This window comes from Accipiter gentilis, chromosome Z (assembly GCF_929443795.1).
Source record: "Accipiter gentilis chromosome Z, bAccGen1.1, whole genome shotgun sequence".
NCBI lineage: Eukaryota > Metazoa > Chordata > Aves > Accipitriformes > Accipitridae > Astur > Astur gentilis.
This window is the reverse complement of record NC_064919.1, coordinates 20,236,502-20,524,859: the sequence shown is the minus strand read 5'-3', so window position 1 is coordinate 20,524,859 and position 288,358 is coordinate 20,236,502. Positions and strand designations below refer to the sequence as shown.

General features: G+C 38.5%; 3 protein-coding genes across 23 annotated transcripts; all 3 read right to left on the bottom strand.

The window, feature by feature from the left end:
* Positions 1-25,786: 25,786 nt before the first annotated feature.
* Positions 25,787-93,043, bottom strand: HSD17B4 (hydroxysteroid 17-beta dehydrogenase 4). Its single transcript, XM_049796284.1, has 24 exons — positions 92,947-93,043; positions 89,802-89,855; positions 85,526-85,633; positions 84,943-85,002; positions 83,870-83,891; positions 83,710-83,756; positions 82,834-82,918; positions 80,982-81,169; positions 78,440-78,531; positions 77,819-77,843; positions 76,961-77,089; positions 67,376-67,482; positions 66,479-66,712; positions 65,978-66,029; positions 64,626-64,697; positions 63,010-63,113; positions 59,094-59,159; positions 47,654-47,723; positions 43,550-43,656; positions 43,160-43,246; positions 40,670-40,759; positions 38,587-38,725; positions 28,254-28,381; positions 25,787-26,386 (listed from the first exon to the last, which is right to left on the bottom strand). The coding sequence occupies exons 1-24, from the start codon at positions 93,002-93,004 to the stop codon at positions 26,297-26,299; spliced, it is 2,214 nt and encodes a 737-aa protein (XP_049652241.1). The 5' UTR covers positions 93,005-93,043; the 3' UTR covers positions 25,787-26,296.
* Positions 93,044-111,692: 18,649 nt separating this feature from the next.
* On the bottom strand, positions 111,693-174,752 carry TNFAIP8 (TNF alpha induced protein 8). Of its 6 annotated transcripts, XM_049796286.1 has the most exons (3): positions 174,674-174,752; positions 132,539-132,638; positions 111,693-113,542 (listed from the first exon to the last, which is right to left on the bottom strand). In XM_049796286.1, exons 2-3 carry the CDS (start codon positions 132,567-132,569, stop codon positions 112,977-112,979), a joined length of 597 nt encoding a protein of 198 aa, XP_049652243.1. In that variant the 5' UTR covers positions 132,570-132,638; positions 174,674-174,752; the 3' UTR covers positions 111,693-112,976. The 6 variants fall into 6 exon arrangements, with proteins under 6 accessions (XP_049652243.1, XP_049652246.1, XP_049652242.1 ...); XM_049796289.1 differs by lacking the exon at positions 132,539-132,638 and having other exon boundaries at positions 174,674-174,751; XM_049796285.1 differs by lacking the exon at positions 174,674-174,752 and having other exon boundaries at positions 132,539-132,816.
* Positions 174,753-176,322: 1,570 nt separating this feature from the next.
* Positions 176,323-264,843, bottom strand: DMXL1 (Dmx like 1). 16 transcript variants are annotated; one of them, XM_049796274.1, is made up of 49 exons: positions 264,686-264,774; positions 263,312-263,668; positions 262,763-262,903; positions 261,658-261,779; positions 255,618-255,853; positions 254,231-254,356; positions 244,889-244,966; positions 242,733-242,811; positions 241,990-242,122; positions 239,624-239,690; positions 236,535-236,704; positions 234,863-235,052; positions 233,148-233,316; positions 229,694-229,906; positions 228,751-229,004; positions 227,967-228,651; positions 227,314-227,435; positions 226,663-226,752; positions 226,264-226,357; positions 224,040-224,156; positions 222,529-222,753; positions 220,183-221,880; positions 219,497-219,607; positions 217,970-218,139; positions 216,677-216,774; positions 215,820-215,985; positions 214,784-215,033; positions 212,078-213,156; positions 211,624-211,815; positions 210,298-210,374; positions 209,984-210,111; positions 207,961-208,209; positions 198,959-199,122; positions 197,838-197,977; positions 197,422-197,507; positions 195,382-195,583; positions 193,985-194,102; positions 192,632-192,694; positions 190,696-190,782; positions 189,937-190,058; positions 189,679-189,820; positions 185,239-185,289; positions 184,923-184,983; positions 184,245-184,372; positions 183,979-184,071; positions 183,419-183,510; positions 182,430-182,482; positions 180,446-180,663; positions 176,323-180,044 (listed from the first exon to the last, which is right to left on the bottom strand). In XM_049796274.1, the coding sequence occupies exons 5-49, from the start codon at positions 255,636-255,638 to the stop codon at positions 179,820-179,822; spliced, it is 9,096 nt and encodes a 3,031-aa protein (XP_049652231.1). In that variant the 5' UTR covers positions 255,639-255,853; positions 261,658-261,779; positions 262,763-262,903; positions 263,312-263,668; positions 264,686-264,774; the 3' UTR covers positions 176,323-179,819. The 16 variants fall into 16 exon arrangements, with proteins under 16 accessions (XP_049652231.1, XP_049652233.1, XP_049652229.1 ...); XM_049796276.1 differs by having other exon boundaries at positions 261,658-262,903; positions 263,312-263,399; positions 263,605-263,668; XM_049796272.1 differs by having other exon boundaries at positions 261,658-262,903.
* Positions 264,844-288,358: the final 23,515 nt, after the last annotated feature.

Here is a 288,358-nt window from a genome sequence, read left to right as displayed (position 1 = left end):
AGTTAAATAGATGAAAAATCGAGTGACAGCTCATACCATCATGGAGAAAACATTGTCATGTATGAATGCCTCATCTTGGATTGCACTAAATCACAGTGTTTGCTGCCACAGAGACCGCTGCTACAGTCTGTGTTTTATATTATCCCAAACTGAAGCAATGTGAGAACACGGTAAATATTTACACAACGGGTCATCATCCTGGGAAGCTGCAACTCTAAACAAGACTTGGGAATCATGGCAGGTAAAAAGCTGAACATCAGTTTCTAGGTCAAGAGTACAAGTCCTCTTTCTGATTGGATTAACAGAGAAATCCTGAGGACTTCAATCCCCCACTGCAAGCACCCTACAATTACATTCGAATTTGGTGTCAACACTTGAAGATGAAATTTGATAAATCAAAGAGAACTTGAAAATGCCACCAAAAAAAATAATAAAGTTGTAAAGCACATTTTATGAGAAACTGCAGAATTTCAATCTCCTTTACTTCTCAAACAGAAGGGTAAAATGTGATAAGTACCTAACAAAACTTACATAATCTCCATATAGCATAAACAACATAAACATAACATCATCAAGTGAATGCAAGATTAAAGTCAGATCAGACAGTACACAACTGTGTTACAAATCATAACAGAATCTCCCTGGTTGGCCATTTCAACTCAGAATCAGGTCTTTTCCCCTAATATTTAAATTCTAATTCAGAAAATTACTTTAGTCTACACTGAGAACTGTTCATGCTAGATGATCAAATTTGCCAAGGTCTTACAGGCTGTAAATCTACAAAATTAACCATGTGTCAGTGTTGGCAGCTTTGAGCTTTCAATATGCTAACATTTAGGATCCCCTGAAAAATGGAAGAATGTGCTAAGAAAATAGCTATTTATTTCAAGACATTTTCATATGACCTTTTCGCAAGGATTTTTCATGCAGGTCTGACAAAATATATCTTCCCCCTTGGCTTTCTTATAGACAAACTGAACAACACACGCTTTCACTGTTTCATGTGTTTCATCTCATTTGTAGTTCTTGCTCATCTTAAAGCATAAAAAACTCCAAAAATTTTGTCTCCAGAAAGAGGCTTATTGAAATTTTAGTGTGGAATACTGTAATATTTTTTTTCTTTGCTTTTTTCCCTTCTTTATTTAGTGCCCCCTGAAAAGAGGAAGAATGGTCAGAGTGAGCACCTGATGGTGATGGTTTCTATATTGGCAAGAGACAGTGAGCAAATATTTGAAACTGAGGGGGGAAATGTGACAGCTGCAGGTTGCTCTGATAGGAAATAAGAAAGAGCAGAAATGGACAAAACTCCTTGTGGGGCTGCTCAGATGCTGCTTGGCACGTCCGGCTCCTGCTCTGGATGGACAGAATGTGGCATCAGCAAATCAACCAAAATACTGAGAGCAGATAAAACACATGCAGTTCAAATGAAAAGGACCACAATTTAACAATATTAATCTCTAGATTCAACCAAGGTATGAATGAGGCTTTTCTGCAAGGCAAGTATCTTCATTGATTCCTAATGAAAGCTTGACAGAATAATGGTTCCTTTTATATGCTTTTAATTTACATCATGAGCTTGGAATTTTCTTTTTAAAGTTATAAAATGAAGTATAAAGCAGAAAACACCCCCTTCCTAGTACAAGAGAATTATTACAGGAATCTGGTATTGGTCAAGCAGTTAAGTAAAAAGCAAACTTATAACAGTTCTCCCACCATTAAAGTTAGCATACAAAATAAATCAGGCTTTGCTTGGTCTCCAGAGTTGGAAAGAGAAATCTGACAGAGATAAAAGCAACTGTAGGTCAGATCTCTCCAACTTCAAGCCCCTCCTGCCCTTTTGCAGTGGCTTAGATAGATGATCTTCAAAGTTCTGCTAGGGCCTTGGAAGACAATATCTTGCTGGGCAGCACAGCAGAAACAGACTTTTTCCTGTCTTGTTATACTGATGGGGGATATAATCTGGGAGTAATATTTTATAATCCCACTAAAACTAGTAAATCAACTTTGATGAAGGTATTTAGATGAGTGAAAATATTCACAAGCACTACCTGCAATATAAGGTAGAGAATCAACACTGATACAGAGAAGGCAGCTCAAACTGGCCAAGGATACAATTTTCAAAGACAAGTCAGAGGATGGCAGAGATTACAGACATGGAAGACTAATACCTACTGAACAAAGGTGAAAACTAATGAAAACTTAAAAGTCTTAGATAGAAAATGCTTGCAGTAAATTTTTAAGTCCCCCAAAAGCCAATAAACACACACACAAAAATATTTGGAAGGAAATCACATTTCATTTATAAACAATGAAACCAAAGTAAAAAAGGCAAAAGGATGGAGGCTCTAGACTCCTAAAATACTTTCCATAGCTCAGAGACGTTATCCTTCCTGAAGCAGTCCGTTCTGTCATTGATCAAAAGCTACACATACATCCCCTATTAAGCTTGAGGAGTAAAGGGTCACTGGGCTACAGCTGATTGATATTCTTCACTCTGTCCTGGAAAAATCCAATCTCCCCAGAAAAATATGGCTGACATTTAGTGTATACACATACTGTGCTATTTGCTAAGGTTTTAAACAGCTATGAGTCTCAAATTCTGAGAAGGTGGCTTCTTTTTTTTCTGAATGCCTGACTAGCAGAGAGAGGAAAAGCTGTATTCTGAAAACTTCTAGACACACTTAAACACTCAACGTATTCCAGGGCTCACCTACTATACAGAGGAAAAGTGATTGCTGCAGTGTTCAAGTTCAGAGCAACATCCTTCCCCCTCTGCACAGCAGTCTAAAAGGGCAGATGCTGAGAAGCACTTCTCACCCTGGGACTTGACTGTCAAATCTAAGACTTGGAAAGGAGCCAGAGGTAAAGTGGGAAGACACTGCTCAGCTTCTCCTCAAGTTTTAGGAATTTCATCTTTTCTTTCATGTGGCTTTGGGTAACTTCCCTGACAAAGGCAGGCAGTAGAAAGGTCAGGTTTTTTCCTACAGCGTTGGCATTCAAAAAAGGATAGTCAGATTCAATGGCTGCAAAGCTATTTTATGTAGCATAGGAAGCATTTTCAATCTATTTAAAGAAGGCTTTCAATAAGATCTCTTTAGCTTCACAAATTTTTACATTGTATTGTTAAATTGAGCCTCATGAGACTAAAGCTGTTGAATTGTAAATCTGTAATGTCCAGAAGAGGAATAACAGTCAGTCTGAAACAGGCAGGAATGCAAAGTTGGCTTCCCTAAGTGTGGACAGTGGGAACTACTGTGCCTTCTGCTTTGCTCCCAATTATATTCCTCCAAGCATGGTCCCACAGGGAGCATTAATTACAGTGTGTTCGCCACAGCTGACAGAGAAGAAGCATGTCATGAAACATCAGGTTTGAGAGGGAAAGGAAAGGGAAAGGGAAAGGGAAGGGGAAGGGGAAGGGGAAGGGAAAAGGAAAAGGAAAAAAAGAGAGAAAATAGGTGTATACTGCGGCCATGAATTTTAAGACTTTGCTAACGGAGAGAGAGAGATTTCATGTTATGACAAAACTAAATGCAATCAGGCTTTTTCTCCAAACTGCTCTTCAGAACTTGATCATGCACCTCACCAGTTTCCCCCTCTTTGTCCCATTGTTTTTTTACTATTCTTTTTAGACACTTTTTTGTCTTTAATGCCTTCAGTCTTGTTTCCTGTTTACTTATTCTGTTTGCTTTCTTTCAGTTTACTTAAAAAAAAATACTGTTGTTACATCATAGATCTAGAAATCCCTATTATAAAAGCGCAGACTAAAACCAATCTACAACCTTCTGCTTTTAAATCTAAGGAGAGATAATGTTTAAGGTTCCCAGAGAGTTCTATAATAATTTCAGGGAGTAAACACCAAGTATATAAACCTCCTGCTAATTTATAGCTCAAAACTGATCAAGAGATGATTAAAACCTGAAGATCATTTCTGGTTTACAACATTTTTTAGGTTCCACTGAATTTCCTCTCTTACAGATGTGACTTCACAACACAGCATGATCGTTTAAAGGGAATGCAAGGACAGAGACATCTTGTGGTAATAACAAGAGGTATGCAAACAAATGCACTTTTACATACTGAAAATGCCATTTAGATACATGAAATAAATTGGGTTTACTACAACTTTTCAAAATAATTTCTAAACAAAAAACTTTCAAATTAAAATATCGAAATGTTTCACAGATAAAAAAGTTTATTATTTTAAAGAATTGTTTTGAGGTTTTATTGACCAAAGCAACATTATCGAAATTGTATGTATGGTAAAAAACATCTTTAAAAAAGATTCAGCTCCAATTGCAGTAAACACAAGCAGCTTCTATAATTTCAAATTACCTAGAAAAGAAATTTAACCAAAAAAATATAAATGAAATCACTGTGCCCTTACAGAAGAACACTTCAAAAAGTCCCTGATAGAGGGGAAAGGAAATGGTGCCTCTAAATTGCAGCAAGGAGAAGTCAGGACAGATGTTGTTTGTCCCTGTGGTGGTCTCTAAAAAAGACTACGTCAACTTTAGAAGCAATGGCTCGAAGTGATACAGGTATATCAAGACAGTGTGGACCGTCCTCCTGTGACTGGTCTCCCTGCTGCTTTTCTGTCACTCAGCTTCTTCATCTTAAACAGAATGGTGCTTCTTATCACCTCCATGAAATACTCGGAGTTTCTGCTGGCAGCATTATCCTTTACTTTCAACACAAATGGGATCCAGAGCACTAATGGAAAATACCTTTTCGCTGTTGAGAGGCTTCAGTGAGGTTTCTCATGTAAAAATGGATAAATTAAGAAAGACATTATTTAGAGGGATCCATGACAATATTGAATACCCTAGAAATACAAATGATTACAGCATTTGTAAATCTCCAGGAATCTAGATGAGCTTGTCCTGTTGGTAAATAAATGCTGTTGATCAATATTCCTTTAATTGAAAAAAATAAAATATATTAAATCTGGAGGATTACAGGAAAATGTTTCAGTGCTACAAAACATTTCTCAGTGCTGAATGACTGAGGGGTCATGAGGTTCAGGGAGATAAACACTTCAGCTATGATCACAGATCAAGGTCAGACAACAGCTTTGGAAAAACCTCTCATACCCCAAGATGCAGCTCTTAACAGCAGCTGGCATAGTCTTATATAGGCATATTATCTGTTAGTTTACTGGCATAAAAGCATCCATGCAGGAGATGCTAATTGTTACAAGTTACCATAAAAATAGAAAGGACTATGTCCAAAAATATTTGAAACAGATGTTGAGAGCAATGTAAGGCATAGGACTATATTGCCCTCTGGAATGTGAGAAAACAAATATGGTAGTGTCTTCAAATAGAGTACTAAATAACTGTGAGTAGATTTACCACACCTTATCAAAACAAGATCTCTTGCATGATACCAGATTAAAAAAGAACAATATTGGGTCTGAAATGCTGAATGACGTTGCAGAGTGGCAATGGAGGAGGTTGCTATTAACTGAGCTGGAGGACATCACAGGCTGCTTGCCAGCCATCTAGAAAGTCAGACATTTATGGAACAGGCAACATACAGTCTAGGAAGTGTGCTGTTCCTGTTGCCATTATTTTTTATTAATTTTATTGCCTGTCTTATGAAGACAAAAATCTTGATCTAATGCAGCTTTCTGAAGATTGCTGAGGAGGGAGAAAACAGATATGATCAAGATTACTCATTTCTGCTTTCATGAAGTTTTACCACAGCCATTTATATTTTTAAAAATACTGTTAAAGGAAACATTTTGGTTCACCTCTAACCAGGAGACAGTAATTTTTCATATCAACAGCTTGATAGTTTTAACTCAATTCCCAATTATGAGTGCAGCTTCAAGTCAGAACACACATATTGATTTTTTTAAAATCAAATATAACAGCTTTAAAAAAGATAAAACTTTGTACGGAGAAGGCAGTCATCCTGTCACCTACTTCAGGCTGTAAACTATGGTAACAAGGAAGAATGAAATGTAACAAAAAGTTCTGAGATCCACCATTGAAGAAATAATTAGTAAGGAAACAAAGCCAAAATAAACGCTGTGCTTGTGACACAGCAGGTTTTGGAGTCATGCTCTCCTTCTCTCTCACAATTGTTTTCAGCTAAGCCAGAGCTTTCACATTAATCATAAGCCAAAAGAATACTGCCTAGGAAAAATAATGGATATGGAATAAGGAGGAAAATAACTGATTAATGAAGGGGTTATGGGAGTCAAAAGTTCCTGAGGAGTGGTGACTGCCAGTACTGTCGATGGCCAAGAAAGCTAGAAGAATTCAAAGGTTTTACCAGGAAGCACTGCAGGGATGGTTAGCAATAATGAGCTTGTCACCTGGCATGAGTCCAAGTAAATGCAAAGTTTCAACTAAACGGGGTAAGAATAATGATGCTGCTGTAGAGATGGAAACATTACATGCCTGTGAGTTTCAAAACTCAGAATACAGTATATACATCCTGCAAGGGAGTTAAAACAGTGACTAGTAACCCAGACATGTTGAGATGCTGTAAAAGTGATGGAATTGGGGTGTTCTTGCTGTCTACTTTTCTACTGCAGGGATAATCAAGGAAACAAATCTAACTCACCGCTCTTTCAAGGCGACAGAATTATTTATTTGTGTAACAGAAACACAATACACACAGTATGCATAGTGGAATGCAGTTTAACTCAGGCCACCCGTGCGATCCAGATGTGCACACCTGCACACAGAGGTACAGACCCAGCTAGTCACCCTTCTGGCATGGGGTGGCTGTGACCTGTAATCAGTACCCTGAGGGCATGTAAGGTGTGAAACAGTGAAACTCTCTCATCAGGCGAAATAACCCTTGTCTTTTCCTTCAACAAACAAACATCTTTAAGATGGCAGAAAGTAACCCAAGGAATAGACACACACTTGCTGCTTTTTGGCCGAATGTCCTGTTACTGCCGGCGCTGCGTGTCCCATTCAAACTAACTTATGTCCAGGAAGCATTTTCCCCCTCTGCCACATTGAACTGTTGAGTCTGTCTTTGCTTGCGAACCACCTTCTTCAATGACTGTGTCTCAGATTATCAGTTTCTCTCTTGCCCTTGCACCAAGAGAAATCCAGAGGGACTTGCTTCTTGCTTCTGCTTGAAGACAGATTTAAGAGTAGATGATCTGTGTCCTTTCACATGTTCTGTGTTCATCTGTGTTCTCTCCTCGCCAAAAAAAATAATATTCACAGTAACAGCCCAGTTACCTTGCATATTTTTCAGATCAGCAGGGAGAACAGTATTGTGCTGCAAGAACTGGACTTGCCCAGGGTTCAGAAGAAAGCCAACTTAAAAGACTGTTCAAACAGAATTGATTACATTTACATTTTACTGTAGATAAGAAAAATCTCCTTTTATGTAATCTCTTAGGAATAACTAAAGCATGGGGGGGGGGGGGGGGGAACCAACCCAACCTGAAAGAGCCTAATAGGGTCATCCATACACTTCTGCAATGGTTGTAAAGGAACACAGATTTATCTTTGGAAATCTATAGCTGGGCCTATATTAAAAGAAAGCTTTCCGTGCTGATATTTTCTGCTGTCACAGACATATCATTGAAAGCAGAATATTTTAACAGAAAGTGCAGATATTATTCTGTGTCATCATCTTCCTTAAGCACACCCAATAAAACATTTGCAGGGACTTTTTGCAGGGGTGACAGAAGGAAAAAAATATGAAATATGATTATGGACCTAACAGTGTACTGCTTAGGTAAGTACTAATAGTGCTTATTCCCTCACAACTGGTAACCAGGTGTGTTCAGAAAAATAAACCTGCTAGCATTTCAACAGATGTATACATGGAACAACATCATAGCACTGTCAAGGCTGGAGGGAGTAAGAGAAAATTGAGGGAAAAAATGGTTCAGGCAAGAGAGAAAAGCAGAAGACATGAAGAAGAAGGAGAACATAGAGGTTTAAAAAAACCAACCTGGACAAGAAAAAATACCTCCCCTCCAAAGGTGCTTATTGCTATCGGCCTTCAGGCAATGTGTCAATATTAAGAGTAACCTCTACTAATACCTTTTACTCCTCAAAGCACTATTTTATCACTAATGCCCCTGCTGCAAATATTGTTTGATATATAAGCACTTTGTTAAGCTTTTCAATAAAATACTGTCCATTCTGGGTGGAATGAGGTGTTAACAAATTTTATGTCACAGCTACCACAGTAATCCTACAACCAGCACAAGCCTACACACCACCCCTTCTGAGGCCTTACAAGAGTCAAGATAAGATAGCTGTGCATTGCCTAACAGTCCTGCTTACCCATCCCAGGTGCCTAATCACCTTTTTACAGCAGCAGCATCTCATTGGCTAATATTTAGTTAATGGTTTATTACATCCAACTCCTTTTCTGCCATATGGTTGTCTGATGCTGAGTTTAGAGACAAGAAAGCAAAGGACTGCTGGCTGTGACTGTATGCTAGGGATGGAGAAATAGCCCCTCTTACCTTCTGTTGCCTGGGTTGTCTTGCAAAGGAAAGGATGACTGCATGTTCCAATGCTCCCAGGTAAGAGAGGGCCTTAGGATGCTTGTATTTGTATAAAAGATCAACCCTAACCATGCACAAGTATTTAGAGGGTGAGTAGTGAAAACACAGCAAAAATAAGAAAGGATTTCACAGGCAACAGCTGTGCAACTGGAGACAGCAGTGAATGTAGCAGCTGGCCTGGCTATCATCCACTGCAGAATGACTTCTACAGCCTCTGTAACCACATAAGAGTGTTCAGAGAAAGGTATTTAACACCAAGCTTTTGCAGAAGCTACATTATCTGAGCCTTGTATGAGTTATTCCAAATACCAGAAAAGGTAAAGTGGTGGATGAGGAAAGCATCTGGTATCTGGCTTTGCACTCAGATCCTTCCTCCAGGCTGAAACATCTGCTTCACTCTTGGCTGGACAAATTGAGCAAGATTTGGCATAGAACTGAACTAGCACCACCACCTCTCTCCTGTGAATAGAGTGAAACACAGGCCATGCAGGCTGTAGACAGACTTTCCTCCACTAAAGGGTTAGAGTACTTACATGTTTTTCCTGTCACTAGACACTGAGTCTTTCGCATCATATGTAATTGGCTACTGAGGTACTACTCATTTTAAAAAAAACCACAAACAAACAACAAAAAAACAAACCTAGAGAAAACCACAACTATAAAAACTGCCTATCCCATTGTAAGAACCAAATTTTTAAGAAGCATAAAGGATCCCAGCTGAATTTTTTTCCCAAGCATTTAAGTTGTTGAGCAATTCATGTTATCTAGCATCACTTAAATACTAGTTTATCCTACATGTCATGCCAAATTCCTTTTTAAAGTGTTTTGAAACCTTCAATTGCTTAACATGTGCTTTTGCTTTGTAAACAATTACCATAGTCTGGGTAATTCTTAAGTATTTTTGACAGCCAGAGCGACAAAATGTCTGTATCAATCTACATGCTTTTACAGACCCTTTTTAATGAAGAACCTGTGTTTAACTGCTGTTTAAAACTTACGTAGTCAAAAAAGCACAAGCTCACTGTAGTAGGCACAGGATAGATATTTAATAAATTAAAAGCCCTGCACAAATGGATTTAATTTTAACTCAGTCCAATATACTGGATAAATGACTTAATTCTTCTCACTTTCTCAGATACTATTTCTATTGTTCTACATATACCATTGACAGAACTGCTACATAATGTTATACTTAATTTCATGAGGTAAACAGTTGCACAGGACTACTCAAGTAAATGCACCTAATTCACAAGACTTGAATTTTCATTAATTATTCTAAACAATTTTTATGTTCATTTGACCTTGGGAGCAAAGGTCTACGCTCTAAGGTATCCACACATCCTGTCCCAAATGAACAGAGACTTTTTTGGAGAAAACGAGTTTGAAGGACAGAAAGCAAACAATTGTATCAAAAATTCCAATTCTCAACAGGAAATGCCATTAATTTCATTCATTTTGAGTTATGTTGGCTTACACACAATTCCCAGGCATGGGTAGATGTTGCTATATGCAGGGACCTTCAGATATCTCTGCAACACCAGCCTGAGACCAAAAGCAACTGGAGGCATGTGGAAAAGACCTAATACTAATAACCACACCTTGTACTAGTCATGAGGTTTAGCTGGACTAACCTGGAAGTAAGGTGGGATCACAAAGACATAGCTAGCCACCAGATCCAGGAAAAGCAAGCAGAGGGGAGCTGGCAGTCCTGACGAGGAGATGGGGTGGCATTAGCTGCAGCTACCAGAGGTCTACTCTGCTTCACTAAGATGGAAGGGGCTGAGATTTTTGAGCAGTTTTCACTCTCAGGCCAGCATTCTGCCCACAAATTAAGATGCTACGTAGACTGTCAGTTTGCTCTTTGGCTCTCTGAGCAAGTATGGTGTAGCTCAGTTCACTGATAATGCATATCAATTAACAACTGGAAAATATGCTGTGCTTTATTGCCACTGCTGTATGAAATATTACTAATGTTTCTAAATCAAAAGACATTGTCTAGGTTTACAACAAAGCAACAGTGCTATTTGTTATTGTTAAGTACCGCCAACCTACAGTTACATTGAACTCAATGTGCTTTACTTCTTTGATTTAGAGGAAACAAATTGCCAACATACTTGCCACCAAACGAAATTAATCTGAGTAATATTCAGGGGGAAATGTTCACTTTGTGACCAATGCTGATCTAGTCATTATATCTGTTGGGCTTGCCCCAAATGTTTTGACAGTTACATCAACATCTCCCAGAGTATGATGCCATAGTTAACCACTTGTCTTCTTGACACTGCTCTAGGTTTGTATGACTTACCTCAGCAGCAGTGGTGCTGGAATGTTTTGCACCTACTGCTCTTTAAGGAGCAATATTTTCATCTCCATTCTTTCAAGATCAGAAGACTGAAAGAGACCTTTACATTCATCTGGTCAGCAGAATGCAGGTAGGGAATTTCACCCAGTAAAATGGTCCTACCAAAGGCTTCCTCCTTAATGGTTAATGTCAAGGAAATCATTAATAAAAAAATTGGACAGTTGTAACAAAAAAACAAAATTGGCATAATTAAAAACAATCTGTTCTTCCCATTTCCAGGTCTCTGAACAAATCCCTGACTGTCAGATGACATGCCGACCATTCCATCCTCTGAGTAGCAAGTAGTTCACAGATAAATGGGTAGTATCTGAGACCCACATTAATGCTGAATGGATGAAACTGCAGTTTCCATAGTCAAGCAGCAGAGCAGAGCCAAACCACACAGCTAATGCATGTAAATCTCATCATCTCCACACAGAAAAGCTTCGTCGTGTTTTCAGAAGCCTCCACCAAAGCCAGCAGAGCAACCGCAGTTCAGCGAAAAGACACCAGGTAAGCTTTAACCAAGCTGCTGCAGGTGCTTGCAGAAGTACAGAGCTCAGCATGAGCTGCACGGCCCACTCTGAGCTCTGCTTCCCACCACCCCCCATGCACTGCTCTGAAGTCCCTGGAAGTCCCTCTGCTAGGCAGCTCTGTGGCTGCAGGAACGACTGCAGAGCTTCACCCACTGAAACTGAATCTGGACTTCCCACAGGCCTCGTAGTTCAAACAGAAAACACAGGAGAAAAGGGTGCTCTGAATGAAAGATACTAAAAGACATAAGGAGGTCTGGGGCAGCCAACACTGATCTTACTAAGGCTCCCTCCCAGTATGAAATAGCATTAAAATTTCAAAGAGGTTTCCTACACATTTCTTAACTCTAATGCCACAGCTTCCTCCTATCTAGTGAGTTAAGCAAGCCTGAAATAATTCATCTTTGTCATCTGAGTCATCTTTGAAGTAAATATCAACAACCAAACTTCCTGGCAGTGTGGTGTGACTGCAGAAATCAGCATGAGAGAGAAATGCATTTTACAGGCAGAGCAGATGCATCTTCAGATTTAGACTAAATAACCAGAGTAGTCGACACATGAAAGCTATTCAGAACACTAGTCTTACATACCCAGTTACCATGTTGAGACTTGCAGGAAAGGCAGAGATGGAAGAGAGTGCCAGGTAAGAAAAAAGAGAGTAGGCACAAATAAATTCTGTATGTACAGTGCCAAGTTGACCAATAATCTTGAAACTCAAGACATTTGTGCCAGACCCTGAAATGAGTGCCTTGAAAATAAAGAGCACCACAAATTGCTAGCAATTGCTATTGGATATCAGATGTCATTGCCGCATAGCTGTCACTATGCACTAGGCTAACACTGAGGTGTTATTTTGCCTCTCAGTCAATTCACAGAACTTCACTTCAATGTTGAGATCATATGAATGTGTGTAAGAAACATTTTTTAAAAATCAACTCTGAACTGATTTCAATTACACTTTTCCACATCAAGAAAATACAATAACAAGGAAAGAAATGTTACTAATGAGAGAGAGACTTACTTTGTTGGCTTACAAACTTGGGAACTTCTGACTTGTAATAGCATTTAAAAACACTAATTAATTTTAACACACTCAGTAAGAAGATTAATAGGCCCATATGCTTGTATCAGAAATAGCATGGCCAGCAGGAGCAGGGAGGTGATTGTTCCCCTGTACTTGGCTCTGGTGAGGCCGCACCGAGTGCTGTGTTCAGTTTTGGGCCCCTCACTACAGGAAAGACACTGAGGTGCTGGAGCGTGTCCACAGAAGGGCAACCAAGTTGGTGAGGGGCCTGGAGCACAAGTCCTGTGAGGAGCAGCTGAGGGAACTTGGATTGTTTAGCCTGGAGAAAAGAGGAGGCTGAGGGGAGACCTTATCGCTCTCTACAACTACCTGAAAGGGGGTTGTAGTGAGGTGGGTGCTGGTCTCTTCTGTCAGGTGGCTGCAGATAGGACGAGAGGAAATGGCCTCAAGTTGGGGCAGGGGAGATCTAGGTTGGATATTAGGAAAAATTCCTTTACTGAAAGGGTTGTCAAGCACTGGAACAGGCTGCCCAGGGCAGTGGTTGAGTCACCATCCCTGGAGGAGTTTATAAGATGTGTAGAAGTGGCACTTAGGGACATGGTTTAGCAGTGGATTTGGCAGTGTTAGGTTTGCAGTTGGACTTGATGATCTTAATGGTCTTTTCCAGCCTCAATGATTCTATAAGTCTATGATTTTGTTCATGTAAAGAATGCAAACACATTCATAAAATGCTGAAAAAGAGCCATCAAAAAAAATTGATTCATAATCCAGAACAATATGTCAAAAAAATATTTCTAATGTCTTCCAAATTTTTCACCAAAGTAGTGCAGAGACACTGGAAATATCTCTTTGCATTTGGAAATGATTCATTCATAAAGATCATCATTTTATACAACCTAAAGTTTTAAAAAAATCCTGCATTGAATATAGATCTATTACACAAAAGTTTTGAAATGACAGAATAGAAAAGCATGCATAATACTGCAATAAAAATATGCCTATCATCTAAAGACTTTAAGGTCTTCTTCATGGCTGCTTGGATTTTCGCAGCAGTGATGAATCGTATTCATTCTCCAAAACCAAAAGCAGAAGATTTTCCCTTAGTTGTTAGGAGCTTGGACAGGTATATTTTAATCACACCACTCAGTCTGTGACACACAGTCACGTGTCTAACCTTGTTCAGTAAAGAAATGTTCATCATGACCAGCCAGGGTGCAGGTTCAGTAATACTTCAGATGAAAAATACAATTTCCTAATGGAAGTATTTCAAGTATGAAAGGGAAAGGCATTAAAACACAGCATATAATTTTCATGGTTTCTTACTCCTTCAGATAAGCACCTTTTCTTTCAAGCAATGATGATTCAAGTAATTTAACAGTTAACATAACAGTAATGTTCTATACATCACTCTGAAGCAAAGATGGCAAAATGTAACCATTTCACTATCTTCTGATGTGGTTAGCTATGGGAAATGTAGTGCCTTTAGTAAATGTGATTATAGCAAAGCAGAGGATGATAATAGCACAGATATTGTTACCACAAAGCCACACAACAGTTTTAACCTGATTGTTTCTATTTGCTCAACACATAAGTCAATTAAATGGATGTTACTGGAGTCAGGGATTATTAATACTTGTCATGTTAGAAGAATAGCACTGTACAGATAGAACCAATATGTTGTGGCTACACCTGGAAACTAAACACCATCTCACAACAGCTCATATTATTATATCCTCATCTAGTTTATTTTTGGGGTTTCCTAATTTGATCCAAATTTGGATTTCTCTCTCCTTAACTTAAAGTGCTGGCTCACCACTGACCTTTGGAAGCCATGAACTTTCAATGACTTTAAAGCCATCAACATAATTCTTAATCCTTGGCTTTTATCATGATGAGAGAAATCTTCTATCAAGATACATCAATGAGAAAAGTAATTATTCAAAAGGTTACTTGCAGCTTCATAAATCTGAGAATTACCAACCTAGATTTTGCTCTGGAAACACCTCAGCAAGACAAAAAAGTGCACCATTATCTCCCTTATCAGAAAGAATAAATATCACTTCAAAAGGGCACTGTTAAATGTTGGTAAAATACCCCCAGAGATTATTGGCATAGCTTCCTCGGAATAAAGCACCAGATACATGATTTACAGTGTTCTCTCTAGGAATAAAAAGGCCGCATCTCAAGTTCTCCCAGTTAGGAGATAAAAGGGAAGAGAATACCCAGTCCTGCTCTGGAGATTAAGACACTGTGGGATTTGATACAGTATGTCTTTAGTAAGATATTCACAATTCTGCAACAGAAAGGAATGTTGTTATTAATGGAGGATATTTGGAAAAGTGTAAGGTTGTATGTTTGTTTGTTTTCAGGGCAAGATTGCTCATTTCCAATGCGGCTTCTACCTCACTCAATTTAGTGCAATAAAATTATAGACTGGTTATCAGCAGATTTCTCTCATACAAGCACTGAATCTTAAGTAGGCAAAACTGGATGCCTGAGAAGACAAGACAGAAATGCCACAGACTTTATAAAAGACACTATAAAAGTGAAAATCTTCCCTCTGACTCACAAAGCATGTAAGCTGAGGCTACTCAAATTTTACGAAGATCTAACAGGGAATTCTTCTGAGCTCAGCAATGTGCCAGCTCCAGTTCAATCAGATTATCTAAATTTTATTTGCCTCGTGTGAGTGCAGATGGTGGCAGTGCACTACTACTGTTCACTAAAATCTGGAGAACAGTAAGAAATGTTGAATTTCCTGCTGATACGTAGGGGGACTTGCCAAGATCCAGGTAAAATTCACATAACGTGCACATCTCAGTGCACCATTTTAACACTCTGGGTTCAGTTGTAAAATGAAAATAATAATTGACGGCTGCTTCAGTGAGAAACTGACAAAAAGGAACAATTTGTCATTATCGCCTACGCATGGCACCTACAATACCACTTGAGAGAGGAGAATCCAACAATTATACATGCAGCAGGAAGAAATCCTGGGGCTCTTTAGCACCAACACAAACCAGTCATCTTGACTAATACATGTAGATTTTTGCAAATTGATCTATCATTTAAATTACTCTAGAATTGTTAACAAAATAGTCTTTCCAACAACGTAGTTATCATCTTTGCCTTTGCTAAATAAACACTACATTCATGCCTAATGAGGGAATTTCCATTTTAGCTCTTAGAGGATACTTAATGTATTCACGTTATTAATGATTTATAACACTTCCCTCAGATTTCACTCATTCTGGTGCTGCAGATTCTTTTTAAAATTACTTCTTCTGTGACAGATGTCTATGCATGACTTTAAAGAGACATTCAGGGGACTGCCATCAGCATATTGGGGGAATATTTTAAATATTTAGGAGAGCATTATTAATGCAACAAAGAAGATCAGAATAATGAATGAAGAAACACGGCACTGGAACCAAAACCTATTTTTTTGTTATTAGAAAGAAATTCCAGTCTAAGCATTCCTGATATTTTCAGACGTTCTAGACCCAGTTTTATAGAAGTTATTACATACCCTCAGACTTATAAAAGACTGGAATTCTTACACAGTTCTGGTTTGGGTACCTTTAGACTACAGCTCTCCTGAGGAAATGGGAAACGGAAAGAGAAAAGGAACTTCCAGTTGTTTGCACAGTACAGTAGGACTTTGGAAACTTAGTTTAAGACTCTGCTCTACTCATCTGTTACATGTCCATGAGAAAGTCAGGTAGCTTCTGTGTGCCAAATTTGTCCATTATTCTGATGAGTTTAAAAGTTACGAAAGTGGAGGCTATCCAAACAATACCAGCAGGTAGATGAGTACTGGGCAAGTACTGTCCAAGGAATATATCAGTACCAAATCAAAACCAGAATCCCCATGCAAAAGCTTTAAAAAAAAAAAAAAAAATCCACCAAAAAAACCTAGACACCATTCCTTTTTTAAGGTCCTCTGAAACCAAATACTGTAGAAAATTTAGGATGCAAAATAACTGTTGTGTCCAGTAGTAACTTTAGCCTAGAAAATCAACAAATATTGTGGTTTAATTGCTTCAAGTTAAGAGGTATGCATCTGCCACTTTTTTTTTCTCTTCTTAAAGTTTTTTTGTTGCTGCGTATGAATGAAAATGAAATTTACCATAATCACATAGAGAAGTACTGGAGAAAGATACTGATGGTTGAGCCTCCCATTGAAAGTGTTCCATCTGACTGTATTGCCAGGATGGAGTTAATATTCACCTATGAATCTGTAAGAAGCACTCTACAGAACTGTTGATGATTTCATTCTCCTTCCTGTCTGGCTGGATTTTCAATTAAACAAAAGCTTTCAAGGAACTTACTATCAGAGCCTATTCTGGTTCTCTGAAATGATTGATTAGCATCACTCTGCTTACTTTTTAAAAGTACTAGCAATCAATGAAAGCAATTATGCTCATAATAGAGTACACAGAGAAACATAAGATTTGATGACCCTTTAAAACTTCAGTTATCCTTGTAGCTAAATAATATTGCTAAAACACTCCATCTATATAAATGATTTATACTGCTGACCAGTCCTACTGTGCTTAACCACTTGCTGTGCTAATTAGACAGGCTACCTGGAGTTTCTGGCTTTTGCCTTATTTTGGATTACAGAACATTGCCTTTAGATAACAGGTTTTTCATGGGTAATGACAGGTAGTAATGTGCCTGCAATTTTGGTTTTATCAGAACATTGTTTCATTATCTGGCTACAGAGAATACCAAGAAAACAATATTGATATTCAAATTGCACAAGACATAAATATTTCTTGACAAGCAACACATTTTCCATCTTCATTTAAATGTAAACAAGCACAAGGCAGCATTGAGATGTATGTTCATCTGAAAGATCTACATCTTAGAGTACTTTTGTGGTGTTTTTTACCACATGGATCTTGAAAGTTTAAGCAATATATTTGTTGTTTTCCATACATCACGAACATGTGGTAGGACCATAGCAGAGGCACTTAATTTCCCAGGGACAATAAATCTGTGTCTGAAACAACCAAAATTCCAGCTTCATTTGTTGGAAGAGTACACCCTCCTTCCTGCCAGCTCCTTCCCCTTGCCTCATAGGCCCAGAGGAACTCCCAGATCATTGAACAGATGAATCAGAATGGGTTTTAACTGGCAGCCTAAATTGGAGATTGCCATCTAAGATTATCAGGACTCTTTATATATATTTGAATGCCACTTCTTCATATTGTAAGTGTCAAAGGAGGAAACAGCAGTTTCAAGATGGAAGGTGTGCACAAAGTTAATGTACTGTTTAATTAATTCCAGTCTTCATAACAATGCTTGTTAATCTAATCAAAATTTCAAACTGTGTATGCATTTGCATATTCCTTCATGACCACAAAAAAGAAAAATTATAGATTGTTTAAAGGTGACTTGTTGCTTGGAGTTAGAGTGATGATACAGTGTTTGTGATGAGCAAACCAAGCATTATTTATACCACTGAATTTATTAATTACTCATAACATCCATGCCCATCTTTCTATCAGCAGAATTTCACTAAACATGAATTACCTTACAGATTTATTTGTCAACTGAGAAGTTTTAAATTGGTGTTTCTCAAAGTGCAGTTTCTACTGCCATGGTGACTTCAGCTACTTGATACAACATTTGTCTTGCTCCAAAATAACCTTAAAAACTCACATAAATGCTAAAAATCCAAGCAAGAAGCATTAGAAGTTTCAAACTACCATTATTAAGAAGAAACCAAACAGAACAATTTCTATGTCTGCTGAAACCACCGATTACAGGCAGGAAACGTAGCAAAGCTGCTTTCAGGAAGACACAGCTACTGACAGTAAAATGAAGGAGGCTGGAATGCGTATGCAGCACGTCTGAAAACACAATTCACAGTCAGGGACACAAGGGACTAGTGAAACAACTATTTTGACACAGTGTATGGATAGCATCTTTTTTTTTCAGTGAGAGCTTTCAATTTTTATAAAAGGCATGTGCTTAGGTCTGTTGCAAAATGTAGTTAGAATTGCTAAAATTCATAGATGACTTTTCCCTAAAAATAAGATTTTCTTATTTGTTGCATGTAACATAGGACAACTACTTGTGAAAAAGGACAAAGAAGAGAACGAAATATGAAATTACCCAGCATTTAGCAGCTAAGGTTACTAGAAACTTTGCATTAGTCAACCAATATCTGTAGTAAAAGCCAGAAATATGTCCCAGCACATTTTGCTATTTCACATACAAACCAGGAGTAATTTTGAGCTAAATGCAGAAGATGAATAATTATTCTGAGTTAAAGCAACCACGATAATCAGAGCACTTGAAACAGAATGGTGACTGGCACTACCAGAGCATAAAGTGCTAGTAACAAACATGGGAAGTCATTATCTCTGGTGGGAGGGAGAGACACAAGTAATTACTACCTGCAGATCACTGAGTAACTGGTTGAGACATATTGTGAGGGAAATGGCAATGTATTCCAAAACCAGTGGTTTTATTAACTCTATAATTTCAGTATCCAGGGTTACACTCCTGTCTGGCTGGAGTCAGGCTCTCCGCTCCCAAGCATGCCTGCAGCAAGTACTGCCTGCGCAAAGTCCTCTTGGGGAGCAGGACCGAGAGGGCAGGAACCACACAGCTGGTTTTAAGACAAACATTTCTTCAGTCCATTATCAGTCATGTGCAAATTCATTAACAGTCATGATGATCTTTTGTGGTCTTCTTTTATTTGCTCCTCATAAAACAACTCTAAGGCAATCAAACCAGTGACTACACCAGTGAAGTACAGCCTGCTTCCTTCAGGAATTACTTAAAAATAAGTGAAAAAGCTGCAATGTAGCACATCTTTTGGTTGTTGTTTCTGTCAATCATCTAGCAACAGAGTGACAGAGTGTTCCATCAAATATACATGTTAAAACTCTTGGAGTACAGAGAATAGTAAAGATGTTTACAGCCAGACTTTGTTTTCATGATGGTTAAATTTATATGTAAAGAACAGACTCTGTACCTACCACCTAGCAGTGTTTCAAAACCTAGAACCCCACTGCTGCTTTCATTTTTGGCCTCTTCTGAGGGGGAATGATTTGGCAAGAGCAAACTGTGTGGGAGTACTGCCCTCCCCAGCTCGGTATGGGTTAATGACTCCATTTTGGTCTACTTAAAATACTATTTGTATCAGCCCAAGAAAACAATGTTTTATGTAATATTTCCCCTAACTACAAAATCCCAGTAACGAGGAAAGCTCCTTAAAGACTTCTGACATCAAGAAGACACTTTAAAAAAATTACTTTCTAACTAGCATGTGGCAGCACACTTACTGGCAGAGCTTCACAAACAGCTCTAAAGAGTTGAAACACACTTACATATATTTTATTACAATCTTCTGAGTCCAAAGCTACCTGTGGCTCTGTTCTATGAGGGAAAAAAAAAAAAAAAAAAAAAAAAAGTTAATTTTTCTTAGGTCTCCTTAATCTTCATTAGAAAGTTTTTCCAAATACCTGTGTGCTGCAGACTCTCAAAGCCTAGCTTAGTAGGCCTGGCCACTATGCTTGCAGGAACTGCCATAAATAACTGTAAGAATTCCTTCACTAACCACAGTCCTGCTAGGAAATAGGAAGAGGCCATCATATGATCTCACATCATCAAGCAGGCAGTTGTTTAGCAGAGCACTCAACCTGTGAAGAGTGGTTTCACCACTCCTTTTGGAATACTGCATAATTAAATAAAAGCATGCCCTCCTGACTGAACATTAGTATTTCCTTTCAAAATAAGGTATTTTGATAATAAACAACACTGGCCTCTGCTTTTAGGCTGACCACAAAGCTACTGAAATTGCAGACTCGTTAAGTGGCCTGGAATTAATCAACAAGCTTGAAGTTGCAAAAGGCACACAGATAAAGACCTCTTTTGAAAACAAAACAAACCCCCCCAAACCACCATGCTAACTTCGAATGACTGCAAGTGATCAGATGTTTGATTTTATTTCAGATGTGAATAAGATCATCTATCAAAAGAAATTTCCTAAAGCCAAACTGGAGCTTAGTCAGTGTTGACCATTACCAGACTCACAGATATATGACTTCTGGGCATTTGCTTAACCCAACTGAATCGGTGATGTGGGTCACGAACCACACAAGGAAGATACTTCCTCATTTAAAATTTTTGTTTTCCTCAGAAAATGAAAAATAACAGACAGGGTTTTTTTGTTCTTTTTTTCTTCTTCTTTCGTACATTTATACTTTTCCCTGCTGCGCTTGGTCACATATGTGAAAAACAGTGCTGAAGAACCAAATAAACACAAATTCATTTAAAACATATTTTGAGCTAGGAAGGTTATGTTTTCCCTGATATAGTCCTCAGGTGGCCTCATTTTATCTTTATGAAAAAAGAAACACCTTAAAACCCACATGTATTACATTCAGTCAGAAACTCTGCTACCTTTTATCATCTGTTTTCTAACAGGATTACAATGCTCTCAGCACCATAGCTATTATGAGCTCTGATAAGGTTACGGCAGATACCCAGAATTGCATTACCCATTGTTCATAAAAATCAGGCCGGGCTTCACACAGCAGAAGGCTGAACTGTGCAGAGCACAGACCAGTTTTGACCAGAAAAGAAACAGCCATAGGGGAGCAGAAAACAGGAGGGTCAGGCAGCTTCATGAAAAGGTCAGGCAGCTTCATGAGTCTCATGCACTTTACCTCAGTGGAGAGACTAGCACAAGTAAAGAACAGTACACAAAAAAGCAATGTAAGAGGAAAATACTTGTATAGTGCTTTGAGATTTAACCTAGGCATGTTGATTGATGTAAGCAGCAATTCAATTTCTATTTTCTATGGGAACCTGCTGTCCTAGTAACATTGGAAACACTAACCACATTGTAGACTCTTACACTCTAGTATGAAATTAATTCTTCCTTTTTTTTTTCTTTTTTTTTTTTTTTCCTAATGCTACAGAAACAGGAAAATTTTGGGGTAAAGTTAGAGGATGCAATCAAACCTCAGTAATTCACTGTCATTGTTTTTTGAGTGGGCTGCAGATAGAAACTTGGATAGAAACACAAACACAAACTTATATCTATTTATTCCATTTTTTACTTAGTTCACAGAAGCCCTACAAACACAACTGCAAGACTTTTCTGGCAGCTTCATTTCTGTTCTGACTCTGACCAGACAAAATCTAGGTGCCACAATAGACTGTTCCTTCCCATTCCAAATCCAAGTCTTCATAAACTACTGACATTGCTACACTAAACCTATGCTTGTGCTCCTCCTGACATTCCTTCACAAAAGAACTGGAAAAATGGGAGAGGGCATAGATAGGGAAGGGGAAAGAGGAAGTATTGGTTAAAAAGATGATTAATTCAGTACAGTGACTTGCTGAAAGTTTTAAATATGTTTTAAGATTGTATGAGATTATATGCTTCCATAACTAGAGATTTTAAAAAGTTTAACCTTAACATAAATCAGGTATTTCTTTAAATTTGGGTATTCTCAATTGTTTCAACTTAGGAGATGCCCATTTTTGATTAAAATAGTATTAATTCTAGTGAAAAAAGGCACTCATCATCATCAAAGGCATATGTAGTGTAAGGAAGTGTAAGAGGAATCATGTTCTAACATGGCTCTTAGCAAGATGCATAGACATTACATAATATAATTTGGACAACTTTACATATTATTGTACCTTGCTTGGTTCTAGCTTTGAGACACAGTGACCTTAGAACATTTGATTTAATTTAGCAGTCTATTGGAACTTTGACAGTGAGAGACACAAAGACATCCACCTCTTACAGAGCTCAGCCTATCCACTGATCTAAGATCCTATCACGTCAATGCAGTGGTTTTTAGACAGATGACACATTTGAATTGTACGATGAGGGCAATCTAGGAGTCATATACATGCAACCACATTCATAGTTTACTATATTTTTCCTAACTGACTTCAGATCTACTGATGTCCGAGGCTGTCTAGCTCAGTCTGCTGAAAACACAGCCAATGGCCTAAAGGAAGGAATTTCTACTGAAGAATCCTTGTGAACTCATTCTCATGAGGGTAAAAAGATATCTGCACCAACTGAAGTAGAAGAAAAAAACATTGCAGGAATTGGGAGATATTAGTATTTCCTTTCTCCCTTTACCCTTTCAAAGATTATGATCAGAAAGAAAACACTGCAAGGAGACTTGTCATTTCTTTTCATAGAACTTTGTTCACGCTAGAGGGAGGCAATGTTATGTAAAGACAAAGTCATCATCCTGCGAATGCTGCTCTGTCCTTATGGCTTGCAGAGGGTAACAGAAGATATAATTTCAGTGACATTGACCTCTGTCAGGGTATATTGCATTATATTAAAGAGCCTTATTTTTTAAAAAAAGAAGTACAATAAACTCTTTAAAAATGTTTATTTATCCAGTTTAGAATACTTTATTTCTTATACCACTGAATTCTTCCATTTTACAAAGTATTTTAATTTATCAAGGTGACTCTTGAGCAATGAAGGACAGTGGTTTTTACAAGTAGCACAGCCCAACAGACTAGAATATAAATAACCCTTAGGACTGTGGTGCTTGTAGAGAGGTGGGAATAAGCCTTAGAAGACACAGCATGTAAGTTTCTCTGTCTGAAGTTGCTCAAGTTCACCTCTTTGCATACCTCCACTCCTCCCCCATTTTACTTGTTTTAATATCCTCTGATCATGAATGCACTTGTCAACATTTAAAGAGCTGTTATCTGTAATTATTGATGACAGCTGGAAGGTGTATTGAACTCCTCTGAAATAAACTAATTAAGAACAATTCCAGTGACTAGAAAGCATAAAATTCAGCACAGGCTTCTCTGAAGCCAATATGAATAGACAGAAAGCTTATATAACTTTCCCCACCCATTATTACTGCTCTTCTGCTTTAGAGAAACCAAAAATGACTGAAGAGGACATACGTCAGTGGAACTGCAATTTACTTGTTGGAGGATGGACACAATTGCAAGCCAGCAGAAGACTAATGAATGTAAGGAGAAGCAAAAAGAGAAATAAAATAATACTGTACCATGATTAAAAATCACACCAGTTTACACGACCAGGTTTAGCACTAATTCAATTATTCCAGAAAGACAAACAGCTGACCTCCAACTGCTACAAACTTGGATGTCCAGACTTTACACTGATGTCCAGACAGCACCTTATTTACTTGTATACAGAATTAATCAAAACACCATAAAGCACACATGGCAATAAACAGCAGACAATCTTGCTCTCCTTCACATTAAATAGAGTATATGCACCGTTAAGAATTTTACTGCTAAGATGCTTGTAAAAGCCTCCTTATTTGCTAGAGAATTTAGCAATATCACTAAGGAGCTATCTGAAATGTTTGGCAAACAAGTGGGGCTTTGCAATCCAAGGTAATGGCGCTTATCCCTAGCAAAGAAAAAACATTCAAAGCAGCAGCTATCCTGAAAAAAAGAATGTGGTGTGTTGCTGTTGCATGTCTCTAGGTCCTCTGTAGAAATGGATGCAACATTATACTGATACTGTTGTGGCTGGATGACAAAAAAGGCCCCCAAAAACCCTTAAGATGAAAGAGGTATGGACAGGTTTGAAACATAAGCCCCCAAAACAGAATGACACCGTTCTAGATGAAAGCAGCTGAGAATTACTCAGACTGAAAAAATCACGTACCAAACTGGCTAACATTCCCTTGCATGGATTCTCCTAAACATATTTGATTTTATTACTTGCTTCTGAGAATACTACTCTTAAAAGCTAGCAACCATGAACAGAAGGTTTTTCACGTACTAGGAATTAAACAAAACCCAAAAGCTCCATATCACTTCAAGTATATGTTCAACATAGCAAAGTGACCTTACGTTCAACAGTAACAGGTTAAGTTACTAGTTAGCAGGAGCTAGAATATTCTGAAGGTAAACACATTGGGGTAGGGATGAAACCAACATGCCAAAATCATTAATTTTGGCTATTCAGGCCACAAAGCAGATGAAAGAATTAAACACCTGAATTGTGCTCCTAGAAAAGAGCCTACCACAATACTGAGAGGTGTGCTCAATTAGCCCGGGAAAGGAGAGCAAAAGGAAGAGCCTTTTGCAGTAAATTAGGGAGGACTATCTGTTCCACCCAAGATGAACACCTATGACTAAGTCATAGCGCAGGAAAAAGATGAAATCAGGCTAAAGGCTAGGATGTATATGTCAAACATCAGTGTAACTTTGGGGTGTATCTTCCATGTTTTTAAGGCCAGTATTGGGGATGTAACTGAAGCATGTGGATTTTGTGTTCAACTGAAACCATGCAGGATATAAATCAGCACAGGAGCACCTATAATTGATATGATTCTTGGGTTCTTCTTTCATCCTCACCCAACACACTTAGTAAACTGAGGTTCTTCAGTAGACTGAACTCCAACCTGTTAAATCACAACAGTTTCAAACATACCAACTTCCCTTGCCTGAATATTTTTGCTTTCTGCTTCCAAAGGGGAGGAAAAAACCCCAGTCTGTTCCCTCCTTGCAGAGCAGTACTTTAAGGTTTCAGACAACCTATGGGGCTGAGAAAAAAAAAATCATCTGTTGTGAATTTTCAAGACCTTGTGACCTATAGTAAATACCATATTCTTAAATGGATGTATTGATAACTGCTTTCCTAGACTCAAAGTTAGTTCCTCACAGTTCCCTTTTCTTAATACACCTATTTTTATGGCATTACATATAGATTTATAAACAGGAAGGATATATGTAGAAAACTAATTCTTTTTGGTGTAGCATGTGTATGCGTAAACATACAAAGCTGAAATCAATCTGTCTTTCTGATACAGTTTCTTAAGAGAAAGTAATAGAAGACACCTTTATCTATTTGTCACAAAGTTGCTCAGTAAATAAAGGCTGGGCAGTATAAGCAATGACTACGTCCTACTTATATACAGCAATGACTGCTGCAGACATAGAACAAGTCAGAATAAGGAAAAAAACCCAAAACACTGAGCACACAAAATGTTGGTCACATTGATGAAATCAAATTTCCAGGTGTTCATGTGGCAATCAGTGATTAAGAGCATACTTTCTTCAGGAAAACATATGGCCACAGCTGCTACCTCAGTTCTGGCCATAGGTACAAAATGAGGAATTCACTTTTACATCTTTCCCTGCTGCCATGATGCTGGCCTTCATGAGAATGAATCTACATGAAAAACAATTTGGCTACAGTGACAGCCTCTGGTGCAGCGTAACACCTCTCAGATGAAGAAGTTTGCCCTAAAGAGTTAATGCTTACCACTTTCCATGTAATTCATGAGTAACTTGTATAAAAATGACTGTCTAAATAAGGTGGGCAGAGCTAAAGTTCAAAAGTTTTTTCCTGTACAGAAAAAAAACCATAATGACAAGATGTAAATAAATGGAACTGACTTCCATCTTCCAGTTGTTTTAATGGGATCATGAGAACTTAAGACTTAAGAACAACAACAACAAAAAAGGTTAATTTTAATAACATACCAACTAGATTCATAGAAATTAGACAGTCTATCTAAGGCAATATAAATGAAGACTGACAGACACAGAGAAGGAGATATCAAAGAGGTGTATTGGTTTAATTTTCTTCAGAATTAATATAGAAATATATGCATCTTTGTAAGAACTACATACATTTTATTTAGATAAACATGTGCAATGAGCAAAGTATGATTCTCTACCATTGCTGAGAAACAAAAAAGGGACAATAGTAACAGTTACATTCATTTCATAACTTTCTGTCTACAGCAATTAAAACAGCTTATATATTAGCAGTATAATTAATCAATACATTGATGTTAAGTAGCGGCAAATGTTTCAGTCATTCATTGTGAACTAATTGGAAGTTTCTATCTGCTGAAGTTCTTCACTGCTGTGGTAGATGATCAAGCAGTTCAGAGTTTGGCATAATCTTTCAGGATCGTTTCCAATTTCTGGCTCAGCATGATGTTCCCCTTCACTTTTAGTTTACCAGAGAAGAATGCCTACAAAAAGCAGAGGGGGGTGGAAAAAAAGGGTATTCAACTGTTACTGCCACAATCCAAAGAGTTGCTAGAATCAAACAAGAAGCCAAAGATAGGTGTGGTTGTTTAGCACTCAGGAAAAAGCCTTCAGTATGCAATGCCCATTGGTTATAGGTTATTAACAGAAACCCATCCAAGTTCAATTTTAATAGCATCCAGAATCAGAGTTTTCTATCTAGGGTGCAGGCACAGCGAAGTCTATCACTCAGGGGAAAAAACCCATAAATACAAAGCAACTTCAGTGGCCTCCATTTCTTTTCTACATAGAACAGAGAGGACTTCTCCTGGGATAAGACAAACTTCTTCACAGAAGCTGATGGCAAAACTTACTGGGGCACAAAAATAAAGTTCCCAGTCCTCCCCTCCCTATGCTTTATATATCCATATATCCCTGTATGAAATGAGAAAATGGAATGAAAAGGCCATTTAATGAAAATTAAAGGCCTAATGAAAAGGTCAGCTACTCACTCGATTCATAACAAATCCAAACAGGAACTTGCACAATATATGTACACGCATATTCCAAAGAAATGCACTGGCTTTATACATAGCATATTACAACAAACAGGAACTAAGCAAGATTTTGCCGCATTTGCAGAATCATAGATCAACCAATATTTTCACTGAAATGCTGGTATATTACATTTTTGTTGTCCCTACTTCAAAGAGCTGTATACCCTGTTTCAATACAGCTCAGTGGTTTTTTAAAACTAGTTTTGCTTCACTGTGGCTTTGCAATTTGAAAGCTCTTTGAAAGTTCTCAAACAACGTGCTTTTGCATAGTTCCATTAACTTGAAATACATTCAAATAAGGAACAGAGAGAGCCAGCAGAAAAGAATCTTAATAGATGAAGCTTTGAGCTTCTTTAGATGAAAAACTTCACAGAAACTCAAAGGAAATACTAATGCCTAAGAAGAGATAATGTTCCTGAATTGCAATCACTGTTCTTTAGCATTCTGAAGATTACATGTCAACATCTTGCTTGTTTATGCTTTATGCCTGCTCTATACAGAGGGTCACAAAGGATTTTACTCATGTGGTATGTAGTACTTTTAACAAACGTTTGCTATCATCGCTAGTCTCCAATTTTACAATCAAAGTCTCCAACAATGTCTGCTTTGGATGAAAGAAAAAGAACTGTTTGATATATGATGAGCTTAATTAAAGTTTTCATTTGCTCAAGCTTTAATCTGTAAGCTGACATATTAAATTTGTGACAGTTTAATTGACTTTTACACAAGGCATTTTTATTAGTAAAATTAGTAGTTTTAAGCAGTTGATTACTCCAAGAAGCCAGAATTCCAGACCTAGATTATGTACCTTTCTTAAATCTTTCTTTCCCTTAAAGACCTACCTAGTTTGTGTGAATTTTGATTAGTTTCAATGGATCTACATGCATGCATTGTCTGAGATTTCTCTTTGCCGCAGTAGTAGCAGTAAATCAGAATATTGCAACAAATACCAACTTCCTGCAACAGGACCAGTCAAAACAGCCTGAATCATCAAACCAACAAACCTTAACCTTGCAAATCTTATATTGTGAAGTGCCAGGAAACAAACAAACAACTGACTTCATACTGCCAGGCTTTATGTCATTTGAGGTATCTTTGTCTCGAGATGATAAAGATGCCATAAATTCCCCATCATGTCTTCTGACTAATTAAGTATAAGGTAACAATGCACTTATATCTCATCTGACTCTCATTTACACTGTCAAAATATCCAGTGTTGTGGATTTTGGAATGCAAACAGTCGTGAACCAGAGCTTAATTTAAGGCAAATGTGTCCCTATGCAAGTAAGTATGTCTGTGATGCACTAATTTTTACCTTTTGGGGGTTGGTCTTTTGTTGTACCACATCCATGAAATCCTCATCCGAGAGAGTGAAGGTGGTATCAGCTGAACTTCTTGCAGGTCCTTGATACACTGCTCCAGAGCCATTTTTTAAGTCAATTGCTGAGAAGAAGCAGCAAAGATAGTTTTATTTCTAAATAAAGATAAAATTTTCAGTCTAAAGAACACTACTCTCCTTATCTATTATTATAAAGCATCCAGTCTAAACGTAAATCTTGAGCTAACAGCCACTTAGAAAATGAAAGGGGTTTAATTTTTCTTCTTTAATGAAAGAAAGTAATTGAGATTAGAACAGAAAAAAACCAACCATATTCCTGTACTAAGAGGGAGGGTGTTTACAGCAAAGACTGCCATTTGAAAATTCTTGTATAGATGGCAAAACCCATTTTTAAACAACACGTAAGATTCACAAGATATTAATAGTGCAATTACTGCAGAAATGTTAAAGTTAGTAATAAAGCTCTGATGTTTTAAAACAGCATCCTATATTCAGACAAAGCAAATGTGGTAGTGTTCAAACATGCTGCTACATTTTCCCTGTTCTGCCCCACAGGCAACATAGGCTGTTCTGTTTCATGCAAAGAGCATTTAAAGCCTTGCCAAATATCTGTCTTTCTCTTCTGGAAAGCCAAAAATTCCTCAAAGTGTCTGGAGCTTCAGAGTGTTCTTTTCCCACACCAAATGACCTGCCAAAATATTCCATTACAAGGCTAACACTATCAGGTATTGTGTCATTTGTTTAGAAGAATATAAGAAGTATATTTTGACAAGATGTGCTCTGCCAAATCATTCTCAGATTTTGCAGACTACCAGTCTTCCCCTTTACACCTTTTCCGCTTGGTCCTCCCATGATTTTTAAGCACAAAACAAAATCATTATTCAAGTGGATGTTCCTGTAAGGACATGACATCTCTAATCACAGAATCATGACTGCCTAGCCAATACTAACACTGTCATTTGGTTTCTCTTAGTTGACAAATTTTAATACACTAGCCTAACTATGGAGACTTATTTCTGCATAAACTATCTCATGTGTATTTTTTTCCCAAATTATTTTTCTGAAAGGGTAAGGTGAACTACACCAACTGGGAACACCTTTTGTCTGTTTGCGTTAAGTCTTTCATTTTCTGAAATGTGTTCTAAGTAATATTCATCCAGTTATAACAAAACTAGAAGGGGAATTAAATGTACAATGATGCTCAGTGAGAAGTGACATACTGGATTATTACTATCCACTTAATTTTAAGGTAAATTATAATTTCAGGAACAGGTCTAATGGACATCACTAACTTGATGCAGTAAAAGAAGAAAGAAAAATAAAATTGCTAAGCACCAGGTGAACAATCTATATCTTCTATGTTTGTGGGTAGGAGCCATGTAACATTCTTTTGATCCAAAACAGCTATAGTCTAACATTGTAAGCGAGCCTTTAAACATTGCTTCTGCAGGTTATGCAGGCACAGACTATTATTTAAAAAAAACCAACCAAACAAACAAAAAAACCCCAACGTATTGAATCATGAAATTCAAGCTTCACAGTGGATACCAGATCCTCTGATTATATTAACCAAGCTTAACTGTCAATGTGCTTCTAAAATACACCTCTACTCAAATGCTAGCAATGTTACGAACCATACCAATGCAGCCAAACTGAACTCCCTTTGAGCGAAATAGCACTGGTCAGCAAGCCCCATGACTAAATTCACATAACACACACATTGTTTTCTAGGATGCTTACAATTCTTAATTATTTATTTTTACTTAGTTCTGAACCTTAGAAATCAAAAGAGCAAGAGTCATGAGTCCCTTCTTGTGCCTCAGTTTGCATTCATTGTTTTTTTTGGCTGTCCCTACCCGTCCCAGACTGTTCCAGAAGGGAAGCCAATGCTGAAAGCCCAACATAACATCTCCCAATACACAACAGACCCTCTTCTTCTCTACTAAGCACTGGCTGGAAAAACAGTTTTGATATATCTCATTGATAATACTCATCCATCAGTCTCAGCAGTGTAAAGTTTTGATGACAAAAAGTTAGAATTAAAAAGGTGTAGTGACTCAGGCAAGTTCTAACAACTCCTAGATTTTAATCTGAATATAGTACATACTTAACATTGTTACAATCCCTGTTCTCTGTCTCCATTTCCTATCCAAGTCCCAAGAGCATCGCTTATCAGTCCAGGTCTATAATTAATTGTAAGCTCTCAAGGCACAAATATGCCTGTAAACATTGCATAATCATGGTACCATCGGCAAAACTGTTATGTTTAATCACATCAAATCCTTAACATATCTCAAATTGAAACTTATTAGAAATTCTGAAAAAAAAAAAGAGGGCCAATCTAATAGTATTCTCTTTCCCCAAAAATATGAAAATACCATTTCCATTTCCTCTTTATTCTTTTGAAAGAGCATTAAGATTTTTGCTAAGGAAGAAAAAAGAAAAAAAAGAACAGAGCAGCCACAAAAGAGAAGAGTTCTGCGACAACAAATAATGTCTTTTTCATAAAAACATGAAGGACATTTAAATGCTACTTGACCCACCCGTTTTTTTAAGCTTTATCATAAATGAGTTATTACATCTGTAATGCAAGCAGTCCAAAAAAAAAGTAAAAAAAAATGCCACCCAAAACCCCAAAGGAATTAGGAGGCAAAAATGAAATCCCAAAACTTCATATGTAAGCCCTAGTGGGTAAATTCTGGTGAATCACACTGGAGAAAGAGTGATCCAAAATACACCATATGTTGGTATTTTAAAGAGGGAAAGGAACTCTCCTCCTTATAGAGAATGGAAAACTACCCCAAAAACTTGCTCGTTCACCTTTCGGGGGGGGGGGGGGGGGGGGGGGGAGAAGAACGATTAGAAACTTATACGATCGTTTTTCTTGCCTCCTGATGTACACCTAGCCTAGAGTACTCAGATGACAACTGAGACTAAACTACAGCAGTGGCACACAGACAAATGGATATAAACTAGCAATGAAAGAAATGAGCCGAATACCAGAACAGATTCCAGCCATCAGAGCAGAAAAATTCTAGCTTTCCAAAATGACCAGAGAGGGTGCCTTCTTGTAAAATATGTCTTTATGAGATAAAGCTATATAACACAGCTGCCTGCTGTAGCAGGAAACAGTCTTAATGCAAGTCTCCTATACATGCCTTCTACACATATCTCCTGGATACACGTCTCTATGGTTATAGCTACCATCGCACCACTGAAGCTTGCATGCTGCACTATGATTGCAGCAGCCAGCTTGATAATGACTTGGTACTAGTGTAGCTATTTCAGTGTTCAGGTGGCTGGTGACCTGGGCAGCTCCCAGGCAACTACCTTGTGCACTGTTAGTGTGTCTTCACTGCTAGCAGTAACAGATGAGAAGTCTAAAGGTGTCTCTGGTGCTCTTTGCTCCTGAGAACATGTAGCCCTCCATGGCTGCTACAGATACAGCTCTTCTCCTAGCCATGCACATGGCTGATCCACTCCACACAAAAACAGACATTTGAAACACAGGCATGGTACTCCTCAACACTGTGTGTCACAACACAAATTAAACTGAACACAAATTAAGCTGAAGTCCCTCTTAAAAATCAATCAGCTTCTTAAATATGTAAAATTTTAGTATTACACACTTTGCAGAAAAGCAGAATCAAGTAGTTTCAGTGGATGAAACAGTAGTTATCCTTCAAATGCTTGTTTTTACTTTTATACATAAGTGTTATATTAAGGTAATTAAATATCTATGAATTATTATCATCTATAAGATGCTGTTGTCAGAGACATAATAAAAAGGTCAAAAAAATCCTATGTATACAGGCTAAAACACTAGACATTGTCATTCTATAGCAGGTAGCCAAATAGCCTAAAAATCTAAGATTTGGGGCACAGGTTTTGCTTTGCCTTCAGAGACTGCCTTACCATTTCTAGGAGAGAAATATTAAGGGGTCAGACTATTTTTTGTTTGTTTTGGTTTGGCTTTTATTCTGCTTTACAGAGGGTAAGTAACTGCAATACAAGACTCCTCCTCAAAGCAAACGGAACAACATGTCACCCACTCTTCATTGCCTGAAGTCATATCGTATCATAAATTATTAAGCATTTTCCTCATCATTTGTCAGATATTCATAAACAACTGCACATAACAATTTCTCCCCAGTTCTCCTAACACAGTTTTATTCTTCTGAGAACTGGAAAGGGACGGAAGTACCTTCTGCCTTCAGCAGTGCCTTCAGAAGCATGATGAAAAGCAACAGATGGGTAAACTCTTCTGAGTACTGTTCTAGAGAACCATTAACTATCAGCCAACAAATCTCAAAGACAATGTCTTTTCTCTATGGAAAGAGAAGTTGAAATGAGGTAGCTTAATGCTAAAAAAAGATGGACTATTTTATACCCATTGAAAACAAAGGCAGCTGTTGTACAGTAATAATAGGCATCAGAGAGCAAAGGATGCTTTAGGTAGTGAAGACAACTGGAGAAGTCAAAGCTGGGGGGGTCTCAATTAAGAATTTTGTTAAAAAATAACAGAAGATAGCTCAAGTACCGCTAGGCATATTCCTTAGGTTTTGATACTGCCAATATCTGTATTGCTTTTTCTTAAGAGGATTTTCAGCATCCTCTTAAATTAAACAGCTGCTTCTATAAAGAAATTCCCTTAATTAAGACCCGTTGTCAGTGGCTATAGTTCAACCTTGTTTAGACAGTGAATGAGCTGTCAAAAATTTCACATCCTGAATCCAAGATCAATGGTCCTGCTCCTCCCCATGGCTTCACAGAGAACTACATAAAAGTAAAGATCATCACTAATTAAACAGACTAGTGTTATTAATATTAGTGCTACCATCAAGAAGTGCCTCTGTAACAATAAAAGCTAAATCTAATTCACAAATCCCACTCCATTTAAAGTAATAAACAAAAATCTTGGCTTACTGCAGAGAATAAAGATCAAAAGATTACAGTTGTAATTAAAACAAAATACTAAAAATAAATACAAATTTAAAAAAAAAAACTTTTGGTTCCTGAAAGTCTGGAAAACACTGGAAGAACTGCATACAGGAGAACAAATTTCACACTGGTCCTTAATACTGCTGCTTTCTCTCATTTGCCTCCCTCCCAGCCTCTTCCCAGATCTTAACAGGCTTCAGGACATTAGCAGAAGATGATGGAGCTACAATCATTGAGTAAGACAGCAATGAGCTGCAGGGCTCAGATTGTTTCTAGTGCTGTCAATTGCTGCAGTTTTCACAACAGCACAAAGCTGTGCAAAAGTGACAAGTTAAAAAATTAAAAGACAAGCCAGCACAACTACGTAACAAATTTAATAAGGGAAAGAGGCCTAGCAGATAGCCCAAGAGAACCACAAACACTGCCTGTAAAGGGCTGGGAGGCCCTTAGAGAGAGAGGCCTAAAAAGAAGATAGATAATGAAACAATTAGCATCAACTCAAGGCTTAAATCAAAACAAAAAACTCCTCCAAAATAATCTAACTCCTCACATTTCAGTTGTTTCAGTGATACCATGTCAAGAATTTTGACCATACATGGTAAATGAGTATGTAATATTTATCCACAGGAACCAAATTCTAAATTAATTTTAATGTCGAATTTTCCTCTTTGCTTTATTGTAGCTATGTACTTTGCTTTATTGTAGCTATGTACTTTGCTTTATTGTAGCTATGTATGTTATGGGATCTAGCTCTCAAAACAGCAATTTTACTTTATGAAAAGAGAGAATGATAACTCAAAATTGTTATAATCTAACTTAGCGTAACATTTACAAAACTGATTTAAATTTATTGTATGCAGAGGATCAACTAATAATCAGTAGGCCAAATTTATATGTAGTGTAAAGAAGTGTGATTCTACTGGCAGAGTTGACTAAAATGACACATCATTAAATTAAACCTATAGCAAAAGTAACATCTTACTATCATCTTCAGTTTTTAAAGGAAAACACAAATTTGCCAAAGGCCAAAATTTTGAATTATGTACAGAAGCTTCCATTCCATTAAAAACAGAAAAAGTCAAGCATTCAAATCAGTAAATGGCATTGTCAATGTTACATATTCTAAATTGGCTGTCATCGTTCACGTGCATTACAGAAGCCTTGGTGATGACCATATAAATATGTGTCAGAAATCTTTTGGTTTATTGACAATATCTTAACTGCAAGAAAGCTGTCTTCCTTTGAATGTAAAGCCACAAACTACTCTCTTCTTCCACATTCACGATGCAAAATGAATTATGCTAGCATCTGCTAGAAGAGACAATACATGATGATGCTCTTGAATACTGAATAACAACTTACACAAACAAGCAAAAAGAATTAAGCTGGCAATTGCTTACACATCTTGAGTGCTTGCCTGTGGAAGGTCTTGTTTTGCTTTGTGTTTGTTTGGGTTTTCTTTAATGACCAGAATAGTGTTTTAAAAAATCCCCAAAATAAAAATTCCATCATGCATATACATACACCTTGCCATTAGAAATCTATCATTAAATACACAGCAAAAGTAGTATGCTATTAATCCACATAAGGACAAATTGTGACAACTACAATTGTCACGACTGCTAACACTCTGTCAGTGAGTTTACATAACTATTTTAATATTCTAATATTACAATTTAATTGTTATTAATCGTTTTAATTGGTTCATTTTAATATTAACCAACTCCTGCTTTCTTCATCCTTTAACTGCTTGAAATTTCAAAGGCACACAAAAGTATTCAGAAAACCATTAGATGTGGTTTTGGCTTGTGTGGTGGCGGGGGTTTGGTATTGGGGGAAGGGCTGCAGGGGCAGCCTCTGTGAGAAGCTGCTAGAAGCTTCCCTGGGTCCAAGTTGGACCCACCTCTGGCCAAAGGCCGAGCCCATCAGCGACAGTGGTAGCGCCTCTGGGAGAACAGATTTAAGAAGGGGAACCTGCAGTGAGTAGGGGGTGTGGGATGTGAGAGGAACCCCTCTGCAGACACTGAGGTCAGTGAGGAAGGCGGGGGAGGAGGTGCGCCGGAGGAGCGGATGCCCCTGCAGCCTGCGGTGAGATGGCAGGCTGTCCCCCCCACAGCCCATGGAGGGGAGTGGGGGAGCAGATGCCTGCCTCCAGCCCGGGGAGGACCCCACACCAAACTAGGTGGGTGCCCCCGAAGATGGGTGTGACTCCATGGGAAAGCCCGCACTGGAGCAGTCTGTGCCTGAAGGACTGCAGCCTGCGGAAAGGACTTGCATTGGAGCAGTTAGTGGAGGACTGTCTCCTGTGGAAGGGACCCCATGGCGGAGCAGGGGAAGAGTGAGGAGTCCTTCCCCTGAGGAGGAAGGAGTGGCAGAGACAACTTGTGATGAACTGACCGCAATCCCCATTCCCCGTCCCCCTGCACCGCTGGTGGGGAGGATGTAGAGAAAATCAGGAGTGGAGCTGAGCCCAGGAAGGAGGGAGGGGTGGGGGGAAGGTGTTTTAAGATTTGGTTTTACTTCCTATTATCCTTGTTTTGATTGGTAGTAAATTGAATTGATTTTGTTTTTTCCCCTAGCTGAGTCTGGTTTTTGCCTGTGACCATAAGTGGTGAGTGATTCCTCCCTGTCCTTACCTTGACCCATGAACGGTTCTTTATATCTGTTCCACTTCATCCCACCCAGGGGGGTGACATGAGTGAGTGAGCAGCCTCGTGGTGCTTTGTTGCTGGCTGGGCTTAAACCACAACAGATGACATAGAAAGTTCTTCGAAAAAGTGATATACAAAGGGAGTACTTGCATACCAATATTCCTGATGAGAAAAGTAAGGGACATACTCTACAGACACCCTTCTTGTCACCTAGATATTTACATTCAGCCTCATATATTTACTACACCATAGAAACTACAGTAATTCATAAACACTAGCCACTGTTTTGACACCTAAGCTTGAAGAAGCTGACCACATTACACATAAATTAGCAGTAACTTTTCCAAGATTTTGGAAATGTTTCATTTAAGCTCCTAATAGTAGTCAGCAACAGGAAATATTTAAAATATTAGATTACCTCCTTCACCTTCCATACCACAGGGAGCTTTAAGTAGTTCCAAATTCATATAGGAGTACAGATATTGTTCACTCCAACAGAAGCAGAAGGAACAGGACAAAGAAAAGTTGTCTGTTTAATCCCTTTTAGCTAGGGAAACAAGCACTGGAAGAAGGCACTACTTCCCTCCCACTGCTTCAGTAGGAAACAGAAGAGAGGACAAGCTTTGTTTGAAAAACAGAAAAGGCTGACTCTTATTCAAAGCAGGAGTACTTTCTCTCTCTGAATACAACAGCAAAAACATCCACCTGTTTCCCCTCATGAGGCAGGTAAGGCCACTGCTCAGGCCTAAATCTTTACGTGTGCCTGTTCTGTGTTCAGCAGTTTGCAGCTTAAGGTCTTCCTGTGAGAGACATTTCATTCATGTCTTGAACACTCCGCATCAGATTATTCTTCCGTTCATTTGTCCCTCCATCCTTTGAACATACCTAATTCTGAGTTTAGGTGACAAACAAAGCAGTTCCAAAATTAAAGACAACTATAATTCATCTTGAAGATAGTTTTCTGGTTGTTATTATAAACATGACCATCACTTATATTACGTTTAGTTATACATGAAACAACAGACATGACTGATGTAGTGTACAGAGTGATTCTCTAACAAACACAAGTATTCACTTTAAGTCTTTTGGACTTTAATCTATGTGCTTCTAATATATCTTCTAAAAATGTAAGCAAGAACACAGGAAAGACTTCATAAGTCTTCTGTCCAGGTTATAAGAATACTCATCATTTAAATTACTGAGTGTAAAAGTGGAAAACTGCAGACGGTAGGAATGATTAAGAGAAGTAATGAGTTTTAAGACAGATCTTCTGAGCTGAATTATGCAGTATTTACCCTCCTCTCATTTTGATGTATAGGTACTCAGCCTGCATAATCTACATGGGTATATTCAACATGTCAGTTAACTGCTATCCAAACAGAAATCACTTTTTATCCCTCAAAAATTGCTTAAAAGGCAATACAGGTAAAACAGAACTATGTTGATCAATCTACATATGGTAATTTTCCTGAAACTTAACAGCAGTCCTGCTACTCAGAATCTCTGCTGGTTAACATTAGGAAAAGAGAAAGTGTCGTTATAGGTTTCTAAACCACTCTGTAAAAGGAAGAGCAGTTTCTTAAACACAATAACCATTTATTGAGAACAGACATTGCAAAGACCTAATAATAGTTTCAAAAAGTCAGTCTATGGGACAAAGCACAACACAGACCTCATCTGACCTACCAACATGTCAGTCTCTCCCCTTAGCCTGTCAAAGTGCAGCCCACCTCATCTGTATCTCCCCAAAACTGCTCTGACTGGATCAAACCACTGACACCAATCAAAATGGGGCAGTCTAAGTGACAGACTCGACCGGAAGACTTGCATTTCTCCACAAAAAAGCAAAGGCCTGGAAGTTACAGCCTGACTAAGGTTTATCCCTTTGGAAAAAACTTTACATTCCACTAATAGACCATTTAGGACACCTCAGCAAAAAAAACTTGAATAAATCCAAAGACAGTGAAGTATATCCAATTACTAAAATTAGATTGTTTTTTGCAAAAATACATGTCCTCAGAAACTGAGCACAAGAGAATTTAAGAAGAGAATTTTTTTGAGGAAGCAGTTTTGCCCACTTCAGACCATTTCACACACTTGTGTAATCCGCTTTACCAGGAAACACCTCCCCTCTGACCCATTGCTATTACAAGCTTTAGCCCCTCTTCATCAACCCAGTCCCATGCTTAAACGAGGGGTAAGCACCATTATACCGTCATTAAACCTTGATCTCTGAAAATCTGAATGGAAACAAATTGGGCTATATTTTCAGTAAAGTGGCAAAAACAATGCAGTAGAAATAAATACCTATTTGTTTTGGATTAGTTTGCATGTATGTCACCAGCAGACTAATTACTGTAACACAGAGCTCCTAGTAGGTTAATTTAGCCTGCTTTTCTAAGTGCAGTGGCAATCCATTCTGGAAAATGTAAATAGAAATGCACTGAAGTTCTAGAGGATGGTTTGCCTATGCCTACATCTAAATAGGCAAGTTACAGAAGTATGTTCCTAGAAAGGTTAGTAACTGCCATTATAGAACGTTATTGGACCTCCTTGTCACTGGTGCATTCAGTATGCTTTCAGATTTTTAGGTCCCAGTGAATATTCATCTACTGCCTTATACTTACTTTCAAGATATCTTTTTAATTAGAATGAGTATAATTATCTCACTTCATTAAAAAAATGCATCAGGGCATTATATAAAAGCTACAACTTACTCCACTGCATTGCTGTTTTCCCATCTTTAGTGATGTCCCATTGGAATACGGCATTTACTTCCTTTACCAATTTATTTCCAATCTCTTTTACACGACGACCAATTTCTTCAAACACAAGGTCACTCTGCAGCCCTGCAGTCTTAAAAAAAGAGAGTATGAAGAATTTAAAATTGAAACTCAGTTAAAGAAGTACTAAATATGTCTATTAGTTCAAGCACTGTGTCCAAGAAAGTCTCTACTGCAGAATTATTAAATGCAATTGAGATTTCTTCCACCACAAATAATCACTTCTAGCAACTGTCAGCATTATAGAGTACATTCAAGCAGAAAACGCTTCATGGACTCTTCCTTGAGAATTATTTCAAATCTTGCTTTTGCAGTTTTTGTCATTTATCACTACAATTTAAGATATATTTTATAATTAGGCCTCTAAGGGCTTCTAAATTGCCCTTTGTTCCCTCTGGAGGGTAACTATTGCCACTTTTTCCATGGCGAATGGCATGTTAGTTTTTAGAACACAAAAATATTTTTATGAGTACATTACTTAATCTTGACATGGAAGATGTTCAAAACATACTGCACTATGAACACAGTCAGAACTCCATTGTAGACACAATGTGTTTATCATTTAAGACTGGGATTTTCAACTTTTCCAAACGTGTTTTATTTTGCAAGCCTTTCACTGTCTGTCTTTAACAAATGTTTGTACTGGATAAAATGCTACACTTCAAGAAGCTGCTCCAGTGACATTTTTGATCTAACTGGAATCAGAGCAAAGAAGCTGTCATAGTTTTAGTTGTTCTGCTGCACCTACCTCTACACCAGAATGCAATACTCCTCACACTGCTCTCGTCACTCTCCGGTTAAGCCTAACATTTTCCACTATATAACAGACTTCTCAATGACATCTAAATTTGCCAATCTTCACTCACTCAGGCTAGTTTCCCCTGGTGGATGTCTGCCTGTGTCAGCAAACTTCTGCCAAAGCACCTTAATTTCTCATAGTAAGCTTAAAGAAAAAAAAACCTGTTCTGCCATATTAAAAAAGACAAACAAAATCTCTGTAATTATTTCACTGAAAGTTCTAATGCTTATACGTTTCAACTTCAAATACAGATTTGGCAACCGTTCAGAATGTCAGAGGACTAAACAAAACCAGCAAAAAGAAACAGGTTCCAGGAATGTATCACAAGCTTTATATGAATGTCACTATCTCAGTATTTCATAAACTTCAATGCATTAAAGTTTCATCCTTCGCAGGCAGGAATCAATGGGGAAAAAAAGATATAGTTTATTAAGGCAAAGCACTGTGCACCTGTGTCATTTAGACAACATTAAGATCCCAGGACATCCTCAGAATTGCATGTGTCATTCTGTCTTTTGTGGCAAGTCCAGTACCCAAGGCTTAATGCATGCTTGCAGAGGACTTTTTAAAATATATATAATATAAAGTGCATAGCATGTCTTAGGCCTAGTCACGTGCACAAACAGCTGTCAGAGCCTTCTTGCAAAATGATTCAATGACAAAACTGTTCTTTTCTATGAGTACACTATCTCATTTTCATTTGTTCTGTTCTTCAAACACCTTCCTGCCACTCTCCCCACATGTCTGAAAAAATTGAGAAACAAAGGTCACACACTTTTACAACTTATATTGAGTTTTATCTTCAACATGTACAAAATAAAAACCAAAATGCTCCTTTAACAGGTACAGCCCCAAATTATAGGGACTAATTTCAATCTTAATTATGCAAGTGCTCAAAACTTGTGGCCCTTACTGTTGCATGTCTCACTTGTTTTGTAACATACAGTGTGATGCTTATCCTAACAGTTCAATTGGCATCAAGAACTTCAAATTTCATCAGCCATCCTGTTTATCTTAAAATGTCTGTATTTTTCCCCTCAAATAGATAAATGAACCTCTGTACCTTAACGTGTGTGTTCACATCTCTGAACTCATATACTCATCTAAGTACTGCAAATAAGACTGGTAAGTGATCTAAGTATTTTTCCTGCATTTTTCACAGGAGTAAAGCCTAACTATGCTGCTTTGAAAGTTAAGACTTCTTCTGCTTCCTCCTACCTTCATAGCCTCCCAAGCAGAAGGCTTATCCAAGGCTGGTACTACATCCACATAGCCCCCTGCAATAGCAACTTCTCCAGTCTCTTTGACCTGTGGTGGGGAAAACAAATGCATTAAAAAGGTCATGTATTTGCAAAAAAGTCACAAAAGAAGAGCGACAAAGGAGTATTTCTTACATTTTAAAATCAGAGATGAAGAAAAGAGAAAACATAAAAGTTCCAGAGTAAAAAAAAACCATCCCATAAATGCATTGTAGTCTTGAGACAAGTTAGTATACTATGCTTTGCAAACAGCTCTTCAAACAAAATAATTATTTGCTTCTGGAGAAATTATACCAAAATATATTGCTGATTTCTGTCCACAAAATGGTAGAAAACCCTTATTTATCTGAAAATTTACCTCCAGTGTTATAAGTTACTGTTAATATTACTTCATAAATAGTTCTGAGAAATACATTATTCTAGAATGTTTTTCCTTGAGGTAGAGTTCATCTAGAGAGTTTTGCTATGTCCAGGTGCCTTACACTGCAACTTGTACTAGAAACAATTTTTTTAAGCATTATGAAACCAGAAAGATTATAAGAAGAAAGATGAAGAATACCTGAATTCCCTTCTGTTTAAATTTTTTGAAATAGTTAAGTCAGAGAAGAAAATGGGTTTCATTTTGGCATTGTCTATTTAAGGGGTCTGACAACCGTTCTGACTTATGGCAGCAAACAGAAGATGGCAAAATGATTCACTGACAATGCATATAGAGTTATACGGTTAATAACCAAAGCAGAGGAATATGCAGTATCACAACCTAGCTTACTGACAGGTGAAATTAATACAGAAAAACTACATAATAATGATTACTCAAATCATGCCTAACAGCTTGTCACCTGCTGCCACTGCACTTCAGACAATGCTGAAAATGGATTTAAACCAGCATATCAAAGTTATATGTCTACATTTAGTTTGATTTAACCAGAGTTTATTACAAGTACAAAGATGGCTTTACTTCGGACTAATCCAACATACAATAAGAAATGGAATTCTGCACAATTTGTAACTGTTGAAACAAGGTGGCTTTCTATAATCCTGTTAAATATTGTAGTTTCTCTCCAAAATAATTTACTCCACACTTGTGGAAAAAAAAAACCCTAGCAAAATCTCCTCAAACTCTACATATTACAATGACTAAACCAAGCATAATAACAAACCCAGCCTTTAAACACAACAAAACATCCCACTCTGCTTAAAAATTCCAAAGGGCTTGGAAGCGTATCATGAATTCTCTTAATTGATACTGGACATGCAAACCCTCAAAAGTAAATACCTGAAGTCTAGAAATTCAGTTAGGACTGAGTGGTAGTACCTTTTAAATATAGCTATGCAACCTCCAATACAGTAATCTCCAAAGCTCATTTGAGGCACCAAATTGTCTTGTTTACTACTAGTAACCAGACATGGGGAGTTGCTACATCATAGCCTCCATGTTATCATTCTGAAATTCTACAGCTGCTAACCCTTATCAGGTCTGCAAACAAAATTTACCTCCTTCAGTCAACATTTATTCCACAAAGCTGTACTCCTGTGGAAACAGCAGTCCAATGTCTTTATGATAACTCTCATTTGAGCCTCCCCAATCCTCCCTGCAGCTGTAACTATCCCTGCTGCTGTACTCACTAATCAACAGCTGGCTAGCTTTTTACAAAAATGGGGTTGCAAAACTTTGGCCAGTCAAAGCAATGTAAATTGCATCTGCATAAACCAATGCATATTGACAAATACCAGTAGCAAATCATAGTGTCATAGGATGCTGCAACAGAAGTGATGAGAATTTACTTTTTGCCTCTAGCTGGAGTATTCTACCCTTAGCTTCCAGTAAGTATCCTACCAAGTGTAGGAGAGGATTACAGGATACCCACACAAAATGCTAACAGCAATGACAAAGAAAATAAAATAATCCAAAAACTGCATTTATAAAAGTGTAAACTCTGTTTCATTGTAGTTACTATGTCCAACTGCTGTGAAACTTCTGTTTTTAAGTAAGTTGTTCTGTGTGGACTCAATTTAAGCTAAATTTCTAGTTTACCTGCATAAACTAACTGTCAAGAGCTGATTTAAGATAAACATATGTTAAAAAAGGATGCATACACAAGGTTATGATTAACTGCAGAAAACAAGTACAAACTATGCTGACCTGCGAATGACTGCTTTTTGCTCTTCTACATTGGACAAACTCAGAAAATGCAATACAATGAAAGGAGTTGTCCAATTATTTAATATAAGGAGTGTATTAAGTCCTATGAGTATAATGGTATTTTTACTGGAATTTTAGTGACACCATAAAATAAGTAAGAGTGCTTCATTCTATTCACTTAATTTCTTTACAAACCCTTCTTCAATGGTGTGCTTGATGAACCACTTTTTTTGCTTCCCCTTAAACCACCAGTCTTTTAACCAACACATCTTTCTCTAAAGCCCACAATGGTGAGTGTTTTCTGACCTTGGTCTGAAAATGGATTCTATTTTCTTCCTTCCACATTTCTGTTTGTAAAGTTTGGCCTGGAAAGACTGGTTTCACAAAGCGAACCTAAAAAGAAAAAAAAAAGTAGGGGTGTGAATGGGTCTGTCATACGTACATGCAAATCTCAAAAGCATAGGCTTTATAAAAATGAGAAAAAGCAAAGAGAAAAATCAGTCAACTGGCAACGCAGAAAGCCTAAATATTTAAGTAAACATACTAGATAGAGGCAATAATATACATGCAGCAATAAATAAAAGCAATTGTGGCACTTAAGACAGTGCAAAAGTCTTTTCCCACACTAAAGATTTGGTTTTGGCACTAAAACCAGAAAAATCAAGAAAATTAACTGCAAACAATGAACACACAGACCTTGATCGCCTTGAATCTGTTCACATCATTATTTGCAAACTGCTTCAAAACGTTTCTAGCAGCAAATCCAAAGGAGCATAGTCCATGAAGTATAGGCTTCTTAAATCCTATTTCAAAAAGAAATATTTTAGCATTTGTAGTATTAAGAGTTTGCATGTTGTTTCTACAAATATCTACATATTATTCATAGCATTTTTCCACAATAATGTCCTTAATCTGTTTTCTTTTTAACCGAATTTATGCCATGAAAAAAGTGTCTGTTACCACTTACTGTTTCCCCTTCTTTGAGGCAAAGGAAAGTGCTCACTGACAACTGGCACTCCAACACTGCCTATGCTATGTAATACAAGTAGAATTAGCCCCTGTCTGTAGAAGTGACTGTCCTGGTTTCAGCTGGGATAGAGTTACTTGTCTTCCTAGTAGCTGGTACGGTGCTATGTTTTGAGTTCAGTATGCAAAGAATGTTGATAACACTGATGTTTTCAGTTGTTGCTAAGTAGCGTTTAGTCTAAAGTCAAGAATTTTTCAGCTTCTCATGCCCAGTCAGAGAGAAAGCTGGAGGGCACAAGAAGCTGGCACAGGACACAGCCAGGGTACCTGACCCAAACTGGCCAACGGTGTATTCCATACCATGAGACATGGGTCCCACTGGGGAGTGGGAGTGGGGAATCGCCACTCGGGGACTGGTGGGGTGTTTGTTGGCGGGTGGTGAGCAATTGCCCTGTGCATCATTTGTACATTCCAATCCTTTTATTACTACTGTTGTCATTTTAATAGTGTTATCATTATTAGTTTCTTCTTTTCTGTTCTATTAAACTGTTCTTATCTCAACCCACAAGTTTTACTTCTTTTCCCCGATTTTCTCCCCTATCCCACTGTGGGGGGAGTGAGTGAATGGCTGGGTGGTGCTTAGTTGCTGGCTGGGATTAAACCATGACAGTGACAAAATGGAAAATAATGAGATTGACTGTTTTAGTATACATGCATAGGCACACCAGATACACAGTTACATGGAAGTATGCCCATCAAGGGTAAGAGGTTTTGTAATGATTAAAAAGTGGTGATACTAAGATTATTTGATGCTTCCCATTTTTAACTCCTAGTCGTGATTGCCAAAAGTCTTCAAATACAGTGCACACTTCAGGATTAACATTTATTTAGAAGTGGAAAAAACCTGAAAAGACTTCAGGCATTTTGAACACATCAAACAAAAAAGAGAAGAAAAAAAAATTTACACTGTGTTGTTTATACTGACATTTTTGGTCAGATTTCCTCACACTTCTATGCTTTGGAACAGGAGCTGAATCTTGCCAGAGGATAATCTTTGTATTAGCACTGACTCTTTTTCCAGTCCTGTCAAAGTCTGACAAAAAAACCCTTTGAAAACTGGCCTGAGATCTGCTAAATGGTTAAGGTTTAAAGATGCAACGGTTAAGTTTTAAAGATGCTGCTTGTACTGAGTATGTTCTGATCCCTTAACAGGTTGCTCTGACCTGACAGGGCACGTGAACACTAATTGATCACACTTGCAACAGACCATGGGTTCGAGACAGGTCTGTCCAGGTTTGGCTCTGAAACCAGTTGCTTTGCCTGGAACTCATCTGCCACTCTCACCTGCCAGAGTCTGTTTTACCTGAGCTCTGAACAACTCCTTAGCATGTACACAGCACGAAAAGTTGTCCCAAGGTACAACAGCTGGGACAAAAAAAAGCAAAAGCAAAAGCAAAAGCAAAACCAACCAAACAAAGAAGAGGAGACAGGAGAAAGTCTAGCTTGCAGAGAATCAGGAGATGTAGAAGAAGAAGAAATGACCTTCAAGACAGAGACAAAAAAGCCACTAGGACTCAATGCTGGGAAAGATGGAAATTCTGAGACATGACCCAAAGGGAAGACAAGACTAGCAGGAGTAAGGATGAGAAACAGAAATTTTGACTCATTAAGTTAGGAGAAGAGATGTGGCATGAGGACAGGCTAAAATTAACATGAATCTGTTTTCTTGCTGCAAGTATTCCACTCTGATCATTCTGCCATTTCTTTCCTGTAAAATATTTGAATATACACACTTTTAATAGCACTTTCTTTTTTGTATGCTTGTACAGAGTATTTCTGAAAGCAGAAAGATATGGTGCAGTCAATTTTAAAACAGATTACTGGCATTATTGTAACAATATCATTATTCAGTATCTCTCTTACACAATGTTATAGTGGCATTTAGCTCTTTAAAAGCTTAGCTCAATTCACCATACAAGAACCAAACCCAACACTATTTTCAGAAGTCAGAAACAGACAAATATATACAGTCATGTTCTCGCCAGTATTTTCTTTATAAAACTTATGCATACTCAAAGAAAAATCCATAAGGCAATCAAGTTACTTTTTATCTAGGCTAAAATGAAAACAAAATCAATGTCACTTTCACTTTCTAGTATCTTGGAAACACTCACAAGCTACAGGAATAAAGGCACAAGAATATAAACAGGTGTTTTCATGTAGCATATCTCCTCTGAAACATTACCCACAGGAAGGCTTAACAATAACCCTGGAACAACCGAGGCACATTACCCTAAATGCTTACTTCCAGTACACACTGGTGAGACCCAGTCAAAGAGAACATTTACAGGGATTAAGACAAGAAGGTGTGTGAATATGTGCAAAGAAAAAAGCTTTTGTATAACTAGAAGAAATACTTTTGGAATATCTCTACAGTAATTTTCTTCTTTGTTTGAACTTCCTTTTAGTATAGGTATTTGAGTGTGAGGCTGCCACAGTTTCAAAATCCAGTGCAGCAGTTTTCTGTTCAAAGAGACTACCTCACCTACAGAGTTAATTTCATTTTTCACTGTGTCTAAGTGCCAGTGCTCTTTGTGTGAGCAGGTAGAAGATTTCTACTCCTCTTCTTTTGTAAGGTTTTCATAGGATTACCATCATTATTTTAAACACTGGGGTTTCAATTATAAACATGTATTTTTCTCCTCCAGCTCCTTCAAGAGTAATTGGGTGATTCCCTTGAAATATTTATCCAAAATCATCAGCAGAACAAACAAACAGAATGGTTTAATAAACTGGGGAAATCTCTTTATGGACTCTGGTATTTGATTATCATTATTTATTAAGACAAAGTTACATAGAATTATACAAAACAGAGTTAACCAAACAATTAGTATGTATTTATGAAAGGAGACAATTTGTGCAAGTATGTTAAGTGTGATCTGAACAAGGAAGTATAGCTCTGCTCTATTTATCTTGGTAAGAACACCATACAATGAAACTCCTACATTAAAAAGAAGTCACTGGAAAACTACAGACCAATTATTACAGACCAGTATTTTCATGTAAACTTTATGATGATGGCATACATACTCAGGAAAATTTCTTAAGTAAACAAAATTGCTGTCTGCCTGGAATAATCACACCATACTAATAGCAAGGCCTGAAAAGAACTCAAAAAAATACCTTTAGGACAGAAATTTAAGAAAACAGACCCTTCTTTAGTAATTACATCTCTGCAAGAGTCAGTTAATGTAGCCTACGGTCTGTTGCTTTGGCATGTAGCATCACATAAATGAACAAGCTACCAGCAAGAGGTGCAGTTAGGCAATTTTATAGGAAAGAAATGCTAACCAACTCCCTCTCTCCCACCCTCCTGAGATTTGTTGGGATTGAGAAGACTACACAGTAGCACAAAAAATTCCACTGAGACCAACATAATCTCAAAATGATATAGATGAAAAGAATTATCTATCAAAGAATTTATGGAATTCCTTCTGAAGCTTTTGACAGTCATTTATTTCTGCTTATGAAACAGAGATTGTAAAGATGGGATAGAGGCAAAAAATAAACTCTAAAAGGAAAATAGCACTGGAGGCAGGTTTCCATCGTAGGTTAGGTCCAAGAATCATTCTGCATTCCTAGCTACAAGAAGCAATGCTTTTAAGTGTCACACAGAACTTTGAAGACATCTAATGGTGACTCTAAGAACGGCAACAAAAAAGCAATGTTTATTCCAGCTTGTTAAAAATGTACAGACTAAGTGCAAAAAAAATTAAAAGTACATTTACATCATCCTTCATCCAAATATTAATACAATGGCATCCCTCAGCTCACCTCCAAGAGCAGCAAAAGTGGGATCAACATGTAAAGGATTCCAATCCCCACTCAGCCGATATAAGGCAGCCTGCAGAAACAGAGAAAGAAAAATGGAAGGCTAGCTATGCTTGGCAGAAATGAGCAGGAGTCACTCAAAAACTTATGACAGATTAACAAACTTATCACAATCTATTTTACTAGTCCTTAGACAACAAACTCTACAATAAAGCAAGTAAAATAGAAATTAAATATTATTGTGCAGACAAACTGCCAAAGCTCCAGGGAAAGGAGCCAACAACTGTGTGTAGTGGTCTTGATACATAAAATAATAATACAACTGCTTAATGGGAAGAAAAAACAACATACTCTGCTGACATATAGATCCACCTTCACTAAAATTTGGCAGCAGTGAAATAATGCATTTTCTAGAATTTGTCCATAGGTTCTTTAGCTTGAAGTGTCATTTTAAAGAGTCTTCTCCCATGACAGATTCATCCACAATTTTTAAAAAAATTATGTGTGAAAACTTATTTTCAAAACACATACACACACTACCATGTTTTTTCAACATTTGAGTTATTTTACAGAGATCAGAAATATCCTTATCCTTCCCTTTTAAGAGTAACATGATTAACTTAATTGTGACACACTTCTCTTAGCAGCCTCATGGGTAGCTGGTCCCAATATTAAAAACAAACAAAACCCCAAAGTAAAAGGCCAAGCTTTCTAGAAGACTTTTGCTTCATGATGAATATTTTCTTTCACTAGTAAAACGTAGAGAAATACATATTTATTGTATTGTATACACTATGAATGTGAATAAACATGAGAAATTATGAAGAATATGGCTACTGTACTTCAGTTTTCTGTCTGTGTGGCCTTAGCATTTTCATTATCAAACCTTGTATTTGCTGTATGTGAACAGTGGCCAGCAGTCCATAACACCAGAGGTGTGACAAGCCAACCTGTGCATCTTTCTGGACTAAAAACTTATTCCCTGGTCATCAGATTCCAGTGAAATCCAGTGACCAAATGATTGTGGAGTACTCTCTCATACGACATTCCCAAAAGTACAGAGAAAATAAGTGTATCCTGTTAACCAACGGGTGTAAAGATTTCAAGAATTTAGTTGTTTTATATGATAGCATATACAAATTGAACATGAATTTAATTGAAAAGAGCTTTTAAATTGAAAACAAATTTTATTTTAATTGAGCACATTATTGGCCTTTGGAACTCCTTATTGCTAAACATTTTCTCCCAGGGTTTTGGACTGGGATTGTAAAAAGTGGTATGTGTTTATCCAAATGAGGGTAAACTGCACTAAGTTCTGTCTGGAGGAAAGAAGTGAACAGATTTCTCAAAGGGAAGGGAAGGGAAAAAAAAAAAGAAAGATTCCCAAAAATAATTATTTTCTGACATATGTCTAACACCATTTCTTTTATCAATTCTGAAGCAAAGGACAGTGAACTAAAGAGGTTCTGAATTCATATTATCATTTTAATCCATAATCCATTTGTTTTATTCTTAATGTTAATATTCAGGTCCATTTCCTAAGTATATACAGCTTTCACACTCTAATTCTCCTTTCTTTGTTCTGGTAGCCCTCAATCAACACAGCAAGTGTCTCAGTTACAGTGGAATGTAGAAGAGCTGGTCACTGCTCTTCTCTGTGAGCATTGGATAAGCACATTAAAAAGGGCAAGAAGAAAATCCTAAACTGCACCAGAGTTAAGCATGCAATCTTAGAAAGACAAGTACTCAGCTAATACTTCTCCATGGCTGCTTACATTGTTGTTTACTCTTTTTGAAACACTTTTCCTTTTGAAAACAAAGATGTATCAGTAAGATGGCATCACTGGATCTGAAATTTCTAACTGTAATTCTACTTTTGCCCAAAACATATATTTATAACTTTTTTTGTAATTATCTTCGAATCGATCCTATGAATTCTTAGGAAAATAGTAAAGACTGGTAAATAGTAAGGTTACTAAGACTACAGTTCAGAGGGGTCTGAGTTTGACCTCCCAAAAGGGACAAAGGAGAAGGCAAATACTATGCTGAAGGAACAGATAACCTTAAATTAATCTTATAGCATCACCAAGAAGTAGAAATAGCTAAGATATCTCACCTGGTGAGAACAATAAAGTCAAGATCTCCTGAAGGCAGTATCCTCCAGTGCCAGGACTCTTCAGCAAGCAATCTATGAGCCAAATCAAGTTCAAAAGAGCACGCCAAATGGACTGCAAATAATCCCACACCACAGAGGCCATTCGATAGGGGGCACCCAAGGAGTGTGTGGTGAAACACACCACACAAGTGCTGGCTGAGTGTGGAACAGGGAAGCAAACTGAAGTAATGCAAATATTTACACTCTACTACACCACTAACGCAGCTGAAGTAAAGTCATGAAGACTTCATGACTTCATGAAGAGAAAGCTGGAAATGGGCTAATTATTACGATCCATGGAGAGCACCTGCTTCCTTCATTTACTGTTCTCTTTTATCTCAGTTCTCACACAAATAGAAGGAAAATGGGGAACTAAGAGTGCCACCACACTCCCACTTGCACACATAAAAAACCCCACAGCAGCAGGGGTTCAGAGAACATGCATATGCTGCTCTTCTGACTTGCTGTGTCTTCATTTGCCCCCACTCTTCCTCTGAGTAGTTGTTAAAACTGTGTTTTCACTGTCCAAAGGTAGAGATGAGCAGCCGTGATGTACCACTAGCTTCTTTGCTAAAAGCTGCCTAAGGCCTTAATGCTACCAATATCAAAGTTATAACACTATGAAAGAGACTTTTCATGAGGAACAGACCCTTAGTTCCTTTTTTTTAAAAAAAATGAAAACCTGACAATTCAAACATTTGCTCTTGACAGAATTCTACAGAGTATCACCGTTCATTACTGAAGTTTTCTTTCAAAAGTCTAAAGTCTAACAGCGAATCTCTACTCTTGAGAACCAGAAAATAAAAATTACCAGATGTGAAATAATTAAATTAAATAGTTAAATAACTTTTTAACTACATTAAAATTTTAAGGTCTCACTTTCATTCTTCCATTAATTTGAATTTTTACAAAAGCTGTCAGGAGGCTATTTTACGAAGAAGCTGTTGTAATACATTTTAATTCAAACTAAGTAACATTTAGTTGTAGTACTGGAAAATTTATTTATGTATGATAAAAAAAAGACAAATTTCTGTTTTAAGCTCAAATCTCAACTTAAATCTAGCAATGCAGGTGTTGCTTACTAAAGATGTAAAAAGAACTAGCCATTTATTTGAGGTGATAATAAACACTATTTGGGAGACAATACTTCTACCAATTGCTTTTAAAAATTACTGCAGTAAAAAATACTTGTCCTTCACTAACAAAATAAATGTAACATTTAGGAAATAATTAGGCTCAGAGAATTAAATGTGATCTATGTATTTAACTAGAAGTCTGATACATGAATATGGGAGACAATGCTTGTCTTTTTGTACTTTCAACAACTAGAGTGGCACTGGTCACAGCTAGAAAACATGTAGGCTGAACTGAATAAAACAGTTGCCCAGCAGGTTATTTCAGATTCAGTGCAGCCAAGTCAGATCTGCCAACAAACTTCTTTTCATTTACCACAGTCTTTGGTATTACTTCATTATATAAATTAGATTCCACATGAGAACAGAATTGTTTTAAAGTCTTGTTGGCTCTACTTTCTATATTCCTTGAATAATGACATTTCCTGAAGTTTTGAGTGATAGCATTAAAAAAAAAAAAAAAAAAAAAAAAAGGTGCATCCTTGGAGGATGACAACAGTCGATTGATGTGGGGCATTAGATTGAAGTCAGTCATAATATGGTTAGATTGTTCTCCAATTAATAACACAAACTGTCAAGTCTTGTTTCCTAACAATTTAGGAGTTCTGCCAGACCACAAAAGAAAAGGCGATATCCAACCTGTCTGTGCCAATTTTTCAATCTTGCCTGCAGACTGCAATAAAGGTCAGTGGTAAAGCTAATGAAAAAGGAAGCCAACTATCCATATATTTTCCTTTCTAACTGGGGAGAAAAAGAGCACTTCCCAAAAGCTTATTTTACAAAGTATTTGTATATGTATACATGTACATATGTGTGTGTACATGTATGTACGTATACTTTACCTAACAGCTTAAGTACAAGCAAGCAGTCAAGTAATCTCATGAAGAAAAAATAGCCACAAATCTCTTCTACACATTTCAGTGAGCTCTGACTTACATTAAGAACAATGAATGTTTCCAGTTAAACTGGCAGTGCTGATGCTTCAAGGGCTCAAATATAGCACAGCACTTAAGTAATTCACTGTATTTAAAATTAAGCAGCAACTCTGAGATCCCCATTTGCCATATCTTCATTTTTAACTAATTACCTCTGTAAGGCTAAGGAGAGATATTGGGAAGGAGCAATTGGTAGAAACCAACACACAGAAAGATAAAAAGGGTTTATTTGTTCCTCCAGATAACAATTTTTCTCAAAGTAGGCTTACATGGAAGATAAACAAAAGAGTTTAAGTTGATCATAATAGTTTCCAATGCCTAAATATATTTTGTGGAAACCTGGATCATACATGATTCTATTTTTTAACAAGACTGTAGTTAACAGAAGTGTACAGTTTCCTGGACTACCTTATATTTGCAATTATATGTTCTTAATGGTCCGGACTATCCAAACACTACCTATTCCCTAAATACCTTTGACTCCCTCAAGAATAAGAACTACTAAAATGTCCAATTAAGATACCTTCACATACACAGCTATAAACAGGAATACATATAATAGGTATAAAACAGCACCACATCTTTTCTCCTTCCCCATCCTACATTATTCATGCCTTTACTGTTTATCCCTACCACATATTTTTCAAATTTAAAATCAACTTATATATTCTGGCACAGGCTTCACAGAACATTAGCCATTTTCCAGTAGCATGGCAAATCTACAAGAAGCCTTTCGTTTAACAGTGCCTCTCTTAATCAAAAAGAACAAACCATTTTGGTCTGGGGACCTTCAAATGGAATAACAATTTTTATATCCTTTACTAAGACATGCATAGATAAAGGGAGGAAACAAGACAAAGAGCATCTTGTTTAAACAAAATGACTGCCAGGCTAGTACCTTTTCTTCTTTAATTGTTTTGCCACACAAAATTCTAGTATAATCCAGGCCCTCAACTATTTTTTAAAATTGCCATGACTAGAAAATCATATTCTGATCTTCCCAACAGGAATAAACCGTGAGGGGGTTGTGGGTGGGGGTGGGCACTGGGGGACTGTGTGTGTGTGTATAAATCTTGAAATTAGCATCATAACATGAAACAAACTTTTAAAGTAATTACTATTACAAATGCTCACTCACTATACAATTTCAAGGGTTCTCAGAGTATCATCTGCATACTAAAATCTCCAGACAAATTAGGAAAACATCAAATCCTTCCAATAGCTTCATCCCTTTGTTTTGCTTGTATCACCCTTTGTTGTTAAGCACTTTTTTTCTGGCATGCTCACCATATCTGTGAACCTACTGCAGCACTTCATTTTCTCTACCATGAAACAAATTACTTAAGCTACAAACAGAAAAAAAAATAAATCACCTGAGGCTCTCAGGAGGCTCTCTAGTACTTTCTCTGAAGTTAATTTAAATTTACGTTTCAGGCAACGCTGTACTACAATCTTTACAAAGCAGGACATAAAAAAAAAAAATGTCCTGTAACCATATTTTCTCCATCCATGCACATGTTTTCATCCCCTTCTCTCTCACATGACTTTATTGCACTCATTCAAAAAATGACCTTAACTCAAAACAATCACCTTCCTATAACTTTTTTCTTCTAATCTGTTCAAAATAAGCATAAAATCTCTCCAAAGAAGCAAACATAAGGTGGAAAAAAAACCTTTTTTTTCCCATATAATGTTAATGATTACTTATTCTATCTATGCATGTGTTCTCTATACACAAATATTTACATATGCTTAAAATGAAAACCAAATGAAATCTGTGTAGAATAAAAGATGACTTTCCAGAGGTAAGTATTGACATCCCAATTACATAGAAGCTTGTAAAGGTCTTATCACACCATCCTCAAAGAAAGCACTGACTTATAGGACTGAACCTGTTGACAACAGGCAGAATATATTTTACACTAGGTTTTAGTTTAATAATTCATTAGGCTGTTAAATGCTTCCCATGCACCTCTTTCCTTCCAAGATGTCTTAATAAGTTTTTACAGCAAAGTCCGCTATTTTACAACAAACTAGATCTAAGCATAATGGTCTTCACAACTGTTTCTTGCTACATTAAGAACCACAATTTTAGCTCAACTTGACACAGTGAAAAACTAAACTTGCATACCTAGACAGCAGCAGTAGGAGCAAGAGCACTGCAGGACTGAGAATGACTCAGGAAGGGAAAGACACTCCTGCAGTCTGCTGATGACACTACTCAAAACACAGCAGGTACCAATTATTTTCTCTTTCTTTCAGCGAAAATGTAAAAGGACTGTATTTTAGAAAAAACTCAAACCACTAAAAAGCGGCAATTTCTTCACCCCCTGTCAGTCAATGCTTGATCTATACCTGGAACAGAAGGCTTTACATAGCTTGTATATTTTAAATCCTACCAGACTAATCTAGGTATGAATTTACTGAATCTCTCTAAAAATCTCTGAATGAGTAAAGAATCATTATATTCCCTACATTGGCTTTATTTTTAATGCTGCTTACTGTATCATGTTCTCAAAAATCACCATCAGATGCTATACACCACTCCTTTAAACACTCTCTGTACAATTAAAATGCCTCAAACATTTATAAACATCCTTACTTTACAGACTGGAAACTGTAAGACAGCAAAAAAGGTCATAATTGTCAGCAGCACAAACCAATTCCAGCTCTGCAATTTAACATTGGAAGGCCTAATTCTTCAAAGCACATCACATTTTCAAAGTACACTGTACAAGTTCAGAACAGAGCTCCTATGAATTTCAGTTTCAGCCTGTGATGCTCAGACACCATCCTGCTAGTCTGACTCCCAGATTTCATCATCCCATCCTCTCCTATGAGCCATTGATTAAGGAGCACCCATGTCTGTGTACTTTGGGATATCCAGGTAACAGTTGCCCACAGATCATAAGAATTTTATGGACAAAGCAAGAAAAATCCATTGTCGAAGAACTGCAGCTCCAACCAGTCACTAACCATGAGATCATTTTCCTCATTCTCGGAACACAACTTCTTGCAACAAGTAACATTGGAGAGCTGACTTCCTACGTTATCTCAGTTCATGCATAAAGCCTTCTCTTTGCCTGTGGAAGGAGTTCTTGAAGGAGAGGGAACAAACACACCATTTATGCCTGCATCACTGAAAACTGTATTATAAAGCATTGCACACAAAGGGGATTAAGACTACAAACAAAGGAAGTTTTATTTGGAATTTTTATCTTTTTAGAGACTCTGCAACAATTAAAGCATTATCGTTGTTTTCCAAGTTAAAGCAACTTAAAAATGACAGAGTATCAAAAAGCTGTTCCTCCAACAGACCAGTATCAGTCTCAGTTTCATCGGCTCTAAAAAGGAATTTTAAAATTCTGGAAAGAAAGGATGGCCAATTTTCCTGACACTGGAAACCACAGAGCAAAATTATCATGTGCATGAGATACCCAAGTTGCATGGAAAAGTAGCTCTGGCAGAAAATCACATGTCATAGCTCACATGACACTGCTCTGCGGAGACTTATAGGGGGCACAGCTGCATGTAGACAGGTGGTCCCAAAGCATGGTAGGCTGAGACACCGTGTTTTTCAAAATCTGTCTAAATGGTCTTTTCTACCTCTTTGTCATGACTATTTCTCCCTATCAATGTAACAAACACACAGAGTTAGAATTTAAACAAATAGAATGCTTTAGTGAAATATAGGATACTGTTGCAAGCAAAGAAATTTTTCAACTGGCAACCATTTCTTAAATTATTAGACATTTTACTGACATGAGCTGACATTAACAAAAACTTGGAAGTCTTGCAAACTCCACATGTTACAGCTCTACTTTTTCCATATAGGCAAACAGGACAGGTAGCTTTCAGATGAAAGCGGGAAAAGACATGGAATAATAAAACTGAATCAACTTCTTGAAAAATTCCATTTTATGGGCTACTGTTATACTGCTTATTTATTGTCACAACGTTGTGTATTCTGAATATTAATTCTAATTTTTGAAGATAGAGAACAGTTTATTTCTTGGGAGGCAACCTGCACAATATCAGAATGCTGTGAGTTTTTCCACAAGCAAACAAAAAAACCCCCACAGAAAGCCTCCAACAAACTGAAGACTCCATATTTGTTTCTTCCTCAAAAGTGACCTGCATCACTGGGACATCATCCACTTTAAATACCCACTGCAGCTTATTTTGCATGTCATCAGAAAATTAATTCCCAAGAAAACAACACATTTGGGAAGGGACTGAAAAGAAAACTCTACAGAGACAAAACTCTCCAGACATACAGGTCATTCACTGCCTGTGGTTCTTAATTGCACTGGGAACCATTCAGCAAAATCTGTTTGTTTGATTAATTTAAACCCCTGGTTTGAAAATCGACAGGACAAGAGTAGCTTGGTGATACTGAAACTCTGTAACTACATTAAACATTCCCTACAGGGCTGAAATTGAATGATTCATTTCATGCTAAATGGATAATAGTGAAACACCCTCTAGACTTCTTGATCTTCTGTCAAAAGGTCTATTTTATTCAAAAGATTTATGGCAGTATATCTAGTAAAGCATAGCTCAGGTTACAGAGAGACAACAAGCTAGAAAAATATCACAGCATATGCACATCTCTACAGGGCAAGCTGGAAAAAATGTCACCTAGTTCTTTGCAGAAAAATTCATGAACACACAGAAGAAATATTTTATGTTCTTCTTCAGCAGGATGCAAATTTTAAGCCTTAAAGCCTTTTAGAAGGTCAGATACTTCTAAATTTTTTTTAACCATTTTTCATCTTTAAGCAGCTTACACCATGGTACTGCAACTCATTCATTAGCACTGGTTGGTGTTTAAAGAACTTCTCAGGAATGGGTACAGATTTGAAACATTTATTATACTGCCTGCTATTAGTCTTTGATACCACTAACTAAAAGGATTAGTTTGTTCTTTCAATGGTCACTGGCATAACACAATCATTTTTCAAGGAACTGTAGGTGGCTGTACCGTCCACCCTGCTGAATACATGGTGAAGGGCAAAAATGGTTTTTAGCCCTCTGTGCATCCTCCAGTTTGAAAACATGTGAAAAACATTCTTCCTCTTGGAAAAACTTAACCCAGGGTAGTTGAGTTAGAACTGAATGTAACTTTCAAGATAACCACAGTCATTGACTCCTGTAAAAGACAGGAGTCATCACTGTAGACATTTTTAAAATATGCATGATGGTCTACTTATCAGAAGTTCATTACATGATCATCCTATGAAAAGGGGGAAAAATGCTAATTATGAAAAGCAGTTTAGACATGTAACTGTGGTAACACAAGAACTGAGTGGTGACTGTCACAACTATCATTGAAAATTAATACAGTTCAAGATAACTTAAATGACGTCTACAAACTGACTCTTTCAGTCTGTCTCGTACTCTATACTAATTCAATAGCTGAGTGGCAACAGTCATTTCTGCCAACGCCTTTTTCATTTAAACACGAAGAAAAAAAAATTTCAGAAACTTTGACGCAATTTGTGTGCCAGCTTCCATTTTCAGAAGGCATTTTAGGCAGTTATGTGTCATTCCATAGACACATAAATGTAAAATCTTGCTAACATTTTCCCAAGCTGTCCTTCACATGAAAGTCTGTATTCGTGCCCATAAAGTTCCCAAGTTCTACACATTTTCTTTCCTGTACACATGCATCATCACTTAAGCACAGATGCTACTGAATAATTTGGCAGATAAGCATTCTTGTGATTCTCAAAGTCCACTGGCTGTGGCTCCTGCAAGATCTAACTGGAGAAGAATTCTCTTTATAGTTCCACCTGTCACAGTAGATCTTAAAATAAAACAAGTGTGGTGGCCACTCTCTGCCGCTTCCTTTATTTCCAAAACCCAATTTTGCAGTAGGAAAGCTTCCCAGCTTCTGTGTTATAAGGTCACTACCATCTTCTTTTGTCTCATGAACTTAGCATTTTATACACAGTAACAATTCTAGAAGTAAGAGTTAAGGCTCAGAAACTAAGATTACCGTATGAACAACAGGATCATAAATGTCATCTGAAAATTGATGGACCTGGAATCAATTCCAATATAATCACTCAGAGGAGCATCTGAACTAGGGTTCCAACGTGCAAAGTAAATACTTTGAAATACTGGGCCATTACAGTTGCTGTATCTTATCTAACAAAGTGCCAGCTGCTAGAGCACATGTTGCACTACATTTAACCACCTCCTAGGAAAACAGTACTCTTTCACCATTCCCTGCTCCTTGCTTACCTTGCCAACTTTCGATGAAGCCTATTCTGAAGAATTAGACATCAGTACCTCCTAGACTGATGCTGTGAATTTTAGGATGCAGCAAGTACATCAGTGATAGAAACAGAAATGGTGATCTAGGCTCTCTTTGCTGGTTTAAGTGGGTAGGGCTAACTTGGACCTCAAGAACATGAATCAGCTGGATGAGACTTAAGTTTAATTCATATATAATCTGAGGCTAAGCAGACATCACAGTTACCACTGTTCAGCTGACACTCAACATTTTAATTGCAACTCCAAAAGCTACAGCCTCCTGCCAAGACTAAATTGCTTTCGAAAAGAATACTCACAGTGTCTTAATACTCATAGCTCCAGACTTTCCTGTCCTATTTGTCTGACACCTGCATATGTTTACCTTCAGAGGAGAATATATTTATTTATTTATTTATTCAGGTTTTTTCCTATGGGAAGTAGACACCAGTGAACCAGTGGGACTGTGGACAGATGGAAACACACTTGGACAGACATCCGTCAGTATTTCAGCTTTGCCTGACTACTACTGCTAATACAAACATTTAACTTTTTCAAAACTGTGAACTTTAAGCACTTTTTTTTGTCACAATGTGCTTGCTTGCACAATTTGTTGTAAATGTCAGATTTTGAACCTCTTTTTTTTTAACTACACAAAATACAAATGTTTATTTCCTCCTTATATGCAGAATTTTGTAATAAATTATTATAAAATTGCATCAGCCCTATGAAAAGAATGTTTTAGATAGTACATTGAACACAGTCATAACTTAACCTAGCACAAATTTTAGCTTCACATTATACATAAATATACACACACACACACACATATATACACCAAAATATACGTATATAAATACCTGAGGTATATCAGAAAATTTGAACTATTAATGAACATCATATAAGACTCCTTTCTCCAAACAAAACAAACACTTCCACACCTAGAGCATACAAAACTTTACCTGATCAGCTGTTGTGACATCAGAAATTACAGCATCAGGAGGTCTCTTGGGTGGATTCACTGTTACCTAAAGCAAAAGCAGTAGTATTAATATTTCACTGCAAAAATCTTTTATTCATACCCATGCCAGAATATGTGGTGTATGTATAAAAAGAAACAGCATTTACAAAGCTGTTACGGTTCCTCCTACCCTTTCTACATTTAAAGACAAACAGAAAAAGATATTTAGGCCAGAAAAAGTCTCTTATCAAGGTTAGCTTTACAAAGATAGCGATCCTGAGGCATCAGATCTGGCTAACAGTTACATGTTATAGCTGACCAGTTTGATTACATTTGTTCCAAATATCCAAAAAAGCTCAATCAAGAATTATTCACAAAGATAAAATAGTTGTCTCATAGAACATTAGTGTTTTGGAACACAGAAATGAAAATGAAGCTTTTAAAATAACACTTTAAAAAGCTCAATGGAGTACAAAATGATTTACTACCTCTCTCATGGACTATATCACTTTTGGCCTTTAAGAGCTTCCAGCTCTTTTTTTGTTTTGCACTTTTTTCTTTTGTTTTTGCAATTACATGCTGCATACTATGCCCCATATTATTGTAAAAAAGCTGTTCCTTGTGCAATCTACAGCTTCATTGTTCAGTTTTGAAGCTAGAAACTTTACCAACAGACTGTCAGAGAACATTCTAGATCATGATAAACACAAAGAACACCATAACCAATTCAAAACTATTAAAGTAGCTGAAATCTTTTTTTTCCCCTCTCCTTCTTGGGTTTTCAAAACAAATTAAAAAAAAATAAAGAGAAACTGACATAAGCTCTAAAATGAAATGAAATAACTTGACTCTCACCTGTAGTAATTCTACTTAATCTTAGTTTGTGTAAACTCTTTACCAAAGAAAAGAGAAATTAAAATAAAGTGAGTGCTGTGTAGTTTCACATTTAATAACAGCAAAGCCACCTTCCTGTTTATTAACAGCAGAGCAAACCCACCTCTTGCATGGAAGACTTGATAACATCACTCCTGCTTTTGTCACTTCAGAGAAGTGTAATGGACCTACACATTAATCAGCTTGATAACAAGGACACTACTTAACATGCTTTCAAAACAAGAACAGCTTGCCAATCCATTTCCAGCTGGTTCAAAGAAACTCAACCTGACCTACAAAGCCATTAAGATGTTAAAACTAGCCAACATATGAATAATTAAGGAAAACCCTCTGCCAGTAGGGCAAGAAAACCCCAACTCAAGAGCAGAGACATGATTTACACAATGTGTTGCTCACCATAGACCTCAGCTTGGAAATTTGTTCTCCTTAGTTTGCAGAGATAATAAACGTGCAAAATTACAGACACATTATAAAATATGTCTGATCAGATTGGGATTTCTTTTTGGCACAGAGGGATGTGAAAGTCTTTTTAATTGGGAAGGTTTGCAAAGACAAAGCTGAAAAATTCATGGTTTGAAACTGGCCTCTTGTGTGCAGAGGCCTCTGTTGAATTGTTGTCTTAACTAGACTACATTTTGTTTTCTTCTATCACAAGAAGGACTGCTGCCTGAGAAGGATATTCTTTATGTTTCAAAAATATAAAATAATTTATATAGCATTCTTATACTTCACTAAATACAGTGAAGAAGCTGCAGTTGCCTAAAGTGCAATGTTTAACTAATAAATGCCAAGGCACTACACTGGACTCACTGATGACACCACTATAGATTAGCAACATTTCCTTTGAACCACTATTTTTTTTTTTTTTTTACATGCACTATTATAAAGTCTGATTACAGAAGAATTAAGGATTCCATCAAGGACCTTTATACACTGTCTGCAACAATGCTCTGTGAATTTTTTCTACTACACAGAGGCTTTTCCCATTTCTCTTTGAAGCAGCAGGCATTTCAAGATTTGATTTTAAAGTTATGTATGGGAAAACTTCTATATAATTAATACAGATTTAAGTCAAAAAACCCTGTAAGTTTACATCCAAAAATCCCAAAGAACATTACATACAGTATTACAGACCTACAAAACCTAGGTATTTCATTATAAGTTTTCAAAAATACTGAGCTTAAAATAGCCTCTATTCAATTGACTGTTTATTACTGTAGTGTCTCAAGGCTCTAGTTCACAATAACCACATTCAGTCATAGCTGGCGCTACCCTTAAACATAGTATTGAAGTAGACAACAGTTATACGTCAGGCACCTGAATAGCAACTTCATGCATTTGGAAATACACACTACGCGTTCATTGACATTGTTTGTCATTTGCTAACTCACTCTCAAAATGCAGGAATTCCACTCCACTGGAAGTGAGAGACTATAATGCTACTTCTCTCTTTTCTTCTTTATGCTTTCCAAGCCTGTTTCATGCAAACACATAGATGTATAAAGAGCTACACCTAGAGATCTCTTCCAGCAATTGCAAGTTCAAACCTAAGACCACACATCTGAGTACTTCTCAGATTTTTACTAAGCTAGTCTTTCTACTAGAGCAACATCTTGCAATATTAACATATGATCATACCTATTAGCACGAATTTAACACATGAATAACAAGTTACTAAACTAAACACGAACACTCTCTGTATACATATACATGAGATTATCACTAAGTATCAATTTATTTTTAAGTATAAATAGCCCTCTCTACCCCTTTAAACAGAAGCAAAGAAAATCTCTGAGGTGGAGCAGCAGAACACACTGTAATGCTCAACTGAAAACACACAGACCATGTATTCCCAATTGGAGATGTGAGCACTGAGGCAGAAATTGAAGTGTGATGACAGCAAAGCTGAGACAGGTTTAAATCATGACTCAGTTATGCGTCTAGTTGGCATAATCCAACAGCTCAATAGTAGGCCCATAGACAAAGTATCTAAAAATCTCAACTTCTTTGTCGCTCTCCTTGCTGCCCATGCTCAAACAAGAGCAGCCAAAAAATGTGCTCTTAAAGCTACATATAAAAGAGGTAAAGCTCCCCAAATCTACTTGAGAAAACCAAGACTTACAAATAAAAGCCACTTCTCTGTTCTTGTTCCGAACTAAGGTCTCTAAAAATTTTTCAGATCAAAAGTAGATTGAGAAAACAAAACTTTTCCCAAGATAGGTTATAACAAGAAATTAGTAACTTTCCTCATCTGTTCATTTATGCAAAGTGTGATTGGGAGTAACTAAGTACATAAAATCAAAACACATAAAGTTTCTTTCGTTTGCAAAGCTTATATTTGTGTTTCATGAAACCAAGAGTCAATAAGACTGTTGCCAAATTGGACAGTTGAACTCATAGCATCTTCCATTTGATCTACAGAAGTAGGATTTTAAGGAATTTAGCACAGCCCAAAGTACAACATGTAGCAGATTTTACCAGTTCTATAGAATTAATCAGGTCAAATTGGGTCCAATTACACTCTGCTACACTGTCGACTTCAAAAGACCCTCTTCTAAAAGATCTAATACGAATCCCCTAGAGGACCATTCTGTCCACATCATCATGCATTTTATATGAATTTCAATTTTATTTTAACTTCAGACATAATTTTCTAATTCCAAGTCCACAGAATTTAGATTCTAAACACTTTCCAGAGAATCCCCTATTCTGTTTTCCATTACAATATTCCATACCTGTAATTTCAAATATTTAGATGTAAGAATATCTCATCAGTTGCATGTTTAGCAATTCACTTTCCTCCCTAATTGTCAAAAAAACCCATTGGTTTCCCACGCCCTGAACAGTACCTTTTAACTCAGGCTCTTCAATGAACCGAAGTATTTAAATTCCATTTGAGTTTATACCATCACACTGCTCAAATGCTAGTTTATCCTTCCTAGTTGATATAGCAAATATTTTTCTTGCAGTGCTGACAGAAGTTTTTATGTGCTTTTTTCAAATATAAATATGCGTGAATTTACCTTGGCCTTTTCTGATGTTCGTTTTCCACCAAATCCTCCAGCTCCAACGAAAAACAAGGAGAACTGATTATAACACACTAGGTCCTTTCCACAATAGGTATTCACTGAAAGACAAGAGGAAGGTCATATATTGTCCTATTGTCCAATTGTTTCATACAGCTAGCATGTGTTGTTACAAGAGAAAAGTTCAGCTTCAAACATGACAAAGCTCATTCTAATAACTGAAAGGACAATGGTCACACTTTCATGTTGCACTGTTCAAGTAAATTCCTGACTAGTGAAAACTAATGATCTGTTTCAAATAACATTATAATGGATTTTATCTATATGAAAGCATTAAAATTAAGAAATGAGCTATCAAAATGCTGATGACATTCAAGGTGCTAAAAAAATTTGACAACAGAGTGCTGAAATCAGTATTTATTTCAGCATTTCACACTGCATTACCAATTTATTTAAATATGACAGAATTGTGCAATAAAATATGATGTATTAGAAGCTGTTAAGAATCCCTAGTGTGTAAAGCACATTACCAACTCATACAAAAAGCAGTACTAATACCTTGTATAAAAAGAGCTCCAGACCAAGCTTTTGTTTAAGGTTACCTGTTCCCTCTTTCGAAGAAGTTAAACTTCTTACACTGAATCAAGATTCAGCTTCCTATTTCCAGTTCATGCCTATTCCTCTCCCTTACACCTTAGACTGAAATTTACAGTATTGTTAGTAATGTTGATTTCCAGTTCTGGAAGAAATTTAAAACCTACTAAGACTCTGCTCACAAAAAGAACTTTTGCATGTTGCAGAAACAGACAGGATTAATATTAGCCTGGTATAGAAGCAAAACACAACTAGGACGAACAAAGGGACAGTAACAACCTTTTTACAATTTTATCTGTACACTGAAGGAATAAAAATTCAAGAGTGTTTAGAGATTCACTGCCTATTAACCTACTTTTGCACTCCAATTTCCCAAGAGACCTTGGTATAACCACATCTAGGGATACCAAAGTTCTGAAAATGACAACTTATCAACTTCTGGAGACATTCTGATCTTTTAACTTGGATACAAGTGGAAGGAAATGGGGCTTTGTTTTGTTTTGTTTAGAAAAGAATAATGTAGACATAAAAAAAGAACACAGGACATACTCTTAAAGATGGCTGCTTTGCAGATGAGTCTACACAATACAACATACACATATGACTGACCCTTGCAAAACCACCCCACAAAACACATGCACACATGTGCACACACACCCCCTTGCTGTAGGGTGGCAGAACCTAAAATGGCTGCCTTCAGACAGGACTAAGTCTTATTATTAAAGAACTCTGTTCAGTTTGCACAGTGCACTATTCCACCTATGTAGGAAAAAAACAAACCTTCTCTGAAATCTTTTTCCAAAGAGAATGTTCTTATTTCAGTACATTAATTGCCCAAGAACAATCACATTATATAATCACACAGCTATTGCTAATTAGCTCATTTCTCATCTCTCATTGAAATTTAATAAGCTAACCATCTTTACTGTGGAAAGGCTGGCAGTTATTGGTACAGCTCGTTAAAAACTGAGCCTGTCAAATTTTACTGCATCCCCTTCAAAAATTACAAACCTTCTTACCATCTATAAGCAAGACCGCTCCTGATCCTTTGTCGAGAATATCGGCAATGGTTGAAACTGAAGTTAATTGCCCTGTAAGAAAAGAAGAACACATACATATTGTAAGGTTTTGCTTCAGGAATAAAGTCCACAGATCACTCTTTACACTTTCTTACTAACAATAGTAATAATGGTAACAATAATCATAGTAATAGTCATAGTAATCACAATCGTCATTATTATAATAAAAGTGTCTGGGAATCTTTGCAAATCTTGGTTTGCAGATGTGAGGAATTATTTTTTTAAGTGTTGATGGTTGGTTTTTTAATAGAAACTTGCTATAGTCTATGTATGCAGAGCTAAACACAAATCACATTTCAGACTCAAACACATCACTAACTTCAAAGATAGCTCCATTCACTTAAGGATTGTCCACAAATTTCAAGAGGGCTGATATAACTACAGTTCTACAGAAGAGAAGCTCAGGTCAGGGTGAGGGCCTGGGCCTGTGGGTTTATGAAGTCTGTCTCTAAAGAGGTTATTGCTCTAGAGAGATATCTAACCATATATGTTTATATAATCAGCCTATGGAATGAAAAATAAAAATCTTTATGAAGCCCTGGAAATCCCTTATTAATTATCAGACTTTTTTGAAGTTAATATAACTTTCACACATCTCCTTTTTGTTTCAACAAGAAATTATGCCATTTATCTGTAGCTTGCAAGATTTTTTTCTTCCTTCTTCACTCTGGAAAAGTTGATTTTTAAGAACTACTGATGAAGAAACCCAGACACATGCATGCATATCCTGAATGAGTCTAATGAGCACCTCTCAAGTGTTGTAATCTGGGAAAACACAGCCATCTGTGAAAAGAGCTTGCTACTGTAGTAACTAATATATTGAGAATTTTGACAGGAAGAAAAGTAATTGGTTTTTAGCCTCCTCATCGAGATTTCCATTCCTCCTTTACATACGTAATTTAAATCTTATCCTCTTACAGGCACACAGATGCAACCAATGTTAAAGAATTTTAGATAAACTTCCCAGAAGTTCTATGATACAACCTTACAGAAAGAATTACAAGTTCTGCTAGTTAGTATCAAATTATATGAGTAATACACCAGCATGTAGTGTATTTGCTTATTACCTCAAAGATGAGGCATGAGTTTACTAAGCACACTATAGAAAAGCAACACCTGATCCCAAGAATTGCTTTAGTAATGCAACAGGTTGCCTCCTTCTCCCCTGCTTCTTGTAAAAAGAATATGCAAAAAATCCAACTGGAAACAGAGCTTCCTTATTTCTATGTATAATATGGCTACAGGAACTGCTGTCATAGTGAAAAGTGAATCAGCAACACAAAAGGACTGACCTGAGGTTGGTAATGGTTTATACAGTTCCAGATATTGCTCACCATGCAGCATCTATGTAAAGAAAGGCAGCACTATAACAACAATCAGTATATTCTGTATCTTCCCCCATCACAATTGCAAGGAAATATACAGTTATTTTAGAAAGTGTTCAGAACAAGCAAATAAAAAACACAACACCATAAGTTTTTTTGTTTTGATTTTCCAATTTCATCCCCAAAGGAAAATATTTACAGAGAAAGTTTTAAACTTTTGTGGTTTAATAAAAGCATAGTGGATACAAATTAAAATTTAACAAAAAATTGATCATTCAAACCATCTTAGGAAAACACAGGTTATACAAGTGAAGTAAATGAATAATTTCTTAGGATGTAAGAATACAATACACTGAATTTTCCTTTTTAAGAACAAAGGGAACTTATTAATGTTACAAACATACTAATTAATGTCACCATAGAGATACATAAAGCACAAACAAAATTAGATACTTAACTCTTCCATACCTTTGCAAGATCAATATTTAGTCCTGGAAGAGTAGGAATACCATCAAACATCGAAGTCTGAGCAGGAATTACTCCAAAGCTAGGTAAACAGCAGAAGTCTTCACTTCCTTCAAACAGAAACTTTAGATGATCTGGATCCTTAGTTGACATTCCCACACCAAGGGCATATAGAATAGGCTCTAAGTGAGTATATTTATACACATTGGTAGCCAATTCCCGGCCAACAATGCTTGCCTGGAAATTAAAAGTCAATATAAAATGAAACTTCGTAATAGTTAATATTGCACTTGCACTCTCTCTGTAATTCTCATATAAAAAAAAATTAATGTTTGAGCATTTTCTTTATAATCACATGTAAACATAAAGTATGCATAATAAATATAACATAAAATATTAATGTATTTGTTGCAGTACAAGCAACCCTAATGTAGTGCATTATATCTTGCTGTGAGCAATTCAAGAATTAAGTAGTATAACTTCATGCAGCTCCACTCCCAGGAATGCGTAAGAATTTTTCTAACTGACACTATAGTAAGAATGAAACGAGGCAAAAATATCTATTTATAGGGAAGGATCCAGAGCAAAACCATGTTTTCCAAGAAGACCCATCCCCTGCCCCTCTTCTGAACAACACTCTAACTAAAGAAGCTTACTGAACTTAACTAGTACTTGCATTCTACATTATTCAGTCTATTTAGCCTTAAGTTTTCCCACCATCAATAAGAAAAATAAAGAGTGGAGTCTGGAGATGTTTCTTATTCTGCTTCCTCACTTCAGAGTTTAAAACCCACCTTTCTGCAGACAGCAAGCCAGAGTAGAAGCTGATCAGCAACACAAGTCTCTCTGGTCAAGGTTTTCACCTAACTTGGAGTGCATCTGGTAAACAGAGGTACTTACCGTGTCAACAGATGAAGAAACCACTGATTCAGAGCTTGCTGAGTTCATAGAAACATTCCCTTGAGACTCTATCTGACTTAGAGCATCATTCAATACACTTATGGACTCTAGAGAAAGGAATTGAAAGAAATCACTTATAAATAGCTGTAAATGAGACATTCCAGTTACACACACAACAAACATGCTCGCAAATGAGATACAGCCCGGTACTTCTCAATTCATTTTTAAACACAATATACATCTGCAAATTGAGCACAGTGCTGCATTTTACAGGCATCTACACAACAGTTGATTGTAAGTGACCTCTACACCAGTTCCATCAGTTCTGCACCCAGCAGTCAACCTTTGACACCTATCTAATTCAAATGCCTGAAACACAATTGTTGCTATATGCCACCATTCAAGCCAAGAGGAGTGTGTCAGTGTATTGGTTTTGTGTGGCAAGGTTTTGGTAGCAGGGGGGTGGGTGTTACAGGGGTAGCTTCTGTAAGAAGCTGCTGGAAGTTTCCGCTGTGTTCGAGAGAGCCCATACCAGCCGGCTCTAAGACGAACCCACCGCCAGCCAAGGCCAAGCCAATCACTGATACTGGTAACGCCTCTGTGATAACATTTTTAAGAAGGGAAAACAGTTGGGACAGAGAGAAACAGCCGTCAGAGCGAGGAGTGATAAAATGTGAGAGAAACAAGCCTGCAGACCCCCAGGTCAGTGAAGGAGGAGGGGTAGGAGATGCTCCAGGCACCAGAGCGGAGATTCCCCTGCAGCCTGTGGTGAAGACCATGGTGAGGCAGGCTGTCCCCCTGCAGCCCAGGGAGGTCCACGGTGGAGCAGATATCCACCTGCAGCCCATGGAGGACCCCACGCTGGAGCAGGTGTGTTCCCGAAGGAGGCTGTGACCCCGTGGGAACCCCACGCTGGAGCAGGCTCCTGGCAGGACCTGCGGATCTGTGGAGAGAGGAGCCCACGGAGCAGGTTTTCTGGCAGGATTTGTGACCCCATGGGGGGCTCACGCTGGAGCAGTGTGCTCCTGAGGACTGCAGTCTGTGGAAAGGACCCATGCTGGAGCGGTTCGTGAAGAACTGCAGCCCGTGGGAAGGACCCACGTTGGAGAAGTTTGTGGAGGACTGTCTCCTGTGGGTGGGACCTCACGCTGGAGCAGGGAAAGAGTGTGATGAGCCCTCCCCCTGAGGAGGATTAGCAGCAGAAAATAACATGTGATGACCGTAAACCCCATCTCTGTCCCCCTTGTGCCGCTGGGGGGGCTTGGTGAAGAAATCCAGGAGTGAAGTTGTGCCCGTGAAGAAGTGAGGGGTGGAGGGAAGGTGTTCTGAGATTTGGTTTTATTTCTCATTACCTTACTCTGGCTGATTTGTAATAAATTGAGTTAATTTTCCCAAGCTGAGTCTCTTTTGCCTGTGACGGTAATTAGTGTATGATCTCTCCTGTCCTTATCTCAACCTGCAAGCTTTTTGTTATATTCTTCTCTCCCCTGTCCAGCTGAGGATGGGGGAGGGATAGAACGGCTTTGGTGGGCACCTGGCATCCAGCCAGGGTCAACCCATCACAGTCAGTAAATATTTTGTTTGATTCCCTGAACCACAATGTTAAGGAGAAGATAATGAGCATTATGTTTCAACTGTCTCAGAAGTAAACATCTGAAAACTAGTACTGCTTTTCTTATCTTGAAAACTATTTGCAATACAAGTAACAGGTCTCATCTCCTGGCGGTTGCCCTCTTTCCCAAGTCACATAAACAAACAAACAAACAAACAACTGAGGCTTGAACAATGCCGGGTTACAAGTGAGATGATGTGTGGCTGAGAGACAAAACTCAGCTATGGTAAAGGCAGGCCATCAAGAACAGTTTGCTCCTTGAAGTTCAATATGGCTAAACAGTGTGTTACAAAGAATCAAACAAAAAGTGGTGAGAATCATGCCTAGAAAAATATAAAAGTATTTAAATCAGAGGAGCACAAAACCATTATTTAAATACCTTTACCTTGGAGCCACTCCCCTCCCCTTCAAAATCCCTATACCCATACTGACTTGCACCGTTGCATGGACTAACATGTTCCTCTATTGCACAGCACTCCCCTAAATATCCTGCAAGTTAGCTGCATATGCTGTTGCAGAATCTTGATTTTCTAAAATATTTCTTGCTTCCCAGTCTCACTGCTAGAATCATCATAACTTTTTATTGGTAGACTGAAACTTATGAAGAAAAAGGAACATCTACAAAACAAACCTATGTTGTCACCTTTTCTGCCAAAGACAAGATTTCCCTTTGGGTACAAGCGCTGTCACATCACATGAGGTTATCGCATTTATGTAATGCGAAAATGTGCAAAACAAGATTTCTAATTTGTAAGAACCCTTTAAAAGCTAATCCTTTTTATCCCTTTTTCATTCATGAAATGAATGAATGAAAAGCAACACTGAGCTGCTGGAGAAGTAGCAGACTGTTTCTATGTTTCTTGCATGAACCAAAGAAAGGCTTTCACATTGCTTTAATATCTTCAAGGGAAAATAAGCTTTGAGCTCCATGTAAATCTGAAAATTTCCTCAACCTCATGTCCACAACCCATTTCCATGCAGGAACATTAACTATAATTCTTAATGGTGAAATCTGAAAAGACAATTACCAACATGTATTTTACTTGCAATGACATCATTAAGACAAACAGTATAAAGGCAACCTGTAATTTAATAATGGTGCAGAACACTACCATCTCCTTTTCAAGGAGTCTTTCTTCCAGAATATATGATACAACTGGGCTGTCAAATTGGTGAGCTGGCTAGTGTCTGGCTGAACACTAAGGAGATCATAGAATCATAGATTGGCTTGGGTTAGAAGGGCCCTTTAAAGGTCATCTAGTCCAATACCCCCCTGCAGTAAGCAGGGACATCTTCAACTAGATCAGGTTGCTCAAAGCCCCATCCAACCTGACCTTGAACACTTCCAGGGATGGTGAACCTACCAACTCTCTGGACAACCTCTTCCAGTGTTTCACCACTCTCACTGTAAAAAATTTCTTTCTTAAATCCCATCTTCACCTGCTGGCCATGCTTCTTTTGATGCAGCCCAGGATACAGTCGGCTTTCTGGGCTGCGAGCGCACATTGCTTGCTGATGTTCAGCTTTTCATCCACCAGTACCCCCAAACCTTTCTCCACAGAGCTGCTCTCAGACCCTTCATCCCCCAGTCTGCGTCAATACTGGAGGCTGCCCCGACCCAGGTGCAGGATCTTGCACTTGGCCCTGTTGAACCTCATGAGGTTCACAGGGGCCCACTTCTCGAGCTTGTCCTGGTCCCTCTGCATGGCATCCCTTCCCTCAGGCATGTCAACTGCACCACTCAGTTTCATGTTGTCTGCAAACTTGCTGAGGGTGCACTCAATCCCACTGTCTATGTTATTGATGGAGATATTGAACAGTACTGGTCCCAGTACAGACCCCTGAGGGACACCACTTGTCACTGATCCCCATCCAGCCTTTGAGCTATTGACCACTACCCTCTGGACATGACCATCCAGCCAATTCCTTATCCACTGAATAGTCCACCCATCAAATCTGTATCTCTCCAATTTAGAGAGAAGGATGTTGTGGGGGACCATGTCAAAGGCCTTACAGAAGTCCAGACAGATGACACCCATAGCTCTTCCCTTGTCCACTGATGTAGTTGCTCCATCACAGAAGGCCACTAGGTTGGTCATGCAAGACTTGCCCTTGGTGAAGGCATGCTGGCTGTCTCGAATCACCTCCCTGTCCTCCATGTGCCTTAACATGGCTTCCAGAAGGATCTGTTCCATGATCTTCCCAGGCACAGGGGTGAGGCTAACAGGTCAGTAGTTCCCAGGGTCCTCCTTTCTACCCTTTTTAAAATGTGAGATGTGTTGTTGTACACCCTTAACATCAAAGGCCTCACCAAAATTGTCTTTTTAAACTTTGGCCTACTGTTATATTTGTAATCAGCAACATCACTTGACCTGGATCATACCAGAATCATTTAGTAACACTTTCACTGATTTTTAAAGCACATGTATGCAGAAAGAGCTGTCTTTAAGGATGGAACATTCTTTCAAGGAATTCTGGGTTTATTTCTTTGTATCTATGACAGACATCAACTGCATGAGATATGTCTATGGTTACAGGCCCAAATTTCTTGTATGTTTCAAGGTGGCTTTCATCCTTTAATATCAAAGCTACTTTTAAGATGCTACCCCTCCGGATTGCCTGAAAACCTTAAGCAAGCTATTAAAATATCACTAATAATATCACTAATTACAGTGAAGTTTGTTTTTTTTTTTTAATAAAGGGGAAAAAATGTTAATTTCTTTTTTTCCCCCGAATTATTACATCACAGAATTTTTCCAGTTAAGAACCCCAGTGCTGACATATTCTCTTCATCTTCCAGGGGCTGCTAGAGCAGCATGCAACTGAAATGTCTCAACATATTAATTTATTTCAGTCTTCACTGCTCTTCTACTGCCTTGTATAAGAAACTGGACTAGTACAGCATTAGATTTGCAGTAATATTCTAACAGTTTACCAGATATGAATCTTTCACAAGGCAGGGTTACACCTTCAAAGAAAGAGTAAATTAGGTTATTGCATTAAGAAGTACAAAGGTTATGATCAAATACATTGTTATGAGCTAACAGTGCAATGAGATGTCGCCAGAAAAGAAAGACGAAACATTACAAAATCACTGATAAGTGAGGTTTGGACAGTGATAAGGATGGTTTCAACCGTCTTTAATTTGCATTCATTCTGAGTACCGAAAAAGAGATTGGAAGGGAAGCACAGAGTGGTACATGAGTTTTCAGTCATGTAAATGCACAAGGATGTGTGAAACTAATGTTTCAGCGGTAGACTTAACTATGACAATTTGTATTTTCTAATACATGACTCTACAAGCTCAGTAAGGTTCTTCTAAAATCCAAGAAACAGCTTGAAGGGTATAATTTTGGCAGAAACAAACCCAGCAGGAAACCTTTTCATTAATATAATTATTTTTAATAATGGTTTGGGGGTATTTTTTAAGTTGTTATACTGTCAGTGAACTCTAAAACCTTAAATGTCCACTACCCCAGCATCTTTTCCTCTATAATAGCAGACAGCAGGGAAAGATTAACCTGAAGAGCAAAGGGTGAAAATAGTCACAGCAAAGCCTGTTTCCAAAAGTATTCCTCTCACTTTCCAATTACGGAACATTGCATGTGAACCATACCCTTAACTACGGAGGAAACAGCACCAGTGTTTAAATCCTTTTTAAAGATGTAAGAAGAAAGCTGAAATTAAAGCTGGAACAGTTTTCTTCCTATGCAAAACTTTGCTTTATATACAAAGTATACATACATACACGCCCTGCATGTGTTTTATATTAATTTGCTCTATACCAGAAATAAGCTTTCGAAATGTGCCAAAAGTCAGCCAGTGAGAATACTCAAGTTGTTTTCTGTACCCAGACAGCTTCTAAGAGAATTAAAAATGCACGTGAACGTAAGAGCAGATTACAGACCTCTAAAATACTATATTTAGCTGAAACTGGCTTGTATCTTCAGAACCAAGGAGGAAATCGAGACAGAGACAAGTTGCCTCATATGGGTGACAGACATAATTAATTCTGTTTTCCTAGATAAAAAAACAACTAAACATACTAACCTGTGCAATACATACTACAGAATGCTGTATACAGTACATAATCTGCAAGACAGGGATGGTTGTCTTCCACCTATCTCACAACACAATTTGATTTCTCCCTTTGCCTAACAGAAGAGTCAGACTAGGACACAAGCAGTGCACTGTGGAGGCAAGGGCTACGGGATGTAGCTTTGTCTGAGAGGGAATATGAGGAGACAACACACCAATGTGCCATGCAATGTGCAACTGTGACCTACTTCACAGGAACCGCATATTCAGAAGCTTCTGTATCACATTTAATTTGGTCTTTCTGCTTATGCACATACACAGGAGCTCAGGACCTCTCAGTATCTCAAAACACAGAATCATGTTACCATCACAAATATGTCAGCTCACTAGATTGAGCTGCAAATGAGACGCTGAGCAATTCTTTTCTAGTACTACTTAAACCAAGTCACATTATTCTGCAACTGCTACTGCCTAAGGGCATAGAGGGAGCTGGTTAGTGACTCACTCATGTACACTGTAAATTCATTCTGTGTCCTAACCTTAAGCCTCTGATTATGACCTTCTTGAAAGATTTCTAGCTTGTTCTGAAGTGGTATAAAGTAAGCTAAAACTATAATTTCAGTTTAATCATTAATAAGAAAATAACATCATCATGGAAATCAGGAAAAAGCTCTAACACAGAAGTCACTGCAGATTCACTGCTGCCTCAGAGGCAGTGACATTTTCATGTTGCATTAAATAGATGGTTATCTTTCACTGCTGGTAAAGGGAATGTAGAAGAATACATGTGAGCAAAACTACATCTTCCACTTCTTCAACTTCCTAAGGCCTAAATTCTCACAGAGCTTCTTAAAAAGAAACCAAAGAAGTCTGTTCTCAGATTCTTCCATTGTTAAAAAGACATCACGTAGTGAATGCACAAGTAATTGTGTCTTCTGCTAGTTAACAGGACTATACCTGAAACTGTGTGGGAGTACAGAGGAACTTCCAGAATTTCTCCACATACATTAAGGACTAAGTCTGTAAAGCTGGGGAATAACTACAGTGACACTGCAAAGACACTTGAGGCATTAAAAGGAAAGTGAAAAGGCAGGCATAGTCAGTTACACTGACTGTCAGATAGCTTTTGGGGTAAGGGGAGGAGTTTGGGCAAAAGACTGTACTGCACAATCACCAGCTGCTCGTCTAGAAAGATGTAGGGTAACAACCAAGAAAGACTGCTTCACTGAGCACATTATCAAGGTATCTGAGAAACTTCAGTGGGTTACTGAATTAATATAAACTGCCAAATCAAGTGACAGTTAGCTATTTCCTATTAATTAAAATTGCACAAATGCTATAAAGGCATATTCTGGTACACAAGCAAGATTTTTTTAAGCTGGATTCTGTTTATGTGCCAAGAGAACAAGTTAAGCCTACAAACTGAAGAAGTGCTTAAAAAAAGTCCAAAAACAATGGAAAGAAAAATTTGGATCTTTTTACTTAAATGGGTTTTAAGAAAACAGAATTCAATGTTTTCATTTCTTAGAAAAACACCACTAAAATGTAAAGATGAGAAAGTACTTCCATTTAGTCTTCAGGAGTTCAGCATCTCCAGCAGAACAACCTTGGCTAAAATATATAACTATGAAAGTGCTCTAGTTAAACATCAAATGAGTGCTTTGCTAGGCAGGGCTCTAAATGTCAGTTTATAAATGACAGACAGTAGATGTGGAGCATTTAATTTATTTATCTTTAAGAGAATGACTTCCCCCTGTGCTTGCAAAAAGAGAAGTCCAAGTAAAAAAGAAAAAAAAAGTACAACATGAATCAAGGTATTGTGTTGAATGATTGTTACACATGTAAGAAAAATTACTTTAAAAAAAAAAACAACCCGACCAACCAACAGATGACACTCCTACTTTTTTGTATTCTAGAACGAATAAAGTCAAACTACTCTTATCAGTATGTCCAAATTATGAAACAAGATTAACATCTCTGATTATGGGATTTTCTACTATATTACAAGCAAATATTTTATCTAATTGGTATTTTTTTATAATTATACATAATGGTTAGTACATGATTGCTATTCACAGCATCAAATTACTTAAATTAATGAAATCTTCTGGGATAGTTTTAACTTGCAGATATTAGGTATTGTAGCTTTTAATTTTTAATGCAAGTACTCTAATTAGTTTCCCTTATTTAACAGTTGAATACCTTCAAGCAATAAAATGGAGACTTTGGCAGTAGAAAAAACTTCTAATATAGAACTGAAAATTCTGTTCAGCTAACTTCTTCAGAATTTTCCTCAACCCTCCTGCTGATTCTCACATACAACAAATTAATGCAAGACTTTTCATTCAGCCTGGCAGTATCTATGGCTTGATGTCACTGAAAGGACAACGCTGTATTTTGTCTAAGTTCATAAGAAAACAGAAGCTAAGGCATGTACACTGCATGGGACTCATGCTAATATAATTTACAATTTCCTGACTGTAGAAACCTGCTATGTTGTATCATAAGCAGATTTACTTCAGAAGTCCAAAATCTTGTCCAATTTTTTCTCCTGATAGCATCAAGAGCAGATGTGGAATATCATATGTAATGCTGAAGCAACTTTCAAAAGAAATTTCCATCCACAACTTTTTTTCTATAACATTTTTCTGCTAACAACCCATAAAAATAACATAGTACCTGTGACAGGTTGGAGAACAGATCAGAAGCTATAAAGCTGGAATTATGTTGTTATAAATACAGTTCAATAGCAGGACAGAGAACATTTATAAACTGACATACATTTGGAAATGGGACATCTGTAATCCAAAGATCAGTGAAAACAGTCAGTAAGGTGATATAGAACTACTCTGTGGCTGGTTACACTCCTCTACCAAGATCTGAGGGAAAGGTCAAAGTGTCTTCTACTCTGGTTTTGGTTTAGGCACCTAAAAACTTATCCCTAAGGTTTTAACAAAATGCCCTAATGGATTTCAGGACCATCAGCTTAAATTTCTGCCATGTATTCAAGTACCTTTGAAATTTATCTGGCATTGTACATAAGGATGCCTCTTTTCCTCCTCCCCCAAACACTTAAATATTGGCATTTCCTAATTTGACAAATATTCAATCTTTGACCTAAATAACGACACGCATAATAACAAAACAACTATCAGTGATACCAGGCACATGTAACTCACACCAACAAACTAAAGGTAACATCTTGAGAAATCCTGGAAAGCAGTCAGGAAAATTAGTCTATATGGTTCATTTATTAACTATGACAACTATGGATCTAAATAAAGGGAGATGTAAGACAACAAAGAGAAAGCTTGGAAGATGAAAGAGAAGCAAGTACAGCAGCAGGAAAGTTCAGAGTCACTTTGGCTAAAAAAAAAACAACAATAAAACAAATCCCAATAAATAATGGGAAGGAACAAAGAAAATAAAGAAAACATTGGAAGAGACAGTCACCTTCGTCACCAGCCAATGGCATGATGTTACCCAGGAACACAAGGCAGTAAGGAATAACTTCTTTGCTGTGTTATACCAAATGACTTAACCAGAGAGCTTTTTGGTATGGAAATGTCTACCAAAACCCAAGATTCCAGGACTGAAAAGAAAATACAGTCTCTCTATTACACTGCTACTACCCTTTGTACAGGTGCAATCAAATAAAGTACCTGGTTGTAATACATAAAATGACAGTAATGTCACTTCCCTAGAAAATTCTGAGAAAGATAAAACTGTCTTAATTTCACGGGTAAGAACACAAACCTTTCCTTAAAAAGAAGTGAATGTACTGAAACAGTAAATTATTAATGTTACACATTTACAAAAGAATTTGCTGGTTCTGTAGACTTCTGAAGCAAGGTTTCAGAAAACGTCTGACAAGAAAGCATTCTCTTCTAAGCTTTGGTTGCCCAAACTACCCACATTATCAAAGTCTCCTTTACCTTGGATACTTCTGGGTTTGCTGGCATTATCAAAGTCACAGACCTTCTCCCATTTATCTCTCACTGCCTCAGGTGTCATTGGCTGATTCTTTCCTCTGACAATAGCACCCAAGGATCGCTCCCAGCGCACTAAAGGGAAACATGAGCCAGAGAGTTCAAGTAAAAAAAAAAAAAGAAACTTTTAGTTTCTTTAGATCACTTTCATCTAGGCCACTACTTTCAAGATGGTGCAAGAAAGGAAAGTTTTTAAGTACTCCAATTTACCTCACCAGTGTAACTTCAAGCTGGACTAAAAGGGCTTACTACTTTTAACTAACATTTAGGAAAGGAATAGCACTGGTTTTAAATTTTATTAAAGCCACAACAGACTGATTACTCCCTGAAAATATGACATCAGTTTTAGGATTGTGTCTAGTGAAAAGTTGTAGCTAGTACGTATCGACAGACATTCTCTTCTGACATGATTTTGGCTCCTAATGCTTAGCAATCTTCTGAAAGCCCTGGAAAACTATAGAAGAAATGTGAAAACCACTTGTTATCTATGAAAGAATGTTAATACCAGTAGACAGCATCTCCAAATGGTCCCTGAAATTTTATTTCAATACCATAACTTGAGAGAAACTGGTAAGGCTAATGTGAAAACAGTTCTGGAAGGATACAGGCTTCTTGGATTGCAACTAATCCTTGAAATTTGTGACTTTTACTTAAAATAAGCAGTCTCCTCAGAACCCTAGGCTTCTGCTAATCTTCTCTCCCTAAATAAAAATGTCTTGAGCAGAGGTTAACTGCAAAGATGATTTACACACTTTTGTTGTAAACTCAAAAAACAAAATCAATCCTGCAACACAAAGTACTTACATTTTCCAATCCATCCAGCTCCCACCTGCCAAGAAAAAAGAAAATCATCAGCTCACCACGTTACAAAGCAAAGTTTTGTTAATGTAGGGAAACAAAACTACACTTCAGAACAAACTCAACATAACAAAAATTTCTGAACTACTGCTGGTTGTATTTAACAGTTTAGTTAAGCACTGGAACACGAGCAACTTAAAACCTTAAAACCAAGATAACAGCTTCCATCCAGTTTGATGACAATTCCTAGAATGTATTCCACAGGTAATTCACCCTTCCTGCAAGTTGCTATCTGTGTTTGTAAGATTTACAAAACAAAAACTTCTTTTGAAACAGTTGCTTTGGTACCTTTTCAAACTTGTACAGTAAGAATTGTAACAATCAAATCAGTAGTATTTTGAGCACACAACAGAATTTTACAAGATTGTTACTGCCTGATGTACTTGTCACATACAGCACAACAGGGTCAACATTTCTTTTGTCTATGCTAAGAATGTAGTACCTCACATGATAATTCAGTTTTAGCAAAAAGTTTAAGACTGAGCAGGCTAAAGTAAATGACTGATTTCAGGGGAAGGGGCAAAGGGAGGAAAAGAGGGGGAAGAAAGGGAAAATAAAAAAAATTACCTCAAACAGACTGCCATTCTCTGCACAGCTCTCATGGCAAAGCCAAACAACTAACGGAGCAACATACTCTGGTTTGAAAGCATCGACAAGATCTAGAGCAAATTGGAGGGGGGAATCATAAAATAGAAAGACTGTATGATTTCAGCAAATTATTCTTACTCTAACACCTTTTGATGAACAGCAGAGCCAGGTACAATTTAACCAACAGAGTTCTGCCATAAAAAGAAAGGTCAAATTAAATGAAACCTTTGAAGATTCATTAAATATGAACAACTCGTGAGATGCATGTATGCCTCCAAACCCAACGGCATTGGTTCTCAGCCAGACAGATTAAAGACTGTCTAAATGTTGGGAACACTGTAACATGAAGACTGCAAAGCCAGGCACCTTCCTAAATTTCCATCTAACAGTCAGCCTGAAGGACAAGCCACATAGACATAATCCTGATGGAGAGGTACCTGAGCAATTTCCCTTTTAATTTGCTAGTCAGTTATAAAGAAAAGACAATATGAAAAGAATTGCAGCTGCTGAATATTTGAGAAACATTCCATTTGGAAAGGATGCTATTTCCAAATGAGATACCAGGAATTATCAGCCCTGCTAAATTTATGTATCAATTGTACTTTGGGATTTTCATTGTCATCTGGCACAAGAGAAAACTATCTGAAAATGGAGATACTGTCATAGAGCAGAGTGTGGTTGTCCAGGCAGCTCTTGCCACATATTCTATCCACTGTCTGAAAAGCAAAAATAACTTTGTTTAATTTCCTTTTTCAGCTTTTAGAATATTATTCTTTCAACAGCAATAGGTACATAGCTGTTCCTCAGCTAAAGGTCAGCAAGCATTTTCGAATATACCCTGACAGGTAAGAGCTGGAAAAGTTTAGCATTACAGGTACTTCTTTAATAGCCAAGCCGAAGTAACAGAAGTTCATTTTTAGAAGTTCCACAAAAGTAAAAGGAAATTGAAGTCCATTTAATATGTTGTGTTGTAAGTGCACAGAAAAAGCCTTAGGCTTTTCTGAAATATTCCACTTTATGTCACACACCATTTAGCCTCAAAAATTAGCACTAGACCGTTATCACTAATGCTATTAATATACTATTAAATGAATTATGAAATAGGTGGTAGAAGATTAAAAGTATCACACAAAAGATGCAAACTACATTTAGAGCTCTAGCAAGAACAACAATAAGTGGGCCAAGTTGAACATACATAACTGGGGCAATGCTAAAGCATAGGTGCTTGCAAATATCTGAAGGTCCATAGGAAAATACTGACTAAGATAACAAGGATAATTTGAAAAGACATATGAAAATGTTTTTAAAGTTCTAGTGTCCAAACCTTTTCAGAGTATTTGAAAAACTGGACAGGGAGGGAGGGAGCAAGGTAAGAAATAAATGATCAGAGCTGTAACTATCTTATAGGGAGACCAAAGGATCTCACTCTTTTTTTTTTTAAATGACTAAGAAATAAAATTAGGAGGTGGTTTTATCACTCTATGTAAATATCTTCAGGAAATTCCAGCTACTGAACTCCACTTTATGCTTCAGGAGCACATGGCTGCAAGCTTAATGTGTTTGACTTTTATGTAAGTAAGTGAAATAAATTCCTGGAATCTACAACCTATAGAGGTGCTAGATTTCCTGATCACTTGCATTATTTAGATCTAAACCAGGATACTTTACACAGAACTTAATTAGTCAAACAAAATTAGGCATTCACTCCATGCATAACTGCATAAAATATATTACTTTTCAATATCCTGTATATCAGTCTGAAAAATGTAATGATTCCCCTGGCTTTGAAATCTGCCCATCACTAGGGAAAAGACGGGTAGGAGGGAAATGAAATGGGCTGACTCTGGAAGACTTTCTGAGAGCAATTTCCATTTTTTTAGACTTCTTTTTCCTAATTCTTTTAGTTTCTTTGGTTATTTGCCAAAGTAATTAGTCACTCTATTCATCCTAAATTTACACTTTACACAGACCTGTCTCCTACAACGTTCTTGATACTGACTTCCCAACGCAGTGCTCTGTTAAAACCTGTTCAAGCATTCAAAGATTAGTAACTGTGCAATAAAGAAAAACATAATACATTACACAACTCAGCTCATTCTCCTGCTGATCATGGAACAAAGAAGTACACACATGACATGTTGTGCAAAAAACAGTATTTTGCAATTAGACAATATTATAACAAGTGCAGACACCTTATGCACATACCTGATTCCACATTTGATGAAATAAACAAGCCTCCCCACTACTGTAAGAGGATCTTGGAAGAGACTATAATTAAAGAACCTTGCCACATGAAATTACTTTTGTGAATTACAAAAATTGCTTCTTATCTTGTGGCAGAAAATAAGAATTCCTTAGAACAGCCAAAATAAGTTGACAGTTCAGAGACAGAAAGAGAGTAGGAATAATGAATTAGCAGAATACGAAGAGTAATGGATTTGTATTTTCTGAGAAATAAGAAAGTTAGCTGTGGTTCAATTCACAGAAAAATATCAGTACATGTAGACCTTAAATGATTCACCTTGTGGCATGACAGTCTGGGTCAGTCTGGATCCAGCAGTAGGAGCAATTGTGTTGCAGTGGATGTTATATTTCCGGCCTTCAATTGCAATTGTGTTTGAAAGACCCAAAAGGCCAAGTTTTGCAGCACTGTAGTTTGCCTGACCAAAGTTTCCATATATTCCAGCAGCTGACGAAGTCATAATTATTCTTAAGGGAGAGGAGAAAAAAAAAGTTAAATGAATTGTTCAAGTTGTTTAATTCTAGACAACAGCATTTTCCAGCTTTGGCATTATATTCTCCATATTACACAAAATGAAAGTGTGCAAATAAGAAAACATTATTTCTTGGTTTTGCTAATAAACAGATGCCTTTTTTTATGCTTGCTTGATAGCAAACATCTGACAAATCCTGAAGCAGTGTCATAGTAGCAAAAAATTAACAAAGTCATGAGCCTTTTTTGAGTTATACTTCAAAAAATAGAATGGGCATTCTGCAACAATGGGATACGGTGTAGACAAAAGCTTTTTCTTTTCATGTTCTAACTGCACTTCAAGTGGCATTATTCTTGTAACTAACACATGGCTTCAGTGGTCAGAAGAAAATTAGTTTATGGAAAATTACTTCACTTTAATATCTACCTGGTAATATGTGAAGACACATTATAACAGGATTCACATTCAAAGAATCCTAATGTGTGTAAAACACATGAAGGAAGAAGATAGTAAAGTCTTGCCTTTTGCTGTCCCCTAACATTATTGCTGTGGAGACAACTGAACTGCTCACAAGAAGGCTCTAAAACCACTGCAGTTCTCAGCTGGTTTGAGGCAAGAAAACATGCTGCATGTCTTCTCATAAATTGAAATTCAAACGAAAAGGGTCTACACCTTCAATTTTAAACAAAGCCTTATCAGAATCAGTTCCAATCTACTGTAAACGCACTACATAGCTGGGATCAAAATAATTTCATTTTTATATTATTTACCTCACTGACAATAATCCAGTGTTTTTAATCTAAATAAAGAGATGTGTTAAAAGTACTGGCTCAATATGATCAAGAGGAAAAAAGGCTACAAAAATCTATACAAAGCAGGCATTTTGCAGATGGCACACATCTGTACATAACCTGCAGAAGCATTCACTACCATTGTTATCTGAGCAACTGCAGAAAAGGAGCCAAGGGAAGCATGGATGTAACTCCTAGACTTTAGCCGTGTATTCTGCCTGCTGATCTCTTCCCTCATCCTTACAGTTCAGTCCCCTGGATGAGAATGAATGCCAGTTTGGTCACAGAATGACAAGAAGCTCATACAGCTTTCAAGATGTTGATATGGTTGTCAAGATTAACATAATCACATCAGTGTTTTGATAAACAATAAAGTGAAAAAATTTAAAGGTCTGAATTCATTGCACTGTTTCAGTTAACAGTAACACAGAACACTCCCACAACTTACAAGACAAATACATTTGTCCAAAGGAAAAAAAAACAAACAAGACCCACAAGCAGAACTGCATGTACCTGTCATTTGAGTAAGGAGCAGGGGAAGAATCCCTTAGACTTATAGTAACGTACAAGTAACAAAAATTTCTAATCAGTTCTCAGGAAAATAAATGGTATTTCTATAACCCTACAGCTCCTGTCTGCAATATTTGCATCTACATGGAAAAAAACTTTAAACATTTGGCTGGGGAGGCAGAGAGGGGAGTAGAACTGAAAGCATAAGGGCTTACACATTTGGACTGATTTTGTTTCATCCCAGTGACAGTGAAAGAAAAGGATGCAAAACTCCTCTTTCACTGTCAGGGCATGCATCAGTGTGTTATACCCTACTGAAAAAAGAAAAGAAAAAAAAAAAAAAAGACAGAATTTTTACCTTCCAAATTTCTGATTTTTCATGTGATTCCATGCAGCTCGGGTGACCAGGAATGATCCCCTCAAATGAATTCTATGAATTACATCTAGGAACAAATTAATGTCAGTTTAATAATTCCAGGATTTTGTCTCCCAACTTGAAATACACCATTTGTTTCTTCTTCATGACAAAAACTGCACTCTCTTCACACTCTCAAACTGTTACTAAAAACGTGGTGGTCTTTTTTTTTTGTTTTTTGTTTTTTTAGAGATAATTTTGAAATCGTTGCCTGAACATACACTGATTATCTCTTTAGCCTCTTGGATGGGGCTCTCGTGTACAAAATTCACAAGCATTCAAAATTCCTGCACTTAAGCACAGCCAAAAAAAGGATTACACAAGCTAGACCATCTTCGCAGAAGTCTGCTCAACTGGTTTATCACTATCTACCATCACACTGAAGGTTCCCCCTGTTCTTCTGTCCCTTGGCACATCAGTTTTCTTTCCTCTGCTGTTAGTTCTGGGTCTTTTAAGCCTGTTTAGTATTCAGCCAGTCAGTGCTGGTGCTAGGAATGTGTTCTGCTCACAAAACCCATTGTGTGTGTTTCACATGGCTCTTTTTTGTATTCCACTCAGCAACTAGAAGTGGCAGCTAGGGCCTTTCTTCCCCTTTGGAACTACATACTCCTACCATGCACTGAAGCACAGATCTGTTTTGCAAGCTGAACACAAGGCAGCTGAACACAAGCAGCTTACCACTAAGCTTTCAGGGCAAAAGATAATTCTCTGATTTGGCACAGACAGCCTGTCCCATCTTCTCTTCTTCCTTTTACCAATAGGAGGGATGTACCTTTCATCTTCCACACAGAAAGTACATTTTAAAGTTTATCAACTCACCCCAATCTTCGTCGCTTATCCGAACAAATGAACGGTCTCTTAGGATCCTAAAATGTATCATTAGGACAACAAAACAAACAAACAAACAAAAGATGAACAGGTTTTTACACAAAAGTGACAGCCCACAATCAAACAGGAAAAAACCTTCAGGTTTACTCACCCAGCATTGTTTATAATGATATCTGGGGAAAAAAAAAAAAAAGAAAAAAAAAATAAACTAAGTGAATGCACTGATAAAATACAAGCTTCTTTCTATACTTCTCCCACTTCTAAAAATATATATAGACAAGAACACTGCACACATATATCATATTACTATTCTATAGCTCCTTGTCCCAAATAGCGGAACTCTACTGTTGGGCGATAATTAAGACAAGACAAAATACTTCAGTACGGGCAAGTCTCAGCCTGCCAAGAGAACAAAGCCTGACAGGGAGGTATAGCTGAGAACTGCTGGCTACCTAGGAACACAATACCTGCAGGATGCAGACATCCTGCACAGTTTTGCAGCTTGCTTTGAATTCCAGAGTGCTCCCAATCATGCGGTTTCTGCCACCACCTTTGTTGCAGTAAACCCAAATGATAACTGGAAGAACCATAGAATCACAGAGCCACTTGCTTAAAGCACTTGCTTTAGCAACTTGGATCATAGCAAATTTTTGTCAAATATTTAACGTGGTTCCTGTTGGCTTTGATCCTGTGTACTTTTAGCCATTTAACCCTGAGTTAAAATCACATAAACTTCACAATTAAACAGTGGCAATCATATGATAAAGAGCGACATTACTTGTTAGATCAAATATCTCGAGGTTTTGGGTTTTTTTCATTTGTGTTAAAGCATTTTGATCTTCACATAGGTAAAAGAGCTTCCAAAACATGACAGAGCATCTCTAACTTTCCTAATTTTATGCAGCTAGTTATAATACTTGATGAATGCTGTGCTTTGAGACAGAAATTGTTAACCATTACTGAGGTTCCAAAATTCTGAAGGGCAGGCAGGAAAACAAAGAATCATATGCTGAGCTTTAAACTTCTGCTAAAAAGTATCAAAAAGACAGAAAAGTTGCCCATTCAGATTTCAAGTAGAAAGTCCCTGATTTACGTTTCACTAAGGACATCAAGGGTTGGTGAGTTCTACTATTGTCACAATGTACTTCATACACTTGTTGTCAATTGTACTGTTTATAATGGCTCTGCACTTGCAAACAAGTTACAATAAGAATTAAACTGTACCTATCCTCCCAAAGGCTTCAAGTGCTGTCTTCACAAGCTTTTCACCATCTTCCACTGAATCTGTAAGAAAAAAGTATGAATTTTCAAGTAAAATGAACTGGATACACTGCACTTCCATGATATTAACAACTAATTCCATGGAGCTAGGAAAAATAAATTGTGTACAACCCCAGCATAAAATAAATTCAAATTCAGTCATTCTTTGCATGTGGCCTAAAGCAAATCACACACAGAAAGTCCAAATAACACAATGTTTGCCATTGTCAAGAAAAACAAAAAGCAAAACAAGTAAGAATCATCCATTCCCATTTTGTCTCTGACAACTGCAGATAGACAGTTTTCTTCATATTTCAACATTAAGAAAGAATATGAAAGAAAAGGGCATTACTAGACAAGTATTAATTAAAAAATCAGTTGATGGACTTGCTTTTAGCATCTCTGTCTCTCTACTCCACATTACAGTACACCTACTTATTTATATGGTGTTGGCAGTAGTCCTTTATTAAGCAGTGTCAACTTTTCATTCAAGAGGTCAGCTATTCCTATAAATAAAGCATTACACTAGTCTGGAGAAATAACATACCGTAGTTGGGGACTGCTTTCCCTCCTTTTGCTCTGATTTCGTTGACAACTTTGTCAGCAGCTGAGGAGCTCTTGCCATATCCCTTGAAATCACCTCCAAGATCATTCACTGTGCATCACAAAGAAATGAATTTTTCATTGTTAACATTCAGACTTCATGGTCTCTCCTTATCTCATTATCACGCTGGAAGTTACAAGGAGTATTAATACAACCTGCTGCATCTGGATCCCATTGATGATTAGAGATTATTAGAGAAGAACAGTAGGTCGCTATTACTTTTTTTAAAAAAGTAGTATAACATACATTATCATTTTTTTAAAATAACATGGGAAGCATAACTTCTTTTTTTTTTTTTTTTTCTCTCTCCACCATGCATTCAACTTGCTTGCCGTGCCCAGGCTACCTCTCTAATAGTGTTATTGTAGTTCAGTGATTAAGATCAAGATTACATACCAATCAGGTGATTAATTCTGGTCTCTTGTCAAATTGCTACAGCTACTGCATGAACCATAAACAAGACTGAGAAGACTTTGTTCCTGTTTAACAGAGTAGCTAAAATGTTACTAGTAAACTTCCCTATAGAACAGATCAAGCAGTCTGAACAAATGGAGAAGAGCCTGCTCTGGAGCTTCAGATCCTACTCCTGTGGGATAAGAGGGCCACATGACGCAGAGAGCTGCTTTGTTTCCAAGCTGCTCTCTATACTGGGCCATGCATCATTAATGGTAGCTAATCATCACCACAGTTTGCTGCATTGCTGTATTTGCATGTCACACAGTTTCACGGAATTCATCAGTGGAACAAAAACACCGCCCAAAAATCCATACAGACTTTATATTTGGACAAAGAATTTCAAAAATTGCTAAGAAGTATATTTAAGTGGGTGCAAAAATGAAATTCTAAGAAAACCAGAATTGACTGTGGGTTTACATGCAACATTAGTATTTTGCTAAAGAGTCTTTTGCTATGGTGAACTCCAGCTTTATGCCTTCTAATATTTTAAAGTCCTCAAGGAGCCAATCACAGTAAAATTCACAAAATATGCAAGATATTCTTGCTGATCTTGATGATAAACAGCAACTCCAAGTATGTGGTATCATCACAAAAGGAAATAAAACAGTATTATGTCCCGTCCCCCCCCTTTTTTTTAAACTCTTCATGTAAAGAGGAACATAGCTTGTAGGACACATGACAAAGTTGTTCTCTATTACTCAGACCAAGAAAGTCCCATCTGTATCACAGATGTTGATATAGGTTGCACAGGTTGAATGCTGTATTCAACTTTGTGTGCAGCACTTCCAGAGAAATGTAGAAACACTGCAGAAAATGCATTTTGAGTAAAATTTGAAAATACATTTGAGTAAAGGAAAATGCCAAAGCCCAGAAGAAGTGAGCCATGTAAAGAAGTGTGGGGGGGTGCAGTATGACAAACCAAACCCAAGAACTGCCTAGCCTGAAGCAGGAAGAATTAAGACAGAACATGATGATATGCTGAAGTACATTAAGAGACTGATGCAAAGAAAGAAAGGAGACAAAATCTCCAAGCTAAATAGATCAATATCGAACAGTTCAAACATGCAGCTAGCACAATTCAGGTGAGGCATTAGAGCAAGTTCCCAAGTGTAGTGAAGCATTAGAATAGGCAACATGGGCAGGCTGCTCAGTCTGCAACATCAAAGGTCTTTAACACGACACAAAATAAAAGCCAGTCAGGAACAGCAGTAGGATTTCTAATATATACTGGGAAAGAAAAGTGGACAATTTTGTGGTAAACATTTATACAAAAACATTCAGTTAGTCTTGTTAAGACAGTACAACTCTTTACCGAAGACATGCTTATATATGTTTATCCTTCACTTCAACAGTGATTTGCTGACAAAAGCTTAATTAAAGAGTTGGGAAAATTTCCAGAGGCAGCAAAGCACCTTAGGCTGACTGCAGGCACTAACAGAGTTGAAGCAAAAATGAGTACACAAGAAAGAACAGAGCTATTATAGGCTTTGAAAATTATAAAATAAATCAGCAAGAGTGACAGAGTAATTTAAAAAAAAAAAAACCAAAACAAAACAATGGATAAATAACATTATTTTAAGCTCAAGCTTTACATCATATAATTTCCAGTTGAAAATATCCAGTAGAAAAGAGCCAGAGACTGCACCAGTTGTGACAGAGCACACTTATAGTCTGAACTGCAGGAAAGAATTTCTCCAAGACTATGAGTGCATTATTAGCAAGTAGTGCAGAGCAGCAGAAGCAAATCTGTAGAGTAAAACAGTTGGTGCTGAGGACCTGACATCTACAGTACTTGTTTTTTTAAAAATAAACCTGCTCATTTCTTGCTGTAGTCTGGTGCCACAAATGAAACACACATTTGGAACAATTTAGGTGCACTGCTAAATTGCATCTTGCAGTTTGGTTTTCAAAGGAACTCCCCTCATGCACTTCAATACCATCCCACAATGCAAACAAAAATACAAATAGATACAAATCAGGAGAGATGCTCCAAAAGCATGACTCTAACCCAAACTAAAACAGCAACACAGAACACCCCTCAGATAGACTGAAAAGGAAGTAACAGTACAGTCTGGACATAATACAGGTTGTAAGACAAAACCAAAGCATTCCCTTTCTCCTGCTTTCAACTTTTTTTGATGGGAAGCATGGAAGAGACGAAGCATGACAAAAAAGGTGGTAGCAGGCAGCCTTTGGATGATAAGAAAACGGAGATTTCCACTTGGGTCACACTGGTCAGTCTAACCACGCTGACAGCAACTCACTCAACAGAAGGTTGTACACAGAGAGAGACGTGGGACTGGACAGAAAAAGCTCCCATGCTGGGACCCACTGATATTCCTCCAACTAGAGTATTTGATCACTGTTCTTACAACGTACCTTCATTTCTATAACTTAAAAAAGGGAACTTGTTTTAAAGGGACAAGACATGACTCTCACATCTGCTTGAGTTAAAAAAATTCAAATCTTTACACAGGTAACTTCTCAACTCTTTGATGTCAGAATCATAACAGAACAAAAATAAGAAAAATAAATACAAGCATGTAGAGGTAATTGCAAAGCACTACTGTTAGAAGAGATGAAGTGAGGTGCAGTTTCCAGAGGGAAACAAGATGTTTCCCTTACAGACAGTCAATTTTTAACTTACCGATTTAGCTATTGTGCAATAAGGCCATGAGATAAAGCAGCATTAGCTGTGGTCAGGCAATACAATACATTCTTTTAGATCATTCTGGAAAATCAGAACACCACTAGCTACACAGAGTCAATACAATTATAACATGTGGGCTGCTGTAGTGACCTAATTCTTCTTAAATAAGAACTTGAGATGAAGTATTCATGTTTCTAGTAAAAAGATAAGTGTCAAAGGTGGTAACTACCAGAAAATAATACCTAGATTTTTTTTAAGTTGTCTACACATAGACTTCTCATATTTAATCAATAAAGTAAAACCAAACAATTTTAATGAAATTTTGTAAACTGAGATTGGGATTTTTATTAGAAAGCTACTAAATCAGTAAGTAAATTCTTGTCCATAACCTGTTTAAATATTTAACCTTGAACTCATCAATAATACTTGTACAAATTCATTCATAGGCAGTCAAATGGCGATGCCAACTGCCAGACAGTGTCCAAGAACATAACTTAACCTTCAGAATTAGCTTGTAATACAACATTTTGCACAACTAAATATTCCCTGAAAAGGGTTCAACCAAATGACTACAAAACTATCAGAAATCCTTTACTGAGAGCTATTTGGCACTGTCATTGAGACCAGATGGCTATTCTGTGTGAGGCACTGCAGAAAGAAACAATGCATTGCACTTTCAGCACATTTTGTGTTTTCTGGGGGCTACTGATACTGCATTACATTCCAATAACTTCTTTCCTGGGACAAGGTACTAGAAGATAACATTCACATTTTCAAACAGTCATATTAAAAGTTTCTGAAGAGTATTCACCCAAGACAACACCCTCTCTGGCCACAGCTCACAGTAAAGATTGGTACGCATGGATGAAATCAAGTCCAGGAAATTATATGATTCAAACTGGCTTTCCAGCAAAGATAAGCCCTTGGACAAACTTGGGCGACTTTTTTCATAAGAAAATAAAGCTTACAAGCAAAATTTAAATAGTAAAAGATAAGACAGAGAACCATTAAATAACAAAGGTTACTGTCTAAAAGGGCATGGACTGTTGAATGTGAGCTATGTGAAAAGGCAAAGGTTATTGTCCAGATCAAGTTAGTTAACATAAAACTTACCAACTACTGAAGCTCCTCTTTCAGCAAAGGCCAGAGCATATGCTCTGCCCAAACCTAGTATAAAAAAAAAAGTTTAAAAAAGAGTCAATTTGTCTCCTGGTTCACAATTCAGAGAAAAAGCTAGACAAAAATGAACTGCATTAAGAATAAAGCACCAAATCAACACAAACAGCTTGAAGGTTCAAAGTAAAACACTATTTCCCCCAGGAGTTAAAAGTTTCACATAAGTTCAAAACATAAATGTAAACAAACAGATAAATTGTAGACAAAACCTCCAGCCAAAAAAATGGAAAAAAAACCCAAACCACAAACCCCCATGCTTACTTTTTGTTATTGCACTCAACAGAACCATCAGGGAAAGCTGTCTGCTGCTGAGTTTGTGCTTGTGATAGAAAAACACATTTGTAAGGCAGAAAGTTTAATTTCTTGATGTAACCTTGAAGAAGGAGGGGATGTTTCAAGTTAATTAATTACATTCTAAGTGAATAAGATACTTCCCTGGTTAAAGTTAGTCTTTTAGATTTGAAGAAGAAATGAAACAAAATTTAACTGACTGAAGATGTACTGAAAAAAACCCTGCAATTATTTCGATGTAAAGGAATCACTTAATACCACAGTTAACCAGATGCAGCCATAGTTTACCCGTTGCAACAGAAGATTCAATTTTGCTTCACATACAAAAGCAAGACTCTTGCACCTTTACTCTGGCTTAGATTCTAGGTGTGCAATACATTAGTTATTTGTTATGACAAATGATTTACAGATATATTACCCACTATACCAATCAAAAGTTATTGAAATCAGTGATAATGATGCTTTTTTTCATTTCAAAAGAAACTGAGACTTGAATGATCAAAGGACAATCCCTCAGAAAAAAGTTTCTCAGAGTGCAACAGTATCTCTTTGCCCCTCAGCAAAACATTCAAAGCTAGTTCTCAGAAGAAAAAATGGGAAAAAAAAATCAGAACTGTTCAGCCTGTTTTGAAACACACTAACCTCACACCAACAAATCATAATTTTCCTTAAGACTTCTACAAGCCTCTGCAATGGAGAGTATCACACATGAGCTGCATATACATCCACTGCCTGATGTAACACAAGTCCAAGAAAACTTTTTTCTTGTTTTGAAAAGCCACACAACTGAGAAACACACAAAACCCAGACCATGTTATGTGCCGGTATTCTCAACTGGCAAGCAAGGACTGAATGCTTAAGAATCAAAACTAGTCTTAAAAAAAATTTTTAAAAAATTAGCTTGAATTGCATAAACAATGACAATGCTGCATGACAGGCAGAAACAATACTTCACAAGGGATTTGCCCAAAGTGAAAAGAAACTATTGTATTTTTAGGTGCCTGTGTATGTGAAAACATGTCTCACTTCAAAACAAATTAGTGATCCATATGTTGCAGATAAATTGCCAGCTCTGCTCTGTTCAGCAGCATCCAATTCAAAAATCAACGTTGACAAACAATGCTATTAGCAGTACAGTCTAACTACAGTGCTGTAAAACAAATAAAAGCAAAATAAGAACTAATCTGAAGTTAACAGGGCTTCCCTTTATTTTGGCTTAAATTTAATCAACCACTTATCAAAAAACTATTGTGAAATAGCACATCCAAGGAAAGTTTTCTCTATTAACAAAAAATTTTTAAGCAGCCTAATACTAGAAGCACAAGGGTCACTGTACCCACGCGTATGACAAGCAAATTTTGCTCCACACAGTGCTTTTTAGAAGCTTTGTTATTGCCAAAGTGTCTTTGTTTTGCTATTACCTGTTCTTCAGTGAGACTTGTTATACAGAGAGAAGCACATAAATATAGGTCTGGTGAAAGCTGAAAAGCACCATGCAAAGATCTGGCCTCAGTTATTCTCAGGTTTGTCACCTTCAGGTGACACGAGTGGACTGTTCAGTGCTTTCCACAAAATCTCACATTCTTGGTCTTTCTCCGCAAGACATCGCATAATCTAGGCCCCCAAAATGACTCCTCTGGCTATGGCCAGCTCCACAAAAAAAGAGCAAAACTTGACTGTGGGAAGGCAGAACCTTCTTAGTGGATGGCAGAACAAGCTCCTTTAGCCGCTCATCACAGCTACAAACTTTGCCTCTCTCTAGTCCACACTCACAGCTCATACCTTCCTTCACTGGAAGTACCAGAGTAGGCAAAGGTCAAAGCACGCATTCAGAAGAAGAAGGAAAAAAAAAACCAAAACAACAAAAACACCCACATCTCAACCAAGCCACACCACAACAGCAAATACAAAAACAGTTCCTGGCAAACCCAAGCATTCCACCGCAGAACCACCGCCCCTGGAGAGGCCAGGCCCGCAGCCCACCAACAGCACAGGCCATCCCTCCTGCTGAAGGAAATCTCTCCCCAGTCATTCACCTCTCCACCGCCCTCTCTCCCCTGTGCCTTCAGCCTGCCTCCCAGGAGGAGGCCAAGGAAGGCAGCAGCAGGTCGGAGGCTGCTTTCCACTGCAGCACTGGCCCATCTCAATCCCCTGCTGAACAACGCTGTGCCAGACCACGCAGGTTACAGCGTCAATCGCTAGGTCCAAGGCAAAACTGAAAGGAATTACGATACCAAATCAGTGAGCGGAGCGGGACACCCATTACTGACTGCGATGAAATTGCGATACTCCTCCCGGGTATCTAAGGAACGGAAAGCACGCATTTGGAGGCAGTGCTAATTTTCAGCACTATTAGTGCTCAGATCGAACCGCAGTAGCTCCAAAGCACTGCAAGAAACACGACGGTAACCCTTGTACAGCCTTGGCACTGCCACGGCGGCCCTGGCGGGCGAGGGCCGGCACCTGACAGGGCCGCCGCAGGGACCGGCCTCCGCCGCGGGGCCCGGCCTCCGCCGCGGCCCCGCGCCTCCTACCTGCCGCCGCACCTCTCTGTTCTGCGGGGGACGGGACACACCAAACAAACACAAAAACGTTTTCCAGGAGCACAGCCCTCACTGACGTCCCCGGCTGCCACCGGAGGGCATGGGGGCACCTGTCAGCGGCGGCTGCAGGGAGATCGCCTCGCCCGGCCAGCCGCGGGAAGCCCCGCCACGCACCCAGCCGCCTCCTGCGGGGGACGACCCCCCCCCCCCCCCCACACCTCACCCTGGGACGGGACGGCGCTGCTCACCTCCTCCGGCGCCGGTGACCAGCACCACTCTCCCGTCAAACCTCAGCCCGGCCGCCATGGCGCTCCGCTTCCCGGCGCTCGACTGCCCGGCCCGCCGGCCCGGCCCCCCGCTGGCAGGGCAGGACAAGGCGGGGCGGGGCGAGGGCCGCCGCCACCGCGCATGCGTCGCCGCCGCCGCCGCTGCCGCCCTGCGGGAAGCGGTTGGGGGCGCGACGTGGGCCCCGGCGGCGCCGAGCCGAGGTGGGCAAAGAGCTGGGCCCCGCGGCGGGGGCAGGCGGTCTCTTTCGGGCGCCGGCACCGCCGGTTCGCTGTGTGGCCATGCCTTTACAGGCAAGGCAATTGTGAAATGCGGGGATTTTGACAGGGGAGCTTGTCCGTCCTGCTGCAGGGCGGGCGCGTCTTCACAGGTGTCCTGGCCACGGCCGTGTAGGGCGGATTTCAAGGTCAGGCTGCCCGAATGTAGACATCACGCCTCCGTTTTAAGTTAATCTTGTTTTACTTCTTTCATATTAATCTTGGGGTTTATGTTGTGTCATTTTTTGCTTTAATTGCTATTGCCCAATCCAGATCGCTGCTTTCAGCTGTTGCTTCTCTGGTTGCGGGAGTTCTTTGGATTGAACAATTAATGTGAAACACGCTGCCTTTCCCCCCCCCCCCGCCCCCCCAGGTTTGCCTCTCCGTCTGTGGAAGGCTGTACTGGGTGTCTGTGCCCAGGAGCTGGCAGGGGGGCTGCAGGGGTCTCTGTGAGGGGAGGCCGGGGCTGCCCTGTGCCAGAGGCAGACAGCTCCAGCCGCCCCACCGCAGGGCACGGCTGAGCCCCGCGGCCAAGGTGGTGGTGCCTGCATGAGAACGTGTTTGAGAAAGAGTGTAAAGAACACTGCGTGGCAGTTGTGGGAGAGCAAGAGCATGGGAGAGAAACAACCCTGCAGACCACCAGGTCGGTGAAGAAGGAGAGGGAGGAGGCACTCCAGGCGCTGGAGCAGATTCCCCTGCAGCCCATGGGGAAGCAGGCTTTCTGGCAGGACTTGTGACCCCATGGGGGACCCACGCTGGAGCAGTCTGTGCCTGAAGGACTGCAGCCTGTGGAGAGGACTCAGGCTGGAGCATTCTGTTCCTGAAGGACTGTGCCTTGTGGAGAGGACCCACTTATAAGCAGTTCGTGAAGAACTGCAGCCCGTGGGCATGACCCCATAGTGAAGCAGGGGAACAGCGTGAGGAGGAAAGAGTAGGGGAGATGATTGTATGTTGTGGAACCAGCCGAGGGGGTTAAGTAGGAATGAACATGCCCATTTATTATATCATTGCAGGCATGGTGTTGTGTGAGATGGTGTCATTCAGCGTGTGGTTCTGTTGGGAGTTTTGTAGGTCCACTGCTCTGGATCTCAGCAGTAGATCTAGTTAGGATTTTCCAGTATTACCTACCCAACTCAGGTGATGACAAATTTTATCTGAACTATGGACAGGGATCTCATGGAGCTATTCCTTCTTACTTGTTCGCTCTCCTGGCTGACTGAGAGCACTATAAGCCTGAGACTCTGGGAGCTATAAACTCCCCACTTCTTTGCATTGTCTGTCTTAAACCTAGGAGGTGCTCAGGGAACAGAGTAAGGAGTGCCCAGAATTCAGAGCAGCTGACTAGCTTATTTTACTGTGGAAATCATCAGCATGCTCCCTCTGCACAGATGAACTTTAATTCATTATTAACATTTCTTGTACAGTTTGTAAAGTTTGGATTATTTCTGGAGTTAGTAGGAAAAAAAATAATGGTTTTGCTGCAGATTATCTCCTTGGCTGTTAGTACATTACCGTCTAAAGAGAGGTGATAGTTACCCAAGTGATAGCTATTTGGAGACTTCCAAACTCGAAGAAATTTGCATTTCTGACCTCAGGTAGTCTGTAACATTCACTCATTTACAAGTATTAGGAATAAAGATGTATTGCCTGTGATTTTATTACATGCGGTTCAGTTTGAATGGAGAAATTGCATCAAATACTATAATTGCAGTTTACAGTTTGGGCACTAGAGGGAGCATTGTGATACAGTAAAAGTGACTTCGGTATCTACATTTACAGATAACCACACCACAAGTAATGAAATTCTAATACGATGAACCTAAAAAAGGCTTACGCACAGATCAGGTCAAATGGACATTGCTTTTAATACACACTGGTTTTACTTAGCCAATAGATTCACTGGGATGGTGGCATTCTTCTGGCTGTGTAGGCAGTTTATATGTATGCATTGGAAACTACGAAAAATTGTTCTGGAGGCAGGTAAAGGGAACACAGGACAGACAAATAGCCTACAAAAAATCACGAGTTTTAACTATGGGAAATATTGTTGAATGTGCACAGAAACAAGCCCTTGCACTGGATGTGTGTTATTCTGGCACTGGTATTAATTGGCACAAAATATCCTCGCAGCTAATTACACTTCCAAAGTTTGCCTATTTCATTTGAATGCAGCTCAAGACAAGAGCAAATTTCACACCAGTGAGAGGCCCGGTGCAGCTGGCTGTGTATAGCAGAGAGAACATCACTGATGGTGATTTGTCTTTGCTACGCTTGATGGCAGGAGGAAGTTGTTCCCTGGGAGGGCAGAGCTGAAGTCAGTTTGCAATTGCTCTTCCTGAGGAAGTAACAGATTGAGCCCATAACCGTTTGTGAGCTTTAGTTTAGCCTCAACACTCAGTATTTTGCTTATTGTTGCTACACTGTGGGATGGGGCTCCTGCCGGGGAGATGAGCAGAAAGTCTCCAGGACAAGAGTGGCGCTGGCTGCTGTGAGAGCCACCGGGCTGGCCCCACCACAGGCACAGTGCACGGAAGAGAGCCGTGCACTGATGCAGTGTGTAGCCAGTGTGCTAAGTGCTGAGCGTTACGTACCCTTATTTGCTCCCACGCGTTTAGTAGGGGTGTTGGGGGCTTGGGTCTGTATTGTCCAGTAAGTTTAGGATGTAGTTTGTTAGTGTAGGGGAATGCATGCAAACAGCACAAATACCCAGCTTAGTCAACTGTGCATATGCTCCTGGAAACTCTATTTCAGACGGGGAATGCTCGCAGGAACTAATGTGGTCATCCTTACACCACCAAATTTATTTGCATAATGCCTTACATAATCATATCCATCTCAAGCAGCATAGTTATGTGTGCATGGCTATAAATGAGTCCTATGAGAATTTCATTCATTTTTGGTGCTGGTTCTCGCCTCTTACATGATCTTGAACATGCCATCTCAGCTCTAGCCTTTCAGATTCCATAGTCTTCTGCATCCTGGTTTTTTTATATCATTGACTATTCAAGGAAAGGACTCGATTCCTGGAATTTTCCTGGAAGCTAGTAGTTACATGCCCCAAGTAAGATCAGACCCTGAGGTACTTCTATAGCATAATTTGTTCTTTAGGTAGCTAACCAACAGGCCTTGTTAACAAATCAGGATCTTCTATAGCTTTCTCATTTCAGTGCATAGATTGGGATTAGAATCAGCAACGAGTTCACACTTCACAAAAATAAATAAAATTGGAGTTTCCTCAACAGAGTTTTTTGTTTTATCTTTTTTTTTCTGGAAAACACAACAGAAAGTGCACTGGAGTGAAAGTATGTCACTTTGACATTTTATGTTTTTAAAGTGAAACCTGTCTGTATTCAAAAGATCCAAAAGAAGAAGAACCACTCAGAATGGAAAGGGTTTTGATGGGTTCCCTTAACAGTTGGAAGTGATTTGTTCCAAAAGTCATACAGCTATCAGAAAATACTTGCATCAGTCTGAAATGAGGGCAAAACACTACCACTCTTAACCAAAGCGGGGTGACATTAGGTGGAAACTTGAATGCAGCAGGTGTCAAGCCACAAATCAATAGCAGGTGTCAAAATGAGTTTTGAATGAGTTAGCCCTAGTGAGAGATTAATAGCAGGATATCCAGATTCCAAACTCAGCCAGACAGGGTGTAAAGTGGTCGAAACTGGTAACAAAATAAGTGCATCAGAAAGGAAGACTTAATTAAATCTACTTTATTTTTTCTCTTAGTGAGCACTGTGAACTAACATATATTTATCATTAACTCTTTTACTGACATAGCAGGCTTTTTACACCAGGAAAAATTTGCCAAAACCCCCAGTTAGTACCCTGTAATACTGAGTACAATCATATTTTTTTTTCTGTTATAGTTCAATGCCTAGACCAGGTAAGTTCTTTTATAAACAGTGAATGTTCATATTGTGCACTAAAACAAATTTGATGTTTGTATGTTGTAGTCATTCTTTCGACTAACGGGTTAGATAATTGCGGGTTTTTTTTGGCTTTGTCTCTTTTATAAACTTGGGGTTGCATGCGTTGTGGATACTGTAAGAGTCTTAATCCCATTGAAAATGTTTTCTATGGTTAGCACATTTGAACCTTTTATTCAGGGGGAATAAACGAATTGACAGACTTGCTTTTACTCTGTATTTTTAAATATTGCTAAAAGACCTGTTTGGATCGTAAGACTCATTTTCAAGTACTTTATTTGCTTTCTAAATGGTTTTGCTCATGGATATTTGTAGAGGCCTATTGACTGGGAACAAAGATTTCTCTACAAATGAGAGTGAAGGGGGCAACCAGATGTTTCTTGCCATGACCAACAACTAGATAATAAATCCATGTTAAAAACTGTGGCACCCTTCACTGAACACTACAAAAGCATGGCTTACAAGAGATGGTACCTCAACACAGCCTTAATGCTGTAGAAGTCCCCAGGGTTTTGAAGATCTTTTCTGCTGTGACCAAAGGGGCCTCGCTTGCAGCCAGGTCATCATCCCCATTTCCCCTCTCTCTCTCTCTCTCTCTCTCTGCAGCCATCCTCTGGCTCCCAGTGCAGAGAGGTCATTGAGAGGTCTCAGCCCTCAGCTGCTCACAAATGTTCATCTCATAAAAATGAACTCTATAGCCCAGCTCCCCCTACTAATTACTCTCTTAGTAAAAGTGGTTAGAGAAAACTACTTATTTTGATTGGATATAAAATTTCATGTGCTACTGAGGAATTCCTCATAACTAGCGGTTAGTGTTTCTATTGATTTCTTTCACCTGCAGGAATAGCAAATAGTATTATTCCATTCTAACTTGCATTCTGTTGTGTTCTTTTATTTTTCTGTGACCCTACAGCATTTAGTAAGTGGGGGTTTTCTTGCCATTGAATCCATTGTTTGTCACCCTCAGAACTTGAAAAGCAGCTTTCCTGATGTGATGTTGAAGAGCAGCCTACTGTGTCGTTACCAGGGGATATATTCTTATGAACCAACTGCAAATGTAAATGCAAACATTTTTATAGCTCTTGTCAACAACACACATCACAGGAGGTCTCATGTCCCTATTTTGGCAAGAAACATTAATTTTGGCATTTGTTGCACATACCAGTCAATTAAGTGGAAAATCCATGCTGGGGCACAAGCAGAGCACTAGGGAAGCCCTCCATTTGATCCCATCAGAGACTTAGGGTTTAAAGGAGACTGAAGCCCTGGGTCAGTCAGGGCTTGGTGGACTGCTGAGCTGGTATGTAGTAACACATTAGTAGAACAAACTCATTAAGCAGAAACTAGTTGCTTGTGCACATCTACAGCTTTGAAAATACATCCTGTGGAGAGATGTTAGTGAGGTGCTGGCAAAAGCTTATGGTGTTGCTCCTGTAACACAACCGCTCCATTCCATCCTAAATGATTCTTCATGAAAAATCCATTAACTTGGCCTCCTTGAAGGCAAAAAAAAAAGAAAAGAAAAAAAAAGAGAGAGAATAAAAAACACATGGATTAAAATAAGAGGTGAAAGACTAGCAAATAACCATATGTCACATTCTGTGGAAATCAGATGCATATTGAGACTACTACCAAGTTAAGGATAAATAGATTATACAGATGAGCTCAATCTCTAATGAATAAATGGAAGGCTTGAAATGACTCCTGAGAAAACTGATTCAGTGCAGTTGCTTCCTGAGTTAACGGCCATATTGAGCTTTAGAACAGCCAAAAATTCCAAGAGGTTCTGCTCGTAGAATATATCCAGGCAGCTCCTTTAATAAACAGAAAATGTGCACAAAAGATAAGCTACGTTTAAACTATGCCTCCTAAAGTGGCCTCTTCTCTCAAGCTGCCACCGAGGGCATTCTAGAGTTCTTAATGTCAGTGTTACAGAAGCTTTCTTTGTGCACAACAGCACACATGTATTAATTCCCCCCAGAGAAACAGCAGAATTCCAGTTGTCTCTCAGAAATACCCACTCCACCAGCTTCCACCCCAAAAATGCAAATGAAAGCCAAACGTGACAGGTCCAGATTGACTATATTCTGTGGTGAGAATTCCTCCCCAACTGTCGTGGTTTCAGCCCGGCCGGTAACAAAGGACCACGCAGCCGCTCGCTCACTCCTCCGCCCCCCTCCGGTGGGATGGGGAGGAGACGGAGGAGAGAAAAGGAAAAGAAACTGGAACCTCGAGGGTTGAGATAAAGGCAGTTTACTGGGACAAACACAAAAGAGATTACAACAACAACAACGGCACTAATGAAAAAAGGTATACAAAAAAGAGTGATGCACAGTGCAACTGCTCACCACCCGGGACCCGACGCTCCGCCACTTCCCCCACCGAAAAAAACAGAGACCACCCCCCGGCCCGCTCCCCATTTATATACTGGGCAGGATGTCACATGGTATGGAATAGCTCCTTGGCTAGTTCAGGTCAGCTGCCCCGGCTATGCCCCCACCTCCCAGGTTCCTGTAAAAATTAACTCTATCCCAGCTGAACCCAGGACATTATCCACCCCTTATTCTATACCATCTACATCATGCCCAGATCTTACTTTTTTTATTTTTTTTTCCAATCAACCACTACAACTTTCCTTGTCTTATATATAAGTATATGGACTCCACCCCCTGACCTCGCACACACACACACGGTGTTCCTTTAGCCTATGGGCTATCCCTCTAATGTGTCCATCAATTTTGGGGCTCTATCTGTTGTAACAGTTCTTCAGGATAAGAGAGAGATGGTGTGAGATGTTGGGTTGTTGTACGCTGCCTCTGGAACTTGTGGCTAGTACATTTGGTGCAACTCATGCCCCTGGTCTGCAGGTCGAAGATGTTGATCTTGAGGAAATTGGTGGGTGCCAGTTCAAGTTCTATCGCTGTTGTACTTGGCTCAGTTTCAAAAGTCCATCCTGTAGTCATTTGGATAATTCTCACAATAATACCCTTGATATGGCATATAGACACTATAGATACAATGACATGCATTGGCAGGTTATTTAGCAGTTAAATATCATACAGCCCAATTCACTGGCTATTCTCTCCCAAAATCAAATCTCCCTGAGGTACACATCGAACCTCCCCATCCTTCTGCATCACCCACCAGGTGTACCCAGGTCCTTGAGCAAAAACAACCCCTTGAATGGGTTTGCTTCTGCTTGAGGGAGGACTAACCCAGACTGTCTTTCCTAACATACTCCTCATGCGCACTACAGGGACTTTATCCCCTTCTACAGTATGTGGATCTCTTGGTTGGGCGGGGCCAGCCCGATTGGCGGATCCTCTAGTATTAACTAACCAGGTGGCTTTTGTTAAATGTGTATCCCAATGCTTGAAAGTTCCACCCCCCATCGCTCTCAATGTAGTTTTCAGCAGTCCATTGTACCGTTCAATTTTTCCGGAGGCTGGTGCGTGATAAGGGATGTGATACACCCACTCAATGCCATGTTCTTTGGCCCAGGTGTCTACGAGGTTGTTTCGGAAGTGAGTCCCGTTGTCCGACTCGATTCTTTCTGGGGTGCCGTGTTGCCATAAAATTTTCTCTTCAAGGCCCAGGATAGTGTTCTGGGCAGTGGCATGGGACACAGGGTATGTTTCCAGCCACCCAGTGGTTGCTTCCACCATTGTAAGCACATGGCACTTGCCTTGGCGTGTTCGTGGGAGTGTGATATAGTCAATCTGCCAGGCCTCCCACTGTTTATATTTCAGCCATCGTCCTCCATGTGACAGGGGTTTTTGCCGCTTGGCTTGCTTAATTGCAGCACATGTTTCACATTCATGGATGACCTGTGAGATAGTGTCCATGGTCAAGTCCACCCCTCGATCTCGAGCCCATCTATATGTTGCATCTCTTCCCTGATGGCCTGAGGTATCGTGGGCCCACTGAGCCATAAATAGCTCACCTCTACGTTGCCAGTCCAGGTCCACCTGAGACACTTCAATCTTGGCGGCCTGATCTGCCTGGTGGTTGTTTTGATGTTCTTCAGTGGCTCGACTCTTGGGTACATGAGCATCTACGTGACGTACTTTTACCACTAGCTTCTCTATCCGAACAGCGATATCTTGCCACAGTGCGGCAGCCCAGATGGGTTTACCTCTGCGCTGCCAGTTGCCCTTCTTCCATTGCTGTAGCCACCCCCATAGGGCATTTGCCACCATCCACGAGTCAGTATAGAGATAGAGCACTGGCCACTTTTCTCTTTCAGCAATGTCTAACGCTAGCTGGATGGCTTTCACCTCTGCAAACTGACTCGATTCACCTTCTCCTTCAGCAGTTTCTGCGACTAGTCGTGTAGGACTCCATACAGCAGCCTTCCACCTTCGATGTTTTCCCACAATGCGACAGGACCCATCAGTGAACAGGGCATATTGCCTCTCATTTTCTGGCAGTTTATTATACAGCGGGGCTTCTTCGGCCCGTGTCACCTCTTTCTCTGGCGACATTCCAAAATCTTTGCCTTCTGGCCAGTCCGTAATCACTTCTAACATTCCTGGGCGACCGGGGTTTCCTATGCGAGCTCGCTGTGTGATCAGTGCGATCCACTTACTCCACGTGGCGTCAGTCGCGTGATGCGTAGAGGAAACTTTCCCTTTGAACATCCAGCCCAGCACTGGCAGTCGAGGTGCTAAGAAGAGCTGTGTTTCAGTACCAACCACTTCTGAGGCGGCTCGAACTCCTTCATATGCTGCCAAGATCTCTTTTTCAGTTGGAGTATAGCGAGCCTCGGATCCTCGATATCCCCGACTCCAAAACCCCAGAGGTCGGCCACGGGTCTCCCCAGGTGCTTTCTGCCAAAGGCTCCAGGTAGGGCCATTCTCCCCAGCTGCAGTGTAGAGCATATTTTTAATATCTTGTCCTGTCCGGACTGGCCCAAGAGCTACTGCGTGAACAATCTCCTGCTTAATCTGTTCAAAGGCTTGTCGTTGCTCAGGCCCCCATTTAAAATCGTTCTTCTTCCGAGTAACTTGGTAGAGAGGGCTTACAATTTGACTGTAATTTGGAATATGCATTCTCCAAAAACCCACAACACCTAAGAAAGCCTGTGTTTCCTTTTTATTAGTCGGTGAGGACATAGCTGCTATTTTGTTGATGACGTCCACAGGGATCTGACGACGCCCATCTTGCCATTTTACTCCTAAGAACTGGATCTCCTGCGCAGGTCCCTTGACCTTACTTTCTTTTATGGCAAAACCAGCCTTCAAAAGGATTTGGATTATTTTCTTCCCTTTCTCAAAAACTTCTTCTGCCGTGTTGCCCCATACGATGATGTCATCAATATATTGCAGGTGCTCTGGAGCTTCACCTTTTTCTAGTGCAGCCTGGATCAGTCCATGACAAATGGTGGGGCTGTGTTTCCACCCCTGGGGCAGTCGATTCCAGGTGTACTGGACGCCCCTCCAAGTGAAAGCAAACTGAGGCCTGCACTCCGCTGCCAAGGGAATGGAGAAAAATGCATTAGCAATGTCAATTGTGGCATACCACTTAGCTGCCTTTGATTCCAGTTCATATTGAAGCTCTAACATATCTGGCACAGCAGCGCTTAGCGGTGGCGTGACTTCATTCAGCCCACGATAATCTACTGTTAGTCGCCATTCCCCATTGGATTTCTGCACGGGCCATATGGGACTATTAAAGGGTGAGTGAGTCTTGCTGATCACTCCTTGGCTCTCCAGTTGGCAAATCAGCTTATGGATTGGGATCAGGGAGTCTCGGTTGGTGCGATATTGTCGCCGGTGCACCGTCGTGGTAGCAATTGGCACCTGTTGTTCTTCAACCTTCAGCAACCCCACAACCGAAGGGTCTTGGGAGAGACCCGGCAGGGTAGACAGCTGTTCAATCTCCTCCGTCTCCAATGCAGCTATACCAAAGGCCCAACGGTACCCTTTTGGGTCCTTGAAATACCCCCTCCTGAGATAATCTATACCAAGGATGCACGGGGCCTCTGGGCCAGTCGCAATGGGGTGTTTATGCCACTCATTCCCGGTTAGACTCATTTCAGCTTCCAATACGGTTAGCTCTTGGGATCCCCCTGTCACACCAGAGATACAGATGGGTTCTGCCCCTTTATAACTAGATGGCATTAGGGTACATTGTGCACCAGTGTCCACTAGAGCCTTATATTCCTGTGGGTCTGATGTGCCAGGCCATCGAATCCACACTGTCCAGTAGACTCGGTTGTCCCTCTCCTCCACCTGGCTGGAGGCAGGGCCCCTCTAATCCTGGTTAGAACATCCGTTACTCACTTTCTGCACACGTAAATCGGAAGTCCCTTCAAGGGGATCGGAAATGAGATCAGCCCATCTACTGCGTCTGGGGGACTGCTCACGGGAAACTGGAGCAGCAGTTTTCCAAGAATTCTCTTTTCTGGTTGCTTTTTCTCGCAACTCCTGTACCCGTGCATCCAAGACTGAAGTGGGTTTTCCATCCCACTTCCTCATGTCCTCTCCATGGTCACGCAGGTAAAACCACAGGTTAGCCCGTCGAGTGTACTTTCTCTCTCCTCTCTCTTGGGCAGAGGAACGCTTACTCCCAATAACTGCGATGCGGGCCTGTACAGGTGAGGAGGAGGACAGATCCACTTTGAATTGCTGGAACTCTCGGGACAACTCCTCCACAGCTGAGACACAGGCCCGTAGGGAGGAAGAGAGACTCCCTTCGTATTGCCGGAGTTGGACAGCCAATTCATCCACCGTTTGTCCATAGCCTTCTCTCCAGGACATTACTGCCAATGAGTTGGCATAGGTTGGTGGTGCACTTCGTAGAAACTTCCGCCACATGGGTTGTGTGCATTGGACTTCATCTGGATCTGTGGGTGACTGCGCATTTTCTGGATCATTGTAAATCACCTCCAGCACGGCTAATTCTCTCAGGTACTGAATACCTCTCTCCATGGTGGTCCACTTGCCTTGGTGACATGTAACTTCATCCCTGAAGGGGTATCTTTCCTTTACACCTAACAGAAGTCGCCTCCAGAGGCTGAGGACTTGTGTTTTTCTCCCAATCGCCTTGTCGATGCCCCCTTCCCTAGACAGAGATCCCAGCTGCTTGGCTTCCTTACCCTCTAATTCCACACTACTAGCCCCGCTATCCCAGCATCGGAGCAGCCAGGTAACAATGTGCTCACCTGGGTGGCGGCTAAAATCTTTTCGCATGTCACGCAACTCACTCATGGATAGAGATCGGGTAATTATTTCAGGTTCTGCCTCTACCTCCTGTTCTCGCGATGACCCTGGTTCATCTTCATCTCTCGCTAAGCGAACTGATTTCTTTGTGTGTTTCTTTTTCTGTACAGGGGCGACTGATACTGGCACAGGCTGGTTCTCTGGTTCAGCTGCAGTGTCTGTCACCGGGGTAGGGGTAGTCATGGTACCTGTTGTCGTGGTAGGGGCAGCCACGGTGCTTGTTGTCGGGGTAGGGGCAGCCACGGTGTCTGTTGTCAGGGTTTGGGTAGCCACGGTACATGTTGTCCTGTTTTCCATCTTTTCCCCCTTTTCCCCCCGAGGGTGCTGCATAATATCAAGCAGTGTTTGGTAGATATTGGCCAGAGCCCAGCACAGTGCAGCGAGTTGTATGTCTTTGGAATAGCCACAGCATTTTTCTTTCAAATATTCTGTCACTTCATAAGGGTTCTGTAGTTGTTCGGGAGTGAACTTCCAAGTCACTGGCGGTGAGAAGTTCTCTAGATACTTGCCCATATGCTCCCACATGCCGTGCCACCCATGAGTCTCCAGCTTTGGGGGAGATCTCTGAGTGGTACTCTTAAAGAGCGTTTTTGTAGCCCTAAACAAGACCTGAAACATATTCAGGAGGCATAGCACTAACAGCACATTGGCTTGCGCATCCCAAGGATATTCAAAATTCTCAAAAGCTGTTGTAATTAGTCGGAAGGAGAAGAGGGAGGTGAACGGACGGGGGGAGGTATCCCCCCCTAATTTCCCCATGGATTGGGTGTAATTACCAATAAAATCCGACAGAAGGCGCCCAAAGTATGGAAATGATATCACTGCCTCATACAGATACCAGCTTAACCTCATGACCAGTGATGTAATCATTTCATAAGTCGACATTGCCCAGTACAGCAAAATGATAATCCCAATCACTCTCCCAGAGATGAGATACGCAACTACAGGCAATACATAGAGCATATAAGAGCTTACAAAACGCCACCATGTAAACAAATGAAACAACATTGTGACTAACATCTATATATCTAAGAAATGCGTTTGGCAAATTTGTTTCAACACGCTCTGGCCAGATCTGTCGTTATCTCAACCCTTCTGCCCCACGTTGGGCGCCAAAAAGGACTGTCGTGGTTTCAGCCCGGCCGGTAACAAAGGACCACGCAGCCGCTCGCTCACTCCTCCGCCCCCCTCCGGTGGGATGGGGAGGAGACGGAGGAGAGAAAAGGAAAAGAAACTGGAACCTCGAGGGTTGAGATAAAGGCAGTTTACTGGGACAAACACAAAAGAGATTACAACAACAACAACGGCACTAATGAAAAAAGGTATACAAAAAAGAGTGATGCACAGTGCAACTGCTCACCACCCGGGACCCGACGCTCCGCCACTTCCCCCACCGAAAAAAACAGAGACCACCCCCCGGCCCGCTCCCCATTTATATACTGGGCAGGATGTCACATGGTATGGAATAGCTCCTTGGCTAGTTCAGGTCAGCTGCCCCGGCTATGCCCCCACCTCCCAGGTTCCTGTAAAAATTAACTCTATCCCAGCTGAACCCAGGACACCAACCTGCAGTAAAGAGCAATTTTTGTCAAGAATACATGAATTATGGAATAGCCCACTACCTTAGAAGCAAAATGGGTAGATGGAGAACAGCCAGTCAGTCAACTAAGTAACAACATAAATACCTTTTCCTGTAGGAGCTTGTACTCCTCTTTAGCACTTGCTTTGCTAATTAGGAATGAGGTGGAAAGTCTGAATTTCCCAGGCAAGTTTCTCCCAGCTCCAAACAGTAGCAAAGACTAATTTTCATCAATACTGTTTTGTAAAGGGCCTCCTTCCCTGTTTCCATACTTTGTAGAATAAGCTACTCAGTTCTAGCTTCGGGGTGAGCAGTTGATTGCAGTGTCATAGGATACTGGAACATGCGGTCTTACTTAGCCAAAGTCAAATGCCTATGCTTACAGTAGGCAGTAGACCTTATCACAGTGAAGATGGCAAAGCAAACTTAATGAGATCTTTGTCTCATCACAGCCCTTTCTCCCAGAAAAGTGCTGAGCTATCCACTTTTCCCTAATAATTCCTCATATCATGGCACAGCAAATGCACTTTTGGGAGTGTCCATACTGTTGAAATCAAGTTAGGCAGCCTGTAACTGAGATAGATAGCTTTTCAGTTGGGCAAAGAGACTCCCTTTAGTTCCAATGATGAGATCATTTTTCTGTTGCTGTATTATCAAGATCCTTGAGATACAGGACCAGCTTTCTTGAAAGTACCAGCTGATCTCATGTCATGTCCTGGGACCAATCCACTTATTTCGCCCCTGGCTCAAAGCACCACCTCAGTCTGTTTTATTTCTGAAATCTCTTAGCAGGCCTAGCAGACGGGACACAGTTGTAGGTCTTGACTCTCCACGAAATAAAACTGAACCCCAAATGAACACAGCAAAAAACCACAGTATCTCATGCCCAGTCAGTGAAGTAAACTGAAAGCATCAGTTAAGTGCTTCTGGAATGTGGAAAGGCTGTCCTTTCATGGAGCCCTTAATTAACAGCAGTCTATGAACAGCCAGGGGACTTTCTTCTGAGGACCCAAGCCAAGCCCAGCTACTGAAATAGATTCCTCAAATGAAAGGAGACTAAATTCTGCTCAAGAAAGCCAAATAATTTTTCAACAGTATTCCATAATGGAGTAGAACTCGTGCATTGCCATTCCCATGCAAGAAAAGGACTGGTGGTATACGGACCCTACTGGGGCTGATTTATTCTATCTACACCATCATATTCTTGGTATTAAAAAAAAATCTCACACAACTTAAATGTAACAATGTTTTTCATCTCTATTAGCTGTGGCTTGGCTAGAACAATCAATGATAAATTAATTCTGAATAATGTAATTCAAAATGTCCCACAAACGTGTTGCAAATTAAGGGCTTTAGGTTGCCAAGTTTAAAGACAAGTGGGGCTGATACTCTGAAAAGGTGCCAGCAGGAACTGGAGAAGTGGGTGAAAAGCCAACAATTTTCTCTTGGAACAGCCTGCATTTATCAAAATCTTCAGAATTATATCCACTAAGAAGTTTCTTTGTAGCACACAAAAGACGTAGTGACTGAATAAAGGAACAAGGTATCTAGGAAGAAAAATACGGTGCAGGAGGCTGACTTCTATTTTGTTTCAGCTTGTATTTCTGTGCATAATAAAAGCACATTTAAAACCCGAACATTTAATACAAACTGAAAAAGGAATTAATTTGTCATTAAGCCAATGGAAAGTATGATTTTAAAACCCAGTGTTAAGATTTTTAGAATAGATGGTAATAGGTGGTGATGGTAAAAGTAATTTATATCTAAATAACAGCAACTGTAGGAAGCTCTTCCTTTGTCCTCCACCTACCACACCAAGACTTTCCCACAGGGGAGAACAACAAATAGCAAACACGTTTCTGTTGCTTGGGAAAGCTGGGCAAGTAATGTACCGCCCTAATTATGTTATTCTTAATCATTATAGTCCACTTATTTGCTTGATGCTGTTTAATCGTGGGACATCCCAAAGCTATGAGCTGCATTTATTTTAGTTTGCTGCCTGATATAAAGGAATGCTATAAGGGACATTTCTGCAGAAACTGCTGTTGTGATAGCAAGTAGAAATTTACAGACTGTTAGAAGACATACGTCAGTTCCTGTATTTCCCAAGATTGCAAGAAATAGTGGGTATTGATTTAGGAATGTCCTGCCTGTAAATGTCAGCTTTAAAATTGGAAACCAGAACTCTAAATATTAAAACTGAGTACTAAGAAAAGAGAAGTCCCTTCAGCAATTTGTGGTTTAAACATTAAGAAATCTTGATTTGTGATATAGGCCAAGCACCACTGTAACAGAGACAGCTCTTGGACATAGTCTGTAAGAAGATACTTCTCCTTTATTTTCATAGAGGGAAAATAAATCACATTGTAACCTAAAATATTTAATACTAATGCCAAAGTTGCAATATAATTTCAGCTCCAGTATGCAAACTTCAGCATGAACAGGTTAGTAATTTACTATGTACTAGTTTTTAAGAACTTCTTTCTAAGAACAAATGCAAGGGTTTTGTTGGGTTTGGGGTTGTTTTTTTTTTAACAAATTGGAAATAACAACTACATTACTTAGCCTAAAGTTTCTGAGTAGTAGCCATGGTGTGGGTTTGGGCAGGAATTTTTTTTTAAGATAGATAGGAAACTTTCCTCTCCCAAAAGAAGTTTCGTTTATGTGCAAAATGTAAAAAAAATAAGATATTACAGAACTTTTCTGGACAACTATACTCTCCTTTGACAGTTGTTTTATCCAAAGCGCAGATGGTTGCCACTTAACCATGAATGTTGGCTGACCTGCCCAAACCTCAATGAAAAACAGTTGTAATAACGTTTCTCTGCAAATGGTTATGCAAACGGGAATCTTCATTCCATGTTCATGCTGAAGTATACCCTCTGTAATGCATTCAAAAGCACTAGGGTTTTGTGTGTGTGTGTTTGTTTTGTTTTTTTTTAAAAAGGCTCAGAAATACATGTACTGAAATCACAGCTAAATGCTTATTAAAATGATGAGGGTATACACTATATCCGAAACAGTATTAACACCTAAATCAAGATGTAGATTATTCTTTCAGATTCCAAATTACATTGCAAAAAAAACCAGGAAACTGGTAGTTACCTCTGTTTTTTTCTCATTAAGCAAAGTGGGTAACATGTTCTATCTACTGTTCTCCTTAGATGCATACACAATGTAATATAATCTTGGGGCAAAGATAGTAGCAAAGGAATAGACCTGTCTGAAGCCTAGTTCTGCTGCTCAGATGGGCAGGAAAAGCATGCAAGACCAAAGGAAAGCTATGGTAGCAGGTCATCAGATGGTGAACACTCATCATAGAAAGGCCATCTAAGCCCATACAATGTGCAACTTATCCATTCTTTTAATAACACTGTCACCTTTGACAATGATGGACTTATGGGTAGTGTGGATTCCTCTGCTAGACCATGAAAACAAGCATGTTCTGGTCCCTTGAAGAGATACATGCAGAATTCCAGTTTACCTTTAAAGAGTCACATTCTAGCTGTAACAGCTACAATAAGGGGCTGGAAAGCAACTGAAGCCAACTTCCATCAAAATCAGTTCACTACTTTCTTGGGACAATGCAATCGTTTTAGGGAGAGATGTAAGAAAGCAATTGGCCACCTCCTCACTCCTTTATTTTACAGGAATTTGCTTTATGGGTGGGGTTGAATCTTTTTGTAGAAGGGACATGATTTGATATTTCCCTAAAGAAAAAAAAAAAAAAGCCCCACACCAGTTGCTGAAAGCTTCCAGACTCCTACTAATCTCCGTGCCTTCTAAACGGAAATAAATCTCAAGAGAGCTTAAGGACAAGAATAAGGTTTGTAACTTACTCAGTTGTGTCTTCTTGTTTGTTTTTTGTCTATGCATACATACAAATGCATACAAACATCATTAAGGGGTGGTCGAAAGGTTTAGTGAATCCCTTTCAAGGTGGCACACACAAAATGGCTGTGATAACCTCCCTGTATCTTGCTTTCTTTGTATGGCTGAGATCACAGTTGTTTGGTATGTCTTGCAAAAGGTATCCAAGGTCTGACTTGCCACTTTTTCAGTGCCTCTAGAAGGCTGTAACACTAGTTTTAACTTCCACAACTTCACCAACGTACATTTTGATGGCATTTGGCACTACATTTTAAATAAACTTTGAACGGGCATTACAAATAGGAAACACCTAAGGTACTGAGATATAAAAGCATAGTGTAAAGTGAATCCATGATTGGACTTTAATGTATTAATGATTTTTATCCTATTAAGACACAATGATGCATCAGTTTTACAGCACAAATAATGGCATTATCCTACCCATAATTAAACAGTACTAATGTAACCATTTTTAAACTCTTGACTATGCCAAGTTTCTGCTAGATGGTCGATGCTTTAATATGACAAGTGTATTAAAAGGAAAAATGCTATCAATTTATTTCTGAATTTTGATAATTGAAGCCACTATTTATGTACGCTGCAGGAAAAATAAATTAACTGTGAAAGTATACAGCTTGAGTACTATGTTGTGTTATTTATAAAGGTAGGTCTTTGGAAATCCAGTACAATTATTTTCTTTCATCATTACAAAAGTCACTTCTTTGTAATTGAAAATGAATGCCAGACAAGAACTATTGTTACAGCATCTCAGAAGACTGTAACTACATTTTAAGCTACATATAACTTCTAGTTGTCAAGTTTTTAAGCTTATAATCAAATCTCCATGAGCTATTTTCACTTCTTCTAAAAAGTGAATGGCCAGATAATGCAACTGAGTAGGAAGTTACTGTGTTACTGAAAATATACATAGTTTGACTACAATATGGCTCATATATATGTGAGTAGGTGTTCATTAACAATGTACAAGGAACATTTAAGCAATTTTTGCCCCAGAGAAAATTCAAATTTGAGCAGTCAAAATATTCTGGGTCATGGCTGAAGAAAATCTTTCATGCTTTATGTAGCACATACATATATTACGTCTTGTTCTAAACAAGGTACTGTCCTGCCCTCCTTTCAGTAACTATTACCATTCATTATAAACTATGCTATTTCGGAGAATCAGAACATGATTTAGAAAAAAGAATTTGTGAAGAAAACTGTTTCAATTTCTAGAAGTCAAGTTCCTTTTTATTCTCACCTCAGAGAGAAGTGGGAAAGAAAACAAACAGCTTTTTCTAGGTGGGAAAAGAAAAGAAATAGGTGGAACAAATACATCAGAAAATATACTCTTTACAGTTTGTGGGATTTCCTCATGATATTGCGTTCCTATACATGACTTCTGATGGACAAAAGTACAATGTATGTACAGTTTAAGTAAAACATGGGAAGGGATCTTAAATGATATTCCTTCAGATGTCTAACCTAATAATCTATTTCTTGGCAAATTCTGGTGTACTATCCTTACATCAGTTCCCCGTTGTTCTAGCCTAGTAGTACATTAATCCGCTCTCTCTGCTGGACACTAGTGGCTTGTATAAAATGAGTTCACATTTTGAACACACTTTTCTCTAGCACATTTCTGGCACCTTTCTGGGAATATTCAGAGCCTAGTGACCAAACAAACATGAATAAAAGTGAATTTTCTCTCTTAAAAAGTTACAAGTAATGCTGAAGCCATATGTCGGAGACTGTGATGCTTTCATTACTGGCACAGGCCAAGTTAGCTCTTTATAATTTAAAACACAACAAGGGAAAAAAAAAGGCATGAAAAGTTCAGAGTGCAAATATTCTTTGGTTTACTCGTTACAACAAAAGGACACAGCAAACAGCAAAAACACTGGCAATTAAATAAACAGCAAATTCTTTATAAGCTTCCTAACAAAAATGCTTCTGGTGTTTGAAATGTATTAACTTCATGCTTTTAAGTACATTACAGTGTCTGGAAAGTCACATTTTTTTTATCCCCCAGGGGCAAGGCAGGTAGAAGATGAGAGCGGAAAAAGATGGATGAAAATAAGAGGGGAAAAAAAGAAGAAACAAAATTTATCCAACATTCCATATTTTCCATTAGTTAAATAGTATATAGCACAATACAACTAATTGCTGTTTCTAGTTTCATTGTACACAAAGCAAATTGGCTTAGAATTTATTTTCAGCAGATCAAGCTTTCTGAATTCACATCATCATACACATCAGCCTAGTGTATAAAATATACTGCCTCACACCTTTTCAGAAAGAATTGTGACTTATTAGCAGGATTCTATATATCTTAAGGAATTGCACAGGTAAGTCACTGTGTTTTACCTTACCATAGGTAGAGTTAAAATTACGTACCGCAGGTGGTTTCTAGGGAATACTCTTCCCCAGTTAGGCTATTTTACTGTAGCTTATTCCTCAAATAATCCCCATTTAATCAAAGGAAGCAAGCATCTGTGCAGGTCTATACGGATCTATACTTGGTAGCCTTGCAGACGGGAAGTTTTCACCACTGAGCTGGAGATGAACAAGCCTGTTAAGACTCTACATGACAGCATCACTGATATTATTTGAAACTGAATGCTTCATAAGGGCAACATTAGGAAGCTGTGATCTGTGCAGAGAGCATAAAAGACTATAAATGAATCAAATATATCTATTTTACAAATAAGTCAGAGAAATTATAGAGTGTACCATCACCACGACAGTCTGTTACTGACATTACTGGACTCTGATAGTTTAGAAATAATTCTGTAAATCTATGAAAGATGTGGATTGTCTGACAGCATGTTGTTTTGTTTTGTATATCTATCTTGCAAGACTCTTACTCTACTTGGAGCGTTCTCTTTTATTTTCTTTATCCAGCTGTTTCCATAGGCAAAGCACAGTAAAAAATGTCATGTGCAGTCTTTCTTCCAGATGGACTATGAATAGCAACAGGTAGCTCATAACAAGGAATCAATTTAATAAAGATATTTCAGAAATAATTGGCAAAATGTAAAAAAACATTTTTGCATGCTCCCTTATTCCTTCATAAATCAACAGTGTTTCATCTACAAGTAACGCATAGGCAGTCAACATTAATACAAGTACCTATATGTTCCCCTCATCTAGCATTTTGTTGACACCATCACAAAGCTTCTGCAAATGGAGTTTATAAGGTCCAAAGGGATTGTACAAGGCAGCCAAAAATTCACAATCAGAGAAGTGATCAAACACATTGTTGACGCGTCCATGTGACTTTGCAGTTAGGTGACGCTGAATGATTTCATGCAGTAGCTCTCTACAATCATTTAACAGTTTGGACAAAAAATTCCTGTCAAAGGTATAATCCACCTGATGGAAACTGACCACGGTCTTAGCCAGCTGATGAACTTTCTTCTTGAATTTCTCCATCAACGCTATTTCATCCTGATTAAATTGGTTGTTCCTGTAGAGAATTGCCAATTTGAGGACTATTTTAATGAGGTTTTTGATGATTTTCTCTGCTTCCTTTTTATTTTGGGTATATTCCTTTGTCACTCTATAGAGCTCATCTAAAACATCACTGCTTGTATCATCGATCAAAGTAGTTGCTATTGATTTGGACACCATTTTTCCAAGGATCTTCTTCTGGGCCTGAATGGCCAGACTTTTGGAGTTGAAGACATCTGTGGCCACTGGGGGGGAGAAAAAAAAGTATGCAGTCAATACTATGTAACAGACGTACTAGTGACAGTAAGTTGAGGAATAGTTCCATGTCTATCCATTCATATTAGTCTTACTAACTGCCACAAAAATAATGCAAACTTACGGATGCAGTTGGAGAAAACCCCATCTTTTCAATCACTAAAAATGTTGTCTCTAGGTTTACATTCTTTTATACTGTTTTACTTTTGAGAAAATCCAAACCCAAGATAGAACTTGCTCAAAAATGGTTTAAAAATAAACCTGCCCTATTTGATCAGATGAGTTGTAAGTCTGATCTGATTCTCATATTCATAATGAATTCTGAAACCATGACTATCCCAATCTCATTACAATTACCACTGCTACTTACTTAAAGATAGTAATTCAGTGAATCAACCATTGTAAAACTTTTTCGTGCTTAGCATGACATGATCAGTGATCTCAGATCCCACACATCTATTATATTTATATATATATTTTATACATATATATAGCTATATATAAACAAATACAATATAAACACAAAAATCCCTTATCAGCAAGCAATACTGAGATTCTCTGAATGCAGTCTGAAGCAGCTAATTTGCAGAAGGAAAGCAAGTATAGATTTAGCAATTCTATGTCCTATACTTAATGCAGAAATAGACAAAAATAAACAGTCTAGGGTTTGCCATTAACATTTGCTAGCATAACCTCATAAAGAAATCCTTCTGCGACCAACAAAGTATATCCTAGAGCAGATTTCCACCTCCAAAACTATGCTTGCTTGCACCGATATACCTAATGACTGGTTTGTAATTTCTTCAAATACTTAAAAGACCCCAAATGCTCTTTCAGAAACTTGTTTTGTGAAATGTTACAGCTCATGTTCTGTTGCCAGTGACAACTACACCACATTGCCTTTGCAGCACCTTCTCCAGTAAGGCACATGTGAATTCATATTGAACCGTCAGGGAGATGGCTGCCTTCATGCTGTAGCTTTCCTGGAGTCTCAGACAGGCTGAAGGAAAGCTTCATCTGTTTACATTTACTTCACATATGGAAGGTTTGCTTTGCCAACACAGGGCCTGGAAATGTGGGGGTTTGTGGCTTCCTCCCCCCCACCCCACCCCACTTTTAATGAAAACATAAACCCTGCAGATGCCAAACAGTAAGTCCCTGAATTTGGAAAAGGTTTCCTCTTAACTGTTTGTATTTGGGCAGCTAGGTGTGTTCAGACACAGGGTGCCTCTAGAGTTCCAGCAGTAAGAAGGAACCTGTCCTTCAGGACATGAGACGCAAATCCGTATTTTTTCTTCAACTCTACCTTTAAGAAACTTGGTAACAATCTCTATTTCGGTCATCTCAGAAACTTTTAAGCAGGTTTTGTTTCCTAAGCCTTTTAGTACATACCTGTATTTTGTTTTGAAGCATTAAGTATTTGAGTGCATTTTTTAGAACCTTCACTACATGAGGACACTCAAAAACCAGAGAACCCATTGTTAACCATCTTGAGCAAAGCACTCGAGATCACAAGACAGACATGTTTCTCAACCACAAAGATACAGGAAGACATTAAAGATGTTAAGCAGTCAATCTGAACTGAAAATATTTGATTCACTTTTTGTGGTTTTTAATGTAAAACTGCAATTGTTGCTATTAAAAAAAACCTAATTGAAGTATTTCAAAGGGTGGTCAAATACTAGAACTCAACAGCCAATGCTTTACAAAGATCTACAGATGAATGATAGCTTTTTTCCCTCCAAAACAACAATATTGATTGTTCTTTCATAACTTTTATTTCTTTAAAGCCTTCCAATTTAGTAATTGCTCATGATGTCTTCTTTCTGACAGTCGACAAAGATATACAGATGTTTGTACTAAGAATTCGCTGTTTCAAAGTTTCTTCCATAAATTTGCAGAGAAAAAACCCCCACAATACAATATATATGTATTTTAAAATGTTCTTTCCCAGGGTGCTGTAGGTAGTCTTATAAAATGCTACCTATATCACACAGAATGCTCCATGGTAATTGAGCAGAAATCCCTACAACCTGCCTCCAGCGAGTCACACAAACAGTCAGGTATGATTCTAAGAATTTACCTGCAAAGCATCAATTTCAAGAAACTGAAAACATGGCAGTTTTCAAAAAAATGTACAGTTTTTCCAACGAAAACCCCATTACATTACATAATTTAACATTTGACAAAGTAGAGCTCGACATGTAATTACCATTGCTAAGCAAAACACAAATTGCTCACTTACATGAGGTGTTAAACTCTTTATGCCATTTCTCTAAAAACTGTCCAAGTTTTGCGACCACCCTGCACAGCGTATTTTCCATCTACTTTGCAATACACCAGAAGTCAGTTTCATTTTCCCTGTGGTATTACATGGGTTCTAATTTAATTGCTACATACAAAACTTTCAGACTTCAGTATTTCATGTCAGTCAATCCAAAAAGGAACTTGCAAACTCTATTTTATAATCAGAATTTTTCCTCATTACCAATAGCAGAAAGACCTAAAGTGTATTTCACAGTCAATTGCTTAAATAAAACTGAATTTAAGCAGTAAGATTACGGAGCTCCTTCAGACCAAACATACATACTTCCTTAAGAAACAGTAAAATTATTACTTACTTGTTCATCAAATGGAAGTGCAATTGTTAATGCTGACAGCAGAAAGAGAGACAAAATATCGGAGGTGAAGACTGGCCTGGGGCTTATTTATTCTGCTAAATCCAGCACACACTTTATCATGGGCTTTGAAATGCTGTCAGAAGCTATCACAGAGCGAACATGGGTTTTTCGTCCTCACTGTACCAGCAGCTCTTCTCAGCTACCTTTCTCTCCTGCCCGTGGTGCTTCATTTTGCTTTGGCACCTCAGAACGCAAAAATACATCGCGGTGGTTTCACTTCCTTGAAAAGAGAGCTGAAAGGAAATTGCACTGCTGAGCAAGCAGTGCAACACCAATAGCCGTTATTACTAACTGACAACTGGTACAATTAGCAGAAAGGGAGGGAGAAGAAAGGTCCTGTGACTCGAAAGGGCAGGGGACGTGTCAAAAAGAGGTTAAACATTAACCTGGTATCTGCAAATGCAGATACTCGCGTGCGGGTCACAGGGTGCTGGTGAGGGGCGGCCACGGGCTGCACGCATCAGCAGCGCCCCATTCCCAACCTGAGGATGGCCGAGCATCCCCTTTCAAACCTCTGACTACAGATTTCAGATGCGAGTACCTAAAAATAAGCCATATTTACATAAAAATAATCCACATTTAGACAACTACTTAAAGCAGCCTCATTTTGTCAGGGCTGATTGTATGTAGTCACATTTTAAGAGTGATTACAGTAGCGAGCCAGGATATATAAATCTCTGACCACACCTATTGTATGGACAGGTCCCATCCTTGCACTTTAAACTGAAATAGTGCCATTTCTCTGGTGGCTTGCAGCACACCCAGAATTTGGGCATGTAATCCCACTAATTTTAAGCATCTCAGTTTTTCCTCATGACTGCTCTTTATAGCTCCTACGTCTTTCCTGTGCAGTTTTACACGTCACTTTTGTAAAGCATATCATCAAAAAATACCCCTGTGAAATCAGTGGAATGTCATTTTCTGTACAATCTATACAAATAAACATGATTATGTTCAGTAGAGCCACACCTCCACAGACGAGAGCAGTCCAAAGGGAAAGGCTCTGAGAGGAAATCTGGCCTCCATCGCTTCGAAATTCAGAGGATCTTAGGGATTAATGGGCACATCTGCAAAGTCTTCTTATTTACGATTTAGAGGAGCAAACACGTTGCTAGAGACTGCCTCCTGTGAAAGCTGGGAGCTTATTAATTATGAAACTTCTTGATTTTTGCAACCAACAGTATATGTGTTTAACATTAGTATTTTGTGTGTCAAAGTCAATAAATATTGGACATGTAGCATTCTGGATGTATTTTCCCCAAAATATTTTACCTTATAGATGTTTTCCTTAAAACTGTGGTGGAATTATAAACTTTCAGTGAAAATTTAGAATTGTGGGTTAATAAGGTCTCAGGAGACTGGTATAAAAGTACAAGCAAGCTACTACTTATGGCTGCAGTGCTGACTTTTCCCTGATGTGGAAGCTAGTACACCTCTCTCTGTACTGTGGCAAATGCCTATTACCAAACACCCTATTTCTGAACTCTATTTAAACTAAAAAAAAAAAAAAAAAAAAAAAAAACCAAACCCAAAAAAACAAACACCCCAAAAACTCCAATGCAGCATTTGGAAAAAAAAAAAAAAAAAAAAAAAAAAAGTTGAATCAGACAATTTCACTGCCTTAAATCAAGGCAGAATGTTTTTTCCACAAGATAAGTGATATTGAACCTACCATTGAATGTTGAGTTGAGTGTATTCAATCTCATGTACATTGACAATGAATACTTGAGTCACTGAGTATTTTTAAGCTTTGTTGTAATAAAGAAGGACCATAAAAAAAGGATCCAGTAAAAACTTCCAGTGAACCATGTTAAATTCCATGAGCAAGTCAAGAGTTGAGCATGCTGACATGAGTTGCATTTCTAGTGTACATACTCAGTATGTTGATACAACAGTCCCAGCAGAAGAGAAAATGTGACTGTAAAGCCATTAATAACAATGCTGCTGTGTGAGACCCAGTTCTCATTTTAGTGATTGGCATACCACGCGCTAGTACCTGGTGAGTGCAAGGTCCAAAAATAACAGGGGGTTTGGGGCAAGGCATGAAGAACACTTACACAGGATTAGGAGGCAAGAGACAGCATGGACTGGGTGCTTCAGGCAGCATTTCAAAGACTGTATCACATAGCTTTGAGAAATGTGGCAACCGATTTCCTGCCAGGCATCCTGTGTGGACGAGTGTGTTTGCCTCTCTACAGACTGTGGGCGAGAGCTACAGCTAAAAGCCCGTGCATGCCATATGAATTACATGTTCAGTCAGACTCCCAGAGTGAAAGAGCATCATTTCCCTGGAGGGAGGCAAAATGAAATCAAGCAGGACTGACAGCACTACACTCTCCAAGTGTATGTGACCATGAGTCATGCACCTCCAAAATCATGAGATCGCCTAGATATCAAGGGATAAAAGAATTACTGAATTTTTTACTTTTTCTTGTGCTTTCTGCTTTCTAGGTCTTTACAGGGCTACCCTTGTTTTCAGGAATGATAAAGGCCAGAAACATTAAAAAAAAATACATGCACTGAGGCATATAAGCATATGACTTCATATATAAACACATGACTTCAGTAAGGTAAAGCTCCAATGGTGATAAACAGCAAGAGGTAGCATCAGTGAACGAACAAGTCCTGAAGTACAGAACAGCCAGAAATAGAGTCATAAACCTGTTACCAGGGCTGTAACAATTTTCACAATGTACTTATTATGTGACGATAAGATTAAAAAATGAGTGGTAGGACACAGACTATGAATTCTTCAGATATGAATAAGGTAAGCTCATTTTTCTAGCAGCCACCATGATTTATAGCTTCTTAATAACCACCAGAGCGAGTGAGTCATGGTTTCAAAGAACATTTTTTGGTGGTGTGATTTTTTTTAAAATTTTTTTTTTTTTTTTTTTTAAAACAGAAGCGTCAGTATTTTGATTCTTATCTAAGTGCTTCAAAGTTTCCTGGGTGAAAGGTGTGTAACAAACTTTTTAAGAGCACTGATAAAGTCCTTGCAATGTACAAATCCTTCCAAAGACGCAGCAGTCCCCAGATGGTCACTTCAGCATATTGGCCTGTCTCTGTGTTTGCAAGTGTTTGTTCACTTGTTGGCTTTTCAAAAGCTGATGAAAACTGAAGCTTGTACCAGACATGCAAGATCAGCATGCTTGTACCAGACAGTGCTCTGACAGCTTTCACTCTTCAACCTCAGACACTGGGACTGCAACTTCTAAGCTGGCTGATGGCAGGGGTGAGAAGACGCCAGGGCAGCCACAGAGTTTATGAGAAAAGGACTGCAACAGGGCAGATAGCTTGGGCAAGCACCATCAGGCAGTGGAAAACCCAGAGGGCAAACAGCTAAGTGCAGAAGGAGAAAAAAAAACCCAGACAAAACAAGGGCCCTATACAGTTCTTATTTCTTCCATATATCTCTCTACTTTTTTGATTCAGGTACACAAGGTCCTTATTTGAAAAGCAAATATTTTATCTGGCACTTTGTTTTTAAAAAGGCAGATTTATATATGAATAGCAATTTTAACTAGAAAACAGTTTAAATTAAAATTTTCAACGCATACAAAGCATTCGTTCATAAAGGTAAGTAACCTTTGCCTACAGTTCTCTTAATAGGTACAGTAAATTGTACTAAATTCTCACTCACCATAACTTTTATAAACTGAGCATACTATGAGAATGTTAGTCAGCAATGTGTACTAATTTTAACATTCACACTGGAAGACTTTTAAAAGAAAAAAATACGCCATCTGAAGCCAAGCCTAATGCATGGCAAACTGCATGAGCAGGCTTACTGGATTTGGAAGTCAGCTCTGCAGCTGCAAGTAATTCTGAAGCAAGAGTTAATCAAGCAATTTTGAAAGAAAATCTGGCTAATGAAGCATTTTTTGAAACATACAGTATGTCTAATCTGCATACTCATGCTGAAAGTAAGCATACATTCAGCAGCAGCAACACAGGAAAGAGAAAAGCTACAAAAACACCATTGAGAACACCTTTTTTTATTCAATAAAGTGCCAAAGAAGTCATTGTCAATAGATTTGCAGAATGCATACAATATTGTTATATGCTTCCTGATTTTTCTATTTAATTCTAGCCTTAGTGTATTAATATGTCCAAAATTTGACCACCAGCAAAAGACAACCCACATTCTAGCTGCAAACCCCAAAACAGACCATGAAAAAACAGAAAACAAAATACTTTTTTGATCAAGAGGTGAGAAGAATTGCCAAAAAAAGTACCTGGAAGTTAAGGCTGAGTAGCATGGCAAGGAAAGATGCTATTTCCAACAAGAATGTATGTGCAGAGTTTTGCAGTCCCATGAGAGCAGTCTGTGCCAACAAGTTATTCTGGTTTTACATGCCTGTGCTTCCCACAGCCACCCTGTGCATCACATGATACGTATACTGTAGCTGATTTAGAAGTTTTAAAAGCCTTTTTAAAAGCCCTTTTTCCTAGAGCCTCTGTGTGTATTTTAATTAACAGTGCAGCTTTAATAAGGAAAAAAAATTCAGATTAACTTCTGATGACTGCTCTTAGAGAAGCATATTTTAAAATAAGTTGGATATTAAACAGAGAAAATGACAGTTGCACAGAGTAGGGTCATGAACTTAGTCTGGTATTTCACTCCTTTGCCACCATTTGTTTTCCTTGCTGGAATGTAACAACAGGTGTTGTGGTATTAAATATGCAGCCTGTATATTTCAGCTGTTGGCCATTTCAGGCCTACATCAAGTTCCTCTCTGTCTATCAGGTGTCCATGCACACTCAACAGTAATACTGCACAAATCGTTTCATAGGAAATAAAGTGTATCTTAGGTCACTCCCTTTGATCAAGCAAATGCCATGCAGGTACTGTATTTTTTTGTCCAGCCTTAGAAACCAGTACCAAACTGCAGCAAGGCAAAGTGCCAAGCTCCCTAACCCAGGTGGCACTTCCAGTAAAATAATCTGGCTGTTACAATTGAATGTTTTACCAAAAGTTAAAGTTTAGAAAGAGGTATCTAATTGGTCTTACAACCATCCGGGCAAAAGGAGCGTCTTCTCACAAGAAAACGCTAGCCATAGGCACCAGGACCTAGAGTATAACAGAAGAGCTTCTGGCTTGAATGCAGAAGGAAAAACACTGAGACCAGTATCCCTGGGGAACTCTGAATCAATTGGAGAGACTTAAATTTTACTGGGGTCGGGGTGTGGGGTGGGGGTTAAGAAGAAGTTTAAGATACACGTGGCAAAAATACAATGAACTGGAAGGTCAAGACAAGATGGCAACCTGGCACAAGAGGCCAGGAACTCAACCATACGGACAAAGTAGCAACCTGTCTGTCAAAATGCAAGGGGCACATATTTTGAATGGCATGCAAAGAAAGCCACAGCAGATGCTTCAGAGAGTTCAAATGACAGAAAGGTTTGAAAGTGATCTTACAATGACTTTGAAAGTAGCTAATAATGTCTTTCCAGTTCTCATTCTCTGTTCTTCTCAATGTTGATCTGTATGCCACCCTGTCTGTTCTTTGCAGACAGAACAGGAATCCTTAGGCATCTCTCTTTCACTGTAACAGTGAAAGAAGGCCGGATTGCTAGCTTGCACTTTGTTTATATATATTACCCCTGTATTTTCCACTGGTTGCCCTGAGAAACTAAATGACACCTGCCCCCCACTCACATAATTTGATTGCTGTTTTCTCCTTTCCAAAGAAACTTCTGAAGCATTGAAGATTGCCACAGCTACAGGCCAGACACAGAAAAAAACAGTAGTGATTCCCAGGGCACTCAACTCTTGGGCATCTCGTTAGTATATTCTTTTTTCAATATAAACATTGAAATGCAGATCATAAAACACAGGAATATATGCCATCTAAAAATTTTACTTATCAGATCCTCGCTGTTCATTAGGTCTGGGACACTAGTGATACACTTCATCTCTTTTGCAGTTTTTAATTTTTCACTACCTGTTTTCCTGTTTTATAGCATAAAGGATAAGTTTTCTGGCATTAAATGAAAGGCTGTACATAGAATATATGCTTTGTCTGCTCTTCCACACAAATCAATCATTCATGGTACCTGCGATTATGGACTACTACACTTGGTGGCTGTAGTGGTCTTTTTCCCTTGTCCCTGCTAACACGCATTTCCCTTACTTTCCTTTCCCACGAGAAACAAATAAACCAACACCTCAGTTTTAATTTTTTCTCCCAATATTTAGTAGTCACGGCCTGTTCCCTCTGTATCCAGACTGCAACTACCAGGACTTTCATCTAAACTTCCAGCCATGAAACCAATGGTTGAGAATATTTTCTCTCCTTCATTCCCTTACTCCCTTGCTGTCAGTTACAGAACAGGCTCCCCAAGACACAAACGCACCATCTATCTTTTGGAGGTTTTCCTTTGACTTCTGTTTCCACTTGGTTCGCTTTATTCCTGGCATCTCCAATTAAAAACCAATGCTCAAAACAGCTGAAAAAGTATGCAAAGTATTTCTATACATAAACACTTACTGGGAGGGGGGGGAGCAAAACACACCTTTAAAATCTTTGACTTAACAACACTTAAACTCTCAAGCTTAAATTGTGACTGTCAAAACACAGGTCCACCTCCCCACAAATCTTAAGAGTTTGGTTTTGCTTTCATTAATGTCATTAAATCCTAGTAGAATATAAAGCATAAGAGTAAAATTGTGTCTTCAATACTGTTAGCAACTTGTTCTGTAAAATTAAATCTTCTGGTTAAACATCATGTGTGTGACAGTGTAATTTTCTTTTATGTCAGGAAAAAGTATTATTCGGATACAGAACTTTGATACCTAGTAAAGCACCAGCAATCCTATTTATTTTTAAATGTTGCAAATATATTTACTGACTAAAACGAGACAGTCTCCAGAGATCCCTTTCAGCCTCAACTGTCCTGTAATTCTGTAAAACCTGCATGTGTTTTGTATTTCACTCCTTGGAGCAAGGCATAGGGAATAGAGTGCACTGTTTTTTACAGCTGTTAACTACTGTAGAATTTAAGTGTCCCACTTCTTTACTTTGCACTGCCATCAAACGGTATTTTTAAGTAGGTGACAAACAGCACTGATCAGCTATGAAGGGATATCCACCTCCAGGAAAGGTTGTTGTAGCTTGAGATTTTCAGGATTATTACCCAAATAGTAAGAAGGAAGGAATGCGAATTTCAACCTGGAGAAGGAAAGGCCCGAAGTGGTCAAAATAAACACCATCAATCTAAATTTCAAATTAGATTACATTTTTGCATGAAATAAAAACATCAATGGTTTCTCTTCCCCTCACTGTGATACTGCTATCCTCTCCTCCCATACTGCATGGTATTACATAACAAGCCACAACAAACTGATCAACATCTAAATCCACCATAATTTACATCTCTTTCAATTGATTAGAATACCAACTGCTTGTTGCAAAGAAGGGTCAGTTTAAACATATATTCAGGACAGTGATGTCTTGCGTCACAGACTTCTAAATCTCTAATCTCCAGCATTGAGGACAAGGCTGTGAGCTTGGTGAAGACATTTTATCACAGATTTAGACACCAGAGCTGAACTTTATTCTTACCTCTTCCTGAAGTATCCACCATTTCTGTTCATAGCTGCTCAAATTCACAATTCATTGTTTCAAGTTCTTTGTTAGTTTCTGAAGTAAAGTCCAAGTCACTATTTCTCAGTGAATATTTTAAACATAAATGTTTTTAAGTGAACAGAAACATTAATTCATTTTCTCTATTGCAAGTAGGAAAAAATAGCCCTTGGAATCAGTAACCGAAATATTCACCAGTATCGTTTACTTGCTTTTGTTAATATTAAACCAAAATTTTCTTCCTCCTGTAAACAAAACCTATCTTTGTAGAACAGTTTGGTGAAGCAGACATGGTAAAAGCAAAAACAAATCTTATGAATGCTTTTAAGTTTTGAAACCATGGAATTTCTGCATTTTTCAAAGTCAAAGTTTCCTACACACCTCGATGAAGGTAATTAAGTGGAAGCTTGTCTGTGCATGCACTGATTCAGTGGTTTATTAATTCCTACATGAAATGAAATGTAAACATTTTGGAATCACAACTTGAGGATATCACATTCTTAAAGGTCCACTGAAATCACAGGTCAGCTACCAATGCCTTAGAGAAACCCGCAAACACTGACCTTCATAGATACGTAAAACACATCTCAGAGTAAGTCCCTGGATTTCAAATTACAAACCTTTCACAGATAAACACTCTGAAATAAATGAAATGCTAACTCCCACTTTACTGCAATTTATTCTCATTACTGTAAACTGCCAGCAGGAACAAGACTCTCTGCAGACACCCCAACATTTGTATATTGTAAGTCAAACTGAAATGTAGGTTTCCCCTATTACCATGCAAAACAGACTCTTTGATCTTTCATTGCTAATCTGTATAGTTATAAATATCAATACTGAATTCAGCAAAAGGTAGGGAAAAATAAATTAGTTTATACAGTGCGTATTCAGTCCTCTACATTGCTTCTGCTGAAACAGATATGTGGTGAAGATTTTGGATCCCAAGTTCCCCAGACCGAAGCTACCATGCCATGCAGAGGCACAGGCTCTCCATTTCTCATTGCTAGCCAGTCAAGCACTATAACTCAACCACAAAACAGATTGTGACAGGGAATCAGCCAATGAAACTGAAATTCACACCCCAACCCAGGCAGGGAATCTTATGAAGAAAACCAAAATGTATCAGAAAACATCCCAAAAGGATGAATACAGAATGAAACTCTCACAAGGTCAGGTTTCCCAGTGTCTCTCCTCGCCCAAAACAAGACTCTACCCAACTGACAGCAGATTTAAGGCTTGTGCTTTTGGTGACATGGTTAAAAGCACCAAGCTGCTGGCAGTCACTAATCCCACCGTATCCTGTTCAGTAGTCATGATGGAGGTGCATACACAAAAGAAAAAGTGTACACCTACCATTAAAAAACACAAGTAACTCAGCAAATCTACTGATTCAGACAGAGAAAAAATGAAAATCTGTGACTTCCAGATTTCCCACAGTACAAAAAAAACGTTAATGTCAATGTGTATAAGACTAACATTCATATTGGTGCTATTGATTAATGCAGGAACAGTCAGTCTAGGCACTCAAATTTCTACAAAGTCACGTACAGCAACTGTTACTAACAGTACTACTACTATGGGATACTACTGGATCTATGAAGTTATCTACCCAATAAGCAAACATGAAAAATTAATCCTTAAACATGAAAAAAAGGGACATTTTAGCTTTAAAGACATTATGAAATAGATGAAATTATTTTTAGCCCACTACTTCTTCTATTGAGTGTGAAGTACGGAAAAAGAAAAACGGAAGTTGTTTCATAAAGTAGCATAAAAATCAGTAGCTCTTTCACACCTCTTTATGAAATGTTCTCCTCTTATCAAATTCTGTAATTTAATTGTAACAAAAAAAATCCGTCCAGAAGGTTGAAATAAACACCTGCAGAATAAAGCAAATTAAAACTATATATTATCCAAATGTGTTTATAGAGACTCTACATGCCTGAGGAGAGAGGGGGGAGGGGAAGCAATTTGCTTCTCAAAAAGCAGTATTTAAGAACCCTTATAAAACTGTCATATTTAACAGAAGATTTGACCAAATGATAAATCATTACTGATGACAGGGATGACTGAATAAAAATTACAAATTACAATTAGTATTTGATTGTTACATTTTCCTAATGTTATCCCTGGCACATGTATTACAATATACTCATTATTCTCAGAGGCCATTCATTTAGCCTGTTTCTATACTTGGAAATAATACTAATATGGAACACAGCCTTCCCAAGTGTAGGTGCAAGGCCCTTCCCTTGCCCAGATACTTCTTTTGATTCTCCAGAGATTCAGTGACCTTTGCCCCCTGATCTCTAACCTCTGTCTCATTTATGACAGCACAGAGTTTACAAATTCCCAAAGAAAATAATCTGATGGTCCTAAGTACTATAACTTAGGAAATGGAGTCAACAACAGGTAAATGGAAGGAAGACAGAGAAACTAAGTCTCCAGTACAACATCAATTCTGTAGAATGGAAAAGACTGGTAGAATTTGAAAACAAAGTATTATCTTCCCATATGTGGAGTAATGTGTCCAGGTTTGGGCTCCCAGTATCTCTCCAAAACAGGAGCTGACAAACTGAAGCAAGTCCAGCAGACAGCCACCAAGATGGTTAGGGAGCTGCAGCATGATACAGAGGACAGGCTGAGAGCACTAGGTTTGCTCAACCTGGAGACTACTAGCAGACCTAACTGATATAGCTAACTTGTTACCGAATAGTTACAGAGAAGATAGAGCCACACTCTCTTTGAGGATACACAGCAAAAGAACAAGGGGCAACTGACACAAGCAGCAGCAAGGGGAATTCTCAGTAGGAATGACCACTTTCATAGCAAAGGCGGTAAAATATTGGAATATATTGCTAGAGATGTTGTGGGAAAACCACTCTTGAAGACACTACAACTTGAGTGGAAAAAGCCTAAGTAACCTCATCCAACTTTGGATCTGGATCCAACTTTAAAGCTAGCTCTGCCTTGAGTGCAAGATTGTGCCTGATGACCTCCCTACAGCCTCAGCTAATCTATGATTCTCTCCATCAACCAGATAGCTCAAGGGACTGTATCTTATTTGAAATTGAACACGTGAGTCTTGCAGTTTGTTATGGATTAAAAGATTTGATTGCATAAGTATAATTATATTAATGGAATTTTCTCAAAGCAATCTAGCATTCAACCCAACAATTGCAGCTAAATGATTAACCTGTTAAGAGTTTCAGTGATTCTCTTAAGTAACCTAGCAGCTACAGCTAGTGCTTATCCCATGGCCTCTGCTCAAATTACCACCTAGCTTCCTCATCTGCTCCAACTGTACAACGAAAAGATTGCTAAATACATGGGGTACAAAGTGTTCTGCAGAACACAACTACTCCATAGAGACTTCCAATCGTGGTATACAACAAAAAACACTAGTTCAACCCATTAAATTCTGAGCCTGTAGATGAAGCAATGAGGGGGGGCACCTAATTTACTCACAGATTATTGTAAAGGTTACCCTAACTTGGCCAGGAAATTAAAACCAACCATTCTTTTGATTTTTAAGGGGAGAGATGCAGAGCTGCTTCCAGAGTCTTACAGTTTAATAGCCTTAAGTCAATGCTCTTACAGAGAGATTCAAGTGCCCACATCTAGATGGAGCTGCAGCAGCTGTACTACAAACCACAGCAGTTGTATTCCTGTCCTCAAGGCCCTTTATCAGTTTCCCGTATCTTGTTTCATTAAATGCACAATCCTCCAAACTACATTAAAAAAATCTAGCAGTTCTGACTTGCCGGTGTACCGTAGTCTTGTTTCCTCCAAATTTCCCATTGCTCCTTCTTCATTAAGGTGTTAGCATGTTACTTTTCCTTCTGCCCCCAGTATTTGCACCTCTTGCAATGCCTTCCCCATGCATATGTGATATAGTATTACAGTGTCCGGTTAGTAATAATTCTTGCTAATTTCTCATAAGCTTACTTCCTTTTTTCCTTCTTTCCTGTACTAAAGTGATATATATTGCTTTTATCTTCTCCTATTAAACTTGAATTCTAATAATCTATAGAAGGGATTACACAAAATGTCAAACTGTTAAGCATTGCTCTGATTTATAGAGCTGCATACATGATGTGTATGACCTTAGTAATCTTCTAATTCTTTTTATCAGCAGTGGGCAAGTTATCTGTGGAATAAAACAAAATACTCAAATTGACTAATCTAGATCTCCGACACATCCACCGGGGCCAGATTCTTCCTGCTCCTGAACTGAACTTTTCAGACTACTCTCAACAAAAGGCCCCTGTTTCACTGGCCTTAATGTTTTATCGAGATTGTTGTTTTGACAAGGGAGGGTAGGCAAAGAGCAGGTGAAACAAAGGAAGGCCACATTTTTTAGTCTTTGGGGTGAGAGCAGAAGGTGGGTCTAGTAAGTGGAGGTGAGTGCTGATCGTCTGGATAATGCTCCACTTGCAATTTGGATCTCCTCATTCACTGTTATAAAAGCATAAAGGGTTCTAACAGATGCTAATTTTGGAGACAGTGGGATGGAGAATCTTACATTACAGACTCCCATCAATGTTTTGGAAGGAATAAGTGGCCTGTAGGAGCACAGGAGCAGACTTTTTCTTATCTAAATGAACACAGTTCTACCCTGGAAAACTTTCACACAATGAAAGGTGACTGCAAAACGTCAGAACAAATCCATGACTACTTACAGGAGGGAGTACTGACTTCTCAAAACAGTGAGTGCTCTGTGATTTTATAACCTGTGTGCCTCTGTTCTGAGCTCTAGAAGGAACAAAACAGGTGAGCTCATTTCTCAGTAATCTCATTTAGATTAAAAAATGCTAATTGTATCTAAAAAAACTCTGAGCACTTGTAGGAATGCAGAGATCTCTCTCTCCCATGAAATGTGGTACTTCAAGTATGATAACGGGGCAATGCAGGCTCTCACTACTTCCAAGTTTGTAAACCAATATCCACTGTTTCATAGGCTATGTACTACATTCACTCTGATATGTTATTATTTTACTTTTCCTTTGAGACATTAGATTTCTCTCCTGTTGTTTTCTAAATATACAACATAAAACCTGTAGAATGAAGCTGTAGTTTTCTGAAGCTTTATATAAATTACTATTTCCTTCTACTGAAGAAATACTATGTAAGGAATCCATTAACACCACAATAATTTTAACCAGTATTGACATGTGTTTAAAAAGGTATGTTCATGATACATATTTTTAATATGACAGCATTAAGAACATTCCTTCAGGTCTCAGAAAGGAATTAAGTCAAATAACAGCCTGAAACCACTTGGTACCTTCCTTGGTCTTGGTACATGACATGCCACCATGCAACACCAGATTGAAATTATGCCATGGAGTTAAATGCTATAGTCATCTTCTTGACTTTACCATGCTCTTTGTTTCATCCAGGGCAAAAGTAACTACAAGAAAATGTGCCAGGGTTATTTATATCATGACAGTTGTTGGAATCTGTAAATGCAATACAGATTGATCCCATACACACACAAACACACACACAAACACATATTTACCACAGCACTGTGGTATACGGATGAATACAAAGATTGTTCTAATGTTACTAAGCAGCATGATGGGAGAAAAAACAAACTGTTTCACGTTACCATTCTAATACAGACCATGCAGAGATCAAAGGCAGAGGCTGAAAAGCCTAGATACACTGCTGCATACCCCATATCCAGCAATTAGTACAAAATACAGTGAAGAAATGAATGTCTTCTAGAAATGCCGTTTTACTCCCAGTTCCTGCTAAAAAAATTAAGATTTGACTTGAGGTCAAAGACTCTATCTTTATTCTATTAATTATAAAAAAAGAAAATCTTCAGGAGTTTGCCATTCAAAATTGACCTTGATTTGGGGTTTCACTGTAACAACGGGTATAGTTCATTTTTACAGTAGTAAAAGCTATGGTCTTTGATCTTGTTATGCAGATTTAAAAAAAATAATCCATATTAACCCATTAAATCTACTTTTATAGAAATCCCAATGTTCTCCAAATACAGCGATTCAGTTGTATAAAGTAGCTGGAAGTGAAGTATTGCTCACTTCAGCATCAGATCATTGTCAGAACACACATGATGTTTGATGCTATTACTATGCTCTCAACCCTCCTCTTCATTCAGGCTGATCTTCCAACACACAAGAGTCACACCTGGAAGTTGCAACTGAATTTCACAGCTCCTTATATATCACTTCGCTAGCTCCAGGCCAGTGATGCTTCCCTGGCTACCTGAGCATCTCTGCTTTAAGAAAAATAGAAAAATTCTGCCTTTGCTTACAAACAACTTTAAAACAATATTTTCCTCTAGCTTTCTCCTCCTTTCACTTTTTAGCATGTAGCAGTTCAACCACTATGCTTTCATTGCCAGCTTTGGCCTTGAAATTTACAGAATCTGGTAAAATAACTATTTTATAACTGTCCAAGTCTACCCTCTACCCCTTCCATAATCAGTCACAGACTTTTACCCACTAATGCTCTGGCTGGACCTCCTAAATTTGGGGTAAATCAGAATTCCTCTTTTAGAGTGACATTCAGTCGTGCAACTAAAAGAAAAAAATCAACCACCCCCACTTTGGTAAATCACTTAAAAGATTACATATGCTCAGTGTCAAAAGCCTGAGCCCTAAATTCAGTTTGGATTTGTGAAGCGTTGATTTTCTTTATGCAAAAAGCAGTTTCTTGATGAAATAGAGACAGTTAGTTGAAAGACTACCTCTTTTATGCCACACACACTGGACGACTACAAATCCACAGATATTTGATTGTGGTTTTCAGTATTTTGATTGGTGATCTTTCATGCTATGTTCAGTCAGACCAGGTAAAATAGTGTAAAAGCTGCAGTTCCACATATTCACCTGTTAATCCCAGTCTTCATTCGCATACACACTCATTCCCCTTTTCTCATGCATCTTCTAAATTATTCCTTTACAGATGGGAGTATATTGCCAAGAATACATTTACAGAATGACTGAAAAATCTCAGTGACATCTGTACCTCATCTTCCCACAATGGCTACTGGTTTTATTTTCCAGTCTAACCTATTAAAATCACAGGCCAGCAAACCCCAAATATTTTCCCAGCTAAAAATAACTAAGCAAAAAGCTACCCTTTCTTTCCCGTTTCAGCCACCTGCTCCAAATGCTTTTTTCAGCATGGAGATCCTGGCACCTCAAATTGTTTCAAAAGAAATTCACAGAGATGCAAAAATATTTTCAGAGGACTTTAAGAATCTGAGTCATCTAGGAAGGTAAGAGGTTTCTTTAAACAAGTAAATTTACATTTCAACTGTGGCCAACTTAGTAAAATCATCTGGAACTTCCTGTACGAAACCAGAGGATCTTTCATGCTATGGCATGCATGCTGATCTCTCCTGCCCTAAAACTGAGGAAGAATGCTTACATTGCCATACTCTTATTCACATATTATCTTTTTCAAACAGTTTATATAGAGAAATATTATTTTTTGTTCAGTTCTGCTTTTCAATAAAACTGTCTTACAGAATCTTCTTGGGGAAAAAAAAAAAAAAAAAAAAAAAAGAAAAGCTGCCTTTTAGTTCATCTGCTCATTTGATGAGAAGAAAAAAAAAAATAAAAAAACCCCGACATTGTTGTAATTCTTATCAAAACACAGACTATTGTGCTTTGTTACCAACCAGGTTCTATCAGCATTATTAGCATTAAGTTTGAATCAGTCCAAGCTGACTTTTCTGCAAATCAACAAAATACTCTTTTATGCAAGTAAGCAGATAGAGGTCCCTGGTAATGTTATTCTTCAAGCGGGGGAAGCTGTACAGAGTGTGAGGGGAAAACTATCTGAAATATTCTTAAAATTTCTTGTTTTCGACAAATACAAAATGCTTAGGTTGCCTTACTGCTTGCGTATCTGCTGGGTTTTTTAAATTATTTTTCTGAGCCATACTGGACCTCTGTAAGTCTGACTCTCCCTGTGGACTATTTGGAACCACGAAACATCAATTCTTTTCTAAGAAATCCAGCGTATAACCCCACCACTGCCCTGTTCCTTCTTCTGTATAAATGCTCTTTTGTATATAGGCACTTTCAGGAAATTGCCCTCCTCCTCCCCCACTTGCTCCCTACTGTCCTACTCTGGCTTGCACCCCCTCCCAATCAACACTAGGGAATAATTGTATTTTTGTTGGAGCACTTCCAGCTCCTCCACACGTTCCACTCTAGAAGCAGTAAATGAAACCCTGTAGCTTTGGCACACTCCTCTAAGCTTTAACACACGCACACGCGTGCATCCACCACGCTCATTCGGACAGGGAAGTAAGCGGCATCACGCTTATTCCCAAAATAACGACCTTTCACTTCTCTCTCATGCAACTTCCTCTTTTGCTGAAAAATACAGTGCTTCCAAATAAGAGAAAAAAAAAAAAATCTTCCTCTTTCGATATTCTGCTACCAGTCTTTTGAAACACCCCTTCTTCCACTTATCAGTATTCCACCTGTGAGTAAATTACCATTGTGGAGACAGACAGATATCCCTGGGCGCCAACATTTCCAGCATTTCACATCCAGCGACATCAGCAGGACTTGGGGTGGTTTTGCCAAGGCATTTTCCCCTCCCCTCTGAACACCCAAGAGCCAAAGTGAGCTGAAACTTTCCCCTGTGCTCACAAAACCGTCACTGGCAGAGGCAGCCTCTGCCTCCCCTCTCCTGTCAAAAGAATTAAAAACCGTACCTTCCTTGGGTTCGTCAGCCTCCGAACTCATGGTGTCAGCTCAAGGCACTGGGGACCAGATTACAGCTGACGTGCACACTGAGAAGCAGGCGCAAGACAACTTCTCCAAAAAAAAAAAAAAAAAAAAAAAAAAAAAAGAGAGAGAGAGAAAGAGAGAGGGTTGGGATTTTAAGGGGAAAAGTCTATGAATTCAGCAAATCACAACTAAGCTACTTGAAAAGGATCCCGCCCCTTTCTCAGCTGCACACCAGCGACTGTCTGGAAAACCAGCACCTTCACAGAAACCCTCATTTTACTCGCCAGCAGTCGCCGTTTAGGCATTTTATTCTCCCCAGTCTGTAGGAAGGGTGGAGTTTTCACTTGTTGCAGCTTGCCAACATGGTATGAGAAAGCAAGCATGGGAGACCAAAAAAGCCCTGAGCACGGAGCAGTGTCTGACTGTGGTAACTGACAATCAGATTGGGGCTCTCTTAACTTGCAGGAAAAACTAATTTAAATCAATTATTTTTTAAGCCTAAATTGTACATTTCAACACTGGTTACTATCTGAAATTAGTTCTGTAGTCCCCATAATTAGACTGACTAATACAGGATGACTAAATACATGCTTAAAGGATGAGAAGCAACAGCTTTCTTTCAGGTAGTTTAAACTAATTATTTTTTCTTACACTGACACTCAGTGCATGGTGCTGTCTACACTGAAAGGAGTAATTCACCTTTCCTTCTTGGAAAAACTGATTTCTTTGTCCTACAGGCCCCGCTGCATTCTAGAAAACATCGTTATTTTTAACTATTTCATGACACTGTTGTACAGCACAGCAAGAGAACAGAGGTCTTTTGCAGCCATCCCCCAACTCGCCATGCATCATACATGCCTTTGGAGCAAAATCAGGGGGAATTAGTTGGAAGCCTATTTTCCAATTGGCACAGCCTCCAGTAAAATCATTGTCAAAAGGAACCATCTTTTCCTACTTACTCATTTAATATATTTTTAGCACAGCAAACAGGACAAAACCTCAGTGGAAACGTGACTGCTCAGACAAAAGGAGAGTTGTGATCTCTCTGGAGAAGTCCTGATGGGGCTGCCAGCTCCGACATGCAACCGAACTCCCACCTACCTCCCCCTCACAGGGTTAAATGTGTGCACCTGAAGGGTTGTCAGGGTCTTCCTGGAAAAAACACTATTGACAGCTATTAACAGTTAGCAAGCATGTTACTGGAGTCAAGTAGAAATAAGCGTTTTTCAAGATGAAGTTAGAAAGAGCCAAAGCTGTCACCCACACAAAATTGGGGCACATAGGAAAAAAAAAAAAAAAATAAGCATTTCAGATTGTAACATTCATCTGTATTCATTAAAGCTTATAGGAAGACTGTAAGTAGGTAGGATGGTCTCATAAGTAAAAGGTACAGAGTCAGGAAGGGTGGTATGAATTCTTCAGTCATGACAAAGTTCCTTTGGGGACTGGGGTAAAGAACACTTCAGAATGTGAGCAACTTTTGTCCTATTTTGAGTGATTTTATTCATGAAAAGGACTGTCCTTTGCCATGTACTTCTCCCATGCCTAAAAGACAAGTGTCATTTTAGTTAAAGGCTTTTGGTGACACTGGCAATTTTTCGTTTTTCAATACGCCCAACTCCACGGGTCCCTTGACAGGGACATTCCTCGATAAGCTAGCTCTCTTCTACAGGCCTCATTGTCTCCCGCGGTGTGGAAAACACAGCAGCTGCATCCTTCAAAGCATAAAGAATGAAAGCAAATATTGCCCTAAGTGGAATCACAGAAGACAAAGTACTTACAACACTGGACCAGCTAAAGAACCCACATTTTCAAGATTAAAAAAAAAAAATAAAAAAAAAAATTAAAAGTTTTACAAAATTACTGGTTTGGGCTAATTATTGTTTAGTAGATTGAAACCACTCAGTGCCCCCCCTGCCCCAGAACAGAAGAGGAACAGGAAGAAACATAGTGTTAGTCAAGATGGAACTGCAATAGCCTTTGGGGTCCTTTAATCAAAGGGAGTGTTGGTAGATGGGTAAAACAGCCAGAATATTAGGCAGTATCGAAAGCCCTGTGTGAACAGATTTACACAATAGATGGATGCCTTTTGTTATTTTAGATGACAGATGGACACAGAGATAAAGAGCCTTGTGGTTAAATGTCAGCAAGTTCTGCAAATTAAGATTTCTCAAATCTCTCAGAAACATCAGACCTCTCTGGACAGATAACAAAAACCCAATGATTTTGGTTTGTTTCTTCCCTACAGAGTCAAGATTACATCTCCTCATTCAGCCCTGTTCCTCCTGCATACAGTGTCTCAATTCAGACTCCACAAATGGTTTTTTTATGTTTTGTTTTGGTTGTCATGCTTCTTAAAAACACATGTACTGGCTGAAAAGACCCCAGCCAGACTGAAAAGTGTTTAGGTAGATAATTTTCTGATCTTAGGTTAAGCAGCAACTTGTAATGGCATTCAATCATGAGGACATTATCACCTTCTTCAGAGTATGCACCCAATGAACTCCAATAATTTTACTTAGAAGGCCAGTAAAAGTAATGGAATAAGGCAGGTAAAAATTAAAGAGAGTTTGTGGAAAACACTGGAACCCAGGTAAGGGATGACACTACCTCACCTGCAGGAAATAATGACAAAACCTCTAAAAATAGAATCAGTAGATACAGCTAAATTTCATAGGGCAGATTCTCTTAGGGAAAAGAAGAGTAACTTCCTAAAATGAAGGGCTTAAAACCAACCATACATTTGGAAAGGCAAGGCCAGAATTCACAGAGGAAAATTGATCTTTTTTGTGGCACACAAAAAAAAATGGGTTTACATACTAACTTTCAGTGGCTAAAAGTCTAAAAGACACAACGATGGGTAAGACAAGAGGGTACAGTGAAGTATGGTCCTTTATACGCTTCTCTGCTCAAACAAAAAGCTTCTGGTTTTACTTTACCAAAAACTTAGTTGGTTTTGGTTTGGTTTGGTTTTTAGCTCATAATTTGCAAAGTATCCTCATTTCTGCTAACACCAAGGCAGGGTTACCACAGAAAGAACAGGCTATAGCCAGGCCTTGGCTTACTGCAGCAATATGTAGGGCATTGTGAAAGGTTGGTTAGCTGTGTCAGCATATCCCCAGCCCAGCTTAAAACCTTGCTCATGTTTTGTGTCTCAATGCACACTGAGACAGCTCTGTTTACAGGAGCATTTTCTTAATAGATACACAGGTGGCAAATCCTATTACATCTTCTATAAATATTTAAAATAAATAATAAAAATCATAGTAGGCCCAAAATGGTGCTAAAATTACTGCCAAGAAGATTCTGAAGCTCAGTGCTGAAATGTCAAAAAAGACTGTAATGTTTTGGTTCACAAAAAAAAAAAAAAAAAAAAAAAAAAGGAAACAGCACTACTACATGAAAAGTATCAGGAAGAAGCTTTCAAGAGGAGGCAGCTGCCATGGAAGCAAGAATAGAGCTCCTACTGAAAAAAAAAAAACAAACAACACCCACCCACCCCCCTCCCCGCCCCCCCCCGAAACCCAACCCTGCACAACCCTAGAACAGTTCTAGAGAAGGAAGTGGTAATGTAACATTTCAGACATTACATATTCATGGCTTTTAAAAAAAAAAATAAAAAATCTCCATGTGTGGTTAACGTAATGGAAGTTGTCTGGTGATAACTTCTGGTCTTCCAGAAAGTCCCATTCAATGGATTGCAAACCTTTAAATAATAAAAATAAGGTCCATGCCCAACTTCAACTCCTTGCTACAGACAATGGCCACCAATCATTTTATGTTTCTAAGTCAACTGCATGTCTTTTGCTGGTAAGTGTAACTGCACTGAGTTACCTGAAGCCACATGACAGAATGTTTCCTCTGATGACAGCTGAGGAAATCTGGGTTTCCCACCCTACTCCCAACTGTGAGACAAAATAAAGAGGTGTGCAAGTACCTTGAAAGATCATAATACACATAACTGCAGGTATGGTTTCTTCACACTACACCAGTAGCCATGCTGTAGAGGTTTTCTTTCCCATGAATAGCAAAGCTGCAGAATGTTGTGTGGATCGATAGGAAAGTAAAAGTGTTGCACTACACTGTCCCATGTAAGACTGTATAGTTAAACAAAGTACTAGCTTCCACAGTACTACTACAAACAAAGCTTTTCAACCAGCTGTTTCATGGAGTAAACTCAAAGTTACCATACTTAAATGTAAACCTAGGGATTATGTAAACTTTGCCATTTAGCAATCACGCAGTAATATAAGGAAAGCTTATGCAATCTCTCTTCTGTAAGCCCAACAAGTTGTACCTATTTCTGATACAAGAGGTTTGGCCTGATGAATTTTTTAACTTCTGACATTCTTCAATGGGTGTGCATTACAGGCACATAATATAAGTTTTCACACAAGACAGGGAGAACATTGGATACTGTCCTGAAGCACTCACATGTATTATTTCTTCATATGTTATCATTTGCAAAATGTAATGAGAAATGATGTGATACACCCATCACCATAAACGCATTTCAACAATTCTCAAATATTTGAGTTTTTCTCAAACTAATGTTCTGAAAGGGAACAAGATGTAAGATTGTTATACTTCAATCCAAGATCTCCCAAGCAGAAATAAGTGCAGCAGGTCTGGTCTGCGCACATTATGGAATCTCCAAACATGTTGCCCTATCAGAAGGGCAACAAGATATTTATAGAGTAGAAGGACAACAAGATGTTTATACAGTATCTCAGAATAAAGGTACAAGATAATAGTTCATGGAAAAAAGAGAATGAACTGTTAAATTCAAAAGCCTGGAAGCCACACTGAGATAACATTAGGAAATTAACTGTAGCTACTTCTTCTCCAAGTGGTGCCTTGTTAACTTGCAGGTTTTACCAGAAAGATCTTTTTATAGGAGTTACTGATTCAGTAAGCAGTCAAAGACAACATAGAAGTGTGCCCTTGACTTGCTGCATTGGCCCTTTTCTGCATCTCTTCCAGTACCACTACAGCCTTTTTCCAGGCAGGCAGATCATAACTGCACTGAGTTTCAAGATGAACGGGTTTATAAAACAGGTGACATTTTTGTTTTCCAGCCTTTCCCTATTAGTTTAGACTAGTGGATGTGCTCTTTGGCATACCTACAGAGCACTAAGATCTTGCAGCAGAAAGCAAGGAGGTGCTGCCTCCTCCAGCACTGCCCATGTCCTAAGATGCAGAAGTCCACCTGCCAGGCATCCTCCCAAGGGCCAAACTGTGGGGCCCCAACCTGCAGTTTGTGCCTTCTGCTGCCACACACAGACATCACGTGTGTGCAAAGGTGCACATGGACATCACATGGGCATGATGGTGCACAGGGAGGGAAAGGTGGGGAGAGAAGGGAACAGAGTCACAGAAAAAAGTAAAATATTGGTTTTCTTGCATTGTATCCAAGTTGTTCAGCTTTCAGTTATGCACTTAAACAGTTACACACAGACATTCAAATTAGCAAACCAAGAAGCTATTTTTGAAGTTATTTCCTAACCCAGAGGTAGAGCAACACCATCTGTAATTGTTACTTCTATTATTGCAAAAGATAGTGCAATATGCACTGTCTATGTAGCATGAGTGCAGTAAAAACAAATTCCAACTCTTACGCAATTTTGTTAATTTTGGGTTTAATATTATTTTATAGTAAAAAAAGGACTTTTGATTAGCTGTGTGATTTTTATAGCACTGTTTATAAAGTTCTGTAACTAAAAGGATTAGGTATAATAGCCCATCTGTTGTTGCTGTAGCCAGGCTTTTCTCCTAATTTCTATTTGTTTTATTATCTTCTACCAAAAACCACAGATGTATCAAAATAATCTAGACCGTGCTTAGCTTTTGATTGATGTCAAAAATACTGTTTTCAGCATACAGCATAAAGTGTTTTCATACAACAGCAAAACTCTAATATCTCAATTATCTATGGTGCAGAATTTTTAAGCAATTTATCTTCATGTGCATAAACCACATACCAGGTACTGTTTTCATCTTAGGAAAATTCAGTCCACTGAAAGCTAGAGAGACACAATAAACTAAAACTTTGGCAGGTTGGTCTGTGGCCAGATCTGAAAAATATGGGTACTCCTGGTTTTGGCCTGATCATCACTGCATGCTCTTCCTTATTTTTAACTTGTTTCTTCCCCTTCACACAACAGAATTCATACTAATTCAGATGGTAATGCTTGTGGAACTTGCTGAAGTCCTCACAATACTTCCACCTATTGGGCAGACCCATGAATGATACTCTGGTGTATGTTTCTACTATGTGGTTAATGAATTATAAAACGTCCAGCCCCAAGGGACCAGGCGATCCCCTCAACACCTTCTGCACTGTGCTTGGCATCCAGAGCTTCATCCTATTACCCCCCTTCTCCCCTGTGCTGTCCTCCTTGCCTGTTTCTATACCCTTCTGTTCAGCATCCATTCTCTATCTTGCCAGTGGTTTACTGAGGCCTGTCCATTCTTTCATTTCCAAATGGCAAGAGCAATATATAGCAAATCTAGTGTGGTACGAAGCCACACCACACTACTGGTGTGGCCTTTGGTGAAAGTAAGCAAAACCTAGGGCTTTACCATAGAGTAGGCTGTACAAAAGTATGTCTAAAGACCTACTTTCTGATAACAAACTGGCAGAATAAGCAGCAGTACAAGGTGACAAATGGATTCACAATGAGCCCACTAACGTAGGGATTGGAAGAAGCGGCACGTAGGGGACAGATCCTGGTTTCCATATGGATGCAGTAAAACTTGCCTTACAGAGGCTCCTTGCCTCAGTTCTTCTCTCCCAGACAGAAGACAAACAGTGAGAGGGTAGGAAAATATATGCACAACAGGTTTCACAAAGTTGTACCTGCTTAATATTGAAGATAACTTTGCTATGAAAGTCCCATTATTCTCATCCCTACTGTTTACAATGTCCCTCTGCACAATACCCACAATCAAGTCAATGTATTTCCAGTGCTGACAGCCCAAGAAGACAATATAACAGTAGCCACCTTGCAAACTGTCAAGATTACTGTGCAGTGTGCATCTTCCAAACCCATGTCCCTGTTACAAATGTGCTGAGATTGTTGGTTTCCAAATAGCAACAGTTGTTTTTAAGCTGCCATTGCCTCACTCAAAAGCTCTGTGGGTATGAGGTGAGGAAACATCTTCACTTAGCCTCAAAACATGGCTCTCTCGATAAGCTTTATCTGCATCTGCCACTAATTGTCAGACCTTTCAGCCACAGCACAGCCTCAGCACAGGACTGGAATGCTGCCTTAGACTGATATCCACCTTTCAGCCTCAGGATGAGCATCATTTGTCACAGAACAGCACACTGCTGGGTACCAAACAGCCCTCAGCTCAGAATGGGTTTCACTGGCTTACATTTTTTCTTTCAAAACAACTCTGCAAATCCACACACAGAGCAACTCCATGACTTCTGAGATGTGAACTCTGATGTAATTCTGTTGCCTTGATTATAGGTATCATGTTGTACAAAACCACTAATAGTAACAATGGTTTTATTGTAGCCACGTAGCTACCATGCACTGAGAGGAGCTTATTTATCCAGCAGTTACCAATTACTGAAGATAAGGTTTCAGTGCAGAAGCAAGTATAGAACAATTTCTCAAGAGCAAACATGCCAAATAACATTCAATGACTTGGTTGCTATCCACAAATAGGTGATAATCAGTGACGGATGCTAAATGTTCAGGATTTCATAGAAGACATGATGGAAGTTAAAAACAGTCAAGGTTAGCTGTCTTTTGAGGGGCTTGCACCAAGGACTGCAACAGGTACTGACAGATACAGGTTTAGAGCGTGTTTCTCCAGATACCAAAAATTTCACTCATTATTTTAATTTTTCCTTTAAAAGGAGCACACACAGATTGATGCTGCCAACACAGCTATGCAAAGCAAAAGGCACCATTGAAGACAATGAGACAGTAATGAAGAGACCTGCGTGAGCAGAGGTAGGAAGGTGCAATCCTCCAGTTTGGTAAAGAGTACAGAAGATCTGAGCTAGTTTTGTCACAGAAAAATAAGCTTCCCAGCGGCCGTTTATGATAAAATTCTTACAAAATGGTTGTGTTATCATATGATAACGTAGCCTTTGCACAACTGAAAGAAAGGTCTAATAAGAAATCTGAGGGGCAGAACGTCAAAAACAAACATTAAAAACCCCTGCATCAGAAACACAAATCACATAAAGCATCACAGATTCCCCAGACGAGTGGGGAGTCAATGTGCTACAAAGAGACTGACAGCATCACCACATGCCATGAGAAGAGATACTTACACCAGATCTGCTCTCAGCAAGACATAAGAAAAGAGGTATTGCCAGATACTTATGCATCAAAACACAGTGCTGGAACAATTTTAATTGAAAAGGGATATTTTAATTAAAAGCAGAAAATCTAGTATCACATAGCCAAAAAGAGCTTGAAAACAAAGTGCATGAACTAGTTTTAAACAGTGTTAGTGGAGTGTATGGCTAATAAGGTACATTTTTTTCTTTTTTCAAAGGTATGGCAGTGATGCTGATAGAACAGAAAATTGAGTATTACCTTTGAAAAGGAAGGTTTTTGTTCATATAAAAGCAGTGTACATATGGGAAAACACATGTGTCTCAGTTTGCAAGGGCTGTGTTCCAGTCCCAAGCCAACGATCCAAGTGTTTTGCTAATGCGTAACAATCAAACTATGCCCTTTTTCTTTTAGACGCCAAAGCCATTAATCATGCAAACAGTTGAAACACCACTTGCATATGAAAATGCAATCTTATCTAGATAAAATTTCAAATCAAACAAAACTAAAAAAGTACCAAGCTATGCGAATAATCTCCTTTTAGTTCAAATTTAATTAGAAGAGATTAAAAGAGGGATTTAAATGGATATTAAACCTAAGCAAAGTTTGCTCTTTAAAAATTCAGTTTAGCTATAGTTTACATTCACAAGCCAGATGTACCTTATTATGTGGTGTTCATTCGAAGAACCATATTGATTTCTGCATGTTCCAGATCGGTTTTACATCAGTTTATTATTTGCCTAAAGCTTAGAGAGAAGGCACATTTAGAATCTGGAAAAGTACTTGCAAGAACTGGATTTCTTTGGGGAAAATATTAACTAAGACTATGCCGAACAAGTGCTGAAAAGTCAGTTCACAATACCCAAACAAATTTAAGAACTTGTCATTTATGACAGCCTTAGAGGGAAGATTTTCAGCACTTGCTTCCCTTGGCCTGTGGTGGCATTTTCATAACTAAAACACACTTGGGAGATCAGCACTTTAGGCTGGTCCAAGTGAGAGTGACTGTCTGAGAAGAGCAGCAGCATCTTCCTCCTCTTCTTTTCCAACTACCATACCGGCACAGGCATGTGGTATTCACTTAAGGAAGATTCCAGTTATAGCTAACCTTTAATATTTATTTTTTGGATAGGGGAATTTTAACCTAAAACAGCTCTTTGATTTTTTTTTTTTTTTTTAATATCTAATAAATGAACTGCAGCTTAAAGTAAGTATTTCTCCTACAAAAGAAGGGCTTGGATGATTTCTAATCTAGTTATGACAACTGAAAATCCATACCTTGCACATTTTTCCCTATATTACACTGGCTTACGCAAGCAAGGCAGGCAAATTCCAGGTGTAAACTCTGTTTAGCATTTTAGCATTAAAAACTCAGTGTTGAATTTTTATTGATTGCTGTGAGTTCCAATTAAAAAAAAAACTCAGAATTTTTGCTGGAGCTTAAATGAGTTTATTTAGTAGAAACATGTCTAACATTTCAAGTATTTTATATCTGCTTTACAGGAAATTCATACTTCAGCTCTATGCTTTAGCAACAACAATAACAGAGTTTGCACGCTGGGGCCAGGCCAAACTGAATACCACTTCACAGGGTTATTGCAAGGCTTTCATGAACTATTTCAAGTATTCGGTTTCAAAAAAAAAAAAAAAAAGAAAGAAAGAAAAGAGAGAGGTAACAAGATCTGAGCAAGAATTCCTAGTCTTTTTGCTCAACATCTTGTTTACTGAAAGCTGAGTTATGGTACATACTTAAGACGATTTACCGTTCAGGCAGCTGGTCTCTCAGGACTGTGCTACTGCAATTCTTCCTAAAGGCTGAGGACTTCACAGTGTCTTTCCAAAATCTGAGGCTCAGTATGGACAACAGTTAGTATCTTTGGCCACTTTAGAAAACAAATGGAGCAAGAAAAAAAAAAAAAAAGACTACCACCAACTCTGCCACTGTTGGTGCACAAGGGATGGGGCACTTTTATCAGAAATCCCACGTAACAAACTTCTGCGCGTTGCACAGAGGTAAAGATTCAAGAGACGCACCCACTCCCCCTGCGCATCCCATATCCATCTCCTTCGTGACGTCTGTTAGCGACTGATGTAGGTCACTGAGCATTTGTTGCTGGTTTTGGCCAATGCCACCAGGTGGCAACAGCACCCTGAGAAAAAAAAGCAGGTCTTCAGGATTGCGTTTTGCTCCAGTCTGGGGAAAAGAGCAGAACCAGCGGCAAAGGGCAAGTAAAAAAGTCGAACGGCTTCACTTGCAGCCCCGCGTTAACATTTCATATTGCAACTTACACAAAAAGGTTGAAATTGTGTTTCATCTGTATGTGCTGGAATGGAAAATCTGGAGAACTAAACACTTCTGACATAGTGGCCGTCACCTGAAATCTACTGTCAACACACCAGGAAGCAGCACAAAATGTCTATCACTTTTTCCAACCCAAATCCCACATATGCTTGAAAAAAGACTTAAATCTATCTAGAGGATGCTTACATTAAGATAGCAATATAATGGTTGATACAGTAGTAACAGCTTGGCTCCATGAATTTAAAACCATGCTAAAATTTCAAGTATCACTTCCAGGTACAGATACAACTGTGCTACTCGCCACTCTCAGCTCTTGCCCCCAATTTCTGCCTGCAACAACTCAGTTCAGCCCTCCTCTGCCTGTATGTTTTTCCCTTCCCTATCCTGCCATTGCCCTTCCAGAAGTGGGATAATGCAACCTTCTTTTTCCCAGCAGAGCAGAGGTTTTGAGACACCTGTAACTCACCTTCCCAGGCCCAAAGTCAGTGGCAGCCTTTCCTCTCACAAGACACGCAAGATTGTTTCAAGCGCAGAGACAGTGGATAAATCAGGGGGGTAGTGGACGAAAGAGGGGACTGGACTAGAGTAGGTCTCCCTTATTTCAGGAATTCAAATGGGAGAAGAGGGACTCTTCACAGTGTAGTCACCTCTGTGAAGGAGAAGTCACGCCAAAACAGGTCCTACATCCACAGCAAGGTACAACCCGGGTGAAAATGCAGTGGGGAGGTCAGTGTGGGAAGGGATAAATGAGCCCCAGCCCTGATCTAATTATCAGGAATCCTGATGGCCTCTTGCCTGATATGTAGCAGTGATATGAGGTCTGAAGTCACAAACATCACTACTATGCAAAATTAAAATCCCCATCATAACAAAGGAGTACCATGGATAAAGACCACACATATAACGCTCACTAAGCCTGCTAAATATCCCCAAGTGTTACACTTTTCTGTGTCGCTTCCAGGAAAAGACAAAGTCTCAGTATTCTGTTAGAATTCAAAAATTGAAAAGAAATTTTTCTTTTGAAAATTAAAAGCAACTCAAATGGTGGAGAAAGCATCGTTTACCTAAAATTAGATAACAGTAGTTGTTTTCTGTGTACAATGTCAAACTGCGATAGCAGACATTTTTAAAAAATGCAGTTCGTTTATCGTAACAGAGATGCAATAAAACAAATTAGGATATTCTAGTCTAATCAGTGTTGGGTAGAGACACCTGCCTATCACATTTTCAGAAGTCTAAGAAAATAAAACAAATACTAAATCTATGTTTTTCTACTTCCTGGTTGCCTTAAAGCATTTAATCCTTAACTTATGTACAAATGCATTCACATTCCCCACAAAAAAAGATGAAGCAGGAATTGCCACCACTTAACACATTCCCATTGCTCTAAACAATGCTGTCTAAGCAGGTAAGATTTTCCCCAACATCTTGATCCATATTTTAAGGCAATGTAGTTATCAAGTTTTTCATCTCTGGAAGCAAAACTGAGAAAATAAATCTCCATTCTTTATCAAATACCAGACATGACATGCTTGTCTTAACTGTGAACCTAGAAGAACGGTACAAAAGAACACATTAACTGAAAGCAGTAAAACATCATCTATTCAGCAGAAAGCTCATATGTTCACTTGGCTATGCAGCTGTTCCATTCAAATTGGATTTTTATATCCAAACAGGCTTACTTGATCTCAGCACTGTTGACTGCGGGTAGAAAACAGTAGCAAGTCTAGTTGATGAATGGAAAAGCAGAGGTGAAATGTAACATCATGAAGCCAGGCTACAAATATATTTGACTCAAAGCTAATGCAATTCCTTCCCAAAACAGATCATTCCAATGCCTACATAACAAAACTTATTTTTAATATCAGGAAAAAGCCAGCAGAAGCTTACCCGACAGTAAACAGTGAATGTGTTTGGGCAACATCATATTAAAGCCATCATGTTTCCCCATTTCCTGAGAGTTTGGTTTCACAATCTTCTGTGGTTTTTACTCCACAGTTTGTACTGTAAATGCAGACTAACCTTCAAGCCTATGACCAACTCAAGATACTTCTTCAACAGCTACTGCACAAACAACCTAATTTCTCTTCAAAATTCCCACGGAGTTTAAACACAGCAGACTCCACATGTTAAAAACCTGAAAATCTGTAGGTAAGTATATCAGTTTATCAAACAAAGTGAATCGGGGTAAAGAAGAAAACTCCACTGCAAAAATCACAGGCATGACAAAACCCACAAGGATAGCCATCTCATCAGTAGTTACGATGTTTTGACCTTACTGACTACAAGGAAGAGATGGAAATTCCTATTTGTCATAGTGGGTTTCTGGCATTTATTCCAATACTAATCAGCAATCAGTGAAATACAAACACCTAACAGTTAATGAATAGGGAAATAACAAAAAAACAAAAAAAACCCTACTGCACTAAAATATGCAAGTATCTAACACCAATAAATAAATCTGTCTTAATAAAAGGTTTGGAGAAAAATGTTGTCAAAAAAATTAAAAAAAACATTGCTAATCAAAACTGGTATTTAGTGATGATTGATTGCTGACAAACACTGATGCTTTAGCTTAGAATTGTGAACTGGATGCTTTTTCTTATTTCTCTAGTTTTTAAGAAACTTGCAAGTACACTTAGCATGAAATGTTGCATTTTTAAGTGATAAGATATAGCAAATGTCACTATCCCCTGCATGACTCTGTGCGACACAGGTTTCTATCGAGCCTTCATTGATAACACATACATACACGCACATACAAAGCGCCTGTGGGGTACCTATTGCCTATTTATTTTTCCAGATTCTTTGAAATATGGTATCTATGAATATTTACATTTCAAAAAGCATTACACATCGATGCCACCTCCTTCCTTTAAATACAACTTAAAAATTCTTTGCAGAACTACAGATGCACACAGACCAAAAAAACCACAAATCACTCATAGTTAATAATGTTTGTGCAAGAAAGATCTGAAAGAAAGTAATGTATTTGACAAAGAGAGAGATTTATGCTCATCTTATCTGATCGCCAACTCAGAGCTACTTATGACTTTTCACCAAATGGTTTCTAAATGAAATCAGAACTGAACTGGGTTTGAGATGCTCAACCTTGACTGAGACTTGAGATAAGAATTTTTTATCGTCTTGAAGCTGTTTCTAACCTCAGTATATAAAGAAATAAACCACCCCTCAACTGATATTTAGTCTGAATTCATGTACTAGCAACCTCCATGCATTGAAAGGCCTTGTTTCAGAGCTGAGAGCTTCAGTATACAAATTTTGGGGTGAAACAGGCACTGCCCTTCCATTCAAAGTAGGGTGTCTTTCTCCAGAGAGGAACTAGGACCTCATGCATGTCAACTTCTCCTGCTGATGCTCAGGCAAGCCCTTACCTAACCTACTGGTTGTTGTGAATCCCACATAAGTTGGCCAACTCTCTTCAGGGATCCTGATGTCCGACCTAGGGCTGTGTGCTGAAATCCCTCAGTGAATAAGACAGCAGCTTTCTCCTCCCCTAATCTCTTACGGCAAAACTCTCAGGTCTAAAGCAACAGATTTCTGATTTCACGTAGTACTGGTTTCATAGGGTAAAAACACTGTAACTACAAATACCTACTCTAAAATTGGCTGTACAGGGAAGTTAATTATTTACAGCTGTTTTATACTAAAACTCAAGCTAGACATAAATGTTGTTTTGACTAAATAAGACAAATGAAATGGTATCTTCTGTATCTAAGCAGAACTGCCAACCCTCAACAAATAAATAGTATCAGTTTCTGCACTGAACCGGAGACTAGCTATTGATCAAAGCATCTGATACGCCTCCATCAAAAACAAGGTTAGCAACATTATGAAAGATAAAGTCCAGGTGGTGACAAAAAACATCAACAGCATCTGTGAAGGCACTTGCAAGGCTCTTATTTAACTGTATTTGTGATGTTTGACGTTCCCTCAAAATGAAATATATATTTCTATTTTTATATGCATTTTCGTGATTACAAAGTTTTGGGGACCAGTTTCATTACAAAAATTAAGGTATTTATTTTTAGGCCAAATGCTTGTTTTGAATGTTAACACTCAGCAAATATATTCAGCATCCTTCCCCAAGACTGTGCTACCATTCTGGTCTGTATAAACCTTGATTTATTATAAAATGAGATAGCAATATTAAGCAACTGCCTACCTGGTATACAGTTTAGAAATATTCCTGAGACATGCACACTTCATTCACAAACCATAGTGCTTTCCAAATCCAGCTCTGCTATATTCCCAATTGTGTATGTTACCAGTAACCAATACCTTTTAAGAGATACTGTCCACTCACATCACGACTAAGCATGACTGCTGCTGCTGGGACAGATGTGCTCACATCTCCTCCCTCCAGGAGGACACAAACAGCTGGAACATGCTGCCGCATTCTTAGTTTCTTTACAATATCTGAATCTCAAAATCAGTTGACAGCACTTGCAGAAAGACAGAGGACTATGAACGTGACTATGGAATGTATCTGGAATAACCTCTAGTCATTAATAAACAGCGTTCACATCTCCTTCAGGTGACTGCTCATTCATTTATCACCCTCCTTTTCCTCCAGAAGAAACAACAGACCACTCATGGTTACAGCCTTGTGAGGGTCCTTTGCAAAAGGCATCGATGCCTGATTAAGGTGCCCTGTGAAACACTACCCCTGATCAAAGGAAAACACTAAGGCACCCAACTGAGGCCTGACAGGGAGACACAGGATATCATTTGCATAGGCTAACACTACATTTAAAATTGTCGAGTGCACCTCATGGGGCTGAGAAACCCACACATTTATGTGGCTGAAACAGTCCAGAAGACAAAAGGGGAAGGATTCAGGAAGGGAAGCTGTCCTGGCACTCCAGGGATTCCTGAGCTTTTTTGAAAAGGAGGCAGAAATGCTCAGTAGAAGTGTGTATCTCAGACTGAGGGGGCAGGAAGGCATCCAGTTGCAATGCTGGGAATCAAGAAGCTTAGAAACAGAAAAGCCATTGCTTCTTAAAGTAAGCCTTAGGAATTCTTAATTCAAAATGTATTATCTTGAACCTTTGTCCTGGGCCTCTCAGCAGCAGCCCAGATGTTTAACCAAACTGAGTTATCTTGTAAGATAACTTCCCAAAAGTCAATGACTTCCTCACACAGGAGAAAGATCTCATACTTCTGTTTATGCGATATATTAGTTGTTAACTGTCAACACTACAGCATGACAGCTGTTGATTCAGTGGGAAAATGGTAAGACATCCCTCTGTACCACATGGAGCTGCTGTGCAGAGGTATACAGAAATGCTATGCTTTAACCATCCAAGTGTGCTACCACACTGAGGAGAGCGGCTTCCATGTCATCTGAATCTGGATGGACAGTTCCCCCAAAAAACCTTGTCTAGCCTTGCATCATTCAGAAAGAATTTAAAATTCTTAGAAGGACTGTGGTCACAGCTATCTTCAGGGATCGTTGGTGCCTTGCATCAATTTATGTGGAATATGGCATAAGATACTATGTCAGATGATGACATCACACATTCCACTATAATAAGGCAGGGTATCATAAACATAAGAAGTGATGTTCATGATGATACCACTGCAAGTGAAATGGAAAATGTACAGTCTGTGTCCAAACACAGAAGAGAGGAAGAAGAAAAAGGAAAATGCACCACTTCTGGCAGGCATTCAAAGATGTAGTGGTGAGATACCGCTTCAGGCAAAGATGGGAAGACAGCCTCTATCAACAACAGCACTGCTTCCTTTTCTGAATATATGGATGAGTAGAAGTGGTTGTAATGTTGAATAACAGAGGCAGAGTTTGCAGTTCTAAAGAAGGTTAAGTTCTGTTTTAGCTTCTTTCAGAGATAGTGAAGAAAATGAACTCCTCAATGGCAGAGCTCTAAGTCCTTGCTGTTGTGACTCCAGCACCTCTTGTAAGGAAAATTCAAAGCAAGATGATCTTCTGGAAAAGTAATGCAGTCAGCTTCTTTGAGAAAAGGAAATTGTTTTACATATTTAATTCTAGTGAATATATACTGTTAATGCTGATAGAAACAATTTCAATTTACTGTGCTAATCTGTAGAGTAGCTTGGAAATACAAGTTTTATCACAAGCACCAGGACATATACAGATTTTTGCAAAAAAAAGCAGAATAAAGCTGTCAGTTATTTTTCATAGTCAACAGCAATGAGGGAAATCAGTTCAAGATGGATAAAGAAGCCGCCACTGATTTAAGCAGTAAAACCATGTGAAACTTGTGTTTTCCAAGAATTTTATATAGGTAGAATATGATGGTATTCATTGCTTCTGACATCTGGCAGCAGCTTACCCCAATCCCCATAGCAATCAAATACCAGGAGAAAACCTCAGAGCCTTTGTCAGATTCCTCAGACTTGTCACCAAACATTTCAACAACTTTAGGAAAGTCCCTAAGATCTTTCATGGTAGCAGCAGATGCTGGAGGATTATGCCACCCTTGACCGAGGCAGCAGGGAGGTCACTATTTGTGATATCACTGTACTGCAGCAGATGGAGAACAAAGCATGGTTACATCCTTTCTTGTCCCTGTATAAGAGGAAGCATCTTGAGGTTGTATGAGTACAAATAAACTGAAAAAAATATTTATTTTATAAAACAGAGTGAGGCTGACATATGTCAGTAAGGATCATCCAGAAATGATGACTCTGAATGCTGTGTTCACTGGTTGAAAAAGTCACCAGGGAGACCTGAGTGTTTCCTGAGATTACAGGGGGTTTGTGCTGATGCTCAAATGGCCGAAGTCTCCACTTATGAGAAAAATCCTCTTTGATGGAGGAGGAGAAAGACAAAGGTCTAATGCAATTCTAAGCTGAGTTGTAGTAAAATATTGTATCAGGATTGGTTCCACTGTTATTGCAGTAGTCACCAAAATCACAGAATCACAGATTTGTTAAGGCTGGAAGGGTTCTGCTGAGATCAACACCACTGCTAAAGCAGGTTGTCGAGGTTGGCATCCAGTTGGGTTTTGAATATCTCAGAAACCTCTCTGGGCAATCCAACGCACTGTTTGACGACCTCACAGTAAAAAAGTGTATTCCTGTGTTCAGATGACATCTCATACATTTCAATTTGTGCCCAAGGCCTATTGTTCCGTCACTGGCACTACTGAGAAGAATCTGGGTCCCTCTTCTTCCTTGGTAAGATCCCCCTAAGGCTTGGTAAGATCCCCCTGAGGCTTCTCTTCAAGCTTAACAGCCCTCAGCCTCTTCTCCTCACATGAAAAGTCCCTTAATCATTTTTGTGGTTCTTTGTTGGACTTGTTCCAGTAAATCCATATCTGTCTTGTACTGGGGAGCACAGAAGTGGACACAACACTCCATATATGGCCTCTCCAGTGCTGAGAAGAGAAAAATTATCCCTTGATCCTCTCTTTAAGTAATCACTTGCAAACATAAAGAGCAGCTGCACCAAAGGTCTGTTTGTCTCAGAACTCTACCTTCAACAGTGGCCAAAAGCAGGAAGACCACAAGACATCCACAGAGGTACTGACACCAGCCACACTCCAAACCATCTGCAGCTCAGGATCCATCAGAGACAGAGACTCGTAGATAATCACATACAACATAAAAGAATTTAGAAAGCTTTGGAGTTAATATATAAAAATAGAGAAAAATATAAACAGGAAGGATCAGGAACACATTTAAGAGTTCATAAATCTGTAACTTGGGAAATACATTTCATAACTCATTAGGTTAAAGCTTTTAGCTTGTATAACTAATGTGTAAACAACAGAGGACAATGTCATAGTGATCACTAAGAATTATGACAACATTTACTTAAAGGATTTACATGGGAGCTACTCATCTACTCAAACATCTGTGCAACTTTTTCATGTTTTAAAGTTATAAATGCTTTATTTATTATTTGCTGGATCCAGTCCCAGTATCAACCTATCTACATTTCCTAAATATTACTCCTCTCTGGAATTAAGCAGAACTACCTATTGGAGTACTAGACCAAATTTATTCTTTAAGGACTGGCACTTAATTTGTTTTATTTTACAGTAATTAAGGGTCCTAAAAAAAAAATTGGAGTTAGCTGTTTATATTGTAAAGGTAAACCTGAAATCAGAACAAAAGTTATATTAATTTGTAAGCATTCAAAAAATCTACTTTGTGATTTTCTGTCAGCCCCAAAAAAAAAAAAAAAAAAAAAAAAAGCTACCAAAAAAAATATGGTCTTGTCTGGTTTTTTTTGCTTTAAAAAGACTAGTCCAGACACTATCATGACGTTATATATTAACTCAGTTTGTCTGAGGACTGTGCTGCAATTTTTATATCTACTTATCTCTCTTAACTGCTGATTAAGTACTGTGGACCTCCACAGCCTCACCGCATTTCTGTTGTAAATGCTTCCGAAAGGTTCCAACAACCTCTCTTCAGGGGTAACAAGCAAACCTGAATCTATGCTGCTCGGATCTACTTTTTAGAAACAGCACTGCAAAATAATGCAGGGTCACAACATCTTTTGGGTAATTCACTGACAAATCTCTTGGGATGTCCAAAGGGCTTTCAAAACCCCTGGAACAGATACGTAGATGCCCAAGTGCAGTGAAGAAGCACCACAGACATTCCAACAACATCTTCAGGTGCTAAAAATGAGAAGCAAAGCCTTTTCATTTAATAACTGGGAGCTTCTGTTTGCCATGAGTTTGGTGGACAGCAAGTAAGCCATCAGATTTCTTATGAAACCAGTTTGGTGCTTCAGCTGTCTCTGGGACTGAGGACTCCAAAACACATGTACCCATATGCTGAGTTGTGCTGGTTTATACAGTCTCTTCATAAGGAGCAGCTGTTAATCAACACCTTGTGAAACGATCTGCTGGTACTATTGGAGGACACATCTTGCAGGGCTTGTTAATTCAAGCCTTGAGCTAAATCCTGTCCATTTGGAGGACTGCACAGACTTGTTTGCTTACAACTGAAGCTATCTATGGAAAACCTTCACAACAATAGACAGGGGTAAGAGCTATTTTCTGGAGGTTTTATATTGTCAATTGGATACAAGTTTCCAAAGATACAACTAAATTTTCGATCCAATTCACAAAGCTGTTAACTGTTTGACTTGCATTTCTGCCTTTTCTTTGAGTTATGAGACAGTCTAAATGAAAGTTTTTGTAGTCTAGGAGAAAATTTAGGGTTCCATACTCTAAGGATTATTTTTCCTTTTCTTTATAATTTTAACAAATTTCAGTTGCTGCTGTTTACAGAAGAGTACAGTGTGGTATGTAATGGAAGGTAAGCAGTTCAAACCCTCAGTAGAACAGTATGTTGGAAAGTCATGAGTTATTTACTCATAAAAACATGACTAAATTTGGAGATACAGAATGTACTGAACGTTTTAAAGGATAATTTTAGCCAGAGAAAGAGGTTAAACTTCTTGGTAATTAAAAAAAAAAAAAGTAGCAGCTAACTTTAATTTACATTTCCAAAACTTATTCTCAAGAATCATGAGCTAATGAGCAAGAAAATGGAAAGTCTAATTGTTAGAAAGAGGATTCAGATACTGCATTCATAGCAGCTTTCATTATTTTAATTCAATGAGGCTTCAGAGGGGAGGCTTGAGCTTATGGAGAATTAACTGATAATTGGCAATAAGCTTTAGAGAAGTCCACCTTGGGCATTAGAACCTAACCCTATATTTGGAAAGCAAAATTAAAATGTTGGTCATATAAAGACAGAGTGCTGCCTTTACCATGAATTTGTAGAATATTTGGATTTTCAGAGCAAAGTTAGTAAACCTATTAAGATTTACTGTACTTGCTGCTTTACCAGTGAGTTAATATAAGTGTACTGGGTCTAGCTAGCATGGAGTTAACTTTCTTCATAGCAGCCCTTATGCTGGTTTGGATTTGTGACCAAAACAGTGTTGGCAACACCAACGTTTTGGTTATTGCTGAGCAGAGTCAAGGCCTCCTCTGCCTCTCGCTCTGCCCCCCTCCCCACATGTAGCTTTGGAGTGGGCAAGAGGTGGGAGGTGGCACAGCTGAGACAGCTGACCCCAGCTGATCAAAGGTATTTTCCATACCATGTAACCCTGTGATCAGCACAGGGGCAGGGTGGGGGGGAGTTTAGCTATTGTTCTGGGACTGGCTGAGCACTGGTCTGCTGGTGGTAAATGTTTGCTTTTGCATTACTTGTTTCTCCTCCCCAGCCCCACCCCTGCCTTCACCTACTAAACTGTCTTCATCTTGACCCATGAGGTTTTTTCCTCACTTTTGTCTTTCTGATCCTCTCCTTTTCCACTGGGGCGGGAGGGGCGGGGGGAGCAAGTGACTAGGTGGCAAATCCCTAAACAATGTACTCTTCAGCTGCCTCTTGAAGAAGTTGGAAAAAACTCCTAAACAGTAAAATTAGACATCTATGTCTACCAAACCTTCAATACTCTGGTTCAGCAGATAACAACATACAATTCTGACAGGGAAGCAAGTTACACCATTTTGGCTTCTGTGTATTGTCTTGATTTGTTCAAGTAGCTCTGTCACAGCTAATGCTATTTTAAGTGATCTTCTGTATTATGGCTTTTAGAGAAGCAGAGAATTGCAGCAAGTAACTCAGGATTCAGTCTAACCAGTGTAAGAAATAATATCATTTTAACTTTTTCATTTATTTTGAAAAAGAGACTGCAGGTCAGGATTAAATACTACCAGATTTCCTCCCTTAGTTAATATTTAAAATATTTTTTAAAATTCCAGTGCTTCCTTTGCATGCACTGCCTTACCATTTTTTATCAAAAAGCTATACAGAAACAATTAAGCAACTGCTAAAGAAGCATATTTTTAAAATTCTGCATGGTTACTAGTATAAACATAAGAGTATTTTGACATGCATATTATGTCAGCTACACATTTGTTTACTGAGATGTTCATACAGCAGAGGATTTATCTAAAACACAATACACACACACATGTGGATTGCAGATGCTACATCGGGCACTTCTTACATACATGCTGGAATGCAACCCTGCCACTGCTGACGCCGAGAAGACAGATATTCATAAGAGCTAACTACAGAATTAAATCACTGGACATAGCTAAAGAAAGGCTAAGATTAATGAAAAAATCTCAGTGCCTGGCATCTTTTGTTTTCCATACATCTATTGTACTTAGACATTCTTGGGTCAAATTTCCCTGCATTCCAAGGTAAATCTCTCACTTTACTGTGGCAAGTTGCGCTAATAAATGCCAAACACCACAGTGGCACAACATACATGTTATGGGTCATAAGAGTTACTCAAAGGCAGCCTTTTCTGGTATGCAAGTTTACATTTGAGAAACAAAGCCAAGCTGTATCCAAATATACTCAATCTTCCAACAAAACAAACAAAGAAAAACCACTTTAAAAACTGGTTTAAAGAGAATCAAACACCTTTCCTAAAAATATTTCAGAATCCAAACCCTCTACAAAATTTCCTAAAAAATTCTCATACACAGATGTTGATTGCATTGATTTAAAGCTGAATAAATCACATCTGTAATTTAGGAAAACTGCAAAACAGCAAACAACAAAGGGGAACGGAAAAAGGAAAAAAGTGACCTGACCAACTACAAGCCTGTTAGTTTACAGCAGCATTCCAAGTTACAGAAAGCTTTTTGACGGAAGAGAGGTTAATGAAACTGAAACATAATGGAGAAATGGTTATCTCAAAAGTAGGTCAGGTGAAAATAACCTTCCTGATCTAGACTTACTATATAGAAAGCTACTAGTGAACAATTGGTGACTATTAGTGCATAGCTGGACAGTGGACTTGCCAAAGGAAAAATGATAACAGGGAGTACTGGAAGGGCAAATACCAGGCTAAAAGAAGGTTTCTTCTACAGTTTAGGTAAGGCTAAACCTCACAACATATTTAACCAAAACTTCAGTAATAAAACTTGCCTCAAAAGAATGTGTGAGTTTGTGCGCACAGAAAGAAAAAACATGCAGGAAGTGAACAAATCTACGCAGGGCTAGTTTCAGTGAAATGAAATACAGACGAGTATTTTTTCTAAGCGCAAAGTCAAACTGAGAGACTTTTATGAACACAAACATGTAAGCATTGCCTCCAAATGAAGTGGTTGCACAATTCCCAACCCTCAGACATGTTACACCGACTCTGTTTTCTCCTCCCACCCCAGCCTGAGAGCTCCCTGCGGTAGCATAAGCATCTGTTTAGCTGTACGGCACACCGGATTGCAGAACTGATTCACAGAAAAAAATTGCTGGGGGCGGGGGGGTGGGGGGAGGAAGCTAACTAATCTCGTGATCAAGTTCCTCAGTCTGATGAACATGAATGTTTCTGCTGACACAAGGAAGGAAATAATACCAGCATGGGAGCAGGACTGAACGACATTTTTGGCAGCCAAAGATGTGTGTGAAATTAGTGCTTAACTTGCTTCAATCCTTCAGCAAAGAAAGGATATCATCAACTGGTAACGAAAAGAAAAGGTCTTGTGCCACAAGATCATGACAAATCAACAAATCTGTTACTGTTCTGAAAAAGATAAGACAACAATGGTGGAATGCACAGATTCTTACCTGCATCCAAAGGATGACACAAACACTTGGTATGCAATTAAACAATAAACCACAGCTTCAGCTCTTCTACAGGAACTCACAAAAGGCATGAACTCTGCTGGCTTAAGGATGCCTTGTTTCTTATCTCAAACCCAATGCTAAGCAAATTTCATAATCCCTTTGACCAATTAGAGACCGCATAGGTCAAAAAATGGTTCCAGTCATCTGTTTTCTGTTCTGAGGTTGAAAATTGACTAGCTTACATTACAGTAGGTCCTTCAATTACTCAGCCCTTGACCACAGCTACCAGTCCAGTGCTCTAGCTGTATCTGTCATGCCTAATCCTTCGCTGCTTGATTACACAGGGACTCCTGCATTTGAAGTAACAGTCACACCCCACGCATTTCCAAAAATACTACTCTTGCATAGCCTATTTCTCAGCCCAGATTTCCATTACATCTTACCAGGCATTAAGCATGTTTGGTAAGTAAGGGACATTACCAGCCATCAACAGCTTTCCCTAAGTGCATTGTATTTCTTTCTATCTACTCACCCTGCACCAACCTGCCAGCATTTTGACCAGCTCAAGACCTAGATGCAGGCCTGCCATGACAATATCCCTAGCCTGGCTGTCATTGCCTCATACCTGCCTCATCAGCACCAGTGATTGATACCATTCATTTCAGCAACCACCCCTTTCACTGCACAGCACCCGGTTCTCCTGGAGGAGGTGGGCAAGAAGCCGACACCAGAGCCACTCCCCATGACACTCTGGGACCGCACCAGCTCAATGGTCACCCAACAGGCTTCCTTTGAGGCTCATGTACCCACAATCCCAACACCCACTGATGCTTGAAATGTTGTATTTTTCAATACAAACAAACATCACTGAGCTTCTCTCCTGCTGACTGGGTATTTATCTTATTAAACTGGGCCTTCTTCACCCTCAAGTCAACTCTAGATGAGCAGCTACCTCGGCAGCACATGCTCAGAACAAACTCTATTTAAACTTCTTTGCTTGAAACAAGGATAACTTCACCTTTGCCCACAGCTTTTCCACCATTCTTGCAATTAGCTCAAATGGATGAATCCTGCCAATGCTTGCCAACAAAGTGATCTGTACTGTTTCTCACACACAGAAAGTGAAGGGGCCAAACACACCGCATCTCTTTTTGCTTCAGTCAGGACTTCACAGCCTTGGCATGCACTGGAGCTGAATGCACCCAGGACTTCACAGCCCCACATGCCCTCGAGCTCCAAAAGCATCTGCTACACCATCACACACACTGCTCTCTAGAGCAGCTTTCACAGCTAAGCATGTCTTGCCATACGTTTGCTACTAATGTGCATAACGATCCAATGGTAATGCAGCCAGACGAGCCTGCGTGTTGATGATTAGTCTTTCAGGCTGTACCAGAAATGCTGCCGCAATACAATGACAGTTAATGCCAAGGTGTATCTATGGCTGTGGCACCATGAAACCCTTAGCCGAAGAGCCGACACATCTCACTCCAGTAAAAAAAAGAAAAGAAAAAAATCATGAGAAGTAATTCCAGCACAGACAACTTTATCTAGAGGTGCTATTTACCACACACATGTATGTATGTACGTAAACAAAAGTATATATGTACCTACACTGTTCAGGAGAGCAGAATTCAAACCAGAGGAAATGCAAAGGAAGAGCGTAGCGGTCAAGGGGAGGGAGTGCCTATCCCGTAGCAGCAGGCAGAAGAGTTTGGTTTATTTACTCCTTCAACACAAAAGCTCATTACAGAAGGCCTCAGTATAAAAACATCCAGGGGCTGAGCAGCAGGTAATGGAAAGAATTATTTCAGCTCACAGGCTGATATGAAAACAAGTGAGAACAGACCAGCCACAAAAACAGGTAAAACTTTAAACATCAGGAGCCTCCAGTACTACAGCTATCCTCCACTGTGTACAGTGTGCAAGCACCTACACAGAATTAAAATGTTTGACTGCAACATGAGATGCAGTTGCTTGCTACAAGGGGACCTGGAGCCTGTGATTCAGAAGACAGGCTTCTTCCAGTTAACCTCTTCCTAAAACACAGCCACCACCAGCCTAATGAAATTGGTATGAGCGTATGCAGGACCAGCACAAAAGCAGAAGACCTCTTTATTATAAACCTTATCTTATGAAAAAGAATTAGGGGATGTCTTAATAATTAAGGCAAAAATTCTGGCAAGTTTCACCTGATTTCAAGTTAGCAGCATAAACATTAGCAAAAAAATATTTAGCATGCATCCCAAGGTGATCAGTGATAAAACACTAGAAAAGATTATCTATGAATTGAAGTGGATAGTATTTGATATTATTTTAAGAACAATGAAATTTATGTCCAGAGACATAATATTATTTTAAAAAATTGTACAGCCAGTGGAACTAACAAAATTGCCCATAATTCGTTTGATTCTGATTTACTTCATGTTATGAATATTGCTAAGCTAAATTTCATTAAATTAATCTTCCCACTAAACAAACAAACAAAAAAAATCAACATTTAATAAAGTCATAGACAATTTTCTACTCCTGCCATGTCAAAAATTATTTTAAAGGCTTCAAATATTAAAAATGTAGTTTTTTCTTTCAGGAAAGCATCTTGATAAGTGACTTTTTTTTACAGTTTCTATTTGGAAAATGATGGAAGAGAAGAATTTGAGTTAAAGTGGCAGATGACTGCATAAAGAGAGTTGGTTTCAGTCTATGACTGGAAAAGCTTGTGCTGATTTTAACATGCATCTGCTGAAGCATTTTCTTAACAGTTCAGATTCCTGGCTTCAAGTTCTCTAGTAAGGAAAGCAGTATCAGTCACCAGGGGATTCGTTTCCTTGCATAGTCTCTACAACAAATATATTCATTATTTTGCAAGAGGGCAAACAGCTGCACTTCCTGGAATGTGCTGTAACTAGTCATCTTTACCGCCAGGTAATGTTAGCAAAGCTCAATGCATTCAAAACCAAAACTGACGTTATGCGAAGGACGCTCTGTAAAGTTTCCTTATTATATGGCTATTGACAAAGTATGCTACCTTACAGCTATCCTGTGCCAGATGTTGTAGTTAACAAAGGAGGTGCTTTAATTGCTATTCTGAGTTACTGTTAGAATTTCATGCTAGGCTACACAAGTAACTTCAGCAGGGTTACAAATTTCCATAATTTTACCTCTGAAAAGCAGGTTTCTAATCTACATATGCTACCCAAGCAAGTGTGAAAAGGCCTGAAAGCACACGCTTCCCACGGCTGACAAACAATAAAGGTGTTCTCACAAGACAGGAAAGGTGCAGTCCCTGAAGCAGCACCTTTCTATCAAGACTATAAAGTGGAACCTGTGAATGTCATACGCCAGGAGTCACTCTCTGTGTTTCTGCGGTCAAGCTCTGCTTAACACCTACACTGGAATCGTAGGAAAAAACCCCACCAAAATAAGTAATACTTATAAAAATACACAGAACCGATCAAAAAATTCTGAATATAAATTTTTAAAACAACTCCTTTAAAAGCTATAGTACTCTGCACTGAACTGTATCTTTCTTCTAAACAATCTCAATAGAAGATAAGCCTTCTGTTTGAAGCTTCCAGAACTCATATGTAGATCTGGAAATGTTTCACAAAAAAATTACAAAATTCTTAAACATGTACATGATACCACAAGTCAAAAGCCATACAGTAACAATAGGATCTGGATGTTTTGTTGCTAAAACTTAAATGAATTAAGCCTCATGCAACCTGCATCTTCTTTTGCATTAGCAAGGAATGCCTCCTTTTGGAAACGGGACTCTATTCCATGTGCAGGTATGTCATTCTCAACAGGCAAAAATAATAAATATAATCAAGTCTTCCTTGAAAATTCTGACTACATTCCAGTGCTATAAAAGCCATTGAGGCTGTCACCTGCCACAGTTAAATGACCACTTTCACTGTTCTCACCTTACTTTTCCTTCCTAGAGGATTAAGGCCATGCATTGCTTTGCATAAAACTAAGTGTACTTTCCCTGAAAATAATACAGACTAGCAGGTCTTAAAGCAGAATAACTTGTGACTTTCACTATAGCGCCTTTCTTTCTTTTTGGAACCAGCTATTGCCTGCCTGTAACAGTTTAGCTGCACAGGTTAAGGACTGAGGTGGGAACTGCACATATATTCACACGCATGCAAGGGAATCTAAAATAAAAATAGGGGAAATTAGAAAACATAATCTGTTTTGCACTTTCTTTGTTATGATAAAGCAGCTATAACAACAGCTTAAACAATCAGACAGCTGCCATATATTTTCAACTCCAGAATAAACCATCTATAATGTACCACCCAATCCCTGAAAATAAAGGATTTAATGTTAACATTCTGTACTTACAAGTCTTAGAAATATGCAAAAATTATATTTGGATTTCTAAATAAGGACACCTAAGAGTACTAAATAAGATTAAGGCAATACCCACCAAAACTACACTAGGATAAAAGAGAAGGACTTGGGGGTACCAGCGGATGAAAAATTGGATGTGCACTCACAGCCCAGAAAGCCAATCATATCCTGGCCTGCATCAAAAAAAGTATGAGCAGCAGGTCAAGGGAGGAGATTCTCCACCTCTACACTCTCATGAGACCCCACCTGGAGTACTTCATCCAGCTCTGGGGCCCCCAATGTAAGAAGGACATGGACCTGTTAGAGCAGGCCCAGAGGAGGGCTACAAAAATGATCAGGGGGCTGGAGCACCTCTCCTATGAAGAAAGGCTCACAGACTTGGGGTTGTTTAGCCTGGAGAAGAGAAGGCTCCAGGGAGACCTTATAGTGGCCTTTCAATATATAAAGGCAGCTTATAAGAGAGATAGAGACTTTTTACCAGGGCCTGTAGTGACAGGACTAGGGGGACTGGTTTTAAACTAAAAGTGGATAGGTTTAGATTAGATACAAAGAAGACTTTTTTTTACAATGAAGGTGGTGAGGCACTGGAACAGGTTGCCCAGAGAAGCTGTGAATTCCCCATCCCTGGAAGTGTTCAAGGCCAGGTTGGATGGGGCTTTGAGAGCAACCTGACATAGTGGAAGATGTCACTGCCCATGGCAGGGGCATTGGACATAGGTGATCTTTGAAGGTCCCTTCCAACCCAAACCATTCTATGATTCTGACAAAAGTGAGAGCCCATAGTCAAGTTAAAAAAAAGAATGATAGGATGCTGCAGTTATCTCTGTACTAGGCATTTTCCCAAGAAAATTCAGGGTTAAAGGTTTGCTAAAAAAATATTTAAAGAGTTAAGAATGACAGTGTAGAGTCTGAGTATCTTGAGCAACTTTCTTCAGTCCTATAGCGATAGATTAACGGAATGGGGGGTGTGTGTGTGTGTGTGTGTGTGTGTGGATAATTAGTTTTTGAGAAGCAATTTACCTTGTGGTCCCAAGCACTGAAAAGCTTTAATCACAGTAATTTCTGTATGCTATTAATGCAGCAGAGAACACTGCTCAGACATATACTTGCTCAGTGTATGTGTAACTATATGCAGCTGTTACAGAGAAATTTAGAGAAACCTGTCTGGATTTGCACTCTGCAAAAAAAATCAAGAGAAAAGATATGAATCGTAAGGAGAAAGACAAATTTTAAAGCACCTTGCATTTAATGAATCAATTCAATAAACAAGCATGAAAAACAGGTGTCTGGGAAGCCCTCCTGTTTATAACAACATTTAGCCGAGTATGAATTACCTCTTAAACTGTATACAAAAATGGGTGTGTGTTAGGTAAGAAAACCACCTCAAATCATACTCAAGATCAAATATTATTGGTTACTGAAAACTCCTCATCTAAATGATTGCAAAACACAATAGAAATCAGGTTTCATCCAAACAGAAAAATCTGAACTGTTCCACTCATTTTGAGTAAACGGAGCTTAAAATTTCACAGAGAATGCTTTCCTCTACCAGACCCTTTTCAGCTTGGTTTAGGTTTGTTCAAAACAGACAACACTTCAACATACATAAACATATTTACCCTGGATCACACAACCAACTCTACAGCCACCAGCTATACCCACTATTCACTTGCACACCTCTACTATCAATACAAGATTTTGTGTACTCAAAGAGGAACCCATTTTCCTTTTGCATCGATTATTTCTTATTGGGTTATCTCAGGCTGCTTTCACCTTACACTGTTCAAATATCTCCAGGGGTTTTCTGAAGAAGAGCACAAGAAGGAAGAATTTAGTACAAGTCCTATAAGAAAGGATCACACAGACAACAGAAACTGCAAGGCTTGCTAGTCGAAGTAAACTTTTATATGTACATGGGTGTAAAATTAATTAGTTTACTTCCTTTAGAGCCCTGGAAAAAAAAAAAGGTACTAAGGGAGCAGGCAAGTTATTGCCTGAAGGCTTTCCACAGTTTTTTAATTTCATCTTCTTATTTCACTAGCTTATGTTAGAATAATTTCTCTAGTTTATATTCCCATTTTCTCTCAGCTGTTAAGATGGGCTGCCAAAATATCATTACTCTAACTTTTGTCCTAAACTACATGGATTTGTGAACAGCCTCGGGATTCCCATTTGAAGTATCAAAGCTACTCCATCAATGCCTTTTTATAGCTAAAAATTGTTAGTGCATAAATACCACACCTTGAAATAATTTTAAAGAAAAAAAAAAAAAAGGGCTAATGTTTTTGAAGCACTTCACCAACTTTTACTCCTTCAAAACAATCTTGCGTTGAAAGTTTCAAGAGCCAGGTCCAAAACAGGAGTTAGTTTTGCTATAAGGTGCCACTCTTCAAGTATTACAGAATAACTGATATACAATAATCACGTTCGTACAGGCAGCTATTTCCTATTTCTATTCTTACTGTATGCAGCTGAAGTCTTCACATACAGTAGCATAACTTTTGGGACATGATGGCCTGGCGTTGTGCTCTGCTGCCAGCTCAGCGCATGCTGGGAGTCCCAGAAATCAGAAGTAACAGGAGTTGTGGGAGCCCATCACGCTTGGATGTACCCCACCATCCTCTCTCATCACCCACCATACGTCTCTTATCTTCCACGTGGGTACTTTCAACAGCACATCTCCTAAAACTGTCATCAGACAAAACAGATGCTTCAGCTCTGAAATCAACTACACGTAGATACAACTTTTGTATGGCAAGTTCTGAGAGCTAGTTTCTCTACCACCATGCTATTTGGACAGACATAGTAATGAATGTACCAGGGAAATACCATCAAATTGTTGTTTGAGACTTATTTGTTCCTCAGGCAGATCCATTTAGGTGATCTGGTCTTCAGCTGCTTGTAAAGGACTGTGATGCCAAACTAAGGTGATCAGCACTGGTGACTTGAACAAGTGGTGAAACATGCTCTGTGGCCACACAAGGAGAACAGAGTTGATAATGTCACAATATGCTTTTTAACTGAAAATTCTAGCAGGGTCTAACAGGCCTTTGTATGTTCAATTTTGGAGAAAGTTATTGTTTTCCTAGTACTTTCTTTAAATAAAAGGGGTTGAGAGTAGGATGGGGGTTGTCCAGAGTACAGGATTTCCCCAGCTCTGACTATGAAGGGCTTCTGCTAACAGGACACATAGCTTTCAGCAAGCAGCCCTCGCTCCATAGCTTGAAAATCCTAATTATAATATGGTCTTATTTAAGGTATAAACAAGCTTAAGGCATGTTATTTTCAGGGTTACCCTGCAGCAACACTAAGCACCTCAACAAATTACCTCCAAATTAGTCAGGCACAGTAGCATTGCCCTTAAGGGAACTTCAGTTGAATTTACCTGAGTTGAGGAAATTAAGCAATGGTCACCGCTCTTCCTGCTGTCTGTGTAGCAACAATTGACAAAATGTTTATTTTTCTCAATTGTGCAGCACAACATCAGAAGTTCTGTACTTGGTCACCTGCCTGAATACAGGAGACAAAAATACCCCTCCCTGTCTGACACCGGAGCATTACTGAAGGCTTTGCAAGGCACTTTATGTGATGTGCCTGCCCCCCAGCAGGCCACCCCCAGAAGATGTGGGCTGCCCACAGCAGCCGTGGCACATCGAGTGCTTCTGCTCCATGCGTCCCTGCAGTCCAAGGCACTGCACCGGCTATGGACCCTCACAAAGAGCCATGCCCCAGTTGTGAGCTTCCATTCATGGTACAGGTGGGTCTGCCAGCTTCTCTTGACACAAGTATGTGCTCTAAAGCCAGCAAGCCTTGAACATGTTTTTACCATAGTGAAATTTCCTGAAGTGTTTTCAGCTCATATCCACCCAAAACAGAAATCATATCTAGAAAAGCTTTAGTTCACTGATTCTACCACTTTGTCATAGCAAGCCCTTTGTTCACAGAGCACAGAAAAAAAACCTGCACTGTCAGAGAGTTTCAGACTGTCACATTGGGTATCTAAACCACTTCTTCTGTAGCATGAAGAGGTTTTGAAAAAGACCTCTCTTCTGCCTGTCACTGTTATCAAATGTTTTTGATTAGCTTTAGGTTACTTTATTATGGTCTTATCCAGCTCTTCATATTAAGAAAAAAAAAAACACAACACAAACATACATGAAGTTTTTATTTTCAGTCTGGTTTTAATCTCAAGAAGTCCATTTAAGCTCCTCGAGACTTCTCCTTATCTCCATCCCAGAATTTGATCAAGTTCTGAATTGGCTCAAGTTCTGAATTGGCTCCTCCTAGCTAATTATTTAATTATTTCTCTGCCTATCTGTTAATTGCCATTCTTCTCCATCAATGTATTTATTGCCATCAAGACGCAGAACACCAACTTTGAGATTTTTGCTGTAACTATTCACTTTTTAAACAACGTGGTTGTAAGGCAAATAAAGGTGAAATTGGTCATAACTCTATTTTTAGCCCTGGTCTCCTGAGCTACTTTTCTCACATCAGTTGTGTCATGGTTTAACTCCAGCCAGCAACTAGGCACCACACAGCTGCTCGCTCACTCTTCACCCCTCCCAGTGGGATGGGGAGGAGAATTGAAAAACAAAAAAGTAAAACTAGTGGGTTGAGGCAAGAATGATTTAAAAACTGAAGTAAAATATAATACTAACAACAACAATAATAAAACATAATAATAATAGTAATAATTGTAATGAAAAGGAATATAACACATGCCCCTCCCAACAACAACAAAACCACAACACAACACACCCCTCCCGCCCAAACTCCCAGAAAAAACAAGTGATGCACAATGCAATTGCTCACCACCCAATGACTGATGCCCAAGCAGTGATCCTCGCCTCCCGGCCAACTTCCCCCAGTTTATATATTTGCCATGACATTTTATGGTATGAAATATCCCTTTGGCTAGTTTGGGTCAGCTGTCCTGGCTATGCTCCTTCCCAGCTTCTTGCCCACCTGCTTGCTGGCAAAGCATGGGAAACTGAAAAATCCTTAACTTAGGATCAGCACTACTTAACAACAACTACATCAGTGTGTTATCAACATTACCCTCACACTAAATCCAAAACACACTATACCAGCTACTGAGAAGAAAATTCACTCTAATCCAGTTGAAACCAGGACAAGTTGTAAAACTAGCAGATTGTTAAATTGTGCATGCTGCATTTAAGCTTGGCTAGTACAGGCATCCACTTTGTTATAATTTTAAGACTTAATTTCAAAGTCCACTGTAACAACACACTCTCCTTCCCCAAACTCAGTCACCTACACACAACCTCATGTGCCTGAGCAGAAAATAGCAGGTTTTATGACATGGTTTCCTGTGCACATGACAGCAGCACATACTCTGGTTCTAGGCCCTTGAAGGTTTTATAAGTCTCAAATGCTGACTGCCCATCGCTTGGACCCAAACACTCCGAAGACCATTTCAATACACCATGTTTACAATCAATGAACCTAAATACACGGCTTGATATGTAGAACTGGGTACTTCTTGTAAAGCAGGATCTTTACACAAATATGGGGTTTATTTTTTTAAACATCTTAAATTTTAAAGCAAGTAATTAGAAAATGAGTATGCTGAAATACTGAGAAACTTCTAAAAAACTGCAGATAACAAAAACCACAAAGCTTATTTGCACACACAGGTAAACAATATGTATTTAGGGATGCCAGGTGAGATGGACAGCACTGTACAAACTGCAGTAAATAGCAAGGGCCATGTCCTGTGCTCTTCATCTTCTGGTGTCACCTAGAACATACTTTCAACAGATGGATCTTTTTGTTAATAATCCAGACTTCCAGCACTCTCTCCTTTCCAGATTAATATCTGAGGTGGAAGAAACGTATAAACTGCCAATCATCTCAGATTACATTTGAACACCTTACAGGAATAAATAAAAACGTTCACAGTATTTTATTGCCTATCACTGACTTTGCATTCAGTAGTCCTCCTCATCTATTCCCCAGTTACCGTCCTAGTATTAACACCAAAGTTCACATTTCAAGTGACTTTAAACTATCCACCTGCATATTCAAAACCATTTGTACAGCAAATCCTGCTAGCAAATCGGCACAAAAACATTCAGTCGCAGTCAGCATACTTTCTGCATCATTGACCACTGTGGTGTTTTGCAGACCAGTACAACACAAATTCATAGCCTGAATTACATCGATTTCTCTACAATTGAAAGGTTAATCACATTTCCACTATTATTCAATGCTACATGTAACTTTTAATAAGTTTTCAAAAGCTCCAACATTTTAATGGATAATAAATTAAGTGGATGTGCCTGGAAATAATAAATTGAATTCACATAAAGTAGCAGATAAGACCTTGATATGAAATTCATGGAAATACAGAAGTATCACATAAACCATTTCTAGAATGATACCTTCAATCAAGAAACAATTCCACCTGTCAATATGTTGTCAACTACTAGGGGAAAAAAAGGGCTGGCAGCTAAAAAAAAAAAAAAAACCAAACAAAAAAACCAGTATCAATATTCCCATTACACTGGTTGTAGTAACAGATCTGTATGATCTTATCTCATTATTTCATCAGACAGGAAGCTAAAGCATTCTGTCATTTATCCACATTATTATTAACATTAAAAACTACCCAGTGATACAAGAAAAGAAAACTGTAGTCAAACAGAGAAAAACCATTAGCTTCCTCTCAGTGTGTTTAAATTATTCTGAAACTGCTGGAAACCACAGGAAGATGTCAGAAAAACATTGCTACGCTCATCATGGATCTACCTGAGAGCTCAGCAGGAGATATCCCTACAAATAAACCTCACAAATTTTATATAATTGCTTTTATTAACTTATAAGAAGTTGGGGGGAATACGAAATATTAAACCTGTTACCCCACCAGTGCAGATCTGTCCTTTAGTTCAAATGCAAGAGAATCAGTTTGCATCACAAGGTTAAAATAAAACAACACAGCTTCTTGATTTTATTATAGAAAAATGTGCTGATAATTTTTGTTACACAAAAATTTCAAGAACGGCACAGATACAAAAAGTCATTGAGCTGTATTATTCCATATTTCACTGTAATAATAGCCATAACTAAACAGATAAAGAGAAATGTTATCAACTGTTTTCTTCTAACTTGACTTGCAAAGTTTTGGACAGCTAAGCAAACTTCAAGGTTCCTAAAATAAGCTCAGTTTTTTTATCTCTTGGTCTACCCTCTATTTACATTCTCCTTTTCTTCCCTGTATCTCATGCAAAAGGTTTCTAATTTTTAATCTCATAAAAAATATAATGAAGTTCCAAATGCCACTACCCCCCCCAGCTGTTTACAAAACCATTCCAATCACACCAAAAAGATAACATAGCTAAAGTGCTAGCAATACTATAAATAAGACCAAGGCTAGACTATTTGAGAGACAGGTTTTAGGTCTGAAATCTTAAACACTACAATTTGGAGGCCCAACAGCAGCAAATTATTTTCTTCAATATAAACTCAACAATTAAAATATATCAAGGATATAAAGCTTTATGTAGGCTGGCAAGGTACCCTCAGAAGGGGAATTTTTAAAAAAAACAAAAACAAAAAACAATTCTACAGCTAGTAGTCATAAAGATAGTACTATGCGCAGCAGGATTAGACAAAAACTTAGCATCAACATTTATTGACTATAAAACACAAAGATGAGCTGGAATTTAAAAAATATTTGCTGAGCAATTTTTGTTGTTTTTTGTTTCAGCTTGCAAAGAAGCATGAAATACAAAATTCAGCTGAAGTGCAGCCAATAAAATGCAGAGTTCTTGTTCCAAATTGAGGAGGAAGGATGTGTGGTGAGCTGAAGATGGGCAAAGATTCCTCCACAGGACTTGAAAATTGCTTTCATACACTAAAGAAAATAGGCTAAGTGAATATACCAACCAAATACTCTTCTACCAAATAGTGGAAGGATATCATAAACAAACACATATCTAATTATGAATACTCTAAATTAGCTCAACAATTAGGACTAAATTACAGGCTATTTAACTAGACTTACCTTATCTAGGATTTTTTATGCCTGTGTGTACTTACCACTTGGACAGTACCTTCTACAGCACATGAGTCAGAAAGTCACAGGTATCTTCTAGTACCAACTAGTATTGCTCTACAACATTCTGAAACCACAGTATCTAAATAAACAAAAAGCTACAAAATGTTTGCAAAAGATGGAGGTATGGTTTTGCTACATATTTCATATTAATTAACCACAATATGCCAGAGAGAGCTCTAAAAACTGACTGCTTCATACAGAACTGTGATGCTTTATTAATAATAATTAGCAGAGCAGCAACTTCCTCTTCATTCCTCAAGGCAAAGCAGCACCAAAACCCCCTTCATAACTATTTGTATAAAAATAATAGTAGGACACTTTCAGTAAGTCAAGAGGCAGTTAATTTCTTTGGACATTATAACAAAAAAAGTTGAACCATACTTTAGGAGCATTTTGCTATTTGTGTCCAGTGACACCAATGACTTGGTTACGTCTTAGATTTCTGCAGAACTGGTGAAAGCAGGAAGTTAACATTTTGTTTCTTCTAGGACTGAGCAACAGCAGCGATATGTTTATGCTTGGAGTGCTTGCTAGCACACCCATCCAACAGAGTTCTGACAGAGAATGCTCCTCATCACCTGAAACCTACTTTTAATAACTTTTTTTCAGGATTTCCAGATTAACTTCCAGAACTTCAGCTTTACCTGTAGTTAAAATAAGTTCTTCTGGCAAGTATGATATTCTGCAGTAATGCCGACATACTTTTGATAGCTCAGTACTACGTATCAAATTGGAAGTGGCTGACACTGCTATATGGGAATTGGGTCCAAAACAACTTACTTCAGCTAGAAACTAAAGGGAAATTAATCTTCATAGAGAATCAGAGTGGTTATATTTCCCAATCAGTCATTGAAATGTGGTAGCAATTTGTTTGATAAACTACACTTTAGCATGTCTTTGAATAAAATTATTATCTCCTTCTTAAACATTTTTTTTTCCCCTAGCAGATGAAAGATTTTCTTCGCCTCCCTGGATCACTTATTACTTAATTACTTAAAATGCCTTTCAAGACAGCCAATTTTACAACATTACCTGGGTGTCGTATGTATGCTGGAGAAGATAGAGAGCTTGAAAATCAGTTACTTGTAACCAGAGGTTTTTTATTTCCTTCACAAATTAGGTATTCAGCTTCAAAGCTCAAGAGACAAATGTTTGAAAATAACCAAGTGCAGGTATGCTTTCTCAGTTTAGAGCATATTTTCCCACTTCTCAGTACCTTACAGTTTAATATAGTCCATCCTTTTACACATTATTGCCTCATAAAGGAGTAACACGGACTATAGTTACAGGTTTTTCTTCAGTTCAGCTATTTAGGACAGCCAATCCTGAATACATTGGAGCCCCAGTAACTTCTGCAGCCAAAACACTCAACAAGAAAAACCATATTGTCTCTATAAAGATATTCAATTAGCAGAAAGTTAGTTTATAGATATCGGATGAAGACACAGTGAAGTAAGCACATAAAATCTTCAACTATTGAACACCAGCCACTTTTGTTTAAAACAGTTTACTTTGCTCTCCTACTTCCTGAATTGCTCTCAAGACCAGCTCCTTAGCAAGGACACAGCACTCAGACATGCTCCCATAAAGCTGCAATACTAAAGCAAATACTAAGCCATTCATTGAGGAAGGCTTAAGCACACCACACAATAAAAATTTTGCTATTGATCCAGCTAACAAATATCATATTCGTATGCCAAACATATTTTCCACCAATTCATTCTGAATTCTGGGGCCTCCAGACACAAACACAAAGCAGGCCAAATACTCTGCTGTGGATGTAGAGTGCAACCCATTGCTCACACACACCTCCTCCAGATAATTTATCAACTACCACCCATGATCAGACATGTATCCAAATAACTGCCATTAGCAATGACTGCACCCAGCCTGATTTCCATAGGATAACACTACAGTATTCTTTGCTGCATTATTCAAAAAATGGGAAGAAAATGCTGGGGTTTAACGTGTCTAGTTTTGCTGATCCTGTAAAATAAATTGCACTTCAGAACTAAATTATTTAAAAATACCCAACCCTATTTCTGGAAGAAAAAATGAGATCTTGGATTAAGCCAGCCATATTTAATACTAAAATTCACCCATTAGGAGATACGCTTTTAGCCAAAGAGAAAGCATTGAAAGAAATGTAGATTTTGGTACTGATATCTTCTGGACTTAATCCTCAGCATATATCCTATTAATTTACGAATGCCAACTAATGGTTTTATCATTTAAAAGGCACGTAACACCTCGGTTTCCAAACAAAAACAGAACCGAAATTAATGAATAGCTTTAGCTTGCATTATTTAAAGTCTATGTATTTTATTTGATACTCCATCTCACATACCTGCTTTACTAAATTCAAGGCTGCTGCAGAGATCCCAGGAACCACCACAGTGAAACAAAGAAAAAGAAGGAAGTGTTTTGGCCTCAAGTGACCGTGTCAATGATCAGTTCAGAAAACAGCATCTGAAGCGCGGGATTATCAGCTTCTAATTTAAATCGTCTATTCTGTACTCTTCCCCTTCTTTGAGACTTGTTAGAGATGCTAATGAAAAAGGTGCGTGCTACTGCTTTGCAAATTACATACCTCAGTCTCAGGGCACAGAGCTCACACTTCTCAGTGGGGGTGAGGTCAGTGTATGTTCAAGTTAAAAAAAGGAAATTCTGGTTTGAGCAAAGCATTACTCGAGAAAGAGAGTGTATAAATGCCGAGTGCCCCCTTCTTGCTCACTTGCTTAACTGACAAAATGCCATCTTAACTTCTACTTGACCACACATAACGTTTATTCTGGGTCTCATGATCTGAAGATGCTGGAGGCAGAAGGGAACACACACCCCCCCCGTAACTAATTTCAAGCCATACTCACTTTCTTTATCAAGTCAGTTTCAAATAAAGAGGACTCAATTTTCTCTTACATCACAGTTGAAAAATGTTGCAAACATTTCTATTACTGATCAAATAGACAACATGGCTGCTCATGGCTGTGAGCATATAGACACAAAAAAACCCCAAACCAACCCTAAAAATTCCCTAGGTTACTTTGCCATTAAATCATCAGCTCCTAGAGCACCACATTCTGTGTATTGATACTCCAAACAAAAGGCAAGAGTACTAGAATTTGTTAAATTGAGATACAAATCACTGGAATATGTCTTGATGCTTGTTCAAGATATATTTTATACAAGGTATACATTTCCTGTGAGAAAATTCTTCCAATATACTTGTCAGTTAGATTTTGTTTTGTTCATCAGATCAACCTGATCCACAAACCTAACTTAAAGCATAAGAAATTTTTCAGTGGCGGAAGATAAAAGTAGTTTGAATGATCTACCTAAAGGTGGGAGAATACAAGAAAGAGCAAGAAACATACGTACAAAGAATGAAAAAAAAAAAAAAAAAAAAAAAAAAAAAGAAAGAAAGAAAAAAAATAAAGCAAGCAAAATACAGTCGAAATGCCTTGCATTGTATCTCAGTGGTGTAAGAAGTTGTAACCCAAATTTACCCAGACAGTAGCAAAAGCTGCACTAGAAGGTAATCAATACAGTAAAAACGTGGTGGGTTTTTTTTTTTTTTAGTATGTAGGGAAACATACTACCAACCATTTAGATTAAGCAGGCAGTTTAAGTGGGTATATCCAACTTTAAGATCATGACAAATATCAGTTGGTAACTTTTTTTCCTTTTTATCTTTTTACTGTTCATGTATAAGAATTAATAAAGAAATTAAAGGGGAAGTTCTAGGCCAAAACCTCTACTGAGAGGTAAACTCAAGAGTGAACACCTGCAACCTAGAAGAAAATTCATGATAAAGATGTAACTTATCTCGAACCAGCTACTGTTTACACACCGTACTTTGTTACTCAGTACTTTTGTTATTTATATAAAAGTGTTCTCTAAGGATGCATTGTCTGCTTTAAAGGTTATTAGGCATTTTATGGTCCCTCGCTTGGAGGGCTCATCTTGACATATTGTAACAAGAAGTTGAGGGAGTTTGAGATTTCTCAACGATTTGATTATTTCCTCAGCTATTTGAAGCAGCAATTACTATTCTTTACCTAGCAGCAAGTATTTAAAGAAAACTCAAAATAGGCAAATTAAGCCACAAAGTACACTGAAATCTAGGTTTAAGTCAGATTAGGCTAGTTACTATTGAGCGGAAACGAGCAGCTTCCTGTTTTCAGGGCAAACAGCGAAGGACTTCCATTTCAAGCCTCAGTGCTTTGTCCTCCTGCAAAGATCTGCACCATAACCTATGTTTTGATAATATTCCATGTGAAGTTTGCTTCCAGGTTATATAAAAATTAGTATGTAAATGTACTAGAACATTTTAGTTCCTTCTTCCTGCTTCTAAGCATGTTCCAAGTTCACCAAATTTTGTCTTCCAAATAAAGGTCTTAGACCTCCTTCCACTGCAAAACTCTTCTTCTCTGGATTTTTTTTCCATACCAATTCCTGTTTAGATCCTCCGCAAACTTTTATATGGTTTATTTGACAGAGAGCAGATAATTCCCACCTCTTAGAAAACAGACTTCTGGGATGAAGCAGTGAGAAATAGCTAAACACCTTCTCCTCACACTTGAGTAGCTGATTCCCTTGAGGATGGTTTTTTTTTCTCCTCCACATTATCATTTTTCAAATGAGGCAAAGGTAGAAATGTATCCTTTTCATGTAACATGCAGTACACGCATCCTTTGCTTGTTTATTTAACTGCAAACACGCGATGTTACATTATTGCACTGTTAACACCTGGCAACAATATAAGTAGCAGGATGAGAAAGGGAACACATTCAGCCTCATTTCAAAGTTTACTAAAACACTCATTAATCACTGCAAGGTAGAAATAACAATCAGAAACTGCCACCAAAAAGACAGACAGATTCCTGACAAAAGCCATTAAATGGAGGAGTTATAAGCCACACAGAGTGTTCATGGCTTTTCCTGCTTTTAAACAGCATCCACCTATCTAACGCGCTTCCCACCACGGGAACAGGAGCGGTGTGCAGGATCAGGACCCCGACTCGGCACGTCTATGCCTTTATAGATATAGTAGAGCGTGACCTGTGCTGCCCCTGCAACACCTGCCCGGGGTCTGCCAACTCTGGATCTCACAGCGATGCCCACAAGCGATTCGCTTCACACCAGCGACGATTTCCAGACCAGACCCGTGGTCTCCGGCAACCGAAAGGCTAGTCCGCCGTCGCAAGGGCTGCAAGCGCCCGCCTCCGCTGTCAGCGCTCTTCCAAAGCAAATTTCCTATTCGGAGCTGACAAGAGATAGGCAGAGCGGGCAGCAGCCAACCCAGCCAGAGAGGGCAACGGAGAGCTCCTCGTCTGGGGTATCCCGGCTGCTCCGAGAAGCTTTGACAGGGCAGTTTGTAACGTGAGTAGTTTCACTAGCCGGTTACGTGACACAATTTGCAAAGGAGCGTAACCGAAACAAGGCACGTGCAGAGCGAAACATCATTCGGACTGCATTTTGCTTTACCAATGCATACGGGTAAGATCGGGAACCTGCACCTCTAGAGAGGCGCAGACCTCCAGCGTGGACAGTCTGACCGCCCGCGTTTCTAAAAAGGAAAAAAAAAAAAAAAAAAACCCACGCTGAACCGTGGCCTCTCTTATTTAATTAGCGGCACGTAAATACGATACAAACGAATTTTACCGGCAGAATTTTTGCTACCAGTACTTCTAAACCAGACTCGCGCGCCTCAGAAAACTTCGTCGTTTACCAGCACCGCGCAGAGTTCAGCCGTGTTACCATGCTCGCTGCCTCTGCCTCAACAGCTGCAGATCTGCTTTGTGCGAGCTCCAGCTCACCCTGACGAGGGCGACGGCCCGCTCCGGGCGAAAGAAGGAGTACTTCCCAGAAGAGCCGAAAACTGCCCCGCTGCCCGGGAAGGGCGATAGAGGGAAGGCGGGCGGCGAGGCTTCCCCGAACAGAAACCCACGTACGGCTTTCCCCCAAATACGTCTTCGCCTGACCAAACTCTCAACGTGGGTGCTTGGGGCAGCTCTCACCGGGAGAGCCGCTCCGAGGTGCTGCCGGGCTCCGCACCGCGCCGAGAGCCGCCGGGGCGCGCCCCCCGCCCCGGCCCCGGCCCGGGCCCCGCGGGGGCTGCCCGAGTTCCGCTCCGGCCACCGCCTTTCGCCCCCCACGCTGAAACCGGAGTAACTCCGGGGCGGCGCCGGGAAGCAGAGCCGGGCTCCCGGCGCCGCCCGGGGGTCCGGCCACCTGCAGCCGCCGGGCGGCCAGCTCCCCCCTTCCCTCCCTCCCTCCCTCCCTTCCTTCCTTCCTTCCCTCCCTCCCTCCCCCGGCCGCCCCCTCGGCGGGGAGGCTGCCGGGGCACCGCCGGGCTTGCCAGGCCCCAGCCCGCCCTGCCGCCCGCTGAGGCGCCGCCGGGCGCGGGCCCGCCCTGCCAGCGGCGGGGGCCCGCTCCTTCCGCCGGCGCGCCGGGGAAGGGGCTGCCCGGTGCGGCGGGGACGGGACCCCGCGCAGCGGCGGCACTTACTGCGTGGGCGCGGAGCGGGGGGCGGCGGCGCCTCCTCGGGGCTGGCGGCGGGAGCGGCGGGAGAGGCGCTGCCGAGGCGGTGCGGGCGCGGCGGAGGCAACCCCGGCTCCCCGCGGGACGGGGCGGGGCGGGGCGGGGCGGGGCGGGGCGCGGCCCTGGCGAGCGGGCGGGAGAGAGACTGCCCTGCCCTCGGCGGGCCGGCGCCGCCGCTCGCCCCGTGGCCGGAGGGGAGGGGGAAGGCGGGACGGCCCCCCGCGGCGGGCGGCGGGTCGGCGGCGTCCCCGTCGTCAGTCCCCCCCCCCCGAATCCCCCCCGGGGCAAGCGGCCCGTAGGGCCACGGGGGAGCGCGGGCGGCGGGCAGACCGGCGCGGCGGGAGGCGGTTCCGTTCGGCTGCCTGCCTTCCCCCCCCCGCCCCGGGGCACGCACCGAGCGAAGCACCAGGTGGAGGCGGGGGGCGAAACAGGCATTCCTGCACGGGAAACCGGAGTGGCGGTGCCGGATTTTGGGCACACCTTTTCTTTGCTTCTTTCCCTGCTTTGCTACCAAAGGACCGGTTAAAATTACGGCAAGGGCAAACCCTAAGTAAAATTGTTCTTTCGTCCCACCGAGCTGTACGTCGAGGCATAGAGGCAGCAGCTTGCTGCCCAGTGCGTAACCAGAGTACGAGCACTCGTCTTTGCATCTCTTCGAGAGGTGGCAAAACGGGAGAGGTGCCGTTCCCCAAGACCTTCACAGGCTTTCAAGTTTGAATGAAACAGACAAGGCGTTGAAAACGTTAGTTGTGGCGATGCCTTGAAGAAAGGCATGACAAGGAAAACTTCACTCTATCGCTGTAGTGAACTTTTGCTTGCTTGAATAACTTGGAAATTTTGCTATGTACAAATAAGATAAGAAAACCTTGAGTTTTGTCGATGGTATGCGCCAAAGGCACCAACAAACAAGAGGCCTTGGGCCCCGATGTGCGTCAACAGACAAGAAGCCTTGGGCCCTGACGATAAGCCTCGGGTCCTGCTGAGTTTTTGTAATTAAAACCTGCCAAGGCCAGGTAACTAGGAAAAAGAGATGACCCACATTGCGCATGCCCAAAGGGCGGACACTATGTAAACGATAGCATGAATATGCATATGACTAGAATAATAAAAAATTTGTTCACTGTAGGTAATGGTGTGCATGATAGGTGGAGCGATCCCCCACGCACCCAGCACTGCAATAAAGAACGCCTGTTTTCTAAAACTGCAAAATCGAGTCTTAGAGAGTTTCTTTAACCAGCCTTCGGCAACAGTGGAAGAAAGTGACAGAAAGCACCATCGCTGCATCAACCTCATTCCACTGAGAAATGACTTAGAACTGATAATAACTGATAGTTATACACTGAATTAAAAAAAACAAAACAAAAACCACCAAAACCCAAACACCTGCCCTCCCCCCCCCCCCAAAAAAAAACATCAGAAAGCTAATACATGGAAAGCTAAGGCATTAAAACAAACCAAAAAAACCAACCAAACAAACAAAAAAAACCAAACCAAAAAACACCAAAACCACAACAAAAAAATCCCCCCCCCCCCCCCAAAAAAAAAACAGGAAAGGAAAAAGATCAAAACCATGCAGATTTTAGAGCTAAAAACAGGGAGGAATAAGAAACACTAAGAAACTTGGTAAATCAATATCTTTATTTTATAGAAAGTAGCTTGATCAGTGTGCTGAACCTGCCATTAGAGGTGGTTTTGCTATTTTTTAGCAAAAATAAACATTTGAAAAAATTACCTTGGAGAACATATCGTCTCCAAGCTTATTTCCTTTTAATCACTGTTGCTTTTTTCATACCTATTGCAACTAAACTAACACTGGGTGCTCTTAAGAGGAAGGGAGTGGTACCTAATGTAGGATATCTCAACAGTTTTGTTTCCTATAACTGGTAGCAAGATTCCTAAAATGCAGTAGGACATGTATAAGCTCACCTTGTGCCACAGCAGTGTGGTACAAAATATGCATCTATTTCACTCTCCATCTTTCTCCATAAACATCCTGCAACATCAGCTGTCAGCTGAGTATCTTCTTGTTAAAAGTCACACAGCAAGCCAGTTTAAGTACCCAGATGGCCAGAGGTTTAACTCTCAAAAGTTACTAAAGTAACAGTAGAGAACTTGGATCATCTATCCGTTTGAGATAACTGAATCAATTAGCAACACAAGAATGACACACTCTGATTGCATTATGTATTGCTACAAAGACAAACACAAGTCACAACAGCTTGTCTGTGATAGTTAAAAGGGACATTATCAACTATAAGACAAGTTATTTTGTCTAGACATGGAATTATTGTTGATTATGCACTGGTAAATGCAAATTTTAATGTCAATTTGTGCACATGGCTACTTCAAGCACAGAACCCTGGGTAGCTACTATTACCCTTCTGTTTGAGTAACTTGCATAGCAACAGGGAGAAAGCATTAATTGCTGGAGGACGAAAGTTGGTGGAAGTTAAGGGCAACAGCTGGAAGAGCTGTACTGAGTTCAGTCTTCCCTAATGAATAGACTTAAAGTTGACAGTGTCCCTTTACAGTTTCAAATACAACAGAAGTTAAGTCATTTTGATTCCATCATTACAAGAAAGCTATCGATAATTTGACTTACAATAATTGTTAAACATCAATTAACTTTATACAAGCAAACAACCCATTTGCAAATGAAGTAGCAGCAACATGGAATTCTAGACGGTTGAGTTTCTGCAGGATTTATTGGGAAGATTATGAAGGTGTGGCAAATACATTATGATTTTTACATAATTTAGTTTTGAGAGTAGCTTATGGTAACTATAACATTATTGAAAATGCCTGCTTACAGTCAGTACTTTTCCGGTATAAGTGTAAGTTTGCCAGGATTATTCATAGTGCAGCTCTACTCAGAAAAATAACAACATTGTATGTCTTGGCAAATTACATATAAAATCTGCTCAGGTCGCAGATAAGACAGCTTTCTGTAATTGCCAGTACAATAAACTGAGCTTGTAATATTAAAGCTAATGAGATACAAATGTTTAAGGACAAAACATCACGGACATCATTAAATAAAGTTGCCATGATTTTTGCAAATTTTCCTTTTCTGAATGTGACAGTTAGTTCAGTGGGTGCATAAAATTAATGCATGTATATTAGCAGCTACAAAAATCAGGGTTTCAGTCAATGCTCAAGGAGTGTGCTAGTGTTGACTCCATTGTTCTCCTTTCATAAAGATAAGGAATACTAGAAAGTCAGCCACTGAGAAGATATAACATATGCTTTGGGCAAGTCTATTTTGTAAGGTGGTGTCACTTTTAGTCAGTCACTTTTCTGGACCATCACTGTACTTAAACTGTTTTGACATCAATTTTGACTTCAATCTGTAAGTGTTGTGGAAGAACAATTACAATTGAACAGCTGTACCAGTTTGAAATGCTGTCACATGTTTCTCCATGGCAAAAGATTCACATTCTTTTTATTGCACAATTTGAAAATTCAGATTATGTGCATAAAAACCTTCATAGTGTTTGCACTGCAACTTGCGAAACATACATTTAAAATGACCCTAATACGTTTTACAAAATCTTTTTAAACAATTTTATATTCTTAAGATAAAAGCATCCTGAGAATGTTACAAAGTTCATTTTACAAGCCCTTCATTTCTGCTATGCTTTATTTATCCCCATAGTTCCTAATTTGACAAGTTTATTTTACAGTTAATATCTTGGTGCTATATTTCACAAAATATCTTTTAGCAAAAAGTACACCATTGGCATTCAAGTAATCCAGCCTCACATCTAATTTACAAATTAAACCTTTGTCAAGCTCTCAAGTCAGGAAAAGTAAACCACAATACTTACAGAAAAAGTTTTTAGCTGACTAAAAAAAAAAAAGTAAAGGCTTTGTGCATTAATAATTTGGTCAAACATTGAAGTTACCGAGTTTAATATTTTGGCAAAAAAAATCCATCTATCCTTTTCAAAATTCTTTTCTTTCATTTTACACCAGATGTAAACATACAGTACAAAGACTGACAGTATTAAAGTACTTTGCTGTTGAACTTCTTTCCTTTTTCTTTTTTAAAGTACTTAGGAAAAGCAGAGAAACAAGAATGTAAGTGCTAATAATCAACTGAGTATCTTTGGGCTAAATAAAAGTCTTACTGGAAAAAATGTAAAAATAAATTAGCTTGTGGTTTTTTGTTTTTTTTCCTCTACAGACATGTAAATAAATAGTCTTTGAAGAAATTCTAGTGCCATATCCTAAAGCAGTATCTTCCTGTATCTTTTTGATCAAGATTAAAGCTTCACACATAATCTTGACTATTTTATCAGGAAGATATCCATTAATATTTACATATTTTTGTAAAGGGAGTGTTCAGGGTTAAAAATATATTTCTTTCTAATAGGTAAGCCTGCCATCCTGATGGCAGTGATTCAAGCTATAGAACAGAAGACAAGTTACAGAACATCCTTCAGTTTCTTAGACCCTAGACCAGAGGAAGGAGATCAGGCAAGTTAGAGAGGTAAACAGCCTGGATTCCAGGAATGGAGACAGACAGTGGCTCGTTATATGAATGCTTGCATGGCCAGGAGTATCTACTCATACAGGCTTTGTTTCTCTTCTACACATAGGTATAAATTTTTATTGTCAGCTGACTAAACAAGTTTAGAAGAGGGACAGTTAGGGTTGCCACAGTGAAAAAGAATAACATTATCTAAGGTTTCCATCTGGACAGACCTGCTTTTAGAAGGCGGCCAGGTGTTGAATATGAGCAGACACTATGCCCAGATGGTGCACTCCAGGTGGGAGTGTAACTACCTCAAAAGGAAGAATAAACCCCTTCAGCAACACCTTAGTAATATTATAAGCATATAATTCGGAGTCACATATAGCTTTTATTTTAGGCAATGATCAAAATCTGAAGGACCTTGTTAATCTTTAAGGCATCAGTGCATCAAGGACTAAAAGCTCCAGGCAACAAATATGGGCAACAAAAAACAAAACCCCCAAAAAAACCCAAAAGAAAGCGCATCTTTGTGGCACAAGCTATCATTGTGTATCTGCTTTGTTGTCTAGTTCCAGGAGAATGATTTTCAGGGATGGCAGAAGGGGAATGTTATACATGGTTCTGAAAAAAATAATATTAGATCATAAATTTAACATCATTTTTTAACACATCATTTAAAGGGCTGAATCTATCGGGCAAGATTCTCATCTTTACTGTTCCATCAGCACCACAGGAGAATATGTGATTTGCTGGTCCTGTTTCAATTTGCATGACTCCTGTCCCAATGTTTCTGAAGAGAGACTGTCGGGCATGCTCATTGATGAAAGTGTGAAGAAGACTGAATGTAGACAGACTCCACACCTGAAAAAGCATCAAAACATCAATCTCTTATAAGGCTAATTACCATGATCTTAAAATTGACCAGTAATGAGTCATGGAGAAACTGGACTACCTTTTGCATTAATTTTTCAGACACTAACTGTAAAAGAAAAAGATATGTAGCAATCTGTAATGACACAGATATAGAATATTAATATTCATTTTATATAATAAGGAATATATATGGGGACTAAGGTAAGACTAACTAAAAGGAGGACTGCAAGATAACACTAACATTTCATAACTAAATTAGAAAATGTGAAAGTCAGGGTTGAGAACAAAGGCAGAACATATGACATAATTATTCCACACCTATGCAAAATTCTTATTGAATTTACACATCACCACCATCTTCAACTCTGCTCCCTTCCCCTCATTAATACCTTTATGTTGCCTTCAGCAGATCCTGTTACAAAATACTCTTCTGTAGGATCAACAGCAATTGCTTTGACTGGAGAATCATGACTCTGGAGTAACTGTTGCTGCTGTTTTTGGCGAAGATCAATTATACATGTAAAGCCTTTTCTGCCTCCAGATATCAACAGCTGATGTTTTGGAGCATATGCTAGCACAGTTGCTCCACTATCATGACAGATAAAAGCTGAAAGCCAAAGCAAAGTAATTTAAGTAAACACGCAGTACTAACTTCAATTTCACAGTACTAACTTTAATTTTCCATCAACCTCGAATGGTTCAAGATGGTAGCAACAGTGACTTTGATGCTGCAATCCAATTGACCACAACCAGTCCATTTATTGCAGTACCATACGTATGTAAGCCCAGGTTCACATCAGACACCCTGAAGTTGCACAGTATCCTCAAACTAAGCAGTTACAATCTGTATGAAAAAAGAGTGTATCTTTTTTTCTATCCTTCTGTAATCACAAACTATTAAGCCTTGACCAGAAACAGCTTCTTTTCAAACTCTCTAATGCTTGTTATTCTAAGGCATATGTTTCCCATAAGAAATGTCCTAAATTACCTGCCCAAATACCTTGTAAGTTTCCACTGGTTATTTCACTTTTAATTTGCTGCTTTTCATATTTGGGTATGCCTACTCCCCCAAACAAGTGGAGGAAGTGAATGAAGATTACAATTACCAGAACAAAGCTTAGTATGTCTGAGACTAGACACTATGAATCCTAACACATGGCATGTAGCACATTGTACTTGTAGTTCAAAGGGCTCTCTAAATTTACATTTAGAAATTCCACGTGTCTCACATACACTTAAGCATTCACCATACTTCAATTACAAGGTGTTCTCAACTCTCCCTGAGCCTAATTCTGTATTTCAGACATTGAAAAGTATTTTTTTCCACTGCAACAAAATATTAGTATTAAATTAATGAAACCCTGCTAAATATTTATTAAATCTCAAAAAGCATACTTAGAGGAATAATTCTTCTAAAGCATTTTTGTAATACTGTACTATAGGTAACTATAAATGCACACACACACACACACACAGGAAGCATTTACAACATTCCACAGTACTTGGCGTAATACATAGAATAAAAGTGCCATAGAAATGGACAACCTCTGAAAGCAAAAAAATGCACTAGTACTACTACAAATATGACAGTTAAGTTCATCTTTTAGTTCAACTTTGAAAATTACTATATAATTTTGAGATCTTATTTGTACATCTGCTTGTTCAATATATTAATAAAAATATTTTCTAGAAAATATGGTGCATTTTTTCATTTACATACCTTCAGAGAACCATTTTATAATCATGGCTTTTCTGAGACAGGATTTTCACAGAGGCAATGAAATACCTGACAATTCATAAACTCTCATACTCTCTGAACAGATAATGTATCTGCAAGCTCTCAATGCTATCTTTATAGTACCATTATTTTGTCTAACAATTGATAAATTTTGAGTGGAGCCTCTCTGATTTATGAGTACAGACACAGCCATAGGAAACTTGAATTGAAGGGTGTGGATGCATATCCTGCAAACGCGTTTCTTGTAACTGTGCTAAAAACTGTAGTTCTAACAGCTATAGCACTTGTCTTCTCAACATGCTAGTCACTACAAGCAGGAGTTGCTCAGAATCTTAAAAAGGAACAGAAATTACAGATATCTGGCTGTCAGGGGTTGTACTTGTGATGCAAAGATACAAGGTATGCAAAGGAAGGTGCTCATGTCCATCAAACCTATCGTTTATATACAGCACTAAATCATTTCTCAAGAATTTGGTTTTATATTCCTGCTGGTACACTCACACAAGACACTGAAAGATGTTTTACTGCTAATATTAAAATTACTTCCCAAAATAACTTTTCCATAAAGACAGACACAGGTGGTTTTTTTTTTTTCTTACTATGATCAAATATTTTGCTGGTTGTATTTTACTTACCATGCACCAAGCTATTTGTAGGTGAAACCAAAGTATCCCAAAGACAAATATTTCTGTAGAAAAAAGATCCGTTTTAATTCAGCAACAAATGTTCCGAAGTATTTTGAACACTTGAAAAAGTCATTTGAATCTTAAAGATATTATTTCAGGCATAAAAGCACTGTAAACAGACTTTCAATGATTACTTTTGAGCAGTTCCCAAATTACTTTCAGTTATACATACACTGCAAGAACATGCCCTCTACACAATCATTCTACAACCGGTTATTCTCATAAAGGATTCACACTGAGATTACAATCTTTCGGTAGCTAAATTCACCTGAATGTTAGCAGTTTTTGCTATTTCTTGATCAAAACTTACTTAAGAAAATAAGTGTGAAATGAAAAGCTATGCACAACTCACTATGTCTATAAAAATAATTTATGACAGGCTCATATGAATAGAATAGACTCTGTCAGTTGGAAGGGACAACAATCATCTAGTCCAACTGCCTGACTAATTTAGAGCTGACCAAAATTTAAAGCATGTTAAGGGCATTGTCCAAACACCGCTTGACCACTGACAGGTTTGGGGCATCAACCACCTCTCTAGGAAGCCTGTTCCAGTGTTTGGCCACCCTCTCCATAAAGAAATGCTTCCTCATGTCCAGTCTAAACCTCCCCTGGTGCAGCTTTGAACCATTCACACACGTCCTGTCACTGGATCCCAGGGAGAAGAGCTCAGCACCTCCCTTTTCACTTCCCTTCCTTATATGGAACATGAACAAGGGATTTGTGCTTCTCTATAAAACCTCCTTTAATAGGTACACGGAATTTAGCTGTAAACATTGCCTCTCTCCCCCTCCCACAAAGAAAGAAAGCAGAAGTAAGTATGTTGCTCTTAAACTGCTTAAGGAGAATCATCAAAAAAAAGGTTGGCGGGGCAGGGCGTGGAAGGAGAGAAAACAGCCCACCACTTCTTTTTTATGCATTATCACAGCAGGTCTTACCTGTTGTCAGAAGACAATCCTGCTGTGGCTATCAAAGATGATGAACTGATGAAAACGAAGTCATTGGCTGTTTTGTTATGACACTGCCACGTCTAAAAAATTACAGTTTAAAAATTATTAATTAAAAAAACCAACGGATTTTGTGTAAGCATGAAATCTTAAACTTCCTCGAGAAGGTAAGCTGTTTTAAAAACAATTTAAAGAACACAAGATATAAAGGTATGTGTATGCATTCTGATACTCAATTTTTCATGGAAGTATACTTTTCAGTCCTGCATTATTGACAATTGACTAACAATTGACAATTATTGACAAGTCTCAAAGAACATTAAACTTACTTCAGACCTAACATTGCATTTTCTACTCTCCAACTTACTAAATATGATTAGGATTTAAAAACTTGTCTGTCATACGGATCACAGGATAGCAATAATATATAATTAAATCTTGATTAATACTGGTTATCAGCACCATCCTCACCCTCTCCTACCTATACTAAAGGGGGAAGGAAATGAGAGCACAGCACAAGTTTATGGAAGCAAACTTAGTTTTCAGCTTACCAAATATGGTTTAGGTGAAGTCCCAGTAAGTGGGCAACATTTCCAATTTGTTTGATATAAACTTATATATCCATCAGCATCAACAATTCCAAACTGAAAAAAGATATATTAATTGTAAATATATATGTATGAATTACAGAGAAGTTATCCACAATTCAGAGAAACTACTTCAGATTTTAAGTATGTGACATTTCTGCTAATTTACAATTATACTGGGGCGCAGGGGTGGGAGTAGAAGGTAAGTACAGAAGCATTCTGCCATTTACCTTATTTCCTTGGTAATTGAATCTCATTCGAGTTACCCTTGAGTTGCCACCAGACCGAAAACATGTGATCTGCTGTGCATGACCCCATTCAAACATTCTTACACTACCATCCTGAGCACCTGTCAGGTCTGTAACAGAAAACATTTACATGACTTTTCATAGGTGTTGTAGCAGTTGAGCAGGAAGGTTGCTTCCAAAATTTTAAGAAATCTTACACCAGCTCACAACATCCTCAAAATAACCAGTGCCACAATATGTGCTACAGTACCTGTCATAGGGTAGGAGTAGTGGGTACCATGGAAACTTACACCTGTGCCATTCAAACTTTATTGAATTGTACTTACTTATTTAATTAAGAATTGTATTTAGATGGTACTGAAATATGAAGCTATTTACTTGGAGATAAAAATGTATCTTTCATCCAAGTCACAAATAAAACAAACAGTGCTTTTTGCTATAAAAACCAGCGCTGTTTCTAAAGGCTAGTATATATCCCCCAGTATTACCTTTTTTTTTAAAATGAAAAATAGTTCAGTAAAATAGGGCCTATAAGCAACTTTTAAAACATATAATAGATTGCTGTGCTAGTATAAAATAGTAGCATACTAAGAAACAGGGCCAATAAGTAAATATACAATCTTTAGATAACTTCTTTTTTTTCAACAAAACTGAACTTACAATATGGTAATGTTGGATGAGAAGCCATTCTTCTGACGTTATTAATAGCCTTCTTGAGCATCTGTTCAACACACAGAAAATAATTAAACAACACTACTGAACAAAAAGTTACTGAACTAGAGCAGTAAGTTGTTTCCTATCAAAATTCCCACTGAAAGCAAGTACTGGGTTTAGAAATTCAGGTAGAAGTCAGTTTCTTCCAAGACTAGTGTAGACGTTAATACTTTTGCAGCTTTACACATCTAGGTAAATATTAACTTTTTGCTTCAGAGATTTATGGATCCAAATATAAACACTCCTTAGACTGCAGTCTTACCTCTTTTCTTGCCAATTCCTTTCTGATTCCATTAAATTTATTGGAATATTCCTGAATATTGTAAGATAAGCAAGAGAGAGGCAGAAGCATGTAAAGAAAGAGGTAAACAAACTTTAACAGAAGTTAAAATTTAACAGAAGTTAAATAGGAATATATTTATTTTCAAGTCTACTTAATTTATTGTCATTGATTGGAAAATGATTATTTGTGGCCATCCAGTATAAGCAATATACCTAGCAACTGGTAAATAAAAAAATTCAAAAGCATTTATAATTTTCCAAATACAGATCCAATGGATTTTCAGTAGTGAATTTTCCTTTTGTTCCTAAATTCCAAACTTTGCTTGAAGCAAGGTACACTACCAAGAATACTGTTTTATTTTGTTGATGAATTCATTAACTGGAAAGAGTTCAATATACGAAGAGAACTGGAGACATTAGACAATTAAGATAAAAACCCCATCCAAGTCGTAAGTCCAACCCACAATAGGAAAGAAACGGTAGGGATTTTTCATCAGGGAAATGCATCTGTATTTTCCTTGCATGTCTCTTTGCTTCTTTTCTTTCTATTAATGTACATCAAAGTTAAGTTTTCATTCTTTTATTTCCTGTTAGTTCTCCTCAAACGGCTACTTTGAGGACTGACTCTCCTCAGAAAATTGTTGGCATCCAGTTTGCTTATGCATATATTATTTACCTGAACATTTGAGAAAGAAGAGGGCCTAAGTTTATATTCGTGCCAGATGTTAACTTATAACACAAACAAAAGGTTGTTGCCAGAGCACTCACTTTCAACACAGCAGCTTACTACACATCAGTAGTAAGCTGGCACTGAACTACTTTCATAGAATTATTTAGGTTGGAAAAGACCTTTAAGATCATCGAGTCCATCCAAGACTTTCAACTGCTATAATTTTGTGCAGTATTTTGTTACTACTTTGTCACTGAAACAGTACATAACGAATCAAGTATTTTAAGCATGCTATTATCCCCCGGCCTCCAATCATATCAGGGTGTCAACTGGAAGGAGGTATGAATTAAAAAAATATTACTTGGTCCATATTGCTAAATACGATCCAGAGTTGAAAAGCAATGTCCTCCAAATTTTTAGTTTGCAAACAAGATGGAAGAAAAACACTTGGAAGAGAAATAATTTCTTTTCTTGCTAAAGTTTCCTGGGGTTTGGATTAATGGAGTAATTGCAATCCTCTTGATTACATTGTAGAAGCAGACTTAGATGTTTCAATTCTCAAAGCTTTTATTATTTGTTGAAGAGTAAGCCTTATGCCTGTCAGTTACCTAAATTTATTTCCAAACACTTTCCTGAAGATAAAAAAAATAAGATCTTCAGATACATACTTTCCTTTTTTCCTGTAAGTACTTTAAATGACAAGGAAAAAAGCTCAACGCTTTGATAAGTTTGATAAAACACTGGTGAATAAAACAATATATACATTTTAAGATTTAGGACAACACAACAGTGGATGATATTCTTCAAACATCAGTGCATATACAAATCAGTAACTAATTGCAGTACTTTGCTCTCTAAACTTACAATTTATCTCTATGTGTAAGTGAAAGAACAATTATTCATGCTCATTCTATTTCTTCACCAAAATGAGGGCTGTGTTGAGTTTTACAGCTACTAACTTTTAGCCAGAAGTCATTGGAAATCATCTTCATTCAACAGATAAGCCTGCATCATGATCTCCTAATGCCTGCTGGATTGAACTTTGGAAAAATGCAAGCTTACAGAAACAGGCCTCTGAAAGACTATGTTAACATAAATCTCTGGTGCAGCATCTCTGATTTAGAAGCCAAGTAACTTTATCAACTGCAAATACTTCCATTATCAATGTAACTGACATTTGATATCGCTAGCCCTCAGTTTGCCCTTAACAATAGCTGATGGCTAGAACACTGATTGCTTTGTTGGAGAGTTGGGTGCTTTGGGCCTAATGTACAGTAAGACTAAACAATAAAAAAGCTTAAAATCTGACCCACCAGTTATTAAACTGGTGAATATTGGTGTTGGTCATACTGGCTTGGAAGACAAGCTGCCAAACATTACCTGAGTTTCAAAGCTGACGGTACATACTATTTACTTCAATGCTCTCATAGAAACACCTCCTGTAAGAACCGTGTAAAACACATTGTACTGAAGGACATGGTAAGTGAGGAGGCTTACCGCCAGATATGAACTGTGTAACAGGAAATGGTGAAGAAGAGTAACAGAAAACCCCTAGAGCTAATAAAATGTTTTTAGCTGCCTGAGTATCAAAAGTTCAATAGCCTCCCTTGCTGATGGAAGTGAAACAAAGACAACAAGACTGAAAAGCCAGCAATGGTAAAGAACAGCGGACTATATCTACTAAACGGGGTGCAATTTATGGAAAAGCAAAGATGAGAACAAGGATCAAAAGCAGTATCCGAAGGAACAAAGTAACAAATAGTAGCAACAGAAATATTTTGGTGAAGCTGGTTTTCCTCCAGATAAAAGTCCTATAGTAACACTATTTTTTCCCAAGAATCCCTCCATCTTCCTTCATTTACTTTGTCCTTCATTCAGTACCTTTGTCTTCCCTCCCTAATGGACAGGTGTCGTTGTGTGCTGTGGTTGGTTCTCTACTCTGCCGCAGTCAAACAGTATGCCAGACAAAATTTAGGTCCAAATTTTAACAGCAAACACATTCAACACAAGCATAGCCATATCTCTTTAAGTAAGAAAGTATAAAATAGAAAGTCATGTAAGAATAGTTTACATTATTAAATTATGTAATTACTATGTTGAGAAACACACAAACACCCTATATATATATATATATATATATACACACACACACACGCGCGCATAAAAGTGGAAGTGAGAGGAGAAAGTGGCAAAGGCATTCAAAGAATACTTGCAGAAGAGACCTGATTGTGAAACCAGTGCTGCAAAACTGGCAAGCAGGATCAGTAGTTCCTAAACAGAAGGGAGTGGCACAATATCCACTTCCATGTGTGGATAACATTATCATTCTTATAATGCTCATTCATATTTACTCCTCCTAATCATCAAATATTTTCAAAAATCAACTGCAATACACGTTAACACATGGTTCTTCCATTCTGCCACCAGTTACGGACTTGCTCTGAGCTGTTAAATGCCACAAAGTGCAGCCAAGTCACAAGACTTCAGGCATTCAGTTATCAAGGAAAACTCTACACCTATGTGCAGACAGCCTGAGAGATATGGGCATCTTGTATGACCATTTCAGGCCAATTAATTGGCTCCAAATAAGCATCTGCCAGCTAACTAATCAATACTGCATAGGAACTAAGGTAAGTATGTCAATGACCAGACTAGAATTATAATTTGATTTGAATTAAATCTGAGCTCATAGCTTTTTGCTTAGGGCCAAGCTTCACTCCAGACACAGAAACTATTTCTAAAAGTAAGAGCTACCCTTTGTGCATGTGTCACATCTATGATAAGAAGGATCAATTTGCTCATGTGGACATAGTCACACTTTACTGGGTGTCCCTCACTCTGTTGTATTTCAGAAATGCTGAACAGCAAAACTGATTATCTCCTCTAAAACATGATCTTCAGGAGTGAGATATTTAATAACACTACTAAGTAGAGTTACAGCAAAATTGCACAGCACTTCAAAGAAGACAGAGCTGACAACAACTTTGGAGATAAACAGTCGTACATCAGCATGATGGGTAGTTCAAACTAGGCATGAAATTTGCAGCTGGTCCTATTTTTGCAGTCCTGCCTTCCTCATTGTTCTTGTGAAACCAAGAATCCCCATTTCTCCCAAGTTCAAGTTGCTCAGTTTCCAGAGTTTAATTTCATTGGAAGCCTCTGTCCTGCCAGTGAAATCCACTTTAGAAGTTCATTTGCTGTCCTTTATATAGTACAGGCTCATACTAATATACAGTGCACTACAATGGTACTTCGTAGTAAAGCAGAATTTGGTATTTACTTTTAAGTAAAAACTGGAATAGTCTGGAACTCAGAATGAAACTTAGGATTATGCTTAAAATAGAAGGCTACCCTGATATTTCACACAAGTATGTCTATCCAATCTTTACAAATTTACATCCTGAAATCTCCCGAATATATGCTTTTCAGATACAGTATTTGGCTTCAAGTCATTAACAGACAATTTAAGCTGCAACTTCTTACCTGAACCTGATTCTTTATTTTTAAACAATGTATCTTAAGTAAAGAAAGCATATATGGCTTGACTAAAAACTGTGCTTGCTCAGCTGGTCTATCTTAAATTCTGTGTGGTATAATCAGATGATTACAAAAAATTCCAGCTCCTCTTGAATACACAGAAAAGCTACATTTACTTACATGCTAATTGTAAAATATAACCAGCAACACTGAACAGACAAAAGGAGAGAAGTAGATAGAGTACATAAGGCTAATCTTTGACAAGCAACTTACCACAGATGCACCCCTGCCAGTTTGTGTACTACCAAGCCAAGGCATATTGATAGGTGTGCCGGGATTACTATGAGTATAAGGAGTGGTTCCCTGAACATTTACCAGATCATCACGAGCATGTATAACTAAGAAATCATCAGCCCTATAAATGAAACAACATTATAAGTTACATTGAAAACAACAACATTAAATACCATGCTTTATTACATTGATTTATACCACAGTCAAGCTGTGATATTGGAAACATAGAAAGTATACCCTTTATTTTCTATTTCCACATCATCATCAACCCAGGTATAGATTTGTGTAGCTAAAATCGCAGAAACATCTAATTCTTGAATGTCATGACTCGATGCTATTGCAATGCAGTTCCGATTTGCCTGAAAAAAGTAACACAGAGGCAGATACAAAAGGTATACTCAAAAAGGTGGGTTTTTTTGATTCTCTGGTTATGGTACAGTTCACAAAAACATACGCTTAGACAATTTACAAACCCCAAATATTTATGTCTACAAATCTATATACATAAACTGTCTAAACTTGACATTTCTGTTTTAAAAGTTTATTTGCATCTGGGGTAGCATCACATACTATTTGTATTTTATGCTTCTCTCAAGCAGCTTTAGTTTCTCCTTGCTTTCCTCAGAGGATAAGCAAGACATAACTATACCACAATGCTTGCAACCAAGCTCCCCTCCTCCACTAGTTAAGGTTTAAATAGTTAAACAGGAGAAGAAAAGATGACTTGCTGGTTGTTTTTGACAGAAGAAAAATATTCCTACACACAAGCTTAAAGAAAAAGTATAGGCCACCACTCCCTTCCCTGAATCCATTGTACAATAAAAAAAAGACAACTGGTAGTAGAACTGTTTAATTACAAAAAGATAATTATGAAGTGCTTTAGAGAAGAGAGCGCAAAGAGTTCAAGCTATAGCAGGATATCTCAACCATTCACATTGGGACTACACCTGGTGGAAGTACAACACAATTAGATTATCCTACCTTCTTTATACTCACTTTATTGACTGCAAAAGCAGTAATGATGTCAGACTCTTTATGGATTATTCTTGCCTTGCCTTCTGGGTATCCACAATCTGTTTCTATCTGTATTTAAAAAGTAAAGCATATTTAAGTGCAAACTTCTATGCAACACTTCTTTTTACTGGAAGTACACAGACCAAACACTGGATCATATGAAGTTTCATGTATTTTTTTTCTCAATTTTAATTCTAAGAAAATATGACAAATATAACCTGTAATAATTACAGTAAACCTGTTTCTTGCGTAGCAATCTAGCTTCTCACTGCCATGTTGAGATTACCACAGCAAGCATATTGTGTCAAAGAAGTCACATTACTGTGTTCATTCTCAAGTTTTTCAGGAATGCTGAAAACCAGTGAGGCTACAGGCACACTTGGGGGTGTTGATAGAAAGTGAGTCTTGATGCTTTGTTCTTAAAAAAAATTTGCTGAATCTTCTCATGCTCTTAGCAAACACTTTTTGCCACTGAAACTCATGCAATAGTCCAAAAGAAGGTGCAGACAAGATCCTGAGCAGGAAAATAAATTCTTAGTTTGTCAGCTTACTTATTCACCATTCTCCACAATTAAATAAATCTGGAATCCTGCACAATCCAGTAACACAAATTTTTTTACTATCACCTTTTCTTTTTCCTTAATGTGATCTAATGTTGTATTTGTATCTTGTCTACCTTTTTGTATTTTAGAAATGCATGCAGGTATATGCCAGCACACAACAAAACTCTAAACTCTATCAGCACTGTAGTACTCCTGTTCAAAATTAAAGAGCTCAGCATTGCAAGTATTAATCTGATAGATTACAGACTCCAGTCTGTTGTAGTGACAAAATAATTTTACAGTAAAAAAAAAAGCATTGCCAAACAAATGGTAACATAAAAATTCAAACCTGAACTACAAAACCAAAATTTTGTATTTTCTTCAAAACATAAAGAATTATTCTACAACTACTGTTTCCTAGTCTCTCCCCTTCAATTTCTTATTTCTCTGGTCTTCAAAAGACTTAAACAAAGATATTTTAGTTTAAAAACCTAAGATGGTGCTGTCAAAGAACTGCAAACAGTCTTTTTCAAATCTGAAAAAAGTCTCTGGCTGTTATACACCATGAAGTAGAACACCTATTTTAAGATTAAAAAAATTGATACTACGGTGTATGCAAGATTGCACAAAACTGCAGTGACAAACAGATCCCAAAACATGATCTGTGTTGTGTGCTGAACAAACCTGCATAAAATCAAGATTATTTTTTCCCCAGTCAGTTCCAATTACCTATTTGCTAACACTGCTTAGCCTAAGAACATCACAGGGCATTCTTATTTCTGTCTTCTCACTAGTTTTGTAAAAAAAAAGCCTGAAGAATACAGTATTTCTATGCCTAGAAATGCAACCTCTTATACCTTTTTAGTCTCTCATACCAATCTTTTAAGAAAGTTGCTATAAACTTGTTATATGGGTACATCTGTCACCATCTTAAAACTAAGGCTCAGTGAAAATTTTTGTAGCAAACTAGTATCATGCAACAAACTGCTCTAACTTCACTTAACCACCTTCACTTATAGGTAACTATTCTAGCCATCTCATACTGGTGAAAGGTCCTGTATGTGCTATGTTCCCATAGTACTACTGAATATTATTCACTTGGGCAAATCTCAGCCTCAGCTCTTTGCTTGGCATAGCTATGGAATTTGAGAATATATATTGTTCTTACCTGGTTGTTTAATCCAGGTTCTAAGATACATTTAGTTTCAGATAGGATTTATAACAAGCCTAGTTTAACTCGATCTCTTGCAAAACTGAATTTTTAACTTTATTTGCTGTATCAGCAAAGATTTTTGAGGGAGATCAGCACCATTTCAAAAAGGTAATATTTCATAATGATGTAAGGTCTAAATAATTTGAGCATTACTACTCTGTACCTTATTGATGATGGGTTCCTCCACCACAGAATTTTTCATGGTTTCACTGTGCTCCTCTAATGACTTCACCAAGGAAAGAACAACCACAGAACAAAGAATAAAGATAAAACATAACACACAAGGTATCAAGGAAATCCTTAATTCCTTGTTGTTTACCCCAACGCAGAACAATTGAAACACAACAGCATGTTGTGCACACACACATATGCAATTTATGTAGTAACAGTAATTATCAAACTCTGAACTCTATATTCAGTACAGAAGACACCAATTTACCTATTCTGTACTGTAACAGCATCTTGTCCATCTTAGAAGTCAAATTTCTTCGAAAATAAGCAATCTCCACTGACATTTTATCAGCAACAAGATCATACAAATAAAGCCAACATACCTATGCTGTGTAAAGCTGTCAATGATCCTACTTGGAAACATATAAAGCACATCTAAAATATTACAAAATACATTTCCATAGCAACATGGCTGCATTAACATAAGACACGATCAGAAATGGTGCATCTTCAAAGGACAAGACAAAAGGAACAATATTCCTTTTAACTGCAATCTGTAACACAATTAGCCACAAACACTCAAAACAAGCTAATATTCTAGTTGGAACAGGACAAAGATTAGCTCATACAGAACTCTTTGCTGCCATGGCTTTACTAGTCATGAATACTCTTTTCCTGCACGTTTAATTTGTTTAGATCTGCCTCCTTCTCCTATGTTTCTGCTACTCCATAGTTCTTCTATAATACAAGTGACTTTTTCAAATTATTGGGAGTAGGGTGAGACAGAAAAGGAGCAATAAAAGAGGGAGAAAACGCGCAAAACCCCACTACAGAACCACAACTTTAAAAAATTTAACTGAATCTGCAACCTGGAATCCAGCTAGACACTGGGACAAGTTATCAAGGACAGAAATATTAACTGTTGTATGACCATTTTTCTTATTAAAGTTGAATCATAAACATGATCGAAAGCAGTGGATAAACCTAGGATGACTACAGTAGGGGCAAACACAAAGTTTTACAAGTTTGACTGATTAGGTTATTGTTTTTAATCTTTGAAATTATGAAGTTCGTCATTCTTTTGAGGTGGCTTTTATACTGATCTTAACAAAGAGGCTGACTGTAGCTAAATGCTGTTAGTTGTCAGTCTACAGTCAAAGACTGATTTTTGTTTTCAGTGAAACAATGGACAAAGATTTTTAATATGAAATACTGTAGATTTAGAGTCATAGCCAAGTATATTATCCACTCATGCTCTAGAAAGTAAACAAGCCAGCCAAATAACCTAAATAAAAGCTCATAGATTGACCTGCAATATTTTATGCATTTTGTATACCATACTAACCTCATTTATGCATCGCTTCTTTGTAAAAATATTTCTGATAAAGGTTTCCTGGACTTCTTCCTGTTTAACCAAGTACTGCCACAGCCTCTTCACAGACAGTGCAACATGACTGTTAGATCTACAGAACAAAGTTGAAATAAATATTTACATCATGCTAATACTTACAAAAGACTGCAATATCTTATATTCTAATCAACCTATGGTCAGGAGAAATGCTGAACCAAAAACTACAGCTCTCTGAACACTGCACAAGACCTATTCAGAAGCATTCTAGTACAATCTTCCTGATAAACCTATGTGTGAGAGAAGATACAAAAGGAAGAAGGAAAAGAACATGTAGCATTTTCACCTCCTATCTTCGGACAGTGAGGAAAAATCTCTTTAAAGAGATCACAGAATAATAAGGTCAGAATATAGATTATTTGTTAGTTCACCTCATTCTTTACAACATGAATCATTTCTGTTTGTTACTAGTGAGTGCTTCTATCACATGGACAATAAATGACTAATGCTTCCTGCTAGGAACACTTCATCAGCTGTGTAAAATCTCTGAAACAACCACGACTTTTCAGTAACAAAATCAGAAGGACTGTAGAATCAGATCAGACTTCAAATGTTTATGGTCATCCCTAGAAACTGTATGTTCAAACAAAACTTGTAAACACAAATATAGCTGCTTATGGCAGGCCAAAAACCATCAAACCCTGAATTGCTTTAAATCATAATTTAAAAATAATGCCAGGCAGCAGATATATGTTAAGATGTTCCTTTTTAATCAACTCAAGTTACTAAAACTAAATATGACAACTGTGAGGTATTTTACAAAAAACAGACTTTCTGTTGATTCTGCCACCACAGGTGATAATAAGATTAAAAAGGCAGAAGTCTGTTTAAGAAGTGACAATTTAAGAAACTGAGCATACTTTTCTGGCTAAACATGCAATTATGTGGAGTCACAACTATGCAAATATTAAATACAGTATATATTTCTTCTCTGATTCTAGGAAAAAATACTGATAAGAATGTAATTATATTCCCTCCAAAGGTGGGGCAATTATTTAATTCATTGTCACTCATCCTTAATTATCTCTCAGGGCAAATTCATTGCTCTTTATTGTCAGCCACAGTGTTTCCACAGAGACACTCAAAATCAGTAAGTTAAGCTTCAATAAAAGAACTTTAAAAATGTTGAAACTTTTGATTGTTTTTCCTGATCTTGCTTTGGACTAGAGATGCATGAGTTCTGGTGTGTATCCACAATTTCACAATGCATTAGAGCAAATCCAGAAACTGGCATTATATAGTTATTGAATTATGGTCTACCACATGCACTAACAACATAATGCTTGATGTATATTAAAGATATTATAGTCAGTGTTTATAGAAATTAGACTCACCTGAATGGAGTGTTTGTAGGCTCAAGTAAAGTTTTATGGCGAAGCAACGCAGGACCAGCAGCTAGAGCATCTTCAGAAGCATGAACTGAAATATAATATTGAGGTGGACCCCCATATAGCTCAAGACGTCGGAGAAGAACTTGTTCCCAGCGCTGTAGTGTTTTCAAAACTGCATGGCATATTGGGGAGCTAACTGGAAGCTCTAGAAAGACAAGTAAACAATAATAAACTTTCCTTCTCTATTAAAACCTTGGCAAAGATAATCCCACTGCTAGAAAGCTGAAGTATATTTCAAATATCTCTAAAAGTAAGCTTTATTCAAACTTCATCTTCATATTTGCAAGTATAAGAAGATGAACTGCTTTGTACTATCATTGCTAAATACAGGAACAGACTTCTCCAATGCTGATGGAAACGAAATATCATGGAAGAGATCCTCCTGGAAGCTATGTCAACGCATATGAATGACAGGCAGGTGATGAGAGACAGCCAGCATGGCTTCACAAAGGGCAAATTGTACCCAACTAATCTGCTGGCATTCTATGATGGACTGGCTGCACTGGTGGGCAAGGGAAGAGCAACTGATATCCTCTACTTTTGAGTTCTGTAAGGCCTTTGACAAGGTCTCACACAACATCCTTACCTCTGAATTGGAGCAATATGGATTTGATGGATGGACTGTTTGATGGATAAGGAATTGGCTGAGTGAGTGCATCAAAAAAGAGTTACAGTCAATGGTTCAATGTCCAAATGGAGATCAGTAACTAGTGGTGTCCCTCAGGGGTAAGTATTGGGATCAGTACTTTTCAACATCTTTTACAAGGACATAGTGGTAGTGAGTGCACCCCCAGCAAGTTTGCAGATAACACCAAGCTGAGCGGTGCAGTTGATTTGCTAGAGGGAAGCGATGCCTTCCAGGGGGACCTTGACAACCTTGGGGAGTGGGCGCATGCGAACCTCATGAAGTTCAACATGGACAAGCGCGAGGTCCTGCACCTACATCAGGGCAATCGCCAGTATAAATACAGACTGAGTGACAAATGGATCGAGAGCATCCCTGCAGAGAAGGACTTGCAGATACCGGTGGATGAAAAATTGGCAATGTGCAGTTGCAGCTCAGAAAGCCAACCACATCCTGGGCTACATCAAAAGAAGGGTGGCCAGTAAGGGTGAGGAAGGTGATTTGCACCCTCTAATTTATTCTCATGAGACCCCACCTGGAGTACTGCATCCAGCTCTGGGGCTCCCAGTACAACACGGACATGGACCTGTTTGAGCAGGTCCAGAGCAGGACCACAAAAGTGATCAGAGGGGTGGAACACCTCTCCTATGGAAAAAAAAGGCTGTAAGAGCTGGGGTTGTCCAGCTCGGAGAAGAGCCCCAGGGAGATCTTATCGCAGCCTTTCAATACTTAAACAGGACTTACAAGGAAGACGGAGAAGAAATAGTGGTTATAAACTAAAAAAAGACAGTAGATTCACATTAGATATAAGGAAGAAATGTTTTTATGATGAGGATGGTGAGACACTGGAACAGGCTGCCAGAGAAGCTGTAGATGCCTCATCCCTCGAAAGATTCAAGGTCAGGTTGGACAGGGCTTTGAGCAACACAACCTATCAAAGACAGGGGGCTTGGACTAGATCATCTTTAAAGATCCCTTCCAACATAAACCATTCCATGAGTCTATGAAAGAAGGAGTAGGAATGATTTAACTTGAATTACAGAAAACTAGAGGGTTTCCACCAAGAAATAAATATTGTAAACATTCTTGTATGACTAAGAGGCTAAGAAAAAACTAAATATGCAGAGACTTCTGCTAACTACTAAGCATTCCTTCTCACCCACTCATCTTATCCACTCACCATGTTATTTCATAAATATAACTGTATGATGAACAGTATCAGAACAATTATTCCTAGATCATGGAAAAATTAAGAACTTTTGAACTGAAAATAAAGCTACAACATATATATTATTTAACAAATTACTGATTTAAAATGTGGCTAATAAGTATAAAAAGACAGCTTTGCTGCTTATTACCTGAAAGATCATGTCCAGCCAAAGGGTAGAAAATCTTCAAATTGTGAAGTACCAGCTGAACCATTGCCAATCTCATGAGTGACCAACTAACAAGAAAGCACAAGTCATTTACTAACAAGAAAATAAATTTCTCACTTACTCACAATTAGTATTTAAATTTAGAGCTTTAAATTACCATTATAAACTGCTAAAAACTACAAATAGTATTTTCGAATATTATAGATACTTTGAATTCAAAAGTCACTATACCATGTATTAATAAAATGAGTAAAATAATCATTGTGAAAAATTAACTACTAAGTCTAGATAACACACTGCCATGAAATATCAATTAACTGGTATATTATCTCAAAAGTAAAAGGCCAGAAATGCAAGCCTAGCCATTGCAGAACATCTTGTATTCAGAAGTTACTTACCTGTATGAATTTGAATTAGAATGCTCTTGATTTTGTGAAGTTGATGCAAACACACCTCCATCAATGTCTTCATCATCTTCACCACTTTCCTGACTCTCTTCTGAATCATATTCCACTCTACTTTGCGATGGAAGAAAAGGCTAAGAATTTAAACAATGTTCCTTGAGTATCTTCTAGCCAATATCTAGTTTTAACTTATCTTTCAAATAATACAACATTATAATGTTTAATGCTTTTCCTAAAAAAGCAGGCATATCATCTTACTCGATTTACTAACATTTGGAGTTTGTACATCAAAAGGGTAACTGTCCGTGAGCACTGCACACTGTAACAGCTTAACTATTTTTTACATTACTCAAAATTCTAATGCCAAAAATGAAAATACTAACAGTTTTCCAATTCTTATTTTGCTTTACTTTCACATCATATATATCAAACCATACATAGGACACACAAGCTTGTTGTTTGTCAGAAAGAAGCCAAAACCACCAGTGTATTTTCTCCCTAATTCTTCCAAGGGCTCAGAGGACTAAAGAACAAGAAAATCCTATCTCCTGTCTACAGAGTTCAATATTTATAAGTAGTCCACCATCAGTGTCCCACTGTGTTATTCAGTCTTTGCTATTTCTTTTTTGTCCTTGCTGATATGGCTAATATTTGATATAGAAATGTGCCATACAACTCCATACCATTATGTAACTTTCTAGAAAGAAAGATCTGTCCCAGCAGACTTGACAGAAGGCAACATAATTTGATTTCTAGTAAGTATACACATCTATGTCACCCATTTGAAATGGATGATAAAAAGTTTCTCACACTTCCTTGTTCATCTAAACAGCTGATGCATAATTACCCATATATTTGTACTCTGCAACTGTAAAAAGCAATATGTTTTGTTCATACCATTATCTGAAAACAAATTAATTTCACAACAACAGGTTTTAAGCAGTGTCCAAAAATACTTATAGGCAGCGTTTTAGAAAAAGCTAAACACAAGTAATAAAGCCAGGCAGCTTCTATCACACACCTAAATCAATACCTAGAATAAAGACTTAGAAGAAAAAAATTACCATTCCAGAATTGACAGAAGATATTTAACTGTCATAATAGCAAAAAATTACCTTTGCAATGAAATAATCCCAGATGCTAAGCTCAGGAGGAATAAATCTTTCTTTGTGAGAGGGAGATTCTTGATCTACCAATGGCAATGCAGGCAACTGAGAACTCTCTTTTGGACAGGTTTTTGATGAAAGGCTGTAATGTTTTTGGTGTTTCTCTCCATCATCTACAGAGGAAGGAAATAGAGCATATTGCTTTAAATTGTCCACTCCACCTCCCTACTGCTTTTTATAAAGGGATTTATAATACAAAGTAAAAATATTTCTCTTTACAAGTTTTCAGAATTTTATCTTCATATTTCTATAGAAAATAAGCACACAGAATGTTAATCCTCAAATATCCAAAACTAATACATAACTAGAACTCCAGAAGGGGAAAACTTCCAGCACAAATACAGAATAGTAGAGTACATGCATAACTGCATTAGCAGCTTTCCTCCTACAAAGATGACAAATATTGTTGCTCAAGCAAGAACACTGCAAAACTAAATTACTTTAATAAGCACTACTGAGCACTGATTACCCTTGAGTTTTAAGACAAGCCAAGAGTCTTGTCTTTCAGAATACATAGTGCAAATACCTAGGCTTCCCATTCCTATTCCAAGTTTTAATTCCATGTCTCCTTCCAGGAGAGATCTGTACTTTTTTCTAAACAGTATAATTCTGATAAATTCGTATGTCCTGACAATATATTTCTCCAGCAAATATAAAATATGCCATTTTAATGAAAACAATCCAATATATACCTCAAACAGGAAAGGACCAATTATTTGTAATAATACCATAACTTAAGGGGTCCCCTCACTTCCAACATTGACTTTTTTCAGAATAAGAAGTGTCTATGAGAGATGTATTTGAATTATATTCTTGATGATTACAGTACTGAAGGAAACAGCTCATCCAAGCTATCAGAAATACCTTAATGCACTGATATCACAAATGAATGAACAAGCAAGCCTCATTTCAGATCCCTTATTTTCTTATTAATTGATAAGTATCAACTTCACAAATATGGAAAAAGTAATGGCTTACTTAGAGGCTCACGTAACTATCTGATACCCTGAAATCATTCTGGTTCTTAGTAGGTGAATTGTATTGCAATATAGCCTTTCTGTTAGTAGAGGAGGAATGATACTGATTGTCACTGTCCCTGAACAGTAAGTTAGTGTTCTGGCTCTCCAGAACACTTCTGAAGTAGAAGGGACAAGGGAGAAACAGAATCATATCTGGAATTTAATAAAACATGCTGGTCTTCATTCATCTTCCATCACAGACAAAATGGACTTGGATCCACTTCCTATTGATTGTAAATTTTTTTTTATTATTATTTTCAAGTAGATACATGTAATGCATGGAGATTAGTTTTTATAGTGAAACAATTGAATGGGTTCAAGACTTAGGTAAAACAAAAAAAGCTAAAACATTAAGATAAAAAGAGAGTGATTTTTTGAACTGCCTTTTGAAGTCTCAAAAAATCTCAACACCTATTTAACCAAGTACTGAACATTTACTTTTTCTTAAGCATTTCAAAATCTCCCTTTTCCAGTTAAGGTTTGAAAACTATGACATCACCCAAAGAAATCACAGAACACACTTAATTTTAAGTGAAAGAAAAAGCAGTTGGGGAATAAGAGTACAGAAAAACTTTTTGGTTGTTTCTTGTTTAATTAAGTGGGTTTTGTGTTTTGCGTAGAGCAATAATAAGACCAGGCAGTTAGTCATAAAAGATCTCACCTAAACACCTCTTAAGTAAAGGGCAATTGTAAAGTAAATGGGTTACATATAATTTGAGTCTTTGGCTGATGTAAAAGCAGTAATAAATAGGCCCCAAGAACGCAAATCTGCAGGCTGAAAGACCTGACCTGGAGATTAGATATCCCTATCACTGAGTTCAAGCATCAACATGTTGGGCCACTGGTTGCAAGGATGACTTAATGTGAACATAACAAATGCAAATGGGTGCTTTATTGTTTCAATCTTCCTTACTCTCTTCTTCTAACAAGGGCCCACAAAATTAACTTCCACTGAAGCTTCTGAAATCACCATCTCCGGTTAATAATGCTGGGGATGGCACAAAAAGAGCCAGCACCCCTGTGTATGCCTGGAGTGAACTACTACGAAAAAGTATTTCCTATACCCTTATTTTTTTTGTTTACTTGTTTTATCCATAGGAAACTTTGGAATCTTGATAGATGCTTGAAAGACTATTTCCTTCAAATCTCTTATGGGTACTCCAATCACTTGAAAACAGAAGGTCTAACACTCTGGACTAAAGAAAAACAGCACTCATTTAAGAACAGTTATTTTCCACACATAAGACTTACATGCTCATAACACAAACTTAGCCGACTGTAAACCCTGAGGGAGGTAAGATGCAAGTTGATTTTTAAAAAAAAAACTTTTGGGTTTTGTATACCTCACAACTATGATCCCGTCTCCCCCCCGCCCCTCCCCAAATGGGCAAATTCTCTGTATTCACAGTGGCTGATGGAATTTTTTTCATAATTTCTGGTCATTTTTGGACCAGAAAAAAATTGTTTTTCCAAGGATTTTCAAAAACATTTCTGACCACGTATGAAGACAACCATTACTACTACAAGCAGGTAAACTAAAAAATAATTTATATATAGGATCTAACAAAAGCTGAAGACCACATCTCATCTTTCATCTTGAAACTGGGATATTTTAACAGTCTGTGTTGCACTATTATACTGTATCATAACTACTTTTTTTTCCTGTTAGGGTTATTATTTGAAATCCACTTACCTGTACTAAAGTTGCAAATAATAGCTGCAGTACAATGCATTTTCATTTCCTTACTTAAAGCTCATCAGCTAAGAGCATGCACATGCATAACTGTATGAATTTTTAGCAATTGCTTAAAAAAAACAGAAATTCACTAGGCATGAAATAAGGAGCAAGTGTTGCATAATACAGAAATATGCAAGTATATACTTGCAGCTTGTTTTTCTAAGCAGAATTCAAAAAGCAAATATTTTTTTTCCATTCTGCTGTATCAATCTTTGTATTTTTAAGAATACTGCAGGCTAGCCATTACAAAAAAAAAATCAATATTTAAGGCAAATTAAAGTACAACCATCTAAGTGGTTTGAAATATACTCTACTAATGCCAATTTCATTTTTTTTGTCATTCTAAAAGTCTTTAAATAAATTAATAAATTCATTAAAAATCCAACTTTGTCACTTGGAATTTCAAAACAGCAATTACATTCACTTTCAGATTTCTCACTTATTTCTAGTTAAATCTCCTTTACACGTTTTTTGCATTCAAAACTTTTATAAGTAAAATGGGACCAAAGATAAGACAAATATAAAATTTAAGTTATTTTCCAAGAATATTGCAATATTTCAGACAAGGAAAATGCTTCTATTTCTCCCAAGATCCGACACATGCAATGATATTTCAAAGACCTGTTGTCCATATCACCTCTCTTTCACCTTCCCAGGAAGAGCTAAAAGGTAGCTCTCTTTCAATTTCCCCAAAAAACTAAAATGCATGTCAGAGTTACTGTTTTTTATTGAAGACAGTGTGCAGGCATGAAGTGTCAACACCCCAACATCCTACGAAAGATGCAAGTCTTCATTAAGCAAGCTAAAATTATGAAAACCACCTCTTACAAAAGCATCACCCTTGAGTACAGGCATCAACAAATATCAGTAGTGTTGAAGCCCAGAACAGAGTAGAATAACAGAGACATGACAAAGATATAGTGATTTTGAATCACACCTTGAATTGTTTTATTAAGTGTAAAGCCCTGCACAGATTTCTGTAATTCTTTGGGAAGCTATGAAAGCCAACTAGAACAGTAGCTTGGTGAAAGTCTACAGTGCTGGACATTTCAACTTCAAACTGAAGAAGTATTTGCATTTTGCAAGGTTACAAATCCTGAAGTTTTCAGCATGATATTCTGCTTACTCACAGGCCATGGATCATGTGGCCAAGGTGATGAATTTAATGAATTAGCACTCAACAGAAGCAACTGCAATTAAGTCCCATAAGCTGCAGCTTGATTACTGTATGTACACAAGACTATGAATTCTTTGTTGTATTTATGCACCATTTAATGAGTAGTGATTCACTGAAAAGCTCAAAGCAAGTTTAATATAAACTTTCAGATGTTTCTGAAGACATTATATACCTTGTAGGCATTTCAATAAGCAGTGAATGGAAACCTCTCAAAAAATTATATAAGCACAACTAAATACTTGATGGCATACACAAACTTTGTTGACATTTCCTGTTCTGACCATCTAAGGCTTTTTCTACTGAGCCAAAATAACTCCATCATTCACAGTGCAAACACTTCAAGTCAAACTTCTAATCTGTTTTAATGGGTGACTTAACCAAGAATAAGACAGTAAGAGTGAGAAGACGAAGTCTTTAATATAGAATAGAAAGGCCACACAAGTAATGAAGTACTCAGTACTCCAAAGTACTGTAAGAAACCAAGCCGAATATTGCAATCTCTAATTCTGAGCTGGAATTCAAGGCAATTATTCTCACGTTGATGTCAGTTTCCACTACTAACAGTACCACAGGGAATTCTGCATTAAAAAGGAGCAGTTTGGCATGGCTGTTGTAGGTCCTTACACAAGCTGAAAGGCTTTAAAACTTGAGGAATCTGTATCCTTTCATCCATTCTGAGATTAAGCCATTTGTGGAGATGTCTAAATATGAAGACTTTTCACTGTTGTTTCAGATTACTGGTGAAACTGAGTAGCAGAAAGCTTCTAAGGCAGAGGCAGTACTAATGCAAGTTCCGTTTTTGTTGTTTCGTTTTAGATTCTGGATGAAACCTATCTCGCAGTAGGTACAGCAAGAAGGTAAGTGCAAGAGTTCTAAGGGTTTATTTTTTCTTTACAATTGCCTAAGCAAAAGTTGGCCAAACACCAAATTCATCTTCTGCTTAGATGCTTTGTTACTCTAAATCAAACTTTTATAAAATCTGTAATTGCAGTATGCTTTCTAGGAGGTCATGAATAACGCTTTGCGGAGAGCAAGTGAAAACTACAAATTAATTCAGAAGATCTAACAAGAGAAATACATACATAAGACTGACAGCAGGACTGCACATCCTATGGATAAATTTTATGTGCACATCCTTACTATCAGAGCATTTGTTTCTCAAAACCCCTGGCATGTTAAGCAAAACTCATCACAGTAAGAGCTGACAGTTTATCATTTCCCCCTAGCAAAGTACTCTGAAATAACCTTTGTGTTAAAACTTTAATTGCTCAGAAAGGTAGGAAAGTCAGCAGAGAAAAACAACTCATCTTTATAGTCAAGTATTATCAGATTTCTGATCTTCTGCATCTGAAACCCAAAATGACAACTTTAAGTCTATAAAGTATACTTGTAAAATACTCAGGCTTAGGAAGCAGTTTTGCATTTAATTTACTCTTGTAGCATGGAAAAATTGAATATATGAAATAAAATTATGGATTTCTAACTGTTAAAGCAAAATTCAAACCTTTAAGAACCCACTGGATTATAGAGAAATTAGCATCTCTATATAGACTTGAGTTGCAAAACAGTTTTCTGAGGCAGTTTAGAAGAGAACCAATATGGTAAATATGATTCTGAAAGATCTACTATAATCAACAATAGGGTTATTTTTCAGATGCTAATTGCCTCTTCAAAAACAAAATATACCCACAATTTTAAGACATAATGTAAATTCTGAAATGCTAACCTCATTTATCAAATCATTTGCTGTAACTATAAAAACAAGAAACATGGCAGGAAAATATAACATGTCAGGCAGCTCTAAAGAGCATTCAAACTCCTATGCTTTGTCTGATCTTTACTGTGAAATTGGCAATAAAACAATAGTTTTTCATAAAAACTAATTCCTAACAGAAGTCAGGATTTTACAAGACTACCAGGAAGGTTTTTTTGGCTCCTGTTTTTTAGTTTGTGTCTAAAAAAAAATAATCATATTTATTTAAGAGAAATTTTATATCCAAAAATATTATATGCTCAAGTCAACTAAAGCAAAGAGCAGAAAGGGAAATCATATAACTGTCTTGGCCAGAACTGCACATAGTACTATAATCTTTTAAAACAAGTTTGAAACTTGGAGGTCAACATCCACATTCAAAGTGCTAAAGGACTGGAAGGACAAGGAGAGAAGACATGCAGGACATATAGTGTTACTATATTAGAATTCTTAGTGTTATGAATTTTTGGCTTTTGATCTCTATTAGGAAGTGAAAACATTCACAAGAATCTAAAAATAAACTTAGGAGAAAAGAGTATAAGTTATGTGTAACAAAATGGGAAGTTACGTAAATCTAAATCACATTATGGAAGAACGTGCCATAGTTGATGGGAACAAGCATTTCAGTCACTTCAAAGTGTTCATTTCTAAGTGTCAGAAGAAAGAGGTAACAGTAAAGGCACAAAAATATAGCTGATTTTAATCTGACTCCTCTGCCTCACTGGGGTTCTACTTTTTTTCCTTTCTTCCTTTTTTTTTTTTTTTTCAAATTTACAGTGTCAGAGAGAGATGCTTCTCCAAAATTCTTTTCCCCAAATTTGCTCTAGATATACATGCATTAAAAACAAATGATAGACCTAGAGAATCCTAGAATTACATAGGTTGGAAGGGATCTGGTCCAATCCCTTTTTCAGAACAGGGCTGACCTAGGTGATGGCCTAGTTTGTTCAAGTTTTGAATAACTCCAAAGATGGAGACTCTGCAACCCCTCTAGACCCCTTTTCCAGGGTTTGATTATCCCTACATATTAGCATTTAAAAAGGTCCCTTCTGCCCCTAAATTTTCAGTTTCAGCTTCTCGATTCTTCCAGCCACAGTTTTATTAATTCTGTGATCAGACAGCCAGCATTCATTTTAAGAAAAACATAGAGAGAGGCATTTAGTATACATCTTAGAATACATTTCTAAGCAAAACCAATTATCTTATCACTTTAAAACAGTAGTAGGGTAGCCACGTAGCTGAGTTAATGCCTAGGCTGTGGTGATACTGCTTAATTTAGGGTTAAACATGATGCATTGTCCTTTAAGAAGGACCATTACTCAATAGTTTTCCTATGCAGTCCTGGTTACTTTGTATCCTAACTTATTAACAACTATGCCCTTAGAGGAGAACTAAAAAGGTGATAAAAAGTAAACATCCTGCTCCAGAAGGCCTGAAAGCTAGATGATTGCCAAAGCAGCGTGAACCAGGAAAACATGGGAAGATCAGGAACACCGACTCAACTCAAGACTGAAAAGACTTGCCCTCCCACACCTGCAAGGAGCATGCTTGCTAATTTACATAGCAAGCAAGGCTAATTTAAATATAACTAACCAATAGTACATGAGATGGTGACTACTAACCAATGAACATAAATTTAGGCGGGTTTTTACTAACCATGTAACAGAATAAATACATTGTAGTTCCTTGGTGTGATGTGCTAGCTTTGTGGAATTATCACCTAGCAAACAACTTTGCGCAAACATAAAATAAATAAAATATCTCGGCTCTGTGTGTAAGATGGGCTTATTGCACACTGGGTATTGAACCCCACTTGCGGGACAACAGTAGCAGCAGCAGCATTAAGACACCTCAGTGTACCGTTACCACCACCTAGGAAACATAGAATTGCCAACAAAAGTCAGTTCTGCCTTCCAACTATTCTGATATGGCAAGTTTACCTTAACAAAATGATCATGAGGAATATTTATTCAATACCACAGAGAAAATGTCTGACAAAGTCTGTATTTAAACAAACTACATTTTCAGTTTTCCTTAAATGCAAGTTAAGACATGTAACACACATCTAACATCAAGAATTACAATATAATAATAAAAATTATATAATTAGTTAAATATTTTATATATATATATTCAGATGTGATGTACAAAGTCACCATAGTCTAAGTAAATTTATCTTTACAAAATCTTCCTTTAAAAAAATTAGAAAATCTGTATGATTTTTGTTCTTGGTTTTATAGAAGTCCAAGTAAATTACAAAGCACAAGTCTGTACCAAAAAACAAAAGCTTTACAGAATTCATTCTGGACCTCAGGATAATGTATAATCACCTGAATTTAAAACTTGAAAGTTGTTTACTTTCCTAAAGGGTTCTCAGACTATCAAAACTGAATATCAACAAGACACTTTTTCTTTGTAATGTCTAGAATGAACTCTTAGAAATCCACATGCATAATAATGCTTATATTCAAAAAGCAAAACAAGCAGCTCTCCAACAGAGATATGAAACACTTCTGATTCTTTCAAACCATGGTCAAAGTCATATTATATTTAGTATTGATTTCAAATGAAGTGTAGTAAGAATACAAGAGCACTGCCAATTTTCTTTTTTAGAAAGGCCCAATTCAACTGCTGCTTTAATTACAAAACTTTGCTTTAAATTTTGATGTCATGGCTTGCAAGCAGAAGTTTTTCTGTCTTTCTACATATGCAAAAAAATCACACATAGCAAACTGCATGTAGAGTCCTATTACTAAATCTAGTATCTTGCCTGAAGATTTGGAAGGACTATGAGTACTGAAGGCAGTAAGGGATTTCGAAAACCCCACGCATTCCATGGAGAACACTACTACCTGATGTGGGCTAGGCATTGGGAAGTGCCTACCTGCCAAAGAGAGAAAACATACTGTATTTGTAAAATGGGAATATATTCCTGTTAAGAGATAACTAGAAAGCTTTAAAATTAACATTAAAAACTAGGCTGTAATAGTACTAAAAATGTTCTCTTTAAGATGAACTTAACCCCCTCACATTACAGCAATTGCGCTACTTGGAAACTTTATTTCAATAACATTCATTTCTCTCTTCTACACAATATCTATGGCAATAACTTTAGATCCTTGTTTTTTTCTTTGCAGATCTAAAAACATATTGAATTTGTACTGAATGTGAGCTGTTTAAAGTAATCACTCTGAAGCTTTCAGGAGTCACATCACTTTTGTAAAAAAAACAGAAGACAAATACAAATAAAACAATAGAACTAACCAGTTTTTGTCTTTAATTGCGGTTGTCCTCTGTTGGGCATATGAGCTCCTCCTCCAAAGACAGCAGACCACATTTTGTTGTTAAGTGGATGAGCCATAATTCTATACAGTTCATTGCTAGAATGTGTTGCTAGGCCATGGATGAACAGACTCAGATAGACTGCAGTTAGAATTTCACAAAGTAAAACTGTGAGACCTGGCTGGGCTTCTTCACCAGCAGAATTCAAGAGATGTATTAGAGCTGTTATACCTGTTTATAAGAAAGAAAAAAAAGAAAAAGCACATGTGTGTGTGAACATACTCTGGATTATCATGGGTATTTTGACGGGTAACCTACATTACTTGGTACCTTCTAGTGTAGAAAAATTCTAAATTTTAGAGGAAATGGACAACTCCAGGAGAAAGTGGCATGCTATTTATTTTTAACAGTTTATAATATTATAGACTTTCAGCTTCATGTTTTGGACAAAAAGTTACAAAGAAACACATAGAAACTTTTCGAGAATAAGAGGGGGGCGGGGAAATCACAAAAAAGCACTCAAATTTGGGGATATATCTTAAATAAAAGAGTGGCAGCTTTAATTCAACTCCCTGGCAGTGAAACCCTACAATACAACATTTAGTTACATTACTAACATTAATCTTTCTTCAACCCATGTCTCAAGCTCTCTCTTTTCTGGCTCCTCAATTCTTTCAGCAAAGGGTTAGCTGTTTATTCTCTACTTTTAATCCAGTGCCTCACAGTATATTCAATACATAGCATCCAAATCTTGCACATAAAATAAAAAAACTAATGTGCTCATTGACTTTCTTGTGGTGCTTGTTTCACCAGTTTACACTGTAAGTTGAAATGCTATGTTCTCACTTTACAGTGCTAAAACCAACCGAAAATCACAGGCATCAACTTGAACTATGCATTGTCTGACAAGTGTTCTTTCGCTGAAGTATTAAATGTCTTGTAGTGTTTTTATGCACCCACAAAAAGTTGTGGAATTTCAGATGTGGCTCCAGCTGTGTCACTTTGCGCACATAAGCGAAAATACAAATAGCAGTGGCCAAAGAATTCTGCTTTGGGTCATACACTCCCATTTGCACATAAAGCATGTAAAGCTATTAAAAAAAGAGAAATCAGTTCAAGGTGATGTTACCTATAAGCACAACTGCTAATAATCCCTTGTCTCATTCATCAGAAATTTAAATCTCTAACTAATGAAATAAGGAGAAAACAGATGACAATCCAATTTCGCTCTAAAATCTGTAAGTTCAGTGAAAAAATGTTTTGCAGAAAAGAAAAAACAGTACAGAACCAAACACAAAGACTGCTTAAGGTTCTCCAAATGATTTAATGTGACATTTTTTTATTGAAAAAGAAATCCCATAATATGAAAGCATATTTCTTGGTTACACTTACATTAGAGTTAGTCCTGTAAACTGAAGCTCATAGACATATACTACATAGCTTACACTCCCTCTAATGTGACCAGTGTAGCTTCATTAAGCACAGATCCTAGCACAGAATTACCTGAAGTCCTATGTGGCTTTTAGAGCTACAGAAAACCATAATTCGTTATAAACTTCTTATTGTCAGTAGTGTGAAGTTAGTTCAAAAGTTGCACAATCAGAAATTTTGAGATGGAGCACAAACTAAGATAGCCTTTCAAGTCCTTTTCAAGAGTAAGGAAGTAGAATAACGGTGAGACTGATCTGTTGCCTGCAGGGGGAGCAAGTAGAGCACAGGACCACACTTCACCCTATTTTCTGTTTACTTGCCCTTTACTAGAGCCCCCCCTAACATTTTTTAGCAAGAGAAAGCAATATAAATCAACTTAAGTTAGTGAGTAACCAGAATTACTAGCTTACAGCCTTCGAAAAATGCAAATAAAATTTTATTGTAAGAACTTATTTTTACCACACAGATGTTACAAATACTACTAGAAAGTCCAGAGTGTAGCTCCATGCTCTTACAGTGGATCCAGACAATTAAGTTTTCCTTAAGAGGAAAAGAACAAATCAACTCTAGATACCTGGCCACTGAGCAGGTGATGTATTGGGAGTCACTGTTTCTTCTAAGCTTGTTGTTCTTAGAGAATGGCGCTGGGTTAATAGCACTGTCTGATACACTGTTCCAGTGAACTGATTTGCTTGAAATGAGCTGTGAAACAGAAAAGTGGGATGTTGTATTTATAAAAAAAAAGTTATGTTTAAAACTATTCAAGGGATAGACCTTTCCAGATGTAGGCAGGTGTGAGCACTGCCTTCCATGCACTATCTATTAGACCATCACTACAGTGAGACACTGCTGACCATTCTCTAAAAAGTACTTTTCATAGACCTTTACCTGTAGCTGTGGCCATCACAAAGACATTGGTAGATGCAAGCAGAGAGTGACGCTGCCAAGGTATGCATTACATATATCTGTAAGACAAAGTTTTATAGAACATATTACACTCAAGAGTAACAGTGGTTAGTATCGAAGCCTTCATGCATACAGATTTGTAACAGTGGAACAAGCACTGAATATGGAAGGTGTAAGCACTTATGGCAAAAATCACTTAGAAAGCCACCTTCTCTTCAGAATTTCTTTCAGACAAATCAAGTCATTTTGCAATAAAAGGGATTGGGAAGCACTTGCTCACCCCACCAAAACATAACCACAGATCAGCTCTAGCTGCAATGTGTTCAGTTAAGAAAGAGCAACATACTAAACCTCTATACAGCAGTTGTAAGTGATTATATCCTAAGAGTAGCAATATGCTGGCTCAGAATACAAAAGCTTTGCTTCAGAATGAAAGCTATAATGCCGCTTAGTTTTTGATCAATTCTTGTGCAGCTCTCAGACACACACTATCACACTGATCACTATTTTTTCCATAGCTGATACTTTTCTTATGTATCACAAAACACACTTACAGAGCTAGAGAATCTGTTGATCAAAAACATTCCGTTAAAAGAATGAGTTTATTATACTTATTTGTCTGTTCCCTCTGAAACGAACCACAGACTAGGAACTGAGCAATTTCTTGAGCACTCTCTAGAAAACCCTAGTTAAGAGTAAACATGATTTGGGACCTAACGCATACAAAACTTCAGGAAAGATTTAACCTAACACTTTAAGCTTCGTTTCCAATACAGTGTGAAATACAGAAGAAATCTTACAGAAACAACTTAAAAAAAACAGACTATATTTTACTGTATGAACATACATACTGTTTCACAAAAAAGTCTGAGTTTACTGCACTTTGCTAACAATCAGCTTTTATACTTCAAAACTTAATTTTACTTAGGTCTAGGACTAAAACGCAGAGTTTACCGTTAATATAACAGAAGTAATGATCATATTATCATAAAGAAAAATATGACACTGATCGCATATTACAACATGTTTTCCATAACAGATGTCTTCTTGAGCAATACCCAGTCCTGAGAGAGGCCAATCTGCTTCAGCTTGTTGAACCAGATGCTCAGCAGCTCAACAATAATTAATAATGAGTGGGCATTATTTTAGCCCAAGATAAGTACTACAGAAAATACTTGCTCCACAGTTTTTTTACTTGTCACTGGTAGGCACACCAGAGAGTCTTCATGCTGTCAGAAAAAGATTCATGACCTCAGCCAACTGGATAATGACAACAACAAACCCAAACAACTATAAAAAAATACACACCTTGCTGTTTGGAGCATCTGGATGAGGTGGCGAATCCAGGTTTATTATGGTATGTAATATATCATGAGTCAAGTTACCAAGATGTAGCAACGGATTAGCCACCACTGTTTTGGCACTAGCTGTGCAAGCAAATAGAAGAGGTATGGAGCTTTGCTCTGGTAGAGGGCTGGGTGGTATCTGTATTGACTGCTCCTAAAATCAAGCAAGAAACACACAAAGTGATAGTACAGCTTCCTAAAGAGAACACATGAACTTTTGAAGGAGAGGGGAATTGTGAACAACAAAAAACTCATAAAGTACAGAAAACATAACATGTTAAAAATATTGTTACATTATTATAAAACAGGTGCATGCTATAGTAGGAAAACTTCAACAATACTAGGAAACACATTTAAAAAAATAATCTACAACAAACCTGAAGCAGAGAAGACACAAACTAAGCTCCCCCACATACCTGCTGAGATTCCTGCAATAGCAGAATTAATTCCATTCTGACAGATGCCAAACCTCCACCATGAGAGCCATGAAGTATACAGTAACTAAGGAACATTCTTAGGAGAGACTGGTATTTCAGAAGCCATTGACGTCTTCTCTGAAAGTCTTCTTTCTGTAGCATATTTTTTTGCTCATCAGCTAAGTCTTCAGTATTTTCATGTAATGTAGCTTCCTCTGGCATAACACAAATTCCTGACTCTATCTCTTCTACTTCAACACTATAATCACAGGTCTTTTGAAGAGCTATCACTTCTCTTTCAAGCCACTGATAAAGCTGATACCTCAACTTCCCACCATCTACTTCATAACCAGTAGACAGCGTACGAAGCTCTACAGTAAGAATTTTCAGGCATGCTCTAAACTTCAGCTGTGCTGAAATTACATCTTCTGATTGACTTAGAATATCTTTGTCATCAACTACACTAAAAGAATCTGTGTAGCTAGAACTTGTTTCATATAATTTTTCAGTTTTCTTCAAAGGTTTTAGCTCTTTCATTACCAGGGAAGACTCTTCACTGTCATCACTGTCTGACTGCAGTTTCAAGTGTTCATCTTGGAACACCACACTTGGCTGGCTCCAGTCAAAGGAAAGAGTTGAACTTGAATGTTTTCCTGATGAGCAATCTGAAGATGAACCTAGACCATTCAATACTGGCTGTGACCAATCAACACTGGAAGATGGTTCTTTTGTTTCCAAATCTTTAACTGGAGAAGATGGTGAGAAATCTTTACTAGTATCCATTAAACTAGGGAATCTACAGAATGACTTTGACCTCTTGACAACTTTTGGCATCTTTGATAACACTTCTAAGGCCAACATAGGACAACCAGCTTTTAGATGAGCATATGCAGTGGTGAAAAACAGCCGTCTTTCGCCTAGGTTGATTTTGTCAGCTAATCCATTTTCTACTGTTAGGCAAATGTGTGTGGAAGATGTATCAGAAGAGCCAAAATGACGTCTCAACAAGAGAGGATGTGTTCTTAAGTAGTTATAGAAGTTAAATACTGCAGGGTTACAACTTGATAAGCCATCTCCATCTGAAAAGATATTGCATCATGAGGAAAATCTACCATTCTGTATGAAATAATCCATCTGAAAAGTTCTAAGTTCATCAAAAGGCCATTAGGTCTTAATATTCATTCTATTGTTTACCTCATTGCACCCCACTTTTCACCTTCCTTTGCACCTTTATCATTTGAATATCTTTGGAGGGAGGACATTACCAAACCTAATCACTACTAGAAAAAGAAGCTTCAGTGGGAGAGCAGGTAAGACCTTTAATTTAAAACAGCTGCCATTTCTTTTCCTTGCAGTCAGGCCAGTTCTACTGCAGTCAGAAAAGACCACTTTCCTGTTCAGTTTAGACTTCTTAAGTCTCCAACACTAAATGACAATAAGATGTAACATCTTACTAAAGATTTTCACTTAAAGAAAAAAGTATTTTTAAAAATTTTGGATTACTATTTTTTATTTTGTCTACCTCTTAACAAAAATGCAACTTATAATAAAATTAGGAATTCCATAACATTTATACATATTGGTATCAGTATTACATACAAATAAATGAAACACATAGCAGTGCAACACCTACACATTTTATTTTCATGTCCAAAACCACGACACAAAAACCCATGAAAATGTATGAGCATCAGCACAGGACAATTCACACAGCTTTCCAAGAGTCCAGGTTAGCTGAGATGGCCCTTACTGTTTCCTCCATCAGGAGTTATGGCACAACTAACTAAAGATAATAGGAAAAGGTACATGAAAAAGCACCTTTTAAGGAAGAAAATAAAGCAAAACACCACAAAAACCACTGAATTGATAAAAGAAGAATTAGTAAAATTTAAAATTGATTTTACACCAGAGGACATGACCAAGATGCAAACAACTGAACACTATATCCTTCATTTGCTCAAAATTATCCTGAGGCATGTAACTTCTACTGAAATCAGTTTTCAAAATGAATTACGCAACTCTGGGGATTCGAGTCTTCATTTATCCTCATCAAGTTTCTCTCAGCAGCCGGGACTCAAACCAGCTGGCATTCTAACTACTAGGAACTTGAAACATTTACCTTCCTTGAGAACATTAGCTTAGGAAATAATACAACTGATTCTTATATCCTATAAAGCCAGCAAGCAAACAGGGAAAAGAATCACTTTAGGAGACTTACATGCTATTTCAGGCATCATGTGGGCCTCCTTGTATCACATTAAATATCAAAATCTTTTCTATGGCAGTTTATCATTCTGGTCAACCATTCTTCCCAAGGACTAAAAGCTACAAAACACCATGTCTTCCAGACTCGCTTATGTAACTGTGCAATCAGAAATTTCTTCCTAGGTTGTGATGGAGTCAAATTCAGTAATGAAGTTAATTTGTCTCCATCTTTAAGCTGCTGCTGGAAAAACAGCTGTATCACTGCCAGGTTGTTCTCATTAACCTGATATTCACATACTTAAAGGTTAAATTAAGTATCCATTCATGGGATACAGGATAACACCACCACAGGCACCACATTTACTATAAAAAACACACTCCTTGCTACAGCAAGCTATTTACTAGCAATGGTGAGCAACAGTACCTACACTTTAAGAAACTACTACTTAAATGAACAAGTAGTTAAAACCAACCTAACAGGCAGAATACTCATATTCTTACCTCCATCTTCAACAGAATGTTTAATCAAAGTGTCAAGAGCCTTGCTATAATCTTCCAAAATCCAGTAAGCCATACTTCGCAGAAAAGGGTCACAGTGCATGTTTCCTGAACTCTCTTTTGCAGGAAACACACTTCCCAAAATTCTCTTCTGTAGTACAGATTTGTAAGTACTAGAAACTTCAAACTCTGACTCATAAAGTCTTGATATTACAAGAGCCAATTGAATGTCATTCAGTTTTTCAAGGCAGACCTAATTGAAAAGAAATACATTCACAAGACCAAACATTATAATTTCTCCTCTGGTTAAAATTATCACAAGTCAGGAATTGACACAAATCTGTTCAGACTTAGATAAGTAGGTCTATCAATTCCACAAAAAATTAGCAGGAGCTACACAGAATAGCAACTATTATATGCAAGATCTGATCTGCAATTTCTTCAGTTTAAGTCTGACATGACAATACATCTTTGAAATCAATTGGCTTCAATAAATCATTGTCAGTGTGCACATGACACCTCTTGAAGCTGGATGTTTTGGTTACGAAGCTTTACAGAACAAATCCTTCATTATCAAAGAGCTGAATTTCCTCCTTTTCAATTCAAACAGACCCAGAAAGTAATTTATTTTTTTTTTTGTGAAGGGATTGTAGGAGCCAACCCTCATCACTGCCAGAAAGCCTTTGTTTTCAGAAACAGAACTTCTAATGAAACACTATGTTGTCTTCATACCCAACAGGGCAGACAATCTGAAAGCAAGTTAATGGTTGGCAGGCCTCAGTATTATTAGGGAGGAAAGAACCATGGGACTTTTTAGTGTCACTCATACGAGAGATAAAAGAGGAACAAGAAGTAAAGATCAAGGATTTGTATTTGTCATTAACTTGGGGGGGTGGGGGAAGGCAGCAGGGAGGGAAAGCACAAACAAACCAGAATCTTCAGGGGTCATACAAATGCAAAATGCAACTCACATTCAATATATTTATAAGTTTGGGATAATGCAAGTCTTAAACATAAAAAAAAGGCGTTATTTTATTACCTCCACTGCATCTTTCAAGTGTCCTGCCAACAAGAAAAATGCTGCAGAATGTTCAAAACGCTGTTTGCCAAGCAAAGAAAAAGCATTCTTTAATGCTGCTTTACGCCATCTGTCCTCAGTAAAGTTGTTCCCAAAAAACTGTGTCATTTTAGTATCTTTTTGGGACCTGCAGATTGAACATAATTGATAAAAATATTATAGTTTACTAGATGCCTTCTTCATTTCCTTGGATGCCAGTAGCATTTTACACAGATCTTTTCATTAGGGAATGCAAAGGCTTTTGTCACACTGGGAGCATAGTAGGCTTCATATTTAAAAACAACAAAAACTTTAGTAAGTAGAAAAAACTACTGTGTTTTCAGTTAACCTGATACAAATGCAGAAAAGCTCATTTTTCCCAGGTGAGCTCTTAAGAGCAAGTGACAATACAAACTACTTTTAAAAAAGTTTGCAATGTTATATTATGAAACACCAGTTTGAAACACAGACTTAATTCAGTCCTCTGAACTTAAGCTAAAATTTATGACAATAAACACTCTTCTAAAAGACAGCCATGTCATTCCACACACTATACTGTTAGTCCTCAAAAGTAAATCAGATTTAAGCAGTGATTGAAATTACAGTAGATTTGAGAGTAAAACCTAAAGCATCTACATTCAGAAACAGCAACTAAATTACCTCAGTAAACGCAAGCTGCTTAAAAACTACCTATTCAATGTAGTGACTAATTTATAAATATATCTCAGCTTTCAACGGTAATATTTGCGGTGCTTTTGGATTACCATCACATTCAACTTTTTTCCCCAAATTATACCAGATAGTATAAAATTTCACATCAGAGCTCGCATGTTTCCTACCTGTATAATCCCCAGATCACAGCCTTCTTTTTCATTGCAAGGTAAAAAATGGCCGCGTCAAGCGGATCATTGTTTCGCTGAAAGGCTGCTTTAGCTACCTGTGAAGACAGTTCAACAGCAAAAAAACCAACCAAAATTTAAATGAATCTTAAATGGGATTCTTGTTGCTTCTGGTATCCTATGCCCCATAGTGCTTGGAAGTTCTTTTAATATAGGTTCCCTCCTCCCACTATGAGTCTGACATAAGAAAGCATGAAGATACCACAGCTTCCACCCTTTGTTTTTGTTTGATGCCATTTAGCTAATGCTTTTCCAGTTCTAGAAGCTTTTTAGCAGATCAAATGGAAATGCCTACATCTGAAATCAGTTCCTGAAATCATAACAAAATTAATTTATTAGTTGCCCTGGTAATCAAAGGACAGATGGAGTCTTGAAGAACAGGCTGGGACCAGTCACAACAGGACAAAAGTTGTTTACAGGAGATTACTTTTGGAGGTTGGAAAGGAAAAAGGGGTAAGTCAGCAAGAATAGTCCAAGACCCATATAAGGTAACCTTAAATGCAGGCCCAGAATACTTGGAATTTTTATATGCAAGGCAGGTAAGTTTCCTAAAAAGTAATGATTAATTGCTTAAGATTGAAAAGTAAAAATAGAGACATGCATTTTACCACTTTGTGCTTTGTAGTCAAAGTATCTTGTGCATGTCATTTTCTAGCTCAACACACTTGGCTTTTCCAAGAGCTTAAAATAAGTGATAATTTGGTTAGGCTTATTGCCACATCTGTGATGATTAAAATACCTATTTCAAAAAAAACCTCAAAACCACCCAAGCCAAAATAAAACAATAGAAGGTTTTATTATCATGGATATGTATCAATTTGCAAGACAGATGTACAATATCTTAGTTGACCCCATTTCTGATAGGTTTCTAAGGAGAACCTTTTTCCATAACTTGTTTCCTAATTTTGCTATAAAAAACACTATATGCTCAATCTATATCTTGAGCATCCACAATAAGCACTGTGCACTGCCACCTTCAAAATGGAGTATTTAAAATACTAAAATGTATTTCACACGAATTTGAAACCTGAAGTACTAAAAAAATCCCCAAACAGTTAAAAATACAAAAGTTCATACTCATACAGCAAACTGTATGTACAAAAAAATACAGCATGAAACATTCAGAAACACTGAACTTATCTAAGAATTTAAAGCTACATAAATAGAAAGCAAACACCAGAGGACAGCTGTTAGAAAAAGTTTCTTAATTTTGTTTCAGAATGCTATATTTACCTTTTCTATGCATTTCCGCAGGCTATGGATATTTCGAACCCACCATCCTATACCCATAGCTCTGAGTTCTGACCATGATGGATCTCCTTTCTGCACTGCAGGGAGCATGCTCAGTAGTTCTTCTTCTGCTACTGAATGAAAAGCCCAGGCAAAATGACTAGTAGATAAGCCTGCATGATAAGCCATTAGAAAAGAAAAAAAAAAAAAGAGAAAGAAAAAGAGATTCACTAATAAAATAATCCTGATTCTCAAGTCAAGGGGGTGGGAAAAGCAGAAGGGAAGAAGGTTGAATTGTTTATTTTGGATTTCTAAGCACATTACTGGTGAGGCAACAGAAATTTAAGAACATTTGAAAGCACTACGTACCAAGTATTAAAGAAAGCTCATACAGATTAAAACATTTTTTCATCTGCAAACTCTTTATGTAAGTTTGCAAAGAATGGAGTTACTGACTGAAGCTCAAAATATTCTTATAGCGTATGGCATTAGGATTAGCCATGATACAAAGTGCAACACACCAATTAAACTTTACAAAGTTTTGAAAGGTAGGTTCACTATTTTGACTTGCATTAGAAAATGCGAAGTTTCGGATAGTCACAGTAGAAAACAGGTCTGTGGATAAAGATACAAAAGAAAACTGGAAAGAAAATTCACATGAGGAAGATAGAAATTACTAAACAGCAGCATAGCTGGCTATGGATAATTGCAATTCTAGTTAGCGCCAGGAGATGCTTCTTTGCACAGAGGCACATTCAACTGCATCTCTGCAGATGCGTTGCAGGCATTTCTTACTCTCACCAATTTCTGAGCTCAGCAGAAGCAGAAGTATCTTAACTACATGTATTCCATCAGAGTGCTAACTCAATGGTACTCTGTTGTGCCAGTCCTGGCAAATTCCAATCTCTGATGCATCTGAGGGGTGACAAGCCATGAGATTGGAAATGCCATCAACCATCATGATGACTAATGAAAGGGTAAAGCAGCAATCACAGCCAGTCCTTTAGATTTGATTAGGCCTAACCAAATCTATCTCATTCTGTCATCTGCAGTATCAGACTGGAACTACTTAAAACTATTCCAAAGAAAACTATTTGAAATAGTTCATTGTATAATCACAGTAAGCATATTAAAAAACATTTCAAGTCTGAGTAGACTGTAAGAGATTTTTTTTCCAAATATGTACTAAAAAACCTAAATATGTACTCTATTTTCTACTGAATTATTTCTGCAGAAGGTTATTGGAACAACATGGTACTAGAAGTACAGAAAAAACAGTTCTCTTGGGGAAATAGAAAAAAATAAAAGTAATAAATTGTAAGAAAAAAATAATTTCTGTTTCAAGGCCTCTACGTAAAATAAACCTGACATTTTCTGCTATGGCACACATTCATATCGAACTTTTTTTTAAAAAAAAACAAATAAGCAACAAAACTCATTGATTCTGCAGAGGTATGTCAACAGCACAGCAATCATATGTACAGCTACATCACTAAGATTCACCTCATCTAAAAAAACCATATCAGTTACCTTGGTGAAGCAGTTGAGCTCGATGTACAGGAGGAAGGGAAGTTGTTAGAAACGTGTGAAGCCGAACAGCTAATAAAAATTTTAAACCGCACTCATCAAGAGTTTCTCCACCTGGAATTAAATAGGTTTTTAAGCACTTTAGAGAAACTACTATAAGTAGCTATTGGGTGTCTTAACAGAAGAAATATTTTACAATTCTGTGACTACTAATGCTTTAAACTCATAAATATAACACCTTAATTCATAATTCTTCCCTTCAAGGAAGGGAAAGAGGAAAATTTCTAATACAAAAAGTTTTGAAATTATTTGTTCTTAATGCAAGAAAAAGTGTTATATTAAAAAAATCCATAAACTTATTTCTCCATTTCTCTACATAGTGCAATAAACATTGGCACGTAAGAAAGTTGTCTCTTCAAAAGTGAATTAGAAACAATTATGGTATGTGGACTGATGGACTAACACTAGCATTAACAGTTAACAATACAAAATTTGATTTTATGGAAGTCTGAAGTCTTGAAACTTTAGTTAAACAGTAAACACTGTGATGGCACAGTAAATACAGGCTATACTATGAAATAAAACTATGACATGCTTTCATAAGCCACAAAAATGTTCCAAAATAGGAACTACTCCCCAAGAAGTTTGTGAAGCACAGTAGTACATTTAACCTGGAAGAGGCAACTTACCCTGATTTCTGTCTCTGCTTTCTCCAATGTCAGTACTGGTAGTAGCAATTGTATCTGCCAAGGCCATCAATGACATTTGCTCCATCCTAGTCAGACCTGGCAAGCTTGAATGAAGCAAGTGACGAGAAAGAACTTGAGCATGCTCTGGTCCAAAGTAAGTTGGGCTATATTGAGAAAGATCAATGACTTTGGGTTTCGAACTGTCTTCATCTGCATCAAATGTAACAAGTTCATCTGCACTTATAACAGTATTTCGAAAGAGATCTTCATAATTGTCATTGGTCTTATCTTTTTTATTGTGACTGTTTTGATTATTAGACTTCTCTGAACAGGAATAAGATGAATCATCATCTGCAGCAAGCAGAGCATACAAAGGCAATGGTGGAACAGAGTCTATTTCAATATAGTCTGTAGTCTCAGTTTTGCTGAATGTTTTGGGATCTCTTGCAGTACTTCCACTAGCACTGATGGTCAGAGATCTGAGCCTCTTGTCATGATTATGTTCAGATTCATTTATAGCAACAACTTCTCCAGCAATGCACTTCACCAGATGGGACAGAATGGCTTTTGCTCTACGTACTTTACCAAGATCCATGAGTTCCAACAGTTGATATGGATGGTACTGAGGTAAAGTGGGAGATAATGTATGAGCTGCTTCAAAAAGACCAGAATCTTCCATTTCCATAGATAGATCACTGGCAGATCTTTTCCCACTAAGTTTCTGTGCAAGGCTGGTCATAGATCTGGTCAAGGTTCGCTTTGGTGGATGCAGACCTGAGGCAGCTGACTGGCTTTGTTTCATTAAGCTAGTTATGCATGGTGTACTTCCACTGCAGGAATCTGTACTAACTAGTTCCTGCTTGGAAGGAGACTGCCACTGAGAATAAACGTGCATTTCACAATCCATTCCAACTACAAGAATACCATCACGCACCCAAGACAAGGAGACTGGAAAAGGAGGTGACCCCTCTACAGATGAAACCAAGTCAACACAACGCAGCAGAACAAACCTAGAAAGGGTTGTAACCTTCGTACTGCCACTATGGGAGATTGCTACAATCTCCTTACCATTTTGTTCTTGCGTCTTCCCAGACAGCTGACCAAACATATACAGTTTTGATCCAATTCCCACTGTTAGAATATGTGAACCATCTTCCCTAGACATCCAGTCTAAGTGTACCAAGCGCTTAGTGCTGGGCATAATATTCCCACCATGAGACAGAGAAACATCTTGTCTGTTATATGCCACTAAATTACTATCAATACTAACACCAGAGTCGAATATGGTGCCTATCTCATCTAAATGAAGAGTCTGTTCTAGAATCCAGGAAGAACCCCCTGTAGACTCACATTCAAAAATACCAACATGCATTATAAAATCTTGAGGAAGATGACTATTTTTAGATGTTACCTGCTTGTATGCTATTGCTAATCTGTTTGTGTGTGCACAGCTAACTTCAGTTGGCCTTCCTGGAACATTAATAGCACTACTACTAAGAAGTCCATCCTCAATCAGTAATGGCCATTCTTCCCATACATATGTAACATCACTACATGCATTATATTCTGGCATGGAAGAAGCTGATGATTCAGTGGTAACTCTGCATCTCCAGAATCGAACTTTTCCATCAGAGCATGAAGTAGCCAGCAGATATGGTGCACGACAGACAGGATATATGGAAGAAGAACTCAGATGTCCTAAAATTAAATGAAATATACTTTTACTGGAGGAAATACTAAAAAGCAAGCAAAAAAATTAAAGACGTTTTTATTCAATTATTTTTTTATTCTGAAACAAAAAAAATATTAGCACTTCCTCACAAAGAGTTGTTTGCAGGGCTTCGCAGAGGAGACAACATGACAAAAATACAATGAAACCATTTTACCCTTTGCTTCTATTTCATGCTCTAGAGGGGAGTCAAATTATATTATTTAAATCTGGATATTAATAACCATCATCTCTCCCATCAAACAGACATTTCCCATTCAGAAATCTAAAAATCTATAAAATATTATTGGAAAGACTACTGATGGGAGTCTTAAAATTTAAGTACAAATCCTACAAAAATTTTCATGACAAAAAAACAACTTTGTGTTTCAATAATTGCTTTTATTGCAAGAATTTTGAATTCAATAAATATTATACCTTAAAAGTTTTATTTCAGTATTAGTTACAGGATCAAGATAAAAAGTCAGGGGATCAAGTTTTAGCAAACCTTTTGGATCCACCTACAGGCTTTTAAGTTTAACAACAAATACCAAACTTACCATTACTTTGTTTCTATTTAAGACCAAAATCAGAAAGGCAAGGGTTCCTTGTTTTATTCTTTAAAAAAAATTACAAACCTGCTGATGGCTTTACACTTATTATCTCTACTCCTTCTGGCAAATTCAACTCTTGACTATACACCATTTTGGAAGACAGAGTAAGCCAGCTGGTGCTCTGAAGGTTTGCTCTACAGGCCTGATACTTTTGAGTGAAAGGTGATTGGATCTTCTCCGGATCTGGTGAAGAATACAATTCTTCTGTTTGTGTTGCCACTTCAGGTGTATTTGGATCTATCTTTTCGTCTAAAAAAATTTGCATTGTTAATTTTAAAAAGTCAATGATTTCTTTTAACCTAAGAAGTAATTTTACTCACATTAAAAGTTCCAAAGAGACATGTAAAACTTAAAATTTTACTTTCATTTTAATGAAATGCATTCCCATATTCAGATTTAAAGAGAAATGCTGGCAAAACTCAGATTAAATACTTCTGAAATTCTAGAACTTCTCAGAAGTTATAGCTTTAAACTCTTCAGAATGAAAACAATCAAACTGTAACCAGAAACTTCAAAAGTGCAGATGACAGGTATGTCTGTCGTTATCCATGGAAATTAACACTTCATGAAGCACAAAATACCTGGAGCTAGAGAAAACTAAATGAAGACCTGCCTGTCTTACCTTACAAATTGGGAAAATGTATTTTTAAGCAAATATTAACAAAACTTTTCTGAAAATGTAGGATCTCAGAGATTATGTGATACAGATGCTTCATTACTTTTTTTTTTTAATAAAACTCAACAGTTGAAGTATGAATTTGATGGATTTGGAACATGAAAATTGCCAATAGGTTGGTTAAAAAGCCTTATCAGTAATAACCTCACCACATAAGTAGAACAGAAAATTTGGATCTATAGTCTTCTCACCAACTTATAAACTAATTGAAATAATGCTTCAAATAAATGAAGAAATTCTGCCCTTGAAAGCAGCAGTAAGACAAATACCAATTTGATTTAAATGACAAAAACATGTATTATAACATATTAACCTCTGTTATGTGGTGAATGCCAGATTTTTTTTCTCAATATCTTCAAATGTTAATGGAAAATTACTGAAGTATATCTTAGCTTACTTAAAGTTTTATAGGTTTTGTCGTAGTTTGGTAGTCTGAAAGAGAACCAGATTTCAGAACTTCAAAATTGTTCAGAATTATAATTGTATCTCTGACGTTTAGGTGCTTCAGACTACAGTCCAATTTAGAACTTAAACAAACTCAAAAATCACAGAACAAAAACTTCTGAGAAGCAAAACATCTGAACTGTTAGGCTGTAATAAAACCAGATAAATATATTTGCCCTTAGAATGCATAAAAAATACCAAACTTTGGGCTCACACTGAACTCAAAATCTTCAGCATTCTGAAGATTAAGTAATCAAGAAAGAATGGGTTGTGATTAAAGCTTGTAATCAAAGAATTGCAGATTCTTTTCAAAAAGCTAAAATACATTTTAGAATACACTGAATAGCAGGCAGATATATTCATGAGATGGTGGCTTTTTTTTTTTTAAACAGAGAACTGCAAGATAGAAACTTACCTACTGAGACAGGGATTGACTTCAAATGTAAGTGCCACATATGTAGTAGTGAATGGTTGTGAGTATACTCTATTACTATTAAGTAGAATTTTTCAGAGAATCCAGTCTGCTGGTTTCCTGATGAAATTCAGAACAGGAAGATTGCAGGCGTTATTCATCTGAAAGCAGAACTAAATTTTGCTGGCTAGCAAACAATCATATTAAGCTATTGCAAACTATGAGAAATGCAGTGGTCTGACTACATCCAACCCTGTTACATTAGTTTTCTCAGTATTTTATCACAGGCAATTACCACTACAATTATAGGTACACATATGAAGAATTGCCAATGTTTCCTTTTAAAAAGGACAACATATTTGCCTGAATTTGCTGTTAAAGTTAAATCCCAGAATGTACTCCGAGCTCTACATCTTGGACTTTTACATGCTTGTTTCTTACAGTTTCTTAGCTATTTGTTACTGGCAACTGTAACAGTTAAGACAGTGAGCTAGGCAGAGGTTTGGCCTTTAACATATAAAAAGTATACAAGTTAAATCTAGAGAAGAAATGCCATGTCAACAGTTGGGAAAGTCACAGCCTGGTCTAATGGATAGGCTCACCAATCACAACCGAGCCAGACTGACCATATAGTCTGGAATGCACAAGAGGTACAATGCTTCTTACTAACAAATTATTTGCTATAGTTTCACCCCAAGAAAAGACGACATGAATTTAGTATCAGTTGAAGCCCATTTCTGGAGGGTGCACCCTGCCATTCTCCCTCCTTAGACCAAAGATGCATTAGGACCAAGAAGTAATAGTTAGTTTAGTGACCATCTTTCCTCCACAATTCCTCCAACCCTTCTTTAGGTGTGCATCTATGTAAAACATGATCAAGGATAAGCTGCATTTGCCCTGTGGGTTTGACATTGGGTTGCTTATGGTACTGGGGAAAAAAAACCCAAACAAATCTGCTTGTGTTTTTCAAAACCAACATGAGCTAAATACTTATCTGCTTTATTAAAGGGGAAAGAGTGGGTTTTTTTAAAAACTAAGGAGCTTAAAGTACTAGAAAATGCTTCCAAATTACAATGTATGCAAATGATATGCTTCTAATTTACAGTTTTTCAAAGGGTCCATTTAGCCCTATTTCTTACACAGCAGCAATCCATATAAGACCTTCAGGACAGATACAGATGTATACAGTTGCCCTCTTCAAAGATCAAATAGCTTCCATATTTCTTCCTTTCTGTTTATCATACTCGACATGCAAATGTACAACAAACTTATGCTGTAGAGTAGCACTTCTTCTTGTTCTCTATTTTGTTCCTAATTTTCAATATCACATTTACATTTTTTGACCTCTACTGAGATTTGGGTAGACATTTTCATAGATTATCTTCATTACTTCAAATCTCTTTTTTGACTAGAAACAGCTAATTCAGAATTGATCACTATGACTATACAATTCAGGTAATACTTTCCTAGATATCTCCCTTCTAACAAAAATAAATTTTGTTTACCAAGTTATTACACAACATTTTGACACTGTTCACAAGTTTGCTTCCTTTTGTTCAGCATTCCCTTTACTACTGCAGATGACTTGATATCACAAAGTTTACTCTGACCCTTTTTTTCCATGTTATTTCACTGGAACGGAACAAAAGAAAATTGAGATGCCTATGTAACACAACCACTGACCCACTCACTAAGGAAAACCGATTATTTATTCCAGAGCAATTCAGATCTGCTCTGATCTACAAATCCACACACTACTCACAGTATTATATTTTATTGTTGTGTTTGGGGGTATTTGTTTAGCTTGTCATTTATTATACCACGCAAGGCCTGAGAAGCAGTATTTAGCTGATGTAAAGGATGAACATCCATCTTGAAAGCATGCAGTAAGCTTTGTCTATGTCATACCCTACAGCTACAGCTCCACATGTAAAACCCCTTCCCCCTCATGCAAGATAGATATCTGCAATAGAATGCTTAATACATCACACGATGGGCATCTCATGATTTAAGCTACTTTATCTCAAATTTGTTTGCACACTACTCTTAAAGGAAGTGCAATAACCATGAGTTTCATTAGACTAGATTTTGTTCTTTGGTATATAAAGATCTCAAAATAAGTTATTTGACCTTAAAATGCTAAAAGTGGTATAACAAGTTCTTTTTCTCTGTGGAATGAAAAATATAATACTTTGTCTTCAATACTGTGTGAAAAAGAATTCTTTACCAGAGTCTGATAAATTGTTCTTCTTTTCCTTCTCCTGTTTATTTAAAATGAAGTCTTCTTGAAAGACATGGAATAACTGTGTTTTCCTGCCATGCTAAGAAAGTAAAAACATACACAAGAAGTGAACATCATGGAGTGTAGTGTTTAAGACTGCTCTCTAACATGGGAGTTTTAACTTGGTAAGTTATACGCATTAATGAAATGTTTCTCAAGGAAATGCACCTTCATTACTCACATTCTTTTCATTTACAGATACTAGGAAACCAAAAGCAAGTATATGTCAGAATCAATCTTTAAATACCTCACCTTTACCTGATGGAGAGCTACAAGTATAGTCTTTATTAACACTTTTTAAACAAGCTAATTACGGTATAAAATGAGTACAGAAAAAGATCTTACAAGCTCTGTGATAGCATCCAGTTCAATGATACACCCTGGACGAGCTGTAGATTGCTGACTTATGATGTTAAAAACTTCACCAACATATTTCTGTTTAAAAAAAGAGTCAGAGGGATGGTCTTGTTAACTCAGTTTTGTGCATTTCAATAGCACAGCCTGCTAGGTAGGTAAAACATCACTAAGCAAATGTTAACTAAAGCATTAAATATACGCTGGTTGAAATCCACCAAGAACACAGATAACATTCCCAGTTTTACCAAAAGCCACATTGTTTCTGATGGCTGAAAGGTGATAAAGAAATGTGGAAAGCCTCCTTTCCCCAAGCTGCATTGTCTTGTCAACTTTTCCTTAGTATAGACAACGTGCACGCACACATAGTTTGTTGCTCTGTTATTACTCCTTGTAGTGCAAATGTTTCAGAGATATTTCCCAACCAAACATTGACCTGCCTCAGTATGCAGAGTTTGAGATTAAATGGAATGCAGTATGACTACAATGCTAAAAAGCTTTACCATATTTGTTTCTACAAGAAGAACTAAACTACCATAATCTGTTAAACTGTCAGCAACCAGCTTAGTTACCAACAAGTCTGAAACTAGTGCTGCTGAATGAATTTCCAACCTCAAAAACTTGAAACAGCTTTTCACTTACAGAAATTTCTGGATTCGAGAGCTCACACAAAAGTTTCTTAGCATCTATTACAGCTTGATATAATCTCAAATGCTGTCCATCACTAGCCACAAAGCAAGCACTTGGAGAATTACAGTATGCACCTGAAAAGTAAGAATGGAAAAAGTGTTCAAGTATTCAAACACCAGCTTGCTCGTTTGTTTTTTTTTTTTTGCAAGAGGCAATTTTGAAGTTATGAAAAACAACAATATAGCATAACAAAAATTCTCTTGTTCATTTCTGTTCACAAGCAAGAACTACAAAATTTAATGCTGCACTCAGCAACTAAATCAAAGTATATGAAAGGAAATGAGAATCCCATTTGCAAACCAGAGCAAAATCTACCTCTGCTTTTAAGTGTTCAGCACACTCTGAAGTATGCACTAGCATCCAAGAACTTTACTGCATTAGCTCCTAAAATATCAATGCATGAAAAAAAGGTGGAAGAACACAGCAATTCTTCACACATGAATAAACAATTTCCAAGTATCAGCAAATTGGAAATTTGTGAAATAAAGGACCCCTACTTAATATTTTTTCCAATGCATTCAAGTATATCTACATATTCTAATAGCATTATTACACTACATTACTTTTATTCTAGAACACTTCACAAATCAGGAAATTAAACTCACCAAGGCAATAGCTGGGTATAAGTGTGGGCAGCCATGCAACATTAGAAAAAGCTGACACATGGAGAGAATTGATCCGAGCAAGTTCAGAAACTCCACCAGAAAAGGACAAAGGCCCAACAGGGTCAACTCTCCAAAGAATAAGTTCACTGTAAACTGCGTTGGGATCCTGGGATGTTACATTCGCATTTCCTTTACTCTGAAGTCTTACTTGTGACTCCTGAGACTTTAAAGAATCATTTGCCTGTTTTGCATTCTCAACATCCGGTGAAATTAGAGCATTGTGATGTGAGGTTGTAAGCAGCAGTGGTAATACCGAGTGGCAAGCCAAGTCATTAAGATGAAAACGGTGACCACAATATCGGGATTTATGTGAAATACTGAGTACAGTTGAAAAAGCAGATTCCTCGGCAAAACTCACTAGCCACTGGTTCAATGACCCATCTGCATGTTTGGAAATCATCATAACATTAGGTGTGAAGATACTTAGTTTTAAACTGTTGGTTGATTTACTGTGTCCAGAAGAGATTAGCATAGATGAAGATCGTGTAAGGCTAGGAGGCTTTTGTTTGCCTTGTTGAATAGCTAAGTCAACATTTTTGGTACAAGCATACATCACTATACTTCTGCAAAGAGAGTTTGCATCACCCGTCGGAAATGCAACAGGAATTCTTGAGACAAATGACACCTGGAATTTTAAGAAAGGGAGAAAGAATAAGTATTAAAGTTGTTTTCTCATCATACTTCACACTGAATAACAAAGCAGAATACAGAAAAAATAAAGTACCTGCACCTGGCGAAACATGCCAGGCTGGTATTCATCTAGCCAGTCCACATGCCATATCAGCAGTGAACCATCCATAGGATGTATACTGAATAGCATGTCAGCATTTTTACTCCATTCAGAAAGTAGTACTTCGATCTCGTGATCAATAATAGCAGTAGATAAAGGAACAAGGCTTGAATTTGGAACAGTTTTCTCATCACCCAGTTCCTTCTTTTCTTGGTTTCCTTTTTGTTCATCTCCATTTTCATCAACTTCTAGAACACAGAGATATATATATATATATTATATTGAAAAGCAGAAGTATAGCAAGCAGTGTTATTCAGGCATTGGAGTACCTTTCAGACCTTTTATAAGCCACTCATATAGGCACAAATTTAAAATTATGAAAATAACCAGAAATCCTCTAGTGGAGCTCAGGCAATGACTAACAAACCAAAACAGTTGATATTGCACTTTAATTTCAAATACTTTTATTTTTCCCCATTTTATATAAATTTTTGCCTGTATAGGCAGAACAAAAGCAGTTATCTCCAAACTGTATATATTCAAACTAATTTACTACATTATGTTATAGAATAGAGCTATTTAAATTAGGTGTACATTAATATTTAGAAAAGAAAGTTAATTCTAAGGTTGCACCTGCTTCCTTAAAAATGTTAAAATAACACTTTCATGCAAAGACCTCAAGGTCAGCCTAAGTAAATGATACAGCTTTCAATATAAATAACCTCTGGAACAACCATGGACAAATTTAGAATTTCTAGATACAGATTTCTGAAAGTCACTTAGGTACTTTCAGTGTAAGGGAAGGAAATGCATAAAAATACTACTATAACCTGTTTGTATCCTTACATGTTAAGTTGTCCACCTCTTACTTCACATGAAAGAACATTACAAATTACTTTGTAAAATGAAAGCCATTTGTCTATGGTAAGACTTCTACCTTCTTCTGATCTGCCATCCATCTGATTAGATTCCTCAGTGTTAGTCTCAGGAGAATGATGTTCAAAACTCTTTTTAAGTTGTTGCAAAAATACTTCCATGGATAAGGTAAAATGAAGTTCTTTATTGTTTAGCCAGTGCACAACAAAAGGTCCACTTCTTTCTTCATTTTCACTAAGACTCAGAGATGTGATAGAAGGGAGTAGAGGAATATCTACCAGAAAAAGATATTGACATTTTGAAAACCACGTAGTTTGGTCAAAAAATAATTTCAGAAAAATTGTTTTTAAGCAGAAACCCTACCATGAAAAAAAGATACACTAAATGTATTGCCACCTGTCCTTCATTTCACCAACAACATTTACTTTCAGTATAAAATTGCTTGACTGCTACCACAAGAGATGTTCCACAGACAGGCTCTTTGGTATGCTTGTATTAGGATTACAGTACGGCCCTGCACTGCCAGATCTTCATGATGCAATACTGTCCATACAGGTTAATTTACCTTGTTTTTTGCTACTACAGCTCAGTACAAACCAAGTTATTTAAGCATAATTTCGCAACATTTAGTCCACAATTGAGGCTGCAGTAGGTACACACTGTAATCAAGGACCACATATGACAGGGCTTACACTAGCAAAAACTAGTACAGTGACCAGATGACAACCTCTGTAACACCATCACATCAAGCCAGGATTTCCGATTCCTATAGATTCCATTATTGTTTTACATTTGCCCTGTGATGCTACTTGGTGTCCCAGATGGCCATGAAAAATAAAGCAATAATCACAAAGTATGTGACAGAAGCAAGTATCAGACTGCTGCCATCTAAATCAAGAGTGGCTCAAAAGCAGCTAGGTGATTTACTGCAATTTCCTCAAATAAGCCATACAGCAACATGCTTAAAGCTCAACCTGCATTTAATTCCCACCTTGAAGTCTCCATATATATTCTGATCTCCTTCTGCTCCTTATTTATGTAGCATCACTTAAATCCCATGCCCTGGGAGACAAAATACTTTTTACTCCAATTCTGGTTTTATTTTCAAAGCCAGTGATGGCTTTGAATTATTTACCCTCCAGTCTAGCCTAAGAAAATGGTAACTGAGAGCATACAGGACCACCAAGACTACCAGTAATTTTGTTGTGGGGAGGAGACGCAGCAGGGGAAGGTGGCAAGAGGAGCATGGAATATTTAATACAGTCCATCTTCCTAAAGAGGCCAACTAATGCCAGTCTCAAAAATACCGTAATGTATTTGGCAAAACCAGAACTTGGAGGGAAGAACTCTGTTGACCTCTCTTTGGAAGACAAAGCTACAGTAAACGTGAATAAGAAGGTGAAGTAGAAAGATGATGTTTCAGATTATAAATTTAAGTACTTTGAGTATATATCAAAAGATTGCTAAAGAAATCAGTTTTCTTACCCATTCTCCTACCTCAGAACTAGCAACTTCTAACTGATGCCCAGCTCTGCACAAAATCCTTAGTGAATTTCTATTTGCTTCATAAATCACATTCACTCTTTCCAGAAAACTTCTAAGGTTTTTGGGTTCAATAACTTCTTCTGGCTTTGCCTAAAGATAATTTTGTTCTAACAACCACTGCTTATTCCTTTCACTGAACTCTACTCAGGCTAAATACCAGTTTAAGTTAGACCCTAGTATAAAAGGTCTGAAGGATTTTGTTGCTTTAAGAAAATGAGTTTCAAAATTAACGACGGAACACAAATACAATAAAAATTTAAAAGACATTTATTCTTATATATGACAGCATTATTCTTCTTCAAAAAGTGAAGTGAATGACAGATAAAGCTGCTTTGGCCTTAGTTTTTATCAAGTACTCCAAATGTTGTAATAAGGGCAAATTTTCAAGTGAGCGTTCATAAACCGATTTGGTTTAAATTAAATGAAAGGAAATACAATTAGGTTTTCAGATTAAATTTAATTTCAAAAGGGCAAACTAAAAGGACTATTTAGAGCATCTGGTTAGACTGATGTACTTAAGGACTTGACTGTGAGGGAGAACAGGTACTTTTTCAAATTAAGCTTTAAGATGTGAAAGTTACTTTGGACAGAGGTTCTGCATTAAAGAACAACCAGTTATCCTCCAATCTATTGAGTTAAAGACCAAGCGATCCAAAAGACAGTATCAAGATAGATAGTATTAATACAGATAACATAGAAGCAATACAAAATCAAAAAGGCCAAAGACAAGGGTTTGATACCTAGGAAAATATTTTACCATTCTTTTCCAAAATTATTTTTAGTCTCATTCTGTGAGTTGGCTGTTGGGCACATTTATATTGCAAAGACTATTAGAAGCAAAATTAAAGTTTAGTTATTATGTATAAACAAACAAGAAAAGAAGTGCATTAACAGTAGGTACAAAAAAAAGGATAATCAAGTATTACATGCTAGCCACATCAAAAAGTTAGCTAGCTCCTTGTGCAATTTGAAGATGCAGAAACGCAGAGAAGAGAACCACAAATCTCCAGGAAGCTTTAGAGAATTTTTCCTTTATGACATTAGATATTAACGTATGTAATGACTGGAGACATTTCCTGTAGAAACAGGATAGCATTGATGATACAGCACAAAACTGCAAGAAGTTCCCTTGTGGTAGGCTGGATGTGATTCTAGTCATATCTGTTAAAAGAAACATGAACCAATACTGAAAAAGGTGAAGACTAAGTCTAATCTTACAGGAGAAAGTGTTAAGGAACAAAAAACAATTTTAAAATACTCCTTATAAGACAGAGCTTAACTAGTTTAAGAAAAGGATTACAAAATAAGTTTGCTCATTAAGTCCAGACACAGGAAATCACATCACAGCAGTAAAACCTTAATGAAAGGCCATTCAATATTGCACTTCTATTCAGTTTTTCAATGAGCAGACATGCACTTAATTTTCAGCATACACAAATGATTATGAAGACAGAAATACTCGCAACTATAAGGGATTTTCCTTAATGCCTATCAACATATTGCTTGTGAGCAAGAGAATATTAAAGTTTATGGAACACAAGATGAAGGCATGTTTTGCTTGGTTCAGAGACAGAAGAGAAGTACAGGGATGTGTGGTTACTTCACACACTTAGTGTCAGGTACTCATTTTAAGCAGCAGGAAAATTTTTAATTTATTGGTGTGCTCCCAATATCATACACATTCCCAGTAAATTTGTAACTCCAGTTACAAATACTTAGCCTTCTGCATCTCAGACCACTGTGAATCTTGGTTAAAAGATGACCAAAAATGAAAGACAGGATTACTGAAGAGGAAATGTATTCAAATAATTTCATTACTGTAGAAGGTTCTTTCATGTATCAAATGAAACCAGCATGCATTTTGCATGATCTTGTAAATACTATACAAATAAATCTGAGCCAGTTAAACCTACACAGACCTAACAGAAACTGTAGCTCACCCTGTAGCAAGGATTTACCACAGCTCTTACCTGTGGCTGGATTGATACTGGCTGCAATATGGAAGTGACAAAGTGCATTTGCATGAGGAGGAATGTTCCTGTGAACTTCGTGGGGGTCTTGCTGATGTGGAGAATATCCAGTATGTGCTACAACAGCACCTGACCTCCTCCTTCCTCGTCTAAAGTGCCTCAGGTTTAACTGCATGAAGAATAAGGTTTCATTTTAATTCCTTCCAAAAAGAAAAAGCAGCTTTCATCTGTAAGTGGTTTTCTAGATACTAGTGAATGAGATTTTTCAGTTTAAAAGCTACTTTAAAACATCAGTGGAGTTTCTTGCAAAAATTACACTGTTCAGGTTGCGTCTGCAGTAGAGAGATACTGGTGCCTTCATATTCATTTATGAAGGTCCATACAGTACCTTAACATAGTAACTACTTCCTATTTCAGTCTGCAGACAATGTTAATACGGTTTTTACACTTAAACAGAAAATACTACTGTGTTTCATAAATGTATACCATGCTTATTCAAGATTCTGAACAAAGAAAGCAGCAAATCTGAATAATCTTATTTCAGGGACTGGAAAACTGGATCAGTAGTTTGGATCTGATTAGATCAGTACTTCCACTCCCACCATAAGAGCCCAGTGAGTTTTAAGCTCTTCCTCCCTTTATGCAAATATATGTTTCCATGGGAAAAATAAAGTTCAATGTTTAAGATTGACTATGCCAGTATTAAAAAGCCTCACTCCACATACTGCACAGTTCAAGTCCATTGTGCTGTAGATATCTATGTAGGCACCAAAAAATACAAGAAGGTACACAGTTTGTATTAAGAATGGTATTACATTCTTGGCACATCTGTTTACTTGCTATCCTTTCCATCTTACCACAGCATGCTCATGTAAAATAGTTTTTTCTCAATTTTTATGTAATTGTTACTTCTGATCTCTAATGTTGCCTCATATTTTCAACAGGAACACAGAACTGTGTCCAGCTTCCTTCCCTCTCCCCCCTTTGAATATTTCTTTGCTGCGTTATGCCTTTCAGCCTGTCATACTTTTCATCTGTGCCACGTGCTAAGAAAGCACCGTGAGCATGTTAAATACATCACTCCATTATGATAAAAGCATAATGCCCACTTACCCTCTACAAAGCTTTGTAGGAGAACACTAATGCTTCACCCTCTCCCTGCTTCCCTTTGGTTAGAAAACACCAGCTGGTAAGGATCCTTTGCCTTGGAGATACAGCTTACAAGCAGTCTGTTCTACTTGAAGACTACAGCACAAAGGCTATCTTTCCTCCCTCCACACCATTGCTGTTTTTCCAGTTGCAGAAGCCAGAGAACATCCCATAACTTCAGAGGTAACAAGTGAGCCCCTACCATACATTTTAAGGTAGCATCATGAGTGTGTTTCACATAACCTACATACGGTACGTGCTCCATGCTATTCCTAGCCCTTTGAGCTAGATACTGCAAAGCACTTAGCTTCAGTCACCAGAGCAAAACAGGCAGCAGTGATGTAAGAACAGTGTGTGTTCTAATGTGAAAGCTCAGTAGGACAGCTACCAGCTTAGGCTTCCTAAGGAAGATTTCAAATAAATTCACTCTTTTATAACATCTTATGCATGTCTACGGTACAAAGGATTTCAGCTTATGATACATGTACAAGTTATTAATTACAATCCTGTCTAAAGTTACATGTGTGTACATGTGTTTATTCTCACTGTTCAATTTCACTTCTTACCTCTAAAGCATTTTGCACTTTCTCCTTACTTGAAGTATTTCTCTTGAAGTTATTTGTGAAGTTCACTGCTTCACTCCAATTGTTGTATCCTCCACCATATAACAGACTATCATTGGGTAACAAAGTCTCCGCCCAGAGACGACAAACATTATCCTTACAGCAAGTCAGGAGTACATTGCAAACAGCACCACTAATGAAAGAAAATTTAAGGTGTGAAGAAGCTCCTTACCATCACATAGCATCAAAATAGAGCAAGTTTTGCATTATCAGTTTTCAGAATTGCACTAACTAACTTAAAGATACTAACGAAAGAAAAACTCAACAATACATTCTTAGGAAAACAAATTATGTATGAAAGGCTTTCATATTTATTCAGGTATCTGAAAAATAAATTACCTCAAACTTCATTACACAACTGTGCGACAACAAATCATGGACTTCAGTTTACAGAATTAGTCATAGCTGGAAAAGCAAAGTTTAGGGTTTTGTTTTTAAAGGCCTTCACATAAAAAGCTAATCGTACTTTGGATACCTGTTCTCAATCCCCCAGATCCTACTGCTATATAGCACACACAAAATTATATATCCAAAACAGAGAAACCAAGGTAGTACCAGGAATAAAACAGCCAATTTAAAACTACAAAGTTTTCTTAATACTATTTTTCCAAATGCAATTTGTGTTACATATTTATCAAAACAATCCAATTAAACTTAACTAGGCACTGAGGAAAAAAAAACAACTACGCAGATCATCAGGTTTCCACTTCATGTAAGTTCACAATTTAGTTTTAGCTAAGACTTGAAAACTATATGGATCATGACTGGACTGTCCAGCAGCAAGCTCCCTTAGGCATCACAGAGTACATCGATTTTCAAAACTAATTTAAGGACTACAGTAACAGCATTATGAAGAGTCTTCTACATAAAGGTTGGTATAAAAGACCGCATAAACTTGCTCAAACACACAAAGGTACGCAGAATCCAAGTGGCTACTATTTGAAATAATATAGCAAAAAGATGGTTACAGGGCACAAAATTGCTAACGGTACTTCAGTTTGAGATTGCATTTACTGGTGAAAAATAGGGACAGGTCATCTAGGAATCATCAGAACACATGCACAAAAAATCAAACTCAAAATATCAATTCCAAATGATCATTTTAATTCAATTTCCAGATACTGTTTCTGACAGAGGTCTAGTTTTGTACTAGATAGAGAAATAAATACAAAAGACACAGAAATATTTGAATGTTTGAGAAAGATAACAAAGTGACAGGACTTTTGAAGTGCTCCGATTCCATTAGGACAGAAAGCAGAACAAACTGGGATCAAATGCATGAATGGTCATTTAAGAGTGCAATAAAAGGATGCAAAGAGAGATAATTCTGCAAGAGCTGATTTTATATTTAGTCCAATCTCTAAGCCAGTTTGTGGTATCCCTTTCTATCTTTCCAGTTCCATCCCAGGTAATAGGGTGCTTACCATTCCCTCAAGAACTTCAATGTGAAGGAATTACATGAACACACACAAACAATATACAAGGTGTGCAAACTCAGTTATTTACTGAAGTAAACTGTATAACTTGTGTGACTGTTGACCGCACAGCTGGGAAGACTACGCAGTTTGGGGTTTTTGGGCCACTTTACAATCCTCAGGTTATTAGAACTACTGACCGTGGCATGAATTTACTGGTCTTCCTCCATGAAAATGCATTTACTGATCGAGGATGAGCCAAATAAACAAATGAAAAATCAACTTCTTGTTTTTCTGAACTTGTACCAGGTGGTGTTATGGCTGATCGCCAACTGTCTGTATTGTACCACACTTTCACAAGACAATCATCCTGGAGAAAGAAAAAGACAGTAAATAAGACTACTTTGCATAAGAATATGATGCACTTCATACATCTCCTGGGTTTTCATTCTTCTGTTAAGTAAAATACTTTTCTGATGACAGAAAACCAGTTCAGTAAATAGAACTTCAAAACCTGATATTAAAGAAAACACAGTAGCAGAGCCTCCTTTTAATCTCTCTTGCCATTACTAACTTGCATTTAATTTTGCTCCTTCTGTTTAGCTGCCAGTTTTTAAACAAAAAAATGCAAGCTGTACTGGCTGGTATTCAAATGTTAATACAACTAATTGTGCTTTGACAGAAAAGCCCCAAACCTACTCACAAATTTAAGTGTTAGGAATACAAAGGTCAAAGATGACATCTCAAAAATCAAGCTCAGCACTGCTCAGCCTGCTTTTCTTAGATACACATAAATAAATTGAAAAAATCATGTTCCTAGTGTCCTTGTCCCTATGCCTTTAAGAACCAGATAAATTAATCTGGATCTAGATTTGCAGTTCATGATCAACTATTAAATATGAATGGTACTGAAATATTGTATTAACCTTGGTGTGCTTAACATGACCCTATTGGGGGGAGGTGGAGGTGTTTTGCTGACCAGCATCTTCTGTCATAAAAAATTAAACAAAGAAGACACAGAAACAAAGATGCATTTTAAAGATTCTCCAGGCAGGTAATTAACTTAAGTTATGGTAAGAAAACCATTATTAATTTTCCTACTTAGTAATTTTACCTACTTATTCCTACTTAGTAATTGTGCTTTGCATGAGTTTATAACATAAAATAACACAGCAGGATATAAAGACATTCCAGGATGTCTTATGATATTACCCCTAGGGAACCTATTTGCATACCCCTAGTGAACCTATTTGCAGATTAATTTATTTTTCTACAATTCAATCATATTATAACATTAGAATCCGTTAAAACTTGACTTTTAAAATAAATATTAACTCTTACCCATAAAAAAGTAAAATACATATAGTATGTATTGCCAAAACCGACAAAATACTTTTTTAAAAAACCTGTACTTGAACAATTTTATAGGTAATAGTTATCTTAAACATGAGTGCAATAACTCTCCTTTCAGCCACTAAATGGCTAAAGACATCACAGAACATACAACAAGTAATATGACATCCCAAATAAGCAGAACAGGAATGGAGCATGAAAACTTGTTGCTTTGTTTTTATACAGAGTACAGTTTATCATGAAGAAAGTCTAGTATTTCACTTCATGTGTTGGAAACTAGTCAACTGGAATGTACCTAGAAAAAGAAATCTAGATTATTTTACAGATTTGTTACACCTTTGTCTCTTCCTTAAAGATAGCAAAAGCCTTAAAAGTTAGTCTGAGCAAGCACAATGATCTGAAACAGCAAGCTTTAGAGGAAAAAGCAAACATGCATAACTAAGCAAAATGTCCGTTACTCATCTGATCTTGCTGCATACAACTGAATCACAAAAATGTGCACGACAACCATCTTTTAAAAGCAAGACTTACTTGCAGACTGCACCATTCTTGAATCTTTGTGCTTCAAGCATTATAATCCAAACAGCAACAGCAAAGTTCCACATACTACTACTAAATCAAACACTGTTGTAACCAACTGTTATGTGTACATACTAATTTTTCATTCATGCTTCCAAGACAGAATAGACCAAACTGCACAACTGTCTTTCATTCTTACGTCTGAAATTCATTCTGTCAGGATAATACTGCTCTGGATTCTGTGACACAAACCAGGGTTTCACTAATCTCAGCAATTGCGTCATCTCAATTAACCTTACATACTGCCATTCTGTTTCCTTTTTAATAATTCTGCAGTCTCTGCTAAGTTCTTTTGTTGGTAACACAAATTTGATGCCTACTTGCATCTGTTAATCTGTGTTAAAACTGCTTATACTTTTAAGTTTTCTGTTTCTTTTTTTAAAAACAGTAGTCTGAAAACTTTATTTTTTTCCATTATCTACTGATAGTTCCATAAACTCTTACAAGATGGGTCTGGACATTCTTACTGGACCTTTCTGACCAATGTCAATGTGACTCTCCCCTCAAATAAAGACAACAGCATTATTTGCAGAAAACAACTACTCCCTTAAAGTTCCTTAGAAGTAATATAAATTCTCATATGGATTTGTCACACTTTTTCACTGGATCCTCTACATTATCTTGATTTTTTTTCTGCTTTGACTTATTAGGATATTATTCTCTTACAAAACCAGAACAACAAGTTTTGTAGTATAAATAAAAGATCAGTGTCTCAGGAAGTAAAAAGATATGACAGTGACATTTCGCTTTTTTTTGTTGTTGTTTATTTTGCCAAGCAGTTTTATTGCTTTTGCTGATAAACCACTCAATGCTGGGCAGACAGAACTAATCTGTAAGACTAGCCACAAACACTGACGTTACCTACGTGTGAAAATACTTGTGGAGGGGAATGTGAATTCTCTTCTATGTACACAAACAGGCATACAGATATGTTAACACAAAAAGTTAAAAGAGCTATTGTTGATTAACGGTGTCACGATAATAGTGAAATACTGAATATATTTCCTCACTAGAAGAATATCCAGCAGTGATCTCATCCACAGATCTCCCTCATTCCCTGAAACTCTTCTCTTTCTAATGTCTTATAATTTGGCACTGATTGAAAATGGGTATTTTAAAACTGTAAGCAGTGAATATTTGTTGGGTGCCACCCCACCCCCAAACTACCTTTTTCACAAATTCCTATTTACTAAAATTTAAAGATGCATAGAGGGATTACTGGAAATACTATGCAAAAAAATAAAATTTAAAAAAATCTAAAAGTTTTTGGTTTTTTTAAATGTGCGGTTTGGTTTTGTTTGTTTACTTTAATAGCTTATCTAAATTAGTATAAAACAATTAGAAAAAAAACGCTTACCTTTCCAGCAGTAGCAAAAAACTCCCCATCTGGTGAGAATTTCATTAAACAAACCTGAGAAGCAGTTCTATGAAACAAACAATTAAAAATAGAAAATAAGTTTTAAGAACTTTTTAAGAACTCTAAACAGTTTTTCCCTGTTGAACTCACAAAAGTGATTTAATTCCTATATGCAAGTGTCCATTGTATTGTGTGAAACAACTTAAGCTTTAACAAAGTCCAGAAGGACTAGGAGGTAAACTTGCGTGCAACCCATGGCTGCGTTCACATGGGAAAAACTGAAAACCAAAAAGCTGTAGCTGAGGGTGCTACAATATCCAATATTCAAAAATACCGTAAGAGAAAACCAGCTGCAAACAGATTAAACTGTATGCAGAAATACTCTACTTCCACTTCACAATCATTTGTATTTCAAATTGATTTCTGCTGTCCCATATTATCTCCCAACTTATCTGAAAGACACTTCCATTTTTCATACTTCCTACAGTTGTAACTCAAGAAAACAAAAAGGGGTAAAAAGAGTTATGTAGTTCAGTATCTGAAACTAGTTTTTACAGTAATGGTCACGCTGGTAAAAGATGCCACACCAAAATAATCTAAATCTAAATATGTGGTTCATTTTTGCTGTGTTTTACTTTCATTGTAAATACAAATAAATAAACTGCTTTTGCAGGTTTTGAAGCACCAAGCTATTGCCTAAGTGACAGGCTTATTAATGGCAAAAAGAAAATAGAAGAATTTAATTGTGCAGCATAAGTACAGTGTACATTTTCATCTTGAATTTATTAGACTTATATAACAAATTGTAAGGCCTTTCAGGAATAATTCAGTTAGCCATCAGATCAACAAAAGCATGATGCATTTTGTGTGTGCAGTAACAACAGAAAGTCAATTAAAAGAGCCATGCATCAAAGAAAGTAAATTTCCATCCAGGTTTAAGCAACACTCCTAGTATGGCCAATATGAAGACATTTGGGAATGCATCCTTTGGACATGAAAAACTATTCTGGCAAAGGATAGCACTGCAAGATAGCTATCTTGGAGACTTCTCCTTAAGAAAAACCTATTCTAAATCTAACTGAAGTACCAATACCAGAAGACATACAGGCATGAAAGGTGAACTGGCAAAGCAAGTTCTGTTGACCCTTTCCAGAACCTACTAGTTCAAAGTACAGAACTCTAAGCTCTCTGTCCTCCACAAAAGAGTTTAAACAGGCAAACAGGTGCAGAGCTATGAAGACTTCTGTAACGTTTATGATACAAATGGAAAACATATTATTGAAGGGACACAGGAAACTCCGTATCTGTATGATCTTGACTACTGTTACCACAAACCCAGATTCTAAAACCATACCCACAGCATTCTGTCTACAGGCCGACTCCTCCTCTTATTAGGCTGAGAGATGAGGGTCCAAAGGTGTCCCAATAGATTGAGTAAGTCCTCAACTTCTTGTATTAAAAGGAAAGTTTTTCACTTGTCATTTGGATGGTCTTGAGATTTTAAACACATCCTTGATAAAAGTTAGAAAGTACACAGAAAAAGGAAACTGAAGGGTTTAAAAAAGGATTTTTTCAGGTAGATCCAGGGAGCTACCCAACCCATGCTAACTGCTTCATAAAGAATGATTTCAGGTGGGTATCTCCAGCCAGCCACTTCAGGAGACTTCTTTAAGGAGATTGCCATATGCTGTACTGGGCCCAAGTGAACAGTGCACTTGATGTATTAGAAAACTCTTCCTATGGCAGGAAGGACAGTGCTTTAAGTTGTCTTACAAACTGAAGTACTAAACTAAAACTCTTCTGAATGTACCAATACACAAAGACTAAAATCAACATGAATACATGAAGAGCATTCAGAGATGCAGTAAAAGAAAATGTATCCATATTTGCATGACTGTTCTAAATATCCAGAATAAATACAGAAAAAACTAAAAGGTATGTGAAAGGGGGGAGGTGTGCGAGAAGGAAAGAAAGGTAGAGTACATTGGACATAGAACGAAGTTTATTTTAAACAGTCCTGCAAGCACAATAATTTTCAAATATGTAATATACATATCTTACTTGTTGTACAAGTCTACTGGGAAAGTCTCAACAGCAGCCTTCCCTCAGTATTCTACTAGTGTTCAACATAATTGAAGAACTGCCTAAGAACATGAACTGCCCTAAAACTAATTACACCTGATCTCGTAGGAAGAAAGAAATATCACATATTCAAGGGAAATATGATTCAAGTTTATCACTTGATAAATTTTATTGGTATGTAACAGCACACAATAGGATTTCACTGAACTACACCAAGTATTTCATCTGAAAGCTACAAATCAGCAAGAGAAAAGGAATTACTTGTCTTTAAACAAGTTTCTTACTTGCATTGCCAGATACATCTCCATTCTCCAAGTCCAACATCTGTTCTTTCAGTATTGTCATTGTCAGAAGGGTTTTCCAAAGGAACATTGGACCAAAGCTGAAGACAACTGGAACCAGTCAAAAGGCGAGTGCCTAAAACAAATATTTATAACAATATAACTACAAAACAAGCAGCAAAATATGGACTTCTATGAAGTGAGAGAAAAAAAACAGTTTTGCAAAGCTGAAACTGCAGAACAAAATATTCCAGATATTATCTTAACACTTTTTCTATAGCAAAGTTATTATAATAGCAGTGTGCCTTTTACACATTCCCCAACACAGATACAGATTGGGTCAATCTTGCAAGAAGATACTCTCATATATAAGACATTTTGATTTAGATACCTACAGTTCAAATTGTGAAAATTAATCAAATTTGCAAGGTGATTATTCTCTAAAAGAAACGCCTAGAGCTACTGTAGACATCCCTTTTTCACAACAAATACTTACCATTTAAGCCATGTTTTTAAACATTAAATACTGCTGAGATTACGATAATTGAGTAAGACCATACAGATGCACCTAATATTTTGGCTGTACTGTAACAAGTGACAAAAAGTATATTTCACTCCACTTCAGTGCTGTCTATCATGCTAGAACAAAAAAAGTCTTTTCCTTGTCCTCAAAGAACAGTGAAATTTAAACAAAAAATTAGTTGTGGTATCAAAATAGATAGGCCCTTCTTTTATTCTATTCTTACCTGTGGGATCCCACGTTAGATTATGTGCTATGGCTTCCAGTAAGATTTGCGCATTCTTCTGCCATTGATAATGTAATGTCTGAAATTTTAAGTACTCACAAACATTAGCATGAAAATGCTTCCTTCCCCTCCCTTCCCATTTTATAATAGAAATAATACCTCTTCATTGCACACTCCAACTTTTATGAAGGATGAGTGTAAACGAAATTACTGCTTAACTAATAAATATTGATTCATTCTGATTTTTAATCAAAATAGCTTTCCATTGCTCTGACCATACAAATAGAAGTTTCAAACTTGTTATTTTAAAAATATAGTTTGCAAAAATTTCAGTACATAAAATCATCATTAGAATCTGAGATATTTTTAAAGGGAAGTCTGATTTTATTTCTGGAAAACAGAAGAGATATGTAAAAATGAAATACACTAGATGCACCTATTGTTTGGTATCAGTAGTATTGCTGAATTAAAGGATTTCAATAAGGTCAAGATAACACATATGATACTCCCACACACACACCTTTTTTTTTAATATACAACAGGACAGTCAACTATCTTCCAATTTTGCATCATTACTTCACCAGAACAAGCTGAGGATTAAATTCACAGAACACTTATCTAGTCTGTTATCAGAATAGGTTACAAAGTTTTGATACTTTGAATTATAAAAGAAACTGAAACCATTAGTGGAAAATATTAAGAAGAAAAAAAACCCTGTTGGCTCCTAATTCACAAAGACAGACATTTTTAAAGTAATCATCCCCCACTCCAAAAATATCAAACCAATAGGTGTGAAAGTTAAAATGTAACAACTAGATCTTTGAAAAGTTTGGAAGAAAACAGTATGAAGTAACTGCAGATAAGGATCTAAATTAAATATTTCTGAAGCTGGTTTTTTCCTGAACATTCTAGTAAATAGAAGACAGACAATCTTGCAACAACCTAGATTTGCTGGGAATTATTGCATAGAGGTTAACTGCAAGAATGAAGTAACAGAATATTTCTTCAATTATAAATATTTGAAAGCAAATCATGGGTGGAGACTGCTTCTTCTACTGCTTACAGTTACCACACTAACTTTGAAGTTTCAAATTAAGTGTACTGTTTACCAGTAGAGAAAAACATTCAGGATGAATTCAACATCTCCAATGATCAAAAAAGAGAGCAGTACTTCTAAAAAGCTCATATGAGCTTAGGAAGTCATATTTCACCGTTATTTTATTCCACTGCTTTTCAGTGGTATAAATTATTATATATACATACATATTCAATACCAGCTATTTAATTAATATATAAAATACCATTGGTTTACAGTTACACCAGGAAACATATAAGTGAGCTGGTTAGTATAAAGAAGGAAATCCACTATATGGCCATATAAACAACTCATTAATACAAATGGAGAGACCAAACCCCTGAAGACGACGACAGAAGCTTCTTGAGCAATTGCTGTCAAACCTCTCATGTCGTCAAACTGACTTTAATTAGACTCTAATGCTTCTAATTGTAAGAGTAATCCTCTCCATGTAAGCAGCATGGTTAAAGAGCTTGCTGTTAATCATATTATTAGCCAGAAATTAAGATTCTGGCTGCCAATTCATTAAACCACTGTCACTGAAACTAAGCCATGCTATCAAGAGAATAAACATTGTTCTTATTCAGTATCATAGCCCTGAAGGATAAGCATTCAGTCAGATATTCTAAAAAAGCCATAGGCTTTTTGAAACTATTACAGGTTTGACTAAGAGCATGCGGTTTCATAAACCAAAGTTAAAATAAGAATTGTAAAATGCATCAGGACGTAAAGGCTGCACAGGATAGTTCAAAAAGGAATTCCCATTACAATGGCTATACTTTTTGGAGAACAGGGATGCGCACATCTTTTTGGGTTCTGGAATATTTCAGTTACAAATTGTAGGGTTAGATAAATCAGTAACATGAAGCATGATAGTAAAACTTTTTTTTTTTTTAAACCATTTTAAATAACATGTCTCTGCCCTCCTACCATTTTCAATTCTCAAGGACCATCTTATGTCTCGATTTTATTCTAGTATTAAAATATGGCATCAAAGAAATCTTCAACTTTAAAGCAAACCAGAAAAATTAGTCAGGCTTTATAACTGAGTAAATGAATTAAGGAGTGATAAATTACTTACATTACGATGACTGCTGTTCTGCTTCAAGAGGCTAACTGGCTCAAAGATACAAATCACCTTTCCGTAAGAAGCTGCAATCTAAAGCAGTTTATATTTATATGTACATAAACACACACAAAGAAGAAACAAGCCATAGAACAAACAAGAATGAGATCAAATTGTTGATTCTACTTTTAATCCTCCTTGTAGATAAATTTGAAGCTCACGTCCATAGTCCCTTTCGATAACAATCACATCTAGCAAAAATCATAAAGCAAACGTTGACAATAATAAAACCAAAATTAATTATTTACACATTAGTCCTGATAAACTACTGAGAGTGCAGGTGGACATGAGCACTTTGGGTTTTTTTTAATTAGATCTATTATCAGCATTCTTTCCACATTAAATTAGATAAACACTTAAAGGAGTTTGCAGAGTTCACATTCTCAGAAATGGAATCAACATTGGTTCGAGGTACTTTTGTGGACTTCCCTGGCATGAGAACATGCTACATTATAAAAAGTTAATTCAGAACACTCATGCTACACAAGCTGAACACCCAATACAGAGAAATGAGGAACAGAAGAACTACTAAATGCTAACATAAATTACTTCAAAAGAAGTTGCAGTATGGTCAGCTTTAATTGGTATTTTTAAGTTTTATTCCATCAGTATCAGCCACCCCTAACCTGCATTAAGACAAAATTAAGAGCATTTTATCTCAAGATATCTATATAAAAGCAAGTGTAAAAGACTTACTAAGAAGAGCCAAAACAAGTCAAACATATGTTAAAGACTTCAGGCAGAGAGCCTGAGAGTGCTATCACAAGGCAATGTTGCCTAAAGCTATTCTGAAATACAGATTTACAAAAATGGAGTTTGCTTAGGTCATGCATAATGGACATCCTGCGTTCTGAAGTGATGCTTGATGTTAAACGGAGCACATCTACAGTTCTGATATGCTGGAATAGTCAACTTCCAATTTCTGTGAAATTCTGGCTCAAACTGTTTACAGTTTTCCTTTAACAACATTAAAATCGGAGTCACTTTATATAATACATTTTGATTTCCGTATCAGCCACAACAGCTTTAAGAAAAAAAAACACTGAACTGTCATACCCAAGTTGCTGTTATTTACAGATCTGTTAACTACAGACGTACATGATCTGTACAAATGTACAGATCCACACAGATCCTAAAATCCATAGATCTGTAGCTTCAAGAGAAACCCTCTGCATTAAAAAGAGCAGATAGTCAAATAAATTTGTCACACTAAGAACCTAAACATCAGCCTGACCCAAAAATGCCATGAATAATTTTGTCACAGATGCAAAATGCCTGAAGAAACTTTTTCCTTACATCTCAGACTAATACTTGCCTTCCCTAATTCTCTTACTACGTCACTTACCCTTTTATTCTCACAATTCCATTCCACACACCAACAGCAAGAATTTTATATAAATTTATATTGATTAGATTTTTCTTTCTCTTTTTTTCCAGGTGTGGATGGTTCTTCCATTGTTTTTAGTTTAATGGGTTTTTAAGACAAACTAACATTAGCATGCCAAACTGCTAAACAAATAGTATCCAGAGCAATTGCTACCCCCTCAAAGTTTCTACAGGCTTCCACAACAATACAGCAACTCAGATCAGTCCTCACAGAGCAGCATGCTTCCAAAAAGAGTAAGGCAAATTTGTACATTGAAGAATTTCCCAAACTACCAAAATAATCACCCGGCCATCAACCAAAGCTCTACTGTAGTCCCAAGTCCTGTTATTAGAAACACAATGTGCAGAGAAGCCTTACTGAGCTGTAAGAGAGGTTACAGTCATTCCTAATGATAGACAGTGGTAGTGAGTGCACCCCCAGCAAGTTTGCAGATAACACCAAGCTGAGCGGTGCAGTTGATTTGCTAGAGGGAAGCGATGCCTTCCAGGGGGACCTTGACAACCTTGGGGAGTGGGCGCATGCGAACCTCATGAAGTTCAACATGGACAAGCGCGAGGTCCTGCACCTACATCAGGGCAATCGCCAGTATAAATACAGACTGAGTGACAAATGGATCGAGAGCATCCCTGCAGAGAAGGACTTGCAGATACCGGTGGATGAAAAATTGGCAATGTGCAGTTGCAGCTCAGAAAGCCAACCGCATCCTGGGCTACATCAAAAGAAGGGTGGCCAGTAAGGGTGAGGAAGGTGATTTGCACCCTCTAATTTATTCTCATGAGACCCCACCTGGAGTACTGCATCCAGCTCTGGGGCTCCCAGTACAACACGGACATGGACCTGTTTGAGCAGGTCCAGAGCAGGACCACAAAAGTGATCAGAGGGGTGGAACACCTCTCCTATGGAAAAAAAAGGCTGTAAGAGCTGGGGTTGTCCAGCTCGGAGAAGAGCTCCAGGGAGATCTTATCGCAGCCTTTCAATACTTAAACAGGACTTACAAGGAAGACGGAGAAGAACTAGTGGTTATAAACTAAAAAAAGACAGTAGATTCACATTAGATATAAGGAAGAAATGTTTTTATGATGAGGATGGTGAGACACTGGAACAGGCTGCCAGAGAAGCTGTAGATGCCTCATCCCTCGAAAGATTCAAGGTGAGGTTGCATGGGATTTTGAGCAACACAGTCTGGTGGATGGTGTCCCTGCCCATGAGGCTTGGACTAGATCATCTTTAAAGGTCCCTTCCAGCCCAAACCATTCTATGACTATGTAACTCTTGCACTGTTACAAGAATAAAGCATCAGAACTTAGGGCAACAATTTTTCCCATCCTCACCACTTTCTCAAAAGTGGGAATATCACTGGCAGCATCAGGTTCTCATTTTATAAAGTTTTAGTATAATCCAAATAGTTTCTTGATACAGTTACGTTTTTCCCCACCAGGCCTCCATATTGCACAGAAGCCCTCAACATTTTTCTCATTCATCAAAAGGTCGGTAATTCATTCTAAGTTACATTATCACTCACCACCAAACAGCAGAAAATAAAACAATCACAGTTCCTTTGAAAAGAACCCACAGACTGCCTACTGAAAAACAAACAAAACCACTCCACTTTAATATAGTTCATGAAATTATAAACACTGGATTCAAAACTGAGCTTTCATACTGAAAATAATCACTACTTCTACTTACAAAAATAAAAGGTCTTATTTAAAAATGTCCTATTTAACAAAGTCACTGGTTTTACTTACCAATTTTCTACAAGTAACCTAGTAGCACGTAAACTAAATGAAAATTTTTAATTAGTACCTAAATTTTTCTTTGACATAAGTAAAATAAGTTTGTTCCATTAAAAAAACAACACCTGATATACATTGTAACACTGCAGTCACCAGCAACCATGCAAACAACTTTGATTAAACATTTCAAATGATCTGAAGCTAGGACTACCTTCTGGCACCCTCTTAGATATTTATAGAAGCTAAACCACAAAAACAATTAAAGTTTTGCCAGGTTATCTTTAAGAGTTTTGGCCTTAATTCTTGTGTTCACTGGAGGAAATGGAAAGAGGCTTGCAGATTACATTGTGTGGGAGAAGATCAATTACTGTACCCACTTACAAATAAATTGTTGATTACCAAGTTGCCTACAACCAGAGGCAAGAGACTGGATTCAGTGGCCTAAGATTAAATTGTCCTGTTTGTGAAACTAGTCCTAGCAAATCTACAGGAGACTTTTTTAAAAAAAGATTTATATACATACACATACAAACACATGTAAATATAAACATGTACCTACATGCTTTCTTGGGATTATTAAAAATTCTCATCCATATTCCCTCCTCACCCCCCATCTTAGTCTTGGAGACAGAAAATCAAGTTTACCTCCAAAACTAGACTAGGAAGAGAAAAGATGGTGCCATGTTCCCCCCACCCTTCAAAGCCAAGGGAGTGGTGGGTCATACATGAACTTCTAAGCTGTTGCTACTTCAAAGCAGCTTTACAAGGCACTAGCTACCCAATAAACTAGAATTAGATTTAGGCAGCAAGAATGGAGAAAAATTTCAACACATTACTTTCCTAACTAGAGAATAGCTCTTTTACAAACCAATTCTGTCATCCAAAGGGAGAATGAGGGAGATCCTTCAAAGAGATTAAAGGCTAGCTATTAGGGACAAAACACTGGGTTTAAGCCCAGCTGGCAACAAAGCACCACACAGCAGCTAACTCATTCCTCCCCTGTGGTGAAAAACCTCATGAAAAACTCATACGTCAAGACAAGAACAGGGAGGGATCACTCATCAGTTACAGTCACGGGCAAAAAGCAGACTCAACTTGGGGAGAAAAAACAAACAAAATCAATTTAATTTGTTACCAATCAAATAAAAGTAGGATAAGGAGAAGTAAAACAAAACCTTAAAACACCTTCCCCCCACCCCGCCCTTCTTCCCAGCTCAACTCCGGTCCCAGTTTCCTCCATCTCCTCCCATCCTGAGCAGCACAGGAGGACAAGGAATGGGGGTTGGGGTCAGTTCATCACACCTTGTCTCTGCCACTCCTTCCTCCTCAGGGGCAGGACTCCTCACTCTTCCCCTGCTCCAGCATGGGGTCCCTCCCACGGGAGACAGTCCTCCAAGAACTGCTCCAGCATGGGTCCTGTCCATGGGCTGCAGTCCTTCAGGCACAGACTGCTCCAGCGTGGGCTCTCCCATGGAGTCACGGCCATCTTTCGGGGCACCCACCTGCTCCGGCATGGGATCCTCCCGAGGCTACAGGTGGGCATCTGCTCCCCCGCTCCCCTCCGTGGGTTGGGGCGGAACAGCCGGCCGTCTCACCACAGGCTACAGGGGCATCCCCTCCTCTGGCGCACCTCCTCCGCCTCCTTCCTGACTGACCTCAGTATCTGCATCAGTGTTCCTCTCACATTCCACTCTCCTCCCCCACTGCAGGTTCCCCTTCTCAAATCTGTTCTCCCAGAGGCGCTACCACTGTCGCTGATGGGCTCGGCCTTGGCCAGTGGCAGGTCTGACTTGGAGCCGGGGAAGCTTCTGGCAGCTTCTCACAGGAGCCACCCCTGTAGCCCCTCCCCCACTACCAAAACCCCACCACACAAACCCAATACAATCCTTAATAACAGCTCTCTGTAAGGTAAAACATTAAAAAGGTACATAATTCGTAAACTACAAATTATAACTGGATATTTTCAGAAAGGTTCAAAACTGCAACCTAAATAAACTCCATTATTTGCATTCTGATTCTTCTGACAGATTTTAAACAACAAAGAATAATCTGGAAGCAAAGTGAAGAGAAATCTGTGTGTCAATACTGATGAAAAATCTGTAAGAAGAAATTCCATCCTTGCAGCAGTGAACTGGAAACGTATTGATCAGTCTGGTCAATAAGTAGATTCTAGCCATTCACTGCTTAGTATTTCAGCACTCTGCAAATACATCTAGTCTAATTGCTAACAGCAAACAATATCAACTGTCAGAATCAAAATGACCACATAGGTTTATGAAATGAAAAAATTCTAAAGCACAGTAAGCTTGATAATTTGATATAATCATATGTGTTAATTTACAATTCCAGGACAGGTTGTCATTTAAACGCATACAGAACTGTTATTGTGCAGTCAAGATGACCTTGCAAATTTGCAGAAAGATTTTACAAGATTAACTGTGATATGCAATCTGCACATGTATTTCACCATTTGTTAATATACGGCCAGTGGACTCAAAAAAACTTTGTAGTTAACAGCAGCCAATGGAGAAACACATGTAGTGTTTATGGCTACAAGGTACCAGAGACATAGAGGAGAATATTTTGTCATTTTCATTTATGTTCCTTCACTATCACTGCAAGAGTTCATCACTCAAACATAAAAAAGCAGGAACAGAGAGTGGCTGGGGATCATCATCATAGAATTCACATGCAAACATGAACTGGTTTCTATGCAGAGGTCTTGTCTCAAGATGGACACCAGCATTTAACCAAAGCTCTCATCAACTGATAAGGCTTGTAGTGATGTGCAGAAAGCTCACATTGTCTCCCACTAGGAGAGGCTTAAAGAAAGAAACAAAGTAGAAAAACCCTCTTAGATGAGCCAGCATGTAGCCAGACACAGTTCCTACTGAATTGGTGAACAGCTTAATCACACTGTGACATCCCAATGGATAGTTACCTGGCTATTTCTTTTTTACTGTGACAGAACAATGTATTGGTTTTGTTTGGCAAGGTTTTGGTAGCGGGGGGGGGGGGGGGGGGGGGGGGGGGTTACAGGGGTGGCTTCTGTAAGAAACTGCTGGAAGCTTCCCCTGTGTTCGAGAGAGAGCGAGCCCATATTAGCCGGCTCTGAGACGGACCCGCCGCCGGCCAAGGCCGAGCCAATCAGTGATAGTGGGAACGCCTCTGTGATAACATTTTTAAGAAGGAAAAAAAGTTGGGACAGAGAGAAACTGCCGCCGGAGTGAGGAGTGAGAACATGTAAGAGAAACAAGCCTGCGGACACCAAGGTCAGTGAAGAAGGAGGGGGAGGAGATGCTCCAGGCGCCGGAGCGAAGATTCCCCTGCAGCCCGTGGGGAAGACCCTGGTGAGGCAGGCTGTCCCCCTGCAGTCCAGGGAGGTCCACGGTGGAGCAGATATCCACCTGTAGCCCGGGGAGGACCCCACGCCGGAGCAGGTGGGTTCCCGAAGGAGGCTGTGACCCCGTGGGAACCCCGCGCTGGAGCAGGCTCCTGGCAGGACCTGCGGATCTGTGGAGAGAGGAGCCCATGGAGCAGGCTTTCTGGCAGGACTTGTGACCCCGTGGGGGACCCGCGCTGGAGCAGTGTGCTCCTGAAGGACTGTACACCGTGGAATGGACCCATGCTGGAGCAGTTCGTGAAGAACTGCAGCCCGTGGGAATGGCCCACGTTGGAGGAGTTCGTGGAGGACTGTCTCCCGTGGGTGGGACCCCACGCTGGAGCAGGGGAAGAGTGTGATCAGCCCTCGTCCTGAGGAGGTGAAGCGGCAGAAAATAACGTGTGATGACCATAAACCCCATCCCTGTCCCCCTGTGCCGCTGGGGGGGCTTGGTGGTGAAATCCGGGAGGGTAGTTGTGCCTGGGAAGAACAGAGGGGTGGTGGGAAGGTGTTCTGAGATTTCATTTTACTTCTCATTACCTTGCTCTGGTTGATTTGTAATAAATTGAGTATGTTTTGCAAATTGAGTCTGTTTTGCCCGTGACGGTAATAGTGAATGATCTCTCCTGTCCTTATCTCGACCCGCGAGCCTTTTGTTATATTTTCTCTCCCCTATCCAGCTGAGGATGGGGGAGTGATAGAATGGCTTTGGTGGGCACCTGGTGTTCAGCCAGGGTTAACCCATCACAGTCATTTTGGTGGAGAATGCAGGCAATGTGAGGAATTTGAGATAAGGATAGTGACTGAGAGAGGTAACGGGCAAAACATGGACTGAACGCAGCTAGAGAGTTAAGAGCTGCTTGATAAGTGGGGAATCTTTATTGTTGTAATTGTGGTGAAGGGATGAGGGGTGGATTGTGTGTGTAAATTGTCCACTTTTGTCAGTTTTGTGATGATATTATTTTGATTTTGGTGTGGGGAATTATTTTTGTGATGTGAGTGAAGACTTTGTGTGATGAATGTGGATTTTAATGATAGTTCTTAAAAATGTGATGCACAGAGGCGAGGGGTGGAATGTATTGGTTTTGTTTGGCAAGGTTTTGGTAGCGGCGGGGGGGGGGGGGGTTACAGGGGTGGCTTCTGTAAGAAACTGCTGGAAGATTCCCCTGTGTTCGAGAGAGAGCGAGCCCATATTAGCCGGCTCTGAGACGGACCCGCCGCCGGCCAAGGCCGAGCCAATCAGTGATAGTGGGAACGCCTCTGTGATAACATTTTTAAGAAGGAAAAAAAGTTGGGACAGAGAGAAACTGCCGCCGGAGTGAGGAGTGAGAACATGTAAGAGAAACAAGCCTGCGGACACCAAGGTCAGTGAAGAAGGAGGGGGAGGAGATGCTCCAGGCGCCGGAGCGAAGATTCCCCTGCAGCCCGTGGGGAAGACCCTGGTGAGGCAGGCTGTCCCCCTGCAGTCCAGGGTGGTCCACGGTGGGGCAGATATCCACCTGTAGCCCGGGGAGGACCCCACGCCGGAGCAGGTGGGTTCCCGAAGGAGGCTGTGACCCCGTGGGAACCCTGCGCTGGAGCAGGCTCCTGGCAGGACCTGCGGATCTGTGGAGAGAGGAGCCCACAGAGCAGGTTTTCTGGCAGGACTTGTGACCCCGTGGGGGACCCGCGCTGGAGCAGTGTGCTCCTGAAGGACTGCACACCGTGGAATGGACCCATGCTGGAGCAGTTCGTGAAGAACTGCAGCCCGTGGGAATGGCCCACGTTGGAGGAGTTCGTGGAGGACTGTCTCCCGTGGGTGGGACCCCACGCTGGAGCAGGGGAAGAGTGTGATCAGCCCTCGTCCTGAGGAGGTGAAGCGGCAGAAAATAACGTGTGATGACCATAAACCCCATCCCTGTCCCCCTGTGCCGGCTTGGTGGTGAAATCCGGGAGGGTAGTTGTGCCTGGGAAGAACAGAGGGGTGGTGGGAAGGTGTTCTGAGATTTCATTTTACTTCTCATTACCTTGCTCTGGTTGATTTGTAATAAATTGAGTATGTTTTGCAAATTGAGTCTGTTTTGCCCGTGACGGTAATAGTGAATGATCTCTCCTGTCCTTATCTCGACCCGCGAGCCTTTTGTTATATTTTCTCTCCCCTATCCAGCTGAGGATGGGGGAGTGATAGAACGGCTTTGGTGGGCACCTGGTGTTCAGCCAGGGTTAACCCATCACAAACAATTAAGAAAGACCTCTGTAAAAAGGACTTGAAACCTAATGGTGTCTAAAATACAACACTTCTGATCCAGTTTACCTACATAAGAAAAAGAAAAGCTGAGAATTCAAGAAAGCAAAACCCTGTCCAAGAGCAATTTTAAGCCTTTATGAATTCCTTGAAAGGGATGTCATTTTTCTGGATGACCCAACAGTGTTTTTTTGTGGAAGCACTCATCTGCCACCAGCCACTAACGTGTCAAAGTATGTTGTTGACACGCCCAGTAATGTGAAGCCGTAGTGAATAAATTACCTTTGCTTCTACCTTACTCATCTTTTAGTCAAATTCTTGCTATCTTATCTATGCAGCCCTGTGGGTATCTATATCTTCCTGTGCAGCCCTATATATCATCTACAATCTCATATCTACAGTTACTATTTCACATTCACTGTGCTGCTTACTACAAAAAGACATGAGGCAATCAGCCATTTTACTATTCACTCTTGTGTATTTGCCTTAACTTTCAAGCATCCACACTCTTGAGAAGGTGCTTAACATGACATTGCTAGAAGATTCTTAGAAACACTGCTCTACATACCTTCCCCTGTTGCATTGAACAGTCCACACACCCCACTTGAATGTTTCCATGTTTTGCTCCAGGGATTATCTGTAATCTTTCAAAGTCAGTCCCCAACACCACAATATCACATCCTGATGCATATGCCTGAAAAAAAAAAAAACCAAACAAGAATTAAGAAGAGCTTTAGCCACTTCCAGCATATCAGTGAAGTATGAAACAGTATAGTCCACATATCCTGTCCATGTAGAACATTACAGACAGAAGTACAGAGGTATTTGCAGAGATCAAGTATGTGTCTACAATTTAAATCAAGCAACAGAAGTGGCAAATTATGCTTTCTTCATGCTTAGAAGTGCATCACAACACTTGTTTAACAAGCAGTGGTTCAAGATAGAAGAGGCAAAAAAGGTGGCATTATGAAAACATCTAAGAGAAAAGAAAAAGCATGAAGAACAAAGTTCATGCAAAGTAGGAAAAAGTAATGTATTTCCTAGACTGGAGACAGAGGCATTTAAAAATAATTTTTTGAAAAGGGGGAATAGGACTGAGGAGCTAAAATGGTACAAAACATTTAGTAAGGAACTTAGTAATGGGAAATTTCAAAAGGGTAACAGCATGAAGCTTAGTTACAGAAAAGCAAAACTGTGCTTTCAGATTTGTCTCCTGTTACTTGCATTCCATGGATTAATTTTATTTTCTCTTAAATTTATAGTCACTAAGTAACTTGATATACCCAACACATTCACAGAGCCAGCTGACTGAGTACTTCAATGTCTGAGTCAAAATTTCTTCCTATCTGTATGCAAGTTTTGTTAGAAACTGAGCACAGATTAAAATGGAGAGAAAGATTAAACACTGGAGAAGCTTATGGAAACAACAGTGAGCAGAATAATTCAATAAGCATAAGAATATAGCATTCAAGGATGAAAGTCCTAGAACAAGGAATGTACATCCATTTAAAAAAGTAGAGCCAAGAAGGCAGCAACAAAATTAAAAGCACAAACAATAGTATTCTATTAGAGAGCAAGAGAACGATAAAAGGGCCAAAAAGGTCCTTTTAGTTGGCCAAAAGATTCAAAAGCAGAACAGTCTCAAAAAAACTGCAGATGGAAGATTTCCTATTACTGGCATAAATGATCATGTCCTTACAATCAACCCTGCTAATTAACTAAAATCACTTTTTACTTGAAAAAAGGCAGAAAAATTGAATGCTAGATATACAAATTTGAAATCTGATGATCATGTTTTCAGGCGTTTCATGTGAGAGAGTACTTTTACCAAGCCTGACCTAGACTATTATAGCATTATATACATTAAAATAAACAAATATAAAATAATATGGAGATTTTGGTCCCGAGAATTTTCGTCACAAAGGGTTCAGTGGTATTTCACAAAACAATCTTACCCAGAAGACTGTGATCATCATTCTCAGCCAATATTCAGTTATTGCTTTCCAATCAGCAGACCATCAGCCACCCTTAAAATTACCTGATACTTGAAAATGCTGTCTATAATACTTCTGCAGACTAAATATAACCATGTACTTATTTATGATCATTTATTATTGGTCAGGTTTTTGAGCCCCTTCCTGTCCTGTCCCATCTTCAGTTTCAAGAAGAGGTTCAAGCAGTGTAATTCCTCCTGTCAAAAGAGCAGCATTTATTACAAATTGACATAATAAACGGCAGGCTCCAAAGCAGTCTAATTTAAAACTCATTCCAAAAGAGGAGATTGAGTGCTATTTTTTGTTCAAATGTTGAAATGATTATTTTGATATTGCAATGACATGAACTTTGGATCTGTTCCTCACAGAACTTTTTTTTTTTCTTTAGTTAAAAACCATCTCACCTGGTGACTCACTGATTAAGTCTGTAGTCCACCAGGCAAAGGTTACTCCGAAGTATAATAGATACAATTTTTCCTAGAGCCATTTTGTTGAATTTAGTGTTCCGTACAAAAGCAATTTTAAAGGGGGTGGGGGAGAGAAGTGCTTCACTTCAAAAAGATAACATGGCTTTATTAAAAATGTCTTTAATAATCTGAAGTGTCAAAGATTATATGAAGCCTACTTGCTCTTCTGTATAACCCTCTAGGCCTCATCAGCAGTTTATAGACTTAGTAGATTTCGCCCATCTGTTTCTCTCCATTTTCAGCTTCACAGGCGAGCCTGAGATCATATAGCATCATAACACTACAACATTTCCATCACAGTGAGCAAGAGCTAGCATACAGAGCATACCATTAGCAGCAATCCGGAAGTTCAGAAACTGATCATTTTAATCGGACCAGTTTTAACATATAAAAAAAGTCCTGAGTACACTTGGCATTTTGCACTGGAAGAACTCTAAAGTAACTATAAAACATTACACACCAGAGTCTTTAGGAACTGGTAGATTCATCAATGTATCAGGACTTAAAACATTACCAGAACACAGGCTAGCTCCTGCTAATCTGGGCTATGCTGGACAGCAGTAGCTCAAAGCAGTATGCAAAAATCCTAGACTTGCCATTTCCTGAAAATGTCCCCTTTATGAATATAAACTCTTGTCCAAGAGCTATACCTCCTCCTCCCTTTTGCTATGTTTAAATATGGCTACTCTATGTTTAATACTCATGTCTTGCCCAACTTCATATGCTGTGTTTAAAAAAAAAGTTTGTTAAATTGGGGATGAACTTTCTGAAGAAAAGCTGGGGAATTTCTTCTTATTCTAGCGGTTCTGAGTTCTAACAATCAATTATAAGTGCACTTGTAAGAATCTAGACCAGGGTGGGGACAAGAGGAGTGCCCTTTTAAAAATCTTATTCTTGGAAGAAAAATAGAGTCATTCTGTCATGACTTAACCCCAGCCAGCAACTAAGCACCACACAGCTGCTCACTCACTTCCCCCCCACCCAGTGGGATGGGGGAGAGAACTGGAAGGAAAAAGGTAAAACTCGTGGGTTGTGATAAGAACAGTTTAATAGGACAGAAAAGAAGAAAATAATAATTATAATAATCACAATAATAAAATGACAATAATAATAATAGGATTGAAATATACAAAGCAAGCGATGCACAATGCAAATGCTCACCACTTGCTGACTGATGCCCAGTTAGTTCCCAAGCAGTAATCCCCCTTTCTCCAGCCAACTCCCCCCAGTTTATATACTGGGCATGACATCCCATGGTATGGACTACCCCTTTGGCCAGTTTGGGTCAGCTGCCCTGGTTGTGTCCTGTGGCAACTTCTTGTGCCCCTCCAGCTTTCTCACTGGCTGGGCATGAGAAGCTGAAAAATCCTTGACTTTAGTCTAAACGCTACTGAGCAACAACCGAAAACGTCAGTGTTATCAACATTCTTCTCATACTGAATCCAAGAAATAACACTGTATTGGCTACTAGAAGGAAAATTGACTATCCCAGACAAAACCAGGACACACTCCACCCTTACGTTCTGGTAATTCTCCATATTACCTGAAAAAAATTGACATTCGGGGAAAAAAAGAATCACTTCTGACATCAGTCTATTCAGACGGATTAGATCATACTTGGTCACATTGACTTCCCGATCCCCAATAAGCTGCAGAACCACTGACTAGCTATTAAGCCTGTAGAGCTGATGTGTCCTCAAAGAAGTAGAAAGAAAAAAGAAAAAAACCAAGCATTTTCAAAGACCTTCCAAATATAACTACAGCCAAGCAGAAGGATGATGACTTGGAGGTTATTTTTGATGTTTAGTCAATGTTCGGCTGCAGGAGAACCACAGTTTCAAAGACAAAAAGGCAAGGAATGCAAAAGGGAAGGAAGTTACATATTTCAAAGGAAAACGAGTGTCTGAATGGAAGGTAACTAAGCTGTCTGGCAAATGAAACTGCAACAGGCTCCCTTTCCTACTGTTGCCTACCATCCCAATCCCATTACACCTCATATTGACCAGACACTTGAGTACTCCCCTTCTCCTAAGGTGTCCTTCCTTTGGTTCTTTGCTGGCCCCACTGAAACCCATCCATTACACTGTTCTCTGTGCAGAGAAGTCACATCCTCATACACACTCACTGGAACCCAGACTCCAGTTCTGAAAGACGTTTCTAAGCAGTAGTATCTTATAAAGACATTCCTCTAAAACAAGAGCACAAAACTAACTGCTGGACTAACTTTACACTTACTTTTTTTTTTTTTCCACCTCAGAAAACTTTATGAGGTATTTTACCATAGTATAAGGGAAGTCAGTAGTCAGGAGTAAAGGACGCTTTCTATACCCTAACAGCCTCTCAGATACAACAAAAATCAATCCTGACTACCAATCAACTTATCTACTTTTTACTGTGAGGCTTGTCCACAGTAGTTTGCATGTCACTCATTTTCATTTTGACAGAAGCTACTGAGATTGCATTTTTATAAGCTACGGAAACTAAGAAAAAAGGCAATTCAAATGTTCTATTACATGTAGGGCAAGAAGCAATTTCAGGGTCTAAGCACTTCTCGTATCTGTACTCTTTGTCTACGTGACCTGGTTCCTGCCAGGGGAGTGGGGGGGCGGGGGGGAGGAAGGGGAAGGAAGGGGGGCACAATATGCTGCCATACAGTTCAACTAGGAAAGAATTCCTAAACATGTATGAAATAAAAACCAAAACAAACAAAAAAAACCCCAAAACAACAAAAAAAAAAAACCACACAAAAACCCAACCAACAAAAAACCAAAGATGCCTTTTTAAAGTGAGCAGAGCCTCTAAGTCTGATTTTGGCAAGCCATAAAAGCCTTTCACCTTAAGAATGTCCCAGAATATTTACAAGAAAGTTGTCTTTGCACAATGGGACAAGCAGATAATGTTGATATTATCGTGTTCTCGGAATGTTTATTAAACAATTCTTTGTTCTTCTGTTACACAAATAAACAAGATAGAACTAGTTGAAGCTGCATGAACATGGATTTCACTAGCTGTTGACACAGCAAAACAAGCCTGAAATTAGGAAGTGAAAGATGTTTCAGGCCTGTGAAAATAAATGTGATTTTGCGTGCAGGACTGGGTTTTCACAATTTCTACCCTTCCTTTTAATCAGATGTCAGCTCTTATACCTGAAATCATATTTCTTTGGGGAAGATTAACAGATATTTTGACAATAACAGTGCTTTAAAGGCATGTTAGTTTCAACAGAAAATAGTATAGATAACTATATGAACTATTCTAATTTCTTTCTAAAGTGAAAGCCTGATATACACAACTCTTAAAAACAGAGAATGGAACTGGCAAATCAGACTCTGCTCTCAATAGAAGAAAAGCAAATGAGCAGTGGTCTTGACTTCTTACATAGCACAGCACATCTAAAGCAATTATTTCCCTTATACTTGACTGTCTTTAAATATTTATTGTGTACTAATACACAAAGTTTTTGCTATAGTTTCTGCTACAGCTTAATAAGGACTGACATATTATCTTTCACAACCTGCACAAACTTTATTTAACCTACATCTCTTACACGAAGGGCACAAGTACACGTACCAGAAATTGCCAGCTATTATCCACAGGTGAATGCAGTAGTATGTGTGCACACAGAGGCATTTATAAGGTTACATATCTATAAACACATACAAATATGTATGGGATGAACACACAAGACTAGGCAGGTAATACAGAACTCTGTGCTGGGCCCAAGGTCATACAGAACCACCTAGCCGAAGCAGACCAAGGGACTGCATTAACAATTCACAGTAACTTACTTGGAAATGTCCTCTCCCTGCTATAGCTATACTGGAAGCTTACCAGTACAACCACCCATGTTATCTTCTGCTTCTTTTGTTTTGCAACCGATTCAGGTACTGTATCAGAGGTAATTCTCAAGCCACATAAAGGCTATTTTTATCACTGATGGGTCTCAAGGGTTCTTACGTCCCTTGCAAATGAAATGAAGCAAGTCCCAAAGGTCAGGATGCCAAGGCTCACAATGAAATTGATCAATTAAAAAGATTTTACTGAAATTCTATAATAGCTGAATAATATTTCTATCATGTTTGAAAGTGGAAGTTCACAATAGGTGTTTTTATGACCTTTACAACCATTATGTCTTAGGGAAGATTCATTTCCCAGTTTAAAAAAAAAAGCTATTCCAAGGAAAAGCACTGTAGATGGGGAACAAAGCTTATTACCCCCAAAAAATAGAAAAAAATCATCTTTATTAATTACATCAGGTAGCTGTTTCTTCTGCTGGATTGAGCATGTAAACATAATACATTCTTAGTCTGCAAGGGCTAAATACTGCTTATATGCAACACAAATAGGCACAGGTATGAGATGAGTACTTCCTCATGTCTCACTTGTCTTAGTTTTTCCCCTCACCTCATTGGTTCCTCTTCTAAGAAAAATTTACAACAAAGGTCATTCTTATGAAAAGTAAAGACAAAAAATAAAGGCAAATAAATCTGTTAAGCAGTTGATACTGAAGTTACATCTGTATTTTTCTCTTTTGCACAGAATGGTCAAAATCAAAAAGCACAGTCACTATGAACCAGATTGTACCTTGCTGAATTATTCTATTAAAAAAAAAATATCTAACCTGTGCAGATATGAATTTGTACTAGTCTTTTTAGCATGGTCTCTCCCCACCCCCATTATTACATCAAAACTTACAGTAGTCTAAACTTTAGTTTTTTAATTTTAAATGACAATGTAATTTTAATTACATTTAAATATCTTATTTTTTAAGAAATTATTTTTTTCATGAAGAAGATTAATTAAATTTAAGAAATACTCTTTCATCATGCTTGGAAAACCCCCCAACTTTCTAAGCTATGAGAAGTATTTGAAATAATATACTACTTTAAAGTGGCAAATTGATTGGCCATGCGCTTAGAATCAAGGCTCACTGCAACTGCACTTATTGAAGTGTAAGGAGGTTTTATCCCTTTTTTATTATTATTATTATTAATTCAGTTAAAAAGCCAATTCATTTCTTAAGTTCAGAATAGGCTAACTGGAACATGGGGACACAAAAAAACCCAAAACCCCGGACTTATCAAAAAGGTCTCCTTCCCTTTTCTAAATCACAATCAAGAAGCAGGTATAAACAATGTAACTTCTTGTTAACTGACTCTCATGACGAGTCAGTTAATTTTCTTGACTATAAATACACATGGAGTTCTAAATATTAAGAAAGTGTTAAGCATTTTCTAGACAAATAAGTTAGCAATTTTGAGCCACAGAATCTACTCTTATTTATCAAAAAATTTTTACAAAGCTGGAAATCTTTATATCACAACCAGTATTTTTGGAAAATTCAGTGTGGTCTTGACCAAACTATCCAAAACCCACATTTTCCAAGTGCATTTCAACTTAACATTGAAATTCACAGTTTTATCAGTCATACAAAGGAAGTCTCAAGACCAGGATGAGTTTAATCACACACAGAGAGGAAATCTGCCCAGAAAAGACTCTGGTTGCATTGAAACAAACCATGCAATTTATCTTACTTTTCCAAACTTTTACCCCTACAAACAATCGGTCTTTTGTGACTTCCATTGCCAGTCTTGGGACTTGTACTTGTAAAATTGCTATTGCTTACAGTGATTTCTTTTTTTCCCCTCTTCTGATACTTGGAAAAAAACAAAAGGAAAAAAAATATTACAGAAGAAGAACTGAATAAGCAAAGATGCACAAAGCCAACCGATCACAAAAGTGGTATCAGTGCTGATTACCCAATAACTTAAATACAACTTCAGTAATAACTAGTACAGCAGTATCCTATGTGATAAACTCCACGAACTTATTAAACAAATGGGTTTTTTACTCAACTATTTCAGATCTGAAAACAACAAAAGAAAGCAAAGGATGTATTCCACTGTGGGCAAGCACACAGAAAATAAAAGAATTTGATTTCAGGAGAAGCACATAGAGAGCAAACAGTTAAATTCTGACTTCTGAGGGCCAAGTTCTCACTCATTTAGTGCATGTTATTACTGCTCACTCTCTGCAGATAAAGAACAGGCATGGTTCTTATGATACCTTGATGTTTATGAGCCTTTTCCTATATACAAATAAAAGAAGTGCCAAAAACTCTTTATCAGTGTTCTCTCCAAGGAAGCTCACACTCCACTTGATACTTCACATCCAAAAAAAAAAAAAAAAAGAGAGAAGGCCAGAACAACAAACCTGCACACCATTAGGACAAGTATCTCAAATACCTTCTTAAAACAGAACTGCACATATTCAAAAAGGTGCAGGCAATTCAGTGGGTACAGGCACTTTTTACTACTTTCACTTCCAATTTTTCAGAGTTTAGGAGAGGAATCTGTATTATTTCCAGAAAAACTGTAATATTTTAAAAGTTTTCACCTTAGATAGTCAGTACAGCATATCAGACAATACTCTGAACCATACTGTATCAAAAAAAAAAATCAAAGTATTACAAACCAAGTTCTTTTGTCAGGCAAAGGTAACTTACCCCACCTGTGCAGTACATAACCCTGAAATATCAGCTCCTATGAGTTCTCAACTATGAAAAGTAGAAGCATAGAAGTTTGCCGAGACATGTTTTTTTCCATTTCTAAGAGACCATTCAACAGTATTTATACTTACTAATGCTTATATCCTGGCTTCAGATATGGGAAAACTGTCCATTTTTGTTGTTGGATTTTCTAAATGTTAAGTCCACCTTTTCTTTCCAAAAATGGAGAAATTAGCTTCATCACCTTTCACTTCTTTAACCTTCTGAGCAATCTCGTGAATTTAACACATTATACAATGAATAACAGCAACACTCCCCCCCCCCTCCCCCCAAAAAAACCCACCCCACCCTGAAGCAGTCAAGGACATTTCTCTTAGCAGTTTTAAACATGAGGAAAAGAAATCCATAAATAAGCCTGTTGGAGAAAGGAAGATGAATGTGTCTATAGGAAACATTGTTACCATAGTTATGTCAAAATAGCTGTTGTAAAAAAGAGACCATAGAAACAGTCACTGAAAACTGCACTTTCTCCCCAAAGAGAGATTCTTACTCTTATTATCCACTGAGGAGCTCTAACACTTTTGACAAGTTAGGGCATAACAGCCCGAGAGCCCTTGAGTGACACTAGTAACTCAAACTATTTCCCTCAAAAAAGAATGATATCAAAACAGGAAACTTACAAGAACATACTTTGAAAGCTGACTAGTGTTTCACTGTAAAGCAAACCTCCTTGTCTCCTACCAAACCACTGGTGGGTCTTCAACATTTCTGGATATGTAAAATCAGAAAGTTTGGCACAGTTGGAGTTTGAAGTCCCGACTGCTGCAGTTTAAGAACTCTTCCAACGTGAACTTATTTACAGGATTCATTTTTTTGGAAGCAAGCACATCACCGGGCAAGGCTGTAGATAAACATATTTTGCAAAGCCAGCCTGACTCTGCGTGCTTTGCCCTGAACGCTGACTGTAGCCCACCTTTCCAGCACTGACACTGCACCGCTGCCGCTGAGTGAAGCTGCGAGTAGCCAGATGAATTTAACTGCGTAGGCCAGATGGGACAGAAAAAAAAAAAAAGTTTCTTAATTCTTGCATTTTTCTATCTGTCATTCCCTTACCAAACTCAAAAGCACACTGTGATGTAATTAGGGGCGGCCACAAAAGGCAAGGTTAAAAATACTCAAACATGGTGCACTGAGAAACTTTGCTGTGTCTTATTTCATTCCTCTTCAGCCCAAAACGGAAGGCAGGAAGGGTATATTTCAGGGAGGGTGGGAAGCAAAACACAACAACAGAAGTCTGTTTACAAAGCAAAAGTGAAAGGGAGGAAAACAAACACCAACAAAAGGCTACAGCCTTCACTAAATGCTGCAAGCGTTTGGTTTGTTGGTTGTTTTTTTTCCTCCGCTCTAAGTGTAAACGTCGACAGGGAGTTCCAAAATGGTCTTAGCATCTTCACGCGCAGGCACGGTATTTCAAGACGCGCTTCACCCCATGACCAGGGAGGATTCCCATTACATTCCTGGCCGAAAGCGGGAGCTGACATTCCCTTCCACAGAAAGTCGCGTGCACCGGCTGACGTTTATGTAATCCTTTATCAAAGCCACCATGTTCCTGCCTTAGCAACACCCCCCGCCCCCCCCGGAGCGGCACGTGCGTCCCTGCCTCTGCCTCCGCCGGGCGCCGCACTCGCCCCGCGCCCCCTCCATCCCTGCGCCGCCGGCAAGGCCGCCCGTCCCGCCCACCCCCGGCGCTGCACCCACCGTCGGGCTCGGGAACCGCCGCCGCTCGGGGAAAGTTTTGCCGCCTCCCCCGGCCCCGGCCCCGGGCAGGTGTGCCGCAGGCCCTTCGGGGAAGCCCTCCCCCGGCGGCGGGCAGTGCCGCTACCGGCCGGCGACGCTCGTGGGGCCGAGCCGCCCCGCTCCAAGGGGCGGCTGCGGCCGCCGCCGCTGCCGCCGCGCCTGACGCAGCCGCTCTCGGCGCCGGCTCGGGCGCCGGGGAGCGCGGCGCTAGGGGTGCGGGCCCGGCGGAGGCGCCCGGGCCCCGGCGGGGGACTCACCGTGAAGGGCTGGTCGTGCAGGCTTCCCACGGAGAAGCAGTTGTCCCCGGGGTTCACGGCCCCCGTCAGCACCTGGTGCAGGTTCATGGCGAGAGGGCGCCGCCGGCCCCCGCCACTCGGCCACCCCTCGTCCCGCGGGCGGCAGAGGAGGAGGAGGCGGTGGCACTTACTGCAGGGCGGGGCGGAGCCTCGTGGGGCCGGGCGGAGCCTCGCCTCGCCCCGCCTCGCCCCGCCCCGCCTCGCCGGGCGGGCGGGGCGCGGAGGCGCAGCGCCCTCTGGCACCGAGCCTCGCCAGCTCTCGCGAGAGGCCGCCCCGGCCGCGTCACCGCCCGCCCCCGACGGCGCGACCCCGCTCCCCGCGGCCTGCCCCGCCCCCCCCCCCCTCCAGCCGGCTCCGGCCGCCGCGCATGCGCGCCGGCCGCCGCGGGGCGACGCCGAGGGTGGGGCGAAGCGGCGGGTCCTGCCTGCGCATGTGCGGCCGGCCCGCCCCGCGGGGGCGGGGCCGCCCGTCGAGACGGGCCGGGCGGCGCGAGCGGGCGGGCCTCTGGCCTGCGGCGGGCCGGCAGGGCGGCCGGCCGCCCTCTCCCGAGCGGCGGCGGCGGCGGCCACTAGGGCGGGCTGTGGGTCGTGGCAGCTCAGTGGCGGATTTACCTTTCTTGCTCAAGTAGCCTTGGAAAATGCTGCGTCGGCCTGGTGTCGAGGGGATGGGTGTGGCTGGCCCAGGCGGGGGGCTGAAGGCCGGGGGGCTCAACCCTTGTCAAGCCTGCCGCTCCGCCTCCCGCCTCGCTCGCTGGAGCGGGCGCAGGAGTCGGTAACCCTTACAGGAGCCAATAACCCCAAACGCATTCCCTTCTCGCCCGCACAGTCTCACAAGTGGAGGGACTTGGCCGCGGCTTTTCCACAGGCCCTTGCGAGGGGAAGCATCTGGCGATGGGAGATGTGGTTCCCTGAGGCTCGGGGAATGAAGAAGGCGTTTTCCTGGGACACCAGGGTTTTTCACCTGCCTCGTAACACGAGGGGGAAAAAAACGGGACTCACTTTGGATGGGTGTCGCTTTACACGCAACTTAAGAGTGGGATTAGTGCAGGCCACTTAGGTCCAACGAAATGAGTCGGGCCCAAGTGCAAGAGGCAGCGTAGCCTGCATATTCGGATGACAGGATCTTCAGATCTGTCCTACCAGGATACCTCACCGTTTAAGTAGCTTTTCATCTCTAAATGGACTGAATAATGGAGGTGTCTCCCAATTGTGAGATGTCTCTGCTACACTGAGAGCACTTTATGTCTTGTTACTAATATTTCTTTCCACTGTAGCTATTTTTTTAGTATTCCATCTGTTTCTCGTAGAAACTTCAGCACTACTTGTGTTTCCCCTTGTAAATTTCAGCTCCCACAATTTTCATTCTTATATTATCCCAGTACCAAATATTAGAGCCTCTTTCTGCCCACCAGCTGTTCCAAGATATAATAGAAATAAAAATAATTTCGTGACGTATGGGCATAACTTGGTGTATCACATCCCACAATATCTATAAGGTGTTACCATGTATCTGTACATGGCAATACCTTTTCTTCTTGTGTTAACTTTTCCTGTCCTTGTGTAAGCAAGATCAACCTCATACCGTTTCGGGCATGGTGTCTCACACATTGTCTTAGTAAATATAAGCCTCGCATCCTTTCAAAAGCAGGTTGAAAAGCATCTCACCGTAACACTGGTTGCTGCAGTAATTCGTGCAAATGAAAGAAAGATTTCTCCTATTTTCTAAAGCCTTCGGATGTGAGAAAAATCCATCAGATAGGGCACTGTGTGTATGTAGACATTCCTTCAAAAAGCCGTGTTTTTCTCAAGCTGGTTATAAACTGCTACCACCCTAATCACTTTTGTTTTGCAAAGGATCAAAAAGGTCATTGAATTGTCCTATCAATGAATAGTGATCTTACCCTTGCCAGGAGTGCTGATCACTGGTAAGTGATCTTATCCTTCTGCCAGCTGCAGAATCTCATAAGGCAACCTTAGTGGATTTTTAAGTTAATAAAAATTATTTTCTTTCGGTCCTAAGCAAGAAAGTGAATTATGGCTGAAATCAGTAAGAGGCCCTTATCAGTGATTTTCAGCACAGCTGTCTACTTCTGAGCTCAGACTGTGAACCTCTCCAGCTTTGGTTGCAGCCAGCTGATACTTCTTCCCACAAGGACTGCTCTGGAATAAGCTGGACAGAAAAGGTCAGAGATCCTGCAGAACCATACTGGCTCTTCAAGCCTTATTCACTCCACAGGTGTAAAGCACATAGGATTTGCAGTATGACAAGATAGCAGGGTAACAGTAGAGAGCAGCAGCCCCAGACCCCAGTCTAAGGAAGGTGAAGAATTCAGGAAGAAGGGGAAACTCAGGACACCAAGTAAAAGAATGAAAGGAAGGGTTTGACTGGTAACTGCTTTTTAATCTGTATCTAGTTACAACACTGTGATATGTTTACAACTGACACACCCTGACATGCTGATATGGTAAGAAAATACGGAACTTCTAATTTCCTTCCTAACTAGATTTGGTCTTTGTGACTATTCACATTAGTATGTTTGGCTTACTTCATAAGAGAAAGGACATTACATTTTATTCTCTCCTCTGTGGGTTTGGCTTACTTCATAAGAGAAAGGACATTACCTTTTATTCTCTCCTCCATGGATAGAGTCAGAGCTTACGTAATGACATGCCAGGCACTTGCGTCCATATCTTGGCTCCCGTCCCCACAGGGATGGGGCACATTACCTTCCCCTTCCCACATTTGCTGTCAGCAGTGAGCTGTAGTGCAGGAGCTCTCACTCCTCACTGCTGACTCCTGACACTGCTGCTGTCCCACTTCTCAGCCTGAGTGATGGCAAGGGCAGCCACTAGAAGTGGGACTTGGGCACACCTACTTCATTTTGGTGCCCCTTCTCACTTGTCTTGCGACATCTGTGAATTCAGTTACAGGAAAATTATGTACTGTACATTTTATTATAATATCAAAGTGAATGCAGTGTTGGGTACTGACAAATTTCAACTCTGGCCTGTGCAATTTCATGCTGTAGGCATTTTTAAAAAAAGCTTAAAATGATACAGTGCAATTAAAAATACATTTATACATTGTCTTGTTGACAAAAACACAGAGGTTGGTTTTGCTCAGAATTTCAAAACTTGACAGTTGTTGGAAGGAAAAAAAAAATAATCTCAGAAAGCTAATTACCACCACAGAAGTGTTTCCTGTGCTTTTTGTTCATTTTGCGTATTTTTCTCACCTTCTAAGTAAACAGCTTTTTCCAAAAAGCCCTTTGTTTCACCTCTCACTTAGAAGTTTCTAAAAACAGACAAAGCATTGAGTTTGCCCTACAGAGTTACAAAATATGGTCACAAGCTCCTTTCTGTTGTCTTGCCCCCTAACTCAGTAAATCTTTCCTTGAGTCTTTCAGGAGCTGTAATTCTTCTCACAAGCTGCTGACTCTTGTCATTCACAACTGCTGCTAAGCAGGCTCACTCAGTCCTTGCCTTTGGCTTTTTAAAGGGGCACTATACAAAATATCCTCTGTACCAGAATAGCAGAAGACAGGAACGATTTTCACTTCCCAATATTTTAACATACAGTGGCTGTGGCTGTTCTGAAGGTCTGCCAGAATTTCAGCATTTGTGCATGCATAGAAGGCTTGGAAACGAATGATTTACTGCTTTTTGGTTATTGACCAAAGCATTACTTTTTCAATAACAATGAGGCCTTTGAATACTCCAGAAAGCAATACCAAGTATATACATACACATTTTTCATTAGTAAATCCTGCTTCTATTTCCCTAATAATGTCCGAGGAAAGTCCAAATGAGAATTTTAAATCATACTCCCACAAGTCTCTTCTAAATTCAAAATTGCACCTCTGCAAAGCACATGCATATTAAAAATATTCTTCAGTGTAATGCAGTAGAAAATCGATGTATATTTGTAAATGATTGCACTTGCACAAGTACAATGACATACTTTGTGTTCTTTCTTTACAATAAACATCCATGAGTCACTCATTAACAGCAGTGAGCTCACTTGTGTCAATGATACACAGGCAGTTTTGAAAGAAGCTGGCATTTTGAGTGGCATGTTTTGAGTTTGTCTACAGTACTAGAAAATGTTGGGGTTTTCCCCTGATTTCTTAATAATAAGCTAAAGGCAGGTAGCTTTTTTTTTTTCCCCCTCGGAAATAACTTATCATATGGAATTCACTGTATTTTAACTTGCTTCTTACAAAAACAGTGCACTGCAACCAGGAACAACTGTTCCACCTCACATACTCTTCAACCTTGTTTTTGTTGCCCTTCATCTTTCTGCAGGTTTTGTTTGGCTTGTGAATACCCGAGGCAAAAGCCTGACCTTAGTGAGGTCAAGAGAAAAAACCCTTCCTGATCTCCCCAAGATCTGGAGTTCCCCCACTGTGCCCACATTGGGAATCACTTGAAGAAGTACTTGATTCTCTTCTTGAGCTTTTATGACTTTTAACATTGTAAAAAGAGTCAAAACACAGTGTGGCGTCTTGGGAAAACCTGAAATACATAAAGACATGAACACTGACATCTAGTAGTATAGTCTTAAACAGTTGACCACTTTGTGAAACCTTTCTTTGCAGAAAGCTTGCTTGGTTCATGTCTTCAGTACCCTGTGTTTTGTTATCCGTAGCCTGCAGGTTAGAGTGATATTTGCTTCTTTTTTTGTACTGTTTTCATTTGGTGGAAGACATTTTGTAACAGCTCATGTTGCTGTCACATATCTTAACATGTACAGTGCAGTATGTTGTCTTTCACTTGAGTGTTCTGATAAAACCTTGTATTTGGTGAAGGAGATACATGCTGACTGGTATACTTTCTTACACGAGATTAGTAAAGATGCTTTGATTTATTCAATTCATCTTTTATTTGGCTTTTGGTGACACTTCCATCTTATAAGCTCAGAGTATCTTCAGTAGTTGTTTTTCCAAGGTAAAAGCCAGCCATTATTAGATCCTTCAGGCTTGCAAATTAATAGTTAACAGTTAACAAGCTTTTAAAATTTCCATTCATATTCAGAATTTTCCATTCATTTCACAGACTGAGATTAAAGCTACTTTTGAAGAAAATCATGAAAGGGCTGCTGGATAATACATTAACTGTTCACTCTTCCCCTGTTTAATTATAAAATATTCTGTGATCACTGACAGATGAGGATGCTGAGCTGGACTTCTTCATCTCTTGAGCAAGGGCAGCGGCTTGGCCCTGGGGAGGTTTCTCATGAATCCCCCCATTGCTTCCCCAGCAGGCTGCTGCCAGGCCACAGGGTCTCACCACAGCAGGGCTATGAGAGTCAGGCAGGCTGCTTTGGCACAGAGCCACTGTGCAAAATACCTGCTGGTGGACTCCGCGGTGCATGGGGTTAAGAGTGATCTTGCATGGCATGTAGGAGTCCTGTCTTACTGCAAATGCTAAACAGTGCCAATTCCCAGATGCATCAGTCAATTTTCAAATGTCATCAGTCTTCTTGTGCACAGGGTGCTTTTTATGCCATGGTGCAACAGTCAGTATCCTGGAATTGACTGAGCCAGGCTTTCTTCACCCATACAAAGATGCCCTTTTAGTTGGTTAGTTCTTTGTGTAGAGCTGGGAGACTCCATCTGGCCTTGGAGAAGTTCCTCTGACAGCTCACCTGCTGGCACTGAACTCTGATTAGGCTGCTCATGTATAGTCTCTTACTTGAAATTCACAGGAAAGGCTATTGAAATATGCATTATGCAGTACTATTTACCAGAATGTATTTGTCCTTTTTATGTAAAACCTAAATTATTCAGCAAGTCTATTATTTTCTGAGATACTGTTGATTTCAAGTTGAGTATAATACCGAATATTTATTTTTTAGTTTACTGTGAGATGTTAAATGATATGTAAATAAATAAATATATAGACTCCACATTCACGTAATGAATTATCTATTCATATTGCCAGTCTATTCTAATAAATAATATTCCATTATATATTTTGAACTTTCATATATGTTTTCTGTATCATATTTGAAAGGATGACACACTTTATAGGTGTCCCTAACAAACTTATCTGAGGTATAATGCAATCGCTTTACTGTTCCTTTCATGTTTATATCAAGTGTTTGGATGGATGTATATGTTTCCAAATTTGGTATCAGCATTTCTGCACAAATCTGTTGCATATGCCTGTTTATATTTAGGCCTTTAAAATGGCTTAAGATGCTCAAGGGCTAACCTGAAAAAAGAAGGTGATTTTATACTATTTTTTCAACCTTTTACCTCTTTAAGGTTCCTTACAGTTAGGTTTTAACCTCATAGGAGGGTGGTGTGAACTTGTGACAGACAAATGACTGGTTACTACCCCATACCTATACTGAGATTTAAGTAGATGACCATTCAAGTATTGGGAAAGAAAAACATGAAACATACGGGCCTGTTGTTCTCTCCTTTTGCAGTGTAACTCAAATAGAAACCATTTTCCCCTTAAGTGTACACACCCTCTCTCGTGAGGTAGTCTCACTTTTTGTTCTTTTGCCAGCAGTTTTAGTGATATATAGTGAAAGAGCTCATGAGTTGTTTCTTTTTTCTGCTTGCTACATTTCAATAACACAGCCACCTTCCTCTGCTCAGGCATTCATATACATGTATGCAGGGTGCTTGACCAGTTAGGCATACTTGCTTTTTTAGTACTATTACCTTCTTTATATTGTTTTTATTCCCCAAAGCAAAGAATAGAAAGCAAGAGCAACCCAATGAAGGAGAGCTCATCTTAGTGTAACTGCAAATTCCTTCCACCATTTGATGATGTATTTATAGCTCTGTAGAAACATAAAAAACAAAGGCACTCAGACTAAAATACTAACATTTCAGCCTGGTGGTAGATTCGCAGGTGACTACTATATGCTGAGTAGAAAATGGCATTGCAGTTACTGATTTTGAGTGAAAAGGCTTGAAAAGATTAAACTATTAAACTTGCTGTCTTTCTCATCACTTGATCACCTGTATGTCATCTGTTTTTCTTTAACTGGTAATAAAGTGTTTGTGTTTTTATAGGAGAGAATGGTATTGAAACATCCTCTGTTTTATAAATAACAAATTGTAAGATTTTTTTAGTGTAGTTATTGACAGGATCTAAAATTTACACATGCACGTTGTAAGACATACTAAAGGGTCGTGGGTTGTCTGTCAGTACCAGACTTCATCTGTTTTGCAACTAAAGAAAATAAAATTTTTACTAGATTTTTTTAAAAAAGAACACACAATTTCCTTGTTTAAATTTTGCTGTGAGTGTAAAGTGTCACTGTGTTTTATGAAGACTGTGACTTTCCTGAAACAGCATGTGGTTTTGTGATGTGAACTGTTTAATCTGCCCAAGAGCGATAATGCTTTCTCGTGACTCTTTCCCACCACATATTGTACACTCCACCTCAATGGACTGATTTTATTTACTGCTGAGTCAATATTTACCACTTTGCTACTGCCTGCAGTAGTTTTAATCCCTGTCTGAGCAACTGAATGGTACCAGGAGCTTTTTAAAGCATTGAGGCCTTAATCCTGAAATATTCAATGAGTTTCTAGTGAAAGTGAAGGGTGCTCAACACCTCAGAGCACTAGAATGAAAGTCTGATTGCAGAAACCATGTGTAACAGAACAGCTGTAAGAAATATCACATAGTTTTTCATTTAAAATTTTATTCTTCTTGTAGCATAACATTATTTGTTTGTACACGAATTTTAGTATTTCATTGCAGACACTCATCAGGAAATATTTTTGCTGTATAAAACACTTAATTTCACATATGAGAGTTAGCACAGGCAATGGCAGGATTTCCTCATCTGTCCTAGCTCCCATTAACAAGTTGAACTGCAAAAGTGCATTTAAATGTAAAATGGGGGGGGGGGGGGGGAGGGAAGGGACTATGCAGATTAACTATGGCAGAGAATTCTCTCAGGTGGTTTGATATGACAAAGGGCTATTTGATGTTGCTGATAATCATATATCGATAACTGTTTGGTGGAGCAGGCATCAGCATCACTGAAAGCAAGAAAATACGCTGTTGCATTTACTGAGGCAGGTGCCAGAGGCAAAGGCAGCTGTCTGTGTGGCAGCTAATGCTGGGATGAACAGCAGAGAAGGTTTTCCTGTCATATATGGATGGTGGGGTGAGAAGGATGCTGGCAATATTTTATTTGCCTAGGCCTTACCTGTAGGACTTGATCAAGTAATGGGGAAATGCTGTATGAGGCAGGGCATGTATAAAACCTGGAAGGTGAATTTTCCATAGTGTTGTTCCACCCCTACAGAGCAAGTAATAGGATTTTTTCCATGCATGTGTGAAAAGAAGGGATGCTGTTGAACCAGAAGGATACACCTCAGAAGGAACCAAACCTAAGAGAAAGCAGGAGAGAAATGAAATCACAGCAGCCATGAAGAAGCAGCCATCAAGTCCTACTCTGCTTTGATACACTAAATCACTTTGTAAATACAGACTCAGTTCCGGGCAAGGCTGTTTCAGTCTTTTCTTCCACATTACATAGATTTTTTTGTAAGCAGTTTACTCTGCCAGGTTTTCAGGCAATGACTTAAAAACAGAAAATCTGCTTGAACCATACAGATATTAAAATGCCAACAGGGCAAATAAAAAACAGCTGTGCAAATCTTTGTTCAACAAATACAGTTAGCTCGCATGTAAAAAAATGTAACAGATTGAGATAGACTATCAGCTGCGTTGTAAAGATTATGCCCTTTAACACATTTTGGAGGAAGAGGAGTAAATTTCTCTTCTGCAATTCCAGTGTTTTATTCTGTATGTTAACTGCTGAACTTCCATTGCACAGGCCACTGTGATTCAGTGGCACTGGTAAAAAAACTGTAGTGCTTTAATCAATACCAACATCTATATGGAATTTTTCTATGAACTTCACATTAAGTATGTTATCTCTTTTTTCTGGGGAACTTTGCAAAGAAGCAAGTAGCAAATACAGTCAGAAGGCAAAAGAGAAGCATGGTATGCATTCTGTGTTTGCTTTTACATCTTTCTCTATCTTCTTCCTAAATAAAAATAGAACAACCTAGCCTTGCCCCAGGAGGAGAGAGAAATAAGATTGATAGTAATCAGATATAATCTATAATTAGATTCTGTTTTAAATATACCAATCCAGAGAGGAAAATATCCAAGTAAATAAATAAATAAATAAATAATCAGCACTCAAAAGCCTAAAACTGGCAGTTCAGTCTAGGAAATTGTTTCCTGCTCTTGACTTCCACATAAACATTAAACAGTCGTGCTTACTTTTTTGGGAGTCTGTGTACATATGTGTGCGTCCATATGTGTGTGGTTTTGTGTGAGAGAAAGAAAAAGACTATGAATCATCGCTAATGCATGCTACTTGGCATGTTTTCAGAATGCATAGCAATCAGCAATGATTACTTGAAATTTGAGGAGATATGAATCTTTAATTATTTCATTGCTAGATGATTCAACCAAAAGCTCATCACCTTTGCTTTACAAGATTTTTACCATTCTAAGAACTCAAAGTGTTTTCATACTACGTAAGAAATACTGTCTAATAGAAAGTGTATATTTTTCCTAGACGTAGCACTACAGTTTTTGCCTTAACACCAAATGACTATTTGAAGAATCAATATTTCATCATTCTAATGTGCTATATAATAAGCAACAGAAAATATGAAGCAATATATCAAAACCATTAAAGTCACCAATTTGGTTTTTATCATAGCTAGATGAAAATTATTGTGACAACTGTAATTTTCTATTGACTGGTTGATACACATGTAATGAAAAATAACTGTCCACAGGAAAGTGCCAATGAAGTATTATATCTTGGTTTCAGTACTGCTTGCACAGTTTTAAAACGATTGTCTTCAATAACTTACAAAACCGTAAGCAAAAGAGGGCTCAAAAAAAAAAAAAAAAAAAAAAAAAAAAAAAGATTAAAACCCCCTAGAACTCTTTAACAAAACAATGTACCCATTTTACCAAAGGATATAGATATTTCTGGGGGGGAAATTAAATGCTCAGGTTTCATATTCTGTAACTTGCATGTTAATTCTAACGGGGTTTTAGTTATGAAAGCTTTGGATTTATCCAAATGCTATCACTGCATTCTTTTTTATGAAGATATATTGCATAAAGAACACAAATGTATTTTAGGTTTGAGAAATAGTAATTGTTATAAGGCCACTTTGCATAATCTTATATTAAATAAAATAATTGAATTGGAAGAAATTTGAAGTTTCATAAAAGAAGGAAAACGAGCAGACTTGTTGCACAATTGTATATTGCCCACTGGTCAGAAGACAGGAAGGAGAATGGAAATTAAAGCACAATGCAACTCACGCACTAAACATATCAGCTACTAATTTTATCAATTTGGGAGAAATCTAATGAGAAAAATGTCTACAAATAATTTCATTCCTTCCTAAGGCAAGTGATCTAAGTTTCAGTCAAGTGTGCATTTTATTTACTGATGAGAGGAAGGAACTGAGAGACAGACCTGGGAATTTTCCAGTCTTTCACAAATACTAGTAGATACAAAATAAAGAGATGATCCTCATTTATGTAAATCAGGTAAGTGACATCTGACTTGGAGTGTGAAGTTGACAAATACTGAAGTATATAAATACTGGTGAAACACCTTATCAGGCAATACGCCTGGAAAACCTGCCCCTGGAGTGGGGCGAGAAGCTTACTAGTGCCCTCTAAAGATGCCATTTGTCACCCATCTATTGCAAATATTTGGCAGTAGCCGCAGTAGTAGACTAACAAAGGGCACAGTGGGCAGGAATAAATTAACCAAATAAAGGGAGAAGTGTGCCCCTTCTTTTCCATTACCACTGTTAAGTGAAATATGTGAGCTCTTGGCCTAAGATGGCTGGGACAGTAGATTTATTCACAAGTGTCATTGTTAAGATATAAATTTTTTTAAAACATGCCTTCCAGTGTTTTGCTGACAGGCCCCACTGCGGCAGCAGTCAGCAGCATAAACCTGCCTGTCACGTCTGTTCAGGCTCATGCGCAGCTCCCTTTGTTACTGCTTTCAATCTCCTTACAAATGGTCCGTGGGCATGGGACAAAGCAGGTGATGTACGGATTGATACAAACTAGATTATTTTACAGTTAGCTGCTCTCCATTAAAAACTGCCTACAGTTCTCTACCTCGACATAAAGGAGTTTATTCAGTGTAGTGCACACGCTGAGCACCTGAAGTGGTGTAAATGCATGTTCCCAATAATTTAATTTACTCATTTGTACACCTTTCTGACTTCGCAGTGCACACATCACACCAACTACATTTCTGTTGCACTCTAGTAAACAAGCTGTGTGCCAATCAAGGTAATCTGAAGATAAACCCTTTACAAGCTACCCATGGATTTGTCACCTTTGTTCATATCAGCACAGACTTTTTAATACAGAGGCTGTTTTATTAATTTTACACCTGAGAAGGGCACACAAAATTGTCATACTACAACTGTTTTCCCCTTCTCTGTTGTGAAAGTTTAGGTGACAGCACCATAACAAAGACCTTTGCTGCACATGATCACACAGATACACAACAGCAAAATCAGTGTCAGATGCAGCTTGACTACAGAAACTCTAAAATATGGAGCTTTGCATAATATTGTGCAGCCACAACCCGCTCTAATTGCAATATTTGTGTTGTTTGTCTGTTAAATGGCTGTTCTTTCAGCACTGCATAGACACAGTGCTGTTGCTTTTGTGATTTTTTTTTTTTTTTTCCCATGCGGATGTCACCTTAACCGGCCTTGAAAATGCGGGAGGTTTATTCCTTCCAGGCCATTTCCCACTCTTCACTGAAGTGCATGCTGATTTTTCTTACTGATCTCAGTGGAAAAGCATTGAGCCATCTTTTCCTATTATCTCACAGCTGTTCTTATTAGTCTGTGGGCCACAGTGTGGGACTTTGAATTCCTCTATGTGGCAGATCATACTTGTCACGGGAAATGTTAGCGTGTGATTATTTTAGGTCTGTTCAGCGAAGTGCTTCCTTCCGAGTCCTCAGACACAAGTCTATATATGCACAGAATTAATACTATGAAAAAAATACAGCTTTCTATATTACTTTTATCCTTTGGATATTCTTTCCTCCACAAAACTTTCAGCGTTTACAAGGGGAATATGGGGATGTTCCAAGCTTCTTGAGAAAGCAGACCCATAGCCGGACTCACAGCTGAAATGTGCCTGGGCACACTACGGCAGATGGGAGAGACTCTGTGGACGTGACGTATGGAGGACACGCTGCCGGGTTCCCAGCCTGCTCCAGCACTGTGGTCTGAGCCTGGAGCACCAGGGCTGGTTCAGCCTGGACAAGCAGGGGCTTGGGGGCACCTAACAGCAGCCCCCAGTGCCTACAAGGGCCCGTCGGGGAGCCAGGATCTTTCAGAGGGGCACAGTGAGGCACAGGTGAGGCTGAGGCCAGCCATAAGGAAACCTCTCCCCAGGAGGAGAGGTGGCACAGGCTGCCCCGGGACTCCCTCCCTGTGCAGCCTGGTCTGAGCCCGTGGCTGACCCTGCTGGGAGCAGCACCTTGCACCAGGCACCTCCTGACCTCCCGCCTCACCCGGATTACCCCATGGCACTGTGGTCCTTTGAACCTAGTCCTTGCTCGCTCTTAATGACGGTGAGCCGATCCTTGACATGAATGGAAAAATTTCTAACCTTGCAATTTTATGTTACAACCTTTTGTATTACAAGGACTTTCAATGTTAACCACCTTGAAAGCGCTTAGGAACCCTTCCGTTCAAGAGTGTGTTTGATGAAGCAGATCCCTAAGAGGCACTTCTTTCTCCCTCCTGCCTGCTGCAGCCGCTGACTCCTTTTTCCATGTGAGAGCTGGTAGAAACAGATTCTACACTTGTTCTACGTTATGTTTACTTTGCTGTACATGTACTTTACTTTACATGTTCCTCCTTCGTGTCTCCCACTAAAGATAAAGGGGAAATGGCAACATTTTCCTGAAAGATTGTCATTCAAAAGCTTATGTTTCAGAGGGATATAAGCAGTTTCCTCAGTAACGATAGCCCTTTAAGCCTACCACATGCTGCTGTGCTTGTAAATATCATCTTGAGGCTTTAGCATCCCGGAACCCCTGCCATTTTACTTTTCTTTGCATTTTTATGATGTTTTTAATTAATTGGGTTCAGTTATGCTTTTTGCTGCCCTGGTTAAAGAAATATTTCTGGCTACAACTTCATGTTAATTAATAGCTCTCCTGGGGATTGTCTATATTTTAAGGCACTATTCTGAAGTTCAGCAGAGCCAAGCTTGGATCCTTTATCAAAGGCTAAACTTTGGAAAATCTGTTTGCTCTTTTATCACACTTTCCAGTAAACAGTTCAGTAGATAATATCTGGGAATGTATGTTTCTTGTTTCACTCTTTAATCCTCCACTATTTCTTTAAATTCCTGACCACTTACGATAACTATTAGTAGACAGATCAATTTTAATGTTTGACAAATACAGATTTATGGTGAGCTGTGACATGATTTGTTACTAGAGTCTCATAATGTAATTTCAGGCTAATGACACGACATTATTAACATCATCTTTGTCAGAATGTACTTACTTTAGAGTTTGGCTTCTGCAAATCCAGAGCTGCATTCATCCACTTTACTATTTTTTACAGGTTTTGTACTTGTTATTTTTTCTCTCTTTCTACAGACTTTTCTTTTATAGTTTGTTATACCATGTGACCTCCACATATTTTTCTGAAGCCTGCTATAATACTTGTGCTGACATCATTTTATTACCTTAAGTAGTAAATCATCAATGATATGTATCACTGAATTGAACTGGTAAGAAGGGGCTCAGTGTGTACTTCCCTGGCTGCCTTACTGGGATGACCTTAATGAATTTCTGCAATCTATCATCTTTTGCTGTGATTGCTGCAAATGTATTCCTCATTATTTCTGAGACTGGACGATCTACAAAAATTACTTAGCTATAAAAGCCTGTCATTTTCAAAAACAATTGTCAATACTTTTGAAAGCATTCATAGTATCAGATGCCTCATCAATTTTTATTTCCCTGTTTATGCCCTATTATTGAATCATAGAGTAATATCGGGGGGGGGGGGGGGGGGGGAACAGTCATTGTATTTTGGGAGGCACACCCATTTATTTCTCCCTTCCTATGCATACTGTGAGTTTCTCATTTGCTTCTACCACAAAGAATATCTCAAAATAAATGTCATATATTTAATTACCCCCAAGCACCACAGTCAGAATCTGTCATTCTTTTTTCTTACATACCATAGCTAACAGGATCATCTGTTCTTACTAATTACTTCTCATGTAAAAGGGTGCTTACACTGCGCTTTGAGTGTCTTACAATTAGAGGAATGCTTATGGGGTGTTACTGGACAGTTACTTCCACAGGGTATTCCACAGGGTCCACAGCCAGTTTTATTCTGCTACTAAAGACACACTGATAAAGATATAGTATTTCTTCTGCTTCTTTTTCTCTTGATAACAAACTCTTGCAAAGTGTTCACATCTTTCTGCAGATGTTGCAGGATTTTTCAGGTACTGGACATCATTAGCAGCTGTGCTAGTTTTTGCCCTAGACTCTATTCTGAAGAGTATTCCAGCTTTCCAAGCTCCTCTTTTGGAGAACAGTCTACTTACTGTAGTTGTGTCTTTTCTCTCTAACATTTTATTTCTAGCCAATTTCTTTATTTCACCTAACATACCTAGAAAGCTTGATAAAGCTTAGTCTGTATCTTCTCCTCCCTGCTGCGCTCTGGTATGAAATCTGCATTTTTTCAAAAGTAGTTTTTCTTAGGAATGCAGTTATCCCTTAGCTTACTGCCTATAAAATCTCATTACTTGCCTTCTCATCCTGATTTGTTAAAAACTCCAGCAATTTCAAGAAAATCAGTAGTTCCTATGAGTCTCCTTTCTCTTGGCTCCAGTTTGTTAAAAGACTTGTTGCCTTTTCCCCACGTTTTCACAATGTTGTAAGTTTCAAGCCTTCTAATTTTTATTTTTTTTTATCCTCAAGATCATTTTGGAGGATCCCACTGCTGCTACTGAATAGTGGTTGGGATTGCTCAGAGGTGGATGTAGGGATAGGGATATAGATTAGGAAGGGCTTAATGGTATTATATTCAAATAGGACGGTGGTACATGGGCCACTGTCAGCCTTCCCAAAATCTACACAGGTGACAGAACCTGTGACAACTCTGTGACAGCCTATTCCTTACACATGCACTTCTCATAGTGGTTTTAAGTTAGTTCAAGATAGTGTTTTTTGAGACTGTCAAATGACTAATTCAGGGCAAAATCAGGTCCCAGTCTTGGAAAGAAAATGATGCCAGTAGGCTCTTTGGGATTCACCACTCCCACTGATTTCAAAGCTGGCTCTGATTCTCCCGAGAACACACTCATTACTGAAGTGCCTGCCCAACACCATGAGTGACCATTCTTTCTTTTACTGGACAATACTATAAAATGCAAATACACACCTTAAATTCACAGCCAGGGTGTTCCTTAAGCAGGGAGCTAGTTTATAATAACCACATACCCCCTGCCTACTGTGTCCTTATGCTGTTTTTTAATGATTTTGCTGGCCTGGCATCTGCAGTGCTACATAAAATAGCCGTTCCCTCTGTCTCCTCCATCCCTCCTATGCAGCCTCACGACTAAAATAATGTACATTACGTGCCTGAAGGAACATATTTGGTGCCTATGTAGGGGCAGCCCTGTTTAGGTGTGTAAGCACATCCCATCACTCCATTTAACCTCCACACAGCTTGCTGCGCTTGCAGGGACAATGTCAGAGAGAAATAGCCCCAGCATCCTTTTAAGAAAATCCCTATTGTGACTTGTTACAAGACCAGAGGGGTTTTGTAGACTGCCAGAAGTCAGGCTGAGGTTGCAGATGAAAGATAATATAGATGCCATGTCCTTGACTGGGGACTACCCTAGGAAGTATATTGCAGGGCCATTATGTCTACAATGCATCAAGGTTTCTACTGACATAATTATTTTAGGCATTGATCTTGTCTACTACATTATCTACCAAGCAGATGGTAGAGCTGCAGTAACACAAAATTATCTGTACTACCACAACTATTTACTGTGCAAGGCTACTCCATGGAACTACATATTTAGGTTATTTAACTTTGTTCAAAGTCTTCCGTAGAAGTTAAAACTTCTTGTGAAAAGAGATTTAGTCCAGTCTAAGGAAAAGAATTTGGTCAGGGTCTGGCAAAGCATTCAAATTGGGTAATTAAAAAGGCAACTAACTTCTCAGCAAAATAGAAAGATTTCTAAAATAAATAAGGCAGTTTATTTTTACTCCCTCTGATTTGCTAAATACTGTTAGAAAAAGCATGTTCTGCCTGACAGTACATTTTAGTACGTGAACAACTCTTTGTAGTGGAAACAAATCCATGAACTTCAGCTTAACTTCCTCAAATACCTAATATCATTAATGATATTGTTGTGATGATGATATTGTTGTGATGATGAAAGATTAGCAAATATATTGCCAGAGTAAGCAAAATTATCAGAAGCAAAGCAAAAACAGAATCACAATCCTGAAGATGTTTCAGCAGAGGTAACTAAGGGGGACATTATTACATCATGCATCACTGCTAACATTTTGTCTAACTTAGTTGTTCACATGCATCCATTTAACAATTCAGGCTTAACCACAAGAATAAATATAAAATAAAGATATGGCTGCAATAGATGCAGTGTGTCTCAACGTGGAAGACAGGGACAAGAAATAGTACCTAACAGCAGCAGATTTGGGACACCTATACTGTTAGATACAGAATGAGAGGACTGATTTGCCCTCTGACAGTGAGCATGAAGCATCCAAGAAAGGTCCTGTCCAGGACCAGGTGGCATCCTGAATTATTCCTCTTAATGCACTTGCCAGGACTTGCTAGCTCAGAGGAGAAAATGCTCTGCTGTGCTGTACGCTTTGCTGTCTAAGGCATTGTTATGTTCAAAGTTCTTTTTGCTGGAAATGTATGTCTCCTAAATACACCTTTCTTTCCGTGCCACATACTATTTTCTCCTCTTTCACTACACAGGATGAACTTCTGGTTCCATAATTGCCCCTCTCACACTTCACTGTGGTCTATATTCAAACTATAGTCTAGTCCTACAGTAGAGTGGCAGATACCCACATATACTATTTAATACTAGTTCTGGGCTTGGTCTACAAGTCCAGGACAATTGTTCTGCATAAATACCGCTTTGGAAGAAGACAGCTTTTCTGGCCTGCTGTACTCTCACATTGTCCTGGTTTCAGCTGGGATAGAGTCTATTTTCTTTCTAGTAGCTAGTATAGTGTACATTTTGGATTCAGTATGAGAAGAATGTTGATAACACACTGATGTTTTCAGTTGTTGCTAAGTAGTCTTTATACTAAGCCAAGGATTTTTCAGCTTCTTATGGCCAGCCAGCAGGAAGGCTGGAGGGGCGCAAGAAGTTGTGAGGGGACACAGCCAGGGCAGCTGACCCCAACTGGCCAAAGGGGTATTCCATACCATGTGATGTCATGCCCAGTATATAAACTGGGGGCAGTTGGCCTGGCGGGATCACTGCTGGGGAACTAACTGGGCATTGGTTGGGGAGTGGTGAGCAATTGCACTGTGCATCACTTGTTTTGTATATTCCAATCCTTTTATTATTATTGTCATTTTATTAGTAGTAGTATTATTATCATTATTAGTTTCTTCCTTTCTGTTCTATTGAACTGTTCTTATTGCAGCCCACGAGTTTTACCTTTTTCCTTCTGATTCTCTCCCCATCCCACTGCGTGAGCAGCTGCGTGGTGCTTAGTTGCTGGCTGGGGTTTAAACCATGACACACATCTGTCAATACTTTTCTTAAGCAGTCTAGAGATGAAACTGTGAGATGCTCACACTTTACAGACTGCTAGTGTTATTTTCTTGTTCTTTACAAGAAATTTCAGCTGAATCTCCTGTGCTATTGCTGTGACCCGAGGCTTTTACTCCATTTGATGTAGACTTGTCTAGGAGATTATGTTTACAGTACAAGAAAAACAGATCCTATGGAATGTATTGTGCATCTGTTCTGTGAAACTGCCCAAGCTAAGCAATGGCAAGATGTTGCTAAGCACATGGGCATGAGTAAAGTTGCCCTGACATTTGCATTGCCCTCTGCATTGTCATGTTTTCCAAATGACCAAAACTTCTTGGGTTTAAAGAGAGAGGTACTTCTCCTTTTTGGAGGTGCATTCTTGTAGCCAAGAATAAATCACTCTGGTCATCTCTGTTGGTTGCACATACCATCCTGATAGAAGGAACAGTGAACAAGCCAAATGTTACATTGCAAGACAGGTACAGTTTGGACTTCCTTCATCCTTAACTTTGTGCTGGTTTGTTTGTTAAGACCAAAAGTAATGCAGCTACACTTATTGTGAGAGGTGAGTTAAAGAACAGGGAGTAGTTTCCACACATGTGGACTCTGCCTCCTTTGACTAAGTAGGGTAGGGCATATCATTACTGTCACTGGAGCAGGAAACACTAAAGAAATACTGTAATTATGATGTTTGACCAGATACCCAACACACATTTGTGAAACAGGTGATTGTTTTGTTATGACTTTGAAATGACTTGCTGAATGCAAAGCTTCTAAAGTGAATGGAAAAAGGGCTTCTGACATCCCAGAGTGCCCGGTAAAAGTACAGCTGAATGGAACATTGACTTCCAGGGGCCTTTAATAAAAGCTCACAGTTAAAGATTTCAGTCAGTATTCCTTAACCAGTGCACTCACAATCTTTTTCTCTCCGTGTGATGTCCCACCTCTGCATCAGCAATGCAAGCCAATACAAGTGAATTCTCCGTACATGCTTGTCAGCTTTTCAGAGACATGTAACATACAGGACTCTCCACTGAGTAATCCTAAAAACAGAAACTGTCTAGTGTAGCTCTAAAGCTGCAAAGCTGTGGAGGACACATTGACCCATACCTACAGTATTTTAGCAGATACCACTTCAAAGGCTATCTGTCTGCTGCTTATTTTATCTCTCCATCACTGAATTTCACCTGTTTTGTTTTGCATCTGCTTTTTGTATTTTCAGCTGCATTTTACAGATACCAAACACACAGCATACCATGATTATATGACCAACTATACTTGTATCAATACAGAGCATAGATTTTGATTTTTTAACATGATTTTAGGCAAGGATTCTCAAATTAGCATAAAGTTCTCAGTTACCTGTTACTGTAATGTGCTCCAGGTTATCAGAGTTGTAATCACAGGCTACAATTACAGATTTAGTGATTAGAATTACCTCTGTTGTTAGCTCAGTATCATAACTGAGGCCATGATGAAATCAGAAGCCTTGTTACCAAACCTTCTAATCAGCACTGAAAAGACTGTATCTGAAAATGTGTTTACATTTTACAAATGTTCACTTTTTTCTTTTATAAAAGAAGTGAATGAAAGTGAATGATTTGTCACAGGATGTATCTCATTTAGCTCAGATGTTCAGTTAAAGCTGTTTAAAAAGGGAGATGACACTTGCATGTGACCTCATAAGATACCTTTATGAAATTCCATTTGAGTTTCTTATGCAAAACATGAGATCTAATTGCAATAGATAAACCCAAAAGCAATTGAGAAGGCAGTCAGTTTTTACAAACATAAAACCAACCAGACTCAGGAGCCTACTTTGGCAACAAAAATAGTACTTTAATGTATTTTTCCAGACCACGATCTCTTCCACATCTTTTGCAACTAACCACTAACAGCAAAATGAAGAATTGAGCACACAGAGATTTGCTAAATCACAGAAATGCAGCAGCGTGTGATGTGGCACATCACACAACGAGTGGCAGGCTGGCATGTTGCTTCACAGCACACCATGGCACGGACAAGATGAATGCTGCAGCAGCAGCAGAGCATCAGGAAAGGAAAAGTGGTGGCTTGCAAAAGGAAGGGTGACAGAAAAAAAAAAGTGAAGCTGCCACGAAATGTTATTTTTAGCTGGCAATACTTGAATATATTGCCATTTGCCCTTCCAGCAGATTATGACTGAACCCTGCATGGGGCTGGCCCAGTCAGAGACAGTCACTGGGGACCAAGGCCAGTTCCCGTGGGCAGCAGCACATGCCCAGGAAAGCAGTATTTTTCCCCCGACATTTACATTTTCACTGGTCTTTTTACTTTTTTACTGACAGTAGAGATCTGAATGGAAAGACGGACTTCATTCTCCTCCTCATTCTTCCTTCCAGCACGCTTATGCCAGCACTAATGCCTGGCTAGCCACAGGGTAAACTGAGCTGGTCTATCTGAGAATAAACAAGAAAAAGAAACTGACAGCATGGTTGTGTGGGCACATGATGACTTGCGCTAGCACCACAGGCAATGGGGAGGGTGGAAAGAAAGGCAAGATCATCACCTTCAGCAGCAGTGAATTCATGTACACCTTCAAATTATTTGTCGTTATTTAGAAATATGCTGTGACTTTGAAAGTTTGCTAAATATATGTAGGCTTGAGCAACATGCTCATTTGAGCTTGATGGAAATTGGCTGCAGGCAGCCTGCAGCAGCATCCTCTAACACCTGCTACACTGCCAGCACTCACCAGATTCTGAGCCGGAACAAGCAAACATTATTTTATGAGAGCTCAATATGCACATGTTTGTTGACTGTTCTCATTAGGAGAAGGGATCGCTAATCCACCATTAAAAGCAACTGCCTTATCAAGCACAAATTCCTGCAGAGCCATTGGCATCTGCCCACCAAATGCAGAATGCTGAACTCCAAGCACAGGTAGACTGCAAACAGCCATGCAAGCACTGCAGTATTTATGAAATTTGGAGTAGCATTCTTTCTGTCTAATTAGTAACATTTTATAGTAACAAATGCAACCAAAATGTGCAAAAGCTGCCTCTCAATAATATCTGCTGGCATAATTGTAACTATGCCAGAGGCTTTGGACCCTGCTAGTATACCTGTGTTAGGTAAAATGCATTTGCAAGTGATGAATGATGCCCGCAGAAGTTATGCAGTTGCGACCAATCTTCAGCCTCCTAAGGGATTCTCTCTTCAAAATGGGACTATACTACCTAAGTTGCTTAGACTAACCTGGGTGATACTTCAAAAGCAAAGCTGCAGTCTGAATCGATATTTGTCCTGCCCCGGTACTTTCCATCTTCTTGGAAGAAAAATACTACAGTGTAAGTACCTTTATATAACTTAGTTGAAACTAGTTCCAATGCAGATTCCTGAAAATGTTTCGGTGTTGTAAGACAGTAAAGAAATATGGTTCTAGTTATAATATGTATTGTCTACATCTACACTATTACTTTTTCAAAATGGCAGGTAATTATCCCTAAGTGAAAGAAAGAAAGAGGAAGAACACTTCCTGGTATTAACAGCATGAGAAAACAGGCACACCAACAGTTTTGTGATGTAATTGTTACCTTACAAAGTCACACCCTCATTATTTCATGCTAACTCATTTGTGTAGGTATAACCAAAAATAAAAGTGTATATACAGGAGTTAGCATGAGACAGCTGGGATGGAATAGTTATTTTAAGCTATTTCGTCAGATGGAAGTAGTTCTTAACAGTGCTTCCTTACAGTGTATCTCCAGGCTGTGGAGAAAAAAAAAGAGTTTTAATGTATGAACAAATCCTGTGATTCTGAGAAGGAAATGATATTATAGAAAATACCTCTCTTTTGGCAAACAATGTGGTAGAGAGGTGCTAAAAAACAACAGCCAGCTCTGCAGAAGAATTTTTATCAGACAGAATAAAGGGAGAATCACTGCTGCAAAGCATTTTGGACATGATTGCATAAATTTTAGTTCTTACATCAAAAGAAAAAAATGCAGATGAAGAAACAAACAGGAAGTTTCTGTTACTGCTGCTGTTTCTCTTGTTTATGTAAAGTACATTTCCAACAACTCAGTAGTGACTAAAATATCTGAAATTAATTCTGTTTTTCTCAAGTCACTTGCTGTCAGTTTTTACAAAGCAGTGAGTTATCATGAATGACAGACAAATCCAAAGACTTTAAATAGAACAGGTTATGTCTGAAGCCCATGGGTTCAACAGATTAGGAGACAACATTATGCACTGTACCTCATTGTTACCCTGTTCTTGTCATGCAATCAATTTTTCAGTACTGGAGGGCTAAATCCTTTTCACTGTTTTTCAAGTGTGTATGTGTGTGGAGGTCTGATTTTTTTTTATCCTTATCTGCAATCCTTAGCTGCCCAGGCAAACAAGTAAAATAGAAATGTTTTACTCCCAGCTTTTGTGTAGCAAATCAATTATAGTATGGCATCTTCTAGAACAGTCACAAACAGCTTTTGCCCTCACAGCACCTCTGTGCCTCTGGAAAAATACAGCACCTCCAGTAGTAGTCACCAAGTCCTTGGTGGGAGGTTGGAGTTGTATTATTCTGGCCAGCCACATTGTCTCACTAAACTGGGGTTTTTTTTCTTCAAAAAGGCCTGCCTCAGGAAACAAGAGGGCTAGCAAACCAGGTCAGTGCATGTTTGTGTCGAACAGAAAGCAAGCTCTTCCCCAAAACTCACCAGTTCCTGGTTTTGAGTTCAGACACCCCCAAACTTGTCCTGCACTGAGCTCTATTGCCACGCATAGTGGTACTTGCCAACATTGCTCATGAACCCCCTAATCTAACATACTGGCTTCTATACGTGCACGTAGGGTTCTGTTCACACAGAACAGCTTAGAAGGTGCTTTGTTAATACCATTCTTCTGTACAAATACCAAGATAGCTGTCTTCTGTTCTGAGGAATTGGGGCAGAAATATAGAAGAACAAAAAACCCCATCATCTCTTCTTTTTCACTGCAGCCTTTGTATAAGCACCTCCCAGCTCACCTGTCTCCAACCTTGTTTCCCCTTGGCTCACAGTCTCAGTCAGTTCTCCAGGCTCGCTTGCGGCACACTGAGACAGCTCGTCATGGCTTCCAAGCTCCCAGCACCAACTCCACTCACGCAGCCTACGCCTTGTGCTGACACCAGTGACTGTGCAGTGAGCTCGTTCAGGCAGTTCATCCAGCTTAACTGCTGGCTTTTGGATCAATCCCTGAACCCATGGCCAAGTATGGGCGTGGACAGGAAAGAAGAACCACAACTGGCCTGAATTCAACGTTTGTGAGCTGCCATGAAAGCACATTCTGTATGAGGATATGGCTTTTGCAAAAAAAAATAAAAATAAAAAAAATCATAAATCAAGCAGGATTTCAAATTACTTATGTTGGTATTTGACACCGCGAGGCAAACCAGGGAGTAGAAACATGGCATTTTGAATGAAAAAGGTTAAAGCTGCTGGGGAACTACACCTGCCATTTGAATATGCTTGTTTGAGAACTGCCATCCTGACAGCTTCTTCCCATTTCTTAAAACAAATATATATTAAATTTTAACTTCTTGGGGTGGGGGGTGGAACTTTTCTGGGTACACTACTTTTAACAGCAAAAAATGTAACATGTTCTTACTTAACAAAGGCTAATCCTAGAATAAAAGAGAAATGGTTTATATAAGAATGCAGAAGAGATCAGACGTGCAAAGGAATGGTACTTTCCATAAAATTTAATGGACTTTCCATACTACAGTGAGTCTACAGCTAGTCACTCAACATG

Bases quoted from the DNA above. Each gene is read 5' to 3' on its own strand.
- HSD17B4 (XM_049796284.1), bottom strand. From the start codon at position 93,004: ATGGCGGCCGGGCTGAGGTTTGACGGGAGAGTGGTGCTGGTCACCGGC. The intron at 83,757-83,869 runs GTGAGTAAACCT...GATACATTTTAG, and splicing joins ATCATTATAAACAATGCTGG to GATCCTAAGAGACCGTTCAT. The intron at 67,483-76,960 runs GTAAAGGAGACT...TCCTTTCTCTAG, and splicing joins CAAACCCAGAAGTATCCAAG to AGTCCATAAGTGTATTGAAT.
- TNFAIP8 (XM_049796286.1), bottom strand. From the start codon at position 132,569: ATGAGTTCGGAGGCTGACGAACCCAAGGAAG. The intron at 113,543-132,538 runs GTACGGTTTTTA...TCTCCCCCCCAG, and splicing joins GGCTGACGAACCCAAGGAAG to TGGCCACAGATGTCTTCAAC.
- DMXL1 (XM_049796283.1), bottom strand. From the start codon at position 264,772: ATGAACCTGCACCAGGTGCTGACGGGGGCCGTGAACCCCGGGGACAAC. The intron at 197,978-198,958 runs GTAATTTTTTGC...TTAAATTCTTAG, and splicing joins GGGATTATTTCATTGCAAAG to CCTTTTCTTCCATCGCAAAG. The intron at 184,373-184,922 runs GTAAGTTCAGTT...TTTCTGTTACAG, and splicing joins TCATCCAACATTACCATATT to ACCTGACAGGTGCTCAGGAT.